This window comes from Macaca thibetana, chromosome 5 (genome assembly GCF_024542745.1).
Source record: "Macaca thibetana thibetana isolate TM-01 chromosome 5, ASM2454274v1, whole genome shotgun sequence".
In the NCBI taxonomy this organism is placed as follows: domain Eukaryota; kingdom Metazoa; phylum Chordata; class Mammalia; order Primates; family Cercopithecidae; genus Macaca; species Macaca thibetana.
In genome coordinates this window covers 92,450,876-92,739,233 of record NC_065582.1, presented here as the reverse complement: position 1 = coordinate 92,739,233, position 288,358 = coordinate 92,450,876, and positions in this window count along the sequence as shown.

Genomic DNA, 288,358 nt, shown 5'->3' with positions numbered 1-288,358 from the left:
GCTACAGGAGGAGATAAAATGGAATAATATAAATTGCTCAAACCAGGGAAGGGAGAAAAATCGGGATGGGGAGAGGAAGCAAGAAACAAATGCAACGAATAGAAAAGAGTTTAAAACAAATGATAGACTAATTAAACAATCCAACTGTAATAATAGCTGCTTTAAATGTAAATTTTTCAAATTTTGAAAGAAACTAAAGTAAAAGAGGGAATAACTCACCTATATAGAAATAAGATTATAGAGCACTTCTCATTAGAACTCATGGCAGCAAGAATAGTGGTGTGCAATGTTTCAAGTCTTTGAAAAAGAGAACATTAAAAATACTAACCTAGAATTTCATATCCAGTGGGATTATCCTTCAAACGTGAAAGAGAAATAAAGACTTTTCAGACAAAAACTGAAGGTATTTGTTGCCAGTAGATGTGCTCTGCAAGAAATGTTAAAAAAAAAAAAAAAAAAAGTTATTCAGCTGGGCATGGTGGCTCATGCCTCTTATGTTAGCAATTTGGGAGGCTGAGGTGGGAGGATTCCATGAAGCCAGGAGTTTAAGACCAGCCTGGGCAACATAGCGGGACCCTGTCTCTGTAAAAACAAACAAACAAAAGTGTTAATCAAGGGAAGGAAAGTTATATAGGTCAGAAACTCAAATTTACTTAAATAATGGAAGAATGATAAGTGTTTTCTTATTCTGCATTGATAAATGCTCAATAGTAACTATCATGTGATTATAAATTATGAATTATTGAAATGGATGAAAGCAATGTCATAAGGAACAGGAAGATGGAATTGAGAATATTCAATTATAAAGTATCTGCACTATCTGGAGTGCTATAGTATTATTTGAAGGTGAATTTGGTGAGTTAAAATATATTAAAAACTTGAGGGCACCCAATACAATTTTTTTAAATGAAGTATAATTGCTGTACTAAAAGTGGAGACAAAATTAAATAACATAAAATTCTCAAAATCAGAGAAGGAAGAAAAATGTTGGCAGGTGGGAAGAAGCAAGAAACAAATGCAATAAACAGAAAACAGTTAAAAATGGTAGATTAATAATTAATTATCCCAACTATATCAATAGCCACTTTAAATGTGAACATCTAAACACACCAAATAAAAAAGACTGAAAGAGAGTAAATGCACACACACACACACACACACACACACACACAAAACAACCACCAAGCCACAAGCAAAGGGATTGGAAAAGGTATACTGTGTGAAGACTAATAAAAAGAAAGCTGAAATAGCTTTAGTAACTTCACACAAAGCAGATTTCAGAGCAAGTAAAATTATCAGAGATAAAGAGGGTCATTATATAATGATAAAAGGATCAATCCAAGAAGGCATAATTTTTCATGTGTATCCATCTAACAACAGAGTCTCAAAATGTATAAGGCAAAGATTGATAGAAACAAAGGCAGAAATAGACATATAAACAATATTTAGTTTTCCAATCCATGAACATAGAATATCTCTCTATTGTCTTAGACTTTCTTTGATTTCTTTGTCTGGCAATATGAGTTTTATAGTTTTCTGTACATGTATCCTTTACGTATTTTGTTAGATTTATATCTTAGCATATAATTTTTTAGTGTTATAGTAAATGTCACTGTTTTGTTTTGTTTTTAAATTTCAAATTCTAATCGTTCATTTCTGGTATATAGGAAAGTAATAACTTTTGTGTATCGAGATTGTATCCAGAGACCTTCCTATATTTGCCTATTAGTTCAAATAGAGTTTTTTAATCAACATTCTGGGAATTTCTACACATACAATTATGCTTTTGGTGAACAAAGACAGTTTTGTTTACTTCTTCCCAATCTTTTTACCCTTTATATTTTTCTTGTCTTGTTGCACTAGCTAGGACTTCCAGTATGGCATTCCATAGGAATGGTGACAGATGACATCCTGGCCTTGCTCCTGATACTGGCAGAAGTGACCAGTTTCCCATCATTTAAATATGTTAGTTGTAGATTTTTTGTAGGTGTTCGTTATAAAGCTGAGAAAACACACCTACTCTTAGTCTACTCAGAATTTTCATTATGAATTGGTTTGAATTTTGTCTAATGCCTTTTATGCATAAATTTATATAATCATATGATTTTTCTTTTTTAGCCCATTGATTTGATAGATTACATTCATTGAGTTTCAAAGGTTGAAAAAGCCTCACAATAGCTGAAAAAATATCACTGGATTACAAAGTATAATTCTTTATACACTATTGGATTTAATTTGCTAATATTTTGTCAAAACATTTGCGTTTATGTTCACTAGAGATATTAGGTCTTGGTTTTCCTTTTTTTTACATGGACTTTATTTTGGTTTGGTTAATGCTAAACTCATAGAATAAGGTAGGAAGTACCTTTGCTTATATTTTCTGGAAGAGATTGTAGAGAATTCTATCGTTCCCTACCACCCCACTTTAATTGTATGGAAGAATTCACCAATGAAGCCATTGGAGTCTGATGCTTTCTGTTTTAGAAGCCTGTTAATCATTGGTTCAATTTTTAAGAAACGAAGACCCATTTACTTTATCTATTTCTGTGTATGTGACTTTTGGTAGTTTGTGTTTTTCAAGAAAATGAAAAATTTCACTTAAGATATGAAATAGTTAAAAATTTTTATAAAATGTGTTAATATAGAGCTATTTGTAGTATTTTTTATCATTTTAATGTCCATGGTATCAGTAGTCATGACCACTTTTTAATTTTTGATATTGATAATTTGTGGGGTTTTTAAAAATTTTTTCTTGATTAGCCTGGCTATAGGTTTATCAATTTTATTAATACTTTTAAAGACCCAACTTTTGGTTTTGGTGATCTTTCTCTTTAGTTTTCCTGGTTTCAATTTCATTTACTTCTGCTCTAAATTTTATTATATATTTTATTTTTTTAAATTTAGAATTGAAATTCATTTCTTTTTTTAGTTTTCTAAATTAGAAGCTTAGGTTATTGATTTTAGATCTTCCACTACTTTTAATGTGTGTAATGCTATAAATTTTCCTGTACATACATAAATTTTGGTAAGTTGTATTTTCATTTAGTTCAATACATTTAAAAGTTTGTTTAGCTTTCTTTTATCTATGTTTATTTTTTAAATTTTGAAGTGTATTATTTAGAAGTGTATTTAATTTCCACATATTTGTGAATTTCCAAAATCTTTCTGTTATTGACTTCTATGTCATTCTATTGTGAAATTTGTACTATTTTAATGTTTTATCTTATTGAGTCTTGTTTTATGGACTGCAATATCATCTGTTTTGGTAAATGTTCCAGGAAATCTTGAGAAGGATAGGTATTCTCCTCTTGTTACATGGAGTAATCTATAAATACTAATTAGATTAACTAGAATGACAGTGTTGTTCAGGTCAACTGTATCCTAACTGATTTTCTGCTAGCTTGATCTACAAATTCCTGAAAAATATTGAAATTTTTAACTATAGTAGTAGATTTGTCTATTTCTGCCTTCATTCATATCAATCTTTGCCTTATACATTTTGAGACTCTGTTGTTAAATGGATACACATGAAAAATTCTGCCTTCTTGAGGGATTGATCCTTTTAACAAATAGTTGTTGACAATAGTATTATGTAGACAGAGAAAGAGTGAATTCAGACACATATCTTATACATTTTACAAAAACTAACTCAAAATGGTTATTAGCCTTCAATATAATATTCAAAACTATAAACTTCCAGAAGAAAATCTACAATAAAATCAACGTGATTATTTTATTGTAAAAGGTGAGAACCTTTTAGATACAACACCAAAAGCACAACCTATGAAAACAAAATGTTGAACATTATTAAAATTTTAAAATTCTCTAAGAAATACTCTATGATAGACTGGATGAAAATACTTTGAAAACACATATCAGATAATAGATTTGTGTCCAAAATATACAAAGAATTATTAAGCAGAGCAAAAATAAAATATGCAATATAATTAAATAATGGGCAAAAAAAACTCACCAAAGAAGATACACAAATAGCAAATAACCATATAAAAGGATAGTTAGTATCATTTCTCATTAGGGAATTTCAAATTAAACAAAATTTCAAAGAAAAACTAAAGAAATACCACTGCACATCTATTACAATAGCTAAAATCTAAAAATCTGACAATGCAAATTGCTGGCAAGAATGCAGAGCAACTGGGAATTCTCAATCATTGCCTTTGAGAATGCACAAAGACATAACCCCTTTGAAGAATAGTTTGGCATTTTCTGGGAAAGCTTAATTCTTCTTGCTGTACAATCTAACACTCTTCGTCTTACATATTTACCTAACTGAAGTAAAAAATTATGTCCCCGAAAAAATACACACATGGGTGTTTACAGCATCTCTATTTTTTTTCCTGTTAGTTTTCTTTTTTATTTTTATTTTTTTTATTATTATACTTTAAGTTCTAGGGTACATGTGCACAACATGCAGGTTTGTTACATATGTATACTTCTGCCATGTTGGTGTGCTGCACCCATCAACTCATCATTTACATCAGGTATAACTCCCATGCAATCCCTCCCCCGTCCCCGCTCCCCATAATAGGCCCCGGTGTGTGATGTTCCCCTTCCCGCGTCCAAGTGATCTCATTGTTCAGTTCCCACCTATGAGTAAGAACATGCGGTGTTTGATTTTCTGTTCTTGCGATGAGAATGATGGTTTCCAGCTGCATCCATGTCCCTACAAAAGACACAAACTTATCCTTTTTTATGGCTGCATAGTATTCCATGGTGTATATGTGCCACATTTTCTTAAACCAGTCTGTCACTGATGGACATTTGGGTTGATTCCAAGTCTTTGCTATTGTGAATAGTGCCGCAATGAACATACGTGTGCATGTGTCTTTATAGCAGCATGATTTATAATCCTTTGGGTATATACCCAGTAATGGGATGGCTGGGTCATATGGTACTTCTAGTTCTAGATCCTTGAGGAATCGCCATACTGTTTTCCATAATGGTTGAACTAGTTTACAATCCCACCAACAGTGTAAAAGTGTTCCCATTTCTCCACATCCTCTCCAGTACCTGTTGTTTCCTGACTTTTTAATGATTGCCATTCTAACTGGTGTGAGATGGTATCTCATTGTAATTTTGATTTGCATTTCTGTGCTGGCCAGTGATGATGAGCATTTTTTCATGTGTCTGTTGGCTGTATGCATGTCTTCTTTTGAGAACTGTCTGTTCATATCCTTTGCCCACTTTTTGATGGGGTTGTTTTTTTCTTGTAAATTTGTTTGAGTTCTTTGTAGGTTCTGGATATTAGCCCTTTATGAGATGAGTAGATTGCAAAAATTTTCTCCCATTCTGTAGGTTGGCTCTTTACTCTAATGGTAGTTTCTTTTGCTGTGCAGAAGCTCTTTAGTTTAATGAGATCCCATTTATCAGTTTTGGCTTTTGTTGCCATTGCTTTTGGTGTTTTAGACATGAAGTCCTTGCCCATGCCTATGTCCTGAATGGTATTCCCTAGGTTTTCTTCTAGGGATTTTATGGTATTAGGTCTAACATTTAAGTCTCTAATCCATCTTGAATTAATTTTCATATAAGGAGTAAGGAAAAGATCCAGTTTTAGCTTTCTACTTATGACTAGCCAATTTCCCCAGCACCATTTATTAAATAGGGAATCCTTTCCCCATTTCTTGTTTTTCTCAGGTTTGTCAAAGATCAGTTGGCTATAGATGTGTGGTATTATTACTGAGGACTCTGTTCTGTTCCATTGGTCTATATCTCTGTTTTGGTACCAGCACCATGCTGTTTTGGTTACTGTAGCCTTGTAGTATAGTTTGAAGTCAGGTAGTGTGATGCCTCCAGCTTTGTTCTTTTGACTTAGGATTGTCTTGGCAATGCAGGCTCTTTTTTGGTTCCATATGAACTTTAAAGCAGTTTTTTCCAATTCTGTGAAGAAACTCATTGATAGCTTGATGTGGATGGCATTGAATCTATAAATTACCTTGGGCGGTATGGCCATTTTCACGATATTTATTCTTCCTATCCATGAGCATGGTATGTTCTTCCATTTGTTTGTGTCCTCTTTTATTTCGCTGAGCAGTGGTTTGTAGCTCTCCTTGAAGAGGTCCTTTACATCCCTTGTAAGTTGGATTCCTAGGTATTTTATCCTCTTTGAAGTAATTGTGAATGGAAGTTCATTCATGATGTGGCTCTCTGTTTGTCTGTTACTGGTGTATAAGAATGCTTGTGATTTTTGCACATTAAGTTTGTATCCTGATACTTTGCTGAAGTTGCTTATCAGCTTCAGGAGATTTTGGGCTGACATGATGGGGTTTTCTAAATATACAATCATGTCATCCGCAAACAGGGACAATTTGGCTTCTTCTTTTCCTAACTGAATATGCTTTATTTCTTTCTCTTGCCTGATTGCCCTAGCCAGAACTTCCAACACTATGTTGAATAGGAGTGGTGAGAGAGGGCATCCCTGTCTTGTGCCAGTTTTCAAAGGGAATGCTTCCAGTTTTTGCCCATTCAGTATGATATTGGCTGTGTGTTTGTCATAAATAGCTCTTATTATTTTGAGATACGTTCCATCAATTCCGAATTTATTGAGCGTTTTTAGCATGAAGGGCTGTTGAATTTTGTCAAAGGCCTTTTCTGCATCTATTGAGATAATCATGTGGTTTTTGTCTTTGGTTCTGTTTATATGCTGGATTACATTCATTGATTTGTGTATGTTGAACCAGCCTTGCATCTCAGGGATGAAGCCCACTTGATCATGGTGGATAAGCTTTCTAATGTGCTGCTTGATTCAGTTTGCCAGTATATTATAGAGGATTTTTACATCGATGTTCATCAGGGATATTGGTCTAAAATTCTCTTTTTTTGTTGTGTCTCTGCCAGGCTTTGGTATCAGGATGATGTTGGCCTCATAAAACGAGTTAGGGAGAATTCCCTCTTTTTCTATTGATTGGAATAGTTTCAGGTGGAATGGTACCAGCTCCTCCTTGTACCTCTGGTAGAATTTAGCTGTGAATCCATCTGATCCTGGACTTTTATTGCCTCAATTTCAGAGCCTGTTATTGGTCTATTCAGGGATTCAACTTCTTCCTGGTTTAGTCTTGGGAGAGTGTAAATGTCCAGGAAATTATCCATTGCTTGTAGATTTTCTAGTTTATTTGCGCAGAGGTATTTATAGTATTCTCTGATGGTAGTTTGTATATCTGTGGGGTCAGTGGTGATATCCCCTTTATCATTTTTTATTGTGTCTATTTGATTCTTCTCTCTTTTCTTCTTTATTAGTCTTGCTGGCGGTCTATCAATTTTGTTGATCTTTTCAAAAAACCAACTCCTGGATTCATTGATTTTTTTGGAGGGTTTTTTGTGTCTCTATCTCCTTCAGTTCTGCTCTGATCTTAGTTATTTCTTGCCTTCTGCTAGCTTTTGAATGTGTTTGCTTTTGCTTCTCTAGTTCTTTTAATTGTGATGTTAGAGTATCAATTTTAGATCTTTCCAGCTTTCTCTTGTGGGCATTTAGTGCTATAAATTTCCCTCTACATACTGCTTTAAATGTGTCCCAGAGATTCTGGTATGTTGTGTCTTTCTTCTCCTTGGTTCCAAAGAACTTCTTTATTTCTGCCTTCATTTCGTTATGGACCCAGTAGTCATTCAGGAGCAGGTTGTTCAGCTTCCATGTCGTTGAGCAGTTTTGATTGAGTTTCTGAATCCTGAGCTCTAGTTTGATTGCACTGTGGTCCGAGAGACAGTTTGTTATAATTTCTGTTCTTGTACATTTGCTGAGGAGTGCTTTACTTCCAACTATGTTGTCAATTTTGGAATAAGTGTGACGTGGTGCTGAGAAGAACGTATATTCTTTTGTTTTGGGGTGGAGAGTTCTATAGATGTCTATTAGGTCTGCTTGGTGCAGAGTTGAGTTCAATTCCTGGATATCCTTGTTAACTTTCTGTCTTGTTGATCTGTCTAATGTTGACAGTGTGGTGTTGAAGTCTCCCATTATTATTGTATGGGAGTCTATGTCTCTTTGTAAGTCTCTAAGGACTTGCTTTATGAATCTGGGTGCTCCTGTATTGGGTGCATATATATTTAGGATAGTTAGTTCTTCCTGTTGAATTGATCCGTTTACCATTATGTAATGACCTTCTTTCTCTCTTTTGATCTCTGATGGTTTAAAGTCTGTTTTATTGGAGACTAGGATTGCAACTCCTGCTTTTTTTTGTTCTCCATTTGCTTGGTAGATCTTCCTCCATCCCTTTATTTTAAGCCTATGTGTGTCTCTGCATGTGAGATGGGTCTCCTGAATACAGCAAACTGATGGGTCTTGACTCTTTATCCAATTTGTCAGTCTGTGTCTTTTTATTGGACCATTTAGTCCATTTACATTTAAGGTTAATATTATTATGTGTGAACTTGATCCTGTCATTATGATTAGTTACTATGTGATTAGTTACTAGTTACTATGTGAAAGAATCTAATCTGGAAAGGCCACATACCTTATAATAAAAATTATTTGACATTTTGGAAAAGTCAAAACCATAGTGATGGTGAAAAAAAGAAAAATCAGTTATTTCCAGGTCTGTGGGGTAGAGGATGAGGAAAATATTAAATAAGTGAAAAATATAAAATATTTTAGGCAGTGAAACTATTACATATAATACTGTAATGGTAGATACATGACACAATGCATTTGTCAAAACCCATAGAAATTTACAGCACAATGGATTATTCTCATTATATGCAAAGGCTTAATAAATTCCTGTAGGAGGTCATTGAATCTCCTGATGGAATACAAAATATGACAAAACGATTTAACTGTATTCCAAATGTACGATCCAACCTCAGTGAAGTGAGTGTAAGGAGGAAATTATTGACTTCTGTAATTTTGGAAAGCTACATGAGTACTGTACTCTAGTTGATAAAGTTGTTTCCTACAGGAATAACAGGTTTAAAAGTCTAATCATACTATTCTTTTATACCAGAATTGAATAATTAATTAAATGGATGGTGGATTATGGATGCCAGATTTGTTACTGTTGGCATGAGAAGTTACTAATATGCAAGGGCAGGAAGCTAAAACTATCCATTTATTAATGGATTAGAGATGGAGATATAAGTACAAACTCATGCTTTGCTTAATAGAGATACAGATCGTTACATATGAAAATATTCATAAAAATGTGTAAATATACTGGTTGGTATATTCACACATATTCCCTTGCTCTGCAGGTGGTTGGTCCTAAAGATAACAACAACCAATAGTACCCAGATGTAGGAACCAGGACTCATTGAAGTAATGGTTGATTCTAGGACAGGACAGAAAATACACAAAAGGAGTCTGCAGAATTTTGTAGTACCAGAATATAAGAAAGTGTTCACAAACAAGCAAACAAACAAAAAGAAAACTTCAAAAATCCCAGAATGTTAGAATGATGGGAACGAATATGACAAAACTTCAAAAATCCCAGAATGATAGAATGATGGGAACGAATATGCCAAAGAGAGACTGGAACCAACTGGAAGAACTATCAGTGACTGAAAGTGGAACAATGTAAGCAACAAAATAAATAATGTTGGATTATTTTACACAATGTATAAAACAAACATACCTGAGTTCATGCTGATACACAAAAATTCTTCAATAAATGAATAAATGGAAAGAGTAGATAAACCTCACATGCAGAAGAATATAAAATAATTCATGTGGATGCTCCACTTTTGATTAGGTAAAGCATAACTCCTCACTCCTTCAGTTGAGCTTTGGATAGTGACTTCCTTCCAAAGACTAAAGTATAGAAATGATGAAAAAAAACTTTAGAGTAGGCAAACCTGACAAATGCTATCTCAGACAGGTGATCAACATCAGTATCAACAGTGATAAATTATATTGATAGCATGTAGCTTTCATATGATGTCATGAGAATGGCATATAACCTCTGTGGCCTTTTCTCCAAAAAAACGAAGCAAAAGCATAACTCCAGTCTAACTGTGGAAAAAAGAAAAATCTCAAATGAGAGAAACATTCTACAAAAACCTAACCTATACTTATTAAAACTCTCAAGGTCACCAAAAGCAAGTAATGTCTAAAAAATTGTCAAAGCCAAGAGGCATTTAAGGAGACATGAATACAAAATGTAATGTGGTATCCTGGATGGAATCCTGGAATAGAATAATGACATTAAGTTCAAACTAAGGAAACCTAAATAAAACTAAAACTTTAATTAATTTAATGTAACAATAATTGGTCATTAACTATAACAAATGTACCAAACTAATAGAAGATGTTAATAATAAGAGAAAATTGAGTGTAGGGTATATGGGAATCATCTGGGCTATCTTCACAATAATTTCATAAATCTAAAACTGTTCTAAAATAAAGCCCTTACTAAGAAGTATCTTATATAAATATGTGAAATTAAGATATCATGTGATTCTCAATTTTATAATTTCAAGTATATAACTATAATCCAGTAATTTATTCTATTCCATACTCTTCCACCAAAGGTCTCTGATATGGTTTGGATCTGTGTCCCCACCAAAACCCACATTGAATTGTAATCCCCAGTGTTGGTGGTGGAACCTGGTGGGAGGTAATTGGATCATGGGGTTGCATTTTTCATGCATGGTTTAGCACCATCCCCCTTGGTACTGTCCTCATGACAGTGAGTGAGTTCTTACTTGATCTGGTTGTTTTAAAGTGTGTAGCACCTCCCTGCTCTCTGTCTTCCTCCTGTTCTCACCATGTGAAGTGTGTGCTCCCCCTTCACCTCTATCATGATTGTAAATTTCCTGAGGCATCCCAGGAAGCTGAGTAGATGCCAGCAGGCTTTCTGTATAGCTCCTGGAACCATGAGCCAATTAAACCTCTTTTCTGTATAAATTACCCAGTCTCAGGTATTTATTTATAGCAATGTGAGAACAGACTAATACAGAAAATTGGTACCAAGGAGGGAGGCATTGCTACAAAGATATCTGAAAATTTGGAAGCCACTTTTGAATTGGGTAACCGGCAGAAGCTGGAAGAGTTTGGAGGGCTCAGAAAAAGATAAGAAGATGAGGGAAAGTTTGAAACATTGTAAAAAATTGTTAAATAGTTATAACCAAAATGCTGGTAGTGATATGGACAGTGAAGGCCAGGCTGATGAGGTCTGAAATGGAAATAAAGAACTTATTGGGAATTGGAGCAAAGGTCACCTTGCTATGTCTTAGCAAGGAATTTGGCTGCATTGTGCCCCTGCCCTAGGGATCCGTGGAACTTTGAACTTGAGGATGATGGTTTAGGGTATCTCATGGAAGAAATTTTTTAACAGTGAAGTGTCCAAGATGTAGCCTGGGTGCTTCTAACCACTTATTCTCATATGTGTGAGCAAAGAAATGACCTAAAGTTGGAACTTATTTTTCAAGGAGGAGCAGAGTGTAAAAGTTTAGAAAATTTGCAGTCTGCTCATGTGGTAGAAAAGAAAAGCCTATTTTCAGGGAAGGAATTCAAGCAGGCTGCAGAAATTTGCATAAGCAAAAAGGAACAAAGTGCTAACAGCCAAGATAATGGAGAAAGGGCCTCAAAAGCATTTCAGAGACCTGCGCGACAGCCCTTCCCATCACAGGCCCAGTGACCTAGAAAAACTGAATGGCTTTGGGGGCCAGGCCCAGGGCCATGCTTCCCTGCACAGCCTGGGCACACTGTTCCCTGCATCCCAGCTGTTCCAGCACCAGCCATGGCTCAAGGGACCCCAGATAAAGCTCATGTCGCTGCTTCGGAGGGTGCAAGCTGTAAGCCTTGGTAGTTTTCATGTGGTACTAAGCCTGCACGTGCACAGAGTGTAAGGGTTGGGGTTTGGGAGCCTTCACCTAGATTTCAGAGGATGTACGAAAATGCCTGCATGTCCAGGCAGAAGCCTGCCGCAGGGGCAGAGCCCTCACAAATATCCTCTACTAGGGCAGTTAGGAGGGGAGATGTGGGGTTGGATTCTCCACACAGAGTACCCACTGGGGCACTGTCTAGTGCAGCTGTGAGAAGAGGGCCACTATCCTCCAGGCCCCATAAAAGTAGATCCACTGATAGCTTTCAACCTGTGCCTGGAAAAGCTGCAGGCACTCAACCCCTGCTCATGAAAGCAGTTGTGGCGGCTAAATTCTGCAAAGCCACAAGGGCAGAGCTTTCCAGGGCCTTGGGAGCTCACTTCTCACACCAGTGTGCCCTGGATGTGAGACATGGATGGAGTCAAAGGATATTATTTTGGAGTTATAAGATGTAATGACTGTGCTGCTGGGTTTCAGACTTGCATGAGGTCCATAGGTCTTTTGTTTTGGCAATTTTTTCCCTTTTGTAACTGGAGTATTTACTGAATGCCTATACCTCCATTGTATATTGGAAGTAAGTAACTTGTTTTTATTTTACAGGTTCATACATGGAAGGGATTTGCCTTGTTTCAGATAAGACTTTGGACATTGGACTTTGGAATTAATGCTGGAATGAGTTAAGACTTTGGGGAACTATTGGAAAGGTGTGATTGTATGGGTCAGCGGTAGAATGATATGCTTTGGATTTGTGTCCCTACCAAATCTCAAGTCAAATTGTAATCCTCAGTGCTGGAGGTGGGGCCTGGTGGGAGGTGACTGAATCATGGGAATGGATTTCTCGTGAATGCCTTAGCACCATCCCCCTTGGTACTGTACTCATGACAGTGAGTGAGTTCTTGTGAGATTTGGTTGTTTAAAAGTGTGTAGCACCTCACCCCCTCTTCCTCCTCCTTCTGCCACCATATAAAGTGGCCCCCTTCATTTTCCACCATGATGATAAGTTTCCTGAGGCCTCCCCAGAAGCTGAGCAGATGCAAGATCATGCTTCCTGTATAACCTGTGGAACTGTGAGCCAATAAAATCCCTTTTCTTTTTAAATTACTCCGTCTCAGGTATTTATAGTAGTGCAAGAATGGATTAATCCAGTCTCCTTTTAATGGAAATTTTATACCCCTCTCTATCAATGAAAAAAAAATTGTTAATTCCTGATCAGAAATTAGAAATAATTCATTGTGTTTCCTTCTTATTAGAAGTTAACATGGCAATCCTGTGACCTCCTTATATGATTCAGCATATTTATTGGCAGTGAAAAACTATAAGGAGCAATTACAACAACTTTGAGAGCCTGACCAAGTTTTGCAGTTTTAAGAGTAGTTGGTTCCAGTCAAGGACTTTCAAGTATTAGAAACTTTCAGTTCAGTCTTCGTTGTTACATTGTCATCTCCACCTTCACCTGTACTAACTTCTCGATTGTGTTTCTGTTTCCTACCTAAAGTTTTTGGAGCATCCTAGTTTCTGGGCTCAATTTGTTAGAAGTAGAAGGCATGACAATGCTTTATCTGTCCTTCCAAGATTTAAAATTAACACATTATTCTAGACCCAGTGAATAGAAAGCTTGACTGGATTTTTGTGGAACCTAATTTGCATCTCAGTCCTTCCTCCTGCAACCTGTTATATTGGACCAGTTCATGCAACTTAGTTTCTATCTTAGTTTATTTTCTTACAACTTGACCCTACTCAGAACCAGTCATCCTATTCTATGACAGTAGTCCTACTATCAAACTTCACATAGGAGTTCACACCATAGGAACCCTTCTTTTTCTATCAGTTATCTCTATGTTTTCCCAAGAATGGGAGCTGACCTAGGAGTAGAGGATCCATGAGCAGGTATAGATTCTGTTTCCCTTATCTCATACCATCTCAATTTAAAATAGAATGGCTGTAATTAAGATTTATAGCTTTTATTATTACTGTAGCCAACCATTTCTTTACTGCAGTTCAAACTAAGACAATTTTTTCAAGACATTTTTTCCATGTATCTCTTTGTTAGTCTTATGCAATGAAATTTCAGTGTTAATTTAAAAAGTGATATACCTTTGAATATGCCATGCTGAAGTTAGCAATTATTAAATGTAATTGAATTAATTCACTGGCTTAAAAAATTATAGATGGATATACAGATAGGTATGAATACATATATAAATGTTTTAATTCAATAGAATCAATAGTGTGAATTTATAATAGGTTAATACATAACATTTGATATATGCCAGCATGATTGAAGTTTTGAGATCAGTGAAGGAAAAATAAGACAAAGCAGTAGGGAAAAAGTGGTGGGTGCATAATAATTGTGAAAATGTTCATTGTATTTTAGGACAGATGTTAGACTGTGTTCTCTGGACTATTTTGATTAAATATGTTAATCTCTACTTTGTAGGAATAGTTAACCCTCATAAACCAGCTCCACTATTTCAGAATATCTTTTCCTAGACATTGCTGAAATTCTTTTGTGTGCTTAAATACCACCAAACTATTCAGGAAGAAAAGTTAACTTTCATTTGTTAATTTTTTCATGTTTTTAGATTTCTGAAAAATTCAATACTATTTGAATACTAAAACTGTAAAATTTTTTTATCAGCTTTATTCCAAAACTTGAAGCAACCCCAGATGATATATTTAATTCAAAGCTGAGAGCAGACCAAACTACTTGAGTAGGTAACTTTTAAAATAATTCATTAAAATTTTGACTTATGAGGTGATTGCTTTTAGGCCCCGAGCCAGTGAGGCCATATTAAAAACAGTATGGCTCATTGAATGCTTTCAGACTCAGATCACATCATTATATATTTGGCGTCTATGCAGTTCCTGGAAAGGCACTTCTATACTTAGATGTTTATGAGTTGATGATATGATGTTACTATTCTTTAGGAAATTGGTCGAGTCCTTATTACTGGAGCTGTGAACATGAATTTAATGTGTCTTCATTATTTAGCTAGTGATATAGGTATGACTTAACTATATAAATTCTAAAAAGTCCAATGATACTGACCATTAATATTATTGCCAAAAAGCAGTTATTGAAATATCTACATTAACATATGTTAGATGAAGAAAAATTATATAGAATTACTTTTATTGAATGATCTCAAATATATCAAAAACATACATGAAAAGACCAGGAATAAATTTTGTAATTGTGTGATTTGTTTGGATAGTTGAATTATGGATAGTATATTTTGCTTCTTTATAATTTTCTATACTTTACTTTTTTTTCTTTGTAAGGGAGATGTTATTTTGTATTAGTCAATGACTACTCTTACTTACAAAATTTTACAGCACTCAGCCAAAAATATGTTTATCTAAACATTCATTTCTACCTGCATGTTTTGATTGCGTTATTACATTTAATATGTATATATTATAAGGTATGCTTACAACCTTTGCCTCTACTCTTAATACTAACCATTAGTGGATGGGAAGAAGTCACAATACACTAAGAGCATATAATAATGAAAGATGTTTGGGGAAGAGTATTGCAAAATCAGTAAAGCTAGAGATATTATTTTTATAATCTGAGATGAAGTAAATACAAAAATACATTATTAATCTCCACTATATGACTCACATTCTGCCAAGCCTTATGCAACTCCCAGTCTCTCTCACTGTGGCCCATTAATTCATCTTTCTATACATATATACATTATGTTAGGTTAACCTTTGTAACAACCTTAGTTGATTAGACAGGTATTATCCCCATAACTGGCAGCAAAATGTATAGACATCAAATAAGTGTAAAGACTCACTCAAGGTGCCACAATTAGAAAGTAGTAGAATAAGAATAAATCCAATTTCTCAGACTCCTATTGAAGTATTTGACATCATACCTTATCATACTGTTTCCAGTCTTGAACTTTATTCACATTAATAGTTCAAGGGCTGAGGACCACATTTTTAAAAGCAGTGTTTCTGAATTCCTGAAAGTTCATGTAGTCTTCCCTGAGTGTAAGTACAATATGGTCTGAATGTTTGTATCCCCCTCAAAAGTGCATATATTGAAACCTAATATCTAATGTGATGGTATTAGAAGGTGGTGGGGGACTTTCAGAGGTGATTAGGTAATGAGGGTGGAGCTTTCATGAATAGGATTAGTATTTTAATAAAAGAAGCTCCAGAGAGCTAACTAGCTGTTTCCACCATGTGAAGACACACAAGAAATCACCACCTCTGACCCAGAAAGTGGGTCCTCACCAGACACTGAATCTTCGTTTGCCTTGATCTTGGACTTCCTAATACCCAGAACTGTGAAAAATATATGTCTGTTGTTTATAAGCTACATCGTTTATGGTATTTTGTTATAACAGCTTGAAAGGAGTAAGAATAATGTCTTTCTGTATTTACTTCATTTCTGAAATGAAGATACAGATAATAATAATTCTAAAGAAAATAATAATGTTCTTTTCTTGTATTCATGTAACATTTTACTTGAACCTTTCCTTTGATTCTTAATCTAGTAGACAATAAGCTCTATAAGAACAGATTATCTTTCTCTCTTTTCATTCATTCATCAAATATATATTAAACATTTGATATTCTGATATACTCTTTTAGGAGGTGGGGAAACATGCTTATTAAGACAGAAAAAAATCACTGTTCTTGTTTTATACCAAATAATATGTTAATTTTAATGATCAAAAATTTCTGAAATAAAGGGAGCAATTTAAAAAGAGCAAATTGGTTAAATAAGGTACTTTATTTGCAAGGTAAGGGGGTGGTGTTAGGATAGAAGACAGAATGATGAGAGGAGCCAATCACACAGAAAGCCAGGGGGAAACAGGATGTTAAGATTATGAGGCAGGAGAGAGCTTGTCAGTTTGAATGAAGAGAAAGGTAGCCTATATTCTGGAGTATATTGAGTGTAGGAAAAGTAGTCTAGGAAATATGTAAAATTATATCCTGAATGCAGATAAACTATTTGAAAAGTCACTGGACTGTCCCATGCAGGTAAATAGTGTAAACTGAATTATGTTTTATAATGAATCACTGTGTGAAGATTGGGTTTTAGAGTGTAAGGTTAGAAGCAGGGAAACCAATTAAGAAGTTATGAAAATAATCCTAGGAAAAAAGGTTACGATAGCTTGAATTAGAGTTATAAAGAAAAAAATGAGCACATTGAAAACATGTATCAAAGACTTGATGATGACCTCAATGTTTGGACTCAAGGAAAGGAATAAATTAATGATGAACTTTGGGTTTTATTTGAATAATTGAGTATGTAGTTTACCAATTACTGAGCTAAAGAAGACTAATGAAGAGATAGATTGAGTATAGAGGAAGGAATCAAAACTTTATTTCCAGATATGTTCTGTTTAGACCCTGAGCCAGTGAGGCCATATTATAAACAGCAGGCCTCATTGAATGCTTTCAGACTCAGATCACATCATTATATATTTGGTGTCTGTGCAGTTCCTGGAAATGCACTTCTATCCTCAGATGTTTATGGGTTGATGATATGTTGTGTTACTATTCTTTAGGAAATTGGTTGAGTTTTCATTTCTGGAGCTGTGAACCTGAATTTAATGTGTCTTAATCATTTAGCTAGTGATATAGGTATCACTTAACTATATAAATTTTTTAAAAATCCAAATAGCACAAAATCAGTGTGGAGGTGTCTAGTATGTAGTTGAATAAAAAAGCTTGGTGTTTAGGAGAGATTTAGAAGATAGATAGGAAAGAAATTATTGTCTTGAGGATATGGGTCATATTTAAAGCCATAACCTTGGATGGATCACCTATGGAGGGGCTGGAGAGAGAAAACAGAAAAGCCCTGAGTTAACCAATATTTAGAAGTCAGAAGGCTCTCAAACCTTGGCCAATATGCTATGAGAAAAATCTGGGAAAGGAAGGAGATGACAACTGAGTAAAATATTGTTGAGACGCTGAGTAAGTTGAAGCTGGAGAACTGGGAGACAAATAAGGTCCGACTTATTTGAATAGAATATGGAAAGCATTTTTGATTCAAAATGACACACTGAGTAAAGAGTATTAAACCTGTATGTCCTAAGGCTTAATTCATGTAATAGAAGAATAACTGAAAAATAACTAAAATCCCACAATAACCCAGAGAGATGGAAGGATGAAATGGAGGAGAACATTGAATGAATATTTAAAAGATTATTAGCTAAAAGAAGCATGTTTGCTAATGGTGCAGAATGAAGGAGTTACAACCTAGATTAAGTAAGGGGTCTGTAGCAGAGGAAGGAGAGGGCCTGCCTGGCAACATGAGTAGAGAGAAACTGGATATTAACAGTACAAATGTGATAGAGGGTAGGACAGAGAAGTGAGACAACAAGTAAATGTGTTAATTTACGTATTGAAGAGCAGATCTCTTTACCCCTTTCCCTTGCATATAATTTGTTAGATCCAATTTTATTTTTACTTTTGTTAGATAGGAACAGGGTAATGGGGTTATAAAGGGAGGGTTACTTGGTGCACAAGAACATTGCTTTTCAACATTCAAATGCATAAAAATCACCCAGGGATCTTGTTAAAATGCAAATTCTGATTCAGGATGTCTGTAATGAAGCTGGAGATTCTGCATTTCCAGTAGGATTCCAGGTGATGCTGATACAATCATTCAAACCAAACACTTTGGATACCAAGGCACTAGCAGGTATTGGTTAAAAGAGAAATTTAAAACACATGCTGTTAAGTCAGCAGTTCTAAAAAGAGTGAAAAGAAAATAAGCTTATTTCAGTTGAAGCATCACAGAACTTTGAACAGTGGTGAAGACTTTGGAATTGCATGATACAATGTGGAAATAGCTATGAGAACTTCAGAATAGGATGACCCAATTAAAGCAAGGATTGATGACATCATAGGCAGCCATCGGGGGATACGGGAAAATGGTATTCAGCGGGGAAGGAGCCTCTATGTAAATGAAACTGTCATTTCATTTAATGCAGATGTTTTTGATGTAACGTCTAAATGCTCTCAAATATTACTTGAGTTACCAACATTCTAATTACTCTCTTCTAACTGGGATGTGGAAATAAATGCCATTGTAATATACATATAATAGAAAATCTGCTAAAATGGCTCGGTAGATGAATAGATCACGTTTTTCAATGTTAGGAAAAAAATAAAGGCAATAACAATAAATATAAGATCGCAAATTAGCAAAAATTCGTGAGCCCCTGCATTATTTTCTACAGATAATTTTAACTCAAAATGAACTCTCATATTTATATGTTGATGCATTTGAGGGTACCTAAGATTTTAATGATATTTTCTTATTTAATATGATCATGGAGAAAAACCAAGTACTTCCATAAAAATAAGTAAATTCATTAGTGAATTATTTTCTCATAGATTTTTAAGATTTATAATTCCCAGATAATTCTTTTTAAAACTCACTCTCAAACTAAATATTTGCTTAGGGATGTAAGATAGCATTACTAAGAGAAAAAGCAACACGGTACGAACAGCGTTAGACCATTAGCGAAAGTGAATATTCAATTTGCTATCTGTAGCTTTCATTTCATAAAGGAAATGGGAGAGTATTATTCCCAGTTAAAGGAAATAGCTAAATACTATTTTTCACAAATAAATGGAAGTAAAAGAATCTTTCTCTTCCTATGAAATTTATAGCAATGGAAATATTAAAGCCTTTAGACCATTATGTTTTATATAACTAAGTTAACATGTATAAATTATTTTTTCTCTTTTTAACCTTTAATTATGAATTACATATTGTCAACCTGGGTGAATGTTTAAAAATATTTTCCAGCTTTCTCAGAGTAAGAATTTTCCTCAAAATTATTATGTAAGAAAAATAATGACTGTGCTACCACAAAGGGCTATTCTGAATTACTAGTTTAGATTCACCACTAGATTAAGAACGTATCCAATGGGAATAATCTGGCATCAATCAAAGATTTCTGAAATCACTGAGCCAAATCTAAGTTTCCCGTTTTGACAGTGACCCAAATTACCCACATTTAGGCATTCCCAGCGTCTGTGGTTGTTGAATTGTCTTTGATCTGCGCTTGAATCTCTCACATGATCACTCTTGTAGGCAAGGCCGCACATTTATAAGAAAACTGGCAACAGGGAACAGAGTAAAGTTCTGTAGGCCTGCACTTAAAAAAAAGTTAAGAAAAGCTCAGCTAAATTTGTCTATTTATTCTCCAAAGCTCTGAAACAGCTCAATTTTAAATACCAAACGAATACACTTACTTTGTATTACCCACGTGCTCGAAGGTTGAAAACAGTGCTTCATATCAAGAGTGTGATTTCCATGTCACTCGTCAAATACTTTTTGCCTTCAGCTATAAAAGTGCTTGTAGTCTTGGGAGTGCCATGCCCAAGTTTAATTGACTTCAAAGGACATCCATTCAATGAAAAGAAACCTGTGTTGGAAGGAGATTGTCCCAAGGCAAATCAATAAGGTCATTTTAGGGGCTCTAAATTGGAGAGGGAGTTTCTTCTAGTTCATTCTCTCATATGTATCTGAAAGCATACTTTTCTTGTGAAAAGTCTGTCCATTTTATTACTTGCTTTCTTTCATTATGTGTGAGTGTATACGTGTGTGTGATAGGGTGAGCTATGTTTTAATTTTAAAATAATAGTTAAAATTCAATTGGATTATTTGATGATATTGTTGGCTTAGCTTAAATGAGATCCACTGAAATTCACATTGAATTAAGTAGGAATTTCTTTAAAATGATTGATTTTATAAATTTTATGTTGTGTTAATACCAATATTTATTCTTAATAAGTTTAGAGTAAGTCACTAATAAAATGTTGATTTGCTTCTTCCCCCATATTAGTCTATTCTTTCCAAATAAAAACATCTCATTTTGATATGGTTTTTCAATTTGTATCATGACAAAATCTAATTTACTTGATTTCTAGTTTGAATGGATCTTTAAATATTCATATAGTTGTATACAAATTAATGGTCTAAGTACTTGGATGCAAAAAGACTTGTAAATTCTTAAATATAATATTATTTAGATGTTAAGTGATATTAAGAGCAAAAGTGTAGCAGTTGTTAGAGATTCATTAGGAGCTATAAAATGCTAGTACTGATAACTCTAAATATAACCTATATTCATATGTAGGAGATTTTGATTAACATACATTATTTCAAGAAGAGGTCATGTCATATGGTCATCATATACATATTTATAAGATATTTAAAGAATAAAATCCTACAAGTCATTCTCAGATGTCCTTGCCATTCCTCAAAACAAATTATTCTTCTAAAATAGTGAGGATCCTTTAAAGGAACATTACAGTAAACTGTTCCTTGTAAGGGGAAATGGTCCTTTCTACTTTAAATGTAGGTTGTTGCCTTTGATGTGTAAGTTTGAGTTACTCATGACAAGCTTGGCAGTGAGGATAATGGTATAGTATTACTAAGCTTTCCCCCTGCTTTCTTGGCGTATTTAATTTCTTTTAAAAAAATTGATGATTTGTAAGAACATTATATTAAACCAGTGAATATTGGTGTGGTCCCTGGTTACTTAAATTCTCGTAGGTTTTTGAATTATTTGCTGGCTTTGAGAAGAAACAGCCATCGTTGATGTGGTTAGATATCAGAAAATCTTTTAGTAGGCATATAAAGTTTTGGTTTGTTTACTAAAAATGACATTTCTGATTAATGGATTTAATGTTATATTTAAAGTTGTATCGTATCTAAAGAGGAAGAGCCACTTTTGTCTCTCTTCGTACAGTGCCCACCATTGAGGTGAGACTATTTTCTTCTTACAGAAGAACTTACAGTGTTTGTTTTATCCATTTGGTGCTCACACACAAATAGCCTTGTCTATGGCATGAAACCTCTAGGCTCAATGCAATGAGTCTCCCATCTCTCTAGACTCATGAAGTAGTACCTGCCCATGTCGAGCCAGTCTAGGTGGCAACTATCTTCCCAGTTTAGGAAAATGCTGGCCTGGATACATGGTTCAGAGAAGGCATTAGTTTTCTAGAGCAGCTATAACAAAGTAACATAAAATAGGTGACTTAAAACTACAGATTTTTTTTTTTTTTTACTTTTCTGAGAACTGAAAGTCCAGAATTAGCAGGGCCATGTTCCCCCTGAGTCTCTGGGTAAAATCCTTCCTTGCCTCTTCTTAACTTCTGGTGATGGCCAGCAATTCTTGATGTTCCTTGGCTTGCAGCTGCCTAAGTCCAGTCTCTGCCTCTGTCATCACATGGCCATCTTTGCTCCATGTTCCCTCTTTGTGTCTGTCCAAATTTTCCATTTTTATAAGGACACCCATCATATTGGATTAGGGTCCAGCCTAATTACCATATCTTAACTTAGTTAAATCTGCAAAGATTGTATTTCCAAATAAGTGTGCATTTTGAGTTACTGGGAATTAGAAATTCAACATGTCTTCTTTTAGGGAATACAATGCAATCCATAAAAGAGAATATAGTTTAAAACATATTTTCAGAAGTGAGGAATATACTCCTAGACACAAAGGGCAGACAGAAGAGGTTTTTGTCTACTTTAGTTGGCAACCAGACTTTTGTATCTTTAATTTGAATTAGTTACATTTTTTTCTGAAGCCACGTTATTTAGTATATAGTTTGGCAAAGAATGAGAATTCTAGTGGCTTTCATAAAATATAACATTGCTTATTGAATTTCAAACAAAAGATACAGTATATAATGAAATCAACAAAGCACCTGCTAGTCACTTTGTCTTTGGGGTCACTTGCATTTAAACAGGAGGGATCATCAAAAACAATCAGGCTCTGAAATTTCGTTTCACATCATATTCTCTCTATATACACCTCAAACATTCACTCTTTAGGGTGTGTTTCTTCCTCAGCCATTTCACCTCTAACTTCCTTTAACTGAGACTGCAAGAGCTTTGAATTGTGTTTATTCATTATGGGAAGCAACAAAAAGCACTTTTTACAATAGTATCTGTTTGTCAACAAATGAGTGTATTGTTTTTTCCCTTTCATTGGTCCATCTCTGCCTCACTGATATCTGAATATGTTTTGCTGTTACAGAATAGTACCTGCATATACAGTAATGTTTTCATGTGCCATAAAAGTCATTTTGCCAAAAAGTGTCATTGATTTACTTGTGGCAATATAGGATTCCTTGATTAAGAGTTTGACAAATCCCCATTGAAGCTGCATAATAAATCAATCTTTTACTGGAAAAGCCTGAGAGGGGGTAAGTGAAGATGCTATACATTAATACCTGGGGGAGAGTTACTAACCTCTGTTCTCTGGTGATCAATCACCTCGGCTATGTTGTGCTGACAATGTCTGGAGGTCATCTGGTTAATGAGACAGCACTAGAAAATTCCTTCCCAGGATTACATTGTATCAGTCAATCATTAACACCCATATTAGACACCAAGATTCATTTGCTACTTTTAAGAGAAAATTCTGTGCAATATATCCAGAGCAGATTAATGATTATAAATGGATTACATAAAAACAAGAAAAATATGCAGTTGCTCTTAGGGTGCCTCCATTAGGAAGAATTAAAACAAGTTGACACTGTTGGTGGGATTGTAAATTAATATAGACACTATGGAACAGAGAATGGGGATTCCTCAAAAAATTGAAATTAGAACTAATATGATTCAACAATATTGTGTATGCATCCAAAGAAAATGAAATCAGTATGTTGAAGAGATCTGTGCTTCCATGTCTATTGCAACACAATTTACAATAGCCAAGATATAAAATCAACCCTTCAAACTAACTGTTCAACACCAGATGAAAGTGTAGTATATATACCTAATGGAATACTATTCAGCAATAAAGAAAGAAAAAAATCCTGTCATTTTTGGATGGACGTGCAGAACATCATGTTAAGTGAAATAAACCAGACACAGAAAGACAAATACCGCATGATCTCACTCATGTGGAATATAACAAACAAACAACAACAATGACAAAAGAGTTGATATCATAAAAGCAGAGTTAGAACAGTGGTTACCAGGGACTGAGGAAGGGACAATGGAGAGATTTATGTCAACGGATACAAAGTTACAGTTAGATAGGTGGAATGAAATCTAGTGTTCTATTACACAGCAGGATCGTGGATAACAGTAAGTTATTGTATATTACAAAACAGCTGGAAGAGAGGTTTTGAATGTTCTTACCACAAATAAATGATAAAGCATGAGGTAATGGGTATGCTAAGTAATCTGATATGATCATCATGCAACACATATATGTATTGAAATATCAAATTATAACACATATAAATATGTACAATTACAATGTGCCAATTTAAATGAATAAGTAAATAATACGAATCTCCTAAACCATAAAAAAAACACAAGTTGGCATAAAGTTTATGTTTCCCCTCAGTGTCTGTCTTAAACAAATTTTTATTGTGTCATGAGGTAAGAACACAACAATTGAGAAATTATAATACTTTAAAAATGATCAACAGTAGAAATATTAACATTTGAGATTGTAGACATTGTTTCTCAAATGTTGAGATCCATAACATAGCTATTTGAAAATAGATCAGGATTATGTTGAAAATGTATCAGGAATATGTGTATATTGAAAACATAAAAAATGAAATTAAAAGGAGAAAAAAATATTTATTTTGCATAGTCCTTTCTTTTCTTTCAGGAGTTTTTAGCTATTAGCTGCAGAAATTAATTGAAATGAGTATTTTTCTCTTGTGAGGAAACGAAAGTGAAGAAGGAGTTGTGCCCATTCAGCTTGTGTTTTTAATCTCGAATGAAATAGCAAATTGCTTCACTTAATTTTTTTAAAACAAAATAACAGAAATTATTCATTTTTTTTGCTCAGCAACTATCAAGTACACATTCAAAAACTGTTTTTAAGATTTTTTATAAGAATGTAAGATGGTGGATTCAAAACTCATACAAAACTGATATTCATCATTGGTCTTTATAAAGAAGAAGAAGGCTGGAGAAAATAATTCTTACTAGTTTTACCTGATATCATTCGTTTATCTGAGATAGTGAAATGTACATATATATCCTATATAGATGTCTATTTTTCTATAACTGACTTAAGTTAATGAAATAATATTAGTTTTTATATAGGCTTTTATAGCTTTCAACTTGTAACTTTGGTCATACTTGCCTGGTAATTTTAATTTTTTTCTTCTGAAAGTACTTGGATGACACATCTAATTGAAGTATTTTTTGTTCCGTATTATATTTATTTATTTATAAATTTAACTTCTCCAAAATAATTTGAGGTTCCAGCAAACACTGATGTTATCATGCTCATTTAAATACAATTTATTTGTAAATAATCATAATTCATGTATGTTAATATTGCATATCAAAAATGGCTTATAAAATATATCTCAATTCATAGTACTGCAACCTTTACTATATTTAAAATATTTTTAAAGATGCTTCTATTTCAATGGTATCACTTCATATAATTAATAGGTATCATGAATGAATTTTAAGTTTCATAACTTTTCTGAGATGCTCTTCACAGAAGCCTTTTGAAAATATGTTTTCTACTTTTTGGATACAGATGAATTCTTTTATATTAACCTTGTTATTTTTGTATACCTATGTTAAAATTCTCTGTATATCATGTAACCTAAAACTAACCTAGTAACCTGATGGATTATATGATCCCTGTGGCAGGTTTTATTTATCCAAAGATAGCTGCACTAATTTCAACCATCCCACAGGCTCTTCTGCCATGTGACCTTGCCAATGCCCCAACAAGTGATTCAGATTGATTCCTTTTGCAGCCCTGCATCTTACCTGGCCTTCCAAACTCACTTGTTACCAATAGCATGGGGCAAATATGACACTGAAAACTTCCAAAGTTAGGTCAGAGAAAGTCTTGCAGCTTCTTTCTGCTTTCCTCTCTTGGAACTCTTGATTCCTGGACATTCCCTTTTTGGATGCTCTCTTGGTACCCAACCACCATGTTTTGAGTAACCTAAGTTATATGAAGGGGTGTAGGCATATTACATTCAACAGTCTCAGCTGAGCCAAATTCCATGTTATGTTGGCCCAGGCATCAGACATGTGAGTGAAGAGAAGCCTCCAGTGGTACTGATCCCTAGTTATCTGAGGTGCTCTGAGTTCTTTCCGTCTTTCCAGCTGAGATCTCGAACATTGTGGAACAGAGATGAGCCAACCCACTGAATTCTTTGGCGACTCCTGACACACAGATTCTATTTTTGTGCTGTATCACTAAATTTGGGTGGTTTATTACACATTATTAAAGAATTGGAATACTTCTCAATAAATATTTGATATTCTCAGATACCTACACCTGTAGAATATTTAATTTAATGGACTTTTTAGAGTCATGTGTGAAATTTCCTAATACATTTTTAAAAATTGACTAAATAAGGATGTAAATTATGTGTAGGACAATAACCTAAGATGGGAAATATACTGCCATATTATTACAACCATATTAAACAAAATAAGTCATAATTGGATGAACTAATTCTCTAGTCAGGAGCTTCAACCTTTTTCTTTAGGAAAAAGAATACTAAGTATATAATTGAACTCAAATTATTTAAATCCTGAAACCCTAATATCTAATTTTAAAAATTAATATGGTGTTATATTAAAAATAAGAGCTCTACATTTATTTAAGCATACTGTCTTTTGATTTTCTGTATTTGTTTTCTAGCTTATTTACTTGGTTACATAAACACTGTTGTACTTATTCCATTTTTGAGGTTTTTGCAAAGAAATGTAAGTTTCTTTCTCACCTGTATTGCAATTACGCATTCTTTAGTTAAGAAAATGCCAGAATGATTTTTATTCTTAAATATGATGATATAGATTGGAATAAATCTGGTCATGTAATTTTTTCCATTTCAAATGCATATCAATCTTGGAAGAAAGCAATAAAATAATAGTAAACACTTAAGTAGTACAGATTATTAGACAGACATCTTTCCCAATTTTTACTACATACCTATAATAAAGGGATACTATAATATGGTAATTTTCTACCTTTGGTTTTACAGAAGAGGAAACTGAGAGACAGTTTACCTCAGTTTGCTTAACTGTTAAGTACTGAAGTTAGGATCCAACTGAGCTTTTAAGCTCTACACTCTACTGCCTGATATGGTTTGGCTCTGTGCCCCCACCTAAATCGCATCTCAAATTGTAATCCCATAATCCCCAGGTGTCAAGGGAGGGACCTGGTGGGAAGTGATTGGATCAAGGAGGTGAATTCCCCCATGCTGCTCTCATGATAGTGAGTTCTCAAGAGACCCGATGGCTTTATAAGTGTTTGACAGTTCCTCTTTCACCTGCCACCATGTAAGATGTGCCTCTTTCCTCTTCGGCCATGATTGTAAGTTTCCTGAGGCCTCCCCAGCCATGCAAAACTGTGAGTCAATGAAACCTCTTTCCTTTATAAATTAGCCAGTCTCGGGTAGTATCTTTATAGCAGTGTGAAAACAGACTAGTGAGGAAATGGTTTTCTCTTACCTGTACAGAGGGTCCTACCAAGGTTTCTAGCAAAGAATGAGTCAGGCAGAATTTCATGGACAACTCAGTTAAAATACATTTAGAATGCTTATAGGTTCTCTTGCAATCATTTTAGCTTTTATTTTATTCTAGACCTTAAAATTAAACTATTGAATTGATTTGAGGTTAAAAACCCGAACCTAGTGGATATCTTGTTTATATAAAAATTACATATATAAAACAGAGAAATTTCTATTTTTGGTTTGTGACTTATGCAAATCTTACTTAATGTAGTGAAGAAAAGGCCGGAAATTCTATTTCAAAGAACAAAGAATCCCAGGAGACAGAAGATATCCAGTCAGCATCCAAATGAGGGGCAGCTGTGCTTTGAAAACGTGTTCATTTGTTCTTCCCACATAGCACCATGACCTGCCTAGTATGCAACAATTCAATGCCTGAGAGATTTCACACCTGAACTTCTTTCTAACTGGTCCCACTCCATATGCACTTCACCTTGTACACATAGCTTCAGTAATTACTGCTTTGTCAACATGTAAAATCTTCATGAAAAGGTTTAAAATAATTGCAATCTGTTACTAGGACTCTTTTTTACACCCTGTGCTTGCAGCATTTCTTTATAGCTAATCTTGTATATTTAATAGACAATATAAAATGACATATTCAGCAAAGTGACCATTTTTACTATTCATACTTTAAAAACTGAATTAATAACCGAGTCATGAAACTTCAGAAGAAATGAAGTGACTGAAGCCATTAAAACAAAGCTCCATCTTTAATACAAATTATGTGAGGCCAAGGTATGAATACCATTATTAATATCCTAACTCTGTCAATATGGTAGAAGATTTTTAAAAGTTTATTTGATAGTTGCAGATTTCTGTCTCTTGAAATATCTCAGCCCTTCACCAAGTTCTTCATTTTTTTCTTTCTCCCATTCCAACAACCTCCAATTTATGGAAAACCTCTCTTTGAAGGAACGAGAAATCAGTAAGACTTGATTAAATCATGAGTAACACTTTGGTTTCCAGAAGTCAGAATTGACTCTTGAATTTACTAACCACAGCAAACCTCGAGAAATGGATAGCATGTCCAGAAGTGCAGTGTTAGGTTCAAACTTACTTAAATATGTGTTTCCCCCTTTCTTTTCTTTTCTCTATATGCTAAGAATGCTTATGGGCATAAACCAGTTAACGTTAACTCTCTACAACTCTACTAGTCTGGTGTGCTATTCTTTGAGTGTCACCAGCACAAATTTCAACTAATTTTTAGTAACTTAAAGATCTTTCTTTTCTCTTGACCTTTCACATGTTCCTTTTAACATTGTTGTTTTCACCCCAGGCTGTGCCAAAACTTGATAAAGTGTTTGAAGATGATTATGACAACTCTGTATCAGGGAGAATACTGGAGAAACCTATACTTGTTATCAGAGATGCTGTGGGATAAAATGATAATAAATAAGGTCATCTAAGTCTTGAATACCAGAACTCTCAATCTGGAAAAGCACTTAGAGAATGAAATTTATGATAAGAGCAGAGTTGAAATGGGGCAGAAAGAAGGAGCAACTGGACAGAATACTGAGCATTGGAGTTCGAGGTATCACGCTACTTTTTGATATTTAAGATGAGAAAATTTAAAACTTAGACTCAGTTGGGAATTAAATACCACCTTTGATTATTTATACCAATGAATAGCCTACGTATTTGAATGAAAGGGCACTCAGTACTCATGTGCTAAAATACTGAAAGAAAAATTGGTTATATCTCAGTGGTAGAACTATAAAATACATCTGTAATAAATTTCTGAACAGTTACTTCTGAATTTTTTTTCAATTTATTCCAGAAAGAATAAAGGTAAGATAAATACACTGAGATCAATAACATTACTATATCTCACTTGCTATTAAATGACAATGAAATTTGGCTTGAAGTTCCCTGAATGTCAAAGCAAAGCAAGAAACACATTCAATGTAATAATCTTATATTTTTACATAAATACTATTTTCTGCTGATAAGATATGAGCACAATTTCTTTCATGGAGTAAAAACACTGTGAGGACATCTGTAACACCATGAATAATATTTCCATTGTAGACACAATGACAGAGTTCAAGGCAATTCAGTAAATACATGTAGAAACATTTTTGTGTATTACTGCTGCAGTAGATTTTCAATGTTTCTGTGCTCTCTGATAATCCTAACCCAATTACAAGTGTTTTAACAATGCTGTCATCATTACCGCATATTTTTATAGAAATTTACAATATTGTTGGAAATAAAAAATCAAGTACTAAGGACTTTTGTTTGAATGCTGACTTTGTATTGGGTGAGGAACAAAAAAGGGAAGCAATTCAGGCATGACCTCTGGTCAGGCCCTGCATCTGTTTATTTACCTGTTTTCTGGCTCACTTATGTTTCCTGGTCTGTGTTATCTCAACTACAATCACAAGTGTTTGTCTCCATTTCTAATTTTGGTCTCTGTCTCAAGTATATTTTGGATCTTTGTGGTCCCAGAAGCAAAACTTGTACTTGCACTTTGTTGCATTTGTGAAAAATCCTGGCACTTAACTTCTCTGAGAGTTAATGATCAGTAACTCATGGAGGCAGAGAGAAGGAAAAACAGAAAGTGAAAAAGGAATAAAGAGAAGTTTAAGGTAGACTGGGTACAGGAGGAGAGTGGGAGAACCGCCTCTCATCTTACTAGTTCACTTAGCTCTAGTTAACCTGGGAGCCTAGAAAAGGGGGTTAGATTGTTATGCTGAATTCATAGCAGTTTCTTCAAAAGGTGAATTAAGCCTGCTCAAATTTGAAAATCTATAAGGAATGCAGGTATTTTTTGGTTAAACGCATATACCTCTAAGAAGCAATTTGAATTCTTCATAAAATTTGGCTAAATTGTGTAAGTTGTTCAAGCTAAGTAATCATATTTAATAATAAATAATGTTAATAGAAGTTACTTTAAAGGAATAACAATAACAAAAATAAAACAGACAATACAACAGTAACAAAAACTAACGGTCAGAGGAGATATTAAAAATATCTGACGATTTCAAATTGCTTGACAGTAGTGAGCTAAGGAATCTAGTAGTAGCCAGCTGGAGTATTTGCATCTGTGGCCCATCCAGCAGAACCCTGGCTATATAGAGATCAAGGCTTTTTGTTTTGGGTTAAGTGAAGGTTGCCAGGTGGAGGTAAGGAGGGAGAGTGCTAAGTGAAAATGCTATATTACCTGCATACTTTTTATTAACAGTAGCAGTTCTCTTGTCCAGCCCACCACCACTGGACTGCCCCATGTGTAAGTCTACTTAATAAACCCTATGTGTTGTTTGCTGGCTCCAGGTCTCTTCTTTGGCCTCTCCAACATGGTACTGTACACTGTACATTGAGTCAACAGGGGTCTAGTATGACAATAGTGCTAGGGACAGCTCCTGGACTTCGTGGAAAAAGGAGTGGCATGACAACACTATAGTTAAAAAGGACTTCACTGGCTGTTGTGTGGGGATAGACTGGCTGTGATCAAGAACAACAGAAGATGGAGACAGCGTAAGAGATTATTGCAGAATTTCAGGTAAGATAAAAATGGTAGTTTGGATTAAAGTAATCAAGAAAGAGGTAGTAAAAAGTGATCATAGTCAGGACACATTCTCAAGATGGAAGCAAGGGCATTTCCTGATGATTTTGATGTGGGAAGTTAATGGAACAGAGGAATCAAAGATGAAAAAATCAGAGGAAATGCACTGTGCAATCAGTTTTAAAGTTAGTACATTAGGCAGAGGTTTTTCTGGCCTCATCATAACAATCACATCAGTGAATTTGCATTAATTTTTTGGCTCCATCAAGTGTTTTATGATTCATCCATGTAGATGAATATACTTAGAGTAAATTATATCTTGTTACTTAATCTATTGTTCAGCTATCAAGAAGTCTGAAAGGTCTGAGATTTTAGCCTTCCTGTAATCAGTTGGCATATCTCAGTTCATGAATGCTGCTAGAGTACACAAAACTCCTGGGTCAGAGACAAAGAACTTTATTACTCATGGCATAATAAGCAACCTGTGCGTTAATGTATTTTCTGGTACTCTGAGCTTCCATTTCCAGAGGGTGACAAGAAGAAGGTGATAGGCACCTGCATGCACAGTGCATTGTGCTACCAGAAGGAAACCCTGAAATTATGAAACACAAATCTTTTATAATGGGAAACCAGCATGCCTTCTTTAACCTGGACAGGGAGACATCATTTTACTCGACAGTAAACAGATCGGCCTTTTGCTCTCGGGGAAGTCAGTACATATCACTTTCATGGCTATAAGCAAATCTGCCCTTTGCTCCAGGGTGAGACACTGTATATTTCAAAGCTGCTGACTATTGCTGACTATACAAAGGTTCAAAAAAAGGATTATCAGTGTCTCCCTTGCAAAGTGTACAGAAAAGCAAAAGACCTATAATCATCTCCCAGGAATGTGTATAACACAATTTATTTTTTCTAAACTTACTAGATGTTTGAGTGATTTTCAGACTTTTGTACTATAAGTAATACTGCTGAAAACATTTTTTCTTTTTCTTTTTTCTTTTTCTTTTTTTGTAGAGACAGGATTTTACTATTTTGCCCTGGCTTGTCTCAAACTCCTGGGCTCAAGCACTCCACCTACTTTGGTCTCCAAAAGTGCTGGAATTACATGTGTGAGCCACTGCACCAGGCCTGAAAACATTCTTATACATGTCCTGTGGTTCATGTGTACAAGAATTTTCTAGTATCTATTCTTAAGAGGTGAATTACTAGATTGCATTTTCACCAGCAGTATATAATTATTTTCATTGCATTTCATCTTCAGTAATCCTTTACACTGTTAAACTTCTACTTTGGCCAATCTCATGAGTGTAAAATAATATCTGAACTTAGATTTAATTTTTATATCTTAATTTTAAAGGTATCTGTTGTTTTTCTTTTGTTTTTGAAAAATTACGTTTATTATATGTCCCATTTTTAAATTCAGTTATCTTTTTCTTAATGAATAAGTATGCTAATAAGTATGTTATGGATGCTACTCTGTCAATTTTATGTGTGTATGTATATTCCAGATTGGGGGTTTGTTGTGAAAATATCTTTGATATCTTTTGAAGAATGCAGTCCTACTTTTGATATGGTTTATTTTTAATGTAATCAAAAGTATTACTATTTCCTCTTACAGTGTTGTTTGCTATATAGTTAAGAAACCTGTTACTACTCAGGTCATAAATTTTTTTTATTAATGTTTTATTAATGTTTAACTGTTTTGCTTCTTTACTTCTTCCACTTGGGATAAATTAGGTTTTTGAAACTGAGAATTAGTGTCCTAACCCTAACCTAACCCTAACCCTGACCTAGGGGTTAAGACTCTTAAAGCATGCGTACCGTATTCCACCGTAATCTGTACACACAGATCTTGTACACACAGAAGCAGCACTGACTGCATCATCTCTGGACCATTTAATTGATTCTCCTGCTTTGCCCCCATATGTATGGAAATTTCCAAAGATTTAATACTTTATCCCCAGTTCTTTACTTATCAGTGGAAAATGGGCATATTGATCACCAAATTTTAGATCACCTGTAATTCTTAACTGCAGCTCCAGTGTGTCTTTTCTACTATCTCCATGTCCTGTACTGCTGATAGAACACTTCAATTCAGATGACTCCCTCTTGAGACATCAAAGATTCGCCATGCTTCTTTTTTCAAAAGGTCATTATCTTCCCCAAACAAGTGCCTTTTTCTGTCTCTCTCAATCTTATAAATAATGCCAGTATTCTCCAAGTTACCCAGGCTCCAAGCTGAGTGTCAACTTTTACTTTTTCATTTTGTGTCTCATTTCCTTTTGTATCATTCCTAACTATGTTTTAGTGTTCATAATTTTTTCTGTATTATTATGACAGCTTTCCAAGTGGTCTCCCTGCTATGGAAATCCCTTTCCAACATATCCTGCATAGGAGAAGTGAACACACTGCCTAAAGCATTATTATGACGGTCTGCTTCTCAACCACCCCATCAAATCTACAATTAAGCCTCATAATCACAAAATAAATTACAAACTTCCCTATTACAATATCTGGTGCCTATCATGATTTAGCTGGCCTAGCTGTCATTCTAACTTTACAACAAAACTATTCTTGGGCAGAAAAACCTGTTATTAATTCTCTCCATAATTGTGCTTCTCCTCACTCCACTTACACATGCACACACACACACACACACACACTCATGTTTTTTTTTTATTTTTATTTTTCCTTAACAATCCATTTTTACTCTACTGCTCTTGCAATAGGAAATCCTTGACCATTGACCCAATTACCATCCTTTCCTTTCCTTCTTTGGTATGTTTTTTCATTCTAGCTGGATTAGAACTAAATTAAGATCACTTCATGGAGTTAAACAGCAATTTTCTGTGTAGATTCTCTTTGTTTCAAATGTCATAGAATGGTCAGCCATACTTAAAATCAGAACACAGAAACATGGTCTATGAGCTCAATGAAAAAAAATTTTTTTGAACATGATGCACAGTTGGGGAATCAGGCACAGATAGACACTTTTGAAAAATGCAGCACCCATGACAGAAGCCAGAGTAAAATGAAGAACAACTGGACTTTCTGTGGTATGAGTGATATAAACATCTGACAAAATGTGCCAGAGCTACAGCAGGGACTAAAGTCCAGTTGCACTGTGAAGCTATGTTTGTAACCCTTTCTCACTCCAACCCCTTCTACCATTGGTAGGTCTGTTCTCTCCTGGGATATTTGTATACACTGGGAAAAAGAGGGTGGTTAGCAAAAATGTGTTCTATATACTCTATCTTTCACACAATCACACACAGTAATAGGGTTGTGGATTTCGCAAAAAAGCAAAACTCCACAAAACAGAACTTTGGGTTAAATTTGAATTTCAGTTAAATAATGAATAATTCTGCTTCTAGTATAAGTATGTTCCAAATATTGCATAGGATACAATTGTCCTGAAAATTATACTAAGTGTATATATTTTAATATAAATATATTTTTGTATACATTTTAGTGTAATAGAAGTATATACATATTTTAGTGTATGTATATCTACATAAAGGTACACTAAAATATGTACATACTTATATATACACTTAAATACTAAAACATGTACATATATACACTGAAACATATGTATATACTTATATATATATAATAGATATACACTATATGTACGCACACAGAGAGTATATACTCTGATTAACCTGTTAAATTTCTGATAAACAATGAATCCTTATTTAGTATATCTCAACTATTGCATGGAATACACTAAAAACAGTGAATTGTTTATCTGAAATTAAGATTTAACCTTAACCGGAGTCCTGTATTTTATTTGTCAGTATTACAGAAGCATTGGGTGATTCCCGGCTGGGTGAAGTGAGGAGGATGGGCCTCTGACTGATGTGCAGGGAGTAAGCTGTGAGCTATCAGCAGAAAGACAGCAAGAGCAGCAGGCAACAGAGGAGAGGAACCATGGAGCTTCAGAGGAGGCTTTGATTACATGTGAGCAACACTCCCTGGTTCCTACCCAGCCCCAAGCAGTGTAGGACAGCCAGATTGCAAAAACCAGCCAAGGGCTTCTGAAGCATTGCCTCCTTCTGCATCAATGAGAGAGAATCCTAGGAGTCATAATGAAACTATGGGGCTAATTTTGCCTTTAGAGTAAACCATTACCTTATCTTCAAAGATAAGCACCCCGAAGAGAGAAAACAGACTCTCTTTATTCAGAGCTTGTTTAGAGAATGAGAGTCAGCCACCATCACTTGCCTTTGAGAGTCAAGGCAGGTAGGGAGTTAGGAAAGTTCTATAGTGAAAATGAGGAAGGCTTCAGACATGACTTGATTAGAGGCATTGGCATGAGGAAGCTGGCAGTAGACTAACTAGAAGCAGGGGACCTTACAAATCTGGTTTAAAAAGATTAACTGACTGATTGGTCCTGAGTTGTAAGTAGGACAAAAAAATAGTTAAGCTGCAGTTCCTTTATCAAGTTCTGACTGTATCCAATTGTAGTTAAAGTTGTTGTTTGGCTTCTTGGGCTGGTTGCTGCAGAGTTTGTGGGCCACGGTTCTATTTCGTATATGATCTGATGATTGTTCTGTTGTATGTTTAGTCTCTCAGTATGAATGTCTTAAGAATAAAATTAGAAAATTTATTTAAAGCTCTTGGGCAGTATCAAGCACAGCATAGCATTCCATAAAGCATTGCTGTTGTTAATAATAATAATGAAAATAATATTATTGGGTCTATATTCTAAACGGACTGAGGACACTGAGAAACCTAGAAACAGCGAGACTGACCAGTTTTGTTTCCTAAAAAGTATGTCAAATACGACTTGCATTGGCATATAAGAAATTGTCAAAATTTTCATAGGTCAAACTGTTTAAATATCTATAATTTCTAATCACTCCTCTATCTAACATTAATTAGAATTTACTATGGCTCATTGTATATATTAAAAGTTACATAAAAGCCCATACAGTCACCTTAGAATGTTTATTAACAATAGCCTTCCTTTTATACTGCCTCAACCTGATATTTCATTCAGTGAAGATGCCAAGGTTTTAGGAGCAAGATATGCATAATTACAGAGGGAGTGATAATTACATGGAATGATTAGCATAGTGCAGTTGTTTTAAAAGGGAATAAATCAATAAACATAAGGAGAGGTTATTTACATCACCTTAGTGTTCCTAAAAATCAGAACATCTTTGAAGGAGTAAAACGTTTGAATCTCAGTCACTTGCCTGCTGTGGTATTTTGCAAAAGGTAGAGAGAAGTGCTGCATAAAAAAATTATGTATTTGTAAGTCTAAAGAGTTAGTTAATTCGCTTTCTGCTAAGCTCAAGTGTGGCTTGAAGAACTCTCAGCTCCAGGTCTAGGTTGCTTGCTTTCTGTGAGATCCTAATATGAAGTGAGCCAGGTTATTGCCTATTTAATAATTTGCATATAATCACCAGTATTATTTGGTGATGTTGCTTGTAGGTCTATTTTTATGTAAATGAGATGCGCAGCAAAACAACTCTACACTGAGCCTAATGGCGTTGTTCGGGTTGTATATCTAATTGCTCTCATTACCCACTTCACTTTCACACACTGAGGTAAATTGGGTGGGGTGGAGGCCTGCACATTTTATCTTACAAAGCTGATAAATTTTAGCGAATAAATGATACAGCACTATGATTAAAAAAATTGGGTTTATTGGCTCTGAAATGAAATAAGCGTTATAGGTTGACTGTAGGTTGCTTTTCCCAGACATCATCATTCACTGTGTTAGTGATGAGAACTGCCTGAGGGATCAATTCAACCCACCTTTTTAATATATTGCTAGTATATGTAAAAATACTATATTATTTGTTGTGTTGAACCCCTATTAGCCTCAATAGGGAAGGCAGCAGGTTCAAGAGGTACAAGAGGCCAAAGAAGAGACCTAGAACCAGCAAACAAGACGTGGGGTTTTATAACGGGTATACATACAGGCAAGAGAGACTAGTGTGGGTAGGCTGGACAGGAAAACCGCCTTAAGTACAGAAACAGTTCAGTGGCGGCAGGCTGAACAACATACCTGCCTTCCTACAGTTCAGTGGCGAGCTGGGCAGGAGAACCACAACCACTTGCAATCATCATGCAGTTTATATAGCATTTTCACTTAACATCTTCCCCCTAACCTCTTCCTCTACCTTGCAACCTTAATTTAATCCAAAATTCAGAACCTGAAACCTCTGTACAACCCATGTTCCATAGGACAGAACAGGGGCTCAGATGTTCCCTCATAGACAAGGAATGAATCTATGGGTTGGCCATTCAAGGATTCCGTATCTCAGAACACATGTTCAAGTGCATCTGTTGCACAAGATCATTGAAAGGGTATGCTTACATTATTGCTATCAGGTGCATTTACTGTACAATACTCAATACTCAAACTGTCTTGCCACTCATCTTTGTAAGAAAACTCTTGTTTTCTGATAGCTAGCTGTAAACACATGCATTAATAGTGACTAAACCTGAATTCAACTGGTACTTTATTTTAAAACTAAAAGAAAATTCCATAGGGTAAATAACTTTCTAGATATTTAAATATTTCAGCATAGAAATTTCTTTATCATAATTAAGCTTAATTATTCTAAACATGAGGGCATGTTTTGTATATGCTAATGTCACCCTTAACCTCTTCTATATTTCCATGTGTAAGAGAAAAGTAAACTTTCCCAGCTCCTCAAAATGTTTCTTTAAAGACTTTATGATCTTAAGAGAATTGTTTGGCCTGAGTACAAATACCACCAAGCTTTTATTAAAGTGCCTTTTACACTGTAGTATTTTAATGTAATCAGGACAGAAGTCAAGTTATAGAGACTAATAAATAACAATGTCTTAGAGTGGATCTCTGCTGTGGTTGCATATAATCTCAATTATTATATGTCCAGCAGATGGGTGCTTAGACAGTTGGATGAAACTTCTATTTGAACAGCTTTTGAAAAAAAAAATCCTCAAATATCAGAGAACATTTCTTCTTTTGTCATTTATTTCCCATGGAATAACTGAAATAACTTGGGATCTAATTGCAAAGATTCAAATTCATTTAAAGCACACTAATTAAGAGGTAGTCATAATGCCTTTTATCTGTTTCCATTTACTCTCCCTTAATTTTATAATTACAAAAATAACACTGAGTGCAGTGAATATAAAACTAACTGCAGAACTTCTTAGGATAATCTTCCAGGCTTTTAGCAGCCTTTAGCCATATGGGTTTTGCATATATGGTTCCAAAATGGCTCTTATCCATATACATTTATGGAGAAATCTTTAAAAGGGAAAATATATTTGGGTAATGTTAAGGACAAGTGTTAGCAAGTATGAAATAGAGTTTGCCACAGGCCAAATACCTTCCTTTGGTAAGCCACTAGGTATAGGCTTGCCTTTTGTGGAATCAACTTATAGTAGTTCAGCAGTAGTACTAACTACAAACAAACAAACAAACAAAAGAGCTTTTTATGTTTTGGCTTACTCCTCAAATTTAAACCCACTATAAAATCCTCTTAGGAGAAGTACTGTTTCTTATTAGAATCATATGGCTGACACAATGCGTGCCCCCTCCTGATACCTAAAAATATTCCTTTAGCAGAGCTGCGGGAATGATCCCCGGTGTCTGTGTGTGTTTCTGAGACCTTCAGAAAATGTCCTGGGTGTTTGATGTTGCCATGGTTCTCTTGCAAATGCCTGGGACTCTACTTTCCCCAGATGTAGCCAGGCCAGAAGCCAGTGACTAAGTGGCTCTTGGGAAAAAAAGGGAGGAGTTACAAGTTTCCTTCTCTGAAAGGTGACCACTCCAGAGCCTCCAGCGGTAGGGACAGGCTGAGGCTGGTTCTTCACCTGAAATTGCAGCTTTGCTTGGCTCTTTTCCTTCCTTTCTGCTCCCCACAGTTTCTTTTCCTTGGACCTTTGACTCAGGGTTCACTTATCAGATAAACAATCTAAGACAAATTGCATTTGTGCCTCTCCTACTGTGTTATGTAGAAGTTTGAACAATAGTTATGAAATGAATAAATACTAGTAAAGTGGCTAAACAAGAGTTCATTGGTCCAGGGGATTCAAGTAATTTGATCATTTTATGATTCCTTTCTCCCGTGATGGAATGACTTGTTACGGTGAATGACTGTAAATTCTCAGAAATCATACAATCTACTATTGGATACTCAGCAGTGAATTCTAAATTTAGGGTGTGTGTAGGGGAGCACAAGGAACATAGAGACATTTTACCATATTGAGCAAATCTTAGTTTCTAGGATTCTACAGTATATAGTTCTCTGTCACTGAATAAAATAAACATGGAAAAGTTTTTTGGAACAAATGATAGCATGAAAGCTAGCGTCAGTAGTTCAGTGACCCACCCAGGGAAGGAGAGTAACAGTAAGATGGTCTATAAGAACCTGAATAGTGGTAATGTAGATAATGTAAATTAAAGTATCAAAATTACATGTTTTCAATTTTAAAGCTTTAATTTCAATTTGAAGTGAAACATGTTCATATGGAAGCTAATTTATTTGCCATTTTGATGTGCTTCTATAATTTTATACTGCATAATTACATTTAGCTCCATTTGAGGAAATAGAAACTTATAATAAAACACAAACATAAAATTACAAACTTAAGAACTTTATAATCCTACACTATATGGTTATTATTTGTGCATGGAAGGTAGATTTTTAAATTTTTTTCTAGGAATGTATTTCATTTTAAAAGAAAACAACATTTTCAAATAATTACACATGAGATTTTTAATGATTAAATTGTCTGTCATAATTCTTGACCCTAGTCAGTAAGATACAATAATTAATGAATAAGTTAGTTGCTTTTAATGTTCTCAGTTTAGTGATATACAACTTACAGTGTCTCAGAATCTTTTAGAGTTATGTCTAGATGAGCAGGCATCTGATATATTGCTTCTTTGGTAAGAGTATAATAGCTAAAGAACAATTACCAGCTTTGTGAGGATGGCATTTTATCAATGGAACTTCCATTAAGTTAGCCTTCCATCTTGTTAATGCCATGCTCTTTTTTCAGAACCTTGACATCATTATAATGTGTCAGTATGTGGGGGGGAAATGTACTTTTAAAGTGCCATAGATATAAATGTGTATTCCTGTCTTTGGTAAATCAGCATTCAAAGCTTTCTTGCTGCAGTTATTTTAAGAACTACATGAGAATGCTATAGATATAAAAAGTATATCACTTTGACAGGAAAAAATACTAGTTACCCAACTGCTTGTTAACGTTCACTCTTTACATATGGTATCCCCCAAAAAGTAGTTTTTAAGTGCTTCTTATGGTATAGTCAGCATATTCTTCACTTGTCTTAATGGGAAAACTTTATCTGAATTAAATTGAATATTCATAAAGATGGCATTTTAAATAGCTATTTCCTGTATACAAGGAATCATTAGTTAGAAAATAAATATTTTTGAAAAAGGAAATCCTCTTTATTCTTATGTGATTTGATTGTTCATGTATTTTTGTGGGGAGTGGTTAGAATTGGAAACTATAAAGTATAGTAAAACTGCTTTCTTGAATAAGTATAAAATGTTAGTGGAAGTGGCTATACCTGTGTAATGTCAAAAGGAGACATTGAGAATTCAGGCAAATTGCCAATTTTTTGATTGATAGGGCTACAATTGACTGATCTGATAGATTACTTTTTCTTCTAAGGAATTTTCCAGTTGTTTGATGAAGCTGATCAAATCTATAAACTCTATAAGTAATATATTACTGAATTAGGAAAATATTAATGACCCCTCAATAAATCTTAGTACAAAACTCTTTACCAGTTAATTTCATATACTATAACTCTAGTTATAAGGTGACTGTCTCTTGATGTCTTCAAAATGGTTAAAAATAATTAAAAATATTATCTTACCTGTTTGGAAATAAAAATTACATAAAAATTTTCTCACTTAAATATAAAAGCTTACTGTCTTTTTAAATTCTGCATATCCCTTCCAGTGTTTTTCTAGTGGTTTCTTTAGTTGTCAGTAAACATATTAGATCTCCCTATACTCAGTTTCTCAGATTTTTTACAATTCTGTAGGTACAAGCCAAGAATATAAAAGACAACAAATTCAAGTATTCCAAGGCAATAGTAGGAGGATTTTTCATACGGAGGAGAGGTTTTTAGGCTTCAGAGTCTCAACCCTTATTTCTTTTCTTTTTCTTTCTCTTTTTCTTTTTTCTTTTTTTTTTTTTTTTTTTTTTTTTTTTTTATGAGATGGAGTCTCACTCTGTTCACCCAGGCTGGAGTGTAGTCATGCAATCTCAGCACACTACAACCCCCACCTCCCACATTCAAGCAATTGTCCTTCCTCAGCCTCCCAAGTAGCTGAGATTATAGGCACCCACCACCACACCTGGCTAATATATATATATTTTGTATTTTTAGTAGAGAAGGGGTTTTGTCATCTTAGCCAGGCCAGTCTCAAACTCCTGACCTCAGGTGATCCACTGCCTCAGCCTCCCAAAGTGCTAGGACTACAGACTTGAGCAACCACGCCTGGCCTCAACCCTTGTTTCTAAGAGTCCTTTTGAAGCAGCGTCATTGTTTGGGGTGACACCCAGAGTTCTTGGTCTCACTGTCAAGGAAATCAAGGATGCGCATACACCAAGGGTGAGGTTTGGAGCAGAAATTTAATAGGAAAAAGAAAGAGAACAACTCTTCGTTACAGACCTCCTTATCTGTGTTTGCAGCCTGATCTTCCAGGCTGCTTTATGTTAGAAAATAAATGATTTCTTAGGCTCTTTTTTTTTAGAAGGGAAGTTCTGCTGAGGACTCTTTGCCCTCACTTTCTACCTAAATAGTTTCTTTCTACCTCCTGTATCACTTTCTCTTTTGGAAATATCTTAGATATTAATCACTGCAGGGCAAATTGACTGGAGGCAAGGACAGCTATGGCGTTAAACTATAGTAGATGCCCAAAATGCAGAACTCAGCAGAGTAATGCTCCTCTGCCAATATTTCAACTAAAGGAAAACACAGAACCCTTCTCTTAATTTATTGTAGCACAACTGAGAGCAAGCTAGAAGGCATAACCATAGCTCCAGTAAGGGTACACATATTATGAAGAGAAAATGAGGATTTATACTTTAGATTTAATATTTCCCTGCTGAGGGCTCTCACTGAAATGTCCAACTCTCTACTGCTATTTGGTTTCTGGTTCACTCAAAGTGGAAGAAACATCTAACCTGTGTCACTCAGGACTACTCTCAAGCGTCTTGAGATTTAGAATTTTAGAGTACAGTGATTCAGTTAAGCAAACAGCAAGTAGTACTATTTCCCATCTATTAAAATCTGTCTTCCACATGACTTCCTGTGTGTTTGCTTATTGCCAAAAAAAGACCAACATTTGAATGCAGAGCACAATATCTAACACATGCACAAGAGATAGGCCATTTAGTCTTTGGGGATTTTTATTTTAAAACTCGTAATCCTTGAGTTACCTTCCTTTCTCTCTCATTTTCTTTTTGTGACTAACTCAAAAAAAATTTCTTGCTAATTTCATTGACTTGTACATTCAGATTGTTTGTAAGCAGGTGTTTACTACAGCTTAGCTGAAAGATAACCATCCAATCACAAAATCAAGTGGCCCTTTCTCAATCGGAAACTTTATCTGTTCTCTGTAACTATCCACACAACTGACTGTCTTTTTAAAAGTATATTATCCCTGTGACCAATAAAGGTATTGTATTCTGCTTCTTTACACACAAGCTGCTCCTGCCCATTTCTTTACTGACTCTTTCTGTTTTTCCACTGTCCCTAGGTTCAAAGTCACACTTCTTTTCTCATTTGGTCTCTCTTCTTTGGTAATCCCACACATATAATCACACCCACTTTGTGGGTACTTCCTGAATATGAACCATGATATCTTTTTACTTATCTAGTCTACAAACTATAATGGCCCATTGGGATATCTAGCTGAACATTCTAATAGATCCCATAAACAGAACACATTCTAGATGATATTAATTTTATCAATTACAATACATTTATTTTTCGAATTTCTCCTGTTTGTTTATGACAATCCTATTTTTTCCAATCACCTGGGCTCCATATGCCTAAAAACCATTTTACTTCTCTCTATTCTTTAATTCCTATATCCAATCATTTTCTAGATTAATTTGATCTCTGAGTTGTATCTTGATATTTTCCTTTTCTGTAACTTCTTTATTTTTCCTATTCAAGGTGTTCTTCTGTTCAGTTATGGCCCCAATATTTTTCTCTTATTTTCTTGGTTATCAAAATAATTTTTACTCATAATACAAATAAATTATAATTAAATTTAAAGTTCTCTTCCACCACAAATAGCCCATTTTCTCTATATCACAGTTTTACATGTATTATTCAAAAAAACATGCATGTGCACAAATAGATTTATAAATTATCTCCAAATTAGCTAAAGCAAGGTATTTGTTAACTAGCATTGTATGAAGATACTATTTCCTCATATTCTCCTAACTTTTATGTTATCATTCCTTAATATTTTCCAATCTTTTCTCTTGTTTTAATTTGCATTTTATTTTTTATAAATAAGATTGAACATCTATTCGCATGCTTATAAGTAATTTGTATTGCTTTTTCTGTGAACTGACTATACATTTTGCCTTCTATCATGTTCTTGTCTTACTACCTCAAGACTTTCTTGGATTCTGTGATGATTACAAATTGTTTCTAGGTTAATCTTTCTAATTCACATCTCTAATCAACATACTTTTCATTTAAATTATTTCAATTATTGTTGATTTCAACTGTACAAAATTTGAACCTCTTAGTCTACTATACCAGTCAAGGTTCCTAGGTACAAGTAATAGATTCTTAGGTATAAGTAATAGGAACCAGAAACCTTAATTATTTGGCAGAAATGGATTTCATTAGAAGGATATTGAGAAACTCACAATCTATGGCAGGGCTTGAGAAATATATCTAGAAGTCATGCCTTTTGGAGAAAAATATTCAGAATTATGCTGCTAAATTGATTTATCACATTTATCATGTCTTTTGGAGAAAATATTCAAAATTATGCTGCTAAACTGATTTATTACAGATACTAAGAAAGTTTCCCTGCTATCATCAATACTGAAAAAGTGGATGCTTTTAATGAAGCTATACTCAAGGATAACTTTAGAAAATAAGTTTAGCTGACCCCATTGCAACCACATCTATCTATTTCATCATTCCCTTCAGATTCAAAAGTTTGAATGTGCTTATCTGATTGCCCTATATCCTCTGCCTGAGCTCAATGTAAAAGACAAACATAGAAAGCAATTATCTAGCAATTTCTACTTCTAAAGTTGGATGTGTGCTTTGCTTCAAAAGTTGGTGGATTTTGCACACAGGAAAAGTTTCAGTAGCTAGATACCACAAAGAATGACAGATGTCACCTAAAGTTGTTATATACTTCCCTCTCTAATCCTCCTTTGCCTATTTTTTGAAGCCTACATGTTTTATTCTTAATATAACCTACAGTCAGCTCATGTAGACCTACCCTTCCTAAGATGTACCCTTAATTTTTTGCATCCCTCATCTTTTCTAATCCCATTCTCTGCATAGATTCCTTACCTTCTGGCATTCTACCCAGTCTTACAATTTCTACTTGAAACATCTTTTTTTTTTTTTTTTAATTTTGAAACTTTCTTAATAATTTCTTTCTTTACACTGCCATACAATTTTATTTTCTCAAACATTAACACTCATTGTATTGTCTTGTCCAAAAATTATTCTAGTATGTGGCATCTTGTCCCATTACTCTATAGGCACCAGTTTTATAGGGACAGTTCCTTTTCATTTTCAATGCATTAAAAATTCAGAAGATTTACACATCAGTACAAAGAACCCATCAAAAATAGACCTCTAATTCCCTGTCATTCATTCACCCATTCACCAAATATGTATTTTATCTATACCATATATGCCAATATTCTGATCAGAGCTACAGATATGATGAACAAGACTGACTCAATCCTTTATAGAGTTCAGAAACTACAAATGAAACAGCAATAACAGAACAACATATAAGGAAATAAACATTTCATTAAAATTATTTTAATGTTTATAATGTGCTATGAAGAAAACTAAATAATTTCCTATGTAAAGAACAGTTTGGATGAGTGCAAAAGGGAACTGGTTTGATTAGTTAGAAGGCTTAATTGTCATGAAAAGGAAAGATGATACCCGATTGGTTTCAAATGGTAGCAGAGGGGGAAAGAAGGAAAAAGGATTCAAAATATAGTTTGGATGAAGAATTGATGGGAACGGATAATGACTTGAATATTGAGTATGAGAGGAAATGTCAAAGACTAAATCCCATTTTTTTGCTGGAGCTAATTTTTCCACTCACTCTTTCTCTGGTATTAACTCTCTGAGTTTCCTTCACATCTGCCTTACTTACTTTCCCTGTGTTGTACAATCTTCTGTCCTCCTAGGATATTGTATATTGCAAAAGAGCAAGGTAGAGCACTGTATTTATAATACTACATATCTATATTTTTCAAATTCAATTGAATCTGTAACAGTAGAGTTATATTAGGAGATAGAAGTCACAATTTGAACAGGGAAAGTTTAATATAAAAATTATTAACTATGACTAGCGAGCAAATATAAAGGGTAAAGAGAATTCCAAATAATGTCCTAAAGCTGAAAGAGCACAACCAAGGAATGGGAAAATTCAGGAGGGAGCCCCCTTCCAAAGCTAGGTTTCAGACCTCAGTGGAGAAGGTGTAGTTGCATCCAACTGGATGGTGGAGAACTTCAATGCATTGTCCCAGGCCTGTGTTTTTTCAGTCATGGATCAAATGGTAAATACTTTTGATGGTATATGGACTAAGGTAGCAAAAACGGAACCATGGAGCAAACTGGCAAGTAGGAAGTACGTTTCAGGAGAACAAGTGGGCTGAGACTGGCACAGCTATGAGGGGTACAGTTGTACAGGAAACTGTGGCGAGGATTGTCAAGCAGGAAGTAACTTTCCAGAGTGCAGATGTGTAGGGGCTGGTAGAGTAATGTGTAGAAGTAGTCACACCCTGTTCTTGTACAGGATAGCACAAAGTCTGAGTTGTATACTGTCTGCATGAATGGGCCACCATGTCTTGGTCACCAATCTGCTGGGGTTAGGGACTCAGTCTCACTGAGGGACTGCACACTCTGGGTACCCAGCTGGGGCAGAGTATCACTTGATATTACTCTCCCTGGCCCCATGCTTCTATAGCGAATGCAATAGGAGCAAAAAAGAAGTAAAATAAAGGACCTCATGACCACAAAGAAATACCTTTTTCTCTTGCAATGTCCTTCTTGAACCCTTTACTATCAAAGTTTAAAGTTGTACTTGCAGGAGGCCAGGCATGGTGGCTCACACCTGTAATCCCAGCACTTTGGGAAGCTGAGGTGGGTGGATCACGAGGTCAAGAGATCAAGGCCAGCCTGGCCAATGTGGTGAAACCTCATTTCTACTAAAAATACAAAAATTAGCAGGGCATGGTGGCATGCGCCTAATGTCCCAGCTACTTGGGAGGCTGAGGCAGGAGAATCACTTGAACCTGGGAGGCGAAGGTTGTAGTGAGCCAAGATCACATCACTGCACTCCAGTCTGGTGACAGAGGGAGACTCCGTCTAAAAAAAATAAATAAAATAAAATAAAAAGAAAAGAAAAAAAGTTATACTTGAAGGAAAAGGAAATGCTTACAAGCACAATCCCCATTATTGCTGTGTAGATAACAAAGAGTAGACTAAAATCTGCGAAGGAATACATTAATAAGTGAAAGAGACACCCTTTTGGCTACTTTTATATGCACCCTGCTGTATATATTTGAACTTCTGTATGACAACTTTATCATACAACATAAAGAAACAACTTTATCTTGACACCTAACAAGAAGATATAGCTGTCCTTAGGAGTGAAATTGTTTTAGCCATTTCCTCAGATACTAAGATGCACAGGCCTTGTAACCATTATCCTATTTCATCACAAAATTTCTGAAAATTCTCTTATCTAAGACTAAATGTCAATGTTATTCTTCTACAACTTACATATAAAATAAAAAGGTAAAGAGAGAGAGAAAAAGGAACATGACTAGTGAATAGAATTAAACACATGCAACAAGCAAAGAAAAATATGCAAACATAGTCTTCATTGCTATAATTGATCACAAAGCTATAATAATTATGGCTTCATTTTTCTGCTCCCCATTACACATTTCCTTTCCTCTCCGCCAGAATCTCAGCTGACAGTGAAGCACTAAACACAATCTCAACCCTCAGAAAATCTTTTGCGTTCCAGATACAGTTTTTCTTGCCTATATTGTATAGCAGCAACACAGTTTCCTCTTGATAATTGAGAACAATTACTCCAGCTAGTCAAATATTCTTTATTTCATTTATTTACTTATTTATTTTGCCCATTGGTTGAATAGCATAAGGTGTTCAGAATGATTAGAACAGTCTCATCTTCCAATTGAATATGCCAGTTACTTTAACGTTTTCAGGAAAAGGTACAAGTAGCAACTGCGACTCAGGCCATAACACCCATCAGAATCCACGGTACTTGAGTTTCTCTATAGAAAAACATTTTGTGTTGAGCCTATGACAAGTGACCATGACAGATTCAAAGACTCCCAGGGTTCTAGAGCAAATCCATCCCATCTGAAGCAGATATTCTTTCAAAAGAGGTGCCTGGCATGTTGTTGTGCCTAAGTAGGGGTGAGGCATCTGATTATGACACATCAAGTGATTCTGGTAAAACTGCCCAGCCCATCATAAGTGCCTTCTATAAAACTCACCAAATTGCAAGGCCTACAGGCCCAGCAGGATTACATTTATGAAACCGAAGTGGTATTTCAGGTATCAGGCTGAAAGGACAGAGTAAACTGTACAAAGAGGTTGTTCAGACCACGGTACCACCCATCTCTAGTATGTTAACACCAAATACCAGCTGACAGCTATGGCCTCAAAGCAAAGAATAGAACATGACTTTGGGGAACATGGTTCATAATCTCAAAGAATGGATGGAATGAAGAGTGGGTTCTGACAGAGATAAGGCTGATAAGAGGAAGAAAGGCCAGTCTTGAAGGACCCTGTAAATCTTGTCAAAATTTTTTAAACTTAACACTAAGGGCCACTGTTAAAGGTTTCTAGTCAGGTTAATGAAATGAATAATACCAGGTTACAGAAAAATAACTCTGACTTCAGTATAATCAGTAGAGAGAATGTCGAGGCAAGGGATGGAAGAAATGTCTTTTAGGAAGTATAATGAGGCATGAGCTTCAGACAGTATTTATAACTTCTACCCTTGGCAAATGCATGTTCCTTGTACTAAAAATCTACCGAAATACAGTTGGCCCTCCATATCTGTGAGTTCCACAACTTTGGGCTCAACCAACCATAGATAAATATATTCCGAAAAACAAAAACAATAAAAAATAATGATATAACAATAAAAGTAATGCAGATTTTAAAACAATACAGAAAATAACTGTTTACATGGCATTAACATTTTACTAAGTATTATAAGTAATCTAGAGATGATATAAAGTACATGGGAGGATATATGCAGATTATATGCAAAGAAGAGACTTGAGCATACATTGATGCAATTTAATGTACACCTTGAAAAACTAGAAAAGCAAGAGCACATCAAACCCAAAATTAGTAGACAAAAACAAATAACAAAATGAGGGCAGAAATAAGTGAGAAAAAAAAATAAAGAACACAAAACAAAAGATCAATGAAACAAAAAGTTGGTTGTTTGAAAAGATAAACAAAATTGACAAAACTTTAGCCAGACTAATTAGGAAAAAAAAGAGAAATGATTCAAATAAAAAATTCAGAGATGAAAAAGGAGACATAACTGACAGTGCAGAAATTCAAAAATATCATTAGTGGATACTATGACCAAATATATGCCAATAAATTGGAAAATCTAGAAGAAATGGACAAATTTCCAGACGCATACAACTTACCAAGATAGAACCAGGAAGAAATCCAAAGCCTGAACAGACCAATTAGAAGTAATGAGATCAAAGCTATAAGAAAAAGTCTCCCAGTAAAGAAAATGTTGGGACATGATGACTTCACTGCTGAATGATACCAAACATTTAAAGAATAACTAGGGGGGGCACCCAAGATGGCCAAATAGGAACAGCTCCAGCCTCCAGCTCCCAGCATGAGTGACACAGAAGACCAGTGATTTCTGCATTTTCAACTGAGGTGCAGACCGACACCTCACACCTTACACAGCTGGGTACACCTCTGAGACAAAGCTTCCAGAGCAAGAATCAGACAGCGGCACTCGCTGTTCAGCAATATTCTATCTTCTGCAGCCTCCGCTGCTGATACCCAGGCAAACAGGTCTGGAGTGGACCTCAAGCAAACTCCAACAGAGCTGCAGCTGAGGATCCTGACTGTTAGAAGGAAAAATAACAAACAGAAAGGACACCCACACCAAAACCCCATCAGTACATCACCATCATCAAAGACCAAAGGCATATAAAATCACAAAGATGAGAAAAAAGCAGTGCAGAAAAGCTGTAAATTTAAAAAATCAGAGCGCATCTCCCCCTCCAAAGGAATGAAGCTCATTGTCAGCAACTGAACAAAGCTGGACAGAGAATGACTTTCATGAGTTGAGAGAAGAAGGCTTCAGTCAATCAAACTTCTCAGAGCTAAAGGAGGAACTACATAACCAGCGCAAAGAAACTAAAAACCTTGAAAAAAGAATGGATGAATGGATAACTAGAATCATCAATGCAGAGAAGACCATAAAAGAACTGATAGAGATGAAAACCATGACACAAGAACTACGTGACAAATGCACAAGCTTCAGTAACAGACTTGATCAACTGGAAGAAAGAGTACCAGTGATTGAAGATCAAATGAATGAAATGAAGTGAGAAGAGAAGTGTAGAGAAAAAAGAGTAAAAAGAAATGAATAAAGCCTTCAAGAAATATGAGATTATGTGAAAAGACCAAATCTATGTCTGATTGGTGTGCCTGAAAGTGACGAGGAAAATGGAACCAAGTTGGAAAACACTCTGCAGGATATCATCCAGGGGAACTTCGCCAACCTAGTCAGGCAGGCCAACATTCAAATTCAGGAAATACAGAGAATGCCACAAAGATACTCCTCGAGAAGAGCAACTCCAAGACACATAATTGTCAAATTCAACAAAGTTGAAATGAAGGAAAAAATGTTAAGGGCAGCCAGAGAGAAAGATTCCACAAAGGGAAGCCCATCAGACTAACAGCAAATCTCTTGGCAGAAACTCAACAAGCCAGAAGAGAGTGGGGGCCAATATTCAACCTTCTTAAATAAAAGAATTTTCAACCCAGAATTTCATATCCAGCCAAACTAAGTTTCATAAGTGAAGGAGAAATAAAATCCTTTACAGACAAGCAAATTCTTAAGAGATTTTGTCACCACCAGGCCTGCCCTACAAGAGATCCGGAAGGAGCACTGAACATGGAAAGGAACAACCAATACCAGCCATTGCAGAAACATGCCAAAATGTAAAGACCATCGATGCTAGGAAGAAACTGCATCAACTAATGAGCAAAATAACCAGCTAATATCATAATGACAGGATCAAGTTCACACATAACAATATTAACCTTAAATGTAAATGGACTAAATGGTCCAATTAAAAGACACAGACTGACAAACTGGATAAAGAGTCAAGACCCATCAGTTTGCTGTATTCAGGAGACCCATCTCACATGCAGAGACACACATAGGCTCAAAATAAAGGGATGAAGGAAGATCTACCAAGCAAACGGAAAACAAAAAAAAAGCAGGGGTTGAAATCCTAGTCTCTGATAAAACAGACTTTAAACCATCAAAGATCAAAAGAGACAAAGAAGGCCATTACATAATGGCAAGGCGATCAATTCGTCAGGAAGAGCTAACTATCCTAAATATATACGCACCCAATACAGATTCAGAAAGCAAGTCCTTAGAGAGTTACAAAGAGACTTAGACTCCCATACAATAATAATGGGAGACTTTAACACCCCACCATCACCATTAGAAAGATCAACGAGACAGAAAATTAACAAGGATATCCAGGAATTGAACTCAACTCTGCACCAAGTGGACCAAATAGACATCTACATAATTCTCAACCCCAAAGCAACAGAATATACATTCTTCTCAGCACCACATCACACTTATTCCAAAATTGAGCACATAGTTGGAAGTAAAGGACTCCTCAGCAAATGTAAAAGAACAGAAATTGTAACAAACTGTCTCTCAGACCACAGTGCAATCAAACTAGAATTCAGGATTAAGAAACTCAATCAAAACTGCTCAACTACATGGAAACTGAATAACCTGCTCCTGAATGACTGCTGGGTCCATAACAAAATGAAGGCAGAAATAAAGATGTTCTTTGAAACCAAGGAGAACAAAGATACAACATACCAGAATCTCTGGGACACATTTAAAGCAGTGTGTAGAGGGAAATTTATAGCACTAAATGCCCACAAGAGAAAGCTGGAAAGATCTAAAATTGACACCCTAACATCATAATTACAAGAACTAGAGAAGCAAGAGCAAACACATTCGAAAGCTAGCAGAAGGCAAGAAATAACTAAGATCAGAGCAGAACTGAAGGAGATAGAGACACAAGAAACCCTCCAAAAAATCAATGAATCCAGGAGCTGGCTTTTTGAAAAGATCAACAAAATTGATAGACTGCTAGCAAGACTAATAAAGAGAAAAGAGAGAAGAATCAAATAGACGCAATAAAAAATGATAAAGGGGATATCACCACCGACCCCACAGAAATGCAAACTACCATCAGACAATACTATAAACACCTCTATGCAAATAACCTAGAAAACCTAGAAGAAATGGATAATTTCCTGGACATTTACACTCTTCCAAGACTAAAGCAGGAAGAAGTTGAATCCCTGAATAGACCAATAGCAGGCTCTGAAATTGAGGCAAAAATTAATAGCCTACCGACAAAAACAGTCCAGGATCAGACAGATTCACAGCCGAATTCTACCAGAGGTTCAAGAAGGAGCTGGTACCATTTCTTCTGAAACTATTCCCATCAATAGAAAAAGAGGGAATCCTCCCTAACTCGTTTTATGAGGCCAACATCATCCTGATACAAAGCCTGGCAGAGATACAACAAAAAAAGAGAATTTTAGACCAATATCCCCAATGAACATCGATGCAAAAATCCTCAATAAAATACTGGCAAACCGAATCGAGCAGCACATCAAAAAGCTTATCCACCATGATCAAGTGAGCTTCATCCCTGGGATGCAAGGCTGGTTCAATAAACACAAATCAATAAACGTAATCCAGCATATAAACTGAACCAAAGACGAAAACCACATGATTTTCTCAATAGATGCAGAAAAGGCCTTTGACAAAATTCAACAAACCTTCATGCTAAAAACTCTCAATAAATTCAGTATTGATGGAACGTATCTCAAAATCATAATTTATGACAGACCCACAGCCAATATCATACTGAATGGGCAAACACTGGAAGTATTTCCCTTTGAAAACTGGCACAAGACAGGGATGCCTTCTCTCACCACTCCTATTCAACATAGTGTTGGAAGTTTTGGCCAGGGCTATCAGGCAAGAGAAAGAAATCAAGGGTATTCAGTTAGGAAAAGAAGAAGTCAAATTGTCCCTGTTTGCAGATGACATCATTGCATATTTAGAAAACCCCATCATGTCAGCCCAAAATCTCCTGAAGCTGATAAGCAACTTCAGCAAAGTCTCAGGATACAAAATCAATGTGCAAAAATCACAAGCATTCTTATACACCAGTAACAGACAAACAGAGAGCTGAATCAGGAATGAACTCCCATTCGCAATAGCTTCAAAGAGAATGAAGTACCTAGAAATCCAACTTACCAGGGATGTAAAGGACCTCTTCAAGGAGAACTACAAACCACTGCTCAGTGAAATCAAAGAGGACACAAACAAATGGAAGAACATACCATGCTCATGGATAGGAAGAATCAATATCGTGATAATGGCCATACTGCCCAAAGTAATTTATAGATTCAATGCCATCCCCATCAAGCTACCAATGACAGTCTTCACAGAATTGGAAAAAACTACTTTAAAGTTCATATGGAACCAAAAACGAGCCTGCATTGCCAAGACAATCCTAAGTCAAAAGAACAAAGCTGGAGGCATCACGCTACCTGACTTCAAACTATACTACAAGGCTACAGTAACCAAAACAGCATGGTACTGGTACCAAAACAGAGATATTGACCAATGTAACAGAACAGAGCCCTCAGAAATAATACCACACATCTACAGCCACCTGATCTTTGACAAACCTGAGAGAAACAAGAAATGGGGAAAGGATTCCCTATTTAATAAATGGTGCTGGGAAAATTGGCTAGCCATAGTTTCTCTCAGGTTTGTCAAAGATCAAATGGCTGTAGATGTGTGGTATTATTTCTGAGGACTCTGTTCTGTTCCATTGGTCTGTATCTCTGTTTTGGTACCAGTACCATGCTGTTTTGGTTACTGTAGCCTTGTAGTATAGTTTGAAGTCAGGTAGCGTGATGCCTCCAGCTTTGTTCTTTTGACTTAGGATTGTCTTGGAGATGCGGGCTCTTTTTTGGTTCCATATGAACTTTAAAGCAGTTTTTTCCAATTCTGTGAAGAAACTCATTGGTAGCTTGATGGGGATGGCATTGAATCTATAAATTACCTTGGGCAGTATGGCCATTTTCACGATATTGATTCTTCCTATCCATGAGCATGGTATGTTCTTCCATTTGTTTGTGTCCTCTTTGATTTCACTGAGCAGTGGTTTGTAGTTCTCCTTGAAGAGGTCCTTTACATCCCTTGTAAGTTGGATTCCTAAGTATTTTATTCTCTTTGAAGCTATTGTGAATGGAAGTTCATTCCTGATTTGGCTCTCTGTTTGTCTGTTACTGGTGTATAAGAATGCTTGTGATTTTTGCACATTAATTTTGTATCCTGAGACTTTGCTGAAGTTGCTTATCAGCTTAAGGAGATTTTGGGCTGAGACAATGGGGTTTTCTAAATATACAATCATGTCATCTGCAAACAGGGACAATTTGACTTCTTCTTTTCCTAACTGAATACCCTTGATTTCTTTCTCTTGCCTGATTGCCCTAGCCAGAACTTCCAACACTATGTTGAATAGGAGTGGTGAGAGAGGGCATCCCTGTCTTGTGCCAGTTTTCAAAGGGAATTTTTCCAGTTTTTGCCCATTCAGTATGATATTGGCTGTGGGTTTGTCATAAATAGCTCTTATGATTTTGAGGTACGTTCCATCAATACCGAATTTATTGAGTGTTTTTAGCATGAAGGGCTGTTGAATTTTGTCAAAAGCCTTTTCTGCATCAGTTGAGATAATCATGTGGTTCTTGTCTTTGGTTCTGTTTATATGCTGGATTATGTTTATTGATTTGCAAATGTTGAACCAGCCTTGCATCCCAGGGATGAAGCCCACTTGATCATGGTGGATAAGCTTTTTGATGTGTTGCTGAATCCAGTTTGCCAGTATTTTATTGAGGATTTTTGCATCGATGTTCATCAGGGATATTGGTCTAAAATTGTCTTTTTTTGTTGTGTCTCTGCCAGGCTTTGGTATCAGGATGATGTTGGCCTCATAAAATGAGTTAGGGATGATTCCCTCTTTTTCTATTGATTGGAATAGTTTCAGAAGGAATGGTACCAACTCCTCCTTGTACCTCTGGTAGAATTCAGCTGTGAATCCATCTGGTCCTGGACTTTTTTTGGTTGGTAGGCTATTAATTGTTGCCTCAATTTCAGAGCCTGCTATTGGTCTATTCAGGGATTCAACTTCTTCCTGGTTTAGTCTTGGAAGAGTGTAAGTGTCCAGGAAATTATCCATTTCTTCTAGATTTTCCAGTTTATTTGCGTAGAGGTGTTTATAGTATTCTCTGATGGTAGTTTGTATTTCTTTGGGGTCGGTGGTGATATCCCCTTTATCATTTTTAATTGCGTCGATTTGATTCTTCTCTCTTTTCTTCTTTATTAGTCTGGCTAGTGGTCTGTCAATTTTGTTGATCTTTTCAAAAAACCAACTCCTGGATTCATTGATTTTTTGGAGGGTTTTTTGTGTCTCTATCTCCTTCAGTTCTGCTCTGATCTTAGTTATTTCTTGCCTTCTGCTAGCTTTCGAATGTGTTTGCTCTTGCTTCTCTAGTTCTTTTAATTGCGATGTTAGAGTGTCAATTTTAGATCTTTCCTGCTTTCTTTTGTGGGCATTTAGTGCTATAAATTTCCCTCTACACACTGCTTTAAATGTGTCCCAGAGATTCTGGTATGTTGTATCTTTGTTCTCCTTGGTTTCAAAGAACATCTTTATTTCTGCCTTCATTTCGTTATGTACCCAGTAGTCATTCAGGAGCAGGTTGTTCAGTTTCCATGTAGTTGAGCGGTTTTGATTGAGTTTCTTAGTCCTGAGTTCTAGTTTGATTGCACTGTGGTCTGAGAGACAGTTTGTTATAATTTCTGTTCTTGTACATTTGCTGAGGAGTGCTTTACTTCCAATTACGTGGTCAATTTTGGAGTAAGTATGATGTGGTGCTGAGAAGAATGTATATTCTGTTGATTTGGGGTGGAGAGTTCTATAGATGTCTATTAGGTCTGCTTGCTGCAGAGATGAGTTCAATTCCTGGATATCCTTGTTAACTTTCTGTCTCGTTGATCTGTCTAATGTTGACAGTGGAGTGTTGAAGTCTCCCATTATTATTGTATGGGAGTCTAAGTCTCTTTGTAAGTCTCTAAGGACTTGCTTGATGAATCTGGGTGCTCCTGTATTGGGTGCATATATATTTAGGATAGTTAGCTCTTCCTGTTGAATTGATCCGTTTACCATTATGTAATGGCCTTCTTTGTCTCTTTTGATCTTTGATGGTTTAAAGTCTGTTTTATCAGAGACTAGTATTGCAACCCCTGCTTTTTTTTGTTCTCCATTTGCTTGGTAAATCTTCCTCCATCCCTTTATTTTTAGCCTATGTATGTCTCTGCGTGTGAGATGGGTCTCCTGAATACAGCAGACTGATGGGTCTTGACTCTTTATCCAGTTTGCCAGTCTGTGTCTTTTAATTGGAGCATTTAGTCCATTTACATTTAAGGTTAAGATTGTTATGTGTGAACTTGATCCTGCCATTATGATAGTAACTGGTTATTTTGCTCGTTAGTTGATGCAGTTTCTTCCTAGCCTCGATGGTCTTTACATTTTGGCATGTTTTTGCAATGGCTGGTACCGGTTGTTCCTTTCCATGTTTAGTGCTTCCTTCAGGGTCTCTTGTAAGGCAGGCCTAGTGGTGACAAATTCTCTAAGCATTTGCTTATCTGTAAAGGATTTTATTTCTCCTTCACTTATGAAACTTAGTTTGGCTGGATATGAAATTCTGGGTTTAAAATTCTTTTCTTTAAGAATGTTGAATATTGGCCCCCACTCTCTTCTGGCTTGTAGAGTTTCTGCCGAGAGATCTGCTGTTAGTCTGATGGGCTTCCCTTTGTGGGTAACCCGACCTTTCTCTCTGGCTACCCTTAAGATTTTTTCCTTCATTTCAACTTTGGTGAATCTGGCAATTATGTGTCTTGGAGTTGCTCTTCTCGGGGAGTATCTTTGTGGCGTTCTCTGTATTTCCTGGATTTGAATGTTGGCCTGCCCTACTAGGTTGGGGAAGTTCTCCTGGATGATACCCTGAAGAGTGTTTTCCAACTTGGTTCCATTTTCCCCCCCACTTTCAGGCACCCCAGTCAGAGGTAGATTTGGTCTTTTTACATAATTCCATACTTCTTGCAGGCTTTGTTCATTTCTTTTTCTTCTTTTTTCTTTTGGTTTCTCTTCTCGCTTCATTTCATTCATTTGATCCTCAATCGCTGATACTCTTTCTTCCAGTTGATCAAGTCGGTTACTGAAGCTTGTGCATTTGTCACGTATTTCTTGTGTCATGGTTTTCATCTCTTTCATTTCGTTTATGACCTTCTCTGCATTAATTACTCTAGCCATCAATTCTTCCACTTTTTTTTCAAGATTTTTAGTTTCTTTGCGCTGGGTACGTAATTCCTCCTTTAGCTCTGAGAAATTTGATGGACTGAAGCCTTCTTCTCTCATCTCGTCAAAGTCATTCTCCGTCCAGCTTTGATCCGTTGCTGGCGATGAGCTGCGCTCCTTTGCCGGGGGAGATGTGCTCTTATTTTTTGAATTTCCAGCTTTTCTGCCCTGCTTTTTCCCCATCTTTGTGGTTTTATCTGCCTCTGGTCTTTGATGATGGTGATGTACTGATGGGGTTTTGGTGTAGGTGTCCTTCCTGTTTGATAGTTTTCCTTCTAACCGTCAGGACCCTCAGCTGTAGGTCTGTTGGAGATTGCTTGAGGTCCACTCCAGACCCTGTTTGCCTGGGTATCAGCAGCAGAGGCTGCAGAAGATAGAATATTTCTGAACAGCGAGTGTACCTGTCTGATTCTTGCTTTGGAAGCTTCCTCTCAGGGGTGTACTCCTCCCTGTGAGGTGTGGGGTGTCAGACTGCCCCTAGTGGGGGATGTCTCCCAGTTAGGCTACTCAGGTGTCAGGGACCCACTTGAGCAGGGAGTCTGTCCCTTCTCAGATCTCAACCTCCGTGTTGGGAGATCCACTGCTCTCTTCAAAGCTGTCAGACAGAGTCGTTTGCGTCTGCAGAGGTGTCTGCTGCGTTTGTTTAGTTTACTGTGCCCTGTCCCCAGAGGTGGAGTCTACAGAGACAGGCAGGTTTCCTTGAGCTGCTGTGAGCTCCACCCAGTTCGAGCTTCCCAGCAGCTTTGTTTACCTACTTAAGCCTCAGCAATGGCGGGCGCCCCTCCCCCAGCCTCGCTGCTGCCTTGCCGGTAGATCACAGACTGCTGTGCTAGCAATGAGGGAGGCTCCGTGGGTGTGGGACCCTCCCGGCTAGGTGTGGGATATGATCTCCTGGTGTGCCTATTTGCTTAAAGCGCAGTATTGGGGTGGGAGTTACCCGATTTTCCAGGTGTTGTGTGTCTCAGTTCCCCTGGCTAGGAAAAGGGACTCCCTTCCCCCTTGCGCTTCCCAGGTGAGGCGATGCCTCGCCCTGCTTCAGCTCTCGCTGGTCGGGCTGCAGCAGCTGACCAGCACCGATCGTCCGGCACTCCCCAGTGAGATGAACCCAGTACCTCAGTTGAAAATGCAGAAATCACCGGTCTTCTGTGTCGCTCGCGCTGGGAGTTGGAGACTGGAGCTGCTCCTATTCGGCCATCTTGCTCCGCCCCCCTCAAAAAGTATTATTTTCAACCATACTATAGATCACATTTGGACACCCATATGCCAAAACAAAATTACAACTTAAATCCAAAGTAAAAATTAATGAAAAATGCATCATATACCTAAATGTAAATTACTTAAGTATAAAACTTTTAGTAGGAAGCATAAGAGAAGATATTCCTGAATTGGACTTAGGCGAAAAGTTCTTAGACATGATGCCAAAATTGTAACACACACACGCGTGCGCACACACACATGCACACACACTCTCTCTCTCTGAAAGATAAATTGAACTTCATAAAAATTAAAACGTTTGTTTTGTTAAGAATACTTTCACAAAACTGAGAAGATAAGCTATAGTCTGGAAGAAAATATTTGCACATCACAGATATTATAATGAATTGCATCCTGCATGTATAAAGAACTTTCAAGACTCACATTTGAGAAAATAAAATTCTACTTAGAAATAGGCAAAAGAATTGAATAGACACTTCACCAAATAATATAAAGAATATATCTAGACAATTGATAAGATGGATATCTTCCTCATCATTGGTCAGTAGAGAAGTACAAATTAAATTCGTGAGACCATTACATACGCATAAAAAAGGACAATTTAGATAGATGGATGGATAGATAGATAGATAGATAGATAGATAGATAGATAGATAGATAAATAGATATGCATGCTGTAAAGTGCTGGCAGGGATGTGGAAAAACTGGATTTCTCACATATTTTCTGGGGGGCAAAATGATACAACCACTCTGGAAAAGTATTGCCGCTTCTTGTGCAGTTATACATATACATATAACCCTATAATCCTATTCTTGATATTTCCCTAGAGAAATAAAAACTTTTTTCAATCAAGTATCTGTACTTGAGTGTTTGTAGGAATTCTATTTATAATCACTAAAAACTGGGAAACAAATCAGCTGTCTTTCAATAGATATAGACATTTAAACTGTGGTACATTTGTACAATGGAACATTACTCACTAATAAAAGTAAACAAATTTTGATATGAACACCATGAAAAATTGGATAAATCTCAATAGCCTTATGTTGAGTGAAAGGAACAAGTTTCAAAATGTTATATACTATGCGATTCTATTTATGTGGCATTCTAGAAGTGACAAAACTATAGTGATAGAGAAGAAATCAATGTTTGTGAGGGTTTCGATTTGGGAGGAGGATATAATTATGAAGAGGGACCATGAGGAAGTTTGGAGGGTATTGAAATGGTTGCATTTTATGATTTTGGAGATAGTTATATGACTCTATATGTGTACTAAAATTTATTAAACTTAGTACTACTAAACTATCAGTGTTACTATATAATAATAATTATTAAATTTTAGTCACAAAATATTTTCATGGGGCTGATTTCTGGGATCCTTAATTCCTTCTCTTACGGGACTCCTCAAGCACAGTTGCCATTATTGACAAATCCTTCTACCTTCATATTTTGTATTCCTTTGGGTTGAAACATCACACTCTTCTAGTTTTTCTCCCATCTCTTTTCTAAATATACTTTGTAGATTCGTGCTGCCATGTGTAATGTTAAATGCCAGAGTTTTTCAGAGTTTAGTACTATTTTTATTTTCCTTTGATTCAGTGATACCATATTCCCCATGTTTATGTATACCATCAAAAATATAAGTAATTTTCAATTTTGTGTGTTGAGCCCAGATTTATCCTGCGTGCTTGATAGTCCTATTCAACACTGTTGTTTCACAGGCACTTTCGTATGTAGCAAGTCCAAACTGAAGCCATAAGCTTCTCCAACCCCTTCTTGAAAAGGCCTTGTCCTTTCTATTCCGTGATGTGCTTCAGATGTGAATCATCTGTCTAACTCTATTGTGCAAGTAAGAACTGAGAATTCACTCTTGAAATATCTTTTTATATTACCTCCAATGTATAATCCACCAATTATCAATGTTGAATATTTCTCTGAGGTAGCTTCCAAGCTCATATTTGTATCTTCAGCAGCATGTCGTCTTTCACCTCGCCTTCTGCAGTGACTTCTTGAATGATCGTCCTACAAGCACACTTGCCTGCCTGTAGTCTCTTACCCAAACCCTAGTCAGAGCAATTACTTCAAAATGTCCCCCGCTTTAAAATCCTTTACTGGCTACCAATTTCTTAGGTATCTCATTCAATTCAGCCTCCTATAGACTGGGTGACTTATAAACAAACTGCCATAGACTAGGTGGCTTATAAACAACAGAAATTTATTTCTCATGTTTCTTGAGGCTGTAGATTTTTAGGCCAAAGTACCAGCAGATTCTGTTTGTGAGGGCCTGCTTGCTGGTTTATAGGCAGTCGTTTTCATGCTGTGTCCTCACGTGGTGGAAGGGGCAAAGAAGCTGTCTGGGGTCTCTTTTATGAGGGCACTAATCCCATTCATAAGGGTTCTGACCTCATGACTTAATCACCTTCCCCACCTCTTAATAACATCACCTTGAAGGTTAAAATTTCAACATATAAATTTCAGAGGGACACAAATATTCAGAACACAGCATAGGGTAAATATAAAGTCTTTTGAGGTCTTACTGTCATCAGTGCCCATCTTGTTAACTTCCTGTTCACTGTGCCCACCATGGCGCCTTCTTCCCATGTCACGTTTTTGCCTTCGTGTGCTTTTCTAGCCAAATCTGCAGTCTTTCTGCACCCCTAAGTCTTCAATTCTCTTCCCTAGGTGCCTTAGCACATGCTTTTCCCTTTTCTCCAGCTGTCTCATCTTCAGTTCCATTTACCTAGTTAATACCTACTCATTCTTAAATCTCAACCAAAATGCCTATTTTTCAGGGATGTTTTCTAAACATATCATTTTCTCGTGATGCATGTGCACACACACACACACTGTCAGGGATGCCTCTTATTTTCTTCATACTGCTTATAGTACTTTTAAATTACACACTTATTTGTGTGATTAGTTAATGTATTATAATTTCTCCTTCTGGATTATAAGTTTCAGAAGAGCAAGAGCTGTAACTAGTTTTGCATTTCCCTGTTAATGCCAAGGCCTGAAAAAATGTTTAGCACACAGTCATTTAGTCAGCATTCCCAGATATCCCATTGCTCATAGTAATGAGACAGCTATTGTGGGGAAGGATTGATCTGACTCAATTCCTGCATTAGGGGAAAGTCACAGCAGCACTTAATGCTGTTCCCCTTCTCCCAGGCTTTTACTCAATAGGTAATCTTTGCCAACTGTGTGTTGTGGCTGCCACACATAGGCTTCTGTGCCACAGACTGAACCATGCCTTGACTTAGATCCAGCTCCAACTCCTTGAAGTCTGGTGAACTATTTGGTTTTAGCTGGAATAAAATGCTACTTTATGTGTAGTTACTATTTGAACCCCCTCATGCACTTTTGCATGTTCTTTTCTTTTTCTTCTAAAGAGTGCTGTAAGTTTCTGGCATGTGTATGAAAGACACCTCCCCTTGTTTCAATCATTCATGCCTATTTATTCCTATTTTCCGATTTATTTGTGAACGGAGTTAAAACAACATCACCTCTTCTTGACATCTTGAACTAGGGGTTCAATGTTGTGCATGTGTGTGTTTATGGAGGGAGTGAGGTATGGATGAGAATGGGTTATTGGTTGTGCTATCCCTTAGTTTCCACTTGTTAAAAGTTAAATATAAATGAATTAGCGTATGAAAATATCACTCTTTAACTCAGCAGATCTTATTGTTTTCATACATACTCGAGTATTTCATAACTTGCAGAAGCTTACCACTGTATAAAGAGGGAAGGAATGTTCTTCCCTCTTCTCAGCCTGTCAGGAGAATCTCTGGTGCATTAAGTGCGTTTAAAAAGCCCCTCCCTCCTTCAATATCCTTTTTTTCTAATTCAGTGAGCAGTCTTATTATTCCAAGTAGTCCAATATATAATGATATCTGATTAAGCTTCAGAAAACACTGCTGTGATCATGTCACTTTCTTGATCAGAAACCATGCCTCTGACTCCTCATTGGCTGGGAGATACTTCCCAGATTCTTGATATGTTGGTATGTAACTTTTCTTCTCTCTCCAAAACTGAATGTTCACTATCCACAAAACTGCAATTGATTTGCTCCATCTGGAGATTTCGCCTTACCGTATGTCTTTCTTGCATAACCTTCCAGTATTTCTGCTAACCCCCTTATTGGCGTTCACTCTGTATGGCTTACAACCACAGCCTACCCGAATCTGTTCTATGATATCAGACTACTAAATCTTGAGTCTTTCTCTAACCATCCCAAAATGAAGCGATATTTCTGTCCTCTGAATGCCTAATGTGCTCACCACATTTTTAGTAATTAATCACTTACTTCAGGTTGCTTCCTATCCTAATGGTGCCTTCACTTCCATTTCAATCTATTTCTGATATTTAAGTTTTGTAATTATGTCTTGAGTTCCCAAATGGATAGATCTTAAGCACTTTAAGAGCAGGAAATACTTATATTTCTTGGTATCCTCAAATGCACCCACCGCAGTGCTTTTCCTATTTATTATGTGTGCTCATAAATATTTTCATTTGATTTGTTATTTCTGAAATTGTTCCAAGCTATGCAACTGTGTCCTGCACAATAATTGCTGCTTTTTCAAGATGAGCCATGTCATCGTTGGAACACAGTATGAAAAGCAGTAACTAAATTGAGGCATTAAACAATTACGGCAAAAAGATGAGACAAGTGAAAACTGCAAAAGAAAAGATCAGTGAATATAGAACAAAAAGGAAAAAAAAAGACAGAAAACCAAAACAGATAATTTATCTTATGTCACCATCCCTTGTCAATCAGCAGAAAATAATTTTTGAAGGAGCTGTCAAGGGATATAGAAGAGAGTCAAACTTTCTGACCTTAAGGGAAGAAATAAAACAAAAGAATATGGAGACATGGCTTTTGCTTTTAAAGGTTGACCCTAATTTTTAGTTATTAATGGGATGTGGGATCTCTTGGACCAACTTCTGAATTGAAGTTAGTGAAGATGTCATCAATCTATCTGTCTGTTACTGGCAAAGGCATTAGGACAAATTCAGTGCAAATGAAGAGTAAGATACCCTCTCAAAGGTTGAATTGAAAGATAATACTTGGAATTTTCTAGAATTAAGACTTAAAGAAAAAAAATCTTCTCTTGGGTTTTGCGTGAATTTGTCCTCACTGTATTTTGGCATGTAATTCTTTTCTCCCTCTTTCTTACCTCTTTGTCTCATAGCTCATGAGGAACATTATGCAATTTGATTCAAAAATTATATTGGTCTCCATTACTAAAAAAGGACCCAAGTATATTTTCAGAGCAGTCCTTCTAATAGCCTGCTGATGCAAAAAAAATGTAGGGACAATACTAAGAATAATCAGCCTGTAATGTACATATAGAATGATGTATATGACTAAAAACAGTGTTTTAATATGACAAATTTTAAAAATTCCAACCCATTCCTTGACATTTTCAGTCCTAATGTTCTTTTTCAGTTACAGTAATTTAATCCTTTTAAGCATGATTTTTCCCCCTTTCCTTTGATTCATTTTAGCTGAATGAATTGAGACTAGTTTCAAATCATAGTGTAGAATATTAAATGCAAATGTTAGCAGCTGATTAAAAATGGTAGGTTTGTTCAATAAAAATAGAACTTAGCTTAAAAATATAAAGTTGTGATTTCTTCAAATTCTTGAAATAGTAACATTTTAATGTTGAGCAGCACAGAGAACCTCCTCTCTGAAGGCATATAGAAGCTAAAAGACCTTATTTTTTCCTGTTATGATATTTTGCTTTCTCTTTCTGTGCTCCTCCCAATTTTCCCAAACTCTTTCAACTCCCCCTGCACCGTCAACACACACACCCATTGCCTAATCTTCATCTTTGTTTTCTCAGCTTGAAAAAGGTACTGGCAAGGAACAGCCAGCCCCTTCTTAAGGGTTTGTGAGTGTAGAAGGGGCACAACTAGGAACATATCCTTACCCATGTGCATAAATACCTTCAGCCTCAAGAGCCAGTGGTACATTCTAATTCTCTGACACAAATAACAAAGCGTCTAATGTACATTGATTCTTCATCTCCACATTCCTGCAGCAGTCCTCAAGACTATTGGCTTGATTCTCTATGAGCCCCAGACTTCCTGGGCTAAATGGATAGTGCATACACACAGCCTTAAAACAGCCACCAGAAATAAATGCAGAAAAGGTTGTAGAGAGATGCTAAAGGGCCCATGAACTCCATCAGCCATGAGAACCATTATTTTGCCGTAGGGTTTCCCAGGATATCATTATATACTAAGTACAACCCATAAAGTCTTATTGATCATCACTTTGCTTTCTTGTGAGCCTTAATTGTCTTTGATAAAAGTGTAGCCTGGCAATCAAATTCCCCAGAGAGATTGGGTGGTATTTTTGAATCTGAAGCTTCAAGGATACTTAATAAAAATATTTATCTTTCTACATTCTAGTTGTTGCCATCTATGTCTTATAAATTGAAAATGGCCGATCTTAGTAAGTCCCAAGGTTTTTATTTCCTTGACCCTTTTCCCTGTCTCTTTTACCTTGCATGAATTTTATTTTTCATACAGAAATCTGGCATGCAGAACTGCTTACAGCATTTTCTGCAAACTTCTGCTTCGCCTTACAATGTAAAATGACAAAACTGCAGATTAAAATATAAATAACGGGGGATTGCAATCTTTTCATTATTCCAGAGATGAAATATAATACTTTGAGCTTTTCTGAAGTTTGAGAACACTTAAGATCAATCCAGCTATGAGACAGGTAGTATCTATATAGGAAAAATAAATCGTGTATCTGTGTGGGTACTATTTACAGGTTATTAAACTATAGTAGCATCCAAACCATTGAATAAGAGCTAAAATAAAACAAAATTCTTTTGTAATTAAAAATAATTTTAACTTACTGTAATTGGTATAGAAGTTTATATTCTCAGAGCAAGAAGGTATATTTCAGAATCTGACATTGAAGGCTATGCCTCCATATCAAGACCTACAGGAAACAATCATCTTCGCCTAATTTTAGTCTGTCCTTGTCCTTCTCTTAAACTAGCCTTCCTCTAGATAGCACCTGTCAGAAAGCTTGACTTTGCACTTATTTGACACTCCAATGGGACCTATCTCTACCATCCTCTTCCTCTTGATTTTGTCTGGGGTGTTCTTTATCCTCAATTATTTCTTGCTAACTGTATAGTTGTTGATCATTTTTTAAAGTTTCTATGTAGAAGAAGCACAAGAGAGCATTTCAAATCAATGTATTTTTTTTTTGAATGCCCAATGTCATAATGATTTTGGGGATGCAAATATTAACTATACATGGTCTCTGCCTTTGAGACATTCACAACCTGGTGGAAAGGTTACAAAACAAGCAATTACCATACATTGTGCTATGTAAAATAATGGAGACATGCACAGGATTCTATGAGAGCACAGAAGAGAGGCTTCTAACTCAGCCTAAAGGACTAAGGAGTTAAAAAAAAAATAAGAAAAAGAAAAAGGTTTTCTTGAGTTCTGTTTTGAATAACAATTCAGAGTTAGGCACGTGGAAGACAAAATGTATTTCTTCTGGGCAGAGAAACTGCCATAAGCAGTAATTAGAGAGACAACAAACACGATGCAGTTGCCGTTGGTCAGGAAATACAAGTAGCTGGAACAATAGAACAATTCTCTTGTTTCTTTCTTTTTCTCTCTTTCTGTGTCTCTCTTTCTCTCTCTCTCTCTCTTTCTCCCTCTTTCTCTCTTTCTCTCTCTTTCTCTCTTTCTCTCTCTCTCTCTCTCTTTCTCTCTTTCTTTCTTTTTCTTTCGAGACCGGGTCTTACCTTGTCACCCAGGCTGGAGTGCAGTGGTGCAATGATACCCCACTGCAATCTCGAACTCCTGGGCTTAAGCAAGCTTTCCACCTTAGCCTCCAAAGTCCCTGGGATTACAGGTGTTTGAAATCATGCCCGGTGAATTAAAAAAAAAAAAAATGTAGACACAAGGTATTACTGTGTTGTCTAGGCTTGTCTTAAACTCCCGGGCCAGCACCATCAGCATCCTGAGAAACTGTTAGAAATATTACTAAATCACATCTCATTCCTACTTAGTAGGCTTAGAAATCTGTGTTTGAACAAGCTCTCCAAGTGATTCGGACATGCCCTACAGTTTGAAAACCACTCAAACTTTAGTTAGTTTAGAAATAGAAATCAAGCATTATCCAAGATGTGGTCTGAGATGTGAACTGGAAAGAGAGTGTTTTATATCATGATCAGAATACCGAGCTTCACCCTACTTATCACAAGGTACCACTGAATAATTTTACTGAGTATTCCATAACTAGATTTGACATTTCAAGAGAAAATTTTGGTGGCATTATAAAAAAAGGTGTTATTATCTTCAGATTATTTTCAGTTTGATAATCTTAAAAGGTAAACATTTCTCTGAATAGAGATTTTTGTTCATGAATGTCCAACGTGAGCCTCTCCCCAGAAGCTATTGCTTAGATGCAGTGAAATCTTGCTGTTCCAGCTTATCATTTCTGTGAGAAAAATTCAAAGACCAAATGAATATAAGCTAAAACTTTGCCCAAATGTTTATGTGTTAACAACACAATATAAAAAATATATCTGCCATTTAAAATAATATGTAAAATTTATCTGAACTAGTGAGATAGACTTTGAGGCATTTTTTTCATACCAATTAAAACAGGATATTTTCACCAGGTTATTTTAAATTATAAAATTTCTGCAATGACTTTCTATGTGATATAGTTTTATTGTTTTGGTGTTGTTTGGAGATTGTTTTAAATACTAAAATATGGTCAATATAGATTGTTGAAGTTTATCTACAGATAAAAATAGTAACTTTTACCACAAGGTAAGCAGTGGGAGAAAAAAATAACATATTCTTTTATATTAATATTAAAGAGGAAGTAAGTTGTTTTAGTATTTTCTTTATAGATAAAAAATGCATATTTAATGTGAGAGACTTTAAGTGAATTCTTAATCCTTTGCTAGCATTCAATGAAAAGTTCCCATTTAATAAATTTCCTTCACATAGTTTAAGTCTGTCTGTTTATCCTAAATGTATCTGTGACTAATATAAATGAGATTTTCATCTCTATTAATCCACATTTCAATACCAATAATTACTTGGTCAGCCCTTTCTTTGACTTACATTTTTTGCTGCTGTGGTAGAAATCAAGCACACTGGAAAATGAAAATGAGTAATAACTGACATCAAGCCAGCTCCGTGAGTTTCTACAAAATTGTATTTCCTAAAAGTCACTTTCAGATACTAGTCTGTTGTAAGCAACAAAACAGTTCTCATTTCCATGTCTACTCTGAAACTGACCTTAGGCTACTGTCTTAATTGAGGTACGTAGGAGTACCATTCTTAAATCAGCTTAAAATATTCAAAATGAATAATTTATGAAGTGACTTATTTATGGAATTCAATTTTCTATTTTGGTCTTTGGTTATTTAATATATATAACAAGCCAAACAACGTTTGTTAAAATTCTCTATAATTATTTATAATTTCATTAATATACTTAAATATAATGGGGTTTTTCAGAAACTTAGCTACTTCCAGTATTTTCCTAAAAAACTATCATTCACATTTATACTCACAGTTACTCAACTTTTTTCATTATAATTCACAATAAGAAGTTCTATTTCAATCTATGTATAGAATAGAACCAGTGGGAAAATTGTTTTATGTTTTAAAGAGCATAATGATAATAATAGTATACAAACATTAGTAGAGTGCTTTATACATATGATCTCATTTCGTCCTCATAATTGTGCAAAGAATTAAATATCATTCTGTTTTATAAATAAAATCACTATGGCTGTGATAATTTAGTCTGTTTGCTTATAGTCCTATTGGTAATATGAGATAAATTTCAGACTTAACTCAGAATTTCAATTTCCTAAACCCATGCTCACCTAATTCTGCAACAATTCAATATAGCATAATTCAACTATTGTAATTGTCTATTGGAAAGTAACATTTAACAAAACTTTCAACCAGATATTTCCAATGTATTAGCAGCATGTTTGTGAAGTTTTGCTATAGGGGTGTCAGCATTGTGTTGAAGTGATTAGATGTCATTATTTAGATAGCTGTACATTTCCAAGAGCAATTCTGGGCATGAACGATCTGATTTGGAGAGCCTTCTAGTCTTTCCCTTCCATCTAATACAATTGATGAAGCATGGAAATACATTGTGAAGACATATTCCGTAATAATCAGGGCTCATTAACTCCTATAGCTGGGTTAAAAGTAACATAAAAATGTATGATTGTCAACACATTATATAAGAAAGAATACTTTGAAATAATTCTCCATAATCTCTTATTTCATCTATATTTTGCTCTCCCTACTAACCAATATCATAATATTATATCCAGGTAATGGCAATTTATACACACACATACACATATACAAGCCCATGTACCTCTTTCCCTCTCTTTATGCACATACAGATATATACCTATATATACACACATATATATCTATATAGAGAGAGGTAGATAGATAGATAGATAGATAGATAGATAGATAGATAGATAGAGGGTTTACTTACTTAGTCCTACAGCACATTTGTTTATTTCTGTTGAAGAAAGCAGCAAAATTTTGGAGTGAAATGACCCTGGAATAATTCTTAAACCATGACCTACATGTTGGTGATTTAATTTTTCATAAGTTAACAGTACTCAGTTTACTCGTTTATAAGGCTGAGGCAATAATACCTTCCTACGGTGTTGTGAAAGTTGGCAAAATACTGTACATTTGAAACTAATGTGGCATCTCTTAAATGGTAGGCAATCAATAGGTAGTAGTCATAATGGAGCAGCTTATATTATTTTATTACAATTACTGAAAATACAATATTTTGACATTACTTTGTTGGATTAACTCCTCTTTGCCACAGAGCAGTCTAACATGACTTTGTGCTGTCCTTGTCACATACCTAGCCTCTCACTTGCCCCTCCTCGAGTCATGCCTGGTAGAAAGCTATGCTAATGTTCCAGTTCATTTGAAAAGTGGGCTGCAGCAGGAGGAACAGAATGATGGAAAGGAGACTAAGCACAGATTTATACCTGCAGTGCCAACACCTTAGGGCCATCCTAAGGAGCTTTTCTACTGAGTCTGGAATGTGCAGTTGGCATGGTAATATGAAAAGGCAGCGAGTGAGATTTGTCAGAGAGAAAAGGGCTGCAAATCAGCAGGTCAAGTTTCCCAGCATGTTTCAAAGAAATGCATAGAAAAGATGGCCATGCTTACTTGCCCCTGTCTAGATGGGGACTGAAATCATACGTGGTATAGCTGGTATAAGAGAAGAGTGAACAGGCCGGGCGCGGTGGCTCAAGCCTGTAATCCCAGCACTTTGGGAGGCCGAGATGGGCAGATCACGAGGTCAGGAGATCGAGACCATCCTGGGTAACACAGTGAAACCCCGTCTCTACTAAAAATACAAAAACTTAGCCGGGCGAGGTGGCAGGCGCCTGTAGTCCCAGCTACTCGGGAGGCTGAGGCAGGAGAATGGTGTGAACCCGGGAGGCGGAGCTTGCAGTGAGCTGAGATCTGGCCACTGCACTCCAGCCTGGGTGACAGAGCGAGACTCCGTCTCAAAAAAAAAAAAAAAAAAAAAAGAGAAGAGTGAACAAACTACAGTGATGCTTAATATACATTATAGCAGTTAATGCTGAAGCAATATGTTCAAAAAGAAGAACTCTTGCTGATTACTTACTCATAAATCATAAACAGGTTTAGGCCTAGCCTAGAGCATGGCAACTGGTGGTACAGGGGGACAGAAATAGTAATTAGCAACAAGGTTGGCAGTAGCAAAGTTAAAAAAATAAAGTAACATTAAAAGTGGTAGAGCTAAGAAGAGTTATTTGGGGCAGGGGGCGGGGAGTCTCTTAATGCTATGAAAATGAGCCTGTAGTATTTTGGGCGTGGTGGCTCACACCTGTAATCCCAGCACTTTGGGAGGCTGAGGCGGGCAGATTACCTGAGGTCGAGAGTTCGAGACCAGCCTGACCAACAAGGAGAAACCCAGTCTCTACTAAAAATACAAAATTAGCCAAGGGTAGTGGCACATGCCTGTAATCCCAGCTACTCGGGAGGCTGAGGCAGGAGAATCACTTGAACCCAGGAGGCAGAGCTTGTGCTAAGCTGATACCATGCCATTGCACTCCAGCCTGGGCAAAAAGAGCAAAACTCTGTCTCTGTGGTCTGTTTTGTCTTAAGCACAGCACTTGCATAAAACAGGTGACTCTTGCTGAGTAGTTTTATGACTAGCCGCTTCAAATTCATAGGGAGCAAGGTTAGCAAATAACAGAAGATTCCTGGATATTTCCCAAAGAATTATCTCTCTAGGTAGCCATAGGTATACAAGGCACCACTCAGGACAGACACTGGCTTACCTTCTCTGGTATTAGAAGTAGCAGCAGCAATAATTTTCACAGAATATAAAAAACATAGAAAGGGTCTATAGGATACACATAGTCGTAGTATTTCCCGTATTTCTGTCCTACATTTTAAACATTCTTTCTAATATTTCATTCTGTCACCCCTTCAGTAGCAAGGTAATCATATCTGCGGGCTAACTCAGAATAAGTTATAAAATCACTGTGATGGCATTTGCCATTGGGGTTACATTTCAGTGGGCTCTGCTATATTGTGAGTGAAATTGGTATTTGGACTTTTTTTTATAGTCTCAGGTTCATAAGCAAACTATTTACTCATACCCCTCTTGTACCTGGGGAACAAACAAAACGTTGTTTTTCTCTGCCCTCCAGCCTAACAATGTCCTTCAGCACATTTGATGAAATTGTGATTTTTATATGTAGGCTATTGTGACAATGTGACACTCTTTGCATCCCAGTGTCCAACTCCAGGAAGTGTTTTGAATGGCTATCATAATAATTGGTCAGTAGTTCTTCATTGTTAGCAACACTTTCTCATGCATCATCTTATTTAATTGATAAAATAAATGTGTAGTATAGGCAGGGCAGATCTCTACATCCTCATTTGCGAGATGAGAAAACATGGTTTTAGAGAATGTGAATAATTTGTTCAAAAGTACACAGCTTGTGAGTGATAGAATTGAAACTATAACTTAGATATTCTCTTTTCTAGTTTAGTAGTCTCTCTAATCGTTTATTGCCACTCACTACTATGCGAATTTTTACACAATGTACAAAATAAAATATTTCACTTAAAGTCCTAACCAGTTTACAGGTTTCAGTGAAGCCATGAAAATCCGATTCGCAAAAAATAAAGTGCTAATTGTCTCATTCAGTTAACACAAGCAAAAAGAGTTGGAGAAATAGTAATTATAAAATGTTCATTTATTAATAAATATGTATTGTTTAATAAGCTATATGGAGTCATTAAAATGAGGTTATACTACAGGAAGTCTCGTAAAACAAGAAAGAAAATTTGAATTAAACAGAAGAAGTAGTGGAGGAGAGAAAGAAGGGAGATGAAACAGTGGAAGGAAAGAAAGAAAATAATCGCTGAGTATTTACTGTGTGATAGGTAGTTTTGCATACAATATCGCGTATAGTGTGGAAAGTTAGTCACAAGGGCTAGTTTAGGCAGAGAGATTAGGGGACCTTCTAGGCAAGTAAGTTATAATTGCCCTGACATAGCGGTGGCTATGGATGAGACACGTGTGTAATTCATTAAAGAGATTGCTTTAATGGGATAGAGAACTTATGATAACAATAAGGAGGAAATATGATTGCATTAATTAATGTAAAGTTGTACTTGATAAGTTTCTCAAAATTTAGAAAAAAGAGTTCTCTACTGGATTAAACGTATTTTCTTCTCATCAGCTCAGTGTTTATTTTCCCCTTCCTCTACTATCATTACTTTAATGTTAGAGTGGAAAATAACCCCTTTCTTACTATTCACATTATTAGAGTGAAATTCACCATATTCCCCATTCTGCTCTAACCACTATGTATGTAACTTGGTCCCTGACCTCTTTAAAGGATGGTTTCATGCGCCAAGCTATGTGAGTGGGAATCTGGTCTGAGACTTTTCTTTAATCTGATAAAAGCAGTGAGTTCTCACAAGAGTTGTTAAACTGGTATAATGTTAGACATAGATTAATTCTAAACATATTTGTCATCTCATGGTGAAATTATTCCTTAGAAAGAAGTCAAAACAGAAGATAGCTGAAAACAGAAGTGAAAGGACACAGTTTTGTGATGTTGTGATTTGAGCACATGGATAAAGTTGTACCCTGAGTCACATGAGTTGGATCCTTAAGTTGTGTGAATTGATGAATGTTAAACCTTCACTTAAATAACAACAACAACAACAAAACCCAAAACACTAAGTTTCAGATTGTAGTCAAATGATCTAGGCTAATACAAATTCCGACTTAATGTTTTAAAGTACATGACAGAAAGTTTATGTGGGTTTTTATGGGTTGGAATAATTGATGAGAAAACATTGTGGTGTTTCTTTTCTTGGTAGTTTGCAAAATATGTCTGAGTAGACAACAAGTTAATATTATTGAAATGTTTTATAGTAGATCTGATGAAAGCATGGACATTTGGAATAAAATTAAAGAGGTAAGGTTGGATCTGAATAATGTTTAGTGATGAATTGTTATGAAGTTACAGAGAAAAAAAGAATTTGAAGACTTGGAAGAATCATGTTACACTGAAAGATAAGGGGAAATTGAGAAATAGGTTTGAATCATTTTGGTAAGCAATATCCCTAAATTCCTTTAAAATTTATAAATTATGCCTAGCCCAACTATAAATTTTTAGTTCCCAGAATTCAAAATACGTCATTAATTGCATCTGTCTCCTTTTGTTGTACAGCTTTTTGTTCCCTACAAAATAATATAGGTCAAACAAATCAGTCAATTGAAATTTTCTTATTTTCTTTTTTTATCCTTTAAAAATTGATGTAGTATTTGCCACAAGAAATACATGTAAGTTATATGTAACTTTTCAATCACAAACTTATAAAATCAAACTTATGAAACCATCATCCAACTTGAAAAATAGACCCTTCCCAATCTCATAGCAATACACTGTTTGCCCTCTCAGATCCTCTCCCGTAATACCCATCCTTCACTTTTCCACACAGATAACTACCACTTTGTGCTTCACCATACGTTCAGAACCTTAGGTTTGCTTGTTGAGTCATTTACTTCCAGTTGAGGTACTTACATCTTTAGTAGTAAGGAAACATAGTAAGTTATCTCACCTTTTGTTTATCTGGTAATTTCTTATTTAACCATAGTACTTGAAAGATCTTTGGGTGTTCAATTCTTAGCTGACAATTACCTTGTCCTAACAATTTGAATGTATTTTGTCCCTTGTATCTAGCTTACACTGTTTACATGGTAGAGCTCATAGTCAGGCTAAATTTCTTTCATCAATTTGCAGGCAATCTACTTTTCTGGATGCTTTAAAAATGCTGTTATCTCAGTTTCCGTTACCCAGCTTTTAATTCCACCTGTAGTTACATTTGACATTTTTTCAAATAAATGATTTAGCCAATTTTTCTCTAATTATCTAAGTTAAGTTAACAGGAAAACAAATCAATCAATGTATACATTTAGAAAAGAGAGCTATATTGCTTAAGAAGAGAGGATTATCACCTGCAGGTGGGAAGCACATCCTCCAGCTGAAAATTGAAAACAAGCTCTTAGAGGGAGGAAGGGATAAAACAGGAATTTATGGTGAATGAGTTGGGCAAGTATACATATTCAAGAGGATACAGGAGGAGCTATGAATATTTATAAACGGGAAGTCTCAGGCATGGGTCATAAGCAAACATGTTAACATGCATCCAATGTTCACTTTGAGGTGGAGACTTAACATTTAAATATATTACAGTTTGACCCTATACATTAAAAGGTAAAGCAGGGACTCGGATGCATAGCCTCTGTAAATCAGCCAGAATCGGTCCATGGTTGGTAGTCTCTTACCAAGAGAAAGTTACAGAAATCGGTCTCTTGTCAATCAAAGCTATGTAGTTATGGCTTGTGGAACAGGGAGCCTCAGTTAGTGTCTGGTGGTTGGCATTCTGCAGCTGCTCAACATTACTTATCTCAAGGGCAATGCTTGTTTAGCTGCTAGAGAAAAAGGAGAAAATAACAAAATCCTTGTGGCAGTTAGAACATAGTTTATTCTAAGTGTAGATATGTGTGACTTAACTCCTGCCTAGCATGACTTTAGATATTGTTTATAATTTGGTATCTTATAGTTATAAAAAGCCCATTCAGTCAGTCTTATGGTCTGTATTTTAACTTTAATGCTGGTCAGTTGTATCTAACCTGCAAAAGAGCAGGAGCGTAACAAGGGATCTGACGTCTTATCCAGTCATGGCAGGGAACTCAGTTTTGACCAAGGAGTGTGTTGCTTACTCAGTTGAGGGGCTTAGGATTTTATTTTTAGTTATCAGTTAACAAAGTTAATTTTTAATTCTTTTATGACAGATGTTCATTTTTCCCTCTCCTACTTCCCATTCTCCACAATAATAGTTTAATTTTAATTACATATATAATATATTATATAATATTGCACATATCATATTATATATTACATATACATGAGTATGTGTGCACACATAATCCTCAACATATGATGGAGTTATGACTGAATAAACTCATTATAAGTTGAAAGTATCATCCTGACTGGAGGTCAAGGAGTGTAGTCAATATATATTTTTTCCAACCATCCTAAAGTCAAAAATCATGAGTCAAGCCATCTGTATTAGTTTGTTTTCACACTGCTATAAAGAGTGACCTGACTACTATAAAGAACAACCTGAGACTGGGTAATAAGAGGTTTAATTGACTCGCAGTTCTGCATGGGTTGGGAGGCCTCCAGAAACTTACAATCATGGTGGAAGGTGAAGGGGAAACAAAGCATGTCATACGTGGAAGTAGGAGAGACAGAGAGCGAGGGAGGGACTGCCACATACTTTTAAACCATCAAATCTCATGAGAACTCACTAACAGAAGAACAGCATGGGGAAAACCACCCCCATGATCCAATCACCTCCCACCAGGTCCCTTCCCTGACACATGGAGATTACAATTCAACATGAGATTTGGGTGAGGCGCAGAGCCAAACCATATTACCATAATAAGTCAGGGACATCTGTATATGAATATACATAATTAATTTTAGCTTGTGCATCAAATTCTTATACCATATTATGTTTCTTAAGCATGTAATGTTTCAACTTTCTTCATTATTTAATACTGTAATTTTCCCATTTCTATACTTTTTGTTTTAATTCATGTTTCAGTTGGCTGAAATTGTTCTTGGAGGTATGTTTTCAAGAAAGATAAGTATATTTTCTCTGCTTTCACCTATTTCTGGTAACTTACCTGAGTATAGAATTTTTGTCAAGAACCTTCCTAAAAAACATCAATAATGCTCAATCACTTTTTGGAATTTAGTGAAGCAGAGTAGAAGTGTGAGGCCGTTGTTTATCGATAAACTTTTATTTCTGCCTTGATGAATATGAATTTTTATGCTTGAAATTAGACTGCATAATGGGAGATTGTCCAGAAATTAGGAAAATAAACTAATTGTATTTTTAAAATAAAATAAAATAATTTTATTTTAGATCGTGGAAAGAGTTTAGATCATGGCAGAGTTTAGATCATGGAAAACCTAATGTACCATGCCAAAGACATGGGATATTTTTCCTTTAGGTTTTGAGGCTTTATTATTTTTATTGTTGTTATGACCATCATTCACAGAATTATTATTACCAGAGTACCATTATATGTGGGAGGTTTCCCAGTTTGCCATGCTGTCTACATTAACTAGCTATCGCTACATAACAAATCACATTAGTTTTGCTAAAACTACATTCACATATTTATTTAGCTTATGAATCCCCAGATCAGAAATTTGGGTTAATCTCAGCATGGTGGTTGTTTTAATTTGTTCTAGAATTGGCTAATCTCATCTTTACTCACTCAAGTTTCTGCAGTATACTGGTAGGTCAACAATGACTGAGTAATTTCTAATGGCCTCAGATGGGACAGCTGGGATGGCTGGTGCTTCTCTCTCGGTGGCCTGTTGTCATCTAGCAGGACAGCTGGAGCTTATTTACCTGACAACAAGAGTTTACAGACTTTAAAGGTAGCAAGAGGGCAAGTTCCAATTTACAAGTATGCTTCAAGTCCATTTACATCATCTTTGCTACTGTTACCATTGCCCAAAGAAAATCACAGGGCAAAGCCTGGAGTCAGTGTGCACAAGTACTTACAAGGAATGTGGGTATAGGAAAGCATGAACAAATTAGGGACATACTGCATCATTCCACCACACTGCCCTGCACGAACTCCAAAACACCAGAACACCTGGCAGCAAAATTCCTTCAGGAAGGGTATGTGTGGGTGACCAGTATCCATCTAAGCCTGCTCTGGTGCTCTGCTTCAACTCTTACCTCAGGAAGTCTCCTCACAAAAGATCAATTCTTGATCTGGACTCTGTCACAATGATGAAAGTGGAAGTTCCCATTATTATTTATATATTTGTAGAAACATTTAATACATAAGCAAGTTTAAAACAAATGAAAATTTCTTAAATTCTTTATTCAAAATATTTATACCAGTTTTTTAATTTCAAATGTTTCATTTGATGAAGTTTGAAAATACTAGGATTACTGTCTTAGAACTTCATTACATATGTTGATTTTTCACATTTAGGACCAAAAAGAAGAAATCATAATGGGAAGTAATGTTAATAGTAATAACAATTTTAGCCCGCCTCCTATATGCTGGAACCATCTTCCTTCATAAGGAGATTGAATGAGGTATCAGAGTGCACAATTCAAGATGTCAGGCTTTTTGGTACAAATACATATTACTTCAACCGCATAATTTAATTTCATAATAATATGTAGTTAATAAAATATGCATTTAAAGTTTCTGTCATTTGAATAATTGGTTCTGGTGGTTCTATTGTTTTTCAAGATTAAGAAATAAAATATTATTCTTAAATATCTTTAGGTGGGAAAGATCTAATTTAATTTAAAGGCAAAACAATATTATTCTTTATATACACATGTGAAATTCCACCTAGCTTTAAAATGATCTTTGGGTAACCTTATAAAAGGTTTATTTGTACAATGACCAAGAAATTCTTGCCTTTTCCTTCAGTGATGTGTTTCTAAACCCTGACTTAAAAGTTAGTCTTTTATAACTACATGATTTCTGTTTAAATGACTTGTTTAAAACAAGTATGTGCAAAATTGAAATGAGTTTTTCCATTGCCTTATATCCTCTTGAAAAGAAAATTAGCCTAATGAGTAAGAATTAGTACAAGATGTTTCAGAACATTTGTAATACTATACAGTGTGGGGACCTGGGTCCCAGCTCCTCAGGCAGTTGCTCTTAGGGTAGGGAGCTGTTCTCTCTTTATTATCTTTTGCACAGATCACCTCAGAGGCTTTTAACATTCAGTCTTTCTCTTTCCTTTTCCCTTGTGCTCCTAATAATTTACTGTGGATATTTTCAGCATGACACACAACTGCTGCTGCTGATAATGAAAACTGTTCACCTAATTTCTCCCTGCCCTACACTCAGAACGAACTGTGTAGAGTCAAACTACGCAGTAGAAAACTTAGCAGGAGGCGGTAACTGGCAGAATGATGACATAGGTAAAACACTGGGCTGATGGGCACAAGCAAAATGTGATTAGCACAGTGTGTGTCGGTCAGGTCTCAGGGAAGGGAATGTTACTTCACCCTCTCCTAGCTTTGCTGCTTGGGACCAGGTGGCTATTGGGTAAGGCCCGACATCCAGAATGGGTCCAGGCCTCCCGAAAGCAAACCTTCTTAATTAGTTATAGTTGAATGACTCAAATGAGCCAGAAGGTTAGATCAGGCCTCCTGCTTTGAATTTTGTGTTTTATGTTGGAGGCACGATAGATTATAATCTTGGAATGCAATTTCTCAGGGTCCTTGTGAACACCAAGAGTCTGTTGGATTAGCTTTTGTCAACCAAATTGGAAGTTAATTAACTTAGCAATAAAAGTTTAAGAAATGTCTGCATTTAAAGATATAGGATAATTTTGTGGCATAATATATGTGAATATTTACTATGATCACAGCAACAAAACACAGTGGGCAGATTTCAAGGCAAATAAAATAAAATGTCTTGTTCTCAAGGTATTTTGGTTCATGTCTGATAGCTTTACAAGCAGCCTTTTCAATGGAGTAAGTAAAAAGTAAAGACCTGAGATAATGTGGCAAAGCATCTACAATACAAAAATAGTGAGATGAAAATTTAACAAAGCATTACAATGTCATAGAGCTAAACACATTACATGTCTTTGGGTTACATTGAATTATACAATTAAGTCACATTCCAGTTCACTATAGAGCAGTTTCTATTTATTAGAAAAGGGAAAACAAAATTCAAGAAGACAATTGCAAAAAAAGTAATTTATTTTACAGTTTTATTTCTAACAAAAACAAGACTTTAAAAACTTAACTCAGCAATCTTTCCTACTGATCTGCTAGTATTTCTTTCATACCTCCTATTTTCTCAAATAATATCACCAATAATAAGTTGTCTAAATCAGGGACCTCAATATTATAGTTAATGTCTTACTTATCCTTTCATTGCATGTCAATAAAAAAAACCATGTTACCATTCTAGTCAGGCCTGTACTTCCAAATTCCTGTAGCAACTACCTTCTCTCTCCAGCCTACCATCTGATTTTCAGCCCCCATATCATGTGTTACATGAATGATTGATATGGCCTCACTACATTCAACCTCTTGACATCCCAGTCCGTCTTCTGTCTACTCTGCTGCCACTATGGCTTTTCAAACAATTTCAGGTGAATGTCCATTACTTATGGGAAAAAAGTCTACATATTAAATCATGGTATATGAGAAACAATGGTAGCTTATGATAATGCTCTGAAGGAGATATTTTAATACGATTTATTCAAGATTAGAAAAGTTAATTACCTTGTCAAGGACACACAATAAATAAGAGAAGAGCTGGTATTTGTTTAGCTCCATCTTCCCGACATGCAAAGTGTGTCTCTTCAGAGCAAGCCTCTGGCCTACCATTTTGTCTCATCCCAGTCACTACCAGACATAATACCCTTTCCACTGGTATCATACTGGAATTTTACTGTCTCTCTATGTGGCCCATACATCTTATTAACCTGTCCCATACCTTCTCATATTTTAAAGGTGATATCAAGCACATCTTCATTTCCTCAGTTTCCTGTGAAACTCTCTGCCAAGAAAAACTATTTAATTATGCATTTTCATTCTCAAAATATTTGATTCTTGCTCTTAGCCCCCTACATTGCAGAACAAACAAGGGGGCATTGAGTTTTTCCCATTGCAACATTTCTCTGATAAACTCTGTGTTGTCAAATCTTTCCCTCTGGCCACAGCCAGGAATGGCTCTCCACTTTTAAGGAATATTTCATATATCTTCCTATTGAGCAGTTTTCAGATTATATTAGAGCTATTTGATTATGTATTCATCTCAACCATTAGACTAGATGTCCTTTGAGACCTGAGGCGATATGTTACTCATTTTCTAATATTCATTGTGTCTGATATAATTCATATTTCATAGTATGACTTCAGTAAATGTACATTGAATTAAATTGGTATTTCTAAGAATTTACAATGATTACTTTCAAAATGTCTTATGGAAGGAAACTGAGAAAGAAATTCCCTGTGAATTGCATGTAGAAATTTTGTTTTGTTTTTCTTTGAAGAGTCCTTAGCAAATACAAACATAAATATATTTAATATTGATGTACAGGGACACAAATATCCCTACATTATATGTATATGTATATATATACACAGGTAAAAATACACTGTGGATACACATATGCATATACATATTATTTATATATACAAATCTATTCTTATTTGAGATAACTTATCAAATAGATTACAGTTAACATGAATAGTTTATTTTCCTGTTTGGTAATCATCCATTGATTTTAAAAGCGAATCATCCATTCTCTTTTCAAAAGAAAAAAAAGCCTTGTAACTAAGTAGAAAATAAATCCTATAATCCAAGAAATATAGTTTTATTTGACCTGTTTACTATTGATTAGGACCTACATTCTACATCTGTATATTAATTTATAATTCATTGATAGGTAGCAAATAATTTCCATTTATTAAATATTAAGTATATTTTCTCCACTAGAAGAGATAAATCCAAATTATACTGCCTTGGAATGCTTTAACTTGTTTCGTATCTATTCGTTTAAATTTGTTTCAGCATTATTTGTGTCTCGTTGATTTTATATAAGTCTCTATTTCCCTCTGAATTAGTTCTATAATTGGGCTATTTAGCTTATTAATAAGTGTGGTAGGTAGAATAATGCTCCTCCCACAAATGTTCACATTCTATTCCTTGTAATTTGTGAATACATTATTACATGGAAAAAGGGACTTTGCAGATGTGTTTAAGGTTGTAGAATTTGAGATGGTGACATTATCCTGGATTAAACAGTTGGGTCCAGGCTTACCACATGAGTCCTTAAAAGCAGAGAACCATTCCTAGCTGTGGTCCGAGAGAAAGATTCGACAGCAAACTGTGCCAGAGAAATACTGCCATGGGAAGGACTCAATGCTCCCTTGTTGGTTCTGAGATATAGGGAGCTAAGAACAATAACCAAAGAGAGACCTCATAGTATAAAGGGTGGCCTCTGCTTGACAGGCAACAGCAATGGAAAATCCCCAGGACCTAGTCCTACCACTAAGGGAAACTGAGTTCTGCCAACAACCCACATGAATAGGAAATGGATCTTCCCCTAGAATCTCCAGAAAACAATGTAGCTTTGCTTACTTTGTGATTTTATCCATGTGAGACACACGTTGGACTTCTGTCCTATAGAACGGTCAGATAATTAGTTTGAGTTGTTTTAAGCCACTAAATTTGTGATATCTATTACAGCAGCAAGAGAAAACTAATACAAAGAGTTGAAAAATTTTTGTATTTGTGTGAGTGTTACACTTTTTAACTCTTTGAGAATGACACTGATAATTTTGAAGTCTCCTTGAGTGTTCATGCCTGCTTTGAAACTGACTTAAGTGAAACTCTAGAATTATAGATTGAGAAATACTATTTACTCTCCTTTGTTATTTGTCTTAGAAATTAATGAGCTTCTTAGAGAAAACTCTTCTGCTATGAGCAAACATGCTCTGTTTTGAGGATCTTCCAGAATGGGGCCTCTTCCTGAGACCTGGATGGTCAGAGTGTGTGTAGAGTTACTCCGAACCCATAAAATAATCCTTAAACACTCTTGTTTCATAAGGATTGGGGAGAAAAAAAAGACCCAGACATTATAATTATTGCACAAGAAAATTTCCCAAGCTGTGAGAAATTTGGTAAGTTATTGGAGATCCATTAACAAAAAGAATTCCATTTCTGAGACAGAAGGATGGCAATAGCTACAAGTGTTGGTATGATCCTAAAAGGCAATTTGGAATGATGTCCTTTGAGGACTTTTTCCTCCACTCCATAGAAAAGCATTTTATTATCTTACGTAAGAGACTGAATGAATATGAGTTACAGAAGTAGAATACTTCTTTAATTATTTAATTTCAATTGACTGAAGAGAGACTCATGAAAATTAGCCAGTGTTTATAAAAATGGCTTACTGATTAAAAGCATATAATTTCAACCTGCTTTTGATCCTTAAGAAAAAAAAAATACCCTTAGAAGGTTTGGAAAATTCCTCAAAAGTAGGCAGCTGTTTACACTATTTTGTTCACTACACTCTCCTTTTAGTACATGAGCTAAATATTTACTAAAAAATTCCTTTTCACCTAAAGAATCATCCAGAATCAAATAATTTTTTCTTGTATACCTTGTAGAGATACATCTTTTATCAAGTGTTTCCATTATGTTTAAGACTGTTTTTCTGAGAGACAGAAGATACACACACACACACACACACACACACACACACACACATGCTTATGTTAATCTACACCACTGCTTTGTGGCAGAAACAATGAAATCTATATTAATAAAGGACTTATTATGATTTACACATTTGGCCAGCTGTATAAAATTCATCTTAATGAAGAGATGTGTGTGAGCATAATTATATAAATGTTTTCTATCTGATGTTTATGTCATGGTTTAGCAATTAGTGAAATTTGTAAGTTGTTTGAGCATTACTTCATAGACTATGTAGGAAATTCTTTTAACCTAAGTCATTTAGAGAAAGGAATTTGGCGGGCATGTGGCTCACGCTTGTAATCCTAGCACTTTGGGAGGCCAAGGCAGACGGATCACGAGGTCAGGAGATGGAGACCATCCTGGCTAACACAGTGAAACACCGTCTGTACTAAAAATACAAACAATTAGCCGGGCGTGATGGCCGGCACCTGTAGTCCCAGCTACTTGGGAGGCTAAGGCAGGAGAATGGCATGAACCCAGGAGGTGGAGCTTTCAGTGAGCCCAGGTGGCACCACTGCACTCCAGCCTGGGCAACAGAGTGAGACTCCGTCTCAAACAAACAAACAAAAAAAAAAAAAAAAAAAAAAAAAGGAAAAGGAAAGAAAAAGGAATTCATCATTATTGAAAAGGAAAAAGAAAATAAAAGGGAAAGAGATGATCTTATTTTAATCAACACAGTATGAAAAATTTATAAAGAAATCTTAACCTCACAAGTTCTACTTCTTAAAGATGTAACACGATTTATTCTACTGAATTTAGAACTAAAGTCTAACTTACTGTTCTTGGTTAATACTGATAACAGCAGATTTTGGTTCTATATTGACAAGGAATATTAATCTTTGTATTCATTTTGCCAAAGTAAAACAAGTTCATATTCTGCAAGAAAAAAATATAAAATATCAATTGATCCTTCTACGTTTCAACCAATTGAAGTTTCCATTCAAAAAATACTTTAATTTTTAAAAATCCTAAAGAAATTTGGCTCTGCATTAATTCTTTAAAAAGAAATATTGACTTGTTTTAAATGTTGTGCCTGATTTCTGTAACTTGGCCACAGTGAAGTTTCTTATATCAGTCTAGTAACAGGAAAGCCCTGATTTAATCTGATTGTAGGTTTGCACCCTTATATCCTCCCTTCCCCATTCCTTGCCAGTCATATCCCTAACATAGAAGAATCGCTTGGTCTCAGAAGCTCTATTGATGATTTAGAAGCATTAATGAGAGATACAGAGAGTAAGAGCTAAAGTGAGAGCAAGAGAGGGGAGAGAGAGGGAGAGAAAGGAAGAAGAAGGGCAAGCGCAATCTGGAGGGAGTAAGAGTACATGCATAAGAAAGATTTTCTTTTCTTTCAGAGTATCCCTCTTGGTTTCAAAGGTGCAGGAATAACTTTTTGTGTTTACTGATTAAAGTAAAAATAGAGAATTTGAAATTTTTATAAATGTGACTGCAAAATTAGCATTAGTAGAAAAATCTGTAGAACACAGGACAAAAGACAGAAATTCATGAAAAATTATTAAGGAGACTTAAAGAGTAAAGTACTGGGAAGCACATTTTCTACGTAGAAAACTTTAAATTATAGGCCCTAGTCAGGGAGACTAACATTATATGATATTCAATTGATGCTATTAAATGATTAGAACATCATTTAGTTTTTTATGTCATAATCCTAAGAAAGGACAGATTCATGTTTTCCTCTGTTTAGTAATTGCTCTGGTCTGAGTTCATTTATAGCATCATTTACCAAACAAACCCATAAAAAATCATTATTAATTCTCAAGAAAACTCTTGAATAGATTGTGTATAATGCCATTAATTGAAGGTGTGTTTCTCAAGACATATGAAGATGCCTTCATGCTATTCAGTCAAGCACAAATCTAATGATATGTGTGAGGCAACAGAATTGATATGTCAGCATTTTTTATATAATTGGAAAGCTTCAGTTTGCCATTACCTCTATGCTAAATAACACATTTACATTATCCCCTAGATTGCAGACAAGCATACGCCTAATTATTTTATTTCTGGCATGCACTGTAGAAGAATTCTTACGCAAATAATAGAATTAGAGAAAATGTTCCTTTGTGTTTTATCACTCCTTCCGACCCTGTGTGAAACTCATTAACTTCCTAGGAGGTGGGAAAAGTGAACCAACGGATGCTGGAATAAAGTATAGGACAAGCACGGTTGCTCATATTTTTTTTCTTTTTTTAACATATTATTTTCCAAAAGAAAACTTTCTAACTTAATAAATAAATTTTCAATTGAAGAAAAGGTTGTAAGCTAAAAGTATGTTTATCTGCCTGAAACATGACTAGACTAAAGGTTGTCATCAGTTAGAGAAAGTCAGACTTTAGTTCTGCCAGTGTTTGTCTTTTAGAAGATAGCTAGGAAGACCTATAAAGATGAAGAATAAATAATATAACTATGCTCACGTATTTTGATCACTTGTATTCTATTTTCATTCTCACAATAACCCTATGCAGCAGGATTCTCTCCCCTCATTTTTGATGAGCAAGCTGCAGTTGAACCAGGGTAAGTAACCTGCCCAAATCATAGAATTAGCAGAGGGAGGAAACAAGACCAGACCTGATCACTCTGTGTTTTATACCTCATTTTCACACTATCCCTGGATTCAAATGTATTGGCTTTGAAACTGATACTCTCCTGGAAATGTTCGTGTTTATGGGGATTTTTTGTTGAGTATACCAGGAAATGACAGTGGAAGAGACCCTAATCCCAGGACGTTCTGAAAGGAGAAGAGATTAAAATGAGATTTGGGGATAACATCAGGATTTTATTTGTTTGTGATATTCTAATTATCCATAGAAAAATAATGCCATTGTTTTTAACAAAGCAACAGAATTGCCAGTTTTTTATGGTTTCATTTTATTAATAAAAAACCCCATTGAATAAAAGGAATAAAATTGGTCTCATATTTTGAATATAGTCATCCAATTATCACCTGTATTTTACTTAAAATTTTAGAATCATAGCAATCACTCAAGTAACTTGCCATCTAATGATTAAACACATTCAACTGAGTAAACAAAGATTAGCAGCACTACATATAAAGTGTTGAAGTTGATGCTGTGAGGTGCTGATATATAACACCCAAATACTACCAATCAAGTAAAGGGAATGAAATATAAGCCTTAACATCTATAATAGAAGGTGGAATATGGGAAACTCTCTTTCAGCATATGAAGTGCAGTGATGAGTCAGAAGAGCTCAGTGGAAGCTTCAGAGAAGAGAGAGCTTTTGCCCTGGGTCTTGGATGCCGGGTAGATCATTGTTGGCCAGAGAAAGTTATAGGAAAAAGAAACAAGGCATTCCCAAAAGCAGCAAAATCTGAGCAAAAGCATAGCAGTATTGAAATAATTGAACACATTTCATATGTAATTGTCCTGAAGAACATAAATGGGAGTGACAATGGGACCAGGTCTTGGAGGCCTCTGAATGTCCTATTATAGTATTTGAATTTAATCACTGCCTTTGAAAGAGATTCAGCAAATAGCTTATATATACACTTGAGTTTCTAGCTGAAATAGTCACCTAAATTGATGGGTAGAATTATTTAATTTCTATACTAGAAGGAAATGTGATATGTTGAAAATCACTTCCAAGAGATGATTACATAACAATGTGGACTCCTTTGTCAAATTTCTATAGCAGTTTAGTTGTACAGTGGCCTTTCGTCTCAAAAGAGACTCTAGCAATTTAAAAAAAGTACTTCTCTTCTTTGGGGAACTAAATTAATCTCTGTCTTCTTGTGTAAATGCTCATCTAAGAGAGAGTTATAGGAACCTTTAAAATCAATCCATTTTGTTCTCAAATATGGTTCATTTAAATAAGTGATATGAGGAATAAGAGACAAAGTGAGATACTTTGTTGATTATTCTATAACATAAAATGCCAGTTATTATATATGTCTTTGCTAGACTGTGCTAACATTTTTGAGAAATGAATGACCCCTATGCTAGGTATACTCTCTGTGATAATGTTTATGATAAGAGGAGAATCATGTTTATGATATATTTACTGAGGCCAGGCGTGGTGACTCGTGCCTGTAATCCCAGCACTTTGGGAGGCCGAAGCAGGTGGATCACTGGAGGTCAGGAGTTCGAGACCAGCCTGGCCAACATGGTGAAGTCTTGTTTCTACTAAAAATACAAAATTTATCTGGGCATGGTGATGAGCGCATGTAATCCCAGCTACTTGGGAGGCTGAGTTGAATCACTTGAACCTGGGAGATAGAGGTTGCAGTGAGCTGAGATCACACCATTGCCCTCCAGTCTGAACAACAAGAGCGAAAATCCATCTCAAAACAAAACAAACGTAGAAAGAATCTTACAGGATCTGTGCTAGCATATTAACATTCTGTCTTGAATTATTGGGATTTACAGTTGTTTAAATTTTCAGTGCTACTTTTCTAGTTTAAAGACATTAAATCAGTGATTCCAAAGGGTTCTTAGTATAGTCTCAATAAAGTGCTATTACAGCATTTTGAAGAAATTCATAGAGGTGTACTTTATTCTCCTATTCCTACCTATCCTGAAACTCTCCAAAAAAGACATACATGCAGATATTAGCTATTCAGGGCTTTGTCCCCTTTGCCTTTACCATTTAAGTGAGGAGAGGTGTTCTATCATATTAAATTTATAGCAATAGGCCTCCACATCCATTGTCATGCAAATAAGGCACAGGTACACACCTAACTTCCTACTATTCCAATATGGGTAAATGGAAAATAGGGCATGTTGAGGGAAAACTTATGAGTAAGAAAGTATCAGGACGTGTGTTATCTATGGGGTCTCATTAGACCAGATTGACTTAAACCAGCTATGGCTGTACTGGATGTTCCACAGAAAGAGCTTTTGGGGAAGAAACATCCTAATAAAGGAAATGACAGGCAGAAAATGTCACAACAAAGGTGAAAAAACTAGAACTTGTCAAAGTCTTTATCAAAGTCTTGTTAAAAAAAAAAAAAAAAAAAAAAAAAAAAAAAGGGCTGAATCTCCAGATCTCACCCTCCGTTATCAGCCAGCTCTTCAGTGAGTGGCTGTAGATCTGCTAAAGGGCTTCTTGTTAGTTATCAAAAGCGGAGAAATGGGGCCTCCAGGGTCATTCGATTTGCCTCTTGGCATTCTTATAACTTAATCTGGTCAAATTCCATGTCAACATAGATAAGCAGAGAAATAATTACTACAGTTAACTGATGTAACATCTAATACTTTAAAGTAGGAAAAATGTAGGTCAATGAGGATTTAGTGATAAGCCAGAAAATGGTGTGAGGGTAGGAGTAGCTAGTGTATAAATAGTACAGCATTATATATTACTTGTGGCTTCAATGAACGTACAGTTTCACTATGTTTTGAGAGGTAGAATACACACATGTGAAAACATTTTAATCCTCTTGATGTTCCAAACATCCAAAATGAGTTGTAGAATAATCATTGGTATATAATTTGTTTCTTTAGCAATTGTATATTGCAGTTGTGTGACAAAATAAATACTATCTATTCAAATCAAATTATATAAAATAACTTTTCATGTTCTTACAAAGATAATATTTAATTTGTTGAATTCATTTAAAATTTGTTTTGTAATTCTTTATCTTTTACTGTGTCCAATATTGAATCTAATACTAGGGTGATAAATTAACATCTGGTAGGGTGAAACATAAATTTTTCTTTCTCAACATCTAATCAGAGTTTTAACTGTTTTATTCAGCAATTAGCTACTGGCAATTACTATTTCTATTTTTATTTTTCAGAATGCAACATTTACTCATCTTATAAACAGCTGCTGTTTAGAAAAATAAAGACTGTTTATTAGTAAAATGCAGTATTAATATTTGGTGCACTATAATATCACGTAGACATTGTCCTTCTTAATTTTGGGTTCCAATCACTGACCTTATAAACATAGAACACAAAGGGCTATTTGGAGTAATCCTCACACAAACCATAATAATTCAGCAAGTGGCATTTTAATGTATTTTAAAATTGTCATGGAATAATCATTAACAACTTGAACCTATAACAATGTTGAATTTGCTTTAGTTTGTTTCTGTCTCTAATTGAGCCCAATATATTTTTCTGATTATTAAATATACTGAGAAAATGTGGATTAACAGTGCCAAACATAAGTAGACAAGATCATGGGAACTGACCTATTGCATCAGCATGACCTGGATATGAGACACAGAGTTAAATGAGATCATTTCGCATCTTTAAGATTTGACTGCCCTGCTGGATTTCAGACTTTCGTGTGGCCTTTAGCCCCTTTGTTTTGCCAATTTATCCCATTCTGATTAGCTGTATTTATATAATCACTGTACCCCATTGTATCTAGGAAGTAACTAACTTTCTTCTGATTTTACAGGCTCATAGATGAAAGGGACTTGCCTTGTCTTCGATGAAACTTTGGATTGTGGACTTTTGAGTTAATGCTGAAATTAGTTGAGACTTTGGGAGACTCTTGGGAAGGCATGATTGGTTTTGAAATGTGAGGACATGAGATTTGGGAGGGGCCAGAGGTGGAATAATATGATTTGGCCGTGTCTCCACCCAAATCTGATCTTGAATTCTCATGTGTTGTGGAAGGGACCCAGTGGCAGATAGCTGAGTCATGGGGAAGTCTTTCCCATTCTGTTCACCTGATAGTGAATAAGTCTCATGAGATCTGATCGTTTACTAAAGAGGAGTTTCCCTGCACGAGCTTTCTCTCTCTTTGCCCCCTACCATCCATGTAAGATGTGACTTGTTCCTCCCTGCCTGCTGCCATGATAGGGAGGCCTCCCAGCCATGTGGAACTCTAAGTGTATTAACCTCTTTCTTTTGTAAATTGACCAGTCTCGAGTATGTCTTTATCAGCAGCCTGAGAGCAGTCTAATACAATCTCTTAATGACAGTTTACCCTTTACCAAGCTAATTTAGCTTAGTTCTCTCACTTGTAAAATAGGAAATTATAACAGAACTCATAAACATTAAGTTGGGTGAAATATTCAAGAAGGCAGATGGACACATAGGAAAGCCTTGGTAAAGAGTAAGTGTTATAACTTTTATTTTACTATGTAGCACGCCTTTTGTCCAAGGTGTTTTGCTGCAAACCCCAAACCAAGTGCCTGAGTTTCCAACAAAAGAGAAAACCAGGCTGCTTCATGGGCTCTCAGAACAGGATATATCTTATGATCAAGGAGCTCAACATTGATATAGCCTATGATCAAACAAAACTGCTCCTTACAATTTGTGGCTACAGTTTCAATATTTAAGAAAACAAAAAATAGACAGATGGAAATTTTAGCAGCCGTTTTCAAAACCACATTTTAGTGACTTTATAATAATCATATAGCTACATTATATTATTTAACTTCATGATACTAGGTTATATTATTCATGTTATTTTTATATTTTCCCTTTACTGATATTTAACAAATATTACATATTGGCAGTCTTCTAAGTAATAAAACATTATTTCATTTAATAATCATAAAACCAAGCATGCTATTGTGTTATTACAAACTGCAGAATAGGAAACCGGGACCCTGAGGAGTGTAAATAAATTCTCCAGAGTCAGAAAGGTAATAATGTTGACCCTATTTTTATGTGCCTGTTGTACTTATCTTGGGAGAAAATGTGACATTGGAAAAGAGTTGAAATTGTATAATTATTGTTTTTTCTTTTAATTGACTGATATGACATTGTTTACATATTGGCTTTTGTCTAAAGAAAGAGGACATTATTGTAGTTTTGAAAATATGGGCTGCCTTTTATAGTTGCACCATAGTTTTGATAGCTCAATTTCACATACAGATACATTTAACGTCACTAGATATAGAGTAAGAACTTTGTCTATTATCTGCTGAATGTGTCATTTCCCACAGGTGCTAAGAACTCTCAAGCCATGGAGAGAGATGCATTTGGAGTTGTTTACATTCAGACAAAGCCCATCTGGTTGTTTGCAGCTAGTCACAAGGTAAGCAGGGGCATGCACGCACACACACCCACACACAGACACACACACACATGAATTATATATTTCAAAATAAATTGGAATTACATAAATTAAAAAATGAATATTTTAAAATACGATTGTAGTATGGCTGTGTATTCATCAGTAGCACCACTGACTAATACCCAGGAAAACGAATCTGCAGAAGAGTCCACAAATCTACACTTTAAACAAATAAACTTTATAAAATTGCATGTAGGGTCGTATGTTTCAGGGAGGGGGATACGGGATATAGGGCTGATATAAAGAAGAGGAAATATAAAAAAAATGCTGACCAACATTAATTAAAGTCTACAATATGCTTGCTGTTTCACATAGCCTGTCTAATTTAGTCTTCTAGCAACCCTATTACATAATCCATTTAACAGATAAAGAATGTGATGCTAATATATGTTAAATAAATAACGTAGAGCTACATGAAATGTGAGGATAGAAATTTAACTTGATAGAATGGAAAATCGATAATAATAAGATGACAGCGGGATTGCTAATTGATGGTTTGATTCCTTTCACTTTACTTTCTCTGATACTTTTAAGTTTAGCACTTCCTTGTTAAATTTCTTGATGTTCAAGTAAATTGAGTAAAGATTGTTGTAAATATTTCAGAAAAATCTACTATTTTATTTCCATGTCAACCATCTTTATTTTAGACCCTACAAAATAATATATAAATTTTAATAAATGATTATTTACAAATATGTTGATAACTTAGGGGTTTAACTACCAAAAATGTAAATCCATAAAGTGAAACCCATTATATTTACATAATTTATAAGTTTAGCAAAATGTGAAATATGAGTTTTGAAAACTAAGGTAAGTGGTGATAGGAAAATATTCATCATATTATTCAATTGAAGAAAAACTTCATGAAGAATAAAAAGTTCAGGAATTATTTATTCATTAAAAGAAGGACTTAATGCAGAAAAGGATTCTTCCAGTTGTGTGTACTTGTGTGAAGGAAGGCACCTGTTTCAGTAGAAGAGCAGTAAGTAGGTACTAAAATATTAGATGATAATCATTAAAAGATGGTTAGTGATGTTCCTGTTCTGAAATTTATTGAGTGAATGAGGAACAAATTGATATTTTGCCCATTTGACTGTCTGGAAAATACAGTTTTTAAACAGATTTTCAGTTTTATAATGTAATTTCTGGGAATTAGTCCCAGAACGCTATATTATCAGATACATGCTTCTTATTTTTTAATTTTTTTGTTAGATAAATATAAACCTATTTCTAAAATATAAGGTATATCAACTAAAAACAAAATCTTATATTGAAATGTGTTCTTGGGAGTGCTTCACTTTTATTTGTGTGCTATACATGATTTGTTGGCACTGGAGGCTAACAATACGTACATAATCCCAGAGCCCCTGTGGGATAAATTGGCATGTAGCATAGGCTGGTGATAATCACGTCTGACATGTGCTTCAAGGTATTTGGCGTCTGAATGTACTGTGTCAGCTAGACAAACATAGTCAGAATTTGGGATGGAGGAAACTAAGAACAGTAAAACATTTTAAACTTCAAGAAATTACCGGATATTTGCATCTTCGACAGAACAAAATTTCCCTTTAAATGAATCAGTAGGCATTGGAAGTTTGGTTTCACTTCCCCCTGCTCCTTTTTTGGACTTTATCCAATTTCATTTTTAAGGAAACTGCACCATAGCTGCTCTTTATTAGCTGTCCAGATCTGTATGCTGAAGAGTTAGTAGCAACTCCTGGTGACATGTTATAAGTTCTTTGGTTCTAGCCAACTTTGAGCTATTTTTTTTAATCTGAAAATAGTCTACTATAAATAAGTAAATGAATGAATGAATGAAATAATGGATGAATCTGAGATTTTTATAAGCCTTGCTTTATATTATATAAGAGCTAATTGTGTCAACCAGTGCCCTTTCTAATACAGCATTCTGGTAAACTTCATTACATTTCTTACAGATGGATTTCTTTTTTATTCCTGTTTTCCAGGATGAAATAATCTCTTTAATAATATTCTCTGCCATTAACTTGTAGGTGTGCTGCAAGTTTTCTTCTCTATAAACAACTAGTGCCAGTACACTTTTGACTGCATGCAGTATTAATTGCCTTTTCAATTTATTCTACTAATATTATGAATGTGTGCTTGAATTCTTACTTCTAGGACACATCACAAAATTTTTCTATGGGCAATAAAACTATTTCTTGTAAAACAATATTCTTTTATGGTATTGCACAAAGTGAATGAAAAATTCATGAGTTAATCATTGAAGATATGTATCTATAAGTTAAAAAATAGTTGAAGTACTCTTGAAGATCATTGCTCATTCTGCTAAGAAAAGGCCATTGTTACGAACATTGTGGGCTACATGATAGGAACCATTTCTATTAGCCTCAGCTAAAGCCTTTATCAGGTATCTGTTTTTCTAGATTCCTGAATGTAATACAAGAGTAGTATTTTTATTGCCTCAAGACCTAAGTATAGTCAGTTAATAATTTATCACTATTATCTTAAGTTAATAATGAGGATAATATCTCCTGCACAGTTTTACAGTATTACATTAGAAAGCAGAAGACTTTCTGTGGAAAGCATTTTCCTCATGTAGAAGCAGCACAAATGTTACTGGGTATACATCATTTATATATTTTAAAAGGTACTAGTACTATGTAGACATGAAATTCTATAAGATCACTTAGGAGGTTAGAGACTTTTGTATAATTTTTGAGAGTTTTTTTGAAATTTAAAATAATTTACTAGTTTCTTAAAAAGAAATTGTAATTTCTTTTAAAACATCCTGAAAATTAATATGCTAAAATGAAAAGATTATCTATACATTTCCATTCTGAGAATCCAACTTAACTTTATGTTTACACTTAGCAGAATTGTTTAATGTAACTGTATGCATACATTTTTAATTTTAATAAAATTAAAGTAATACTTCCTGTGCTATTTTAATTTATCTCAGTGATATAATGTTAATACATTAAAGCATTTTCATGATAGTATTTTCCATGTCAATATAAAGTTCCATCCTAATAACTTAATCTTTCAAACCTCAATGTTATTACCTGAAGTTTATTCATATATTTTCCACTATCACAAATAATATTACATTAAAAATCTTCATGGCAAAACATTTGTATACACCCTTATTATTTTTTAGGATTATTACTAAAAATTGATTTGCTAGGTATTAAAGCAATGTGTCAGGTACGCTTCTTTATGTACTAGGAGTTTAACATCTATTATCTCCAAGTGGAGTGTACTGTTATCTTTATATTAAATATGAGATATCTAAGGCAGATTGAGTTTAAGTAACTTGCCCAGCTGTTATATTAAGTGATCTCAGTCTATGTTGTACAATATACAACAGAGTATGTATAATCCTTGTTAACTTGATTAGTATTGCTAAATTACTTCCAAGTTACACAAGGACAGTGTATCTTAATTAGCAACGGATGAACATTACTTTTCTGTGAAGTTTGCATCGATCCTTTAAGAATTCACAAAACACAGTATACTGTTCTGACAATATGGTTCTACTAACTGACAAGGAGTAAGCTTGACCAGTTGATACTCTACCATATTTAAGTTTGCAAGATTTGATAGTCCATTCAGCAGACATTGATATATCTATTTCAATAGGAATTGAAATTGAATTTTGGATTAACAAATTCTTGGTGTTACTGTAAGATTCGTTTTAGGTTGTAAGGACTGTTGCATTGGGTAGGCTGATACGACCATAATAGGAACTTTTTCTCCTAACCTACTCGTAATTTCACATGTACTTAACCTAAGAATGTGTATGCCTGTATCACGTTGTCTACTTCCACCTGTCTAATTTCTTCAATTACTTAACTAATGTGAAAGGAATGCCCAGAAGAGGTGTATTATAATGAGTTTGCTTCATTAACCTTGAATTTCTGGCATAATTCATTTTTGGAAAGAAGATGGAAGGAAGCATATCAGTCTAACTTCATACGACTCATAATCAATACTAGAGATTCCTGTGTAGCATTAATACCAAGAAGCCAAAACAAGATTGATGTTAATTTATATACTTCAGTCATCTGCTTGAAGAAAAGGATAAAAGCATAGGATTATCCACAAACCTGTTATGACTTGAAATCATTTCAGAATCTATCATATAAAATAACCAGCAATTTAGTATTCTGGTATTTGACATCAATAACATTTTAAAATACCATATGTAAAAGACTTCCTCTAGTAATTTGAGAGGTTGAACAAAGAGAAACACCAAATACTTTATAGCCATAAATAAAAGCAAACTAAAAATTCTAGTTATAGGGGAAAATAATGACATAGGGTTAGGTTTTCAGAAAAAAAACAAGCTATCCATGAAACAAAATAATACATCCAAATAAATACATATGCATTCTAAACACAATATCTGGATTGTTTTAGAAGTAGGTCCCTACCTTTTCCTTAGAATATAATTTAGTTTTATTTTGAGGATGATTTTGTGTGTAGGATAACCCAGATTCATGTCCCATTTCAGGACTGTGATATTATAGAATGATAGTTCCAACTTTCAAAGCTATAAACTCATTGTTTTATGAAGAATTTTGTAAATTTCTAAAAAAAAAATGTAATTACCTTTCAGTTACTGTCATACTTATTACTTTTTTTTTAATTCACTTTTTCATCTCCTAAATGAAATTGAGAATAATAGAAGTGGATTATTTTGTATTCTCGTTTCCTGTAGAACAATTAAACAGCACTGCAATATATTTTATGGAAGTTCTTTAGAAAAGTAAAAATTAATAACAGGAATATAGCAATTATATTATTTCATATTTGCAGTGTACTGAATATTCAAATTACCAAAACAATTGAAACAGGTATAAAAATGTGGATTCAATTAATGCAAAATACCCTGTGATTTTTTTATCTATAAATTGTGAAAAACAAATTCTTGCTTTTGCTGGTTGGTTTACATGTTAAACCACAACTTCAAATCGCTCCTTACTTTGGTAAGCAGACTGTACGTCAATTCTGCAGGTCCCCACTTAAACTGAATGGATGCTCTGTTCAGTCTTTTGCTTCTATGTGGGAACAAGCCAGACCAGAATGTTGGCTCTGAATTTGATCTGCAGAGCAAGCACTGTTGCTGCCTTTCCCAGATTCTCCTGAGAATGGATCTACCCATTCCTCAGCTGCTAAGTGCTGGCTGCTTGCAGCCCACAGCTGTCCCTTCCCCTGAGTATTGCCCTTGGCTGATGGGAACTGTCCAGCACAGAAATATTGGGGAAACAGTGCTTCTCTTCCACTTTGCAGGCAGCCTTAATGACTTACTGCCAACCGTGAGAAAAAGACTGGTCCCTTACTTCCAGATGGGACAGTTGAGTGGTACCATTTCCACTCCTGGATTCTCTGGAATATGAGACTGGGGCCACACTTTACCTGCACCTCCACCTGTGCTTAACTTTCCCCTCACCTATTTTTTTGTTCCCTCAGTTTTTACAGGTGTCGTCCCAAACCACTTCAATACATCACTTGCACAAAAATGCATTTCTGAAACTCTGCTTGTAGTGAACCTGATCTAAGACAATCTGGTATCTTTACTGAAAAAAAAAAAAAACAAATCAGTGTCAGCATAGAAATTAACTTTTTGTAGTGTAAAAGTAAGGAAGTTCCCCACTATTATAATTTTGTGCATTCATTTAAAATGAGATTTTTTTAAATGAGTTCAGCATATTGGTTTATTACTTAGTGCTAGTCTGCATTTTAAATCAGTGTTGTGGCTAATAAAAAATGAAATTGCTTTCCTAGTATAATTTCATTAAAATGCATTTTTTTACCTTTAAAAACAAAGTTTATTTTTTCCCCACCTTAAAGGTAAAGGAATTTAAGAGTACTGAATGCACTTTCCAGTTTTCTGGAGAATGGAATGTGCATAGCTTAGTTAGAATTCACAATGAATATGAAGAAAATCCAAATTGTTTCATAGGCATGCGGGGTTGTCTCAGTGTTTTTCTTTGCTTAAATGATATTGACGGGTGTCCTTATTGAACAGGAAATAAGTATGTGCTTGGAGCCTCACAGACAACCATTCATCATTCTCTTATGCAAAAGACAGAACCCCTGTGCCAGCACACAAAATCCAACGGCAGCTACAGTAGCAGAAAATCAATAGACTGTATTAGAAAACTCAGAGGCTAATCAGAGCCCAATCTGCAGGCATGATGTACTCTGAAAGAAGCATTGCTGTAGGACATAACTCAACTCTCTGACACCAAAGACTGCAGCTTAATTCAAGCATTTAGGGGGAAAATGAGGGTTTTTAAAAATATACATTTTGTTCTTTATTGCCTCCCAGAGAAGCTTCAGTGTAGTACTGTAATGAATGATGATAACATACATTCTTAAAAACGGATGTTAGCTCAGTCGTTATGCCCAAATAGAATGAGTGCCCCTGCTGTGTGAAGCAATGAGATGTCATTAGTAAGCAGCATCTTTGCTAAATGTAGGATGCATATTGTTACTTGTTAAACACACTATTAATATCTATAAAGGTAAATGACAATTGGTCCTTCCCTTTCATTTGCTGTGAGGTGTTTTACCTGATATTGAACTCTCAGTGAAGATACATACTCAAATTGAAGTTAGTTGTGTGACAAATTTCAAATAAGTTGCACTTTATAATGAAAATGTGTTTAGGTTAAATTATTCAAAAATACCAGGCTCTGAACAATATCTGAATATGTTATACTAGTATAATGTTTTCCCTCTTGGGAACTCAAAGAACTTTAGAATATATTATACTATAGCTTTTCTCAATTTTCTCTAAACTAATTAGAACATATACTTTATTTAAGCATTTTTTTGCCATTCTGGAAATGTGCATTTATGCATGGATCATACCATCAATATAGGTTCATAACATCATATACACCTTTTCTTCTGTTTGTATTATTAACATTTTTAGGTCATCAACAAGTCTCCAATAGTAGGTTAGTTTTTTGATACATGTGTACTATATATAAACATGATTCCAAATTGCATATTACAAACTCATGCGTCAATATTAAAGGGACATTTGTGTTTTTAATAAACCTCTGATTTTATCTTAATAACTTGAATTTAGATATTGCATAAATATATGCACTTATTGTAGTATATGAAATGTCAAGGTCAATTTGATTGTAATAATCCTAGGAAAATGAAAGTAACATCATGAAAAATGATGCCCTGCTTGGAAACAAAAGCTAATTAAGATTTTTTTAATGCCCCAGAGAGAGAAATGTACAGACTAGTCACAGTTGGTTTAAGATTGGCAACTCTGTCGGATGTGACAGCACATTCAGCTCATCCCACGCAGACACAATCCGGCATCTGGGATGATAATTATTAGACTTCAGAACACTTCTTGGAAATTTTCCATGTATTAGAGTGCTTGCAAAGCAGCCCTTCTGGAACTATCATAGTTTTATATATTGCTAAGTGCCTTATCAATATTTATTTTTCACCTTTCTTATGAATTATAGCTGTTCCGATATTCTAAAAAGGAGTACTATAGATTTAACAAAGTAATATTTTTTAAGGAAAAGATTTTTTTATTTTTTTTTTTTTTTTTATTTTTTATTTTTTTGTCAATATTGGTTTATTAATTGTGATTAATGCACCATATTAGTGTAACATGTAAATAATAGAGGAAACTGGTGCAAAGTTTCCTCTGGAATGTAGACATTCTCTTACTGTATTTGCAATTTAGATTTACAGTAATATTTTTTAAAAAGTGTAAATATTTTTGTTGTCCTTTTAAAATCAAATCCTGTAATTTACAATGCAAAATTTAAAATTCTGAACGCATTGCTTCGGTGAGCTAATGCTTGAGAATAAACTCTCATAAATAAAATAAGCTAGCAGGGTTAGTTTTAGCATAAACTATAAACATATTTTACCTTTCTTTTAACTACTTAGCAAATTTGAGATGTCTTCTTTATAAAGGCTTTTAAAATAAAATTTTAGACATATTTACATATGTAGCATGGCAATACAATATTCATAACAAGAACTATATTTGGTAAGTAATTTTAAGCTAAATAAGAAAAGACACATTTGAAGCTTCAACGAATGTTTTCTGATGGATTCCACTAAACACTGAAATGGTTGATTTTATTTTCCTTGCTATCTGAGAGCTAATATGGTTTGTTTAGACAGGCAGTGGAATAGGTCCTGCCACTGTATGTTTGGGGTAAGTTCCTTCAGTGTGCTTATCTGCTAAATGGCACAGTTAGTACTGCATTCCTCGTAGAAATGCTATGAATAATAAATGGCACAATATATAAAATCATTTTGGACAGTATCTGGTACTACTTAAATTGTTAGTACTGTTGTTACTATCAGCATTATGTTATTAAGATTGTTATTACCATAATGAGAAAATTTGACATAATGGAAGTTTGTAGGACTCTGAAACAAACATATCTGGTTCTGAATATTGATTCAATCCCCTCAAAATTATTTGATCCTGGAGAAGTATATTGGTCTTTTAGAGCCCCATTTTTTTACTCTGCAAGATGGGGGGACTCCTACCCAACAAGTCAGGTTGTTGTTAAAATCATGGTGTTTAAAAATCCTGTGCTGGCTCGGCATGGTCCTCATGCCTCGCCCGTAATCCCAGCACTTTGAGAGGCCAAGGCGGGTGGATTAGCTGAGTTCAGGAGTTTGAGACCAGCCTGGCCAACATGGTGAAACCCTGCCTCTACTAAAAAGTACAAAAATAAGCTGGGCATGGTGGCTGTAATCCCAGCTACTTGGGAGGCTGAGGCAGGAGAGTCGCTTGAACCTGGGAGGTGGAGGTTGCAGTAAGCCAACTTTGCCATTGCAGTCCAGCCTGGGCAACAAAAGGCACACTCCATCTTAAAAAAAAAAAAAAAAAAAAAAAAAAAAAAAAAATCCTGACCCATAGCAAGTTCTTGATAAATGATGTCTTTTAGTTACAGGAAATGGCTCAGGGACTTTATTGGTTTCTTTCTTTTCTTTCCTTTTTCTTTTGTTTTGTTTTGTTTTGTTTGGAGACAGGGTCCCACTCTATCACCCATTCTCTACCCAGTAGAGTGGCACAATCACAGGTCACTGAAGCCTCAATCTGCCCTGGCTCCATTGATCCTCCTGTCTCAGGCTCCCAAGTAGCTGGGACTACAGGCATACACCACCATTCTCGACAAATATTTGTATTTTTTGTAGAGACAATGTTTCTCCAGGTTGCCCAAGCTGGTCTCAAACTTCTAGTCTCCAGCAATCCACCCACCTCAGCCTTCCACAGTGCTGGGATTACAGGAGTGAGACACTGAGCCTGGCCAGTTTTTTAATGTATCATTATACTATATACAAAATATATTTTCCAGACTTTGTACTTGCATCCTCTGTCCTTTGTGGTGAAAGAAATCATATAGTATATTTTTATTATTTATATATATTTTTCAAAATACAATTGCTTTTATTGTTCAATGAATTGTTTCCTTCACTCAAACAATGTTCACAAGAGGCAATATTATATTGATTTTTGCTTAGAGTATTTCACCAAGCATGCACATGTCGTTCCATAGTTAAAATACAAGTTTGGGCATTCATTTGCATGCTTAGATATGTCTAACTGGAATGATATGATTCAACTTAGTAATGTTATGTAAAAGGATATTAAATCTCAGAGAAATTGCAACTTGCTTAGGAAATAATAACTACCTTCAAAGAAACTACCAGCATGCTAATTTTTGTAAAAAATGTAAATATGCATGCACACATATATTCATATATCCTAGTGATTATGGCCTTATACATATTAACTTTAAAATAGTTACTATGTAAACAAAAGTACAGACCCATATAACAAATAAAATTTGAAGTAATTTTAAGATATAAATTTAAAGATTCTCAATTCCTAATTACAAATGACTTCCTTCTGATTGGCTCATAATCACCCTTGTATTATTAGTGTAGTTCTCACTTTGTTCCAGGCACTGTAATATAATCTTTTGATAAATAATTACATGTAATTTTCTCCTCAGACTTTCTTTAAACTTATTCCTTGGCCTGAATTCTACATTTCCAACTGCCAGTAAGATGCTTCCATCTAGTTGTCCATCGGGCAAACAGAAATCAAACTATCTATGGCTAGAACCTTCAGGGCCACAGAGTAACAGGGATTATACAAAGTTTAATTCAACTTGTAGAATTTGAAGAAATTTTATTGACTATAAACATCTTGCTGGACACATTTCAGACCAAATAAAGCACATTTTTAAAAGGCATCTGTGCTTTCATATGAAGATATGTTCTCAAATCTTCTTCCAATTCTATTCTCTCGCATTGCATAAAACTCATGCCTTAGACTCTTTAGCAAAGATGTAGTCTTAGCTTATGATAACCATAGTTTCCATGTTGTTTTATGTCCTAGAAATCTTCAAATATACTTAAATATGTTACTGAAAATCTTTTAGATACAAGTAATAATACTGCTGGCTTCTATAACTGGGAAGTCTGTCGTCCATGGCTTTAGGCACTGCTGAATTCATGAAATTAATAATGTCAAGGCTATGTTTCTCTTGTGCTTAAACTCTCTGTCCACATGCTTGGTGAAAAGGTTACTGGCAGAACCCAACTCACATCCTAATAGCCTATCAATGCCAGTGGGAAAATGACATTCTATTTTAGTGGAAAAACGCCCTTGGAAGGACTCTGATTGGTCTAATTTTGTCACAAATGTTTGTTGAGTAAGTGAATCTCTTTCTCTTTTCTGTATCAGTTACTGTAGCCATGGGTTTATACACCTTGACTTTCCAAGCCTGCAAAATGGGCACAAAACTGTGAATGGGGAGTACTAGTTTCAGTTATATTTGAAGACAAAGAGCAAGTTCCACAAAGATGAATGTTTCTGCTAATTAGAAGAAAAAAGAAAAGAAATGATGTTAAACATACCAAGAAATAGATATAAAAATTATAAGATTTCCTGATAATAACTTACATGCTGGTGTTTCCTCCCAGTATCAAGAATCCATAATAATAAAAAAATTAAACCCCCCCCCAAAAAAAAGAATCCATGTAGCAAAAATTCTAATTTACATGGATCTTATGACCAAACACGAGAAAATCTGATCCCTTAAGAGAGTCATGAAAATGTAAAATGTTGTAGTTGATATTCTAAAGCATTTAATTATAAAAAATAATCTACTATGTAAACAGCTATTTTTTCAGAGTATCACCCAAGTGTGCATATTTAAACAGTATGTTTTGTTCTTTAAAAAGATTGATATAGCTTTCATGATTATTTTTAGCATACAGACTCCCATCCATTTTTTTAGTTTTTTTATAATTCATCTGTTGATAAACATGGACTATTTGATATGAAAAATTTTATACAGTCTAGATTCTATATGCATAGTATGGTTTAAAATGTTCCTTTTTCCTCTCTCTGTATTTTAAGCAAATTGGCAGCTGGGTATAGAGGCCTGATGAGACTCATGTCCAAACCTCTGGAAAGGTTATAAATGGTGGTATGTTTTTTGTCAACTACAGATAATGTCTAGTTTTCTCTCATTTTTATTTATGCTCAATGCCTAGATCCATTAACTCACTGGGGTGACTACATGATGATATTATCTTCTGTCATTTCTTGTTCATTTGTTAGATGATATACTTTTTCAAATTGGATCTGAAAAATTCATATGGCAATATATGGACTGACACCATGGAGCTGAAAACACCAAATTTCTAGATTCTGTTATACATTTCCCTCATTTATTATTTGGATACCCAGTGATACAGTTATTAAGGAAATAGCAAGATTTATAATTTATTATTTTTTTCCATTTACCAGTATTTGAAATAATAAACTTGATTATGATGATCAGTTTATGTGTTATGTTAGGGTAAACAGTTTCTCAATAAACACTTATCTAAACCTTTCTGTGAAGGTATTTTGTAAATGTGACTATAGTTCATAATCAATGAGTAACTAAGGGACTTTACCCAAGTCAATCAGGTGAAAGGCCTTGGAACCAGATGTAGGCTTCCCTAAAGAAGAAAAAAGTCTGCCTGCGGAGATCAGCTTCCACTCATGACCAAGAGTTCTAGCCTGCCCTCCCCAACAACCAGCCTTAGAGATTTTAGAATGGCCTTGCAATTCCCCACAATTGTACAAGCCAAAATAATATATACTCAACACAGAAACAGAACCAGTTTCTGTTTATGTATAATTATTGATTATAAATAATAAATATAGGTGTATATATATAAAACTGGTCATGTTATATATATCAGAATATTCAACATAATATTATATCATATATATCAACATAATGTATTTTTGTTGAATATACATCATATATTCAACATATAATAATATATTGAATATATTATTATGTTATTAATATATATTATAATATATAAATATATTCAATATATTATATTGAATACATATAACTGGTTCTGTTAAAAAAGATATATATATATATACACACACACGTATATATATATATATATATATATATATATATATATATGCATGCTGTTTCCTACTTCTGGTACCAACATTTATATCAGTCAGGTATCTGTTGAATATTAAGGAATTAAGGATTAAGGAATATTAAGGATTATGTTTTCTGAATAGGATCTGGGTTTTGTTGAATTGCTACTCTAATCTGATTAGATCTAAAGGTACTAATGCCTCTATTTTCAATGGTAAAGAGGGCACTGTTCATCCATGACATGATGTGGCAATAGAAATATGCAAAATATTACCTTTGCATATCCCTAATCAAATACATATAGAAGGGAAGTCACTAGGTGACAATGTATTAATAGTTGATACTTTATAGTAGTCAAATTGAAGAGTATAATGATATGAGATGGCTGGTCCTCATAGCACTGGAAAAAGTAGGGGGAGATAAGGATGAGCTCATGATGTCAAATTCTCATCTCAAGCTGAGTTTGAATGACCTGAAAGCTTCTATCTTTTCCTTGAAAGAAACCTTTATGTTTCGTAATCGTAGGACTGAGATTTTAGAAAACCAAACTCAGACTGTCTCTTGAATGGTGGGATTACAAAGCAAATCGAATTCCTTACTTCCCAGGGTGTCTTCTGTTAAAGTGAGGGTATTCTCGGGGATGGTGGCTCATGCCTGTATTCCCAACACTTTGGGAGGTCAAGTTGGGCAGATCACGAGGTCAGAAGTTTGAGACCACCCTGACTAACATGGTGAAACCCCATCTCTACTAAAACTACAATAATGAACTGGGTGTGGTGGAGTGCACCTGTAATCCCAGCTACTCAGGAGGCTGAGGCAGGAGAATCACTTGAACCCGAGAGGCAGAGGTTGCAGTGAGCCAAGATCGTGCCACTGCACTCCAGCCTGGGTGACAGAAAGGCACTTCTTACGTGGCAGTGGCAAGAGAAAATGAAGAAGAAGCAAAAGCGGAAACCCCTGGTAAACCCATCAGACGTTAGGAGACTCATTCACTATCATGAGAATAGTATGGGAAAGACTTGCCCCCTGATTCAATTACCTCCCTCTGGGTCCCACCCACAACACATGGGAATCCTGGGAGATACAATTCAAGTTGAGATTTGGGTGGGGACACAGCCAAATCATATCACCTTCCTTGCAAGCCACTGTTGATTCTAGACAAGTGCTACTTCAGTCTCTCCTCTTTGTTCTAGATTCATAATTAGACTAAGTTTTAGCAGGCTCCAAAGAGTACGGTACAAAGTGTAACCCATGAATAGGTGTTCTACACACTAAAAGAACTGCATGATTATTCTCAATTATACAGGCAGAAATCTGAAGAACATGTATGGGTATAGATCATAAGGGTGTGGATAGTGGTGGAAAGAACATAAAGTTAGATTAGGCCTAATTGATTAATAAAGGCCCACTAAGCAGATATTCTGGACAGTGTTTTTACTCAAAGTGTTAGAAATGGCCATAACAGTTTTTCGGCTTATTGGCTAAAATATGAACCCAAAGGTAGCTCTACTAAAAGAAGCTGAAATGTCAGAAATGATTTGGTATATTATAGAGTAGGATATCCAGAGGGCTTAGAGAGATTGGAATGATAGTGTAGATTAATAGTGTCAAGAAAAGTTCATCTACACTAGGAGGATTAATAGAACACACCTTTCACTACAAATGTGAGAAATAAATTTTTGAGTGAAGGCCCAGAATCCTGTGTTATTCTTCTATGCCAATCATAAATTCAAGTGTAAAATGCTACCATCAAACTGGCAACCCTAAATGCAAAGGGGAAAATGGGATACTGGAGTGGAAGGGGCTAAGTGTTGATACTTGATTGCCCAAGACATGGTAGTTGTAGTTACCCTAGCAGAGAGCAGAGCCAAAGCAATCCAGAAACCTATATAGCCTTGGCTAATTGGTCATGGAGTCCTTACAAAAGTAATAAATAGTTTGACGGTCAACTAAATCCTTACTTAATTCATGTAAGCAGAAGAGACTTTAGTTGAGTGAACAGATGTCTAACCTGAATCACCAGAATAGAGAGTCTCTGCCTCTCAATCAATTCCCGGACTTAATGCCAGTTTATAGACTAAGAACCCCTTGAATGAAGGATTCTTCATTCAAGGATTCTTCATGGTTTCCTTGAGGAAAGATCCTACTACACAGCCAAAATTTTACTGTTAATCTTTACCTTAGCCTGCCCCCACAGTGAGTTATGGCCATTTAGCAGGGCTCCTGTACATTGAGAGAAAGGAAATAATCATACTTTTCAGGAATTACTTGACATTGACTTTGAACTGACACTAGTTCCAGAAGACACAAAATGTCACTATGGTCTATCAGTTGGAGTAAGGATTTAACAGAGGTCAGATGATCAACGGAGTTTTAGCTGAAGTTCATCTCACAGTGGACTCAGTGTGTCCCTGACCTCTTACTGTGGTAATTTCCCCATTTTCAGAATGCATAATTGGAAAAGACATGTTCAGCAACGTAGAATACCCACATTGTTGTTTTGACCTGTGGATTGAGGGTTATTATGGTGGGAACCCCAAGCAGAAGTTACTTGAACTAACTTTTCCTGTAAAAATAGTAAACTCAAAGCAATAGCACATTCATGGAGGAATTGCAAACATTAGTGCCACTGTAATAAACCTGACGGATGAATGGGTAGTGATTCCCACCATATTTCTATTCAACTTACCAATTTGGTACCTGCAGAAAACAGAGGGTTCTTAGAGAATGACGGTGTATTATCTTAAACTTAATTATGTGGCGATTCCAATTGAAGTTGCTATTCCAACTTGTGCTTTCATCAATTGAGCAAAGTAACACATCCCCTGGTATCTCTGTGCTGACAAATGTTTTTTTGCTTTATACCTGTAAGTGAAGACCACCAGAAGCAGCTTGCTTTCAGCTAGTAAAGTCAGCAATACAATTTCACTGTCCTACCTCAGGTGTATTTCAGCTTTCTATCCCTATGTCATTATTTAGTCCACAGGGACCTTGATCACCTTTCCTTCCCACCAAATATTACCTTGGTCCATTATATTGATGATATGCTAATTAGACCTAGCAAACAAAATGTAGCAAATATTCAAGACATATTGACAAAACACTTGTCTATTAAAGGATGGGAAATAAATCTACAAAAGTCATGGCCTTTCAACCTCTGTTAACTTTCTAGGGGCCCAGTGAGGTAGAATATGTTGATATATTCCTTTTGAGATGAAGGATAAGTTGTTGCACCTGGCCTGTCTGGCAACCAAAACAGATTCACAAAGCTCAGCGGTTTTCTTTGGATTTTATAGGTGACATATTCCTCCTTTTGGTATAATATTCTGGCCCCTTCAATGAGTGACCAAAAAAAGCTGCTAGTTTTGAGTGAAGTCCAGAACAAGAGAAGGCTCTACAAAAGACACAGGCTGCCATACAAGCTGATTGGTCATTTATGCCATACAATGATCAGATCCAGTGGTGTTTAGAGTGTCAGTGGCAGATAGGGATGTTGTTTGGAGTGTTTATGAATCACAGTGGAGACCCTTAGTATTTTGGAGCAGAGCCATTCTATACTCTACGGATAACTACTTCCCTTTTGAGAAACAGCTTTTGACTTGCTACTGAGCATTTGTAGAGACTAAACAGTTATCCATAGGCCACCAAGTGGAAAAGTGACTTGAGCAATCCATCATATATAGATATATGGCTTGGTGGGTTAGATTCTCTCCTTCTCTCTCTCTCTCCCTCTCTCTCTCTCTTTCTCTCTCTCATCTAATCTAGATAGATAGAAAGATATATAGATATCTCAGTTTAAGCAGGCCCTGAAGGCACAAGTTACGTGAAGAAGTTGGCAAATGCCCTTACTCTTGCTACGTTACTTTCTCTCTCTCTACCCACACCTATGGCTTGATGAGAAGCGCTCTTTGAACAGTTGACTCTTCATCAGTCGACCAATGTTGGGAAAACTCTGACCTGGTTTTCAGACAGCTCAGCACAACAAGCAGTCACCATCCAAAAACTACAGAATTATATCCGCTTTATGGGACATCCTAAAAGTATAATGGTGAATAAAAATTCTCCTGGGTGAAAGAAATTAGAGCCGTGTACTTTGTGTTTTATTTTCCCTTGAAGCAGAAATTCCAGAGTTCTGAGTGTCTATTGATTCATGGTCTGTAGACACAAGTTAGCCAATGGTTTTGCTGGGTGTTCAGGGACATGGAAAGGAACATGAATGGAAAATAGGTAATGCAGAAGTTGGAAAAGTGAATATATGGATAAATCTCTCTGAATGGGCAAAGAATGTGATATATTTGTATATTATGTAAATAGTCACCAGAGAGTGACCCCAGCAGAGGAAAATGTTAATAATGTAACTTAATAATAATGTTAATAATCAAGTGAGTAGAATGACTCTATTTCCCTAGCTAATCCTGTTATTACCTTATTGACTCATTAAAAATGGTCCTGATGGAAGATGTGGAGTTTATGCATAGGCTTAGCCACATGGACTTTCACCAAGGATGACCTTGATACAGCCACTGTTGAATGCCCAATCTGGGAGCAGTAGAGATGAAAGCTGAATCCTCAGTATGGCACTACTCCCTGGAGTAATCTGCCTGCTACCTGGTGGCAGGTTGATTGGTTGATTATATATTAACCATTTTCATCATGGCAGTCAGTGCTTTGTACTGACTTGTATAGGCACACTGGATATGGATTTGCTTTCCCAATGTTTTTGCCAAACTCCCATTCATGTATTTACAGAATATCTTATATACCATCATACCATTCCACACAGCATTACTTCTGATCCAAGAACTCCCTTTAGAACAAATAAAGTGTAGTAATGGACCCATGTTCAAAGAATTAACTGATCTTCCTGTATTCTCCAGACACCTGAAGCAGAAGGCCTGATAGAACATTGGAATGGCCTCTTGAAGATTTAGCATATCATGGTGTATTGAAGTCACCTTATATAAATAGTTCTTGTGATCTCACAGTATTTTTTTCTATTGAAGTAATCCAAAGGAATAAAGATCAACAATATGATAATCTGAAAATTTCCATTGCTAGTACTTTTTGTTGATAAGTAGTCTCACATGTACTTGAGTAATTCTCTTCTCCTTTTTCAGACATTTCTCTTATGAGTGACTGTAATAAATATTTTTGATACATAATGAAATCAGAAGATAATCCCCACTCCTTACTTTGTGACTTTTGTACCTGTCAGCATCCCAGTGTATGCAAAATTTGGTTAGAACAATTGAAAAAGATTGGAAAGTGTTTAATTTTTTAATAACTCCCAGTAAGGAGGACATAATTAAAAACATATCAGTGCCTTAAATCTATTTTTTTCATCTATATGCTTTACCACTAATGTTTAAATGATACCTGATTCTCTGACTGTCCTTTACGTCTTCCAATAAATCCAAATAAAATGTTTATTTAATATTAAGTATTTTAGTATTCTGCATATAACTACCCAAACATTTGTCACAATTCATGTTTCTCATACTAAATTGTAACCTTTTTAAAGGTAGATACTGATTCGTATGTGTCATAGGATTTATGGCACTACACTATTGGTTCTTGGTAAGTGTTGAATGAATGGATGAAAATATAATGAACAGTCTTTAAGGAGGCACCTGAATCAAACGACCTCTTAATGTTCCTTAAAAATAGTGATATAGTAAATAGTCACAGAAAATACTTAATATTCCAATTTCTATGTGTAAATGACAAAATCCCTGTAATCTGAAATCATTACCTTACTGAGTCTTAAACCACTATAAGGTATTGCCTAAAAATTGAGACATTATATAAGTTTTGGCAGTTTACAACTGAGGAGCCCTTAGAAAAATGAAAAATGAACATTAGATGTATCTTCCCTACAATTAGGGGTGGTATATGGTAAAGAATTTTCTAGGAGGTAAATAACATGAATCAGATATATATGTATAATAATCAATAATGTTTTAATAGACATAATAGAAACTATATACTGCTAACACAAGAATTCTGGCAACTCAAAAAGTTCATTTCTTCTTGCCTCCAAATGACTACACTCACTCCTCATCAGTTGTTCTTAACCAGACTAGAATGACTGAAATGACAGACATAGAATTCAGAATCTTGGTGACAACAACGGTCATTAAGATTCAGGAAAAAGGTAAAACTCAATCCAAGAAATCTAAAGAATCCATAAGATGAAACAAGAGTTGAATTGCAAAACAGTCATTTTAAGAAAGTACCAAGCTGTTCTGATACAGCTGAAAAACTCACTACAAGTATTTCATAAAACAACCAGAAGAATTAATGAGAGAATAGATTAAGATGAGGAAGGAATCTCAAAGGTTGAAGACAAGTTATTCAAATCAACTCAGTCAGACACAAATAAAGAAAAAAGAATAAAAAAGAATGAACAAAACCTCCAAGAAATATGGTACTATGTAAAGAGGCCAGACCTGTGACTTATTGGCATCCTTGAAAGAGAAGAGAGAGCAAGCCACTTGGAAAACATACTTGAGAATATGATCCGCCAAAATTTCCCCAACCTTGTCAGAGAGGTCAATATTCAAATTCAGAAAATGCAAAGAATCCTGGTGAGGTGCTGTAAAAGATGACAATCCCCAAGACACATAGTCATAAGATTCTTCAAGGTCAAAGTGAAAAAAATATTAATGGCAGCTAGACAGAAGGGGTAGGTCACCTAGTAAAGCAACATCATCGGGCTAACAGTAGACCCCTCAGCAGAAACCTTACAAGCCACATGAGATTGCAGGCCTATATCCAGCATTCATAAAGAAAAGAAATTCCAACTAAGAATTTCATAACCAACCAAACTAAGCTTAATAAGTGAAGGAGAAATAAAATTATTTTCCAAAAAGCAAATACTAAGGGAATTTATTACCATGAGATTGGCATTAAAAGAATCCCTTAATGTATTGCTAAACATGGAAGCAAAAGACTGAGACTGTTACTGTCACCACATAAACATACTTAAGTACATAGACCATTGACACTATAAAGCAACTACATAGTCAAGTGAACATAATAACCAACTAATGACAAAATGCCAAGATCAGATCTGCACATATCAATACTACCAATGAATGTATATGGCTAAATACCATATACACTTAAAAGTTGTAGAGTAGTAAGCTGAATAAAGAAGCAAGACCTATCCTTCTGCTGTCTTCAAGACATTCATCTCACATGCAATAACACATAGGCTCAAAGTAAAAGGATGGAGAAAAATCAATCGAGCAAATGAAAAACAAAAAAGATCGGGGTTGTTGATCTAATTTCAGTCAAAACAGACTTTAAACTGACAATAATCAAACAGGACAAAGAAGGACAATACATATTGATAAAGTGTTCAATACAGCAAGAAGACATAACTATCATAAATATATGTGCACCCAACATTGGAGCACCTAGATTCATAAAACAAGCTCTTAGAGATCTTTGAAGAGACTTAGATAACCATACAATCATAGAGGCTGACTACAACACCTTATTGACAGTATTAGATATATCATAGAGGAAGTAAACAAAGAAATGTATTCTGGACCTATATTTGACACTTGACCGAAAAAGAAAACTTCAGGCCAATATCCCTGATGAATATAGATGCAAAAATTCTCAACAAAATACTAGCAAATGGAATTCAGCAGCATATGAAAAATCTAATCCACAATAATCAAGTCAACTTTTGGGATAAGAGTTTGCATCAGCATGTACAAAACAATAAATGTGATTCATAATATTAAGAGAATTAAAGCAAAAAAAATATGATCATCTTGATAGATGCAGAAAAGTCTTTTGGTAAAACTCAACGTCTCTTCATGTTAAAAACATTCAATAAACTAGGCACTGAAGGGACATAAAACAATAAGAGCCATCTATAACAAATCCACTGTATGGGCATCACACTGTATGGGCAAAAGCTGGAAGCATTCCCCTTGAGACCCAAAACAAGACAAAGATACCCACTCTTAGCATTTTTATTCAACATTGTGCTGAAAGTCCTAACCTAACCAATCAGGCAAAAGAAATAAATAAAAGGCATTCAAATAGGAAGAGAGGAAGTCAAACTATCTCTCTTTGCAGACAATATGATTTTATTCCTAGAAAACCCCATAGTCCCTGCCCAAAGACACCTAGATCTGATAAACAACTGTATCAGTGTTTCAGCATACAAAATCAATGTATAAAATTCAGTAGCATTTCTGTACCCCAATAATGGCCAAGCTGGAAGCCAACTCAAGAAAATACTCCCATTTACAATAGCCACAAAAAGGAAAAAATATCCAGGAATTCAGCTAATTAGGGTGGTAAAAGTTCTCTACAAGAAAAAATACTGCTCAACAAAATCAGATACAACACAAACAAATGGAGAAACATTTCATACTCATAGATAGGAAGAATCAACATTATTTAAATGGCCATTCTGCTCAAGGCAAGTTAGAGATTCAATGTTGTTTCTATCAAACTATAAAAATAGCATGGTACTGGTAGGAGAACAGACACATAGACCAATGGAACACAATAGAGAACTCAGAAGTAAGACCGTACACCTGCAACCATATGATCTTCAACACACCTGACAAAAACAAGCAATGAGGAAATGATTCCCTATTTTATAAAATGGGGCTAGAAGAACTGGCTAGCCATAGCAGAAAATTGAAACTGGGCCCTTCTTTACACTATACACAAAAATTAAAGAGAGTTTAATGACTTAAACATAAAACCCAAAACTATGAAAACTAGAAGAAAATCTAGGCAATTCATTGAGAACATAGGCACAGGCAAAGATTTCATGATGAAAATGCCAAAAGCAATTGCAAAAAAAAAAAAAAGGGCAAATACTGGCAACTCAGATATAATTAAACTAAGGAGTTTCTTCACAGCAAAATAAACTATTATCAGAGTGAATAGAAAACCTATAGAATGGCAGAAAATTTTTCAAATCTATCCATCTGACAAAGGTCTAATATCCAGAGTCTACAAGGAACTTAAAAAAATTTACAAGTGAAAAGCAAACATTATTAAACAGTGGACAAAGGACATGAACAGACACTTCTCAAAAGAAGACATACATGTGACCAAAAAAAACATTTTTAAAAAGTTCCTTTGGGTGGCCGAGGTGGGCAGATCACAAGGTCAAGAGTTCAAGACCAGCCTGGCCAATATGGTAAAACCCCATCTCTACTAAAATACAAAAATTAGCCAGGTGTGGTGGCACACACCTTTAGTCCCAGTTACTCAGGAGGCTGAGGCAGAAGAATCACTTGAACCTGGGAGGTGGAGGTTGCAGTGAATCAAGATTGCACCACTGCACTCTAGTGTGGGTGACAAAGCGAGACTTCATCTCAAAAAATAATAATAATAAAATAAAAGTAAACAAAAAAGCTCAACAGCACTGAACATTAGAAAAATGCACATCAAAACCACAATGAGATACTGTCTCATGCCAGTCAGAATAGCTATTATTGAAAAGTCAAAAAACAACAGATGCTGGTGAAGTTGCAGAGAAAAAGGAATGCTTTTAAGCTGTTGGTGGGAGTATAAACTAGTTCAACCATTGTGAAAGACAGTGTGGTGATTCCTCAAAGACCTTGAGGCAGAAATACCTCTGCCTCTATTTTATCCTTTTTTGTGGCTATTGTGAATGGGAGTACTTTCTTGATTGACCCAGCAATGCCACTACTCGGTATATACCCAAAGAAAAATAAATTCTTCTATGATAATGATACATGCACACGTATGTTCATTGCATCACTTTTCACAATAGCAAATGCATAGAATCAACCTAAATGCCCATCAATGATAGACTGGATAAAGAAAATACAATATATATTCACCATGGAATACTATGTAGCCATAAAAAGGAATGAGATCATGTCCTTTGCAGGGACATGAATGGAGTTGGAAGCCATTACCCTCAGCAAACTAATTCAGGAACAGAAAACAAAACACCACATGTTCTCACTTATAAGTGGAAGCTGAATGATGAGAACACGTGGCTGCGGGGGAAACAACACATACTGGGGCCTCTTTGGGGTGGGGAGGGAGAACATCAGAAAGAATAGCTAATGGATGCTGGGCTTAATACTGAGGTGATGGAATGATCTATGCAGCAAACCACCATGGCATACATTTACCTGTGCAACAAACCTGCACATCCTGCACATGTACCCATGAACTTAAAATAAATGTTAAAGAAAAAAAAAGTGCCCTTGCTACTTTCTTGAGTTAATGGATAGATTTTTTTCCAGTACCCTTTCTATGGAAGGGGCAACCATAGTAGAGCTTCCATTTTATGCTGTGGTCTTTGTCACAGCTCACTGACTCATACAGGCCCATGAACACTTCACTTGTTATTCCTTGGGCATCACACTACCAACAACCTTTTGCCATTTAATTTTATATTCAGCTTTACTTCACTATATAGCTATGATATGAGCTCATGGATTTAGCACCCTAGTTATAATTCCCATTTGTGTTTACCAGGCTTATCAGTGGGAGGAGTTCCATGTTAGTATATTCAACAAAATTCTGGAATCAGAAGTTGCTACTCTGTCATTTAGCCTCTTTTTATTTTATTTTTATTTCAATAGGTTTTTGGGGAACAGGTGGTGTTTGGTTCCATGAATAAGTTCTTTTGTGGCAATTTCTGAGATTTGGTGCACCCATCATCCAAGCAGTGTACACTGTATCCACTGTGTAGTCTTTTATCACTCACTCCCTGCACATCCTTTCCCCTGAGTCTCCGAAGTTCATAATACCATTCTTATGTCTTTGTGTCCTCGTAGCTTAGCTCCCTCATTTTGCTTATGCTTTGTCTCAACATCATATGTATTTCTATATAGCACAGAATTTTTTATGGTTTGTAATTAAAGATTTTATTTCTCATATGCTTCAAAGATATGGAAAAGCATTATGCATGTTATATAGTGCTGAAAGCTTGGTGTCTAGGGCACAGCTTTGCACAAAGGAGATAATCATAATTACCAGACAATACATGACAAAGAATAAAACGTAACTCCAAATAAAGGAAAATTTCTACAGTTGAAGTTCTGCCTCTGTGAGGGACAAGTAGGTGATAACAGAGTAATCACTCCAGAGATAAATACTATTAACTCTGAACAACAACCTCTGGAAGATCAAAAATAAATTAGGCATATCATAGAAGGAATTTTCTTTTATTATTTTATTTATTTATATTGATCTATAATAGGTGCTAATTTAATACTTCCATATAATTTATAAATGTCATGTCTGCGTAACTGGGTTTTGGATCACCATAAATATTTGTCTTTTCTTTACGCTAGAAATATTTGAATGCTATTTTGCAGTATCCAATAGATTGTTGTAAACAATAGTCCCCTTACTGAGCTACAAATCACTAGGTCTTATTTATTCCATCAAACTGTATATTTGTACCCATTAATCAACCCCAACTCTCCACTATCCTTCCTGGCCTCTGGTAACAACCAGTCTATTCTCTGTTGTCATGATACTCACTTATTTGGCTCCTATATATGAGTAAGAACATTCAATATTTGTTTTTCTGTGCTTGGCTTATTTCACTTAACATAATGATCTCCAGTTCCATTCACATTACTGAAAATTACAGAATTTAATTCTTTTTATGGCTGAACACAATTTCATTTTGTATACATAATTTCTTTTTTTATTCATCCACTGATGGACACTTAGGTTGATTCCATATTTTGGCTATTGTGAATAGTGCTGCAATAAACATGAGGGTGCAAATATCTCTTTGATATACTGATTTCCTTTCTTTTGGATATATACCCAGTAGAGGAATTGCTAGATCATGTGGTATTTCTATTTTTAGTTTATTTGAGGAAACTCCATATAGTTTTCCATAGTGGCTGTACTAATTTATATTCCTACCAAGAGTGTACAAGGGTTCTCCTTTCTCCATCTCTTTGCCAACATCTGTTATTCTCTGTCTTTCTGATAAAAAGCCATTTTAACTGGGTTGAGATGATATGGTATTGTGATTTTGATTTGCATTTCTCTAATGATTAGTTATGTTAAGCATTTTTTCATATACCTTTTGGCCATTTGTATGTCTTCTTTTGAGAATTATCTATTCAGATCTTATTCGTTTTAAACAATTCATGCATAATATTTTTACACATTTCTGGGGCATTTGCCCATTTTTAACTTGGATTATTTGTTCTTTTGGTATTGGGTTGTTTAAGTTCTTTAGATATCCCAGTTATTAATCCCTTGTCAGATGGATATTTTGCTATTAGGCAAGAGAAAGAGATAAAGGGCTTTTAGATGGGAAAGGAAGAGGTTGAATTAGTCTTGTTTGCAGACTACATAATCTTATACTTAGCAAAATCTAAAAACTCTACCAAGTCACTGTTAGAACTGATAAACAAACTAATCAGGCTCTCAGGATACAAAATCAGCATGCAAAAATCAGTAGGATTTATATATGCCAACAGTGAACAATCTGAAAAGGAAATCAAGAAAGCAATCCCATTTACATAGCTACAAAGAATGTAAAACACCTAGGGACAAATTTAGTCAAAGAAATGAAAGATATATACAAGGGAAACTATAAAACACTGATAAAAGTAATTGAAGAGGACACAAAAAATAAAAAGTTATTCCATGCTCCTGGATTGGAAGAATTAATATTGTAAAAATGACAATATAACCCCAAACAAATTACTGATTCAATGCAATCCCTATCAAAACACCAACAACATTCTCTACAGAAATAAGAATAACAACCCTGATATTTATATGAAACCACAAAAGACCCCAAATAGCCAAAGCAATCCTGTGCAAAAAGAACAAAGCTGGAAGCATCATAGAAGCAGACTTCAAAATATACTACAAAGCTGTAATTAGCAAATCAGGATGGCACTGGCATAAAAAGAGGCACATAGACCAATGAAAGAGAATAGAAAATCCAGATATACCACACATTTACATCCCAAGTCATTCTTAACAAGGATGATAATAACACTGGGGAAAGGACACATTCTTCAATAAAGGTGCTAGGAAATTTCTAAATATGGAAAACCGTATTTAGAAGAAAGGAACTAGACCCCTATCTCTTCCGTAAACAAAAGTCAAATCAAAGTGCATTAAAGACTTAAATATAAAGCCTGAAACTGTGAAACTACCAGAAGAAAACATTGGGGAAATACTTAAGGACATTTGTTTGGGCAAACTTTTTTTGTGTAAGACCGCAAGCTAAAAAGCTTCTGCAAAGCAAAAGCAGCAACCATCAAAGAAAAGAGATAATCCATGGAGGAAATTTTAATATGGAAGAAAACAATGTTGGATGAGTTTCCAACATTTATGACTGTTAGCCTTTAATTGGGACATGGTCAGCATTGCTCAGGGAGGTTAAAACTACAATGAAAAATTCATGAACTTTTGGGCTTCAGTAGCCATTGCACAGTTTATAAGACAACCACAGAAACTGGATATTGGTTGTGGTGACTTAGAAAATACACTTCCAGTGGGAATGCCAATTAGTTGAGCTACTGTAGAAAGCAGTTTGGAGATTTCTCAAAGAATTTAAAGCAGAACTAACATTCATCCCAGCAATGTCATGATTGGGTATTTACCCAAAGTACTATAAATTGTTATACCATAAAGACTTATGCATGCATATGTCCATGGCAGCACTATTCACAATAGCAAAATCAGTGAATCAACCTAAATGACCATCAGTGGTAAACTGGATAAAGAAAATGTGGTACATACACATTATGGAACACTATGCCACTATAAAAAAAGTAAAAAACTCATGTCCTTTGCAAGGATTTGGGTGGAGCTGCAGTTCATTATCCTAAGTGAACCAATTCAGGAACAGAATACCAAAAACCATGTTTTCTCACTTATAAATGGAAGCTAAACACTGAGTACATATGTATACAAAGAAGGCAACAATAGACACCACAGTTTACTTCAGAATGGAGGGTGCGAGTAGGGTGAGAATAAAAAAACTACCAGGTACTATGCTTATCACCTGGGCAATGAGAAAATTTGTACATCAAATCCCTGTCACCTGCAAGTTATCTATATAGCAAACCTGCACATGTACCCTTGAACTTAAAAGTTTAAGAAAAAGAAATTATCTAATCTGAAGACTACAGAGAATAAGAAGATAAAGGGGGAACAAAAAAACAAGAAATTAATGAGGACACACAAAAATGGAGAGATATTCCATAGTCCTTAATTGAAACGATCATTTATCAGTTAGCTAAAGATTTTTTTAGACAAATTTTTATTTGGTAGTATACCTGTACGACCAAGTGTGAAATAAATGCACTGTGTGCTGGTTACCAAGTTGTCATTGGGATTCTGGTGAGACTGAAAGCGCTTATATGTGGTAAATTACATGAAGCAGATTTATTAGTTATAAATAGGCAGCAAGGGACAAGAGAGGCCTGGGATTCATTATGAGCCAGCCCACAAGACTTATGAAAGCTATGAAGGGTGGATAGAGTCTCCTCTAGGTGTGCCCTATCTGCACCACAGCTGAAGAAACCCAAAAAGCAGCTTACCCAGATTTTATACCCTAGTGACAATGTGACATGCTGGGCCAACATACTGAGGGACATCCTGTTTCTAGGTGGGGATTGGAACAAAGCCTAGGCTGGTCTAGCTAGTCCCTCCTTGTCTCATAATATTGCATTCCCATCACATTCTACAGTTATTCTTGAGGACTACAGATGAGGAAATGGGGGAGAACTGGGTCTGTCACATGGAGAACTGTCCTCCACCAAAATGTTAAATGAAGTTATACAATTGACTGGAATGGATAGAAGATGAAACAGAAAGTCTGAATATGCCTATGACCTTTAAAGACAATGCTTTTTCTTATTAAAATAACTCTGCAAAGAAAATCTCATGCTCAAAAGATTCCATCATGCATTAAATTTTAAAAAATCACCATTTTATAAAACACAACTCCACAAAATAGAGAAGGCAACAACCCTCCCCAGCTTGTTTTCATCTCTAACATCTTCTTTCTTTTTTTATTAACTTATGTAAAATATACATAGAAAGTATCCTGGAATTTTGCTTCCTCACAAGTAAATTTGAGTAGTTTGCACATTAGACAATATTGCAGTTTTCTTCTTTGTGGCTACCTGGGCCCCTTCAGATCCAGCTCTTCCTGTAGCATATCACAGTAAAGAAGATTCAAGATTGAGTATTGGTTTGTGATAGAGTTGATGCCATTTTAGACCTTTATGTAAGCTCTTGGTCTTTCTTCACTCCAACATGTAAAAGATTGCCTGCATTTGGCATTTTAAGTTGCTTGCACAAATTAGAAAAATTGCTACTTGATTTCCATTTGGCTAGAGATCCTCATGTGTATATTTCTTCAGCCAGAACCCTGATGTGGAAGAGAAAGGAGTTCTTGGCCTTGAACCCCTAACAGTAAGTGCTAAATAAATGGTATATGTTTTTGTTGTAGTTGGAACAGTATGCTCTAACAGGTTTTGAGCAGAGAGAGCAAAAAGAAGATTAAACATATAATTCTTATCTTTCTCCAAATTTCTGTGTAGCATATTAAACTAAATATTTAAAGAAGGTATCTTCAACATTATCATTAAACATAACTGAGAGGAATGATGACACCTGTTCACTTTTTAAGACTAAAATCTTCTGATATTAGCTTGATTTAGAATGTTTATTCATTCTGTGAGGCTTCTTCTCAAAGAGAAAGTGTGGAGGTTATTTTGAGAAACAAAATTAATGGCAAAAAATACCCTGGAAACTGCACATAGCAACAAGGATAAATGGTTTCTGAGTAATACTGAGAATTTACAGAGAGATAAAAGCAAAGATCATGCACAAAGCACATTTGAACAATGCTAATATCACAGGGAGATTATAAACATGAGAAACTAAAATGAAGTGGTTAAAAAACGTTAAATTCAATTTAGACTAAGATAGATGTAAGTACAGAAAAAAAAATGACGATTCTTCATTCCCAATATTGTTATACTTTCTAGTTCCCCAAAAGGAAGGAGGGATTTCTGATAAAATTGTTCAAAGATCTAAGCCATTCAGTAAGTTACATTTTACTAACAAGAAGCTGATTCACCATTTTTATTTCTCTCCATGTGGCCTGGGCTTATGACCTTGCTAAGCATTATTTTACTGTTTCCTTTCTTCTCTGCATGCAGTGGGGATAAATAAGTTGAGCCAGGGACCATTATATAAACCAGATTTCTTACTTCTTCTAAATATAATAAAATATTTAAGGAAGATCCCTGTTCCCTGAAATTGTTTTGATTTCTTTGGATACAAGCCTTTCAATACCCCCATTTTTTTTTTATTTTTGCTACTTTATGGCATTGCATTCATAAACATGCATTTGAGTTGGATTTAAATCATCCTGTTTGTAATCTCTATGTGACATAAGGGATTAACCAATAATGCATTTGTGTCACATCGAAATTACATTCAGTTTGTGAGAAAGTAATTTGAAATAAATTCAGTACCATAGTGGATCTACTAAAAGCACACAGAAATATTCAAAATGAAATTCCATGTATATTTTAGATATTTTCTTCTAGAGATGGATTTTTAAAAGCCTAAATTTATGACTCAAACTACTAAAATCAAGTCCTCATCTTAAACACAAAACTAAACTACATTTTCCAGTTTTCCTTGCAGTTAGATGTGATCATATGACCACAGGGTAATCAATGGATTGCAGATAAAATGTTGTTTGTCGCTTTCAAGCCCACTATAGGATACCAAAATATGCCACCCCAAAATATGCATCTTTGACTTATGGATGATTTTGAGCTCATTTTTTCTTTTTCTTTTTTTTTTTTTTTGAGAAACTACAGACAAGGAGAAGCTCTGAAATTAGAGTAGAATTTATCCTTCTGTAAGAAAAATTTACAACTATAAAGGAAATTTCCATTTGTAAGGGAACCTTCCCACTCTGTTCCAGGGAGAGATGAATGACTCTAAATTATTAGAAAAGCTTATCAATGTAGAAGGCACAGACTTAAATCTGCACAACAAATCTTACCCTTGTTTATTGTGCTTTTCCTGTTCACTTCCCATAATTGCACTATCACCCCAAGGCCTTTCTTTCTTTGTTTCAGTTGAAGTCTGAACTCTAAGACACCTCTTTAAAATTTACTAACTTCTCCGGGTATCTCTCGAGTATACATTAGGTATACATGTCAATAAACTTCTGCTTATTTTCTTTCTTGTTAATCTGTTGTTTGTTACTGGAGAACTCAGAACTCAAAAAGTGTAAAGACAGAAAAATTTTCCCTCCCATGCAACATAAACCTCCCCCATATATGATCCACTGATATCATTTTCATTTTCAGCTGGTTAGAATGGAGATCACCCACACAGCAAACTTGGAAGCCTTGTGTTGAGGATGGCAGAATAACACTATGGAATAAGCTAGACTTACTGTACTACGACTTGAAGAAGAATTACCTAGTAATTGGAACTATCATTTTGGACTTCATATGTCACACCAATAGCTATACTTTTTGTAACTACCATGTTAGTTTTGAAGGTTTATCATCATATTTTAATGAAGGTAATATAAAATAAAATTAAAATAAATCTAAATATGTCTTAATAAATTACCTGCCATGTTATAATCATCATGTGTCTTAAGGGAAAGAGATAAACTAAATGCTTCTTCAGTTGTTGTCCTTTTGGGAGACCATTCTTAATGGCATTTGTCCACAAATGCCTGTCTCTCCGTCATCCCTGTGGGACTTGGAAAAGAACAGGGGACCACTGAGAACATAAAGCTCATGCTGCCTGCTGTGCTATACATAATACAGTCCATTACCTGTAGTGTCTTCTGACATGTACAAAACTGTAAGAGGCTAACATGCTAGCTTGCATATAGGATAAAATCTCAAATCATTCACAGTTCTTGACAGTCCTCTCCAGATATTTAAAAAATCAAGTTAGGTATCATGTTTCTGTGTTAAAGTAGATGAAATGATGCTTTTTGTTTTCTTGCCCATTTTTATCTACTGTCCTCCTTGCTCTCCCCACCAACACAAACAGATATGCTGGATTTTCTTCACAGAAGAGTAGTAGAAATTTATGAAGAGAAATCACATATGCTTAATAAGAGTTGAAATTAAAATAATAATGACAATGATGGTGATGATTATAACTCAGAAGACTTTGTGCATAATAGTCATTTTTATAAGAACTTCCTGTATATGAACTCATTTAACATGCCACCACTACAAGTAGGGAGTACTGTTATCACCATATAAAGTTACCTATAACTAGTAATTTCAGATTTTTGAGGACTTGAGAAAAATGGTTGTACTGTAGACGTGACTAGATGCATCAAACAGCACCAAATGCCAAACGTAGGCCAGAAGCTTAAATGATGTCACATACCACAACTGCCAAACAACCTCAGAAAAAGACGCCACCCTTGATGGGGAAGGGGATAAGTGAAGAAACTTGCATTGATTCTGCTTTTAAATTTTGTGGTCATCTAAAGTGGCTGAGAAATCAGAATCATAACAAAAAGAGGAATTTCCAAAACCGAGGATTTGTTTTGTTTTGTTTTGTTTTGTTTTTGCAGTGAGGGCTAGCAATAGACATTAAGTGCAATTACCATGGCTGATAGTGATTATGACTAGAATTAGAATAAGGACAGCAAATGCCGTGAGCTCCTTAAATACCAGATCTACAAGGAACAGAACGATCCGGCTGCATACTAAAGAGTAAAGAAGAAAGCCTACTTTTAAGTAGCTCAGTAAAGGTAAGATTAGGAAGGCAATTGTTTTAATCAATTTGTGTCTCTCCTCATTTTACTTGAAAAGAATGTAGTTATGGGATACCATCAGATTCTCTTTTACCAAATTTGCACTTCCATAGCTTAGCAAATTACATTAGACATGGATCTTTTTATCATCTTTATCCAATCACCCTGTCACTTACATCCTAGAATCTCCACAATCCCACAGGTTCACATATTGCTACTGAGGTTATTTTTCTTCTCTGAATCACCCAGTGTAGACTTGAGCATGAAATGATGGTATAACCAAAGGCATTTGGGACCCCCTCTTAAACACTGAACCCCACATCAATGACTTCCCAAATCAGATATGGAGAAAACCTAGGAAATTGATTAAAACAGTTACCTCTTTAGTCTTACCTGCATTGAGCTGCTTAGAAAATAGGATTTCTTCTTCTTTATCTATTAATATATACTCACTTGTCCCCCTGTCTCCTGTAGACTTGATATTCAAGAAACTTTTAGTAGCCTTTATCTTTATTCTAATTCTAGTCAAAATCACTTCAAGCCAAATTGTTGAGGATACAACAATGATAATTTACTATTATTAAAAATATAATGATTATTGTTTGTGATTTTCAGCCAAATGATTTCAAATTGACTAACAGAAATTTCTTACTGATTAAAATTCAAATTACTGAGCCCATATGATTCAGGTGCCCAAAATGTAGTTCCATCCACCAGTTTATATACATTGGAAATTTCTGATCTCCATTTAATCTAAATTAATCATGATATACAAAGATCCACCTGACCGTTAGAGTGAAGATAATAGCACATTTAAAAATGTCTTCATGCTTTCTAATTGAGGAAGAATGGCATACTAACAGTTATTTTAAAAAATGAACAACACTTTAAGAACTGTGTTGAAGCCTTGGGAGCAGAACCCATTTGAAGATCATCAAAGCACTACTTAGAGCACTACCTTTTGAGGGTAAATAAGACCCAACATGAACATTACATTCTGAGCACTGGAGAATTTTACACAGCTGATTAAATTATCTCATTTTGCTCTAGAGAAAGAATGAGAATCTAAAATATTAAGTGTCTGTGACTGTAAGTGAGTGTGTTTGTGGGTATTGTATATCTGTATTTCAACTTAAAAACAAATAGTTTATCAAGGTAATTTTCTTGGAATACTTACTGTTCTATTTGAGCAAAACAAATAGTTTATCAAGACAATTTTTTTGGCATACTTACTGTTCTATTTAAAAGGATTCAGTAGGTAAGACTTCATTTATGCCTTTCAACTAGAAGGGGATGTAGGTTTGTGCAGATTATAAAAACACCCTGAAAATTTGTCTTTTAAACAGTATTGTTTAGATCCAAGAAATAGACCCACATAAACATAAACATAGTCAACAGATGATTGAGAAAGGGGCAAAAGCAATGGAGAAGGAGGTATTCTTGTTGGCAAATGGTGATGGAACAATTGGACATCTATATGAAAAAAACAATGAATCTAGACACAGACCTTTTATTCTTCATAAAAATGAACTCAAGATAGATCACAGACTTAACTATAAGATGCAAAACTATAAAACTCCTAGAAAATAACATAGAAGGAAATCTAGATGACTTTGGAAATGGCAATGACTTTTTAAATACAACATCAAAGACACTGTTAATGAAAGAAATAATTGATAAACTGGAATTCGTTAAAATTAAAAACTTATGCTCTGCTAAAGACATTTTAATTAAAGAGACTGAGAAGCCAAACCACAGGCTGTCTTCTGCAAGACATATCTAATAAAGGTTTCTCTGATGAGGGATATTTATTCAAAATATACAAGGAATGCTTAAAGTCTACAATAAGAAAAGAAACAACCCAATGAAAAAGTTGACTAAAGACCTGAATAGACACCTCACTAAAGAAGTTGTACAGGTGGTAACTAAGCATACAAAAAGGTGTCCCAACTTGTTTATTAAGGAAATGCAAATTATAATGTCAATGAGATACCACTACACACCTATTAGGATGGTATGATTCCAAAGCACTGAGGACTCCCAACGCTGGAGAGAATGTGGGTCAACAGCAACTCTCCTTCATTGCTGGTGGAAATGCAAAATGGTACAGCCATTTAGAAAGACAGGTTGTTAGTTTGTTACAACACTAAACATATTCTTACTATACAAGCCAACGATCACACTCCTAGATGTTTCTCTAAATGAGATGAAACTTATGTCCACACAATAAACCTGCACATGGTGTTAGTGAACCAAACTTGGATCAGCTTGCCTAGTCCAATAAAGCTAAACATCCACACCAAGGTTGTGCAGTGAAAGAAAGGAGGGCATTTATTTGCAGAGTGCCAAGGAAGGAATCATGCAGCTTCTGCATGAGACCTGACCTCTCTGTTGACTAACATGTAAGGGTTTTTAAAGAATGGGGTAAATTTCAGGAAAGCAGAAGTTACAGGCAAAATCATAAATTAATATGCAGTGGTTATACATTGGTCTGGCTTAAAGAGGTGGAATCTCTTAAAGCAGGGATTTACAGGTCATAGGTGGATTCAAAGATTGTCTAATGTGCAATTGGTTAAGGAAGCAACGCTTTGTCTGAAAACTTGAGGTCAACAGAAAGTTAAAGTCTTGCCTGTGGGCGTGACTCTTTCCATGTTCCTCCGAAAGAAATTTAGAATAGATAATTGTGGTCAGAGTTCAGTCTTCAATGCTGCCCTGTCTGCATTCTTTGGTTTCTGTAAAACAACTTCGGGTCATATGATAAGATGTTATCTTTAGTTTCCATAGAAAACCAAACATCTTGTGGCTCTTACTTCCTTGGCTATTGTTTTAAGCTATTATTACCTTCTTGCTTATTAGGTGGCTCATGTACTTCTCAAGGCTAGCTAAGTGCCTGGAATTTCCCTTGAGGGACCACAAGATTTGTCTTAATTTCCATTCTTGAGCAGTGGCCCAGCAGACCCCATAGAGGTGTTTCTTCTCTATCTCAAGGGATATTTATAACTGCTTTATTGACAATTGCCAAAACTTGGAAAAATCCAAGATGTCTTTCAGTGGCTGGTAAATAAATGGTAGTATATCCAAACAATTAAATATTTTGGGGGAACAAAAGGAAATGAGATATCCAATCATTAAAAGACATGGAGGAACCTTAAATGCATATTACTAAGTGAAAGAAGCCAATCTGAGAAAGTTGCATACTGTGTGATTGCAACTATATGACATTAGACATGAAGGAAAATATTTTGAATTCTGAATTACATATGCAGGAAGTAGTTGTGTTTCATACATAAAAGCATCGGAAGACATATTTATAGATATATTTAGATACATTTATTTTGCAAGAATATCTTGTATTCTTGTGGAAGAATACAAGAAATATAGTTCTTCATTAACATTCTAGATATTCAAAAGATGACTCCAAATAAATAGCTTACTTGTGGAGAGGACAGTATTTAGCGGGCTTTTTGATAGAAGTTCAGACATTCCAGACCCAGATAATCTAAGCTAATCTACATGTTCATTTCAGCTCTCCTCTCAGTAAGATTTCAAAAGTGGAAATTGGGCTTCCAATACTACATGAAGGAAAGTGTGCTAATGGTTTCTGAGAAAATTTCATTATACCTAAGAGAGAATTAAGAAAGAGAAACTCTCTTTTTCACTTAGCTATTTTCCACTTCGTCTCCCTGTCTTTGGATGTTGCTGTGGTATCTGGAATCTCTCCAGCTATTTGCTGTCAGTCTGAGGTTAAAGTTTACATTGGTACCCAATGATATTGAGAGCTTGTTTGAAGGTTCTAGCAGGGGAGTGCAGCTACTCGTATACACTTGACTGAAGACCAGTCCTCGTCTATCAAGGATGGTCGTCCTCTTTAACCGAGCATGTAACTTTGGGAGGGATGTACATGGAGCGGTGAGAGAGGGAGGGGACACCGGCATAGCCAGCCAGATCAGCTGAATCAACCCTGGCAATCAATGGGATGACAGATGTTATAGCCAGATCACCCTCACATCCGCTCCTCAGTGATATTGAGACTCATGTTCATTACATTGATTTTGGGTCCTATACCATCTGCGGGCTTCTAATTATGAAAGATGCATTTTCTAAAAATTTAAGGCAGCTTGAATTGGGGATTATAAATTTTTTTTTCTAAAACATATTACCTGATATCTTATGATCTGAAGGGATTAAGAGATAAGGTACATACGTCCACTAAAATATAGGCCTAACTAAATAACTGATGATTTTATTGAGAAAGGAATAATACAACTTATTTCTCTAAAAAGACATATTATGTTATGTAAAAATAACTAGTATTAGCTATCTTTACTGGCTGTAATAAGAAAAAAAAAAAAAAAAAAACAGAACACACCAGTCACATGAAAAGTGAGGAAAGAGAGGTTGAAGAAAGTGTTCATTAATTCATCAGTTTTCTCACCTTCCACAGAAGGAAAATACCATATGCTTTTATCTAAAGTTATTAAAGCAGAGAAAAAAAAGTTTAAGTTATGATATAAAGTAAAAAAAAAAAAAAAAGATTATTTCTAGGAGAATAATAACAGATTATAACTCTTCTGAGTTTACAGACTATATAACAAAAGACAGAACAAAAATAGAAAATGAAGACATATTAACAAAATGTCAGATAAGATGTGAGAAAGAAGACCAAACAGATGTTCTACAAGAGGCAGAAGGCTCTGATCTGTCTGCACTTTGTCTGGTCTTGGACAAATCACTTAATCTCTCTGATTCTCAGTGTTTCATCAATAAAATGGAAATAATAGTAATAGTAGCTGTCTTATAAGGTTGGAGTGACCATTAAACGAATTAAAACATATAATGATTAGAATGATGGCTGTGGCCGGGCCAAGTGGCTCATGCCTAGAATCCTAGTACTTTAGGAGGAAAAGACGGGAGGATCATTTGAGGTCAGGAGTCCGAAACCAGCCTGGCCAACATGGTTTAACCAGTTTCAGATAAAAAAAAAAAAATCACACACACACATAGCTGGGCGTGGTGGCAGGTGCCTGTAATCCCAGCTACTTGGTAGGATGAGGCAGGAAAATTGCTTGAACTCAGGAGATGGAGGTTGCAGTGAGCCAAGATCACTCCACTGTACTTCAGCCTTGGCGATAGACTGAGACTCCTCCTCAAAAAAAAAAAAAAAAAAAAAAGAATGATGGCTGTCACACAGTAAGCTTTCAAAAACAAGTTTGTTATTTATTGTAAAAAGCCATTCTTGTGGTGGTTCATCACAAAAGAGAACATTGATTATGATTAATTCTTGGGTGACAAGTCGCAATATTATAAAGCTGCCTATTTTCACTAAACTGATCTCTTAATTCAAAATAAATGCAATCAATATCTTAACAGACTATTTTTATATGTGATAAAACTTAGATGTATTTCTTATTATGTATACATGTCTATATCTACCTATTTTTATTATTATATTAATCCTACCCAGTTAGAAGGGAAAAAGCATTAAATATCAATAGAGAAAATACGGATTTTTTTTTTCTCAGCAAATGCTATTGAGTAACTAGCTAAACATTTGGAAAATAAATATCTTACCTGGATTATAACAACACCTCCTAACTGATTATCCTACTTCCATTTTACTGGCTTTTGGATTATTCTTAACAAAGAGGCAGATAATCACTTCTCTGCTCAAAACTCTATTGTTGCCCTACCTCACCCGGAGTATATTGCCTGCAGAACTCTGTAATTTGTTCCCTTTTTCTTCTGTGCATTACCCTTTCCATCTTGCTGAGCAGCTCCTGCTCCCTGGTCCCCTGGTTGTACTTCAAACACAGCAGGTTTGATTTCAGGCCCTTGTGCTCCTTGTTCTCACTACATGAAATACCATCTTCTTTCAAAACTGAATTCAGCTTATTCCTTCACCTTCAGGGGTTTTACAATCTCACTGAGTGTGCTGATGGAAAAACTCTTGCAAGTAATTACTGCTCTCTCAGCAACGCATAATGATATAAATAAATAAACAAATAAAAAATTTAAAAACCTGATTTAGTTTAGTCTTTGGGAGAGCTTTAAGGGAGAATTTAGACTATTTTAGGGTAATTGATGTGGCAGCCTAATTAATTTTGGATACTATTTTCTTATATTTTCCCAAATGTGTCTTTTCAAGCATTATTAGCCACATATTTGATGTTAGCATGTAAAACTGACATGTCTGATTTTCCAAGGATCTTGATATATAGAAATAAACTAATCCACTAAAACAAAAACTTGACAAAATTATGGCCATGATTACATCGTGAAATGGATGATATCGTTTTTTCCCTGAAAAGATGCTATATAGTTTGAACACCCACCTATCTATACACACACATATATATAAAGCTTCCATATGTAGTTAACACACGTATGTAATTTTAAGACATATACATATTAATTTCAAGACAAACAACTTGAACATGTGAGAACGTAATAAGTGCAAGCACTATTTTAATAACAAGTATTTATAAGTTTATACAGCAATATAACTATCTGATAGTTTCATTATGATTTATATTTTTTCATATATTTCAAGAATAGAATTTTCATTAATTTTGGTTGTGAGTGTTTGACATTTTCCCATTTAGCAATGATTATTTTGGCCGGGCGCGGTGGCTCAAGCCTGTAATCCCAGCACTTTGGGAGGCCGAGACGGGTGGATCACGAGGTCAGGAGATCGAGACTATCCTGGCTAACATGGTGAAACCCCGTCTCTACTAAAAAATACAAAAAAAAAAAAAAACTAGCCGGGCGAGGTGGCGGGCGCCTGTAGTCCCAGCTACTCGGGAGGCTGAGGCAGGAGAATGGCGTGAACCCGGGAGGCGGAGCTTGCAGTGAGCTGAGATCCGGCCACTGCACTCCAGCCTGGGCGACAGAGCGAGACTCCGTCTCAAAAAAAAAAAAAAAAAAAAAAATTATTTTTTAGTGTCTCAGATCCAATGCTTGTCATATAGACAAAATACAAAGAAAAATACACAGAGTTACATAGCTATATGCATAGGAAATGCTAAAATTGTGAAATACATATGTTGCTTGTCTCAGCTATTTTCTGGTAAGTACAATCTCATAAAAGACTATGAGTTCTTAGTAAGTTCTCGGTAAGATTCAGTTTCTGAGGGCTAGGAATTCAGAAGTGGTTCACTACTGCATTTAAAATTTCTTAAAATTATTTCAGTGTCCTTACAGGATATTTTAATGGAAACAGTAGTTTGCAATAAAATTCTAGCAATTGTTAAAATGGCAGGTTTTTTTAATAGATTATATTAGAAACAGAAGACATCCTTTGAACAGACTCCCTGTTCTTTTAGCACCATCTTCACTATAAGTTTCTGTGAAATCACACAGCTTCCTGCCATCCAAACAGGGGCCTGATTGGACAATTGATGCTTTCAGACACCTGCTGCTCACACATCATAGTGTGGATAAAACCTAGTTGATTGTAAACCCAGGAGTTGCAGTCAGAATGCTTTCACAAAGGTTTTGTTTTTGCTGAATCGGTTGAGATGTTTGCAATTGTTTGGTGTTTCAACTTCACAGCAGCTTGATAACTGTTCATATCAACGTCACAAACTCACAAGGCAGACAGGAATTTCCTGTTATACATGTCATAAACAGTAAAGTTCTGTGTGGATGTGAGCACAGTTAAATCATATCATTTAACATAGAATCCAAAAAAGTTGGATTGCATAATTTATTATTATTATTATTATTATATTTTTGAGCACCTACTAACTGCCATGAGGGTGTATGGCAGTTAACAAAACTGAGAACACCCTGCCCTCTAGTGGGAAGACAGATAATAAACAAGTAAAAGGATGAATGCAAATTATGTTAAGCGCTTAGACCTTTTGATGGGGTTTCCAATATGGAATCTTCCAAGATCGCATTCTAGAAAAATAAGTCTCTCTCTTTTATTCTTCTTTAAAGGGACTTGAATATCACATGGTACATTGATTGATATGACCATTTCCTAAATGAAACTATGTAGGAATGGAAAACATGCAGTTAAGCTACATTTTTTACATTATTTTTAGTTGACATGTAATAATTGCACACATTTATTGGGTACAGAATATTTTGATGCATGTATAAAATGTGTAATGATCAAATCAGGGTAATTAGGATATACGTGGCTTCAAACATTTATCATTTCTTAGTGGTGGGAACATTCAAATTCCTAAAGAGATGTAAATGTTCTTTAAATTTTTAATCAAGAATACATCATTGATCATTTAGTATCCCATACATCTATCCATACAAAAAGGACATAGTTAATAAATAGATTGAGGGTCACATATGTATGCCTAGAGATATTATTCCTCTTCAGATACCAAGACATTTCTGAAGCTGTGCCTTTCATGGAAGGCCAGACTAAATATATACTTTAATGAAGAAATAAACAAATGAATTCATTTTAGAAAACATGTAATAGATATGTTAATTCTCATCTTTGAAAGAGTAAATCAACCAGTTCAAGTTAGACCTATTGTCTAAATTTTAAATGGCAAAGAGAGTTTTTATCCTATTAGTAAATACTTGAATAAGCCACATGTTTTCCTGAAACAGTTGGATGTGTATAGTATTTACCATCTCAATGGCAAATGTGAAATGAATAGTATTAGAACACTTTGAGATCAAAGTATTTATGATTTACTTTTAGATTAAATAAAGCTAGAATTATTTTTACTTGAGGGACACACTTATATAGAGTGCATTAAGTTATTTCTGACCAATTTTCCTCAAGTGTAAATACTAATGAATGCATATACTTCTTTTTAACATATTGAAAATTATCCTCAGAAAAGCATTGTTTAGCTTTGAATTTGCAAAAAAGTTACATGCATTTGATTCAAATTATATAAAAATCCATATCTGATATATAAATATCATTTGTAACCACAAATGACATTCTCCTAGTATTTTGTATATACTTAAATTCCCAATAAATAATTTATAAGGCTTAATTTTTTATTTTGAAAAATCATCAAGAGTGCTAGAAATCATGAAATGTTATGAATTAAGCTTGCTATTCACGACAGAAAAATTTAAAGAGCTATGCCATTCATATAAAAATGAGCGATTTTACTTTCAAGGAAAATAATAAGTTTCACAGGTATTTTTTATGGTGTTTCAGATGCATTTGATCAGTTGGAGTCTATTTCCATGTTTTGGAAAGAAGATGCATCATTACTTGATCAACAAGCAGTAAGTGTAAGCCTACCAGATGTAATTATTTAGTTATTTCTGGCTTCTTGGAGTACTCAATTGCTTAATCAACCTAATAGGTGAAATACAGGTGAAACTGTAGGAGAACAATTCTCATCCTTTTTCTCCTCATCCAGGGAGCATGGATTCCCTCATTTTTGATCCACTGCTTATGCTTTTCATGGCTTGGAGCTGGGAGTATGGGCTTGTTGGCAGAGACTCCAACACATGAAAATTCACTGGAGCTATGGAGTAGAGATAGTAACTTTGGAATGAAGAAAGAAAGGAGGTTCCCTCAGACACTTCTTCAGAGATAACCACCTGAGATGCTTTGCAGTTCCCAGGCTAACACGCAAATAACAACATTTACTTTCACTTTCTGATGCCAGGGATTTTTCAGCTGCTACCATGTGCAACTGTAACTGTGATTTCTTTTCTCTGGCCTACTGGGGAAGAGAATGAAGTCTTTAACTTTGAACAAAATCTCCTCCCAAAGCACACAGCTCTTTTTGAAGTTTTCACATGCAATATACTCTCACTTGCAGGGTCTAATCTTACACATATGCGATTTGAAAATCAACTATATTCTTTAGAAATGTTCACAATCATTAAATCTAGCTTTTCTTATAGGAGGAGACAGCTCTGTAGACAAGAGCAAAGCAGAGCATGGAAAAAAAGAAGAGGTGCTGAATGGAAAGGAAGTGGGTTGTGGGCTTAATTTCTTTCCCAGAGCTTCCTCTGAGGAGTTAGATTTAAAGATGTCAGAAACTCACTAATTGTAAACTATTTGTCAAATCCCCTTAACGTCTGGTAGAGTTAATAATTTCTTTACATTTAGAGATTTAGATTGATTGAAGTGTTTTTGCTATAACAGAGCAATAATCGGTATTTGTAATAAAGCTCCACAAATTTGAGATCTCTCCTTAGGACAGATTCCCAGTTGTAGAATAACTACTTATAAAGGGCTTGATTTGTTTTATTTATGCCACTTCATGTATATGTATTACTCAGGTATTTTCTGAAGACAATTCTTATAATTATATAAGGAAGCTATGAACATATTCAATCTACAGTATTCTGATCAGAGTATTTTGATGTGAAAACGTTTCCATTAATTTGATAAAGAAAATTAGCAAACACTTCTCTACTTCTAACAAAAAAGTAACACCCTATAATGATTCTAAAGAAATGGGTAAACTTTTATTTCATATTTTTAAAGCAAAATTAAAATAATAATAATAAATGTTGACCTTCCTAATTAAAACATGGTCTAAGATTAATTAAATTATCCTGCACGATAGCCATTCATGTTTAGTTTCCTTAGCTTTCTATTCCTAGTGTTTTTTTTTTTTTTTTGCATTAAATAGTGGTAGCCTTTAAGAGAAAAGCTTGCAATTTATGTTGTAGTAGCAACTAAATAGCTCTTTAATAGATTCCTTCAAACTCAACTGTATGGACTATGTCAACATAACATTGCAATTTTTGTGATATTAGATAATACTCAATGGCAATATGCATTTGGAGAACTGAAACTCATACATTTCCTCATGAGTTCACACTGTGGCAGTGTGAATTTCTACATGTCTTTGGAAAGTAATCAGAAAATGTTTATTAAAATTTGAGCAAACTCACATGGGAGATTATGTCATAATGATCACAAGGCACCAATACTTAAGAACTTACCTATGTGGGTGATTACTGCAATATTGTTTGTAGGTGAGGAGCTGGAAGCAACCTTTTAAATAACTGGGTTAGCTAATGGACAAATGGTACTATATCAATATTACTGATGACGTGAAACTCCTCGAAGTAACAAAACAGATACAGAGTTATTGACTTTGAAGAATGCCCATTATTTACTACTAAACAACAAAGGTAAGGATATTAGTTTTCAGATTAAGCAGTATATGATGACTGGTGCAGTGGCTTCCTGAGACGTTCAGTACCTATACCTTGTTCTATTTTTTGTTCCACTAGTCCTAGAGGCATATGGCTTGTCACATCCCACTTTCAAACCGATAGAAAGGACAAGGCTCACCAAGCTTAAGAAGGGACAGCTGAGCCTGTTTCTCTTTAAAAACTTTCCCAAATGCCCACCCAGTGAGTGACATCTCCATTCTTCTCATTGCCAAGAGTTGTGTCTCATTGTATCCCTATCTGAAAGGAAAACTATGATGGTAAATATTTTAACAGGGCACTTTGGCAAACCTTCTCCCTAAAAGAAAAAAAAAAAAAAACTAAAAGTAAGGGGCTCTATTTGTAAGGTAGAAGAGAAAAATGAATATTGGCTGAGTGACTAACAATGTCTGCCACTCCTGTGGATGTGCACATATGTTTCATAGTATCATATGACTGGAGATAAATGGGCAAAGAAATACAGCAATCTGCTTAGACTGATTACACCACAGGGGTGGGAATGAAGGTTAGAAGAGATTATTAACATCTTACATCATTTTTGTAGTGTTTCAGTTATCATAAGAACACATGCACTTTTTATTTTAAACAAAATAAATAGAAACAAATGAAAGAGTAAGAAGTTAGATGCAAACATGTCACGAAAGAGAAAAAAACACAATGAAAAATTCAAGTTAATTTGTATTAAATATTACAGTAGAATGAACCTAATAAGTTAGTATTTTATTTAAAATGTTATACTGGTCATAATCAACAGATTAAAAAACATATTCAGTAAACAGTGGTAGTCCTTGGGGAATGGGAGCAAAAGAAAAAGATGAAAAATTTTATATACTTCCATGTACCTTATTAACCACATTGTGAGGGTTAATACTGAGAGTCAACTTGATTGGATTGAAGGATGCAAAGTTTTGATCCTGGGTGTGTCTGTGAGGATGTTGCCAAAGGATTTTAACATTTGAGTCAGTGGGCTGGGGAAGGCAGACCCACCCTTAATCTGGTGGACACCATCTAGTCAGCTTCCAGTGGATATAAAGCAGGCAGAAAAATGGGAAAAGGTGAGAATGGCCTAGCTTCCCAGCCTACAGCTTTCTCCTGTGCTCGATGCTTCCTGCCCTCGAACGTCAGACTCCAAGTTCTTCAGTTTTGGGACTTGGACCGGCTCTCCTTGCTCCTCAGCATTTACACAGCCTATTGTGGGACCTTGTAATTTTGGAATTTGATACTTAATAAACATCCCTTTATATATATATATGTGTGTGTGTGTATGTATATGTATGTATATATGTGTGTGTATATATGTATGTGTATATATATGCATATATATGTATATCCTATTAGTTCTGTCCCTCTAGAGAAATCTGACTAATACAGGTTTTGGTACCAGGAGTGGTTCTAGAGGAACAGAATATTAAGGATGAAGTTCTTTTGTTAATTTTGGGGTTTCTGTAGTTGGGTGCTTAATATGATTAGATCCCAGAATGCTACGGACTCTACTTCTAGTAGTATGGAGAACACTGATGGTCCTTGGAGTAAACTGTTTAAAGAGTTATGCAAAATAAATGCATTTGACACCCCTGATTCACTGCTCCTGAGGGGCAAGGAGTTTAGTGACTCTATATACAATACTTTTGACCATATGTGGAGAACCAAGGCACATAATGAAGCTGGCTAGTTGTTCCTAAGTTCAGTGGACAAAGTGATGAAAGAAATGATGAACTCAGGGATTCTGTCTCCCAGCTTCAGAAGCAGATACTGAGCCTCAAAACTGCTAAGATTGTCCTGAGTGAGAGTCTTATTTCCTGTAGAAAAAGAGCTGAAATTGTGGAAAAACAAACATAAGCTCTTATGATGCAAGTGGCTGACGTGCAACAAAAGGTACATGCACAGCCTCGCCAGACAGATGTCTACTGTTAAAGTGAGAGCATTGATTAGAAAAGAATGGGACTCCGCAACTTGGAATGGGAATATGTGGTAGGACCCTGATGAAGCTAGGGACACTGAATTTGTAAACTCTGATGAACCTTTTTGCCAGAAGGAACAGCTTCCCTATCCCCAAGGCAACATCTCCTCCGTGACCCATGCTACCATCAATCTTTCCACCTTTGTCTGAGGAGATAAACCCTGAGCTGCCTCAGGCAACAGTGATGGCCTCCCCTGAGGCAATTGCCAAGCAAAGTAATGTTGATTCTCCTCAGGAGCCACCCCCAACACCCCTGTTTACTTTTAGACCTATAATTAGACTAAAGTCCCGGTGGGCCCGTAGAGGTGAGGTAGAGAGAGTGACCCATGAGGAGGTGTGCTACACTAAAAAATAACTGTTTGAGTTTCATAATTTATATAAACAGAAATCTGGAGAACATGCATGGGAATGGTTATTAAGAGTGCGGGATAATCGTGGGAGGATCATAAAGTTGAATCAGGCTGAATTTGTTGATTTGGGCCTGCTAAGTAGGCATTCTGCTTTTAATGTTACAGCTTGGGGAATTAAAAATCTTCTAATAGTTTGTATGTTTGGTTAGCTGAAATATGGATTAAAAGATGATCCACTGTGAGCAAGCGGGAAATGCTGGATCTCCCTTGGTTTAATGTAGAGCAAGGGATCCAAAGGCTTAGGGAGATTGGGATGGTGGAGTAGATTAGCTACTTTAGACCTACTCATTCCAGCTGGGAGGGTCCAGAAGATATACCCTTGACCAATGCCTTGTGAAATAGATTTGTGAGGGTAGCACCTGCATCACTGCAGAGTCCTGTAATTGCTCTTCTCTGTGTGTCAGATCTAATATTGGGACTCACAGTCACTCAACTACAAATTTAAACACAATAGGAATAATTGGATTCTGAGGTGGCAGGGGCCAAGTGGCAGCACTCAGCCATCAAAGGCAAGGTGGGCATAGCTACCATCATGGACAGCAGAGGCAAAGCAACAATCAGAATAGTCTGACTCTTATAGAGTTCTGGCACTGGCTAATTAATCATGGTGTTCCTAGGAGTGAAATTGATAGGAAGCCTACTGCATTTTTACTTAATTTATATAAGCAGAAATCTTCTAAGTCAAATGGACAAAAGACTCATACACCTTACAAAAACAGTGAATCACAGCCCCTCAATCAAATTCCAGACTTGAGCCCGTTTACAGACCTAGAACCACTTGAGTGAAGGGGAAGCCAAACCCCACTACGTTACTGACAATTTATGCAGTTAATCTTTCTCCCATTCTTCTCCAAGGAGACCTCCGGCCTTTTATCAGGGTGGCTGTGCATTGGGGAAAGGAAAATGATCAGACATTTCATATATTGATGACATTATGCTGATTGCATACAGTGAGAAAGGTGTAGCAACCACACTGGACTTATTAGTGAGGCTTTTGCGTGCCAGAGGATGGGAAATAAACCTGACTAAAATTCAGGGACCGTCTACCTCAGTCAAATTTCTAGGGGTCTAGTGGTGTGAAGCCTGTTGAGATATTCCTTGTAAGGTGAAGTATAAGTTGCTGCATTTGGCCCCTCCTACAACCAAGAAAGAGGCACAACCCCTAGTGGGCCTGATTAGATTTTGGAGGCATCACATTCCTCATTTGGGTTTGTTACTGTGGCCCATTTATCAAGTGTCCCCAAAAGCTGCCAGTTTTGGGTGGGGTCCAGAACAGGAGAAGGCTCTGCAAGAGGCCCAGGCTGCTGTGCAAGCTGCTCTGCCACTTGGGCCATATGACCCAGCAGATCCAATGCTGCTTGAGGTGACAGTGGCCGATAGGGATGCTGTTTGGAGCCTCTGGGAGGTCCCCATAGGTGAAACACAGCAGAGGCCTTTAGAATTTTGGAGCAAGGCCCTGCCATCTTCTGCAGATAACTACTCTCCTTTTGAGACAGCTCTTGGCTTGTTTCTGGGCTTTAATGGAAACAGCATTTGACTATCCATCATCAAGTCACCATGCAGCCTCAACTGCCTATCATGAACTGGGTGCTTTCTGACCCATCTAGCCATAGAGTAGGTTGTGCACAGCGGCATTCCATCATCAAATGGAAGTGGTATATACGTGATTGGGCTTGAGCAGGTCCGGAAGGCTCAAATAAGTTACATGAGGAAGTGGCTCAAATGCCCATGGTCTCTACTCCTGCCACCCTGCCTTCTCTCCCCCAGCCTGCACCAGTGGCCTCATGGGGAGTTCCCTATGATCAGTTGACAGAGGAAGAGAAGACTATGGCCTGGTTCACAGATGGTTCTGCAGTCACCACCCAAAAGTGGGCAGCTGCAGCACTACAGCCCTTTTCTAGGACATCTATGAAGGACAGTAGTGAAGGGAAATCTTCCCAGTGGGCAGAACTTTGAGCACTGCACCTGGTTATGCACTTTGCATGGAAGGAGAAATGGCAAGATGTGCAATTATATACTGATTCATGGGCTGTAGCCAGTAGTTTGGCTGGATGGTCAGGGACTTGGAAGAAGCATGATTGGAAAATTGGTGACAAAGAAATTTGGGAAAGAGTTATGTGGATGGACCTCTCTGAGTGGTCAAAAACTGTGAAGATATTTGTATTTCATGTGAGTGCTCACCAGTGGGTGACCTCAGCAGAGGGGGAATTTAATAAACAAGTGGATAGGATGACCCGTTTTATGGACACCACTCAGTCTCTTTCCCCAGCCACCTCTATCATCGTCCAGTGGACCCACGAACAAAGTGGTCACCGTGGTAGGGGTGGAGGTTACGCATGGGCTCAGCAACATGGACTTCCACTCACCAAGGCTGACCTGACTCTGGCCACTGCTGACTGCCCAATTTGCCAGCAGCAGAGACCAACACTGAACCCTCAGTATGGCACCATTCCTTGAGGTGATCAGCCAGATACCTTGTGGCAGTTTTATTACATTGGATCTCTTCCATCATGGAAAGGGCAGAGGCTTATCCTCACTGGAATAGACTCTTACTCCAGATATGAGTTTGCCTCTCCTGCATGCAATGCTTCTGCCAAGACTACCATCCATGGACTTACGGAATGCCCTATCCACCATCTTACTATTCCACACAGCATTGCTCCTGACGAAAGCACTCACTTTACGGCTAAAGGAGTGCAGCAGTGAGCTCATGCTCATGGAATTCACTGCTCTTACCATGTTCCCCATCATCCTGAAACAACTGTATTGATAGAAAGATGGAATGGCCTTTTGAAGTCACAACTACAATGCCAACTAGGTGACAATACTTTGCAGGGCTGGGGTAAACTTCTACAGAAGGCTGTGTATGCTCTGAATCGGTGTCCAATATGTGGTCCTGTTTCTTCCATAGCCAGGATTCATGGGTCTAGGAATCAAGGGGTGGAAGTGGAAGTGGCACCACTCACCATCACCCTTAGTGATCCAAGAAAAAAATTTTTACTTCCTGTTCCCATTACAGTATGTTCTGCTGGCCTAGAGTTCTTAATTCCAGAGGGAGGAATGCTGCCACCAGGAGACACAACAATGATTCCATTCAACTGAAAGTTACGATTGCCACCTGGACACTTTGGGCTCCTCTTACCTTTAAGTCAACAGGTTAAGAAGGGAGTTACAGTGTTGGCTGGGGTGATTGACCTGGACTATCAAGATGAAATCAGTCTACTACTCCATAATGTAGGTGAAGAAGAGTACGCATGGAATACAGGAGGTTCATTAGGGCATCTCTTAGTATTACCATGCCCTGTGATTAAGGTCAATGGGAAACTACAACAGCCCAATCCAGGCAGGACTGCAAATTGCCCAGACCCCTCAGGAACGAAGGTTTGGGTCGCCCCACCAGGAAAAAAACACAACCTGCTGAGATGCTTTCTGAAGGGAAAGGGAATACAGAGTGGGTAGTAGAAGAAGGTAATCATCAATACCAGTTATGACCATGTGACCAACTGCAGAAACGAGGACTCTAACTGTCATGAGTGTTTCCTCCTTGTTTTGTTAAAAACATGTCTGTGTATGTATACACTTGTACTAAGAAAATATCTTGATTCTATTTCCTTTTCCTTTATCATGTGACATAAGATTTATTGACTTCATATCAACATTTAAGTATTGTTAACTTTATGTAATCGTATTTGGGCTGGGGATTGGTGTGTTTCTGGTGGTATGAAGGATAGTTGTATTATGTTAGGTGTAATTATGATCTTATTATTGTGTTTATTTGAAGATTATTTATGATCTCTGGAGGTGTGTATGAGTTCAAGTTGACAAGGGGTGGACTTGTGATGGTTAATATTGAATGTCAACTTGGTTGGATTAAAGGATGCAAAGTATTGATCCTGGATGTGTCTGTGAGGGTGTTGCCAAAGGAGATTAACGTTTGAGTCGGTGGGCTGGGAAAGGCAGACCCATCCTTAATCTGGTGGGCACCATCTAATCAGCTTCCAGTGAATATAAAGCAGGCAGAAAAATTTGAAAAGACGAGACTGGTCTAGCTTCCCAGCCTACATCTTTTTCATGTGCTGGATGTTTCCTACTCTCAAATATTGGACTCCAAGTTCTTCAGTTTTGGGACTTGGACCTGCTATCCTTGCTCCTCAATCTGCAGATGGACGATTGTAGGGCCTTGTGATCATGTAAGTTAATAGTTAATATATTCTCATTTACATATATATATTTATATATATACACACACACACATATATGTAATACTAATAGGATATATATATCCTATTTATTCTGTCCTTCTAGAGAACCCTGACTAATACACACATACATGTAATAATTTACTGTATAAATAGTAAGTACTTCAATGGATAACATTCAGGAAAATGAATAAGAAGGAGGAAACAGTATGAATGAGAATTTCAAATAAGCCAGGCATATTTGAAGATGGTGAGTGCCCCAGGCTGACAGGATTGGAGGAAACTTTTAGTAGATATCCCTGGAATAGAACTTTGAAGACTCAGTATGGAGCCACACAGAGTGGCACTGGGGTAAAGAGTTTAACATGATCTTGCAGTCAACAGAGATTTATGTTTAAATTTAACGGAGCCTGGAATAGTGAAAGTCCAATTTTTGAAAAAAAAAAAAAAAAAAAAAAAAAATGGAGACAAGACTCAAGAAGAGGAGGAAGATACTGAGGTGTTAATTTAGTTAAATTGTGATAGAAATTGTGTCTGCATGTTCTGGTATATGAATATGATATGTGTAAAGAAAAAAAAAATCAAGAGACTGTGGTTGTTATCTGACTGAAAAAAATCACTGGTGTAATTTGCTTTATCTAGTAGAGAAAATAGCATTTATTAATAGTGAGTTTTATTTATTTTAAACTAAAGTCATCTTTTTTCCAGTTTCGTAAACTATATCTAGGTGTGATGAAACAAATGTGTGAAGAAATCTGTATTCCAAGTAATGAACATGTTTCATATTGAATAACACATTTCCTCATAAACACATTATATAAAGAACATCATTTCGTATCATACAACTTATTAATGTGCTCCTCCAAACTAAGGGTTTAACTTAAAAGTACCTCTAAACTTTCCAAATCATGAATAATTTGTGTGAATATATTGTAAGAATATGTATAGGAGTGCATATGTTGGTGTTGAATATTTATTTAACACAGTGTTTAAATGTTAAGTAAAATACTAGTATCTGAGGCTTTTCTAAAGACCGTAAGCTATGGTATTAAGCAGGAAAGACTAAGTTATCTTGTGATAAAAACCAACCATGAATATCAATGAATCAAAACAAATAAATATACAGATATATATTTCTCATTTTGACTATACATTTATCTCAGGTTTTCCACAAAATGGGACACAGGTTGATGAAGCTTCCTCTGTCTGAAATATGCTTGGTCACTGTGGCAGAGAGAAGGGAATATGCTATTCAAGGTCTCTTAATGTAGTCATATTTACATTTCTTTCTAGTCGTATTTACATTTATTTGTAGTCATATTTCATTTGCCAAGAGAAGTAGTGTGGACACTGTTAATTTCTATGTACCAGGAAGAAAACTGGAATTACAGGTTGAGTATGCTAATATCTACCATCGTAATATATTAGTTTTCCCTTGCAATGAGAAGTAAAGAGATTGATAGGCAAAAGGAAAAAAGAAAACCCAATTGAAACAAAGCTATTATCACTGTACTAACATTAACACATTTGGTATGTGTGCTCAATAACAAAGATTTGAATTAATATTATATATAATGTCACCTTGCCTTTATATAAATTTAATTGTTAGAATTATGAAAAAGAGTGGAACTTGTATCTCTTCCCAAAACTTTTTTTTTTTTTAAATACAGATTTCAGTCTTAAGTTACTGATCAATCAGACAAGCCATTTCTATGTTCTGTATGTTCTGTATAATGGATAAGCATACACAATATTTTAATATTTCTTAGAGATTGCAAAGAGAAATATATTTTCTAAAAGGCTAAATTTGAAAATGAATGTAAACAAACATTTTTATGTAGTACCCTCTGAAAGCATTTTTTTGAAATTTTTGTCACCATGCTTTCATGAATCTCTAAAATTAGAATGATTAGCAAAAAGGGATTCTTTACATAATGTGGTACAGCATATCAATAATATGCATTTGCTTAAGTGTTCTTATTTATGCCATAAAGAAAATGAGAAAAAGTAGAAACAGACACGATCCTTTTCTTTCAGATAATGTGTACATATTTCTAAAAGTCACATACATTTGTCAGTGTCAAGTCTCAAGTAGTATTAATGTAATGATAGAAATAAAAATCCCCCATAATCTCAAATATTATTAATGTAATAATAGATTTTTTTAAACCCATTACTGAATAGTTTCTGGCTACCAGGCATGACATTATAGTTATTTCACATATGTATGTACTTAAAAGTGTATGGAACATCTCAAGGGTTAAGTGTCTATAGTCTAGTGTTTAAAAACAGCTTATTGAGATATAATTCACAAACCATGAATTTCATTCCTTAAAGTATACGATTCAGCATTTTTAGTATAGTCACAGGATTGTGCAGCCATGTTCCCCACCAAATTTTAGAAAGTTATCATCATCCACACTTAACATTCATTTCCCACATCTGCCTTGCCCCAGGTCCTGGCAACCATTAATCTACTTTTTGGACATTTCATATAAATGGAGTTATACAATATTTATTCTTCTGTGTTTGGCTTCTTTTACTTAGCATGATGTTTACAAGGTTTATATCCATGTAGTAGAATGTATCAGCACTTAATTCTTGATACATTTATGGCTAAATAATATTTCATTGTATAAATATAAAATAATTTGTTATCCATTTATCAGTGATGGAGATCTGGGCCATTTCCACTTTTTGACTATTATTTATGATGCTGATATGAGTATTTGTGCACAAGTTTTTTCATGAACATAAATCTTCAATTTTCTTGGTATATACCTAGGAGTAGAATTGCTTAGTGATATGGTAACTCTGTTTAGATATTGAGCACCTTTTGAGGTGTTTTTCATAGGGGCAGCATGAATTCATATTCTCATCAGTAGTGCATAAGAGTTTCAATTTATCCACAACCTCATCAACATTTGTTATTTTCTGTCTTTTCTAGTATATCCGTCCTACTAGGTATGAAGCAATAGCTCATTGTTGTTTTGATCTGCATTTCACAAATGAACACCTTTTCATGTGCTTATTGGCCATTTATGTACCTTCTTTGGAGGAACATCTATTTTTTTTGGCCATTAAAAAAATTAAATAGTCTCTTTATTGTTGAGTTGTAAATGTTCATTATATATTCTGGATACAAGTTCCTCATCAGTTGTATAATTTGCAAAAATTTCCTCCCTATTTGTAGGTCATCTTTTCGCTTCACTGATGACATCCTTTGAAACACACATTTTTTTCATTATAATGAAGTTCAGTTTATGTCTTTATTTGTTGCTTGTGAACTTACTATTGTATCTAAGAAATAATGACCTTATCTAAGGTCATTATGATTCACCCCTATTTTTTCTTCTAAGCGTTTTATAGTGTTAGTTCTTACGTTTAAATCTATGAATGCTTTGAATTAATTTTTGCGTATGGTATGAAGCAGGGGTCTGATTTAATTCTTTTGCAATGGATATCCAGTGGTTCTATAATGATTTATTGAAAAGACTATCATCCCCATTAAATTTTTTTACACCCTTCTTGAATCACACTCCAGTTTTACAGACGAGTAAACAGAGGCTAAGAGAAGTAAAAATATTAGGAATGTAATATCCTGTTAGTGATAGAGATACGTTTTCAAGCTTGAATTGGCTGGTCACAAATCTTCACATCATACCAGTGTTCTTGGCTCTGGATCCTGGATGGGTAAAGAAAGAAAGCCATGCACTTTGAATTATTACAGCATTTTTGAATCTATAGTCCATCATTTAAGGTTTGCAGACTAAGTGTATAAGAGCTCATCTATCATGATATTAAAAATTCCTGATATTTTTTGACACTCAAAAGGAAACTCTGTGTGTGTGTTTGTGTGTGTGTGTGTGTGTGTGTGTGTGAGATTGTGGTATACTATATCATACTGTTTTATTTTTTTAAAGCAAGATTTAGACATTTCAGAAAATTACATCCTAAATAATGAAACATTTGCCATATACTATATACTTTCCTGATGACTTTACCCTTATTCAGAGTACTCCTACAGAAGAGAACATGTTGGGAGACCTCACATAGACACATGTTTCAGTGAAGGGTTGTAAATACTCTCAATAATTGGAGCTCACAAAATAAAATAAATTAAATAAATAAACATTTACTGGTATTTATAGAACATAACTGACCTTTTCATCATATGTATTAAAAACGACTTTCTTGAGAGATGATTAATTGCCCCAAACTACTCAGTTGTTATTTAACATGTATATGTTATTAAATATGTTTAAATAACATATTTTATATATAATATGTATTAATTAAATATATGTTATTTAACATATATAAAACATACATATATTTTTAAAACATAACACATGTATTTAAAAACATATATATGTTAAATAACAACTGAGTAGTTTGGGGCAATTAACATGTGTATAAATAACAACTTAATATTTTGGAGCAACATATATATATGTTAAATAACAACTGAATATTTTGGGGCAATTTATATATATACACATTTGGGTAATTCATGTGGGGTAGATTTTTCAGGGATCCTTAAACTCAAACTCTGAGGACAGGAAAATTACAAAATATCATGCTTTCTAGTAGAAAATCAAATTCTTGAGATAAAACTCCAATTACATGTGTTAAAAATAAAGATGACAATATATTTTGTTATTGAAGTTCCTACAAGTATTTTGATTGAAGCTAACACAAATAATGGTTTATCACATTTAGTGTACAAAGTGTAAGGCATAGAAGAAAATTGCTTAAATTATATAGCTGATATTAAAATATTTTTCTGTTAAAAATACTTCTACTCAGCTTATTAGGAGGATGAGAAGTAAGGCTTTTATAAAGTGGGTTTATTTTTATATGTTTCAGTTGTTTTTTTCCATTCTATAGTTAAGGTTAAATGTTCAAATTCATTTTCTCCCTTCTCCATGTCTTAAGTCAGGGCTCTATCCCTTTGTATTCCACAATTCCAGATATAACTTTATAATAATATTGTTCACTCAACATTATTGTGAATATTAATGACATTAATGTACATGAAAATGATTTGAAAACAGTTTATAGCCATCCAAATGGAATTTTATATGACTTATGATTACCTGAAAACATCTGGTCTATAACTGTTGAAACTTTTTTTCCATCTTGCTTGTCTCATTCTCCACTGTATTCAATGGCTTTGAGCACTGACTTGAACTGAGTAGCTATCCAAATGAAGGAATCAAATGAAGGAACTCTATAAGCTATATTTTTATTATTGGTTTTGGAGTTATTACTAGGTAAAAACCTGCAAATGAATCAGTTGTGCACATGCTTTTAAGTCAGTTGCATTGTCTTATATTTAAATAAGCCAGGCTATTGACACTTCACCTATTACAAAATGAAGCAGTAATGAAAACATAAAAAAAAAAAAAACCATATCTTTATGAATGAAATCGCTATTAATGAACCCAGGTACCAAGCACTAAATGATGTAGTAACCTAGTCATTATAGAAATATTCATAATTTTAATGTTTGCTTGTATTTGTTAAATAATTTTGCTGAAAGCTTTGTTACCATAATTGTTTTTGTCATTGATTTCACTACCTATAAATCAACTTAAAACCACTCATTTTTACCCACTTAGAGATCTGTACTAGCTTCTGAACCAGCAGGTGACCCATTAATTTAAGAGACTCATTATAAGTAATCAATATGACTGGAGTGCCTTTATTATAAGCTCTAGAGTCTTAATATTCAATGTCGCTGGTAGAGTTAAGAATATGAATTGCATTTAAATCATATTTACTGGGGAATTATACATTTTATCATAAGGTAAAAGCTGATTTTACTTTAGTCATTTAAACAATATTAAAGGTATCATTCTTAACTTGTTGATTTCACAACTTATTTAGCAATTTATAATATGCAAATGACTTTGGGATATATAATACAATAAATATGAATTTTATAACTGAAATATATTTTTGATATAAAACCCAATAAGCCACAAACAAAAATAATGAACAGAGAATAATAAAAATAATTTATCTTTATCTCTTCTAAATATTAAAATGTGTCAAAGCCACAAGGATCCTGGGGTTTTCAACAATAGTATCAATTAAATAGATCAAATGAAATAAAATACATACATATACGTTAACATAAAAAGGAGAGTCCTAAGAAAAATTAAAACAATTGCTAATGTAATACTTTAAGTAAACTGACTGGGAAAGCAAAAGTCATTAGCTTTATTAAATCTATGCTTTAGAAATATTTAACTGATGTTAGAGTTTATAGAATATTATAATAAAATTTCAAAGTAAGACTGCATATCTATTTAAGCTTCCATTTAAAAAATAATCAGTAATTAGGATTAAGCTATAATTTACTAAAGTTACCTAAATCACAATCATCTGTAAAACAATCACCACAAAATAATTAACAAGCTGAGTGGCTCTAGTATTAAAGTACTCCAATAGTATTGAGTAAAAATTTAATATCTGTCCTGGTCTTTCTGCAGTTTCAAATATTGTCACCTTAGTTTTTTATCATTTGCTAATTTCTGGCTGAGTTTCATTATATATCAAGTTTAGCAGGTGCTTTTTTTTATATGTAAGAAAATTTATGCACATTTTTTTACATAAAATTTGACATAAAATCCTAAGTCCCTGAGTTTGCAATTGTATCAGATATTAACAGGGTTCATCAACTGGGGGAAAATAGTAAGAAAAAATATAAAACTTTTACTTTTTTGCTACCTGAAATGATCCCTTTGTGCAGAAGTAATTAGTGCTTCTGTATTTTCTATGTAGCTGCAAAACATATAGTTGTTTTTAAAATTTATGTTAGATTCCAAAAACTGTGGCATTCTATGAAGACATAGGAGCTGCAAATAGACTTTTTCATGTTGGTATATTCCATTCAATGCAAATTTCTTTAGGACAAAGAGGAACTAAACGCTAAAAACACAATATGAAATTCCAGTATTTTCTTAGATTATTTACACATCTGCTATGTATTGTCATAGCCTTTTCTGCTGCATCAGGTGATTGTATTTAGGTTATGCTATCATCATAAAATGTATTGTAAATTTTCATATGTTTTATTATTCTGAACTAATTTAAATGACAATGGAATTATCACTTTGTTAAGAGTTAGAGTCAGCTTAACTCTAAAGCCACATGGAATCCTTGCAAATTTAAATGGTAGGTCATTAAATTTGTTTTCTGATCCTTGTATGGTTTTTGATGTGTTTCACTTCTCAAAGTAGGTTTTGATTCAATAGTTCTTTACAGTATCATCAATTTCTTTGTGTTTCTGAAAATTTTTGCAATAATATTTTCATAATCATTTTAAACATTGACTCTATCTTTTGCCTCATTCCCAATTATACTATTACTCTGTCTTTTGACCTTAATCAGGGCTGCTTAGAGGTTCTTTTATTGTGCTTTCTTGAAAACCAGCTTTTAATATATAATTTCAATTTCTTCAAATTTCATCATTGATTTCCATTAATTCAAGGGAGGAAAATGTTGAACAAATTGTGAGATAAATATTATTTGGAATATTGTGCTGATTTTTAAAATATGGAATTAAATGTATAATTGTTGACTGAAAGGAATATCTATGATGCATTTTTAAATCACAAAGCAAGTGTTTGGTATAAAGAATGTTGATAAAAATGACTGTTTATAATGATTACCTTTTTAATACCTTTGCATACCTTGATTGCCTTTTAATGAATGAAGATTATTAACTTGGTACATCTTTGCATTTTTTTCTTATCTTTTTTTAATCTTTGGAAAAAACCCTTGGGCTCAAGCAATCCACCTACCTTGACCTCCCAAAGTGTTGGGATTACAGGCATGAGCCACTGTGCCTGGCTTTCTTATCGTTTGTTTGTTTGTTTTTTTGTTTTAAATAGATTTGGGGGTATAAATGCTGCTTTGTTACATACATATTTTGGGTAGTATGGGAGTCTGGGCTTTTTGTGTAACCATTACCTGAATAGTGTACATTGTGCCTATTAGGTAGTTTCTCATCCCTCAACTTCCTCCCACTTTCCCACCTTTGATTCTCCAATGTCTACTTTTCCGCTCCCTCTGTCCATATGTACACATTATTTAGCTTCCACTTATAAGTGAGAAGATGCATTACTTGGCTCTCTCTTTCTGAGTTATTCCAATTAAGATAATGACTACCATCATTGTTACTGCAAAAAGATACGATCTCATGCTCTTTTTTTTATGACTGAGTTGTATTTCATTGTAAATACCATGTTTTCTTTATTCAGTCTTCCACTGATGGACACTTAGGTTGATTTTATGACTTTGCTGTTGTGAATAGTGTTGCGATGAAACATATGAGTGTAGATATATTTTGATATAACTTTATTTCTTTTGGATAGATACCCAGTGGTGGGATTGCTTGATCGAATGTTAGTTCCATTTTAGTTCTTAGAAAGATTGCCATACTGTTTACCATAAAGGTTACACTAATTTCCATTCCCACGAACAGTGAACTACTGTTCCCTTTTCTCCACATCCATGCCAACATTTGTTATATTTAGACTTTTTAATAATAACTGTTATGACTGGTGTAAGATGCATTTAATGGTGTATGTTGATTTTTTTTTTTTTTTTTTTTTGAGACGGAGTCTCACGCTGTTGCCCAGGCTGGAGTGCAGTGGCGCGATCTCGGCTCACTGCAAGCTCCGCCTCCCGGGTTCCCGCCATTCTCCTGCCTCAGCCTCCTGAGTAGCTGGGACTACAGGCGCCCGCCACCGCGCCCGGCTAATTTTTTGTATTTTTAGTAGAGACGGGGTTTCACTGTGGTCTCGATCTCCTGACCTTGTGATCCACCCGCCTCGGCCTCCCAAAGTGCTGGGATTACAGGCTTGAGCCACCGCGCCCGGCCAATAATAACTGTTATGACTGGTGTAAGATGCATTTAATGGTGTATGTTGATTTTTTATCCTGAAACTTAATGAATTCATTTATTAAATCTAGGAGTCTTTTGGAGGACTCTTTAGGAAATTCTAGGTACAATATTATATCATCAGCAAACAGACATAATTTAATTTTCTCCTTTCTAATTTGTTGCTATGTCTTTCTGTTTTTTGCCTGATTCTTCTGGCCAGGACTTACAGTACTCTGTTGAGTAGGAGTGGTGAGAGTGGGCATGTTTGTCTTGTTCCACTTCTTAGAAAAAAAAGCTTTAACTTTTCTCTACTTGGTGTGATGTTGGCTATGAGTTTGTCTCATATGGCTTTTATTATATTCATGTATATTTCTTCTATGACTAGTTAATTGTTGGGGGGTTTTATCTTGAAGAGATGCTGAATTTTATCAAATGCTTTTTCTACATTTATTGCGATGATCATATGATTTTTGTTTTTAATTCTGCTTATATAATGAACCATGTTTATTGACTCATGTATGTTGAAACACCCTTGCATCCCCAGAATAAAATCTACTTGATTGTGGTGTGTTAACTTTTCAGTGTACTGTTAGATTAGTTTTGCCAGTATTTTCTTGAGGATATTTGAATCTATGTTCATCAGGGACATTGGTCTGTACTTTTCTTTTTTTGTTGTGTCCTTGCTTGGACTTGGTATTGGGATGATGCTGGCTTCCTAGAATGAGTTAAGTAGGATTTGTTTATCCTCTATTTGTTAGAACAGTTTCAGTAGGATTGGTACTAGTTCTTGTGTGAAATTCAAGATTTTAATACCTTGTTGAATTGATCCTTTTATCATTATACAGTAAACTTCTTTGTCTTTTTTTACTTTCATTGATTAGAAATCTATTTTTATCAGATATAAATATAACTTCTTGTTGAACTGATTCTTTTATCATTATATAGTGACCTTTGTCTTTTTTACTGCTACTGAAGTCTGTTTTACCTGAAACAAGTATGTATTCTTTTTAAATTGATCCCTTTATCATTATATAGTGACCTTCTTTATCTTTTTTACGGTTATTGATTTAAAATTTGTTTTATCTGACATAAATATAGCTAGCCCTGCTCACTTTTGGTTTTCATTGGCATGGAATATTTTTTTCAACCCCTTTATCTGCAGTCTATAAGTGTCTTTACCATTTAGGTAGATTTCTCATAAGCATCATCTGGTTGGATCCTGTTGTGTTTTTTTGTGTGTGTGTGTGTTTTTGGTTTTTTAAATCCATTCTGCCAGTCTACATGTTTTAAGTGGGGCATTGAATCAATTTGCATTCAAGGTTAATATTGATATATGTGAGGTTTCGTTTCTGTCTTAATATTAATTGTTATCTAGTTGCTCTGTAGTCTTATTTGTTTGTCTTATAATGCCTGTTAGTTTTACATGTATGTGTGTATTTGTGTTAGTAAGTATCGACTTTTCATTTCCATGTTTAGAATTCCCTTGAACAGTTCTTGTAGGATCAGTCAAGTGCTGACAAATTCCCTCAGCACGTGCTTACCTGAGAAAAGTTTTCTTTCCCCTTCATTTATGAAGTTTATTCTGACAGGATACAAAATTTGGGTTTGACAGCTTTTGTTTTTTTTCTTTTTCCTTAAGCACTTTGAAAACAATTTCCCAATCTCTTCAGGCTTGTAAAATTGCTGCTGAGAAGCCCACATTAATCTGATGGGAATATTTTATAGATAATGAGATGCTTTCACCTTGCTGATTTTAAGATTTTTTTTCCTTTTTGTTGACCTCAGACAGTATGATGACTGTCTTGATGATATCCTTCTTGCAATGCATTTTTTAGAAGTCTTTGAGCCTCTTGTATCTGTAGGTCTAGCTCTTTTGCTAGACTAGGGGAATTTTCCTTATCTATTTTCTCAAATAGTTTTTCCAGACTTTTTCATTTTTTTTCTCTCTCAGGAATACCTATAACTCATAGGTTCAGATATTTCACATAGTCTCCTGCTATGAGCAGGCTTTTCTGATGTTCAAAATTATTTTTTTTGCTTTTACTTCACAGGATTAATTCAAAAGACCTGTCTTCATATTCTGAGATTCTTTCTTCTCCTTGGTTTAATCAATTCTTGAAGCTTTCAACTGTATTTTGTAATTACTTCCACAATTTTTTCATTTCCAGAAATCCTGTTTGGTTTTTCTTTAAAATAACTCTCTCTTTGGTACATTTCTCATCTGAATCTTGAATTTATATTCTGATTTCTTTGCATTGGCTTTCAGATTTATCTTGGATCTCACTGAGCTTTCTAACAATGCATATTTTGAATTATTTATCTAGCATTTCAGGATTTTCATTTTGGTTAGGATCCATTGCTAGAGAGGTCGTGTGATCCTTTGAGGGTGTCATAACACCCTGTTTATTCATACTGCTGAAATTGTTATGCTGGTTCCCTCTCACCTGGTGGAACTGTCATTCTTATTTTTTAAACTACTTTTGTCTAGATGAGACTTTTTTATTCCTTAAGGGTGTAACAGTAACATGTGTTAAGTCAGGTTATTTAGCTTTGTTTCTGTGTGCTTTCAGGAAGCCAAAACTTTGTATGAATTTCTTGGTTATAGATAGCCTAAGTTTGTGGTTTTCTCAAATGCTAACTGTAGTAGTGGTGTCCTCGGCGTGTGAATAGGCTCTCAGCCTCCTACAGAAATGGGGAGGTGGTGGTCTCAAGAAACTTATCTTGTTCCCAAGCACTGTGCACTTCTGTCAGTCGATTTTGTACTGGGTTGTGCATTTCAACCTCCAGGCCAGTAGGTGGTCCTCGTAGGTAAGAGTTGACTAAAGTGGTAGTAGTATGGTAATATGGTTGATCTTTGTTTACATGCAGTTCTATGGTGCCTCAGGCCACGGACTTGTCTGCAGAGCACTGGTTCCACTTTCAACTGCACATGGGGGCAAAGCTAGGCAGAACTGGATTAGGCTAGCCTGCCCTCTTGTACTCCTATGGCAGGTGCAAGCACCAGCCCTTAGAGGGGAGTGGCATAGAGTGTGTCACTCTGGGAGACTTCCTTAGTTATAAATAGCCTTAATGGTGGCTTTCTCAAAGGTCCACCATAATTGTAATGTACTAGGTGGGTGAATGGGTTCAAGGCCTCTGGAGTAGCTGGGGTGTTGTAGGCAATTGTAGTTACTGAGGTTGTACAAAGCTTTTCTCCTTTAAGAGTGCTGGCAATTGTGTCAGCAGATGTTGTAATGCACTGTGTAGGTTGACCTCCCAGTCAGTAGATGAAGCTTGCAGGAGGAAGCCAGCTGCAGTGGTGGCCTTGAGATTTATGCTTGACCTTTGTTAACTAGAAGTATTTGGATTTCCCAAGTCATAGGCAAGGCCGTAGAACTCTCAGAAGTCCCTGTCCTTTGGTCTGCCACCATGGCGGGTTGAGAGGGCAAAGCTGGGTGAATACTTGTGCAACATTCTTAAACTATACAAAAATGAAGACAAATTTTTGAAAAGAGAGAATATGTCATTAAGTAAAGTTTTTTTGTTCTATTCAAGGCTTTTGTTTTCTTGCAACAGTAATCCATTCAAACTATCTTAGATAAAACTAGAAGGATTGAAAAAATACAAAGATCTCAAGGATTTCGTATATGTTGAAACAGTAAATAGACAATTCTCAAATGAATGAAAATAGGTTCTAGCATATCAAGAAGTTGAGCCATTTTGTCCACATGTCAGAGCCACATGTTTTCTTCTACTACCACTTCTTTTTGCATTCTCTCTGTTAACATTCTTTTACATCTTATTGTGTCCCTATATCTGCCTTTCATAATATGATTTGGGGAGCTGTTCTTCATCATCAAATAGCATGTTTTCTTACTTTTTCAGGTTCAAACTTCCTGAGAGGGAGTAAATTGATTCGTGCCATTTTTATGAGCAACGCTACAAATTTAGAAGCCAACTCTCCTCATGAATTGTATAAATGTGAGAGTCCCCTGGTTTTCCAGCCAAGGTGGATGACTCACTACCATCCCTTTACACTTTTAGGTCTTTATTTTTGCTGACACCCTTTCCTTAAAACCCCTAAATTCTTCCCATTGTCGGAGGCCAGTACCTCTGTTACAATTTTAATAATATTTAACCTTTTATTATTATGAATTACAATAATAGTTTAAGCCAATTATAAAATATTCCTGATCTAAACCTTGTAGTTTCTTTTATCTAAGGGTTAACTCCTTATGAACTCTGTAAAATTAAGAACTGGATTTTTTTTGTATTTTTCATATACTATGTAAATGTTTATAGAGGTAACAAAAACAAAAAAGGTAAAAGTGGACTGCATATTGGTAATATTCCACATATAGTATCACCACAAGTGATATGTAAGACTGTACACAATTATAAAATGCATCCAAAGATGTTAAATAGGTTGATTAAATATGTTAGCAAAACAAAAGTTCAAACTTGGGGCTCTTATTTTCTGAAATTTCCTGCTCAGTTGAGTAAATTCAATTATAGATAAATAAGTTTACATAAAGAAGGGAGATTAATGGACTAATGTCAATTTATACAGGTTTCTCTAGTATAGTAATGAAGCCTCTTCACTCATTTTTCTGATGTTCCATTTCTTTTTATTGAAGACATGAATTACAACCGAGAAATCATGCTCATAAAATTTTTACCATGGCACAAAATTGCTGTTGCTTGCCTCTTTGCCTCTATGCATGCTATTTATTCTATCTAGAATGTCATTGTTTTCCTTGTGTGTCTGATAAATACTCCAAAGTCAATCCTTCTGAAAGATCATCCACATGTGCCTTTCCTTTACTAACACACACACACACAAACCTAAATTTCTCATTTGACTTCTTACTTTGTCTATGATTAACCTGTTCTCCAAGGCTGCTAATCCACTAGTGACTTCCTAGGTTTATGCATTCTCACTTGCCTCCTTCATTCGCCACAATCCAACCTAGCTGGAATTTTTTAAGTTCCACAAAGTGCTGAGCTCATTCCCACTCAGTGTTCTACTTCAGCCTATTTATTTATGTGGAGTACTCCTCAGCACCCCAACTTCCCTTCCCTAACTAATTATTCCTATTTTTAGCAGATAGCATTTTTTTTTTTTTTTTTTTTGAGACGGAGTCTCGCTCTGTAGCCCAGGCTGGAGTGCAGTGGCCGGATCTCAGCTCACTGCAAGCTCCGCCTCCCGGGTTCACGCCATTCTCCGGCCTCAGCCTCCCGAGTAGCTGGGACTACAGGCGCTGCCACCTCGCCCGGCTATTTTTTGTATTTCTTAGTAGAGACGGGGTTTCACCGTGTTAGCCAGGATGGTCTCGATCTCCTGACCTCGTGATCCGCCCATCTCGGCCTCCCAAAGTGCTGGGATTACAGGCTTGAGCCACCGCGCCCGGCCGCAGATAGCATTTTCTAACCACCCAAACTAAGTTAGATCACATCCTGTTATTCACTTTCATGGCCCTCTGCATTTTTCTTCATAGTATATTTACAGATTTGCAAGATTTAAAATGTTTGTTTGTTTAATGTTTATCTCTTTCATACATGATAAATTCCAAGAAGGTGGAGACTACATCTATTTTGTTCACCAAACTATGAGCAATATATATGTATTATACGTTTTCATTGTGCCACTGTAGCAGTTTTTTAATAGAGATGTAGCTGTCGCTGCTACACGTCTATAATGGGAACTGATTTCAACTGATGACTGTACTTCTAGAAACTTGTCTAGCACTTATACAGACATATGATATCTCAGAAATTGATTACTATCTGGGTTATATAATTAGTTTAATTAATTAATTCATAATTTTGAATTAATAAGGAATTGCATTACATAGAATAATGGGTTCTCCAAAATATCTCCGTCTTAAATTCTGGAACCCTGGATATGTTATGTTACATGAGAAAAAGATTATGTTTAAGGACATTAAGGTTAGGGAGATTTTGTAAGATAAATCCTACTGGATTCATTTTAATCAGTTGAGCTGATAACAACAGAGCCTTTCCCAGCTATGGTCAGAGAGATGAGACAACAGAGAAGTCTGGGAGAGGCAATGTTGCTGGCTTTGAAGATGGAAGAAGGTATGAACAAAGGAATGTGGATGGCTTCTAGAAGTCATTTTCTTTCTGGAAAATGCAAAGAAAGGTTCTCCTCTAGAATCTCCAAAAAAGAACACAGCCCTAAAGACACCTTGATTTTACCTCAGTTAGATCCATGTCTGACATCTAAACTACAAGAACTGTGAAATATTTTTTGCTGTTATTTTTAAGTCACTAAGTGTGTGAGAATTTGTTATAGCCACAATAGAAAACTAAGACAGGAATATATAATACATGTAATACTTATTTTAAGTCATTAAGTGTATAAGAATTTGTTATAGCCACAATAGAAAATTAGTACAGGAATATATAATACATATATAAGATGACAGAATTCAAATACAGAATTTTTTTTTTTTTTTTTTTATTTTTTGAGACGGAGTCTCGCTCAGTCGCCCAGGCTGGAGTGCAGTGGCCGGATCTCAGCTTACTGCAAGCTCCGCCTCGCAGGTTCACGCCATTCTCCTGCCTCAGCCTCTCTAGAAGCTGGGACTACAGGCGCCCGCTGCCACGCCCGGCTAATTTTTTTTTGTATTTTTAGTAGAGACGGGGTTTCACCGTGTTCGCCAGGATGGTCTTGATCTCCTGACCTCGTGATCCGCCCACCTCGGCCTCCCAAAGTGCTGGGATTACAGGCATGAGCCACCGCGCCCGGCAGAAAATTTTTAATTGCTTGGAAAAATTAGTTGAAACGAACAAAAACAGTTCAATATAAAGGTTTATATTCACGACAAAAATCTAACTGAATGAGGAATATCTGACTTAACAGTAGTTCATGTATAGAAGACCTTTAGTTTCTAACTTGACTGTGATCATAACAGGAGTAAGATGTGTGAAACTGTTGCGAACTACTGGGACTTTAGCCTGCACTAGTCAAAGTTCTAAAGGAGGTAGCCAAGACTTACCAAGACATGGGGCATTTATTATCTGGGGGATCAGAATTATCACTCTGAGACAGAAGTTGTTTACGAGTCAGTAAGTGAGGTTCCATGTTCCCTTCCTTCAAAGAGGTAAGCCAAAAAGACAGATATTCAGATAGACATACCAGGTAATGGAGATTCTGTCAGTCAATGCTCCTGAATGACTATGATGAGCAAAATACCTTGTTCATTAATTGAAAACTAAGTAAAAAATAAGTCTTTGTTGTTAAATAAATATTTTAATATGGTTACTTAGTCGGTTTTGACTTATTTTGTGATTCTTCCCAAATACTGCTGAAATTACTTTTCAATGATAAATTATAAATTGTATCAAACTAGCAGTATGCTTTTTTGCTTAAGCCTACAGTATATAGTAACATAATATAGCCTATAATCTTCTACTAACCATATTGGTATAGCAGTAAATTTTACTGCTCACATATGATTTCTTAATCCTCTTGTGTTAGTCATCAACACTATAAACCAAGTATTTCTGCCTCTCTTCCCAAATAGTTGTTAAGTTTCAATGCCCAGTGGTATTGAAGTGAGATGTCGCCATATGACTTGCTTTTGCCAGTGTGTGTCACTTCTTGGTGGAGCTTTATGGATAGTATAAATTCACTATCTTCTTTCTCTCTGCCACAGTGACAGTTTTAGTTAGTGGATATTCTGTCAGTTTGTTTCCAAGACTGAGAACAGCAATGCAGCAGGGCCCCAGTTTTTCCTGATAGACATGGAACATTAAATAAACCTTTGTTGAGATTTTTAGATTTCTTTTATCACCATACTCTAGATTGTCCTGACAGATACAAGCTCTCTTGCTAAAGCAGTTACATAAATGATTTTCAAAGAAAATATTTGCTTTTCCAATGATACTTTCTTAGTAACATGCTGCCTCTGAATGTATTATGTTGTTTTAATAACTTCTCATATATTAAAAAACAAGTATTTTTGGATTTATGGAATATGGTGTATAATATTTAAAAAGCATAGATATAAACTTAATATTTGCCTGTAAAACAAGGAGAAAATGGTCCATATGAATTCTTAGAAGTTATTTTATGATAATATAAAATCCCTATTCTCTAATATTTATTTCTATACTTTTTATATTGTAATGCAATACTGATGCTATATTGACTTGTTACATAGAAAGATACAGTGTAGGACTTTCTATTATTTTTTTCTCTTCCCTGTCCTTTCGCCCTTCCTGTTTTTTAATTAAGGTAGTTTTTCTTGAAATCAGTTTTGTTTGTGGCACCCTCTGATCCATTTAAGGGATTCAAGATAAATATTGCTTAAAAACATTTTAATAGCTTTTCTAAATCATATATGTTAATTACTTTTATAACAGTGCTTTATTGTTATTATTGCTGCCATTTTGTAAAGAAGTAAAGCTCATAGAAATAATCAGCTCAGCAGATAATAGTCCAATGATGACAAATTTCAAAGTAGTTCATCTTGCCCATACCTGAACAAGTAAGAAAACTGAGCTTTCTTTTTGTAAAAAATGTATCAGATCATTTTAAAAACATTGGATAGCCATTGTATTACAAACACTTTTTTGTTCTTGGCAGAAAACTTGACTATATGTGAAGGCTCACTCAGGTAGAATTCAAATTGCATATTCCAGTGCATTGAAACAATTTCTGTTTCACTATATCTAAAAAATCACTATATCCCTGTTTTCTACAAGTGAACCTTTTGTTATATGTATAATGTTACTGCTATAAAGTTATACAATATGTAATATAATTTCATTCACAACAACACATTAAGATCCTCTATGCTAATCATTTGTCAGCTAAGATATCACATTTCCCAGTGGTCACTGTTTCAAAGCCTAGGATAGAAAATCATGTAGATGTTTTAACGTATAAGGAGAAAAAAAAATAGACCTATAGCTGAGCACGATAGTTTTCATATTTTTATTGTTTTTGTGTAGAAAATTACACAAAGAATGAATGACCATTCATTTATATCCATCCCCAGTTTTCTATTTAAATTCCATTTCTAACCATGCCTGTAATTGACATTGTAACTGTGTCTGAAATTGATATTTCCTTTAATGGTGGTAATGGTATCAAATTCTTTCTTGCATGAGTATTGATTCTGTGTAAGTGCTGAAAGCACTGTATATAAAAATAAAATTGTGAATCAAAAAGACATGTAGAATTTCCTTAAAGAGAATTATTAAGTATCGGATAATTTCAAATGTTAAAGAAAGTTCCTAGAAGCATCAAAATAGCAAAAGAAGAATAATATACTTTAGCATGGATGTGCAGTATTAATTGTTCCTGTTCTGGTCGAATATGAACGTAAAATATTTTTTCCAGAATACAGATCACAAGGTCAGGAGTTTGAGACCAGTTTGGCCAACATAGAGAAACCCCTTCTCTACTAAAAATACAAAAAATTAGCCGGATATGGTGGCGGGCGCCTGTAATCCCCGCTACTCAGGAGGCTGAGGCAGGAGAGTCGCTTGAATCCGGGAGGCAGAGATTGCAGTGAGCCGAGATTGCGCCATTGCACTCCAGCCTGGGCGACTTGGATTATTTTTTTTGGTCCCCAGAGTAATTTTTACTAAATAGAGCAATTTTATTTATTTGAAAAAATAAACTAAAAAATGGGGATAAATTTTGCCAAATCAATCATCTTCTAAATTTTAAGTATAACATTCAAAGAACTATTTGACTATTTGATGAATTTTGCTATTACTTGTTGAGTTTGAGCATGAATAAGAATCTCTATACAGTCATGTATTGCTTAACAATGGGGATACATTTCTGAGAAATGTATCGTTCGGTGTTTTTGTGTGTACTTACACAAACCTAGATGCTATAAACTACTGTACACCTAGCCTATTGCTCCTAGGTTACAAATTTGTACAGCATTTTACTGTATTGAATATTGGAGGCAATTATAACACAGTGGTATTTGTGTATCTAAACATAGAAAAGTCACAGTAAAAATATAGTATGAAAGATGTCTAAATGGTACACTTATATAGAGCACTTACCATGAATGGAGCTTATAGGACTTGAAGTTGTTCTGGGTGAGTCAGTGGGTGAATGTAAAGACCTAGGAGATTACTGAAAACTACTGTACACTTTATAGACACTTGTACACTTAGGCTATCCTGGATTTATTTTAAAAAAAAAAGATTTTTTTCTTCCATAATAAATTAACTTTTATTTAGTGTAACTTTTATACTTCATAAACTTTTAATTTTTTTAACTTTCTGACTGTTCTGTAATAATACTTAGCTTAAAACACAAATACATTCTATAGTAATACAAAAAATTCTTTCTTTATATTTATATTCTATAAACATTTTCCTATTTTTAATTTTTTTCATTTGATTATACTTGTTAAATTTTCTTGTTATAATCTAAGACTCAAACACACACATTAGTCTAGGGTTACACTGGGTCAAGATCATCAATATCACTGTCTTCCACCTTCACATCTTGTCTCACTGTTGGTTTTAGAGGCAATTATCCACATGGCGGTATCATCTACTATGATAACAATGCATTCTTCTGGAATACCTCCTGCAAGACCTGCCTGAGGCTGTTTTGCCATTAACTTTTTAAAAAAATAAGTAGAAGGAATACATTCTAAAATAACAATAAAATGTATAGTATAGTAAATACATAAACTAATAACATAGTCCTTTATTACCATTATCAATTATTAGGTATTGTATGTAATTGAATGTGCTATAATTTTATATGACTGGCAGTTCAGTAGGTTTGTTTATACCAGCATCATCACAAACACGTGAGTAATGAATTGCACTATGACGTTATGACAGCTACAAAATCACTAGGCAATAGGAATTTTCAGCTCCACTATAATATTATGGGACCCCGTCATATATGTGTTCTGTCTTTTTGACTGAAATGTCATTATGCAGCACGTGACTGTATTTGACATTATAATTCAAGTAGGTCCTTCTAATCTCGATTTTTATGTGAAAGGTATGTGTGCTAGGCATCAACACCATTCCAAGGAAAGACAGGATATTAGTAAAATAGATGGAACACCTAACCTTAAAAGTCCTTATTGATGTATTTATTTCCTGCCATGCTCTGCTACTAGGTCTCCTAAAGAGCTTGACAACAGAATCTTAGACTATCTCTACATTAATTTAATGAAAAGCACTAAAGGTTTTAGAGACAAATGATACAGAAATAATACTTATTTATTTAAGTACTAAGTAATTTAATTTGTTATTCAATGATACAAATTCAAATAAAATACATATTATTCATGTATGTGTGTGAATATATGCATAAAGGTTATGAATATTATAAGAATATTTTAGAAACTCAAAAATGAGGTCCAAAAAGATGAAAAGCAATACTTATTATTAATAAGTAGCAATTATGCTGCTGAAACACTGAAATGAACATCCTGTATTTATTGCTTTTCTATCCTCTTACTAAATTTTGCCAATTAGATGTAGAAGGTCATAGGAAGATTCAAAGCACATTTATAGGGGTAATTGTACCAAGAGTAATCCAATTATGTTTAAATGCTTCCGTGATGTTATCATTCTTTATAAAAACCTCTGTTATACCAGCTTCATTTAAGAGACAGAGCAGATGCTGTTTTCCATTTACTTACTTCCCCTCATCCTACTAAGTCTGGAATGTGGTCCAGTCAGGATGTTATTCAGTACTAACTGTCTTGGTACCAATCTTCTTAAAGAAAACTCATTGGTTATATATAGCTGTCCAGGATTAATGTATAAAGGATTAGAAAATGATGAGCTATTTCGAGAGTTTCCTAAATCATCAACATGAGTAATCTATGCCTGTATTATACAACTTCAGCTCTCCAAATATTCTTTTATGAGGAATAATATTCAGCAAGTGGTACAATTTGTTAAGTTTATTGCAGAAAATGATGTTAGTCTAGACTTTTTTATTCTTTTTTGCTTAATGTCATGTGCTCTAAATTATCAAAAGGAGTCATAAGAAAGTGAATATCTAGCAAAATTGTCTTATTCTGTACTATTGAAATAATTCAATACTAAGATTACATTATTTTTTTCTTCTACAATGATAAAAGTACAACTTAGATATTGCACTTTGCTTGTATTACTTCTCATAGTCAGTCATATGAAAATTTCTGCCATTTTTCTTCTGCTGACACATGACAAAATACAAACATCCACTAAGAATAGGATGGTTGAAAAATAGCAAAATAGGTTATACTAACTTTTGTCTAAAATTAAAGACTTCAAGTGATTTATATCATTATAACATTGCACATATAAATTTAATTTTCAAGCAGTATATTAAATTCTGTTTAATTATAATGTAAACAATGTAGATTAATGTAATTTATAGATACATAATTTTATTACCTATGAAACTTCTGGTGATATGAAGTTGAAAATCACATCAAAACCCAGTTTCTCAAAAATCATAATTTTTGACATTCTTTCTCTTTAACTTTGGATTAATAACCACAGCTGTTACGTGAACTGAAGGAATATGTGCTACTACTATGGAAAAGCAGAAGATATATATTCTGCAACATGCTGATGACATGACTTTATTGTTGTTGTCGTCTAGTAGCTATACATTGTTGTTTGATGGGATAACTCAGGATCAACTATAAAAACTCAAATCAGTTTTTCGTACATGTTCTCCAATGTCTAATTGGCTTATTTCCAACAACCACATCAAGCATGCTAACATGTTTAGTTACCTCAGGGTATATTTTACAACTAATTTAGCTTTTACTTGTTCACTAGGAAGTCAAATTGCATAAAATGCTATATTTTATAGGCCCTGGAGAATGATTGATAATATTTGCTATGAAAATGGTAGAGGCTACAATTATTGAGTCTATTCAGGGTGGTATAAGTCTTCCAGGCCTTAATAATATATTTCATTTTATGTTAGAGCAGACCTGAATTATTTGCCAAAGAAATATCAGGCCCTGAACACTTTCTCCTACTATCCTCGTTCAAAGATGATGTGGCAACTTCTTAAGCCAAGATTTCTTGTTTTGAAAACTAATTTTCTTATCAAATATCAGCGATCTGTAGCTGATTTTTAAAGCATGTGGGCCTACCTTTAATCAACAAAATGACTATCAAGTCTCATAACGTGATACTTTTTGTTCCTCAATTTTAAGATAAATAAAAATGAACAAACAAAAACTATGATTGCCATTAATGGTATTACTCTTAGCGGATGAGCTGAATCATATATCACCCTTGATGTTGAGAGCATTATTGTTGTTGCAAGCCAGACTGGGAACTGCTTTTGAACTTCAATGTTTCACATCTTGAATAGTTGCTTTTACTGGAATTTTCTATAGCATCATGTACTCATGGATTGAGAAAGGCTGTAGAAGCTATTATGTTAAATTTGCCTGGATAATCGTTATGTGGATTTGTAAAGCATACTGCCCTCTACATCAGTGGTCCCCAGCTTTTTTGGTATCAGGGACTGGTTGCCAGGAAGACAATTTTTCCACAGATCTGGGGGAAGGGATGGGATGGTTTTGGGATGAAACTGTTCCACCTCAGATTATCAGGCATTAGTTAGATTCTCATAAGGAATGCGCAACCTAGATGATCCCTTGCAAGTGCGGCTCACAATAGGGTTCAGGCTCCTGAGAGAATCTAACACCCGCGCTGATCTCACAGGAGGTGGAGCTCAGGCAGTAATGCCAGTGGCTCACCTCCTGCTCACTCCCTGTTGTGTGGCCTGGTTCCTAATAGGCCACAAACTGGTACCAGTCCGCGGCCCAGTGGTTGGGGACCCTGGCCTTATAGCACAGTGTTCCTTTCAGGAGACATCAAGGAAAATCCTCTAGAATTTTAGTTTTGGAAAATCAGAAAAAAATATGTCATTTTATGATTACTTTGAATATTAAAATTGATTATATTTCTCTCTTTAGTTTCTGACAATCTTAGAGCTTGATTTTTACCTAGAACTAACAACATTTTCAGAGTTTTTTTTGTTATATTTTCTGAGTGTTAACTTTAACCATATTTCTCTTCAAATTAGTAATTGCATTTATTATTTATCATGGGATTCATTCTTACCAATAGCATTCTCTTATTTAAAGTAGCCAGTAAGATGCCAATAATTGAACTTTAACCTAGAATTAGCAATTGTTAAAAATTTATATTTTTTCCTGCTTGCTAACATTCTAATAATTTGTTTTTCAAAATGATCACTTTTAAACTTTTATTTTAGTGTACATTTTTGTCAACTGCTTTTTTTAAAAATTAGGAAGTGAATACAAACTAAGATTCCTCATTTTTCACTGAACAAAAATATGATGACACTTTTTTCCAGGCACTGTGCTGAGTGTTGGGTTACAAAAGTGAGTAAGACACATTCATTGTCTCTGAGGAGTTCACAGTACAAATGAGTAGACAGACAAGTAAATGAATATTATCAATAACATATGGTACACTAGACTACAGCAGTCAAGCACTGGGTACTAATGAATGGTGGAGGGACATTTAATGCACTCTACCCCCAACAGATTGGGTGGAGAAGGAATTTTCTGGAGATGGCAGTGTAGCTGAGTCTTGTAACCAGCATTTAAATAATTTGGGTAGATTCTGCTACTTTTTCAGGACACTTATGTAACTTCCCAATGGGTTCCCCTCTGCATAGACAGAGCCAATTTATCAAGACAGGGGAATAGCAATAGAGAAAGAATTTAATTGACACAGAGCCGACTGTGTGGGAGACCAGAGTTTTATTAGTACTCAAATCAGTCTCCCTGAGAATACAGGGATCAGAGTTTTTAAGGATAATTTGGTGGGTAGGGGGCCAATGAGTTGGGAGCACTGATTGGCTGGCTCTGAGATGAAATCATAGGGAGCTGAAGTTGTCCTCTTGCGACGAGTCAGTTCCTGGGTGGGGACCACAAGACAGATGAGCCAGTTTATTGATCTGGGTGGTGCTGATTCCTTGAATACAGGTCTGCACAATATCTCAAGCACTTATACAACAGGGATGTTTTTCCCAGGAGCAATTTGGAGAGTTTCAGACTCTTACAATCAGAGGCTGCTTGGCTCCTAAACCGTAATTTCTAAACTTGTGGCTAATTTGTTAGTCCTGTAAAGGCAGTCTAGTCTCCAGAAAGGAAGGGGGTTTGTTCTGGGAAAGGGCTGTTATCATCTCTGTTTCAACGTTAAACTATAAACTAAGTTCCTCCCAAAGTTAGTTCAGCTTATGGCCAGGAATGGACAATATAGAATTGGTAAGGTCAGATATCTTTCACTCTAGTTATTTCCTCAGTTACGATTTTTGCAAAGGTAGTTTCACTTACTTATGTTAAAATTAATCATAATTTAACTCTTATGAATTCTAATTGTACTTCACCCTAACCCAGGTATGGTTATATAGAAAAGACAATTCAAGTCAGAATCAGTCTGCATTTATTAGTTCAACCATATTTTCCCCATAATTTTCTGTAAGAATGAAAAATAGAAGATCACAGAAATTATTTATAATTTTGCTTCTAATTAATTATCCAGTGTAGGCCAGGCAGAGTAGCTCACTCCTGTAATCTCAGCACTTTGGGACGCCTAGGTGGGTGGATCCCAGGGTCAGGAGTTCGAGATCAACCCATGGCGAGACCCCATTTTTTGTAAAGATACAAAAAATTAGCCGGCCGTGGTGGCACGTGCCTATAATCCCAGCTACTGGGGAGGCTGAGGCAAGAGAATCACTTGAACCTGGAAGGCAGAGGTTGCAGTGAGCTGCGATCATGCCATTGCACTCCAGCCTGGCAACAGGGCAGGACCTCACCTTAAAAAAGAAAAAAGGAAAAAAAAAAGTTATCCAGTGTTCCAGTGTAGACATAAATTACATTAGTCGACATATTGTGATTATGATAAATCAATCTATCAATTGCCAGCTAACACACATTTAATACTTTCAGTTTATTCTTAAGCCAATATCTTTTGAGCAAAAGTTTCTTTGAGCAGCATTAGCTCACATTTGTTTAGAATTGCTTTTTTGGATTAAAAAACAAACAAACAACTTGATTTTTATAGATGCAGACAGAATCCTCAAAAATGTCAGGCTGAAGAATTTTGATTTGACTTAATAACCTGAGGGAAACATGTAGGAATACCTTCTTTTATATGCATACAAAGGTCATTTCTTTCATTACTCAAATATTATAGTGTTTTGCATTGTGTAGTTGTAGCCTAGAGGAAAAATAATGAATAATTTATCAACACATGTACAACATTATCTCTAAAATTTCTTTCTTATAATCATTCGTTTTATTAATATGAAAATATCTATAAAGTAAATACTATTATAAAAGTATAACCACATTGAATTTTAATTCTGTATTTCCATCTGTATAATTATATTATAGTAAGAACAGACATAAAGCCTGAATACAGTATTATATTTGTATAATGCTTAATTTTTCAGTTTAATATATATAATCCTATTCTTCAGATCACAAAAATAGAGTAGCTTGGAACAAAATATTAAGAATGTGATTTGTCAAATTAACCAGCATTTAACTACTTTGGTGTAGCTTGCATGCAAGCTATGCGATTTTGACATACTATGTTTCAAATACATGTAAATTCTAATGATTGCATTTGTATAATTTCCCCAGTTTAAACTAAACGATAGGTTGCATACCAATTCTTCTTGGCAGAACATTTTATTTAAGTTACTTTTTTATATAATTTGCCTTTTTTTGTTCTATAGTTTCTTATTGCTTCTACTTACAGTAATTGCCATTCTTCATTTTCTCTCATGTAAAATTTCCTGAACTTCCTATTACTTAAAATATAGTTTTATAAGCAACAATTATCAAAGAGAAAAGCTCAGGTTTTAGCTCTGGTCATAATACTTCCACCTGTTGATTTTCTGACACAATTGTGTTTGTCATAATAAATTCGATATTACCACTGAGTAAATGGTCATAAGAAGAATGAAATACCTGGTAAGTAGGATACGTTACAGGAAGCACATAATTTAAATCAACAGACATTTATTCAGCCCTTGCTGATGTCAAGATGTTTTGAGTACTGGATCCAAATGTAAGAGTTTCCATCTCCCAATTCAGGTGAGATTTCCTTGTAACAGTGCTTCTCAAAGTTTGGTCTGGGACCCGTAGCATCAGCATTACTTGAGAAGTAGTTATATATGCAAAATAATGGAGTTAGGTTGGTAATCTGCATTTCAACGGTCCCTTCAGGTGACTCTAATGCAGGCTACAGCTTAAGAACCACTGTTTAATGAAATGCCCTTTTAGACCATTTTCCTTTCAGATAATGTGCTTATAATAAGTAAAATTATACATGTCTGCTGACACACTGGGCTTCTTCATTACCTTTCTCCAATTAGACTGCCATCTCCATTGAAGCAGGGACCTCCTCTTCTTGCTCATTGCTTATTTCCAGGTTTCTGCACAGTGAATGTCACCTGCTACTCAACATTATTTTTGGTGAATGTCACCATGCTTTGGAACTTGACTCTAAAAGGTCAGAGCTTACACATATACACAAATAACTTGTGCAAAGAAGATTATACTAAATACTAAAATGAAATGTGAGGGAGAAATAGGTTTGATCTTCTAGCTTGTGCTTAGACATTTCTTAACAGTATTTGCCGCATAATCTATTGAAAATCAATACTAATGATGCAACATTTATCACAAAGGCATTTTCTTAAATGTTTTCCATAATTAGGTCAATGTTTATAGAGTACAGTTTCACTGTATATTACATATAGATATGTATTTTTACTTCTAAAATTAACATATATAAAAATGTTTATATGTATATAATAGAATTTCAAAGTGCTTTCATATCCATTTCACATCCATTTCATCCCATTTACAATATTTATAAAATATGAGTAGATATTTAGTCAAAAAATAAGAAAGTTACCAACACAATAAGTCTGTTGTAGGAAAATAATATACTTTTAAAGTCTGTACCTTGCCTGAATTATACTCATAATGCTAACGCATGTGCTTTACTTTTTAACGTAGTTAAAAAGTTCATGTTGCTAACTTTGCAGAGACATTCTCCCTTGGTTTCTGATCTGCTCTTTTTTTTCTTTTATTTGGTGTCTGATGAGAGCATGCATAGAAGGCCTTTGGCAATTTCATGTATATATAAAATTAAGATGAATTGTTTTAATTCTGTATTTACAGATTATCCAAATCATACTCCAAATGTGTTCATAATGTGTTTCCGTTACTATTCATCTTTGCCTTTAAAGCACTTACAGAAAAAAAAAATAGTCAACACAAACTAAAGTGTAATTATTTATGACAGGCAGCATCAGGTCTGCACTTAACATTCGCAAGTTCAGGATGATAGCAGAAATGGTGACTCATATTCCATATGTCTAAACATTTAAATATCACATAAAACTCAAAATAACCAAGAGCTAAACACTATCTAATCTCTCTTTTTTTTTTTTTTTTTTTTTTTGAGACTGAGTCTCGTTCTGTCACCAGGCTGGAGTGCAGTGGCACAATCTCGGCTCACTGCAACTTCTGCCTCCCGGGTTCAAGCAACCTCAACCCTCCCGGGTTCTCCTGCTTCAGCCTCCTGAGTAGCTGGGACTACAGGTGCATGCCACCATACCCAGCTAATTTTTTGTATTTTTAGTAAAGATGGGGTTTCACCATGTTGACCAGGATGGTCTCGATCTCCTGACCTCGCCATCCGCCCGCCTCAGCCCAAAGTTCTAGGATTAGAGGAGTGAGCCACCGCTCCTGGACAACACTATCAAATCTTTTACTTTGAAGAAGACACTTCACATAATTACCTAGAAATAAAGAATTTAGTGCTTTACTGGGACTGCACAGTGTCCCAATGCTCATTCATTCCTGGATCAATCTCACACTGTGGGGCTGAACACTGTAGCCTGGACTTCTAAATCTGTCTAGTTCCCACAAACAACCTCCCCCTGGCCAACAGTTTGGACTAGCGGTACCCACAACAATGGGGTAATCTATCCTAAAGCGGACACTTGTAGGCCGTGAAAACAGACTTGGAGTGATTCAGGTAGGGAATTCTGGGGCACTAGAACCAGTACTATGGTCTGGAAGGTGATGCATGGGTTTTGGCTATATATATCCCGATGGACCCAGCAACAGCTCACCTCATACACAGGGATACAGCTGGAAAGAGACTAGAGTGTGGCCTTCTCAAGTACATGACAAGGCAGGCAGGATTTCCATTTGCCTCAATCCAAGCAGAGAACTGTGTGGTATGTATGTCAGTTCAAGCATTTAAAGGTAATCCACTCAACTTATTTTCATTCAATTCAGTGAACTTCCTCACGCTTTCACTCTTTTATGGAACAAATAGCTTTCGTATTCTTCCCCAGAGCATTTTCCAAGGTGGATTGAGACCTGCCCCCTAATCACTTCTCATATCATTTTTGTTCATTTTTTGTTATTATAATGACATTATTATGAGAAAGAATTTGTGTTGCCAGGGTAACAAGAGTGGAGAATGGGCATTGCTGCCTTTACAGAAAACTTAACTTTTCTTGAATAAACCTGCACTGTAATATAATAGCCACTCAATTTTTTGTGAATAGTTTACAGTTTCTGCCTCTTTCACTCTCTGATTCCCCCATTCCCAAAGTGTATCTGCTCTCCTGATTTTCTCTTAAACTTACTCTTTTCTTACCTGCTACTAAACATGAGCACTTTCCCCTTTATTTATAGATTTCCATATCTATTTAATACTGTGCATTCAATGTTATGCCAAATGTTAGCATTGGCAGCTCATTGAGTCTTATTGAGTCAGAGAACCTTGTTCTTCTGGTAACTTTTCAAGTTTTCTTTGCATTAGAGTATCTACAGCAACCTGTAGGCTTAGATTATTTGTCATTATTACTGCCCTAGAGGACAGGATTGGACTGTCCAAATGAGCAATAGGTATAAAACCAACATTAATTCCTCTGAAAGTTATTTTCCACTTGCACATAACATTTTTTTCTATGCCTTCTTCTCTAATTAATTTCTATTCAAAATAATTTCTTTGAAAGAAAGAGAAAATTTAGCCACCATAAACCAGTCACTAAAAGTGGGAGTGGAATCCCATCAGACTTACCAGTCTGTATAGCAAATAAGCAGGTCAAAGATGAGGTTGTTTTGCATATCTTTAGTGTTATTTTCATATCAATAATTTGTTTCTATTGTTACTCATTTTATCTTTTAGTTGATGCTCTGGATCATAATGTTTATTGTGAATTAAAAAACCCCCACACTTAGGCACTTTCTTAGCCCATTTTCCCTTGGGATGTAGTCTTCACTAGGAAATAAATTCTCATCCTTTATCAGGCTGTGTTCTCTAAAAGTCCTCAGTAATATTGCATAAGCACAATTTTCATGGACCTGCAGTAGCTAAATTGCAAACAGGTGTCTTTTTCTAATCAGCCTTATACCCTGCCGCTTTCCAAAAAGGATTGTGGTTATTTCCTTCTCATTTTAGGGGGAAACAATTTCAAACCTTTCGACTAGTAATTTTTCTTTGATGCTGCAACTTTGCTTGTTTTGTCACTGAACAAAAGTGAAACAGGTGCTCAATATAGAATCAGAATTGCTTAAAGAGACATTTACAAATAGGTGATAATGTTAGTGCAAAGCAGAAAACACAAAAGTAAAACAAAATAGGGGAAAAAGGAAGAAGCTGAACATGTGAACAGTGAAGTAAGCAAACACATACCTGGGAAATAAAGAAAGCAAAAATAGTGGTGCAATGAATGTAGTGAATAACACAAGTAGTGGATGCAATCGGAATCACATTTATGTCTTATCATCCTGCACATTTAACTTTGTTAGTGGGGCACATTTTTCACCTGTAGCTGGGATAAAAATTTTGGCAGCCCATAGCTTTTTCTGCTCCCTCTTAGCTAATTCAAGCTGCTATCACCTTAAGTCACAAATCAGTCTTATTTCAGTGCAATGGATGCCCACACCTGTAAATTAAAAAGCAAAGTATCCAATTTCAGGCAAAATGACAGATACTCCTTTTTCTCCAGTCAGGCTCTGTTGTAGGTAGAAAACCTGGATTCCTGTGGCTACAGACTGTGCCAATCAAATTGTTTTCTGGGCTTGGCTGAAGGAGAAAGCTGATTCCTTCCCGAGGGCAGGGCACGCTTATGGTTTCTTTGGGGATTCCCCTTAATCCCTCCCCGTATCGTTGAGGGTGTCAATTTTTACTGATGCACCCTCTTCCTTTTATAGCTTGTATCGGTCTGAGTTTGATCAGAGAAGCAAAACTGCTAAGGGAGACACAGAATAAGGATTGATCATAGGCATCTCACAATGAGAGGAGCTAGTAGAGCAGTCAGTTGCTCTGCATCTGATGAGGAACCTGTAGATACTATAGGTCAGCTAGACCGGCAGTCTAAACGGAAACCTGGATACAGATGGAAGCAGAGACAGCCTGGACTAGCATGGACAAAGTGGGACCTTCAGGACAAACTATGCCTGATATAGTTTGTACATGTGTCCCCATAGAAATCTCAGGTTGAAATGTAATCCCCAGTGTTGGAGATGGGGCCTATGGGAGGTGATTGCATCATGGGGTAGCTTCTTATGAATGGCTTAATACCACCCTCTTGGTGTTGTCCTCACTATAGTGAGTAGTTCTAGTGAAATTTGGTTGTTTAAAAGTGTATGGCACCGCCTGCCTCTCTCTCTGGCTCCTGCTTTCACCGTGTAATGTGCCTGCTCCCTTTTTGCCTTCTGCCATGATTAGAAGCTTCCTGAGGCCTCCCCAGAAGCAGATGCCACTGTGCTTCCTGTACAGCCTGTAGAACTGTGAGTCAATAAAACTCCTTTTCTTACAAATTACCCAATCTCAGGTATTTCCCTATAGCAGTGTGAGAATGGCCTAATAAAATGACCCATGTCAGAGACTCATTGCCTCCAACGTTGCTGTTCACACCTGCAGTTGAAAAAATGGCACTCTGCTCATGAGCTGCACACATACACTTGGCCAAGAACTTGGAGTAACTAAAGAACATCTGAAGGGACATGGAGGAGTTACGGGTTCAGATTTGGCATCATGCTAACTAAGTGAGCCAGAAAACCCACAACTATGGCTGTAAAATGCCTGATCTCTTTACTGACCTTCAGAGCTCAATGGTTAAGCTTTACTTCTCCCTTCCCGATGCCTTTCAGATTTCTCCTATGGCCAGCATAGCCTGATACTATACAGAGAAGGGAATTCTAGGAAATGTACATCCAGTTTTACTAAGGTGATACAGTGGAGGGCCACCACATAGCTCAAAATTTATTTCTTCTGATGCAAATAGAAATCCCAGGAAAACTTTGCCTTGTCTCTGAAGAGGCTTATTGAGATTCCAAATGGCAAACTTACTGGACAAAATCTTAGAGTCTCATGCTCTCTCTCTCTCTCTCCCTTTTTCACTCCCTCTTTCTTCTTTCCTCATCATTTTTCACTATATTTTCTTCCTCTCCGTTCCACTCTTAAGCCCTTTGAGCACAACTCAAGTCATGGGAAACATTCACATGTCCAACAAACTCTGGAAGGGCTTGCCAAGCAACGTGGTCCCCTCTCCTTTACTTCTGCCATTAGCCCTGGGTCATTGCATCCACCCTGCTTCAGAGAATAGATCCCAAACTCTGAAAGATCTCACTGAAGTCTTCATTTTTAGACTGAGGGAAAGGGCAGGCAACTCTATTCCTGAGATTACGGATGGAGACTCATAGCATAGCCCAGCTTTCTCTAGAGAAACCATATTTTCCCAAATTCTTATCCCTAAACACCCTCAATGGGGATGAGAGCTTTCAGAATCATGTAACCAATTTGTAACATTTCCCATGTAAATTTATATCCTTTTCTAGCACTGAGTTTTGAACTAGCTGGTCTTCTACACCTCAGTGCTTCAGTGATGGCATCTAATTGAACTTCCTTTTTATAGAAAAAACTGTGTGTATGAATTATATTTCTGTGTGTGTGTGTGTGTGTGTGTGTGTATACCTAAAGGAACAACCGACAGCTCACAGCTCAGGTTTATATTTTCTTCCACTAGAACTGAAATTCTATTTATATAACTTCAGAGGCAATATGGTATAATGGCTTATAGGCAACTTTCACTTTCCAGTAAGTGTATTGAGTCTACCAACCATTATTTATGTTTCAATCCTATAAGAAGTATGTTAATGATAGTATTTTGACATTAATATTAGCTATCAATCCTCTCAGGACTCAAAAACCATTTCATGTATCCAGATTTCTGTGTTTTTCAATTTTTAAAGCAAGTTTTATAGCAGCTTTAAAGTCTGCATCCTCTTTCATCAGTAGCATCGTCATGCAGTTGTTCAATAAAACCAACAGCAAACACAATGTTGGCTTTAGAATCATAAAAAGAGCCTGCTGTCTCATCAATATTGATGATTTGATAATTAAAATGAAACCTAGTTCTAAGCACATTCATTTTTGCACCTGTGGAGAGAGCTGTGCTTTTTAACTCTTCAAACAATGTCTATTTGTATAATTGGTAACTATAAACAAGCCTGAAAAAATTAGCCATCAGAAGAGACATCAGACATACAGGGTGAAATACATGAAGCATGTAGTGAGGAGGCATCAAAACAGAGATCATTCAGAAACAACAGAAACAAAATAAAATATATGGGACTGTACTTTGTGATTTATTTTAATGTGTTATTACAGAATAAAAAAATCAAAGTACAAGAGGATGCTTGTAAAACACAGAAAAGAAAAAATAAACATGATACAATCACCCATTTTTCTAAATTCCAGGGAGAAGTCTCAGCAAAAGTTAAATAACATTTGGCAATTTCCTTTTTCTTTTTAATAGCGCGGAAAAGGTCATGGGAATAAGTAGACAAGTAAAGCTAAGTACTTTTTTCCTTTGGGAATGTTTTAGATAATTATTTCTCATATTTTGATTCATTAACACTTTTTGCTTTAATGTATAGTTTTGGAATCTACGTGGGAAATTTTAAAATAATTCAGTTATTTTTTATAGCATGCTAAAATTGAATGTATTTATTATCATACTATTAATGATTGACATGTAAAATTTATTTTAATATGATGGGCAATACTACTTATTAAATATGAACAAATGGTAAACAAGGTATTTAATTACAGGATGCCTGGGTTTAAATTGCAGTTGGTCATATATTTCTATCTTAGGCTTTCAGTGTCAGGCCAGTGACTTAGATGAGTATTTTGATATAGAAGAGTGAGTTCAAGTTAATAAATCTAAGACAAAGTCCAATAAAAAACCTGAATAATAATGAAAATATAAAAAGATGACCCATCTCATTATAGTAGCTTATAATCAGGGAAATGCAAATTAAAGTGAGATAATACTTCATGTACATCAAATTGAAAAAAGTAAAAGACTGACAATACCAAATGAGAGTGTGCAAACCAGGTAATAGATATGTTGCTGGTGAATGTCTAAACTGACAAAACTATGCAATATACCGTACTACATAGCAATTCCACTGCTAGGTTTATCCTAAAGAGCTCTCAGGCATGTGCTCAAAGAACGAAATAGATGAGTATTGATTGCAGTACTGTTTGTAATTACGAATACTTGGAAACACTTTATACATCCATTAATAAGACAAAGGATAAATACACAGAGTGATATTAAGTCAATGTACTGTACTGGAGTTAAAATTAATGAGTTACAGCTACATGTAAAAATAGTTTCACATATACAAAACAAAAAACCATCAAAATTATGTTATATATTATTTATGAATGTGCAAGTATTAACACATCCGTGAAAATAATGTTAGCAAATTTATGAAAACTGTTATCTCTAAGGGAGGAGGTAAGGAATGTAGCTAGGGATTCAGAGGTAGTTTTACTTATTTATTTATTTTTTGCTTGGTTAAAAATACATGACACACATAATACATATATATAAATATAGTTTGACAGTTGTCATACAGATATTCATTATCTTCAATTCTCCTTAGTCCTGTATGTTTACAATATTTTATACCAAAATCAGTGTAAAACATAGTCAATCTATATACTCGCATTGTAACATTAAAGAAAAGCAAATGTACCTTAATAATTAGATTACTGGAATTTGTGCATTTCGTTTAAAGTATCTTCCTTTAATGTGTTTATGTGTGTGTGTATGAAAGTGTATGTGTTTTATTTTTAAGTGACAAAAAAAGCTAGAGGGCTTCAACATGCTCTGTGCTAGTGTTTCTCTGTAAATAATACATTGTTTTGGTGGATATCTTTTATCACAAATAAATACAATTCTACATTGAGTTGAATATTATCATCACCTTATTTTCTCTTTTAAAAGTTTTTCAAGTATATCCACATTTCTCTGGACTGTACAAAAATTTTAATCTGATTAGTGTAACTTATGAGACCTACTCGCAGAAGTGTCATTTTTTTTTAGTATTTTTGTTCTTTTAAAATTTTTTCCTTTTACTTTTAGTTGACATGTAATAAATGTACTATTTATGGAATATGAAGTCATATTTCAATACAGGTACACAATGTATAATGATCCAATCAGGGTAATTAGCATATCCATTACCTCAAACATCTATCATTTCTTTGTTTTGTGGACATTCAAAATCCTCTCTTCTAGCCTTTTGAGATTATACAATAAGTTATAGTTACCCATATTCACTCCACAGCGCTGCAGAATACCAGAATTCATTCCTCCTATGTAGCTTTAATTTTGTGTCCATTAACCAACCTCTCCCAATCCTCTCCTCCCTCCGACACTTCCCAACCTTTAATACCCGCAATTCTAGTTTCTACTTCCATGAACTCATTTTTTTTTGGCTTCCACATATGAATAAGAACATGCAGTACTTATCTTACTGTGACAGACTTATTTAACTTAACGTAAAGTCCTCCAGACTCATTCATTTTGCTGTGAATAACATTTTGCTGTGAATTCATTTTGTTCTTTTTATGGTTGAATAGTATTCCATTGTGTATATATGCCATATCTTGTCTATCCATTCATCTCTTGATACACATTTAGGTTGATTCCATATCTTAGCTGTTACGAAGAGTGCTACAATAAACATGGGAGTGCAGATATCCCTTTGATGTATTGATTTATTTTCCTTTGAATAAATACCCAGTGGTGGGATTGTAGAATTGCCTGGTAGTTCTATTTTTGATTTTTTGAGAAACCTCTACATTATTTTCCGTAATGGCTGTACTAACTTACATTTCCACCAACAGTGTATAAACGTTCTTTTATCTCTACATTCTTGAGAGGATTTGTTATTTTTTGTTTATTTTTTATAATAGTTGTTTTAACCAGAGTGAAATTGTGGATTTGATTTGCATTTCCTTGATGATTAGTGATATTGAACATTTTGAAATATATTTGTTGGCCATTTGCATGTTTTGTTTCGAGAAATGTTTATAAAGATGCTTTACCTCCAATTTAATTGGATTGTTCTTATTATTTTTTGCTGTTGAGTTTGAGTTTCTTATATATTCTGGATATTAGTCCCTTGTCAAATAATAGTTTACAAATATTTCCTCCCATTATAAAATTTTTGTCTTCACTCTGTTGAACGTTTATTTTCCTGTGTCCAAGCTCTTCAATTCAGCACAGTCTCATTTGTCTATTTTTGTTTTTTGTTGGCTGTGCTTTTGTAGCCTTAATCATAAAATTTTTGCCTAGACCTATGTCTTGAAGCATTTTTCTTATATTTTCTTCAGTAGTTTTAGAGTTTTTGGTCTTATGTTTAAATCTTTAATTAATATTGAACTGATTTTTATATATGCTGACATATAGGGGTCTAGTTTCATTTCTCTGTATATACGTTTTCCAGTTTTCCCAAAATAATTTATTGAAGAGACTATCTTTTCCCTAAAGTATGTTCTAGGCAACTTTGTCAAAAATCAGTTGGCTGTAAATGTGTGAATTTATTTCTAAGTTCTCTATTTTGTTCATTGGTCTATGTGTTTGTTTTTAAACCAATACCATGCTGTTTGGGTTACTACAGCTGTGTGGTATATTTTGAAGTCAGGTCATGTCATGCCTCCAGCTTTGTTCTTTTTGCTTAGCATTGCTTTGGCTATTTGGTTCTTTGTGGTTTGATACAAATTTTAGGATTAGTTTTTCTATTTCTGTGAAGAATATCAATGGTGATTTGATAAAGATTGCATTGATTCTGTAGATTGCTTCGGGTAGTATGATTATCTTAAGAATGTTAATTCTTTAAACACATGGGCATGAAATGTCTTTCTATTTGTTTATGTCGTTACCAGTTTCCCTTATAAATGTTTTGGTTTTTTTTTTTTTTTTTTTTTTTTTTTTTGTAGACGTCGTTCGCCTCCTGGCTTAAATTTATTATTTTTTGTAGCTATTGTAAATGGAATTGCTTTCTTTATTTCTTTTTCAGCTAGTTCATTATTGGTATATAGAAACGTGACTGATTTTTTATATTGATTTTGGGTCTTACACCTTCACTGAATTTGTTTTTAATTCTAAGATTTTTTTTTTTTTTGGCAGAGCCTTGAGGTTTTCCTATATATAAGATCATGTTGGCTGCAAAAAGGGACAACTTGACTTCCTCTTTTCCAATTTGAATGGCTTTTATTTTCTCTCTTGCCTGATTGCTCTGGCTAGGATCTCCAGTTGAATAGAAATGGCGAATATAGGCTTCCCCATCTTGTTCCAATTCTTAGAGTCAAGATTTCAGCTTTTTTCTTTTCAGTATAATGTTAGCTGTGGGTTTGTCATGTATGACCTTTATTGTGTTGAGATATGTTCTTTCTATTCATAAGTTGTTTAGAATTTTTAATCATGAAGGAATGTTGAATGTTATCAAATTATTTTTCTGGGTCTATTCAGATGATCACATGGTTTTCATCCTTCACTCTGTAGGTATGATGTGTCACATTTATTGTATCACTGCCCATGCTGCTGCAGGAGAACTCTCTGAACCTCTTCTCTTTCTGTGAGCTTCTGATTCATGAGTTGTTCTTTGTTCAAGTAAATGCTACTATATTTATCTAAAGTTTTTCTTTTTTTTTTCCGTTATTTCTTGTAAAAATAACAACAACAACAACAACAAACTGGATACATCTGCAGAACGGGCAGGTTTGATACATAGGTATATGTGTGCCATGGTGATTTGCTGCACCTATTGACCTGTCCTCTAAGTTCCCTCCCTTTATCCTCCAACCCCTCAACAGGCCCTAGTGTGTGTTTTTCCTCTCTCTGTGTCCATGTGTTCTCAACAAAAATTTTTTTAACATGTTTTATGAATCATATATAGCCATAAGCTGCAGGTAAACTGCTATGCCACAGCTGGCTAAAAAATATCAGTTTGATAAAACCCTGGTTAACTTACAAAGAATTTCCCTGTTTTTTAAGGAAGTTAAAGAGGACTATTATTTATGTACCAAGAGTTGTGCTACATACTGATAAATTTTGTAAACATTTATATTGTTTAATCTGTACAGCAACCTTATGGAGTACCTGTAGTGTTATTAAATATGTCAGATGCTAAAGGAGATGTCTAGAATAGTAAAATGCCTTGCCTTAGTCATGGACACATGGATAATAAGATTTTATGAAATTCCAAAACGTGTTCTTTCTACTACTTCACCACACTGCTTCTGGATCCATCTATCATTAACTTAGCAAATACATATTTTTTTGTGTTAATGTATTACCTTTTATTATAGTAAACTTCATACACTTAAAGAGGAAGGAGTTAACGTGAATGAAATCAATAGTCAAAACTAGTACATGAGTTGACGATGGAAATAACAACAGAAAATAAACTCAATTCTTGAGTGTTCAGACTTGTGATAGCTGCAGACACACATTTTTTTTTTTTTTTTTTTTTTCATTTAGACATGCAGGACCAGAACAGAAACACATGCCTGTAAGAAGTGAGACATCAGCAGCCTACAAACATTGCTATTGTGAGAAAAGAGTGTCACAGCTCTTAGTAACCTATAGGTATATAGTTTATATTTTTAGTTATTAAGACAAAATTTAAAGGAGACTCCGAGCCTTTAAGAAAAATCTACCTTCTTTGTTGTTTGGGGATATATTACATTTAAGAATATTTACATGAAAATTGTTAAAATGGTTTAAAATTATATGGTGATGTTAGAAATATAAGCCTCCTGCAGAATTTCAAGCATGCTTTCTATGATGTGCTCATACTCTTAAGAAACTGTAAAGCCCTTCTTTCCCCCATCCACACAGGAGACACAGCACATTTTTAGAGGGCTTCAAATCAAAGAACTGACAGCTCTTGTATCTGTTGGGTCCTCCACTTAGCACACATGTCAAGACAGAGTTAGAATTGTAAGAAATTTATTGGAGGAAAACTGGTGAGAGATAAAGGTGAACAGTTATACCAGGAGTAGGTGGTGAAATTCTCAGACAGTCCTATAGGTCTGACACCTGTGAAAGAAAAGGGTAATGATGGAAGGTTAGGTAGAAAATGTCTCAGACTGCACTGCACTACAGCTCTGAAAAGTCCCACCCAGCCTAATCCGAAGCTCAAGCACAAAGATTGCTAGAAGAGGAGTCTTGAATGAGCCGAAAATGGCCAGGTTTGTATCTGTACCATGCCCAGCCATTGGCAAGGTCTGTCCGCAAAGAATGGGAGGCACATTGCTTTAGGCAAATGCCATGTTACATCCTGAAGGCACTGGTACTGGTGAGTGTCAGCTAACTGAACTCTTCACAGCTGAAAATCTGACAATCTAGTTGTTTTGTGAGGGTAGATCTAAATGTGCCTCTGTAGCTGCGACAGACTGCTATACATTTAGCAACCACGGTCCTATTCTCTCTATTTTGAAACACTCTCCCTCTACTTGATCTTAAGAGGGTCTTCCTGTTCTTTCTGACTATACTTTTTCTCCAGTGTTTCATCATGGCTTATTTAAATCTGAAACTACCACCCCTGTCTTGTAGCCCCATGACAGGAATCAACACGACAGGACGACAAATCAAGAATCTATCTCTGGATTCCTGTTAGTATGGAATCTACTGGAACCTGATGAGTTCAACTCTGATTTTGGCTTATAACTCAGGATTAATGATAACAGTGTTTTTTTTTTTTCCTTGTATTTAACACATTTAATTTAAAACAATAAATACACATTGGATACCAATGCCAATCTGAGGCTGATTACTTGGAAACTTAATATGTGAATGTCCTCAATTTTTAAAGGATTTCTTGTTAAATGTACATATAGGTATGTAAGTGTGTGTACTCTTTCATTTCTTTTTCCTTCCTCCTTTCCTTTCCTTTCCCTTCCTTTCCCTCCCTCTCTCCCTCCCTCCCTCCCTCCCTTCTTTCCTTCCTTCCTTCCTTCCTTCCTTCCTTCCTTCCTTCCTTCCTTCCTTCCTTCCTTCCTTCCTTCCTTCCTTCCTTCCTTCCTTCCTTCCTTCTTTCCTTCGAAGACTGCATACTATTCCAACAGGGATGTTTACATGTTTACAAAAAGACATATACTAAGGTGAAATGCAAATCAAAACCACAATGAGATATCACTTTATGCCCACTAAGATGGATCAACTGGAATGGCTAAAATAAAAAATATAATAACAAGTGTTGGTGAAAGTGTGGAGAAATTTAAACTCATTCATTATTTGTGAAAATGCAAAATGGTGCAGCCGTTTTGGAAAACATCTTGGCAGTTCCTCAAAATAGTAAATATTTTGACTCTCTTAAGATCAGGTAGTGGGAGAGGGCATTAAAACCAGGCGAATGACCCAGAAAATCTTCTCCGAGGTATATACCCAAAAGAATAAAAATGTAAGCTTAAACATAAACTTATCCATATGTTTTTAGCAGTACTATCCATATTATTCAAAAAGTAGAAATAATCCAAATGTCTGTCACCTGAAGAATGAATAAACAAAATGTGCTATATCCTTGCAATGGAATATTATTCAGTCATAAAAAGGAATTAAGTGCTTATACATGCTACAACATAAATGAACCTTGAAATAATTATGCTAAATGAAAGAAAGATATCAACTCAAGAAGCCACATATTATATAGTTCAATTTATATTAATTGGCCAGATTAATCATATCCATAGGTACAGAATATAGAATACTAGTCATCAGGGAATGTAGGAAGGAGAGAGGACAGCAAATGACTGCTAATTGTCACAGAGTTTCTTTTGGGGTAATGACATTGTCTGGAATTAGATAGCAGTAATGGCTGTATAACTTTGTTTTGCATAAACATAAAACACACCAAATTATGCACTTTGGAAGGATACATTTCATGCAAATGATATCTCAATAAAACTTACACATACACACTCCTAAATTAAAAGCTTTATTACTGTGAGACAGAAAATGTTAATGAAAACCCAGTTGCTATCCAAATATTTAGTTTTAATGCTGGCTATAGTAGTCCTCATGATTACTTTAAATTGTCATCTGCTTACATTCTTATATAGTTCATTTCCACATAAGTTGTCCATAGGACCAAGAAAATACAACAGAAATGATGATTGTGGTTTCCAAGATTATATTCTAAAGATACCATGGCTTCCTTCATGGTTACTCTCTTTCTCTATGGAAGCAAGGTTTGTGGTTTCCAAGATTACATTCTAAAGATACCATGGCTTCCATCATGGTCACTCTCTTTCAATCTCTCTATGGAAGCAAGCCATGTGGTGCACAACTCTATGAACAGTCCACGTGGTGTGGACCTGATGTCTCCGCCCAACAGACATGTGAGTGGACTGAGAAGTGGATTCTCCAGCCCTCCTCAAGCCTTCAGAAAAATGCAACCTGGGCTAACAGATTGACTGACGTAAGAAAGACTTGGGGCCAGAACGACAGAGCTAAGCTGCTGCTAGATTCCTGACTCTTAGAAATTATGTGAGATACTTAATATTTTTTGTTTCAAGCTTCCTAATTTTAGTGTTATTATGCAGCAACAGATAATTTAGTGAAGTTGTAGGCATCAAGGTGTTGAGTGATAAGAATGTAAAATAGCTGAATGCTGAATCACATTATGTATGTTTAAATGAGTGTTTTGGAATGTATAAATATGTATGTAAATATTTCATTATAATATATGTGATATGTTATATAGTTATATAGCTTAGGTCCATATCCTGTCAGAAAGAGAGTTGAAAGAGATGAAAGGAAGTTGTAGGAGGAAACTGCACAAAGGAAACAAAACTGAGGTAAAGGAAACAAAATATTGTGTTAGTGTGATGTGTTCTTTGATTTAACAACAGAAAGAAAAGGATAATGAATAGTTTCTTAACAAAAGAATACAATAGTGATGATGACACTAATGACTACTCTTCATGAAAACCCCAGAGAATAATATACATTTTCTGCCAATTGATTAAATGTATTAAATAAATTCAATAAAATATAAGCTACCATAAATATCTAAACTGCTTAAAATATATTCTTAAAAGCAGAATCAACATTAGATAAAATTTTAATGTACTTTTTATGGTTCCTACTTTGAGAGTTTTAGAATAGTGCTGAATAGAGGCTGTGTGGTGGAGCTGAAATAACTTACAATGCTAAGATCATTGATCTGATAGGCTTCAATACTCCTCCGTGCCTTCATAAATGTTGGAAAATTTTCTTAAAATTCATATCTAGACTGGGATATAATTATGAACAAAGAAACATTCAAAACGCCACTGTACAGAATTCAAAAATACTGTTTTAAGTCAGTGTGAAGATGATGCTTTGCTCAGAAAAAAAAATATTTTTATCATCTTGTTATGTGCTTTGGAATGCACATATAATATAAAGCCTCTGAATTATCACTACGTAACTAATGAAGTAATGGGGCTATATAGCAAATATGCATTAACTAATATATCTCACTGAAGTAGTTTCCTAATATATAACATTATGAGGAGAGGAGGGAAGAACAGGTAGTACATCCTTATTCCAAAGGTGCTCCCAGTAGAGCCAACTTATTTTTTAGTTCTCTTTCAGTATATACTTGCAAAGTTTGTTCTTTCAATACCTTGCAGTGCCACACATAATTGTTTGTGAGTTGACTTTGTTATTAATAAGAAAAATAGTAGCTAAGAATTATATAATTATTCTGTATTATAATTTTTATTTTCATATTAACATTGCTATTTAGATTCTGTTATTGTCCCCATTTTAGAAAATAGAAAGATTTAAGTATTTGCCTACACTAACACTGCTTTATTTAATGCTTCTATTCATTCATCTTTTTTTTCTCTTGCTGTAATGTCATCCAATACCACTCCACTGACTTTCCAATATATTCTGGTACTGCTTCAGTATTGACCTTTTAAGGACTAACAGGCAGGTCTTTCAGGTCTAGTATGTCTTTGTGTCTAAATTTATCTGATATTTGTAGCCACTTAAGGATTACCAATCATCTTAGCAGAAAAAAAAGAGAAAAAGTTCCTTATGTTTTGCTTTCTTTTGATTATGGGGGAAGGAAAATATAAGACAAAAAATAGGCAAAGAGAAGAAAAATAATCCCAACCTTCATTAGAATTTACAATAAAAATAATTAAAAATTTCCCAAAGATTTCTACGATATTTAACTAAAATCTGTCTTTTCTTTTAAATTCTCTTAACCCAAAATTGGATAGGAAAAAAGTGAATATCTATGTTCACTGATAAAAAGAAATCATGCAATAATGTATTGTTAGAGTCATTAGCAGCCTCATTTTACACATGAAGACAAAGAAAGCTGAAAAGTCTGTGAGTTGCCCAAGGTCACATTGTTGAGACAAAGACATAAACGTCTTCTATCACCCATTTTTGTTTCCATTCACTATAATTTTTATGAATGTTTCTCTTCAAGGCTTCTTGTGCACTAGTGCTTTGCCTAATATATTAAGTTTTACATTCTTATCCTCACCATTTTCTTTCTTGCATAAAATGATGAATACTTAGCTATGAAGCATATACTTGAAAGAATATTTCAGGCTATATTAGATTTTCCTAGAGGTTCTAGATACTTCAGTAGAAGATACTAAGATGAGCTAGGGTAATTCTACTATAGTACAGTCATATACTAATTGTTCATAAACTGATAAATGGAATTATTTAAATTAGTTCACACTTAAACTGATTTTGTCAGAAAAAAACAAGCACATATACATAGTATATACATAGTATGCATAGTCCTGTATAGGCATATTCATACACATGCATGCACATACACTAAACCTGTTGAATATCTGGGATCCATGAATTTCCTCAAAGTCTATCCATGAGTCACTAGTCTCATTCTAGATCATTGTTGAATTCCTTCTTTTTTATTGCTTATATGACCATTTTCCTGCTTAATAATGTATGTATGTCTCTGAAAGTTGATTACAAAATAGTGCTACTGTTGTTCAAGTTTATTTATTGGTCTGATTGATGGTTGGTAGGGACCACTGAAAAGAAAAGAAGAAAATTATTAATTTGCATGAGGTTTAGGAATAAATTAAGTACTTAATTTACCCATCCTTATTTCCCATTTTTATAGACGATTGACATTCAGCTAGATTCACCATAATAGAAAAATAGTTTTGAATTTGAGATGATTACTACTGTTTATAATTCTACTCTCAATGACTAATTTGAATCTTAATTTTATGTCTTCACACTATTAACATTCATGTAAGATATGAATGAAAGTCTTCAGAAAAACACTGACAAATCTCACTTTTTTGAAGATTAAAAAAATGTTGAACAAAGGAAAATGCTCTTGGGATGAGAATATTTGTACCATTTTACCCTAAAGCAAATATTTAACTTTTGAAACAGAAATCTCCAAACAAGAGTCTATCCTGGAATTGTTGGCAAATCCTTAACTAGAGTTTTTACTGGTTGCTACTATAATACTGTACATATTTCTTTGTGAAAGAATTGAAGTTGCTAATAATAAAGCTTAGCTTTATAATATTGAAATTGTCTCTCTGTTTTTTAAGATCCTGGGAGAAAAACAATTAGAGAAAGATAATCTAGCTAAATAGATTGGGAAACAGGCTGCCTGAATCCAGGCTTCATTAATCTCCCTCTTTCTCCTCTCTTATTTCCCACAAATGGCTTGATTATGTTTACCTGACATCCCTACACTTCCCTGCTGACTGTGTTTGCCTCAAAGCCAAGATAGACAATGTTTTCTACAAACATTTATACTTCCTTGCAAAAAGGCCAGCCTTTGTGAATATATAATCGAAGCTTCAGTATGCCTGTTCCTCTTTCCCAGAATGGAAAAGCACTTTCTGAACCTAGTCTTGAACAATAGCTGTGAGCATAAGCAGGGTTGCTCTGGGGTGCAAATGCTTTATATTAGCTAAGCAAACACAGAGTCAGAGGTTAGGAATTCATGCCATGAATAAGAAGCATGCCCCCCAAAAGGTTGATCAAACGTTGAACTCCTTTAAACTTTCCGAAGTCAGGGCTTTAGAAATACGGCTGCCATGTTTTGATGCCCTTTACCCCCAAATCCAGCAGGATAATGGCCTCTAACTGTTGCACTGAAATAAAGTGCTTTTTCTAAGACGAAGCTCTTTGCAAGCACAGTCTGAGATGAGAGCTGTGGAGAAATAACAAGCAGCAGAGCTGATTTTCTGGAGCTCTCTTTATGGACTGAGCCATAAATTTATAACGATGTGAAGGCTTCAGAGATTTCCTAGTTGCCCTCATAAGAAATAGACATCATTCTATTTTCTGACAGTTCAGGTAGTAGAATTAGGCACATTTTCCCCACAGTCACCAGGCTGTGAATCTGAGTAACTAATCTACTGATAATTATATGTGATGCCTCAAATTAGAAACCAATATTGCATCTGTGAATTAATGGCATTTCATTATGTATTACTGTCTGCATTAATAAACAGTGACTAGACTAAGATTTTCTGTTCTGAGGTAACTCAGGAGAATTCTGTTCAAGTCCAGTTTCAGTCAAGGACAGTATAAAATGATGAATGGAGAAACCACAATAAACTGAGTACATCTCAGAGGCAAAAACATCTAGAGCTTCCCGTTGTGTATGAGTCAGATTCCTCTCATGCTGGATACAGCAGAGCATTGCCGAATGAAAAGTAAATGGGGATTAAAAATCCAGAGTGACTCTCAATTTACACAACAGATTAAACAATTATATTTATGAATTTTTAGTTAGGCTGGTCACAAACTGACCCACTCTTTGAGTAGAAGAAACTTGGTCTGGACTCGTAAAGCCTAAATCATTTAAACCCAAGCTTTGTTTACCAAGCGGTAAGACTGAATCAAGAGCAGAAACTGAATTTAATAGGCACCCTGTGATTCTCCTCTCTCACTGGCAACTTCCCGCTTGCCACAGCTGAATAGGCAGCATTTATGCAGTGAATAAAAAGCTGTTTTCCCTACCTCTCCTCCTCTCTTCTCAAATTCAGTATTTCCAAACTCAGTCAGCAATTATCAATGAAAAGAAATGCTGTCGCCCTATCTCTGCATTAGTGGAGCATGAAGAACAATTGAGGTCAGCTCAAAATGATTAACTCATAGAGACCCTCCTTCTTTTTGGCCCTTACCAAGGACTGGCCTTGGCCTGTCACTTTGAAGTGAAATTTCCATTTTAGGGGATGGAGGAGCTATGCATCAGCTAGTTATCCCTCGGCCATCCTAACTTATTCTGCCCCACCTCTTACTATGTATAGTAATAGTCTTAAATATTGTGTTTTCTTTTGGAACATACACTATCATTCCATGTACTGCTGTTTTGTCTGAACTTCATAATTGATCTCATCACTTGAAATAGGTATATGTGTCACTCTTAGTTTACTCATACTAACATTTTTATTACTCGATAATATGAATCCATAGCTTTATGTTCTAAAAACCAACATAACTTTTGAGACAGTCTGAGTGTCCTTAATTAAAATTTTGACAACACTGTTGTAAGCTCTATTATTTAATTTAAACAGATTTAGAATGAAAAGGTAATCCTCTCTTTTTTTATTCTCTATCATATAAAAACTATAATTATTTCGCTTCAAAGAGTTTCTAAAACCTATTTTTCATTCCAGTAAGAATTACCTTTCAAGTTCAATTTCTCTATTTCAGACAAAAGGAGAAAGGAAGAGAAGAATTAAATTTGTCCAGCATCTATTCTGTGTTATGCATTTTATATGCATCATTCATTTTAGACTCAGGGCAAACCTAAGAATATGGAAGTATTATTTTTTTACACAGGTGAAGATACTGAGACTTACAGATGTCAAGAAATGTGTCTAAATGGACGAGGGAATGTGGAAGGTAGGAAGAACAGATAGGCCATCTTGCCCCTGCCAAGAAACAAAGGTACTATATTTAAGAGTAACAGGGTAACTGTCATCTGCTTCTTTTATTCATTTACACATATATTGTTTCTAATTTTTTTCAATATTTACACAGGAAATTTGCAAGTGCTTCAGATATAAAAGAACACAACAAAAGAAAATAGAAGGAAACACTGCCCAAATTAACTCATTTTCCGGAATATATGCTATCTATGTATTTTGTTGAAAAATATATATGACATAAATGGTAGCAACTAGCAACATTTAACAACATGAAGAGACATGATTAAAAATTATTGAAATTGCAAACTCTACCATCATAGTTAGGCACATCCTCTGACAATCTTAATTTCTGGAAAAAAAGTTTGTCAATTTGAATTAAACTGTACATTGCATGAAATATGGATGGTTCCCTTTAAGTACTTATTAGGGCAATATGCAATAACCATGTGAAACAGTAAGCAACTCATATAAATACTAGGAAAACACTGTTTTATGAAATAATATAAAGATAAAAACAGTGAAACATGATAAATTAGTTTCAGGATAACAAAATTATATGTTTTTTTCACTACCCTCCCCTCCAAAAAAAAAAAAAAGAAAAATAGGTTGAGGAAAACATTACTTGCTGCTATGTTCAGAGCTCTTGGGTTTGGTTTAGAAGGTAATACAAGTTCTATCATACTCATTTAATTTGCATAAGAATCCTAAATATTATACATTCTTATTTATGAAAGATGTAATAGTGGAGAAAGATCCATAAAGCATAAAAAGTGATAATATGCTGAGATTGAAGTGATTGGAAATTGAAGTGATACATAAAATGGGCTTTGGTGCTATCACTTGAAGATACATTTGTTTTGTATTAAGATAGGTATGAATAGATTTGTCAGGTATTAACGGCAACCTCTGTATCATTAGACACTAATGCATTTTTTTGTAGCTATGCCCAGGTTGTCCTTAGAGCCTCTGGGGTGTGCTCATTGATGCTATGCAATGACTTTGTTCACGCAGTGGAATGTTGCTGACATTAGAGAGTTCATGAGTCCCGCAGGGTCATACAAGTGCTGGGGTTTACTTGCAAGGCTTTCCACTAAGTCATACCACTCAAGCAATAGCTTGTTTGGTTTGACAAGTGCAATAACTATCAAACAGTCTGCTTGCAATTTATGTTTTATTAGCCCTTGCTAAGAACTATGGTCTTCTGTGTATTTTGACTGACGTGTCTCTACTATACAATATGGCCCTGGTGGAGGGTACCAGAGGAGGAGCAACAACCTTGCCATTCATCATCAAATAATATAAAAGGTGAGTTCTTTGCCTTGAGGTAGAAAATAAAGATAAATATGCACTTCGTATTTAATAGTCTCCTAAGGAAGTTTAGTTACTGATTTAAGGAAAAAAAATGACACATATATAATTTATAGAGAATGAAGTTTTATGTAAGAGATTTTCTTGAAACTGGAAAGGAGTATAAAAGATAGAACAAGAGAAATTAAGTAAAATATTAAATCTCAGTTCATTAAATTAAAATATGATATTAGTAGAAAAGCCAACAATAATGTTGACAAATATTTATTGAGCACTTACCATGTGCCACCCAGTTCTGAACACCTTCTATGTTTCATCTCATTTATCTTTGAGACAACACATGAAATAGGTAATATTATTATCATTATTCAGGAATGAGTAGCTGAGGCTCAGAGAGGGTAGATAACTTGCCTGAGATAACAGTAAATTTTGGAACCAAGGGATGATGATATAATTATAACTAAATGGCTTTAAAAAGCTATTGCCAATATTCAAATCTTTATTGAAAGCTAATTGTAATAATAGGAGTTAGCAAGTAGCAATTGCATAGTATTTTACATGGGTCACCTGGATTAATTCTGGTAACAGCTCTATGAAATAAAAATTTTTATTTTTATCACTTTATAGATAGGGAAATTAAGGCTTGAAGGGGTTAAATAATAACTTCAAAATCACTCAGGTAGTGATACAGCTGGAATGTAAGCTATCTGCTTTTACTCGCTAACTATTTATCTTAACCACTATTATATTCCATTTTATATCTTTCAATTTAATACATTATATTATACACAATGCACAGATATACCTATGCATACATACAAATATGCATACACACAATTACATGCTTTTTTGTCACAAAATAATAGAATAATTAGAGTAACGACGTGTAGAAAACAGAAATGCAAGTGTCATAGAGGAAAAAAAAATCTTTTGCCCACACTCTAATAGATTACTTGTCTTCTGCCTACTCCAGAGAAAGATTCCAAATTTAATGTTGCAATAAAAAGAACTGGCACAAGTTTCAGCCCACTGACCCATGCTGCATCAAGTTTTTTTAGTGTGAAAAATAGAACATCAAAAATAGACTTCTATACGAAACACATTGTTCTATAATTTGCCCCTGGATAAACACACAAATGGCTTCTACATGGTATAAACATATATCATTTAAATAATTCAGAATAGCTAAGGGGATTGAAATAAATAAAAAGTAAGGTTGCTAGCCTTTCGAAATAGTTGCTAGAGCCTGACTGTTTTTTAAAGCCAATATTGTTCATATTTATTTCTCCTTTCATCCTACGTAGTGTTCAAGAACGTACAAAAGTACATAATTTTTAGGCTTTTATTTATTTATACAAAGTAATTCTGGCATATATACCTCCATTGGCTCAAACAAATATGACAATGCAGCAAACAAAAGTATGCTTCATTTATTACATTGCAGAGTGGTGCTGTTTAGTGTGCAACCATTTCTTGAAATATATTTTAGATGATAAGTCACCTGGTTCTATTCAGAGATTGAAATAAAAGATGGAAATGTGGATGTAAGTTAGAAAATACTAATAACACTGTATGGTTTGTACTGGCCTCAGCCACTCTATTGGCTCAGGGCTTGGGAGTCACATATGGAATATTACAATCTACCATAAAAGTTAGGTGTTTCTCAAATGGCAGGCCTCTCCCTGTGGAAGCCACAAAATAAACTGGCACATCTCTCAGGAAAGTAATTTTAATATTCTTTAAAATATATTTACATGCAAGCAAATATAGATAAGTCATGGTAAAGAGGAAAAAATGTTGAGGTTCTTTTACAGAAAAGAGAACGCTTAAGAGAAAGTTCACATATATGGAGAGCCTCTTGAGATTCCATTCCTCAATCCCCCTTTTGCCATTATAGATTCACTACATTTGCTGCTAGAACTTTTTAGAAGGAAATGTTTGAAAACCCAGAAGATACTATTGGTGGAATCTGAGGTAGGGAGAAGTTATTTCATCACTGGTAATGACTTGGATGACAATCTTTATTTCCTTCCCTGCAAATAAGTACTGCACAGTGGAATTAGGGCTCTGCCTTCATGTTTTCATGACAAAATTCGTCTCCAGCCAAGTGTAGTTTTCTGCAATAACCCTTGTCCACTCACTGACTAGTACATAAACTCTTATAAATGAGCTTAAAAAGATGTGTTATGTATTTTAAGATTATAAATATACACGCCTTGAATTAGAGTGATTATTTGAATGTTGTTCCCATGTGTCGAAAACAGATGTGATCTGTTAGAAGCCTAGGGTATATAAATATACATATAGAGTTTTATATATAATATTATATATAATGATAAATTTACTTCAATTCTTTATGGAAAGTGTTACAATAATTTTTAAAAAAATTTATTTTAGAGAAAGGTTCTTTATCACCCAGGCTAGAGTATGGTGGCACAATTATAACTCACTTCATCCTCAAAAGTGATCCTCCTACCTCAATCTCCTGAGTAGCTAAGATTACGGGCATGTATCAACATGCCCTGCTAACTTTAATTTTTGTTTTTTTTTTAAGAGATGGGGTCTTGCTATGTTGTCCAAGCTGATCTTGAACTCCTGGCCTCAGGTGATCTTTCCACTTCAGCCTCCCAAAGTGCTGGGATTACAGGTGTGAGACACTGTACCTGGCCCTGTAATAATTGTTATAAGAGTATAGTTCTCCTTTTTCCTCTTCCTCACCATATAATGTCTTTTAAGAAGACTGCAGAAGATGAACACCGAATTTGTTATTTTTAGTCAACCATCCTATTTTCCCTGCCTACAGATTCTGAGCTGGATCCCTAATCAAGACTTCATAAAGCATGTGTTATTTTTATGAGCAGAGTGGGCCACTGCAATTGAAAAAATGAAACAAGAAATTAGAGGTCAAAAACTTGGAAAGAGAAATAAAATTATCACAATTTACAGATGGTAAAACTGGGTACCTAGAAACACAAGAAAAACAACAACGAAGTCTTTTTGTACTCTGAGAGAATGTGCTTAGGTAGCTGTTTATCAGATCATTTATTTTTTTAAGTGGCTTTCCCATACTCCATGAAGGAAAACACCATGCAATATCAAATAACCCATCAGTAGAATGAAAAAGATAGAAAATTAAGAAACAAACATATAAGAAATTAAAAAAAATCTCTATAAAAAAATGATTAAACACCATTGTGGAACATTTTCAAACAGCGGAACAAATGGTAATACACATTCTATCGTTAGCTAGGAAAACAATATTAATTCCATGAAGTCTAATTTGAAAATATAGCTACAGAACAATGCCAATATTGTTTTTACGCCTTACTGGAAACAGTCAGGCTAATTCTAAACTTATCCAAAAATAAAATGAATAACATAATTGAACTTCTGAACATGCATAGCCTCATGAATCAGTAGAAAAACAGAGTCCAAAGATAGATCTGCTATATCCCAAATTGGCACCTAGATAAAAGTTAATTACAAAGTTATTTAGTAATCTAAGAACAATTTAAAGACATGTACTTGACAAAGTGGAATTATAATATTTTTTAAACAATAATTTTCTTTTGAAATAATTTTGACTTTTTTTTGTCCAAAATAAAGTAGATTTTAGCATCTAATATGCACATACAATAGTAAATCAAAGACAAATAAAATCTTAGCTACATAGAACTATTTCATTTTCTTCTTTTCTTACAGCCTCACAATTTATTTTAATCTCAATTTACTCCCATTGAAGTATCACACACAAACAGAGAAGTACACAGATTATAATTTGTACAGCTCAGTGATAGTGCATTCACATAGTCACAATTCAGATGACGATATAGAATATTACCATCATCCCAGAAGTCTCCATTTCATCCCCTCCCAGTTATTACCACATCTCAAAGAGAGTGGTTACTTTGATTTCTCTCATCATAATTTTTTTACCTGTGATTGAGTTTTGTAGAAATCATATAAAATGTTACAAATTATTTTGTGTCTTGCTTCTTTCACTCACCATTGTGTCTGTGAGATTTCCATGCTTCATAGAGCCCAATAGAATTTACCATTCTATTGGTGGACATTTGTGTTGTTTGAAGATTTTGGAAAAACTGCCACAAACAATCTTGGTCTATGTTTAATAACTCATTAAGTATTTATAAGCTAAACTTTAGTAAATATTGTAAAACTGTTTTCTAAAGCAGTTGTACCAATCCATATTCTAACCAATAGTGAATGAACAATCTATTTGCTCCATATCCTCACCAACACTTAAAATCATCTTTTATTATTATTATTAATTATTGCCACTGCTGTGATGAAGCTACAGCATTCATTTTAGGCTTTAGTTTTTATTTACCTCATAGCTATTGATGTTGAAATCCTTTACATTGATTTTATTGGTCATTTGATTCCTTTTTGTAAGGACCAGTTCAAATCTTATAGATGTTATAAAATTTGCGTTTTTCTTTTTACTTATTTAGGAATTCTGTGTTTATTCTCTATATAAAGTCCCTTGTTGAATATAAATGTGTCTTTTCTCACTCTGTGACTTGCATTTTCTCCCTTTTAATGGTTTCTTTTAATAAACCAAATTTCTAATTTTAATGGAGTTCAATTACTAATCTTTTTGCTACAAAATGTACTAACGTTTTTGTAAAATTTATAACAAAATGTACTAACATTTTGTAAAAATTCTTTTTCTACCCCCAAAGTGATAGATATTATATTATTTCTAGAAGCATTATTTATTTTACAGTCAAATATAGATCCCAATCTATCTGGAACTGATTTTGTGTACAATGTGAATAGATGGGTTTGTTTTCCTATGCAGATATACAATTACTCAGCATTTTCCCCTCCTGTATTGCAGAGCCATCTTTGTCTTACTCAAGTAAGTTTATGTGCTATTTATTACATCCTATTAGTCTATTTGCTTATCCTTGAGCTAATACAACTGTTCCAATATGTGAGATTTTACTAGAAGCCTTGATGACAATTGGGAATTATATCTTCCAACAATGTTCTTTTCCTAAAAATTGTCCTTATTCTTAGTTATCTCATTTCTTTTTTTTTTTTTTTTTAATTTATTTATTATTATTATACTTTAAGTTGTAGGGTACATGTGCATAACGTGCAGGTTTGTTACATATGTATACTTGTGCCATGTTGCTGTGCTGCACCCATCAACTCATCATTTACATCAGGTATAACTCCCAATGCAATCCCTCCCCCCTCCCCACTCCCCATGATAGGCCCCTGTGTGTGATGTTCCCCTTCCTGAGTCCAAGTAATCTTATTGTTCAGTTCCCACCTATGAGTGAGAACATGCGGTGTTTGGTTTTCTGTTCTTGTGATAGTTTGCTAAGAATGATGGTTTCCAGCTGCATCCATGTCCCTACAAAGGACGCAAACTCATCCTTTTTTATGGCTGCATAGTATTCCATGGTGTATATGTGCCACATTTTCTTAATCCAATCTGTCACTGATGGACATTTGGGTTGATTCCAAGTCTTTGCTATTGTGAATAGTGCTGCAATAAACATACGTGTGCATGTGTCTTTATAGCAGCATAATTTATAATCCTTTGGGTATATACCCAGTAATGGGATGGCTGGGTCATATGGTACATCTAGTTCTAGATCCTTGAGGAATCGCCATACTGTTTTCCATAAAATACCACACATCTACAGCCATCTGATCTTTGACAAACCTGAGAGAAACAAGAAATGGGGAAAGGATTCCCTATTTAATAAATGGTGCTGGGAAAATTGGCTAGCCATAAGTAGAAAGCTGAAACTGGATCCTTTCCTTACTCCTTATACGAAAATTAATTCAAGATGGATTAGAGACTTAAATGTTAGACCTAATACCATAAAAATCCTAGAGGAAAACCTAGGTAGTACCATTCAGGACATAGGCATGGGCAAAGACTTCATGTCTAAAACACCAAAAGCAACAGCAGCAAAAGCCAAAATTGACAAATGGGATCTCATTAAATTAAAGAGCTTCTGCACAGCAAAAGAAACTACCATCAGAGTAAACAGGCAACCTACAGAATGGGAGAAAATTTTTGCAATCTACTCATCTCATAAAGGGCTAATATCCAGAACCTACAAAGAACTCAAACAAATTTACAAGAAAAAAACAAACAACCCCATCAAAAAGTGGGCAAAGGATATGAACAGACATTTCTCAAAAGAAGACATTCATACAGCCAACAGACACATGAAAAAATGCTCATCATCACTGGCCATCAGAGAAATGCAAATCAAAACCACAATGAGATACCATCTCACACCAGTTAGAATGGCGATCATTAAAAAGTCAGGAAACAACAGGTGCTGCAGAGGATGTGGAGAAATAGGAACACTTTTACACTGTTGGTGGGATTGTAAACTAGTTCAACCATTATGGAAAACAGTTATCTCATTTCTATATTAGTTGAAATAAGCTCATCCATTACACAGTGCTGATATTTTTATTGAGATTGCATTGAATCTATAGTATTATTTCAGAAGAAGTGACAAGTGTGTACCAAAAAGTCTTCTCATTGATTAATCTTTCTTAATTTATCTAATTAATATTATTTGTTGTAGAAGTCTTAAGCAAGTTTGAGTTTCATTTTTTGATCAATAATATCTTTTTAAAATTTTATTTCTTAGCTATTGTTTGTAAGAAAAAAACTTACTTTTTTATGTCAACATTTAATACATTGACCTTTCTAAAGTCATATATTGACTCTAATTGTCTTTCTAATATTCTGTTGAATTTCCTACATACTAAAATTTTCTGTGTATAATTACAGTGTTATATCTTCCTTTGCAATACCTATGCCATTTATTCATTTTTCTTTCAACAGTAAACTCTCTCCAATAAAGTATTAAATAGAAAGGATGTTAGAAATCTTTTTTATCTCATTCCTGGATTCACAGGGAAATTTTTACAATATATTACCATTAAATAGGATGTTAACTATAAGATTTTGGTAGATACTTATATCATATTAAGTAAACTCTCTTCTATTTTTAGTCTGCTTGTTATTTTTTAAAATTATAAATAGTTGATGAATTTTACCAATTTTTTTTGCATTTATTAGTATAATCATATGATAATTTTCCTTCCATATTATGTTAATGTAGATAATTACATTGATGCATTTTTAAATGCTTATGTAGTTTGGCTCTGTGTCCCCACCTATGTCTCATCTGGAATTGTAATCCCCATAATCTCTAAATGTCGGGGCAGAAATTTGGTGGGAAGTGAGTGGATCATGAGGGCAGTTTCCCCCATGTTGTTGATAGTGAGTGAATTCTCACAAGATCTGATGGTTTTATAAATGGCCGTTTTTCCTGTAGTCACGCACTTCCTGCCATCCTGTGAAGAAGGTACTTCTTTCTCCTTCCCGTTCCACCATGATTGTAAATTTCTTGAGGCCTCCCCAGGCATGCAGAACTGTGAGTCAATTAAACCTCCTTTGTTTATAAATTACCAAATCTCAAGTATTTTCTTGCAGCAATGTGAAAATGAACTAATACAAATGCTGAACCTATTTTGAATTTGTGGATTAAGTCAAATTTGTAATGATATCTTTTTTAATATATGCCTGAAATCAATTCTTATTAAAAAAAAAATTGTCTCTCTGTTTTTGAGATTATCCTATTCCCTCTTTATTTCTGGAACGCCAATATACCTGAATATTAGACTTTCTTCCATATACCTTATAGCTCTTATTAGTTTTTCTTCATCTTCAGTTATTTTTTCTTTGTGAACTTCAATTTGGTGTTTTCTACTAAACTATCTTTGCTTCACTAATTCTTTCTTCTGCTCTGTCTAGTGTGCTATTAATGTTCACTGAATTTTAATTTTATTAATTTATTTTTTCAGTTTTAGAGTATTTGATTATCTTTGGTGGATTTCAAATCTCTATCTTTCTGTATTTTTGACTATGTGAATTAACATTTTTTAAATCTGTTTTCTTAATGATCTGTTTCCATTTTCTATTTTTTTCCCTTGATTTTCAATTGTTGCATTGTGCTATTTGATTACTATGATCTCAATGTTTGTGCTCTTCCAAAATTTCTGTTAAAACTTAGTCATCAATTTGATGTTGTTAGTAGGTGGAGTCATTAGGGGATGATTATGTCATGAGGAACCCTCATGGTGAGATGAGTACCCTTATAAAAGAGGCCCAAGGCAGCTGCTTTACACCTTCCACCATATAAAGACTCAATGAGAAGACACTATCTATGAGAAACAGGACCTCATCAGACACTGAATCTTCTAGGGCCTTAATCTTGTATGTCCCAGCCTCCAGAAATGTAATGTGAGAAATACATTTCTGTTGCTTATAATCCACCCAATCTATGGTATTTTTAATAGCAGCCCAAATAGAACTAGACATTGATAAAACTGACTTGAAATATTATTAAGAACCTTATAATATCAGTAGAGGCTCTTGTATTATTAAGTTTTTTCCTAAATAAAATTTCTTCTGGCCAGCTGTTAATAGCACCTTTAATTAATGTGGGATTGAGATGAGATTTACTGGTATACTTCATTTTCAAGCCCAGCCCAGAGTATAAACATATAAAGATTTTCTTCTCCAACATGATTTTACAAAGATTTAGTTTTCATTTGTGCATAAAAATCTTGTCACTATAGTACTTGGCAGAGACTTATTCAACTGGTTCAAGTGAAGAAACAATGCCTGCTAATTAGGTTAGTTTGGGTGACCATTTATCATTTTCAAATAATTCAACAAAATTTGGTTTAATATTTCCTCAAATATATCACTGAAATTCACCTTTCAGCTCCAAAGTTTTTCCCGAGAGCTCTCCCTCTATTATGAATCCAAATTTGTTTATGTTTTAAAAGATTTATGTGCTCTTTGTCCAAGTTTTTATATATTTTAAAAGTTTTCTCAAGTAAACTGATCATTATTTAATAAAGTTAATCATTTTGTGCCATTATCCAGACACTTAACTTTTCATTTCCTCTTTAAGTATTTTTGACACCAGTATTTCTCTATGAATAAATAAGTGTTATATGACAGTTTCAAGATTTTATTTTATACAATAGGAAAACCCGTCATAGAGCCAACCACTCATGGGATAACCAGTAAAGAAACCAACACAATTCCTACTGAACAGAATTTTCTAGATATGAAAACAAAACATTAAATATATCTTGGGATTTTCTTGTTTTAGATAGTAATTTGCAGCAGAGAAACATTGTTCATGAATTTCACCAACATTTACACCTTCTACAAATGCTAGAGTTTGACATTTAATGTTAAAATCAGTTAACTCATCAATCTACAAGAATAAAATGTTGTTCTTCCATTTGTCACCCTGAAATGTCTTCAAGCTTCAGGTGATGTACCTTCAGTATTTCAGCTTATCATACTGTTAGACAGTGGGGTCTTCAATTTATCCAGTTACATCTTGAACTACCATTTATCCCTACAATTTTACAAGCTGGCATCATTATGTTCTCGCCAACTGTTTAACTTTTCCTTTTTTTGGTCAATAATTGTTGCTACTAAATAACTTGGTTATTGAGACTTTTTATTGAATGTGACTGTATTTTACAAAAACTTTATTGAATTTATTGATGATTCCAGTGCCATTTATAGCACCTCTACTTATTGGGCAAATGTAGTTTATTTAAGTGTATTTTCAAATTTGTTGGAAGTATTCCTTCATTTAGAAATGGTTTGCAACAGGATATAACAGCTTGGATTATTAGTTCATGTAAAACTAATTAATAATTAATTTTTATGGTAAAGACAAGTTTCATTGTTGTTGTTGCTGTAGTTTTTGTATTTTTCTTGGTTGCCGTGGTGCCAATTACTTTGAAATGACTGAATAGCTTAATCATGTATTACCAATCTTAGTAAAATATCCATAGAAACATTTCTAAAATCATCCTCTTCCATCTCACTCTTCAAGTTAAGGAAACACCATTATGGACATGCAGCAATGTTTGTAAACAGAAATATGAATAACATAAAAATGGACGATAAATAATGTAAAAAGAAAATAACAAAAAATGTTAAAAGTTAACTCCTCCAACCTACACTATTCATATTCTGCAGCACTTATAATAATAGCAAAGGATTAGGAGGATTCCCAATTCATGCAGCATAAAAATTTTGTTTTTAGATGAAACATTTTCAATGATACATGTGGGACTTGCTCCTGTAATTTAACAGGTGGTGCTTAAGAGAAGGCTCAAAGAGGTAAAAATACAGAGAGGGTGACATTATCAGCCTACTGTCCTCCTCTTTCTCAATAGAGCACTGATATGATTTGACCGTGTTCCCACCCGAATCTAATATTGAATTGTAGTTCTTATAATCCCTACATGTTGTGGGACAGACCTCGTGGGAGGTAATTGAATCGTGGGGGTGGTTACCTTGTTCTCATAATAGTGAGTAATCATGAGATCTGATGATTTTATAAAGGGCTTTTCACCTTTTGCTTGGCACTTCTCCTTGCTGCCGCCACATGAAGAAGGATGTGTTTGCTTCCCCTTCCCCCATGATTGTAAGTTTCCTGAGGCCACCCCAGCCATGCTGAACTGTGAGTCAATTAAAGCTCTTCTCTTCATAAATTACACAGTCTCCGGGATTTCTTCATAGCAGCATGATAATGGACTAATAGAAGCACTCATCGATTTTTAATGCCCCCTACCCCCTTACCTGTCCCCAGTTTGATGTCAAAACCTGAGAACATACACAAAAGGCTCAACCAAATCATGGTGTGCTACTGTGCACTCTTATACAGGACTGACAGATGCTAATAGAATTGCTAGAGGTGTTGTCTATCAGTCTGAAACTCTATCATTGTGCACCACACAGTTCAAAATTATTTCCTTTTAGTCCTAAGATCTCTCAGAATACCTAATGGCATCTCAAGATACCTAAGGATTCTGTGAAGTACTGGTTGAAAAACCCTGAATCTGGCTAGGCATGTGAGCTCACACCTATAATCCCAGCACTTTGGAAGGCCAAGGTGGGCAGATCACCTGAGGTCGGGAGTTCGAGACCAACCTGACCAACATGGAGAAACCCTGTCTCTACTAAAAATACAAAAAATTAGCTGGGCATGGTGGTGGGCACCTGTAGTTCAAGCTACTTGGGAGGCTGAGTCAGGAGAATCGCTTGAACCCAGGGGGTGGACATTGCAGTGAGCCAAGGTCATGCCATTGAACTCCAGCCTGGGCAACAAGAGCAAAACTTTGTCTCAAAAAAAAAAAAAAAAAAAAAAAAAAAAAAAAAAAGAAAAGAAGAAAGAAAAAAGAAAAATCCTGAATCCATATCTAAACCATAGTAACCTTAACTGTTGTAACAATGATGTCATAGTCTTATATTACTGATGTGCTGGTTTTCAAAAATGTAGGCAAATTGCCAGGGAAGAAATAAGCAGTCTTTTTTTACTATTGGTTTTGTGAAACCTAAGAAAGGCAATTTTTAAATAAAGAGTGTGTGTGTGTGTGTGTGTGTGTGTGTGTGTGTGTAAAGACACATATTATAGAAATAAAGATGAATAATTTTTCATACATTTTTACATACATGATGTTGACTTCTAAACAGAACACTAAACCCTAGCTAATACTCGATTTCTATTGCAATATGCCAGAGGAAAATTACAAAATCTCTTTAGTAAACAGCTCATAGGAGCAGTAATTTTCTTCAAGGCAAAAAGTATGTTTTCCTGAAGGGGATCTACAAGATCCTCAGAGGGCACAAGCAGATTAAACAGGCCAGATAACTCCATTATTTTCTCCATCACTTCAAACCCATTTGAGAATCATTGTTTTGGCCCTACAATTTTTCATAGTTTCTACATGCCCTACATAGAAAATATGCATTGTTGTATGCATTATGTTGCCTTAATATTGTTAACAACTCAATTTTATAATCTATTTATAAATGATTATACTTATTAAGATTGACTTGTTAATTGTGGTAACAAAAATAACTTGAAAAATGTAAAAGAGAAATAATTACACTTTTAGCTTTTTAAAGATCATGCAGTTATTTTTGCTATTATGAAAGGTTTTCATTTTGAAAGAGTTATTATAAAATATTAGTTCAAATCCTATTATACTGTCTGCATTTTTATTGATGTTCTCAACTTAGCAGGGAGTACGTAGCTACTTACACAAGATGTTCTACACTTACATAGCAACTTTTACCTCTATTACCACCTCATAGCAGCAAAAGGAGTATAAATGACACTGATAAAGACAGAGGAAAAGGCAAACATATGAATCGTCCAGTTAGTTCTCTGTATGCCAACTTTCTCTGGAGAGGTACAATTAGATTTAGTTGTTTAGTTGTTAAATGTATTAGTTTCTTTGTGTTACTTAACAGAAACTGGGTTGCTTAAAACAACATAAATTTATTCTCTCAAAGTTCTGTAGGCTAAGAAGTCTGAAATCAAAATGTGGGCACCTCTGTACTCCCTGTAAAACCCCTGGGGGGAGAATCCTTTTCTAGCCTTTTCCAGCTTCTGGTGGCTCCAGGTGTTCCTTGGATTATGACCACATCGTTCCAATCTCTGTATCTATAGTCATATGACCTCCTCCTCTTCTCTCTATTTGTTTCGTTTTGTGTTCCTCAGTCTGATCTCCCTCTATCTTATAAAGCTACGCATGATTGCAATTAGGATCTGACTCCATAAACCAGGATGAGCTTCTCCTCTCAAGACCTGTAATTTAATCCTCACATGAAAACATCATTTACAAAATAAAGTAATAATCTCATTTTGGAGGACACCATCTAGGCCACTGCAATCTGCTCTCTGTTACCCAAAATTCACATCTGTTCCACATGCACAGTACATTCACCCCAACCCAACTTCCCTGAAATACTCAGCCCATTTAAAGCATTAATGCTAAATTCAGAATCTCATCTAAATATTATTAGTTCAAAGGTACCAAATTTCATGATATAATTCATCTAAATCAGGTATGGATAGGACTTTGGATATGATCCATCCTCATGCAAAATTTTTCTACTACATTTGTGGACCTATGAAACCAGAAAAAAATTATCTACTTCCAAAGGTTTATGTATCTACTTCCAAATTGTCTACTTCCAAAGTGGTACAACAGGATAACTACAACAGTCACAGCTATTTCCATTTTTAAAATAGAACACAGAGTAATAAAGTGATTATTGATCCCAAGCAAGTTCTAAATCCAACAGGGAAAATTTCATTAGGTTTCAAGGCTTAAGAATCATCCCCTATCACTTGAGGCTCTGTTTCTAGGTCTCTAGCTCTGCCCTCTGTGCTCTTGGGTGTCCCAGCTTTTATCTCTTTAGCTACAGCTTTAACCTCTAGGCTCAAAGCTCTGCTGTTGGAGTAATTCGTCCTCTTTCTTGAAGGATAGCACATGTTTGCTGGTGAGAAGCTCCAACAGTTTTTTTTTTCCTCTGCCTATAGAGTCCCCCAAGTCTCATAGTCTTCCTTCATTTTGCTCTATTTCTCTTTCATTCAAAACTGACCATGTTTCTGATGATGTAACACTCTCAGAAACTTTATGGAACTTCTGTGTATATCATAGGAATTCACACCATTAGTTAAGAAGGTCCTGCAGTTGCTCCTAGAAAATCTCACATTTAGTTCTCACTTCCACTGAAATGATTAAATAAATCCTTTATTCATAAGCCTAATTTCTTCAGCAAAAAAATTGCACAGCTATACCCTTGGCCTTGTCTCCCACAGCAATCTTTCCTAATAATTAATCTCCTAAATTTCTTATTTTCATTGATAATATAAATAGGCTAACAATTTGCCAAGTCATTAAGTGGTAGTTCATGTTGAACAGTCCTGAGAAGTTTTCTCCCACACCAACGAATTATCTTATTCTCCAATACCATCCGAATGTCCTACAATTTAATTTCATTCTCACACTAAATACCCAGATTTAGCATCAGACTGTACACATTTAAGTGCACAGTCCCATGAGACTGCCTTCATTTCAGACACCAGTCACAAGTATCAGCCCTCTATCCCCAGGTTATATAAACTTCTGTCCCACTTGGCTACAAAGTTGGAAGTTCCCAAAACCCACCTGTCGGGTTAGATAATTTACTAGGATTGCTCACACAATTTAGGAGAATGCTATACTTACCATTATAGTTTATTATAAAGGATATGAATGAACAGCTGGATGAAGAGATACATAGGATTAGATTTGGAAGGGTCCCAACCTCACAATTCTCTTTTCCATGAAGTTGGGGTGCACCACCCTCTCAGCATGTGGATGTGTTGTTCGTCAACTTAGAAGCTCCCAAATCCTTTTGATTAGAGGGTTTTGTTGTTGTTGTTGTTGTTGTTTTTGGTTTGGTTGTCTTTTGTTTTTTATGGTTTCATTATACAGGTATAATTGTGGATATTAGTAATTAACTCATTCTCCATCCCCTCCACCCTTTCCAAAGGTTGGGGGGAGGGGCTAAAAGTTCCACGCTTCTAATTAATGTTTGGTCTTTCTGGCAATCAACTCCTATCCTGAAGCTCTCTAGGGACTTGCCAATATTTGCCTTTTTAGAACAAAATATGTTCTTGTCACCTTTATCACTCAGCAAATTACAAGCCTCTTAGGAGCTTTGTACTAGGGATGAAAAACAAGTATCTTTTTTTATTATACCATAAATTCTTCCAAAACAGGATATTGGGTATAGAGAATCACCTATCTCCACTGTAAAAGTAAATCTTTCTGAGATTTACACATTCTCCAGATGCAAATGTTTCAATGTGACAATGCAGAAAGAAGATAGAACTAAGTTAATTCTATTGAAATCTCCTGGAAAAGAGCCTAAGTGTACTATCTGTATGTTAACACATCATAAGGCAGTGCATATTAAAATTATTTACTTCGTAGTTTATAGTGCAGATTTCATATTATAATCATTTTATGTAATTGATGGAAATCTCAAAATCTCGTCACAACATAATTTTTCTATTAAAATTCTACATTTTGCTACTATGTTATAGTTTAATAAATCAATACAAAGCAATGAATTGATTTTTATTAGAATCAATATAAAAAATGTAACTTTATCTGCTCAGACTATATTAATATGTAATTAGTCACATTTTCTTGCTCTTAGGACATCCCAATCCACCAAGTCAGTGTGACTCTCAAACTTTAGCATGCATCATACTCACCTGGAAGGCTTGTGAAAACATTATGCTTAGCCCTAGAGTTTCTGATTTAATAAATCTGGGTAAGTCCTACTAGTAATAATTTGCATTTCTGACAAGTTCCAAAGTAATTCTTCTGGTAAAGATGCTAGTCCAGAATCTGCACTGAGGATAAGTAACCAGTAAGTACTATTAAAAATTTGGTCTATGGATCACCACAAGCAGAGTCACTTGGAACTTGTTAGAAATGAGAATGTTTGGGTCCCATTCTGGTCTTACCAAATAAGAATCTCTGGGCTTTAACAAGTTCTTCATTTGGTTCTTACCTGCTCTCAAGTTTGAGGAGCACTGACTTACTTTAGACTTATGTAACTAAGATTTATATTTCCACTGAGGCATCATCCCTATGCCATTCCCCCACCTTGTTATAACATACTGTGATTAGACACCAGAATAATACTTTCACCAGTTCAAATGTATATCAGATAATTAGAGTTGTTGTTATTTTTTAAATAGGTCTATCCAAGTAGATAGATCTGTTTCCTACAATCTTTACAACCTTGAGATGGTAGGGAAAAAAGCTCACAGGTTTAATACATGCTAAATTCCATAGCTACACTCTTCAATAGGGTAGCTACTGCCCACATGTATTTACCCTTAAATTGAAATAAAATTAAAGGAAAACCTCTTTTTCCTAGTCACAGGAGCCACATTTCAAAAGCTCTACACCAACATGTGGCTAGTGGCCACCATATGTGCATAATCACCAAAAGCTGCATGCGCAGCACTGTTTCCAAAGCACACCAGGGGTACATATTTTCTTTCTTTTTCAATAGTTCAGGTCATTGCATTCAAAACACATTGACTCTGCTCCCATGGCAACTGCAAGGTATTTCTTGCAATTTTCCTTAGAAAATCTACTAATTATTTCCAAAGAAGTATTTAAATAACATTACAATTATGTCTTCTTTCTGAACGTATATATAGTACATTCACAGTTTTGTGCTTGAAGGTTATTAAAATGCAACTTGTAACTTATCCACTGCTTTGTCCAAAGGGCTCAGTCCTTAGAGAGATAATTTTAAACTAATTCCAACTTTCTTGCTTTTATCTACCCCATCCTCCTCTCAGTAGTGTTGTAATCAATAGAAACATGTCTAACTTACTTGAACTTGCCAGGTTTCTTTTCACTCTGCACTGTAATAATAAACTTTGCTTCTCTGTGCTAGAGTCACTAGAGATGCAGGAGCAAATCAAATGTTTCTTGTGTTAAAAATAACATTTTTTTTTAAACTGAGTTTCGCTCTTGTTTCCCAGGCTGGAGTGCAATGGTGCGATCTCAGCGCACAGCAACCTCCGCCTCCTGGGTTCAAGTGATTCTCCTACCTCAGCCTCCTGAGTAGCTGGAATTACAGGCATGCATCACTATGACTGGCTAATTTTGTATTTGAGTAAAGACAGGGTTTCTCCATGTTTGTCAGGCTATTCTCGAACTCCCGACCTCCGGTGATCCACCTACCTCGACCTCCCAAAGTACTGTGATTACAGGCGTGACACTGTACCCTACCAAAATAACTTTTTACTTTGATAGAAAGAACTAGAATCCTAGGACTATAATATATGCAGGACATTGTGTAAAGAGAATGCCCTTCTGTTTAAGTGCAGCCCAATAAGTACAACGATTTATAGAAATCCAAGAAGTATCTAGACTCTCCATAGTGTCAAAGTTCCACCCTGGAGGCAAATTTGTTATGCAGGGAAGATCAAGATTCCTAAAATGTTGGAATACCACCACCATGATCCATTATTCTCAGCATTAGAAACCACAAACTTTCTAAAAACCCAAATTATCAATTTGGCAAGATTGTGGCAAATTCATTTGGTAGTAGAATTTACATTGAACCAGTAGTTTAAGGGGTGTATTATTAGATTGTGTGTGTGTGTATACACACACACACACACACACGTACACAAAGTGTGACTAATAAGACAATACGATATATAAGACATATATGACATATGGTAATTTATATCATATTGACTATATTTAAGATAATAAGACAATATTTTTTTTTCCGCTGAGGCATCATCCCCTCCCCACACCCCCCACCTTGTTATTACATACTGTGATTGGACATCAGAATAATATTTTCACCAGTTCAAATGTATATCAGATAATTAGAGTTGTTGCTCTTTTTTAAATGGGTCTATGCAGATAGATAGATCTATTTCTTACAATCTTCATAGATACATCATATTGTCTTATTAGTGATATAATTTTCCAAAGACATGCCAATATGTTTGCTTATGAGATGTTGCCTCAGACCCTGCTGGGAATAATATGGGCCAACTTTTTCAATGCAATATTGCTTATTTGGGTCTCAAATAAGCATATAATTTTTAGGGGGCAAAGATGGAAACATTCATTCATCCAAAAGGGTTAGTATATTATGATTGAGAAAAAACTATTAAGCAAAGTCATATTTAATGTATTTGAGAAAGTGTCATGCAAGAAGCCCTAAAACTTGGTTTGGTCTTGGCTTTCCAAGTTTAGTGACCATACTAAAAACTCAAAAGCCTAAATTCCTCAAGAAATGTAAATATTTTGTAACTTTGGTTAGTTTTTGCAATCATCTCTTTCAATGATTCTATCACCAGGTTGTATATGCTTCATCAGAACAAATACTAAGATCTGTTATTATGCCATAACTTGAAATATTATCCAAATTATATGCTGTGTTTTTTAAAAAGTAAAAAACAGTAAACATTTTGAATTTCTGGCCTAAAAAGTTTGATTTATAATCCCTGGGGTTCTTCTTTTTGCCCATTTACAAGGGTAAGAAACAAATCTTATTGTCTAATACAGTACATGATAGTATCGTTCAGATAATTTTTTCAGGAAAGCACAAACAGGAATGAGGAAAACCTATTTTAAGATTAATGGTCCATCTTACTGTAGGTCCAAAGATTATGCTGCCATAGAATATTTTTACTTCCTATCTCATTTATAAACATTCAAACCTGAATTTACAAAATAGTCTAGAGGCCTCTAACAGCTGTACTGGGTCAAGAGTCATAGCTGTAGAAGGTGGGAAACACACGACTTTCCAAGTGGTTGACATTTCAGATAATGGAGGTCATTCTTTCAAGTTATTCTCCCTTAGGATGAGAGATATTACACAAGTGAATGGGGGAGAGAATTGATACTATGAAATTGTTTCCGCTGAAAGGACACACAATTTTTATTTTTGCATGAATAAATAGCTCATTAAAGTGAATACCAAAAATAAGTAATTTTTTTACTGATTTGATTAATATAAAATTTTACAAATATAATGAATAATATAAATTTATATTTTAGGGACAATATTAAAATGTATCCATTAAAATATAAGGATAACAATGGAAATATAATTAATAACTTCTAGTAAACATGAAAAATACTTACTAAAATGAAGATGAATGAAATAGAAAATTGATATAAATATGTAGATAATATGTAGATATATAAAGTTATTGTCCTGAGAATTCACTTTTCCCTAAAATAAATACATTCAGTGTGTTTTAAATTCATCTAGTTTTATAATATTTTGAACATATAGAGACACTTAAATGTTAAAAAGAAACCACCAATAGTGACATTAATTCCACAAAATGTTATTTTGTAAATTAAAAATTTCCTCTGAGATACTCAAAACATGTTACTGACATCACATGAATTAATTTTCTCTATACACCTTAGTTTCATATTTTAGAGGATAAAATGGTGTTTTCAAGAAAATTCAGAAGTCTTTAAAGATAAAAGAAATTTCTTGCTGACATTAAGTAGTAAACATCACACATTTAATTCGAATACATCTCCTAAACAGTATAATATTTATTATAGGTTAAAAGATTACCTATTTATAATCTTTTATGTTTATAAAAACAAGTTATGACCTATACTAAATGGAATTCAAAGAGAAAGCATTCGTTAATGTTAGCTGTTCTTATTTTGTTAAGAGTGAAAACAAGTTCCTATCCTCTCACACTATATGACTCTAAATTCCGCTTGACTTTTACAAAGGATTCATGCTTTTGTTCTCCTAATTCAATGACTTTATTTTACATATGTAATATATATATTCCAAAATTATGCTTTCTAATTAATATCTAGAATAAATATTTTGAACACAAAATGTCACACTGTCTTTATGTCAGTTAGTGCTCTATTTGCTACCATTATTGTAAATTTCCACTTCTGGCTGGGTGTGATGGCTCATGCCTATAATCCCAGCACTTTGGGAGGCCAAGCCAGGTGGCTCATTTGAGCCCAGGAATTCGAGACCAGCCTGGACAACATAGTGAAACCCCATCTCTATTTTAAAAAAAAAAATAAAATTTTTTAAAGAAAAAAACCAATTTCACTTCTGACTACCTTAAGTGGATATAAAGTACAGAAACACAATTTTGGCTGAGTAAATGAAAAAATTAAAGATGCCTGCAAATTTCCCTGGTGTTCTCGTGAGGTAATAAAGTGCTCATCATCATAAGGTTTAACCTAGAGTTAGATGGCAAACTACTGAATGAGAAATATAAATTTGGAGCTGCAATAGATTTCAAGGAAGTAATTTTTTTTTCAACTGGGTTTATATGTGTATATATATATACACACACACATATATATATATACACACACACACACACTCTTTAAGTTCTAGGATACATGTGCCCAACATGCAGGTTTGTTACATATGTATACATGTGCCATGTTGGTGTGCTGCACCCATCAACTTGTCATTTACATTAGATATATCTCCTAATGCTATCCCTCCCCCCTACCCCCACCCCATGACACGCCCTGGTGTGTCATGTTCCCCTTCCTGTGTCCACGTGTTCTCATTGTTCAGTTCCCACCTATGAGTGAGAACATACGGTGTTTGGTTTTCTGTCCTTGTGATAGTTTGCTGAGAATGATGGTTTCCAGCTGCATCCATGTCCCTACAAAGGACATGAACTCATCCTTTTTTATGGCTGCATAGTATTCCATGGCGTATATCTGCCACATTTTCTTAATCCGGTCTATCATTGATGGACATTTGGGTTGGTTCCAAGTCTTTGCTATTGTGAATAGTGCCACAATAAACATATGTGTGCATTGGTCTTTATAGCAGCATGATTTATAATCCTTTTGGTATATACCCAGTAATGGGATGGCTGGGTCAAATGGTACTTCTGGCTCTAGATCCTTGAGGAATCGCCACACTGTCTTCCACAATGGTTGAACTAGTTTACAGTTCCACCAACAGTGTAAAAGTGTTCCTATTTCTCCACATCCTCTCCAGCACCTGTTGTTTCCTGATTTTTTAATGACTGCCATTCTAACTGGTGTGAGATGATATCTCATTGTGGTTTTGATTTGCATTTCTCTGATGGTGAGTGATGATGAGCATTTTTTCATGTGTCTGTTGGCTGTATGAATGTCTTTTTTTGAGAAGTGTCTGTTCATATCCTTTGCCCACTTTTTGATGGGGTTGTTTGTTTTTTTCTTGTAAGTTTGTTTGAGTTCTTTGTAGGTTCTGGATATTAGCCCTTTGTCAGATGAGTAGATTGCAAAAACTTTCTCCCATTCTGTAGGTTGTCTGTTCACTCTGATGGTAGTTTCTTTTGCTGTGCAGAAGCTCTTTAGTTTAATTAGATCCCATTTGTCAATTTTGACTTTTGTTGCCATTGCTTTTGGTGTTTTAGACATGAAGTCCTTGCCCATGCTTATGTGCTGATTGGTATTATCTAGGTTTTCTTCTAGGTTTTTATGGTATTAGGTCTAACATTTAAGTCTCTAATCCACCTTGAATTAATTTTCGTATAAGGAGTAAGGAAAGGATCCAGTTTCAGTTTTCTACTTATGGCTAGCCAATTTTCCCTGCACCATTTATTAAATAGGGAATCCTTTCCCCATTTCTTGTTTTTCTCAGGTTTGTCAAAGATCAGATGGCTGTAGACATGTGGTATTATTTCTGAGGGCTCTGTTCTGTTCCATTGGTCTATATATCTGTTTTGGTACCAGTACCATGCTGTTTTGGTTACTGTAGCCTTGTAGTATAGTTTGAAGTCAGGTAGCGTGATGCCTCCAGCTTTGTTCTTTTGACTTAGGATTGTCTTGTCAATGCGGGCTCTTTGTTGGTTCCATATGAACTTTAAAGCAGTCTTTTCCAATTCTGTGAAGAAAGTCATTGTTAGCTTGATGGGGATGGCATTCAATCTGTAAATTACCTTGGGCAGTATGGCCATTTTCACAATATTGATTCTTCCTATCCATGAGCATGGAATGTTCTTCCATTTGTTTGTGTCTTCTTTTCATTGAGCAGTGGTTTGTAGTTCTCCTTGAAGATGTCCTTCACATCCCTTGTAAGTTGGATTCCTAGGTATTTGTTCTCTTTGAAGCAATTGTGAATGGGAGTTCACTCATGATTTGGCTCTCTGTTTGTCTGTTATTGGTGTATAAGAATGCTTGTGATTTTTGCACACTGATTTTGTATCTGAGATTTGCTGAAGTTGCTTATCAGCTTAAGGAGATTTTGGGCCGAGACAATGGGGTTTTCTAAATATACAATCATGCCATCTGCAAACAGGGACAATTTGACTTCCTCTTTTCCTGATTGAATGCCCTTTATTTCTTTCTCCTGCCTGGTTGCCCTGGCCAGAACTTCCAACACTATGTTGAATAGGAGTGGTGCGAGAGAGCATCCCTATCTTGTGCCAGTTTTCAAAGGGAATGCTTCCAGTTTTTGCCCATTCAGTATGATGTTGGCTGTGGGTTTGTCATAAATATCTCTTATTATTTTGAGATATGTCCCATCAATACCAAGTTTATTTAGAGTTTTTAGCATTAAGGACTGTTGAATTTTGTCAAAGGTCTTTTCTGCATCTATTGAGATAATCATGTGTTTTTTGTCTTTGGTTCTGTTTATATGCTGGATTATGTTTATTGATTTGTGTATGTTGAACCAGCTTTGCATCCCAGGGATGAAGCCCACTTGATCATGGTGGATAAGCTTTTTGACGTGCTGCTTGATTCAGTTTGCCAGTATTTTATTGAGAATTTTTGCATCGATGTTCATGAGGTATATTGGTTTAAAATTCTCTTTTTTTGTTGTGTCTCTGCCAGGCTTTAATATCAGGATGATGTTGGTCTCATAAAATGAGTTACGGAGGATTTCCTTTTTTTCTATTGATTGGAATAGTTTCAGAAGGAATGGTAGCAGCTCCTCCCTGTACCTCTGATAGAATTCGGCTGTGAATCCGTCTGGTCCTGGACTATTTTTGGTTGGTAGGCTATTAATTATTGTCTCAATTTCAAAGCCTGTTATTGGTCTATTCATGGATTCAACTTCTTTCTGGTTTAGTCTTGGGAGGCTGTGTGTGTCCAGGAATTTTTCCATTTCTTCTAGATTTTCTAGTTTATTTGCATAGAGCTTTTTACAGTATTCTCTGATGGTAGTTTGTATTTCTGTGGGATTCGTGGTGATATCCCCTTTATCATTTTTTATTGCATCTATATGATTCTTCTGCTTTTCTTCTTTATTACTCTTGGTAGCAGTCTATCAATTCTGTTGATCTTTTCAAAAAATCAGTTTCTGGATTCGTTGATTTTTTGAACGTGTTTTTGTGTCTCTATCTCCTTCGGTTCTTGCTTTCTGTTAGCTTTTGAATGTGTTTGCTCTTGCTTCTCTAGTTCTTTTAATTGTGATGTTAGGGTGTCAATTTTAGATCTTTCCAGCTTTCTCTTGTGGGCATTTAGTCCTATACATTTCCCTCTACACATGGCTTTAAATATGTCCCAGAGATTCTGGTATGTTGTGTCTTTGTTCTCATTGGTTTCAAAGGACATCTTTATTTCTGCCTTCATTTTGTTATGTACCCAGTAGTCATTCAGGAGCAGGTTGTTCCGTTTCCATGTAGTTGAGTGTTTTTGAGTGAGTTTCTTAATCCTGAGTTCTAGTTTGACTTCACTGTGGTCTGAGAGAGTTTGTTATAATTTCTGTTTTTTCACATTTGCTGGGAACTGCTTTACTTCCAGCTATGTGGTCAATTTTGGAATAAGTGTGATGTGGTGCTGAGAAGAATGTATATTCTGTTGATTTTGGGTTGTAGAGTTCTGTAGATGTGTATTAGGTCTATTTGGTGCAGAACTGAGTTCAATTCCTGCATATCCTTGTTAACTTTCTGTCTTGTTGATCTGTCTAATGTTGACAGTGGGGTGTTAAAGTCTCCCATTATTATGTGGGAGTCTAAGTCTCTTTTTAAGTCTCTAAGGACTTGCTTTATGAAACTGGGTGCTCCTGTATTGGGTGCATATATGTTTAGGATAGTTAGCCTTTCTTGTTGAATTGATCCCTTTGCCATTATGTAATGGACTTCTTTGTCTCTTTTGATCTTTGTTGGTTCAAAATCTGTTTTATTAGAGACTAGGATTGCAACCCTTGCCTTTTTTTGTTTTCCATTTGCTTGGTAGATATTCCTCCCTCCCTTTATTTTGAGCCTATGTGTGTCTCTGCACTTGAGATGGGTCTCCTGAATACAGTATACTGATGGGACTTGACTCTTTATCCAATTTTCCAGTCTGTGTCTTTTAATTGGAGCATTTAGCCCATTTACATTTAAGGTTAATATTGTTATACGTGAATTTGATCCTGTCATTATGATGTCAGCTGGTTACTTTGCTCGTTAGTTGATGCAGTTTCTTCCTAGCATTGATGGTCTTTACATTTTGGCATGTTTTTGCAGTGGCTGGTACTGGTTGTTCCTTTCCATGTTTAGTGCTTCCTTCAGGAGCTCTTGTAGGGCAGGTCTGGTGGTGACAAAATCTCTCAGCATTTGTTTGTCTGTAAAGGATTTTATTTCTCCTTCACTTAGGAAGCTTAGTTTGGCTGGATATGAAATTCTGGGTTGAAAATTCTTTCCTTTAAGAATGTTGAATATTGGCCCTCACCCTCTTCTGGCTTGCAGAGTTTCTGTGGAGAGATCCGCTGTTAGTCTGATGGGCTTCCCTTTGTGAGTAACCTGACCTTTCTCTCTGGTTGCCCTTAACATTTTTTCCTTCATTTCAACTTTGGTGAATCTGAAAATTATGTGTCTTGGAGTTGCTCTTCTCAAAGAGTATCTTTGTGGCGTTCTCTGTATTTCCTGAGTTTGAATGTTGGCCCGCCTTGTGAGGTTGGGGAAGTTCTTCTGAATAATATCCTGCAGAGTGTTTTCCAACTTGGTTCCATTCTCCCCATCACTTTCAGGTACACCAATCAGATGTAGATTTGGTCTCTTCACATAGTCCCATATTTCTTGGAGTCTTTGTTTCATTTTACTCTTTTTTCTCTAAACTTCTCTTCTTTCTTCAAGGAAGTAATTTTTAAACATCAGTTAGCCTGAGATTATACTAGTTAAAAATAAAGTTTCCCGTATGCTACCTCCTATAATTCTAATTCATAATGTTTAAGAAGAAACTCGCTATATGTAAGAGGCTTGAGAGAACCTGTTTGCTGCTTCTGCCATTTGAAGATGAAGCAAGAAGCCACCATATTTGAAGCAGACAGTGTCTCCTCACCAGACACTGAATGTGCTGGCCCCTTTATCTTGGACTTCCCAACTTCCAGAACAGTGAACAATAAATTTCTGTTATTTATCAGAAAAAAAAAACAACGGAAAAGGAACTCGATATTTTTACAAAGTAATTTTGATTATGCTGATGCAGGTGGTCAAAGAACCACATCTTGTTATCTGCTACCTCAAAGATTATTTAGTTCAAATTTCAGTTTGTAAAAGAGTAAGTAGAGTACCATGGTTAAGTGAATTTGATGTAAGCTACAGTTAATTAGTTTCTCATCTGGACCTTGAAGTAATGAATCCTAATTGCTATTTGCTGCTATTTTTAAGTCAATCTACAAATACATTGTGTGGAGCATCTTTCTAAAATTTTATTAATGTGCAACTTGTTTTAAATGGAAAAAATCCTCTAAGAAACTTTAAGATGATACATTTTTATTATTAAATAATGTTGTAGACATAAAAAGTAATTTTAATAGGTTGATATTTCCTGTCTGCCTCAGAAATTAAGTGAATTTACAAATAGAATTATGTATTTTCTTAACAAAAACTTATAGTCACTACCATAAATTACTCACTATTCTAATAAATTTAATAATAATATTTTTAAATATTAATAAATGAAATTATTAAACCAACTATATTCATATCAGCAATATTAACTTAATTTTGCAGATGGTATCACTTCGCTGAAATGAATACTCACAGCATGGGTATCTTGTGGGAACTTTTTTGATGCACAGTATTTTGCATGTGCTGGTTTTACTACCAGTAATAATAATGTCTAGCCATTATTCAGTGCTTATGATGTTCCAGACTCTGTTTAACCACATTTTAACTCATTTAGTATTCATAATAATTCTATGCAGAATATATATATTCCCTCATATTGTCATTGAGGAAGCTGACATAGGAAAAGGTGAAGTCACTTACCTAAACTCAAGTACAGAAGCCAAGCTTAATATTGTATTTTCTTAACCAATACTGCTCTAATGCCTCAGACACACTATGGTGTGTTGGGTTATAATTCAAACAACCCACTGCTATTATCTAGTTTAACTACTGTAAAACTGTTATTTATACGGAATGCCTTGACCACATTTTATCTTCACTTAGTGCACATTTGCATGTTAATTGTACCTCAATCCTTGTCTTGATAGTACTGGAAACAAAGCACTGCCTATCATTATTGTGAAGGAAAATAAAAGCCTCTGTTTATTAAATAATTTCATAAATCATAATCTTTTTATGAAAATTGGTTGCAATTGTACACATAATTTTGGTCTTCATAACTGACAACATAATTTGAGTTCAACAGTGGGTTCAGGAGAATTTCTGTCATTTTGAAACTTGTCTCCATTAACCTAAGTCCAAACAGAAATAGTCTCCCCAACTTTAAAAATTAAATATTGGTACTTAGATAATCACTTATGATTAACACACTAATACAAATACAGGCATCAAAATCATAAAAAAGGCTCAGACACCTTGAATTTGTTTATCATGAACAATAAGGCAGTTTTTTTAAGTTGAAAATTTATCTCCAAGAAAATTAATCAAATATCACAAACACATACTCTCTCCTTCTCTCTTTCTCCATATATATATGAGAAAGAGAGATATATATAGGATATATGAGGGGAAGGTGGATATATATATATATATATATATCCACACACATATATATGAAAAGGCTGAAAAAAAGATTGCATGGTCCTTTCATATTTAGAAAGTATACGAATGTACAGCTGATATATGACTGCACACTTCAAGTCTTTTTGGGATCAAATGGGCTTATACATTTTTACAACCGGAAAAGAAAAAACTCATACTGTCTTGTTGCTTTTTTTTAAGAGAGTGTAAAGCATAAAGTCTGATGCAATATACAGCTCCCAAGATGTTTGATTACACTGGGTTTATGCTTCAGTACAACAGTTCTCTGAAAAATTTGTGTCAGCAGTTTGCCCTTTAAAGCCCTGTTAAATTTCTTAGCAGGGTCTTTTCCCTTTCTGAAGATGGTCCTTGTATTAGTCCATTTTCACACTGCTATAAAGACATACCTGAGACTGGGTAATTTATGAAGAAAAGAGATTTAATTGAATCATAGTTCTGCATGGCTGGGGAGGCTTCAGGAAACATACAATCATGGTGGAAGGGAAAGAGGAAGCAAGGTATGTCTTCCCATGGTGGCAGTAGAGAAACAGGATGGGGGTGGAAGGGGGACCACCACTTACCAAACAACTAGATCTCATAAGAACTCTATCGGGAGAACAGCAAGGGGAAAGTCCACCCCCCAGACTCAATCACCTCCCAAAATGCCACTACCACAACCAGTGGTGATTATAATTCGTAGTGTGATTTGTGTGGGGACACAGAGCCAAGTCATATCAGTCCTCTTCCAGTTATCTCCTGTGCTCTAGGGCTTTTCTGAACTCTCACATTATTGTTCTGCCTAGGGCAGAACCCCTAAATTCTAGGGTTGTGCTTTAGATTATATTGTTTATGACTAATAATATCTCAATGACTCTAAATAAATTATGAAGAAAAGTCCAGTCTTTCACAAGAGGCTACTACTGTTAAAGTTTTTGCTCAAATAATTAAATACCTTACTTCAGAATTTTAAACACATATGGTGATAAGGTAGGATTGTTTTGGGCATACATTCTAAAATATATATGCAGTCCTCAAATCTTTCCTCTAATATCGGGTAGGTAAATATCCACTCTATCTGCATGTGGGACTAACTGTGCATTCACCTGATCTGCAGTAGCTTTTAAGTAAAGGGTATATTTCATCAGACTATGTGCATAAGTTATGAATTAGAAAAAGAAAAAGTATTATATCTACTCATAATATTAGTTGAATAGAACACCTCATCTATAAATATATAGAAAGCAGGGTGGACTAGTATTTTCTAGTAAGGCCATTAGTGTACCACGTTTTATTCTAGGAATAAGAGTGAATGCTATCAGTATTCTGGAGCCAGCCTTCAAACAGAATCACAAAGCTTTGTTAGCTGAATACTGCTGAGAAGGTAAGTATGAAATACACTATGCAAGTATAAAGATGACTTGTCATTCTTCCAAATAATTTTTAAAAGGCATGTCTGTATGATGTTTAGAGACTAATGAAAAGTAAATATACAAGCTACTACATACATAGCTTCTTAATATTTTTCAACATCCTGTGTATTTAACTGACTTTTATATTCAAAATAGAGATTTCTTGTCATAGGGATATAATTTAATTAGGAGTAAAATGTAGGCACATAAAAAATAACACAAGTAGAACTTAAAAACTGAAACTAAACAACCAATTTAAACAATTAGTTATTAGGTTTTACATCATTGAAGTTTTTTGTGTATTTCCCATTTAAATTTTACAGTATTTATACTTGATATGATTTGTCAATAATTTGTGTTTGTTAACTTGCTTTTAAGACAAATAAGTTTGAATACGTCTATTAAAATTAACCTCGCTGTACTTGATGTCAGTATTTATTTCTAATTTTAAAAAAGTTTTTATTCCATACTCTTTTAAAGTTTTTATGCCGTCTTCAAATTTGACAAGAAAGGCATTTGTGTCTACATTAAACATTCAGTTAATGTCTCAAATATACTTGAAAATCAGTATTTTCAAACCAAATTCATGAGCTTCCTTCAAACCTGGTCCCCTACTGCAGTGAGTGAGTCAACTACCATCTTGCTAGCCAAATCAGAAATGTAAGAGTCATCATGTATGTTTTTTTTCCACTTGCCCCAGCTTAACAAATCTCTCACCAGTTCCTCCTAAACATGTCTTAAAGAAGTTGACTTTCCTTCATTCCAACTGCCAGCATTTACATTCCAAATTACTCTAGTCTGGGCAAATATTCTAACAGGAACCCTTCCTTTGCGACAGTCTACAATCAATTATCTAAACTACAGCTGGGGTGATTTTGTGAAATGTAAATCCAATCACATAATTCCCTACTTAAAATACTTACTCAAGTTACAAATTAAACCCAAGGGTTCCTGTCACAACCGTTTTCTCCTTCGTTGTGTTAACATTTTTGTGTGTGGTGGGGAGGGGGATGTGAGGGGTTGGTGCTCACTGTCATTAGACCACTCTGGGTTTCTGTATTTCCTATGCCTGCGAAACTCAACGTACTCCCTTATTCTTCCTGGAATCATCTTTTCATCTCCAACCTTCCACAGCTTTTAACTCCCCCAACCAACTTAATTTCTATTATTCGTCTTTCATATTCTAGCTTCATCAGCCCTTGAATTCTGATATCCCTCCTTGACTTCCCAAATGAAGTTAATGTTCAATTCCTCCTGACACTGTGTGTCTCTCTTCTTCATTGAAACTTCTACAGTAACAATTTCTTATTTATTTAGTGTGGCTTATTGATTAATTTCTGATTTTTTTTTTCCATCAGATGGTAAAGTTCATGAACTACTGATTATTCCATGATTATATTCACTGGACTTATAGCAGTAGATTTAATAACATTTGTTATTTCTAGAGTGCTGGATAGACAGCATTAAATTCTAAGTACTGGGGTACAACATTAAAAAGTATCATCAATAGAAATTCTACCCAATATTTCCTAAACTTCTGAAATTACCTATGATTAGACCCTTGGACTCCTAATAAACAGCTCTCTGAGAAATTCATTCAGGGCTTTTCAAACACTACTTTCTCTAAATGTTATTTGTGCACATACTTAAAAGATCCCACTAGATAGTAAGCTCCTAGAGAAGAGAGATTGTTAAAGATCTTTATCTCTGCTTCCCTCTTAGCAAAGTATTTAACATACAATATTTTGAACATAATGCATACATAAATACACACACATGCACGAACACTAGCTTACTAAATACATACAAACCATTGATTGTTTTACACATATCAAAGCTCTTCTATCAATTTCATATTTATCTGGATAACTTTTAGTAATGCAGTTGAATCCAGCATATACCCCCTCTTCTATCTCATTCCCTTCACCCCCATCTGTTGCCCATATCAGTACAGGCCTAATCCATTTGTGCATTCATGGAGATAAGTCGTTGTGCTTCAGTGACATGAGTAATTAGTGCACATTTTTAATTCAGTCTCCAAATGGGTTCATTTGTCTAAGTTTCTCAAAAAGGAAATAATTTTAATTGGTGTTTTCTAAGCATTTCAAATATAAAGTTAAATATATTTAACAATGTTGCTCCTGACAATAAATTCATTGTATGTGAAATAGAGTAAGAAGTGGCAGCAATGATGAATCAAATAATAAGATTAAGAAAGACTGGTAAAAACATGGACATTTATATACTGTACTAATAGTTTAGAAGTTAGTATTAAATTGGCTTTCAGAATTCTGTTATTGAAGGTTTTTGTAAGTCATTCATTTTTATATGTTTCAATTTGAAACATTAAATGACTCTTACATTAAAGCAAAAATCAAATCATTTTTATATCCTGTGCCTCTAGATAAAGTCTTATAACAAAAAAAAGAAATGGTGCTACAAGACCTTTATTTTTATGTCCAATCTTGTCCATCCATCTTCCTGCTGGACATTTACAAATCAGCATAGGTCTCTTCAGATGACCTTTAGTGGCACTCTTTTAGCTGGTCTCCTCCTGTTATTTTTGCTGCTTCTTTCAGAGAACTGAAGTCAACATAATTCCTTTTCTATGTGTGAAAGAATGTGCTAAAATCAAGCAAAAATATCCCAACTGTTTGCTCCAAGAAATACCTGCTCCTAGAAGATAAGATTATGAACTAGCTAATGGCTCACATATCATGGTTAACAGCTTGCTCATTGATAATTTCATGACACTCCCTCACTGCAATCACCAACCCAAAGGTGTTAGGTCATAAACTCTGTCCAAGCAATTCCCTGTTTGTTAAGATCCACCTTAAAAACCATACAGCCTAGGCTCTAAAGCCGTATAAATATAGTACGTCTAAAGTAAGGCTTGCAAAGTGGAATTTTACCTTTCTGCACAAGTCTAATAAACTTAGTTTTGTTTTATCCACAAGGTTTTCTGGTGGTCTTTTGGGAGATCGACAGTCAGCATTTGTTGGTATTGTTTTTTCTATATTTGCTCTTTAAATATGCCCCTAGTTTCAAATGCTGGCCTTGGCTCTTAGTTATTAAATAAATAAGTTTGAACAAGTTACACTACATCTCTAAGCCTATGTCTTGATGGGCAAAATGGGAATCTCATAGGGTTCTTCTGAGGATAAGTGAGGCAGTGTGTAAAGAACATCAGCTAACACACTTCCAAGTATATTAACTCATTTAATTTTTTATATCCTTTCATGAGTCATTATTTACATATTAAACATGAGGAAATTGAGGCACACACAGAAAGGTCAGATGACTTGCCCAAGGTTAGAGATCTTATAATTAGAAACACCAGCATTCAAACCTATACCGTTCAAACAGCAACATTCAAACACAGAAAGGCAGCCCCACAGTCCATGGCCTGACATACTAAGTCATGTTGTCTTTGCCTTATTAGTTTAGTTCGATTCCCCTAGATGGTGAATAGAGGTTTCCCCATGTGCTCCCATTCCTGTTCAAGTTATTCTAGATGCTACTACCATCATTTTTGTTGTATATCAAATGTCAAATACTTTTTGTGAATATTGTTAGTCTCCGACTAAAGATCATTTGGTCCCATTTTATTTCCCTAGTCTTGGCCTTACTTAGTCTTTGGGAGGGGAAAATAGCCCAAAGACATGTCTGGAAATTTATCTTAAGCCACTTAGGTCTGCCCTGAATTTGCTTCTTTTCTTCCACAAAGATATAGGCTCAGGGAGGGAAAATGATTCTCCATTTCAAGTGAAAAGGAAAAGCAGGTAATAGGAACATGGTAATAGTAAAAACAGTAGCAATAGAAGTAGGAGAGCAATATTAGTAACATTAGGTCGTCCTGTCTGTCACTTATTTTATTAACAGACGTGCATTGATCAAATGCTGTATGTAAGGCATTGTGCTGTATCTTAGGGCTCAACTTTTCCTTTTTCTACATTGTTTTTACATTTTTATGGTTCAAGTCTCACCTTTTTGGTAGAGGCTCAAATCATTATATCAAATCCTCATTCTCTGTAAAGCAAAGCCAAATGCCTATTGACTGAAGGAAGTCTTTTCAAGAATGAGCTAGAGCCTCAAAAAGCACAGAAAAGACATCGATATATTGTCTTCTCCAAAATCAGCCTTGCTTTGTTATCTATCTGAGTGAATTGCATCATCTCTCTTTTAGCAGTTCATCATAAGTCTAACCATTATGTGTCTGCGACTAGTCCAGGACCCCAAATGGCAATTTCTGCGGCATGATTTCCCCTCTTCCACAGCTGTACAGTTACTCTCACTTGTCCTGTACATTACCACTATACCACACAGATTTTCTTCCATGTGTCTGTTGTCTAATATCCACTCTAATATACAAATCCTGAAGACAGGTATCGACTTTTACTTTTTTAAAGAAGCTATATATCCTCAAAGGTGAACAAAATATCTACCCTTATAATCAAGAAATACCAATTCATTGGATGAAGAGTGTTTAGACACATTGTTAAATCAACTGTAGGAAAAACTTCCTGTATTATTTGAGAGCTGAATAAAAAGAATCGAATTCCTTAATTGTCATAAGCTTAAGCTGTTACTGAGGCAAGCTTCATCACTTAATTTTTTAATTGTTTTATCTGAAAAAGTAATTTTATCTTATAAGAATTTTACAATAATTTAGTGATTGATTATGACAAGGTACACTGTACCTTAAATACAGGTAGATTATCGAATGGGTAGCCTGGTCTGTGTGTCTTTACATGCATTACCTCATTGCACTATTACTAGAATGCCATGATGTAAGTGCTATTACATTATTAAATTGTTTTGTTCCAGAGCTGAATTTAAAAAACGTTTTGAAAAAAGTAAAGGTATGGACACTTGAACTCAAATGTTTCTAATTCTAAATCCCAAACTCTGAAACTTGCCTTCTTCTTAACAACAGTTCTTTTATCTGACATGCATAGCTCATATAAGTCTTTTATCGCTAGCTACTCAAAATGGAATGGAAGTCCACCAAACATATGTTTTCTTTCAGAAGCATAGTAATTTTGCTCTGCTTTAAATCTAGATGGATATATGACGAGATGAATATATCAACTTTAGATCACCTTTTTTGTTGAAGAAAAATGACATCACATGGAATTCTGCTGAGTTAAGCAGCGCATTGCTTCCCTTGGAAGACTTGCCACATGGCTCTTGAAAGCCACACTTTTCACTTAACTGTGGGCCACTTCTTATGTGCCTGTTTTAGTATAAATTATGCTTTTTGAAGAAAGTACAAAGTTCTGTCATATTTATCTATGCCACTGTGGAATCTATAACTTTATTTTTCTGGTGGAAAGTAACGAGTCTATTTTTACTAAGGAAAGGAGACATTTAGGCATTCTCTCTGTTCTTTTTTTCTTTACCCATCTTGGACACTTTAAAATGTGTCTAAATTTGGAAGATCACCACTCAGAACGTACTAATTTTTTTTACCATTTTCTAAGTGCACTAAATTCAAGAAAAAGATGCTAGGTGGACTCATGACAAGCTCAAAGAAAAGAGCGTATCAAAAGAATTTGATAGCACAGTGTTATGCTTTAAGAAAAAAAAAACTGTAGGAAAGAACTTGTCTGTCTCAATACATGTGAAGTATTGAGATAATTTGGAATGGCAGAAGCGGGACTAGTATAGCATATAAAATACAAGAGCTGAACAGAAGATCTTTAGTTTAGGCACCTCCACGTTACCGTGTAAAATTTTTTGAATAAACCTCATCCTATTCTCTGGCCAGTCTGCTAAATGAGGCATACAAGGTTATTACTAAGCTCACGTTTTCCATGTGAAGAGAGAAATATCAACTTAAGTTATTTTACAGTCAATCCTATTAGCATTATTAGCTGCACCCAATAGGTTAATGAATGGGGCACTGCCTCTGTGAGTGACTAAATACCATTTTGTGTTCTTTTCTGAAATTTAAGAAATCAAGAAAAGGCAGAGCAGTGTTTGATGTGCATTTAAATATGAGCACAAGGCTGTAACTAAAGAATAACTAATTAAGAAGACCTGGAAGTTTTTATAACAGTTTTAAAAAATACATGCATGTATAAGCAGCAGAGTGTAGAGTACCAACTTTACATATTCAAATAGAAAAACATTGCTTTGACTCAGAGCCTCCTGAAGAAGACATATGCCTATTCAATCACCATTTAGGATGCTTCAGAAGTTAATAAATCTAATTAATTTACTAGTGATTAGTGAAAAAATCCATGATTTTAAAATTCAAAATCCTAGCTTCAAATCTTAGCCATTTGTGTGGCTTTGGGAAAATTAGTGAATTTTTTGTAAACTTTAAATCCTATTCTTCCCAGTGATAAAGCCTGCTAGTTGGTGGTGGATTAGTTTTTTGATGTGCTATTGGATTCAGCTCATATTTTCTTGAGATCTTTACATCTCTGTTCACCAAGAATGTTGGCCTGAAGTTTTCCCTTTTTCGTTGTGTTTCTGCCATGTTTTGGTATCAGGATGATGCCAGCCTCATAGAATGAGAGAGGGAGGAGTCCCTCCTTTTCAATTTTTTGAATAGTTTCAGTATTATTGATACCAGCTTTTCTTTATGCATCTGTTAGAATTTGGCTGTGAATTCATCTGGTCCTGGGTTTTTTCTGTTAGTAGGCTTTTTATTACTGATTCAATTTCTGAACTCTAATTATTAGTCTCTTCAGGGATTCAATCTCTTCCTAGTTCAATCTTGAGAGTTTGTGTGTTTCCAGGAATTTATTGATTTCTTCTGGGTTTTCTAGCTTGTGTGCAATAGAGGTGTTCACAATAGTCCCTGAGGATTTTTTTTTTTTTTGTATTTCTGTGGAGTCAATGGGAATGTACCCTAATATGCTTTTGCTCTGTGTCCTCACCCAAATCTCATTTCAGATTGTAATCTCCATAATCCCCACATGTCAAGCGTGGACCAGGTGGAAGTAATTGGATCATGGGGAAGTTTTCCCCATGCTGTTCTCACAATAGTGAGTTCTAACAAGTTCTGATGATTTTATAAGCATCTGATAATTCCCCTGCCTGCACTCACTTCATCCTGCCCTCTTGTAAAGACGGTGCCTGCTTCTCCTTTGCCTTCTGCCATGATTGTAAGTTTCCTGAGGCCTCCCCAGCCATGCAGAACTGTGAGTCAATTGAACCTCTTTGCTTTATAAATTACCCAGTCTTGAGCAGGTTTTGTATAGCAGCATGAAAATGGACTAATGCATTCCTTTTATCAAATCTGATTGCATTTATTTGGATCTTTTCTCTCACTTTTTTAAACTTGTATTGTAGGTTTGGGGGTACATGTGAAGGTTCATTTCATAGGTAAATTCATACCATGAAGATTTGTTGTACAGATTATTTCATCACCCAGGTAATAAACCCGGTACCCAATAGTTATCTTTTCTGCTCCTCTTCCTCCTTCCACCCTCCAACCTCCACCCTCAAGTAGACTCCAGTGTCTGTTGTTCCCTTCTTTGTATTCATAAGTTCTCATTATCTAGCTTCCATTTATAAGTGAGAACATGAGGTATTTGGTTTTCTGTTCCTGCATTACTTTGCTTAGGATAATAGCCTCCAGCTCCATCCATGTTCCTCTAAAAGACATGATCTTGTACCTTTTTTTGTTTTGTTTTGGAGACAGACTCTCACTCTGTCTCCCCGTCTGGGGTGTAATGGTGCAATCTTGGCTCACTGCAACCTCTGCCTCCCGGGTTCCAACGATTCTCCTGCCTCAACCTCCCCAGTAGCTGGCATTACAGGCGCACACCACCACACCCAATTTTTTGTATTTTAGTAGAGACGGGTTTTCACCATGTTACCCAGGTTGATCTTGAGCTCCTGAGCTCAGGCAATCCACCCACCTAGGCATCCTAAAGTGCTGGGATTGCAGGCATAAGCCACTGCGCCTGGCCAATCTTGTATTTTGTTATGGCTGCGTAGTATTCCATGCTGTATATGTACCACATTTTCTTCATCCAATCTGTCATTGATGAACATTTTGGTTGATTTCATGTCTTTACTATTGTGAATAGTGCTGCAACAAACATTGGCATGCATGTGTCTCTATAGTAAAATGGTTTATGTTCCTTCAGGCGTATACCCAGTAATGGGATTGCTGGGGCAAATTGCAGATTGTTTTTAAGCTCTTTGAGGAATTACCATACTGCTTTCCACATGGTAGAACTAATTTCCCACCAACAGCATATAAATGTTCCTTTTTCTCTACAACCTTGCCAGCATCTGTTATTTTTTGACTTTTTAATAATAGCTATTCTGACTGGTAAAAGATGTTACCTCATTGCAGTTTTGATTTGCATTTACAAATGATCAGTGATATTGTGCTTTTTTTCATATGCTTGTTGGCCACAGGTATGTCTTCTTTTGAAAAGTGTCTGTTCATGTCCTTTGCCCACTTTTTAATGGGGTTGTTTGTTTTTCTCCTATAGATTTAAGTTCTTTATAAATGCTGGATAATAGACCTTTGTCAGATGCATGGGTTGCAAATATTTTCTCCCATTCTGTATGTTTTCAGTTTACCCTGATGATAGTTTCTTTGCTGTGCAGGAGTGCTTAAGTATAATTAAATCCCACTTGTCAACTTTTGCCTCTGTTGTGATTGTTTTTGGTGTCTTTGTCATAAAATCTTTGCTCGTTCCTGTGTCTAGGACAGTTATTGCCTATCTTGTCTTCCAGGGTTTTTATAGTTTTGGGTTTCAAATTTAAGTCTTTAATCCATCTTGAGTTGATTTTTGTATATGGTGTAAAGAAGGGGTACAGCTTCAGCCTTCTGCATATGGCTGGCCAGTTATCCCAGCAACATTTATTAAGTAGGGATACTTTTCCCAATTGATTGTTTTTGTCAGCTTTGTTGAAGATCAGGTGGTTGTAGGTGTGTGGTCTTATTTTGGGGCTTCCTATTGGCTTCCATTTGTCCATGTGCCTGTTTTTGTACCAGTACCATGCTGCTTTGGTTACTGTAGCCATGTAGTATAGTTTGAAGTTGGGTAACAGTATGCCTCCAGCTTTGCTCTTTTTGCTTAGGATTGCTTGACTATCCAGTCTCTTCTTTCATTCCATATGAATTTTAAAATTGTTTTCTTTCCTAGTTCTGTAAAGAATGTCATTGGTAGTTTGATGGAAATAGCATTGAATCTGTAAATTGCTTTGGGTAGTGATACGGTTTGACTCTGTCTCCATCCAAATCTCATCTTGAATTGTAGCTCCCATAACTTCCACATGATGTGGGAGGGACCCAGTTGGAGATAATTGAATCATGGGGGCAGTTTCCTCAATACTGTTCTCATGGTAATGAATAAGTCTTACCTTATGGTTTTATACGGGGACACACCTTTCACTTGATTCTCATTCTCTCTCTTGCCATAAGAGTGTCTTTTAACTTCTGCCATAATTGTGAGACCTCCCCGGCCACGATGGAACTATAAGTCCATTAAACCTCTTCTTCTTTGTAAATTACCCAGTCTAGACTATGTCTTGATTATCAGCAGTGTGAAAACTAACTAATACAGTAAATTGTTACCAGAACTGCGGTGCTGCTGAAAAGATACTCGAAAATGTGAAAGTGACTTTGGAACTGGGTAACTTTCAGAGTTTGGAACAGTTTGGAGGGCTCAGAAGAAGAAAGGAAAATATAGGAAAATTTGGAACTCCTTAGAGACTTGTTAAATGGCTTTGACCAAAATGCTGATAATGATATGAACAATGAAATCCAAGCTGAGATGGTCTAGGATGGAGATGAGGAACTTGTTGGAAACTGTAGCAGAAGGGACTCTTGTTATGTTTTAGCAAAGAGACTGCTGGCATTTTAAATCTGCCCTAGAGATTTGTGGAAATTTGAATTTGAGGGAGATGATTTAGGGTATCGGGTGTAATAAATTTCTAAGCAACAAAGCATTCAAGCAGTGACTTGGGTGCTGTTAAAGCATTCAGTTTTAAAAGGGAAACACAGCATAAAAGTTTGGAAAATTTGCAACCTGACAAAGTGACAGAAATGAAAATCCCATTTTCTGAGGAGAAATTCAAGTTGGCTGTAGAAATTTGCATAAGTAATGAAGAGCTAAATATTAATCACCAAGTCAATGGAGAAAATGTCTTCAGGGCATGTCAGAGAACTTTGTGGCATTCCTCTCATCACAGACCCATAAGTCTAGGAGGAAAAAATGGTTTTGTGGTCTGGGCCCAGGGTCTCTCAGCTTTGTGCAGTCTAGGGACTTGCTGCTCTGTGTCCCAGCTTCTCCAGCTGTGACTAAAAGGGGCCAAGGCACAGCTTGGGCAGTGGCTTGAAAGGGTGCAAGTCCCAAGCCTTGGCAGCTTCCCTCTGGTGTTGAGCCTGTGGGTACACAAAACTCAAGAAGGGAGGTTTGGAAACCTTTTCCTGGATTTCAGAAGATGTATAGAAACACCTGGATGTTCAGGCAGAAGTTTGCTGCAGGGACAGGGTGCCCATGGAAAACCTCTTCCAGGGCAGTGCAGAAGGGAAATGTGGGATGGGCACATCTACATAGAGTCCTCAGTTAAGCTCTGCCTAGTGGAGCTGTGAGAAGAGTGCCACCATCCTCTACACCCCAAAATGGTAGATCCACTGACAGCTTCCACCATGCTCTTGGAAAAGCCACAGACACTCAATGCCAGTCTGTGAAAGCAGCTGGGAGGATGACTGTTCCCTGCAAAGCACAGGGTTGGAGCTGCCCAAGACCATGGGAACCGACCCCTTCCATCAGCATGACCTGACATGAACTTAAAGCAGACCATTTTGGAGCTTTAAGATTTGACTGCCCTTCTGGATTTCAGACTTGCATGGGGCCTTTAATCCCTTTGTTTTGGCCAATTTCTCCTATTTGAAATGGTTGAAATGGCTATATCCACCAAATACCTATACCCCCATTGTATCTAGGAAGTAATTAACTTGCTTTTAATTTTAAAGGCTCATGGGTGGAAAGGACTTGCCTTGTCTCAGATGACATTTTGGACTGTGGACTTTTGAGTTAATGCTGAAATGAGTTAAAACTTTGGGGGACTGCTGGGAAAGCATAATTGGCTTAGAAATGTGAGGACATGAGATTTGGGATGGGTCAGGAGTGGAATGATATGGTTTGACTATGTCCCCACCCAAATCTCATCTTTAATTGTAGCTCCCAGAATTCCTACATGTTGTGGGAGGGATCCAGTGGGAGATAATTGAATCAGGTGGGCAGTTTCCCTTATACTGTTCTCATGGTAGTTAATAAGTCTCACAAGATCTGATGTTTGGATAAGGAGAAACCCCTGTCACTTGATTCTCATTCTCTCTCTTGCTGCTGCCATGTAAGAAGTGCCTTTTGTCTTCCACCATGATTGTTAGGCCTCACCAGTCACATGGAACTGTAAGTTCATTAAACCTCTTTTTCTTTGTAAATTACCCAGTCTCCAGTATGTCTTTATCGGCAGTTTCAAAACTGACTAATACAGGTAGTATGGCCATTTTAATGAAATTGAGTCTTCCTAGCCATGAGCATGGAATGTTTTTTTTCATTTGTTTGAGTCTTCTCTGATTTTGTCAAGCAGTGTTTTGTAATTCTCATTGTATGGATTTTTCACTTCCCTGGTTATCCATATTCCTTGGTATTTTATTTTTTTACTGGCAATTGTGAATGCTATTGCCATTCTGATTTGACTCTTGGCTTGGCTGGTTTTGCTGTATAGAAATGCTAGTGATTTATGCATAGTGGTTTTGTATTCTAAAACTTTGCTGAAGTTGTTTATCAACTGAAGGAGGTTTTGGGCCAAGACTCTGGGGTTTTCTGGATATAGAATCATGTCTTCTACAAACAGATACAGTTTGACTTCAGCACTTTCTATTTGAATGTCCTTTATTTCTTTCTCTTGATTGATTGCTCTGGCTAAGATTTCCAATACTACATTGAATAGGAGTAGTGAGAGACGGCATCCTTGTCTTACACCAGCTTTCAAGGGGAATGCTTCCAGTTTTTTCCCATTTAGTATAATGTTTGCTGTGGCTTTGTCATAGATAGCTCTTGTTACTTTAAGGCATGCTCTTTCAATACCTAGTTTATTGAGAGTTTTTAACATAAAGTGGTGTTGAATTTTATCAAAAGCCTTTTTGGTATCTACAGAGAAAATCATGTGGTTTTGGTCTTTAGTTCTGTTTATGTGATGAATCACATTTATTGATTTGTGTGTGTTGAGTTAACCTTGCATCCTGCAGATGAAACCTGCTTGAATTTGGTAGATTACATTTTTGATGTGCTGTGGGATTCAGTTTGCAAGTGTTTTGTTGAGGATTTTTGCATTGATGTTCAAGGATATTGGCCTTAAGTTTTCTTTGTTGTTGTGTCCCCAACAGGTTTTGGTATCAGAAAGATGCTGGCTTCATAGAATGAATTGTGGAGGAGTCCCTTCTCCTCAAATTTTTGGAAGAGTTTCTGTATGAATTTTATCAGCTTTACTTTGTATGTCTGGTAAAATTCAGTTGTGAATTCATCATGTCCTGGGCTTAATTGTTGGTAGGCAATTTATTACTGAATCAATTTCAGAGCTCATTCTATTCAGGAAACTAAGTGTCCAGGCATTTATTCATCTCTTCTAGGTTTTCTAGTTTGCATGCATAGGGGAACTCACAGTAGTTTCTGGTGATTATTTTTATTTCTGTGGGGTCAGTGGTAACATTCCTTATATCATTTTTAATTTTGGTTATTTAGATCTTCTCTCTTTTCTTCTTTACTAGTTTAGTTAATGACCTATATATCTTATTAATATTTTCAACAAACTCTTGAACAAACTCAATCAACAAAAGAGTCATTGATCTTTTGAATTGTTTTTGTGTCTTGATTTCTTTCAGTTCAGCTTTGATTTTGGTTATTTCTTGTCTTCTGGTAACTTTGGGGTTGGTTTTCTTGCTTCTCTAATTCTTTCAGATGTGATGTTAGGTTAAAAGAGACCTTTGTAACTTTTTGATGTTGGCATTTAGATCTATGAATTTCTCTCTTAATACTACCTTTGCTCTGTCCCAGAAATTCTAGTATGTTGTATCTTTGTTATCATTAGTTCAAAAGAACTTCTTAATTTCTCCCTTAATTTTATTATTTACTCAAAAGTCGTTCAGGAGCATTGTGTTTATTTCCATGTAATTGTATAGTTTTGAGTGATTTTCTTAGTCTTGACTTCTATTTTTATTGCACTGTGGTCTGAGAGTGTGTTTGATATGATTTAGGTTTTTTGAATTTGCTAAAGATTATTTTATGTCCTATTATATGGTCAATTTTAGAATGTCTGCCATGAGGCAATGAGAATAATGTATATTTTGTTGTTTTGAGGTGGAGAGCTCGGTAAAGATCTCTCAGATCCATTTGATTTAATGTTGAGTGCATATCCTGAATATCTATGTTAATTTTCTGCTCTGATGATCTGTCCAATAATGTCAGTGAAGTGTTGAAGTCTTCCACTATTATTGTGTGGGAGTCTACGCTTCTCTGAAGGTCTCTAAGAACTTGCTTTGTGAATCTGGATGCTCCTGTGTTATGTGCATATATATTTAAGATAGTTAGGTCTTCGTATTGCCCTTCTTTGTGTCTTTTGATCTTTGTTCGTTTGAAGTCTGTTTTGTTTGGAATTAAGACTGCAACCTCTGCTTTTTTTGTTTTCAATTTGCTTGGTAGATTTTCTTTCACTCCTTTATTTTGAGCCTATGGGTTTCATTGTGTTTGAGATGGGTCTCTTGAAGACAGCATATCATTGGGTCTTGCTTTTTTATTCATCTTACCACTGTGTGCCTTTTAAGTGGGGCATTTAGCCTATTTACATTCAAGCTTAGTATTGATATGTGTGAGTTTGATCCTGTCATTGTGTTGTTAACAGGTTATTATGTTGGCTTTTTCTGTGGGGTTGTCTTATAGTGACACTAGTCTGTGTGTATATGTGTGTTTTTGTATTAGCTGACAGCAGTCTTTCCTTTCTATATTTAGTGCTCTGTTCATGATCTCTTCTAAGGCACATCTAGTGGTAATGAAATCCCTCAACATTTGCTCATGTGAACAGTATCTTATTTCTCCTTTGCTTAGGAAGCCTAGTTTGGCTGGATATAAAATTCTTGTTTGAAAACTTTTTTTCTTTAAGAGTGTTGAATATATGCCCTTAATTTCTTCTGGCTTGTAGGGCTTCTGCTGAGAGGTTTACTGTTAGCCTGACGATGTTCCTTTTGTAGGTGACCTGCCCTTTCTCTCTAGCAGCCTTTAACATTTTCTTCTTTCATTTGAACCTTGGAAAATCTGACAATCATGTGTCTTGGGGATGATATTCTTGTGTAGAATCTTGCAGGAATTCTCTGTTTTTCCTGAATTTGACTGTTAACTTATCTAGCAAGGTTATGGAAGTTTTAGAGACAATATTCTGAAATATGTTTTCCAAGTTGTTTACCTTCTCTTCCTCCCTTTCAAGGATGCCAATGATTCATAGACTTGACCTCTTTATGTAATCCCATACTTCTTGGAGGTTTTATTCATTTCTTTTTATTATTTTTTATTTATTTTTCTGTGATTGTTTTATTTCAGAAAACCAGTCTTCAAGGTATGAGATTCTTTCCTCAGCTAGGTTTATTCTGTTGTTAGTACTTGTGATTGCACTGCGAAATTCTTGTATTGTGTTTTTCAGCTCTGTCAGATGCATAGAGTTCTTTTATATACTGAATATTTTATCCTTCAGTTACCGTATAGCTTTATTGTGATTCTTATATTTCTTGGATTGAGTTTTGCCATCCTCCTGAACCTCAATGATCTTTGTTTCTATCCATATTCTGAATTATATTTCAGTCATTCCAGCCAGTTTAGCCTACTTAAGAACTCTCGTTGGAGAGTTCTGGCCATTTGGAGGACATACAACATTCTGGCCATGTGAGTTAGTGGAGTTGTTGTGTTGGTTCTTTCTCATCTTTGTGTATGGGTATTCCTTTAACAGCAATGTATATTGAGTGTAGTCAATAGACATCTTTTCTGGATGCTTTCACTGGACTGAGGCTTTGTGCAGGGTCTTTATTTGGAGCTAACATTCTGTCTCCAGTTTCAGAGAGAGGTATGTTGGTGCGATATTTTTGGTGTTGAAGCTTTTGGTGTGATCTAGTAGGTGGCACTTAGGCTTATTGGTCACTTGGCAGACTCTTGCGCAGTTGTGTGTCTCCTGTATGTTTCCTCATAGTTGCAGCTATGCTCTCTCTCAATGCTTTGAAAGTGTGGGTTCCTCTCCCCATTGAGTGCTATCTTAAAACTCCTGGGCTTCCCACTGCAGCTCTGGGGTGATCTCAGTGTTTATACTCCTTCCCAAACTTGGAGGCAGCAGACGAAGAGAGAGACCTTCATTGTGGTTATGGTGCAGGGTCTTTTGCTTATCTCCTGGGGACTCCATCCCAGAGACATGTGGGTCAGCATTTGCTCAGTCAAATCGTCCCAGGATGGAGGGTTTGTGCTGCAGGCCCAAGGCAGGAATTTCCTGTCTGGTGATGAGCAATTGGGGGTGTGTGGGACCCAAGGGAGACAAACTGGCATCCTCTCCTTGGGTCAACTACAGCTTGTTGGAGGTATGGATACATCACTTAGGGTTTTTGCTCCTTTGTTTGTGGACTAACAAAGGAGCAACTGTTAGTACAGTTCCGCTGTAGAAGAAGGGTCAGAGAAGCTTTCAGTTACCTCTGGAGGCTCTGTCCAGGGAGTTGTTGAGTTGCTACTGGCTTGATAGCTCTGGTGGTGGCTGGAGGCTCTGGTTGGAAAAACCCATCCAGTGAAGAGGAACAGAATTGGGGACCTGCTTAAAAAAAGCAGTCTGACCACATTTTTCACAGGGCAGCTGTGCTGTGCTGGGGGACTACTTCCACCCCTAGTTGTCTTGGACTCTCCAATGTCTAAAAGGTGGAACGATTAAGTTGCCCAAATGGCAAATGTGTCAGTGTGTCCCTCCGTCTATATCTTCATCCCAGGGAGTTTTCAAATCTCTGTTGGCTGGAGAACACTGATGGTGGTGGCTGGAGGCTGTGTTTGGGAGATCCTGCCCAGTGAGGAGGAATGGGATTGGGGACTTTTTTCGAAAGACAGTCTGGCCACATTTTCATAGAGCAGCTGTGCTATGCTGGGGGGTTCCCTCTTCCCCTGGTTTGCTTGGACTCTCTAAAGCCTGATGGCTGAAATGGCTAAGTTGCGCACACAGCAAAGATGATGACCAGACCCTCCCCCGGGAGTTCCATCCCAGGGAGGTGCAATGTTGCTACCAGTGGCTGACTGGAATTCCAAGCCAGGGGGTCTTACCCTGTGAGGTGCCATGGAAGTTGGGCCTGCAGACTGTCTTCTCAGACCCCTGGATTCAGCCTCATTCCTAGGAGCATGTACTGAGGTCTAACCTCTCACTTTGTCAAAGTTGCAGCTACTTTTCCTGGGAAATATGGAGAGCCCCAGTCTCTGCATGTCCCTGAGCAGCTGCTCTGCTGAGGCTCCACTTAGCTTCATGTAGTATGTGTGGAGTCTGAAGGTCCTTGTGAAGTGGGTTCACCAGGGGATCTCCTGACCCAAGGGTTGCAAAGATCCATGGGTGAAGCATAGTTTTGCATATTCACTCACCGCTTCCTTGGCTCTGTGTCACTCACAGGTGGCCCATTGTCCTGCCTTGCTTTTCCCCATTATCTCTGGGTCAAGTGGTTTCTTTGATTAATCCAAATGCGAGTAGAGGGATTTTTCAGTTGAAGATGCTATATTTACTCACTCTTTCCATTCCTTTCTGTGAAAGCCGCACACTAGCTGCTTCTAGTCGACCATCTTAGCCACCTCATTTATTTATTTATTTATTTGTTTATTTATTTATTTATCTAGCAGGCAGTATATCTGTCCTATTATTTCTTTCAAAAAATGAACGCTATTCACTGATCTTTTGTATGGTTTTTCACATCTCAGTGTCTTTCAGTTCAACTCTAATTCGGGTTATTTCTTGTCTTCTGCTAGCCTGGAGTTGGCTTGCTCTTGTTTCTCCAGTTCCTTTAATTGTGATATTAGATTGTTAATTTGAGATCTTTCTAACTTTTTTATTTGTGTGCTTAGTGCTATAAATTTCTCTCTTAACAATGCTTTGACTATGTCTCGGAGATTCTGATATGTTGTATCATTATTTTCATTAGTTTCAAAAAATTTCCTGATTTTTGCCTTAATTTCATCATTTACCTAGAAGTCATTCAGGAGCAGATTGTTTAATTTCCATGTAATGGTGTAGTTTTAAGAGACTTCCTTAGGATTGATTTCTATTTTTATTGCACTGTGATCTGAGACTGTGGTTAGTAAGATTTTGGTTTTTTTGAATTTGCTGAGGATTGTTTTATGCCGAATTGTGTGGTTGATTTTTAGAATATGTGCCATGTACAGATGAGAAGAACGTATATTCTGTTGTTTTTGCATGGAGAGTTCTGTAATTGCTTATTAGGTCCATTTGCTCAAGTGCCAAGTTCAGGTCCTGAAAATCTTCAGAAGATTTTAGCCTTGATTTGTCTAATACTGTCAGTGGGGTGTTAGAGTCTCCCACTCTTATGTGTGGGAGTTTAATTTTCTTCATAGTTTTCTAAGAACTTGCTTTATAAATCTGGGTGCTCCTATGTTCAGTGTATGTATATTTAGGATAGTTAGGTCCTCTCATTGACTTGAGCCCTTTACCATGATATAATTCCCTTTTTTATCTCTTTTGATCTTTGTTTTTTTTTTTTTTTTTCTTTCTTCCTCTTCTTCTTCTTTTTTTTTTTTCTGATATGGAGACTTGCTCTGTTGTCCAAGCTGTAGTGCAGTGGGGAAATCTTGGCTAACTGCAGCCTCTGCCTCCTAGGTTCAAGCATTTCTCCTGCCTCACCCTCCTGAGTAGTTGGGACTACAGGTGCACCCCACCATGCCTAGCTAATTTTTGTATTTTTAGTAGAGATGGAGTTTCACCCTGTTGTCCCAGCTGGTCTCAAACTCCTGACCTCAGGTGATTTGCCTGCCTCAGCCTCCCAAAGTACGGGGATTATAGGCATGAGCCACCACACCTAGCTTAAAGTCTGTGTTTTCTGAAATCAGAATAGCACCCTTGCTTTTTCCTGTTCCCATTTGATTGGTAGTTTTTCATCTCTTTACTTTGATGCCAGGGGTGTCATTGCATGTGAGATGGGTCTCCTGAAGACAGCATACCATTTCATTCATCAACTTGCCACTCTGTACCTTATAATTGGATTAGTTAGTCCATTTACATTCAAGGTTAGCAATGATAGGTGTGGATTTCATTCTGTAATAATGCTGTTATGCAGACTTCTTTGTGTGTGTGTGCTTAATAGTATCACTGACCTATGTAATTAAGGATGATTTTGTAGTGGCCAGAAATGGTCTTTCTTTTTCATGTTTAGCATTCCCTTCAGGACCTTTTGTAGGGCAGGCCTAGTGGTAACAAATGTCCTCAGCATTTGCTTGTCTGAAAAGGATCTTCTTTCTCCTTCACTTATGGAGCTTAGTTTGGCTGGATATGAAATTCTCAGTTGAAAATTTTTTTCTTTAAGAATGCTGAGAATAGGCCCCCAGTATCTTCTGGCTCATAGGGTTTCTGCTAACAGGTCTGCTGTTAGTCTGATGGTGTTCCTTAAGTGTGTTACCTGCCCCTTCTCTCTAGCTGCATGTAACATTTTTTTCTTTTCATTTTCACCTTAGAGAATCTGATGACTATGTGACTTGGGGATGGTTTTCTTCTGCAGTATTTCACAAGGGTTCTCTGCATTTCCAGAATTTGAAAGTTGGCCTTTCTAGAGAGGTTGGGGGAATGTTTATGGATGATATCCTAAAATGTTTTCCAAGTTACTTGATTTCTTTCCCTCTCTTTCAGGAAGTTCAATGAGTTATAGATTTGGTCTCTTTACATAATCTCATATTTCTCAGAGGTTTTGCTTATTATTCTCTATTGTTTTTTCTTTATTTTTGTGTGACTGAGTTACTTCAGAGAGTCAGTCTTAAGCTCTGAGATTCTTTTCTCAGCTTGGTCAAATCTGTTGTTACTACTTGAAATTGCATTATGAAATTCTTCTACTGTGTTTTTTAGCTCTGTAAGATCAGTTTATTTATTATAATGGCCATTTCACCATCTCCCGCATTGTTTTATTTTAATCCTTAGAATTCTTGGAATGGGTTTTGACTATCTTCTATATGTCGATGATCTTCATTACTATCTATATTCTGAATTCTCTTTCTGATATTTTAGCCATTTCAGCCTGGTTAAGAACCATTGTTGAGGAACTAGTGTGGTAATCTGGCATTAAGAAGCCACCCTGGGTTTTTGAATTGTCATAATTCTTGTGCTGATTCTTTCTCATTTGTGTGGGCTGATGTTCCTTTAATCTCTGAAGTTACTATTATTTGGATGGATTTTTTCTTTTTTTCTTCTTTGATGTCTTTGAGGGTATAATTATGGTATAAGGTGGGTTTGATTAACTGGCTTTGATTCTATTTCACTCCTAGGTCTAGGAGGAGCCCCCTCTGATTACTGTCTCTGTGCCCATTTTTTTTGTTGTTGTTGCTGTTTCTGGGTGTTTTGGCCCATGGGGCACCCTCAGGCAGGTGCCTCAGTTGTCAGACAAGCTGAATCCTTCTCAAGTTGGCTATTCCATGTGCTTCAGGAGGAAACACAGATTTGTGCCTTCCCACAGAGTTCAGGGAGAAGCAGCAGTGCTGGATGGGAAGCTCTAGGGAGTGTGATTCATCTGGCTACAAGAGGTTGGGGTGGGTGGAGATGCCCTTCCTGCCATCCAGGTGTTTGCAGGGCAACAGAAGGCTGTGTCCCTCAGCAAATTCAGGCAGAAGTAGGACTGCTGGGCTAGAAGCTCTAACAGGCATGGTTTGCCTAGCTACCAGAATGGGAGTGGTTGCAGATGCCTGCCTTGCCCTCTGGGTGTTTCTCAGGGTAACAGGAAGCTGTATCCTTCAGCTGAGTTTACACAGAAGCAGGACTGCTCGGCTGGAAGGTCTAGCAGGTGTTTCCTGCCAAAAATCAATAACAGGAGTAGATGGGGTCACACACTCTGCTATCCAGGTATTTCCTGAGACAACAGGATGCTATGTCTGCAGGCTAACTTTTCACAAAAGTGGGGACCACTGGACCAAAAGCTCTAACATCTATTTCCCACCTGACTACCAGTGACACAGGCAGGTGAGATTGTAAACTCTGCCATCCCAGTGTTTCCCAGAACAACAGGAGACTGTGCCCTCCAGCTGAGTTTACATAGAAGCAGCCAGCTTGGCTAGAAGCTCTAGCAAGTGTTGCCCACCCGGCTACCAGTGGTGAGGGTAGGTGGAGTGGCCAGCCAAGTTCAGTCCAAGTGGGACCACTGGGCCAGAAGCTGGCACTGACTTCAGTCCTGGCAAAAGGGGATGGAACAATCTTACTACTCCCAGGCAGCACAACTACAGCCTCTATTTGGACTATGGCACTGGCCTGATCTGGGGCCCCAGGCTTGTAGAACTCCCCTTGGACTCAAGAGGCAAAACATCTGGGTGACTCTCTGTCTCAGTCTAGAAATGCAGTGGTGAGGTGTGGGAGTTGGGGGCAGAGAGATTCTCCTGTTTCCAGTCTTGCACAGGTTTCTGTTGAGAGCATGAATCCTCCTAGGGGCTCTCACTCACTCACCCTTTCCCATGTTGGAGAGGTTCTCCCAGCTACACGCTGAGTCCAGACACACTGATGCCCAGCTTAGAATCTCTCTGCTCTCTGTGGTCCCCTGCTGCTGTGATGGATCCCAGTATTGCTTCTCAGACAATTGGCCTGGAGAGTCAGTGTTCCTCTGCAGGCCCTTTTGTTTCCTCTCTGGAAGAACAGCACACAGGGTCTGCTTCTGGTTTACCATCTTGACCCCTCCCATAAATTATATCTTTTTCAAACTACATCTTTGTAGTCTTTCAAACTACATCTATGTAATTAAATCCTCTCAGACTTAATGAACCTTATCTGTGAAATGGAGATAATGGCTAGGATTTAATAAAATCAAACATTTAGAACTATAACATAAAACAGAGAAGAATGTCAGTAGAAAATAAATAAGAAACAACACAAGCTTTGGAACCTGACACACTCAGACCAACTCCTGCCACTGCTACCTGCAACATAAACGTAATATTGTTGTGTAACTTCTCTGCGCTTTAGTTTCCACATTTTGAAAATGTGGATGATGATGATGATAACAGTACATATCTCACTGGATAGTTGAGATAATGCCTATAAATCATTAGCATGATGGCTGGTACACAGTTAGCACTGGAAGAATTATATTGCTATGATCCAGGGCCAGTTCTGGGGTACACGTGTGCATAAGAAACACTCCTACAGGGGAAATATAGTCACTAATCCTTTTGAATGGTTATTTATAGCCACTATTAAATATTAATTGTCAAGTATTTGCTGCACCAAATATCACCAATACAATTCCTTGGAAATACAAATCTGTGTTTATTGCCTACTCTGGAAAGGGAGAATGTCATTGCAAAATGCGCTTATTCGCATCTCAGAAGCAAGAGGAAAAAGTTGGGATATTTTTTAAGATATTTAAATGTAGTTCAAGACAGATCATTCAACGAAAGATGTCTTTGTTAAGATTGGGTAAGAATCATGATGTAATGATTTAGGGATTGACAGACATAGGAATATAGGAATTTTTGAGGTGAGTGTTCAGAGTCTTGATGAAAAATTGGCATTTGATAATTTCTATTAAACACAGCATGTTTCAAGAAGTTCTTGAAATGTACAATACACTTATTTTTAACTTCTGCTGGGCAACGGTAAAGTTATGTTGATAAAACCAGTGGAATAGTAACATCCTGATTATGTGAACAGTGAGTTGTGTGGATGATTTCAACTCTCAAATTTAGAATCTGGCAGTAAAGAGGTCCTAATTTACTGAGCTATACTTCCCACAATTGCTTTTATCAAGATAACATTATTTTTTCAAATCTTGATTACATCCTCAGTTTCCTCTGTATTATTATTGAAAAACTTGCCATGTAAAACAATGGGTACACATGTGCCTTTAACCTCCACAATGTACAAAATACAAGTTTGTCAAAATAATATATTTTTAAATGAATATTGAATAAAAATGGTCATTTCACTCTGTATGACATTTAAAAATCGATTAAATCATATCAATTTTTTATCTACATTCTCATAATTACTCTTCACCTTGTTGGGGTCCCTATTTACAAATAATCTTCAAGTAGAGTCCTGTTCTGCCTCTTCTTGATTTTCTAAACTTCAGAACTAACTCCCCTTTAGATACCCACAGAAGCAACAGCCTGCTTATCCATCTATTAGGTTCAGCTACGAATGCTATAATCAAAGGGGTGTTTATAAAATGATAAAAACATAAAGCTGGTATTTTCTTTTCCATTTTGAAATATAGAGGCCATGTCCATTTTTGAGTCTACAAAACCAAACATATTTTCTTGTGGATTTTTAATAAATTTATTGCAACCTATTTGACATGTATTAAATTCTGGACAAGGGCAGACATTTTGCTGGAATTAAAATGATATGGGAATCTGGACAAGTTCACGTAGATTCACTTTTCTCAGCTTCTCCCAGCAAAATATAGCTAAAAACCTTAGGGATAACACAAAAGGGGGCTCGAGAGCTTGAAAAGTTGGTAAGAGGAAGGTGAGTTGATTTAGTATCCCGGGACTAGAGAAACAGTAGAGCAGCCAAGTGTCCTGCACCTGTTACCCAACAGACGAAGGTGATCCAATCCCAGTGTTTCCAAAACCAGAACCTACCAATAGAAGGAAGACTACATAGGCTTGCTCCTCCTCGAATCTAAAATAAAAGTGGAAATTATTTTAATAAATAAAATTTAAAAAATAAACAAAATAACAATTACTCCAAATAAAAAATTTAAAAATGTACTTAGGTATATACTTAATAAAAACACATACATCATCCATATGCTGCTTACAAAACACCAGTAAGTCAAAGAAGATCTAAACTATGTGAAAGACGTACTGTGTTCATGCATTGGAACACTCTTCATGGCAAAAGTATTAATTCACTCAAAGTTGAGCTATGGATTTTATGTAATTTATTTTAAGATTCCAGCAAGGTTTTTAGTAAACATAAACAAGCTTAGTCTAAAAAATAAAATGGAAAGACAACCAGGCATGGTGGCTCACGCCTGTGATCCTAGCACTTTGGGAGGCCTAGGCGGGAAGATTACCTGAAGTCAGGAGTTCAAGACCAGCCTGGTCAACATGATGAAACCCCATCTCTACTAAAAAAAATACAAAAAGTTATCTGGGAGCAGTGGCGTGCAGCAATCTCAGCTACTCAGGAGGATGAGGCAGGAGAAACGCTTGAACCTGGGAGGCAGAGGTGGCAATGAGCCGAGGTCACAACACTGCCCTCCAACCTGGGCAGCAGAGAGAGACTTCATCTAAAAAAAAAAAAAAAAAAAAAAAAAAAAAAAAAAGAGATGGAAAGACACAGAACTTATAAAAGCTAAAACGATTTTGACAAACAAGCATAAAGGGAGAAAAAGCACTCTATCTGATACTGTGTTTCAATATATAGCTGCAGTAGTTAAGACAGCATGTTATTGGAGGAGGTATAAAGAGATTGACAAAATAGAATGTAGAACTTAGAAGTTAGACCCACACAAATATTCTCAAATAATTTTTGGCAACAGTCTAAAAAACAATTCAACAGAGAAATCTGATTCAATTTAATTCAACATCATTTCAACACATGGTATTGGAACAACTGGACACCCATGTGCAAAATATAAAATAAAATAACCCCGGACATAAATCTTAAGCCTTTTTATAATAATTAATTCAAAAATGTAACAAAGACAAATGTAAAATGGAAAAGTATAAAACTATTAGAAATAAACATTAAAGAAAATATTGAGATCTAAAACTGGCAAACAGTTCTTGATCTTAAGCCATGATTGATAAAAGAAAAAACTTGAGACTCCATCCAAATCAAAAGTAGGTTTATTTGTGATAGACCCTGTTAAGCAGATGAAGTAACAAGCAAGAGATTGGAAAACAGTATTTGCAAACCACATATCTAACAAAGAATAGGTAAGTATCTTATATAAAGAACTCTGAAAACTAAAAAAAAGAAATAGATATTTCACTGAAGAGGCTGCATAGTTGGCAAATAAGGAGATAAACAGAGGTATGACATCCTTAGCCATTAGGGAAATGCAAATTGAAACCATAATTAAATATCATTACATGCCTAACAGAATGACTAAAAAAATAAATAGTGACAATTCCAAATGTGTGAGGATAAAGGGAAACTAAATTATTCATACACTGCTGATGGGAATGTTAAATGTTACAACCACTATAGAAAACAAGTTTGCAGTTTCTTATATAACTCAAGTGCAAATAGCATATGACCCAGATATTTTAATCTTGGTGATTTATCGCAGAGAAATGAAAACTTATGTTGACACAAAAACCTGCATATGACTGTATATAGTGGCTTTATTCATAATAGCCAAAAACTATAAACAGTATAGATGTTCTTCACTGACTAATGGTTAAACAAACTGTCATTATATATATCATCTTAGTACTAGTCAGCATTAAAAAGGAACAAATTATTGATATACATGACAACTTAGATGATTATCCAGACAATAATACTGAGTGGAAAAATCTGATTTTAAAAGGTTACACACTTTATGATTCTATTTATACAATATTTTGAAATTATAATATTTTAGAAATGGGTAATAGGTTAGTGGCTGCATGGGGGTTAGGGACAAGGGTGGGTTGGAGAGGTTTATGTGGTTTTAAATAGTAACAGAATGTATCCTTGTGGTTATGGAATTGTTTCGTATCTTGACTGTGGTAGTGGGTACAAAAACTTACGCATGGGATAAAATTGTTTAGAAATAAACACTCATACACACACACACACACACAAATGCATACAAAACTAGAAATGTGAATAAGTTCAGTAGATGTTATCAATGTCAATATCCTTGTCGTGAAGCTGTACTAGAGTTTTTTGTAAGTTGTTATTGTGTGAAACTGGGTAAAGTTTACACTGGATATCTCTATAATGCTACTTATAATTGCAAGAGAATGTTGAATGATCTCAACAAGAATATAAATTTAGACTGGGCTCAGTGGCTCATGCCTTTAATCCCAGCACTTTGGGAGGCTGAGTCAGGTGGATTACTTGAGGTCAGGAGTTTGAGACCATCCTGGCCAACATGGTGAAACCCCGTCTCTGCTAAAAATACAAAAATTAGTGAGGCATGGTGATGGGCACCTGTAATCCCAGCTACTCGGGAGACTGAGGCAGGAGAATCACTTGAACCCAGGAGGTGAAGGTTGAAGTGAGCCAAAATTGCACCACTGCACTCCAGTCTGGGCAACAGAGGGAGACTCCATCTCAAAAAATAAATAAATAAATAAATTGAAGACTGATATGGATCTTGAGCTTATTCTCAATAATTCAACTTACTATTTCTAGAGGTAGATGAAACTCCTTACCTTCAAATAACTGTATTTTATCAAGAAGCCAACATTTCTTCTATGTATTTTCTCTCTATTTCTCTTCCTTTCCATATCTCCTCGTCCTCCCTCTGTTCCTATTTGTCCTAGCCTTTGCTGGCATGTGCATTCCTTTATTGCTATATGCCAAATGCCCCAATCACAGAATATGGTGGTGTATGCAGAGATTTGTTGTCATCCTGGAAAGCTTTATGAAGGAGAATTGAAAAAAAAAAGTCTAAGATTTTGAAAGCCAAAACCATAGGGAATAGATACTATAGGAACAGGCACAAGCATCAACATTTGCAATAACTTTGAAAGTGTGTCTTCATTGAATGACAAATATTTCTAATAAATAGAGTATAGGGTGGTTACTTGTTCACTGTGGGGTTAAAGTAGACATGACAATGTGGAAAGGTAAAAGAAGATAGAAAAGAACTTTGACGGTATGTATTACCAAGGACATGCACTTAATTATATACTCCAAGGCAATTCATCATTAAATGTGCAACTGAGATGTATTTGAGAGATATTTAGGAGATGGAATCTGAATAAGGTGTCAAAATGTTGAAATGAGAGGTAAATCAATGAGAGAAGTCTCAGAAGATTCTCAAGGTTTTAGTCTATTAGAAATCTCATATTGCCATTATCTGAGAAGAGAACAGGCAGAAGATTCATATTATGGGAGAAGAATTTTAAAGAGATATTTAATCCCTTTCAATGATATAATCTGTATGTTCAATGACTTTTCTGAATTTTAAAATTATCATTTAATTACCATTCAGAAATTTGTAACTGAAATTTCTAGGAAATTATGAACAGAGCATTGGTATGCAATTTCACTCCTTCGAAATCAAAATTGTATTTTTGCTTTACAATTCTATTATCATGAAAATAATGTCATGTATATCAAATAATTATAGTAGTGTAGAAAAATATATTTGAAACTAAAATTTAGTCTCAAATTAATGTACAAATATGCTATGTAAAATTTTAATATAGAGAAAGTAATTTTCAGAAAATTTTCTAAATTATAGGAACAATTAGCCGTTAACTTTATCTTATACGGGTATTTCTCTCTGCTTATCTATGTTGCAACCTTCAGCAAAGTGACTACAAATAATTCCCACTGTTGTCAGATTCAAAATAGTTATTCCTTTTGGTATATTGTATATAGTAAGTTCACTCGCCTCTGGCTTTTAACTTTATTTCTTTTGTCCCTGGGGTAATAGTTTCTCTTATTTCTGCTACTTCAGCTAAAAGAATCATCTTTCTCCTAGTAGGCCTTTGTGACTTTGCCAAACAACATAAACTTTTAGGAGGTTTGGGTGTAAAGAACAGATCAAGATATAAACTGTGGTTAATCAAGTAATTAGATAAGAAATAATACTTATAATACTATAAGGTAAGGAGACATGCTAAGTGGACTGTTACTAAATAATATACCTACCATTTTGGATTATACTTGGTTACTTTATGGCAATGTTTTTATTTTACTCTCAATCTATAGAGTGATTTCTGTTTCTTAGGAGGTATTTAATAAACACGTTTATGGAAATTAAAAGGGAATTCTTCATTTTTAATGTTTTTGTTCTGTGTTTCCGTATATCACTCTTTTTCTCTGACTTTATTTTTCAGTATTGTTCTCACAAGTTTACCAGAATAAATTCCTCCTTTTCCATCTTCATGATTTTCTGATTTATTGTACAAGGGACTTATAAACCTCAAAACATGGGCTACTTGACACTTCAGCCCAAACGATATTGTTAAACACATACCCCCAAAAGAATTAGACAAAGAGAAAGGTGAAGAAAATCAGAGAAAAGAAAGACCACGAAAATTTCTAAAAATAAAAAGAAGAAATGAAAAAAGGAAACAATGGGATAGAAAACAGTGAGGAGAGTCCATGAAGAAGCACATTCAGAGACTGAATCAAGAAAAATAGTAACCACCACCAATTGACTCAGAAGTCAATTTTGTGGTATCTGCATAGCAAATTACTCCTGAGATACACTAAAGAAGTAACGATAATAAGTCAGAACAACACTGAAGGAATGTCATTTATTTTTTAAAAAATCTTTTAAATTCTTAGCATTACAGAAAAAGTCCTAAACTTTGAGTCACAAGCTTACTATTAATGACAGATAGTTTCTATCTAGAGACATAAAAAATAAATCAAAAGAATTAGAAAAATGTTCCCTTGATCTAAAATAAGTAGACTGTGGCATTATCATAATCATAATAACATTGTCTCCATGTATTTGGAGTAAGTGTGAACAGATGGCTCTGCTTTGCCTAACACTGAAATCCACACAACAGTCTTCCAAAATGTCCTTACCATCATCACCACTTTGACCTTACTTCTGTATTCTCTCAACCATACAGCCAAGGGAAGACTCTGCTCCAGTTTCGAAGAGCCCAGACTGGTATTGGCAATGACCAGTGCCCACACCCTTGAACCTCCATGCCCTGACAGCAATCCTCTACCCAACAGGTTTATTGTGATCGATTCTTAAAACAACTGTACATACCATGTCTCACAACTCCATTATTATTGGTCACCACTCAAGATGTGAGCCCTTGTACTCTCATCCTGATACTAATGTCCAATTTTCTCTTCCCTTTGAATTCTTTTTAGTATACCTTCTAGAAATCTCCATTTTCCAACTTAAAAAGCCAAAACGAAAATCTCTCTCCTGTGATTAATACTTCCTCAGAACCCCGAGAGATGGAAACTACTTATTTCCCCTTACTAGAGTTCTCAAGATTAATGTCCTTCCATGTGCCAACTGCTACATACAAAGCATTCCACATGTACCCTCATGATTAAGTTTCCCACTTTGAAGATTATGCCTCCTTCTGTCTCTCTTTCTAATCTTAGTTTACTGACCTGGTTCCTATCCCTTTTACTGTGAAAATGTGTCATCTTGTTTATGGCACGTAGTTCTTTCTATCCCAAACCTGCCTACCATTGAAGATGTTTTCATTGGGCATGGAGGTTAGCCAAACAACTAACTGCGTTTCTGGACCTCACAGGAACCCCTTGCCCACTTTTCTGTTTTTCCCCACCAAAATTCTCCTGTTTCTCTTTCCTTTACTGTCCAGTTAGATTCTGCAGTCCATTACTTATTCTCTTGATAGTATATGTGATTTCATTTTCTTTTGCCCACCCTTCCTGGAAAATTCTACTTGTTGACCTTTTCTGCCTGTATCAAGGCTGCTGAGTACTCCTGGAAAAATTCTGACCAACACCATAAATTTCTCCAACTTCAACCAAGCAACCAATGCAGAGAAACACTCTTCCCAAATGTTTATTTCTGCATATCATTTATTTCAAATCTTTTTCATGAGCTTTTCCTCCTCCTACAATGAGAATATAAAAGTATGTGATTTCCTAATATGACCTATAAATTTAACTGGATAAGCATATATGTCTCCACATATTTATCATTTCTACTGCTCTTCTTTTCTTCCTGTAGATCTTGGTTTCCATATGTTGACATTTCCCTTCAGCCTACAGATCATCATTATCATTTCTTGAAGTGCAAGGTCCTTCAAAACTAATATAATTTTTACTTATCTAAAATTGTTGTTTTTTGGCCTTCAGGTCTTGAAATACTTTTTTAGTTACCAAATTCTTAGTCAATGGGGTTTGCTTATTTATTTTTAAATGTATGTAGGCACTTTAAAAATGTACTTTCTTTTTTTTTTTTTTTTTTTTTTTTTTGAGATGGAGTCTTGCTCTGTCGCCCAGGTTGGAGTGCAGTGGCCGGATCTCAGCTCACTGCAAGCTCCGCCTCCCGGGTTCAGGCCATTCTCCTGCCTCAGCCTCCCGAGTAGCTGGGACTACAGGCGCCTGCCACCTCGCCCGGCTAATTTTTTTGTATTTTTTAGTAGAGACGGGGTTTCACCTTGTTAGCCAGGATGGTCTCGATCTCCTGACCTCGTGATCCGCCCGTCTCGGCCTCCCAAAGTGCTGGGATTACAGGCTTGAGCCACCGCGCCCGGCCTAAAATGTACTTTCTTTGTAATGGCATTCAGGCCATGCTACATCCAAATATGGAACCATCGTATTTAAGAAAACCCTAGAAGCAGGAAGGTCACTCTCACTTTCCTCCTGCCTGTCTACCATGAAGCAGGTCATAAAGCTCTCACTGCAGTGGTACCCACCCTCTATGCAGAGGAAAGGAATGCCTTTATTTCAGAAGACATAGGGATGTAGAGAAGAATATGAACAAATAGGCTTCTCTAAGTTTTCCCCAGCTTATTACTATTAGTTTACATTCTCTTTCTCCAACCATACTTCTCCACAACTATCCACTTCTCTATAAAACGTAGCATAAAATACACAGATTTTTTGTTTCTTTAGGTCTTAATTTCCTTATACAGTGTCTCTCAAGTCAAGTAAACTCATATTAAATAAATGTGTAATCTTTGTTCTTGTTAATCTTTCTTTTTGTTGTTATAGGGATCTCAGCCATGAACCTAGTGATGAGGGAGAAACAACATTTTTTCTCCTCTACATTTGTCATCATTCCTTTATTGCTTCTGATGGGAAGTCAGCCATTGTGTCTATGACTTCTTTCACATTTAATATGCATTTTATTGTTTTCTATCTGCTTCCAAGATTTTTATTCTCTTGGTTTTTCTGCAATATTGCCATTCTTTTCTTCTATATTTGGTACTATATTTGATATGTTGCAAAGAATTTAGGTTTATTTGTCTTCCTCTGGAGTATTAATATCTCTTCAAACAGATGGTTGATTTAACTAGACTCAAATTCCAAACTTCCTTCTCCTATCATTCTTTCAGGCCTCCCACATTTGATTTTGCTAGTGTTCTTGGCATCTTGACCACAAATGTGCTGTTCTGGTGCCAGCCAAGGATTTAGGTAAAGTTAGAATAGAAATTTTGTGGGATATCTCTTGGATGTCTCTTTCTCTCTATGTCCACCCTTCCCCCTGCCCTACCAAACACCACATTCCAGACACTGTAGTGGTGTACTTCATCCTCTTATCCATAGAGCTGTGTGTCTCTTTTTGAGTTGTTGCAATCTGCAGCCAGTGGACTCACAGTGACTTCAGTGGCAAGCCATATAAATATTAATTTCACCCCACACAGTTCTGTTCTTTCGAGAGTCAACTATTCTCTAGTTTTGTCCTGATTTTGGTTTATCTAGTGCTTTCAAACAGTTGCTTTGAAAAATACTTTTTCAGATTTAAAAATTGCTATCTGCAATAAGTTTACTTTGACAGAAGCTATTCTGCCATTTCCAGAAGCAAAATTTTGACATTTAGCTTTAGTTCTCTCTATTCTCTGTATCCACCACATTTTTCTCACATTCATAATTTATTGTTTTATTGTTTACATTACAGACAACATCTTCTCCATACGTTTGCTTTGTGTCTCTGCATTATTCTGCTTTGTAGGTATCCAAGATATGTCTTAGACTTGTAGTTTCTTTCATCTCCTCCTTTATCTTACTGAATTCCATAGAAACCCATTAAAATGGTAAGATTTCTGTTATAAACAGATATAACCTAACCTATCCTTTGTTATCTGTAGGCAAGGAGGAATCTCATTATGCTTTTATAGAAAATATAAAGTTTTTCTAAAGTCAGCAGCAGAAGTGGTGTTAACTTAGTAAATATTAGAAATGCTGACAATATATATTTGAAACATGTCAAAATATTTCACCGGGTAAATATCTGGGATATATAAATGGTTTCCCCAAATTTCTTCAGAGAAGTAGAGCATTAGAGCCTTTTTGGCTTATCCAAGTCCAGTAATGCTTACAACTAATTTATCATAACCAGTTACAGATTTTTGTGTTGTTGTTTTTTTTTCTCTGCTCTCACTGATTCACTTGACTAGTAAAAACTAAAACAAATAAACCAAAATCCCTGCTCTTTTTTAGTTGACACAGAGGCCGATTTTCTGTCCAAAATGAGGGTGAATTATTATATACTTTTCCTGTCAGCCATATGGATGATCCAGAATCTATTTCCATAATGTTTGAATTTGTTTTCATAGTGCACCTATTGCTGGTTTTGATTTCCTACCTTTCATTATCTTTCAAGGCAAGATTGTTCAGACTTGTTATTATTTATTTTTTAAAATGATGTTTGTCCCTGTTCTTTGGATGCTATTAGTTTCCCATTCAAACTCAGAGTTGGAGTACAGGTTGAAGTTTCTCACACTTGCTCAGTTCGCCTACAAATTATCATCTAATTTAGCTCCCCAGGTTTAAGATTATTTGTCTACATCTTAGTCAATTTAAACATAAGCTTCTCTAGTCAAGTAACCAAGGTCTTCAACATGAAACATTAATTATCAGAACTATACCTATCCCAACCCTGGTCTTAATGTTAAATGAACAACTTTTAAAATCCACCACCAAAACCACCATTTCCATTTCCTAATTTTTTATCCATATTCTGTAGACATTTTGAATCACAAATAGATGTACAGATGTTCTGGGAAAGGAAGAAGTGCAGCTAACACAGGTACCTGAATCAGTGCCCTTAGAAACCAATGCCTTTGGAGTATAACTTTCTTATTTTACATACCTCACAACTCTGAAATCAGAGGAATATGATAGATAAAAATGAAATATATTGTGGTCCTCTTTTGATTAGCATATTTGCTCTGTTTTAAGCATCAATATTTATACCTAACAAAACTATTTTTTAACAATTCATCTTTTGTCTGATAGTGTTAAAACAATCCCCTATGTCCTAGCACTATAAAGAAGCTTAGTATTATGTGTTGTGTGTGTGTGTGTGTGTGTGTGTGTGTGTGTTTTTTTAGGAATTGTAATGATATATTGGGAAGAACTATAACTTGAATGATAAGCTTAAAATACTAAATGCATTTGTGTTAAAATATCATCTCCTAGAAATAAAACTCCTACCCAGAATAGAGAGCAAAATAAGGCATTTAAAATGTCATATTATACACAGACATCACAGACATATGCAGTTCTGATATTCAACTATAAAACAGAAACCAGATTATCCAAATGTATGTTGTTTTCTCAATAAGAAACGTCTTACTCAAGTATCAGCCCACTGCTTCAAAAAGTCAATCAAAACTAAGCTATAAGGAAAGTAGAATTTTAAATGCCAAATGAAGATTTTAAAATGTATCATGAGATATGCTGGAAGAATGTTGGGATGAAAAAAGAAAAATAAAATTTAGTTAGAAGTAGAAGATTTAAGCCATTCTTTTGAATTCCACAGTTCACATTAAGTATATTCCATAATATTTGAAGTCTGAAAGAGAATATCCTAACAGATCATGATGTTGATTTAAAGCCATACTTTATTCCTAACAGAAATACGTATGTGACAGGAATGCTAGCTACCAGGAAAATTTATGATGATGTATTTGTCCATTTTCACACTGCTGATAAAGACATTCCTGAGACTATGGAAATTACAAAAGAAACAGGTTTATTGGACTTACAGTTCCACATGGCTGGGGAGGCCTCACAACCATGGTGGAAGGGGAAAGGCACATGTCACATGGTGGTGGCAAAAGAAAGAATGAGAGCCAAGTGAAACGGGTTTCTGCTTGTCAAACCACCAGGTTTCTTGAAATCTATTCACTAGCATGAGAACGGTATGGGGGAAACTGCCCATGATTCAGTGATCTCCCCCTGGTTCCCTCTCACAACACATGGAAATTATGGGAAGACAATTCAAGATGAAATTTGGGTGGGGACACAGAGCCAAACCATATCATTCTGCCCCTGACCCCTCCCAAATCTCATGTCCTCACATTTTAAAGCCAATCATGCCTTCCCAACAGTCCCCCAAAGTTTTAGCTCATTTCAGCATTAACTCAAAAGTCTGCAGTTCAAATTCTCATCTGAGACAATGCAAGTAAGTCCCTTCTGCCTATGAGCCTGTAAAACCAAAAGCAAGTTAATTACTTCCTAGATACGATGGGGTACAGGCATTTGGTGGATATAGCCATTTCAAATAGCAGAAATTGCCCAAAACAAAGGGACTAAAGGCCCCATGTAAGTCTGAAATCCAGCAGGGCAGTCAAATCTTAAAGCTCTAAAATGGTCTCCTTTAAGTTCATGTCAGGTTTTGCTGATGCAAGAGGTCAGTTCCCATGGTCTTGGGCAGCTCCACCCCTGTGCTTTGCAGGGAACAGTCATTCTCCCAGCTGCTTTCACAGACTGGCATTGAGTGTCTGTGGTTTTTCCAAGAGCATGGTGGAAGCTGTCAGTGGATCTACCATTTTGGGGTGTGGAGGATGGTGGCACTCTTCTCACAGTTCCACTAGGCAGAGTTTCACTGGGGACTCTGTGGTGGGGGTGCCCACCCCACATTTCCCTTGTGCACTGCCCTAGGAGAGGTTTTACATGAGGGCCCAGCTCCTGCAGCAAACTTTTGCCTGGGCCTCCAAGTGTTTCCATACATCTTCTGAAATCTAGGTGGAGGTTCTCAAACCTCAGTTCTTGACTTCTTTGCACCCACAGGCTCAACACCACGTGGAAGCTGCCAAGGATTGGGGCTTCCACCCTCTGAAGCAACATCCCAAGCTATACCTTGGCCCCTTTTAGCCACAGCTGGACTGACTGGGACACAGGACACCAAGTCCCTAGACTCTACACAGCAGAGGGACCCTGGGCCCAGCTCATAAAACCACTTTTTCCTCCTAAACCTCTGGGCCTGTGACAAGAGGGACTGCTACAAGGTCTCTGACATGACTTGGAGACATTTTCTCCATTGCCTTAGTGATTAACATTTAGCTCCCCCTGACTTACGCAAATTTCTGCAGCCAGTTTGAATTTCCCCTCAGAAAATGGAATTTTATTTTGTTTCAAATTGCCAGTCTGCAAATTTTCTGAACTTTTACACTCTGTTTCCCTTTTAAAACTGAATGCCTTTAACAGCACCCAAGTCACCTCTTGAATGTTTTGCTGCTTAGAAATATATTCTGCCAAATACCCTAAATCATTACCCTCAAGTTCAAAGCTCCACAAATCTTTACGGCAGGGGTAAAATGCTTCCAGTCTCTTCGCTAAACGATAACCAGAGTCACCTTTGCTCCAGTTCTCAACAAGTTCCTCACTTCCATATGAGACAACTTCAGCCTGGATTTCATTGTTCATATCATTATTAGCATTTTGGTGAAAGCCATTCAATAAATCTCTAGGGAGTTCCAAATTTTCCCACATTTTCCTGTCTTCTTCTGAGCCCTTCAAACTGCTCCAACCTCTGCCTGTTACCCAGTTCTAAAGTCACTTGCACATTTTCAGGTATCTTTTCAGCAACGCCCCACTCTACTGGAACCAATTTAATGTATTAGCCCATTTTCATGCTGCTGATAAAGACATACGTGAGACTGGGAAATTTACAAAAGGAAGAGATTTATTGACTTACAGTTCCACGTCTCTGGAGCGGCCTCATAATCACCGTGGAAGGTGAAAGCCACATCTCACATGGTGGTGGCAAGAGAGAGACTGAGAGCCAAGTGAAACGGGCTTCCCTTTATCAAACCATCAGATCTTATGAGACTTATTCACTACCACGAGAACAGTATGGGAGAAACAGCCCCCATGATTCAATTATCTCCCATTGAGTTTTTCCCACAACCCTCGAGAATTATGGGAATACAATTCAAGTTGAAATTTGGGTGGGGACAGAGCCAAACTGTATCAGATGGTTTGAGTAATTTAATGTGCCCTTTTCTTTGAGGCTTGTGGTACTTAACCCTGGGTCCGTACACAATACTAAAATTTAGTTTGAGTGAAAGGTATGCTTTCCTAAGTAAAAGAATTTTAGGAAAGAGGATTAGACCTGGAAAACCTACAGGAAACACATTCACAGGCAAATCACTTTCTATAAGTGGAAGTTGAGGAATCAGAAATTGATTATTTTTAAATTACATCCTGGGGTATCCATGAGAAAGTCTTCTGGGAAAGGTAAATTGCTGTCTAATGTGAAGACCACAGGTTTAGGAAATAAAGGGCAGACCATTTTCTAATACTCATTTCTAGAAAGTGGAAGGGAACTTTAGAGAAAAAGATAAACTTTTTTTTTTTTTTTCCTTGAAACAGGATAGAGTTTATGTTTCTTCAGATGGTTTGATGTCTACATATTAATACCATTGCTCATTCTTCATTTGCATCTGAAGACTGAACTGAAACAAGTTAAAAATACAAGAATGGGGCCAGGCGTGGTGGTTCACGCCTGTAATCCAGCACCTTGAGAGGCCGAGGTGGGCGGATCACTTGAGGTCAGGAGTTCAAGAACAGCCTGGCTAACATGGTGAATCCCCTTTTCTACTAAAAATACAAAACATTAGCAAGGCATGATGGTGCATGCCTGTAATCTCAGCTACTCGGGAGGCTGAGGCAGGAGAATTGCTTGAACCCAGGAGGCGGAGGTTGCAGTGAGCCGAGATTGTGCCACTGCACTCCAGCTTGGGCAACAAGAGTGAAACTCTGTCTCAAAAAATAAAATAAAATAATAAAATAAAATAAAATAAAATAAATACAAGAATGGAATGCCCAGATGATAACCCTTCATCTAATTTTTTATGTTCCCTTGATGCTTGAACTTAGTAGTACATGTTGTTGTTTTTTCTATCCTTGTTCTCTTTATGTGACATTCTTTCAATTTCAAGTTTTTCTTTCCTCCCAGTTCTTGACATCTTGTCTCTAGCCTACTACTTACAATTCTGTGTTGCCATGTTCAACAACAAAATAAGTGTTCTTCTGATCTCTAAACCTTTTAGGGCCTCTACTTGAGAGCAATCACTCATTTCCAGTTCACTGATAAGGAACATGTTGGCAGATTTAAACAAATCAAAAGTGGAAATCCAAAAGTGCTCCTTCTAGAATCCCAATTCTGGCTTCCCTTCTTAGTGTGTTTTTGGTGATTAGAACTTTACTGAGGTTAATGAATACTTTTGGTTTTTGTTTTTGTTTTTTGTTTTACTACCTTCAAATCTAAATGTCTTGTTTTACTATAATTTTGAAAATATAATTCTGGAGTTGACCTAAGATAAAAAATAATTTTCAAGTAAGAATTATGGCTCACATATTAATAAAATGAACACAGATCGAATATGTTAAGTCATTATTTAAATGAGAGTACTGGAAATAAGTTACAACTGGTTCGAAGAAGAATCCGAAGAAGAGAGATTTATAGATTTGGAATGTTGAATAAATCTGCAAACAGATGCAAAACTTACTTCTAATGCAGTTAAGGAGGGAACACAAGTGAATTTCCACAGAATTTGTTTGCATATCTATACACGGGAATTATTTTGCATTGATATCAGTTATTTACAACCTAGTGTTACAAAATAACTTTTAAGTAAATGAAAGGCACAGAGTCCCTAACAGGATCAAATAAATTGGAAGGGTGTGTTCTAAAGAATTCATAGTTTTCCGTTAGAAACACTTTCATTCCAAATGTCCTAAATTTTTTCTTAGGCAATATTGGGCATATTATTGCCTTTATACCTTGAATAGTTTTAAAATATATTCTCAAAATGAGCTTAGAAATATTCCTTTCATTTTTTCAAAACAAATCATGACGACACTAAAGGAGTTTTTCTCTTTTATGCATTAAGTATATTTTGTTATTTAATATTAGGGAATAGCATTTATGTATATACATATATTTATAAAATAAGGTAAAATGTATAAGATTAACACATGTTCATATCACATTAATGTATGAAAAATGGTTATATTATTTTATGCAAACAATCAGGGACCCAGTAATTGTGTTACCACAGGGTGTGATTCTTGGAGATAAGGAAAGCTCTAAGAGTCTTGAATGTGTTACTTCTGATATGGTATTTCTGAGGTTTTTTTCTCATGTGTAGTGAAACATTTATTTTAGAGATCAATCTTAGACTTCTGTACTCTCCACATTGCTATATTAATGCTCTTACTTTGTATCAAGTAAAATGAAAAGCTGTTATAAAACATAAGTCACATCATATCTGATGTAAGGAAGAGACTTTTGAGAAGGTTTTCTTGTTAGCTTTGCAAAATGTTATTCTTCAGACATTTTTTTTTTTTTTTTTTTTTTTTTTGAGACGGAGTCTCGCTCTGTCACCCAGGCTGGAGTGCAGTGGCCGGATCTCAGCTCACTGCAAGCTCCGCCTCCCGGGTTTACGCCATTCTCCTGCCTCAGCCTCCCGAGTAGCTGGGACTACAGGCGCCCGCCACCTCGCCCGGCTAGTTTTTTTGTATTTTTAGTAGAGACGGGGTTTCACCATGTTAGCCAGGATGGTCTCGATCTCCTGACCTTGTGATCCGCCCGTCTCGGCCTCCCAAAGTGCTGGGATTACAGGCTTGAGCCACCGCGCCCGGCCCTTCAGACATCTTACTATGTAGGGGCAGAAAGGGTGTGATATCTTTCCTCACCCATCATGAGTCACAGCTGACACTCCTGCAACAAAAGATAAAAGAAAAACATAGCAAATTTACTTAATCATAATGTTATGTGACACAAAACCTTCAGAAATGAAGACCCAAAGACCCAAGAGAAAACTGTCACTTTTATGCTTAGTTTTGATGAAGAGTGGACAGCTGTGTAGAAATGTAATTGAACAAAAAGGGAACAATCTGATAGTAACAGACTGAGTGGGAAAACCCAGCACCACCTGGTATGGGGCAGGACCTCTGAAATGAGGATCTTATTGCCAACTATAAAACATGGATAGGTCAGAGAATTTCTTTATGGCCAGCTTCTTGACAGAAAGGTGAGAGATGGTTAAAGTAGGAATTCTAGTTTTTATGACTGACTTTGGGGAAAGGGGGTTCTGGCTTCTATGACTCACTTTTGGGAAGAGAAATTCTGGTTTCTATGACTAACTTCAGGGGAGATTGAGAACTGAGAGACAGGAGGGCAGGATTAGGTCAGAGACCTTGGTTCTGAGACTGCTTCTGAGGCCTTCCAAGGTCCTTTAGCTCAATGTACTCCATGCCAAAGCTCCTTAATCTGGGATATCATTTTCTGAGCCCCAACAACTGCTATAATGTCAGGTTTTATTCTTTTTGGTTCATGAATTAGTGTGGGTAAAATTTCAAGATAGTGACTCCTTTATTATAAGTTTTTTTTTTCTTTTCCCTTACAATGCATCACTCTTGTATAACATTATTTTATTAAAATATAGGATGACATCTAAAACAGTAGCCATTTACTTATAAAAAGTATTTCCTCTGAATGGGATACACACTGTCAACTAAGATTATAACTGACTCATACTTTTAGCAGATAAGAGGGAATTCAGTTTTTAGCAATAAAGTTCTAAGATGAGTTCCCCGAAAGCTGAGCATGCGTGCCCTGTTGTTTAAAAGCACAGAGACAAAAAGCCATTTTATTGACTTGAATGACAATGCGTTTACATAGAGGCTAAAAATGACTTCACTCTTTTGCAAGCTGAAGAAATTGCACACTATCAATTAAAGTGCTGCGGGCATGGGGCGGATTGAACCTCGGGAAATCTGAGTGCCTGAAAAGATAAAACACAAATACAAATGCTTAGCTGGGGTAAGTGAAGCGGAAAGTCTTGCTTGGTCGTTCAGGTGGAAAAAAAAATCTTTTAAAAGGAAGTAAGTGGGGAAAAAGAAGAGATTAGTAATAACCACCAAAACCAAAAAAAAAAATCCTCAATAACAACAGTCATTTTCACCACAGGTCTTAGTAAACTACATCATTTAAAATTCTCCAATTATGCCCACATGTTGTTGTTTGGGAACGATAAGTAAAAACAGCAGTGCCCTAGGTTTTATTGCTTCAATTGACCTGGCTCATCATGTGGTGATCTACCATCCTGCTAAATGTGTGTTAAGTCTTGTTACAAACTGACCCTTCAGAGCACATTTAAGATGGTTTCTAACCCTGAAGTGTAAATGCACATGTTTACTTGTCCAAATTTATCTATTCAGCTTCAATAAAAATATGGCATTTATAATGATTTTAAGTATGTTTTACTGTATTAACTCAAATACACGCAAATATTAATTTAAAAGCAATTTTTTGTTTGACAAAACAAATATTTGCCTGAAAATAAGTAGGATTACACAAGTTTTATTTTCCTACTTTTCAAATTTAAGTTATTTATCTTCTGAAAATGAGGATTAAATTGACTAGTTAAAACGGGAGAAAAAGATTAAACCAAGATACAGTCAAATGCTGCAAATGGATAGCCAGTAGTAAAATAATAATGCTTGTACATTCAAGGGATCCCTGAACTTTGATATAATTTTTTTAGTGAAGGTAATGTCAATAACAATAAAATGATCAACACAAAAATATTAGGACAACTGGGATTTTTCAGTGGTCAAACCTTCCTGATTGTTTTGCATATACAGTTTACATGATAAAAGACACCTGGAGCACTCTCTTGTTTCATTATCTCATTATGGCCCATCAAGAATTATTGGCATCTAAAGCGGTGAAATTCCACAATTTTCAAAAGGCTTCTGGCCTAATGGGATCACTGAATTAAGCATAAGTAAAGTCAGTGTATTGCAGACAGCAGGATCCATTTTAGAAATATGAGAAAGAACTCCACAGATGGATAGTATTCATTAATTCACTTACTCAATTTGCCATTTTATAAATTCTCGTTAATAAAGATTGATCACATTACAAGGCCTTATGATTCACCAGAAAAAGTGGTATGTTTCCATTTGCTGTATTCTTAACTTATAAAAATTGTCATTGCTAATAAGTAATTTATTGATTTACACAGGTAGGTATAAAATAACTCATACTATAACACTATATCTTCTTAGTTCCCTAATATATAGAGAGAGATGATATATGTGTATATATATGATAGCTACTATATATGAGAATTTCTAAATAAGATGCAGATTTTCAGACTATTAAATGAGTATATCTTAAGACATTGATAAAATATTGATAAATTTCTAATTATTTTCCAATATCTATTATGTATGTATAGTTATATCTATAAGTAAAATATAAACTAAAATGTGCCATTTTTAAATGCAACAGTATGTCATATTTATATAAGCTATTAAGAGCTTATGATGAGCAACAAGATTGCAAAGTAGACAGAAATGCTATAGTGTTCAGTTTATAGAAAAAAAATGGAGTTTCAAGGGTAAAGAAACACATTCAAATTAGTTCAAATATATTTTTCAGTTTTGTTCTTTCCATTAGAGTTTTTTTTAACATAGTTTCTATTTTTCTATTTTTAAATTTTTGTGGGTACATAGTGTCATGCGTGTCCATGTGAACAGACCACCAAACAGGCTTTGTGTGAGCCATAAAGCTTTTTAATCACCTGGGTGCAGGCAGGCTGAGTCCAAAAAGAGAGTCAGCGGAGGGAGATAAGGGTGGGGCCGTTTTATAGGATTTGGGTAGGTAAAGGAAAATTACAGTCAAAGGGGGGTTGTTCTCTGGCAGACAGGAGTGGGAGTCACAAGGTGCTCAGTGGGGGAGCTTTTTGAGCCAGGATGAGCCAGGAAAAGGAATTTCACAAGGTAATGTCATCACTTAAGGCAAGGACCCACCATTTTCACTTCTTTTGTGGTGGAATGTCATCAGTTAAGGCAGGAGCAGGGCATTTTCACTTCTTTTTTTTTTTTTTTTGTCTTTTTTTTTTATTATTATTATACTTTAAGTTCTAGGGTACATGTGCATAACGTGCAGGTTTGTTACATATGTATACTTGTGCCATGTTGGTGTGCTGCACCCATCAACTCGTCAGCACCCATCAACTAGTCATTTACATCAGGTTCTTTTGTGATTCTTCAATTACTTCAGGCCATCTGGGCGTATACAGGCAAGTCACAGGGGATGCTATGGCTTGACTTGGGCTCAGAGGCCTGACACATAGTAAGTGTATATATTTATGAATTTCATGAGATGTTTTGATGCAGGCATACAATATATAATAATCACATCAGGGTAATGGGGTAATCCATCACCTCAAGTATTTATCTTTTGAGTTATAAACTATCCAATTGTACTTGTTTTGTCATTTTAAAATGTACACTTACATTATTTTTTACCATACTCACCCTTTTGTGCTAGCAAACACTAGCCTCTGATAACCGTACTTCCCAGCTTCTGATAACCATCTTTCTACCTCTATTTCCACATATTCAGTTGTTTTAATTTTTAGCTTCCACAAATAAGTGAGAACATGTGAAATTTGTCTTTCTGTGACTGGCTTATTTCACTTAACACGTGACCTCAAGTTTCATTCATGTTGTTGCAAGTGATAGGATTGCGTTGAACCTGAGAGAGGTGATTGAGGATATCTGATAAAATAAACTTCTAAGAAGCAAAGCATTGAAGATGTAGCCTCGTTACTTCGAAAAGTATACACTCATATGCATGAACAAAGATTATCTGAAATTGGAACTTGTATTTAAAAGAGAAGCGGAGTGTGAAAGTTTGGAAAATTCAGAGTCTGACAATGTGGTAGAAATTTTTAAAAAGTCATTTTCCTGAGAAGAATTCAAGCCCACTGCAGAAACTTGCATAAGTGAAGAAGAACAGAATGTTAATATCAAAGACAATGGGGAAAATATTTCCAAGTATTTCAGAGACATTCATGGCAGCTCCACCCATCACAGGCCTGGAGGGCTAGGAGGGAAAATTTGTTTCATTGGCCAGGCCCAGGACCCCTGCTGCTCTGTGCAGCCTCAGGACGTGGTACCCTGCTTCCCCACCACTCCTGCTCCAGCTATGGCTAAAAAGGACAAAGGTATTGTCCAGACTGTGGCTTCACCATGTGCAAGCCACAATCTTTGGCATCTTCCACATGGTGATGAGCCTGCAGGTGTGCCGAAGGCAAGAGTTGAGGTTTGGGAGCCTCCACTCAGATTTCAGAGGATGTATGGAAATGCCTGGATGTCCAGGCAGAAGTCGACTGCAGGGATAGGGTCCTCATGGAGAACCTCTGCTAGGGCAGTACAGAAAGAAAATATGGGATGGGAGCCCCCACAGAGAGTCCCCACTGGGGCACTGCCTAGTAGAGCTGTGAAAAGAGGGTCATCATCCTCCAGACCCCAGAATGGTAGATCCACTGACAGCTGGCACCATTCCCCTAGAAAAGCCATAGGCACTCAATGCCAGCCCCTGAAAGCAGTCATAGGGGCTGTACCCTGCAGAGTCACAGGGGTGGAGCTGCCCAAGCTCTTGGGAGCCCACCCTTTGCATCAGCATTCCCTGAATGTGAGACATAGGGTCAAAGGAGATTATTTTGAGGCTTTAAGATTTAATGACTCTCCTGCCGGGTTTTGGACTTGCATGGGGCCTGTAGCCCCTTTGTTTTGGCCAATTTCTCCCTTTTAGAATGGGAGCATTTACCCAATGTCTGTACCCACATTGTATCTTGGAAGTAATTAGTTTATTTTTGATTTTATGGGCTCATAGGCAGAAGAAACTTGCCTTGCCTCAGATGAGATTTTGGACAAGGAATTTTGAGTTAATGTTAAAAGAGTTAAGACTTTGGGGGACCTTTGGGAAGGCATGATTATGTTTTGAAATGTGAGAAGGACATGAGATTTGGGAAGAGCCAGGGGCAGAAGGATGTGGTTTGGCTCTGTGTCCCCACCTAAATCTGATGTTGAATTGTAATTGCCAATGTTGGGTGAGGGACCTGGTGGGAGGTGATTGGATCATTGGGGCAGATTTCCTCCTTGCTGTTCTCCTTGCTGTTCTCATGATAATGAGTGAGTTCTCGTGATATCTGATGGTTTAAAAGTGTCTGGCACTTTCTCCTTTGCCCTCTCTCTCTTGTGCTCCAGCATGGTAAGATGTGCTTGCTTCTCCTTCCCTTTCTGCCATGATGGTAAGTTTTCTGAGGCCTCCAAGCCATGCTTCCTGTACAGCCTGTGGAACTGTGAATCAATTAAACCTCTTTTCTTTATAAATTACTCAGTCTCAGGTTCTTCTCTGTAACAGTACGAGAATGAACTAATACATAGTTGCTCCTAGTAGCCACTAATGATCCTTTAAATATCTGTGTTACCATTTTTAACACTTCCTTTTACATCTCTGATGTTCTTTATTTGGGTCTTCTCTCTTTTTTCCTCACTTAGTCTGGCTAAAGTTTTGTCAATTTTGTTTAATTTTTCATAAAACTAATTTTTTGTTTCATTGATCCTTTTTATTTTCTTCATTTCAATTTTATTTCAACTCTCATTTTTACTTATTTTCTTTTATTAATTTGCAATTTGATTTGCTCCTTTTTGTAATTTACTTTTTATTTTTTAATTTTTGTATGTACATTGTCAGTGTATGTATTTATGTGGAACATGAGATGTTTTAATACAAACATATGATGTGAAATAAGAACATCACAGAGAATATGGTATTCATTTCCTCAAACATTTATCACTTGAGTTACAAACAATCCAGTTACACTGTTTACGTTATTTTAAAAATGTACAATTAAGATATTATTGACTATAGTCACAACGTTGTGTTATCAAATAGTAGGTCTTACTCATTTTTTTCTATTTTTTGTACCCATTAACAAACCCTATGTCACCCCTCCCCGCAAGCCTCCCACTATACTTGCCAGCCTCTGGTAACCATTCTTCTACTCTCCATGTTCATAAGATCAATTGTTTTGATTTTTAGATCTCACGAATAAGTGAGAACTGTTTTTATAGTTCTTTAAGATGATTCTTAGGTTATTTATTTGAAGTTTTTCTTGTTTTTTTTTTTTGTTGTTGTTGTAGGCACTTATTGCTATAAAATTCCTTCTTAGTAATGCTTTCCTGTGTCCCATAGGTTTTGATATGTTGTGCTTCTTTATCATTTGTTTCAAGAAATTTTTCAATTTTGTTCTTAATTTCTTTATTGACCCTCTGATAATTCAGGAGCATAGTGTTTAATTTCAATGTATTTGTATAGTATCCAAAATTCCTCTTATTGATTTCTAGTTTTATTCCATTGTGGTCAGAGAAGATGCTTGATATTATTTCAACTTTGTTGAATGTTTTAAGACTTGTTTCATGGTCTATGCTTGAAAATAATCCATGTGCTGAGGAAAATAATGTGTATTCTGCAGCTGTTAGATGAAAGTTCTGTAAATATGTATTAACTCCATTTTTTCCGTAGTGCAAATTAAATCTCATGTTTCTTTGTAGATTTTCTATCAGAAAGACCTGTCCAGTGCCAAAAGCAGAGGGTGAAGTACTCCAACCTCTTCAGTACTATTGTACTGGGGCTTATTTCTCTCTCTACCTCTAACAATGTTTTCTTTATATATCTGGGTGCTCCAGTATAAGTGGTATATATTTTTTAAATTCTTGTGCTCTCTTGCTGAATTGACTTCTTTATCATTATATAGTAAACTTCTTTGTCTCTTACAGTTTTTGTCTTGAAATCTATTATGTCTGATAAGTATAGCTGTTCCTGCTTTTCTTTGGTTTCCATTGGCATTGACAATTAAAACAAATTCTATCCTTTTATTTTCAGTCTACATGTATCTTTATAGGTGAAGTGTGTTTCTTACAGGCTATAGATCATTTAATCTTATTTTTGATCCATTCAACCACTCTATGTCTTTTCATTGGAGAGTTTAGTCCATTTACCTTCAATGTTATTATTAACAAGTGGGGACTTACTCTTGTCATTTTGTTATTTGTTTTCTTGTTGTTTTGTGGTCTCTTCTTCCTACTTTTCTTACTTCCTGTCTTCCTTTTATTGAAGGTGATTTCCTCCAGTGGTGTTTAATAATATATAATGGAGCTCTAATATATCTGGTAGCAGATTTTTTGGTGGAAACCTTACAGGTCAGGAGAGACTGGTATGACATATTTAAGTGGCATGGCATAATTATTTTCTTGCTTTTCATTTTTTGTGCATCCATTGTGTGTTTTTTGGTTTGAGGTTACCATAAGTCTTGCAAATACTATCTCATAATCCATTATTTTAACCTGATAATAACTTCACACTGTTTGCATAAACAAACAAGCCAAAAGAAAACTAATAAAAGCTCTACACCTGCATTTTGTACCCCTACTTTTAAACTTTTTGTTTCTATTTATATCTTACTGTACTGACTGCGTCTTGAAAAGTTGTTGTAGTTACTATTTTTGATTGGTTCATCTTTTACTCTTTCTACTTAGAGCAGTTTACACAACACAGTTACAGTGTCATAATATCCAATGTTTTTCTGTGTACTTGCTATTTCCAGTGAGTTTTGTACCTTCATGTGATTTTTGACTGCTCATTAATATTTCTTTCTTTCTCATTGAAGTATTCCTTTCAGCATTTTCTGTAAGACAGGTGTGCTGTTGATAAACAGCATTTTCAGTGGATGTACTATTTTTGGGTAATTTTCTTTTTCTTTTTTGAGACAGAGTCTCTGTCTTCAGTACTTAAATATGTCATGCTCCTGTCTTCTGTCCTGTAAGGTTTCCACTGAAAAATCTGCTGCCAGATGTATTGGAGCTCCATTGTATAATATTTGTTTCTTTTCTCTTGCTACTTTTTAGGATTATTTATTTATCCTTGATTTTGAGGAGTCTAATTATTTAATACCTTGAAGTAGTCTTTTTGGGGTTAAATCTACTTGTTGTTCTATAATCTTGTACTTGAATGTTGATATCTTGCTGTAGATTTGGGAAGTTCTCTGATATTATCCATTTGAATAAACTTTTTATTTCTCTCTGTCTCTCTCTACCTCCTCTTTGAGGCCAACAATTCTTACATTTGCCTCTTTTAGGCTAGTTGCTAGATCTTATGGGTGTGCTTCATTCTTTTTTGTTTCTTTTTCTTTGGTCTCCTCTTACTGTGTATGTTCAAATACCCTGTCTTCAAGCTCACTAATTCTTTTGTCTGATTCATCAATTCTGCTATTAAGAGACTCTGATGTATTTTTCAGTATGTTTATTGTGTTTTTCACCTCCTGAATTTCTGCTTGATTATTTATAATTATTTCAATCTCTTTGTCAAATTTATATAATGGAATTCTGATTTCCTTTTCTGTGTTCTCTTGAGTTTCTTTGAATTTCCTCAACAGGGCTATTTTGAATTCTTCATCTACAAGATCACATATATTGGCTCCTCCAGCATTGATCCTTGGTGCTTTATTTAGTTCATTTGGTAGGTTATGTTTTCCTGGATAGTTTGGATGTCTGTGCATGTTTGTCAGTGTCTGGGCATTGACAAATTAGGTATTTATTATAATTTTTGGATTTTGGGTGTGTTTGTTGCCGTCTTTCTTGGGAAGTCTTTCCAGGTATTTGAAATTACTTGAATGTTGTGATTTAAGCCATACCTGCATTAGGGGGCACTCCAGGCCCAGTAATGCTGAGGTTCTTGCAGACTCATAGAGGTACCACCTTGGCGGTCATGGATAAGATCTGGAGGAATTCCCTGGATTACCAAGTAGAGACTCTTGTTCCCCTCCCTTACTTTCCTCCCAACGAATAGATTATTTCTCCATGCTGAGCTGCCTGGAGGTGGTTGTGCAGTGACACAAACACCCCTATGGCCACCATCACTGGGACAGCGTTGGGTCAGACCTGAAGCCAGCACAGCACTGGATCTCTCTCAAGGCCTGCTGTAACCACTACCTGTGTACTGCCTATGTTCACTTAAGGCCTTAGGGCTCTACAATCAGCAGGTAGTGAAGCCAGCCAGGTTTGTCTCTTTGTCTTCAAGGTGACAAATTCCTCACAGACCCAGATTTTTCCATAGATGTCATCTGGGAGCCAGCGACTAAAGTCAAAATCTTTAGAAATCTAGCTGGTGTTCTCTTCTACTATGGCTGAGGTGACACTCCAACCATGAGAAGCAGTCCTTCCTATTCCTCCTTCCCTCTTTTCACAGACAGAGGAACCTCACACCCCATTGCCACCATCACCACAGGACCACGGATACTACTGCCAGGCTACTTCCAATATTCCTTTAAGGCTCAAGGCCTCTTCAGTCAGTTTGCAGTGAAAGCTGCCAGGCCTGGGATTCACCCTTCAAAACAGTAAGCTCCCATCTGGCTCAGGTTGGAGCCAGAAATGTGATCCAAGACCCCATGCTTGGAACCAGGAACCTCATGTGCCTTCTTCGTGCTCTAACTCCTGAGGCTAGGCTGGTACCTAAAGTGAAAGACAAAGTCTCCTTTACTTTCCTCTCTGCTTTTCCCAAGTAGAAGGAGTCTCTCATTTTAGCCAACACAGCTGGGAATGTGCTAGGTTTCACCTGAAGCTGGCACATCTCAGAGCGTCACCCAAGGCCTATGGCATACTACCTGGGTATCACTGCTGGTTATTCAGGGGTCAAGAAGGAGTCTTTATTCAGCAGGTGATGGGTCCTGCCTGGACGGCATCCTTCCTTTCAAGGCAGTGGGCTCCCTTCTGGCCCAGGGTGTGTCTAGAAATGTCACCTGGAGCTAGGGCCTGAAAGGGAGGCCTCATAACTCTGACCAGTTCCCTACTGTACAGTGGCTGAGCCAGTATCCAAGATGCAAGATAAAATCCTCTTTAGTCTCCCCTCTCCTCTCCTCAAGCAGAAGGAAGAAGTCCATTTTGGAGCCATGAGCTGCACAGTCTCTGGTTAAGGGGGGCAATGGCACAAGCACTTCCTTAGCTGTGCTGGCTATTGTCTCAGTAGGTCATGTGCCCCCAATGTCTACTAGCTCTGGGAGCAGCTCAGCACTATGACTTGCCTAGGAGTTACAGTCTTTGTGTCTGTGACTGCCTTTCGAGTTTAGTTAGAGCCCCAGCACTTGAGCTCACAGGAGCAAGACTTGCCAGAACTCAAGTTCTGACCACTGCAATTGGCGATTTCCCCTTGGCTTATCTAAATGCTCCCTCCATGGGTGAACATCAGCTGAGTTTAGCCTGGTTTTGCTTTCTGTTGTGACAAGGCAGCACTGAGTTCAATGCAAAGTCTCACAGTGCAGAGATTCTCCCATGCAATGTGGCTACTGCTAGACGATGGGGGAAGAGTGGTATCAGTGATTTACAACTTTCTTTCCTATCCTCTTCAGTACCTCTTTCATCAATATTAAGTTAAAACCAGTTATTCTGAGTGCTCATCTGACTTTTGGTTCTTGTGAAGGTGATTGTTTTGGTATAGATAATTGTTAAATTTGGTGTTCCTGTGGGGAAAACTATTGATAGGAGTCCTTTTGTTTTTTTGGCCATCTTGCTCCACCCCCTAGTTTCTAACTTTCTAATGCTACTTCCTATCTTTTCAGTCATTCATTCAAGCACATTTTTCTTTGTCTCATTAGCATGGTTATAATGATTGCACAAAAGTCCTTGTTTGCCAATTCCAACATCTGGATCATATCAAGATAGATCTACACTATTTTTTTTTTCTTTTGAAAATAGGACACATTTTTCTAGCTCATTGTTTATAGAATAACAGTGCTATATTGTATTATATTCTGGTCATTGTAAGTAATCTTATACTTTGCAGACTCTAGTTTCTGTTATCTGTCTCTGAATAACAGAGGTTAATCAGAGGAAAATAGCAGAAGTTGCTATTATTTTATTGAGCATTTAACTTGATTGGATTAAAGCTGTAAACTATGCCTTGTGCAGTGGCTCAAAACTCCATTCAATTCATTATTTCCATTAACTGTTCTTTTTGCAGTCTGTCCCCAACATGTGTAGTTCAGGAATCCCACATAGATATAGGCAAACTCTACACAGAATTGGATTCCCCCTCACAAATTTCAGGGGATGTGGATTCCTGAAAGTGTTTTCTGATTCTTTAGAGAAAGAAAAGGTGTGGGGTTTTACACCAATGATTGCAGATAAAGAGAGTTCAGTGTCAAAAAAGTACTCATGCGCTGGGCATCATGGTTCATACCTGTTATCCTATCACTTTGGGAGGCTGAGGTGAGACTGTTATGCCCCGTCTGTTTTTTCCCCGAAGAAGACCACCAGAGTCCAGAGTCGAAGCTAAGCAGCAAGGATCTTTATTACAGGTTCGAACCCGGAACCCTCACTCGCTCTCGGAATGAGAGGGTCAAGAGAGAGAGTTCCCCCGACAGAGCATTAAACAGTATTATATAGTCTAAGCAGAGTGGTCATAGAATCATTATACAGATCAGATGTATGATTGGCTGGTGTTTGAACAAGGCGATTTGGCTAACTATGATTGGTTCCCGCCATTTCTGGTATCTCAGTTCAACCTTTGAGACGGAAGAGCAGTTTCTGCACAAAGGCAGTTAATTATATTGCGTCAGGACAACCGGTCTATGACAGCATGAGTTTATCTTACTTAAACATGTCTTGTGACCTAGCCCCTAGGAAGAAAAACAGGTACTTACAGAACTTTCGAAACCTCTGGTATGTGCAGAGATAAGACAGCAGAAGCAGAACAAAGGGTGTAGCAATAGAGAGCAAGGGGGGTGGGTATCTCTTTGTGTTTTTGTGTCCTTTCAAGATGATCGCTTGAGACCAGGAGTTCAAAATGAGTCTGGGCAATATAGTGACACCCTATCTCCACAAGAAATAATAATTAGCTGGGTATGGTGGTGTGTGCCTGTGCCCCCAGCTACTTCAGAGGCTGAGGTGAAAAGATTGCTTGAGCCCAGAAGGATGAGGCTGGATGAGGCTGCAGTGAGCCATGATCAACCCAGTATAACAAAGCTGACAAATTTATTTCATTACGACAAAAGGATACAATATAGAAAATGCATTAAAGTAAGGATATGCATTACAGCTAAAGTGCATTACAGCTAAAGTCTACTTCAACAGCAAAGAGTCCAAATTCTGGAGACATCAGATGGGAATTACAATTATCCTCTGTAGAGACAGAAAGGGGTGATCCTTTTCCTCCCTAACATAAGGGTAATTGCTGACAACACTATGACAAAGAACAGATTACAAGAGAAAAGCATAATAATCTCCTTTACCTGCATGAGCATGGAAGCCATACAAAAAAATATAATAACTTGTATAAAGGTCAGGTGGTTGAAGCTTAAATATCTTTTTTCTTAGAGAGAGAAAAGTGATGTAGGAGCTGTAAATGAGTACCTGTCACCCATAAGACAAAACAATAATTTGCAAATTATTTTCTTTGGAATTTGAATGAGCCCCAGAGGCAGACATTATCTTATGAAAAAGTCTATTCAGGTGTGGTTACATTGCTCAATCTTCTTTTCTATTCAGGGAGGTGATGAAAGGCAATTGGTGAGTCAAGTCTTAAGGTAGATAAAGAACTTCAGAGTAAAGTTTTTTTCTAGTACCTGCTGCCCTTCAAGGACCTTCAATTTAAGATAATCAGCATGCCAAGGTCCCATATTAGGGGGAAAATTCTCCAGGATTTCTTACCTCCCTCTGTAACAATACAAATTCCCTGTAAGATCAAGAACCACCAATATAGGGTGTTTATTACCTAAAACAAAACAGCTTAGAAGCAGGGCCCAAAATGAAATCTCAGCTGGGGTTTTTATACCCTGCTGCTCACTTACGAATATTATGGTACAATGGCAAGGCACAAATTATCAGGGACAATCACGATGAAAGATGAAATCTAATTGGATACATTAATAATTTAATTTTATCAAGAACTGTGAAATATAAAATAAAATAACCAAAATACCAAATTACTATGTTTCACAGTGTCTGTATATATTATGAAAATGAAGGGTCTTTTGCAAGTCCATCTTAAATATTAATTTGTTAATAATTTTTTAATATTCGATATAAAACATTGTGATGCACAAGGAAATTGAAAACTACTATTCTAAAATATAGGTTACCATATGTTGACTAAGAAAAAGTGATTTTATAGAAGGTCAATGTGGTGTTATTGAGAGATCTAGTATTGCAAGTACAGCATAGCAGAGACCCTTGTAATCATTCATTGTAACCTTCCATTGGTGAAAACAAACAATGTTAGTTAACGTTTTTTATCAAGTGAGTATAGTTCCATGACAAATTAGTTGCCATCATAATTGTCTTTTTAAAATTATGTATTTATAACTCTATCTCAATAAACATACCATATGCATTATCAATGACAGATAAACAGTGCTCAATGACTAAAAGTCACAGGACCCAATATACGGTGCTTCCAAATCTATAGTTAATTGAAGGAATATAATACAATATAGCGATGAATTAAAATAAGAACATGAATCATAGTCAAAGGCGGTCTTCCAGCAAGGGGATCAGAGGAGCCAAGTTCAGGTTTCTAATGTCCTCTGTCTGTGAGGGCTTTGTCAATACACACTTTCACATATAAGGACTGACCAAAGTGTACAGAACACTTCAGAACCAGGGAGCCCAATATGGAGTTTCAGCCAGAGTCCTTTATATTATTTTGTCATATACATAATCCTACCACAAATTAGCTTTAATGGCAGAGTCTCTGGGAGAATCACATGGAGAGTACATGCAAATATCACTATTTTCAATAAATAATGCTAAAAGCTATTACAGACTATATCTAAATGAGTAACTAACCCATATGGGTCTGTTCTCTGAAGTTACAATGTCCCCCCAAAATCTTGCTGTTTTTGTTCACTTTTCAGAGTTTTTTCAAGTAGCTCTATTTTATGCAGATTATATGCTTGTTATCAGAAGGAAAGCCAGCTTATTTAGAATTTTATCATACTGCAAGTAGAATTCCAATTTGTTCAAACTTCCCAGCAAAACTGTAAATGGTGCCTTGTTTCTGTAATTTAGTGAAAATTTTTAAAAATATTATTTTCTAATTTAATTGGTTATTAAATATTGTGGAGTAAGATTTTATTTTTCTACATTGATAAGTAGAAATTTTTAAAATTAGTCTCCAACTGTTCCCAGACTGAACCTAGGGTCAGGTTGCTTATTCTTACAGCCCAATAATAAAATGCAGATGAACTGGGAAATAAGAGAATTTATTTCTGTAACCAGGTACAGGGAGAAGGCTGGGAAAACATCACCAGACCAACTCAAAACTACAAAGTTTTCCAGAGTTTTTATACCTTCTGTGTTATATGTCAATGTGTAAGTGTGCATTCATCTAAAGATATAAGTGATTAACTTCTTCTGGTCTATAAGGTCTGAATCCTGAACACTTTCCTGTGGAAACTCAGTAAATTTACTTAATCTAGATGAGCTCAGGTGCTAGGGGTGATTACCCTTACCTTGCCTCCTGCTAAATCATGGAGGTTTGGGGACTTCCTTTAGACCCCAATAAAACTTGTTTATGGAGGTCTGGGGAGTTCCTTCAGACTCACAGTAAGACTTGTTTAATCCTAAGCAGGTCCTGTTAAGAATTCCTTCATTATCTTGTAATGCTTTAAGGCCAAGGAAAAGCTTAGGCAAAATTTTTGTTGGGCTTTTGTTACATTTAGCCTTTGTATGAGGGCTGTGGCTCTATTAGCTTTTAATATTGAATTTAACCACGCAGTCAGTGCTGAAATAGTTGTCATGGAGGCCAGCCTGTTCAGCTGTTAGTGAGACTTGGCCTGCCGTACAACCATATCATATTTCAAACTGCTTAACTTTTGTACTCATCTAAAATGAACTATGAAGAAATACTGGCTGGTGTTATAAGACACTAATTTGCACAATTAAACATCTTATGTATCAAAAATCAGTTGATTACATAGTAATGTTACAGAGTAAAAAGGGCTTGTTGCTGAAGTGCTTGAAGCCAATACTACGACACTGGGTTTTTGAGAAATGAAAGGGTCTTCATTGCAGGTCAACCATCAAAGAGACAGGAGTCCAACTCAAATCTGTCTCCCTGTGCTGGTATTAAGGCAGTAATTTTATTAGAAAAGATTTAGGGAGTGACTGGAGGGATTAGTAGGTGATCGATGGAAGAAAAGGGGACGTCTCAAAAGTCTTCAGGCATGCATAGTTATCTCTTCATGGATCACAGGTGCAGTTTAGGGATCAGTGAGTATAAAACAGGCAGTGGAAATTCACACTGTGATGTCAGCAAGCTTGTTCTGTGCAAACTCCAGTTGGCCGCATCAGTTCCAATGGATTTTAGCCAGTTTTGTTATCTTACAAGTGAAGGGAATTTCAGCGTTTTAGCAAGTTTTTTCTTTTCTTATTTGCTGTCCTGTAAACTCAAACATTTCTGTTAGCATTACTTTCTTTAACTCTTTGGGAACAGTTTCAATAACAACCACTCTTCTGATGAAGCCACAGGAGGGAGTGTTCCAAGCAATTCCTGTATATTGTTAATATGGTTTGGCGGTGTCCCCGTCTAAATCTCATCTTGAATTGTAGCTCTCATAACCCCCACATGTTGTGGGAGAGACCCATGATCATTGAATCATGGGGTTGGGTTTTCCCATGCTGTTCTCATGATAGAGTAATTATCACAAGACTTGATGGTTTTATTTTATTTTATATTTTTGAGATGGAGTCTCATTCTGTCACCAGGTTGGAGTGAAATGGCGAGATCTCAGCTCACTGCAACCTCCACCTCCCAGGTTCAAGCTATTCTCCTGCCTCAGCCTCCAGAGCAGCTGGGACTACAGGCACGCACCACCATGCCCAGCTAATTTTTGTATTTTTAGTAGAGATGGGGCTTTACCATGTTGGCCAGGATGGTCTCGATCTCTTGACCTCATGATCCGCCCACCTGGGCCTCCCAAAGTGCTGGGATTACAGGCATGAGCAGACCTGACAGTTTTATAAAGGGCAGTTCCCCCGCACATGTCTTCTTGCTTGCTGCCATGTAAGACATACCTTTGCTCTTCCTTCACTTTCCACCATGATGGTGAGGTCTCCCCAGCCATGTTGAACTGTGAGTCCATGAAATCTTTTTTTCTTTCTAAATTACCCAGTCTTTTGTATTTCTTCATAGCAGTATAAAAATGGACTAACACAAATGTTCTATTTAATCCTAAATATTCTATAAAAAGGTATCTTTATTATTCATGTTTTATAGACAAGAAAACCAAAGTAATATAGGTTAAGTAACTTTTCTGATAACTATCCTCTGCTATACAGCAGATCAGCAAATAGATCCCAAAGATTGGGAATTGATTACTGTTGGGACTCAGATCATGATACTAAAAAGTATGGCACTTTGACATGCAGAGTACTTTGAACTGAAGGGTATTGAAAGTCCTCAGAAGCAAGAAATTCTCTTGAAATTCTTCACCTCTACTTTTGTCTTTCCCCATTTTGCACCCTAAAGCTGGTCACAGAAATGGGCATACCTCTTTTCCAAGGTGGACCCTAGAAACTAGAACTCTATTTCCTCATAGCCTAAAACCTAAATTATATAAAGTCTGAAAGCATAAAACCTAGCAAGGCTAGTGTCTGACTTACATCCTCCAAAAGACCATAGAGCCTCATTCTGGAAGGGTCCTGCCCCATACCCAAGATAAGAGGTGATGGTAGTGGAATGCTACAGAGGCCAAGAAGAATCTTAACAAACAGGCCTTAATAACTTTCCACCAATTTACTGCCATTAGATCATTCCCTTTATGTTCAATCCCATGTCTACATGGCTGTCCATTTTTCATTGAGACTCAGTGTAAAAGTACAGTTTTCCCTGGGCTTGGGGATTTTCATTTATGAAAGCTCCCATGTCTCATAAAACTTTGTGGAATAAATGTATTATATTTTTCTTTTGTTAATCTGTCTTTTGTTATAAGAGTGTCAGCCATGGATGACTTTGAGATGGGTAAGGAAGTAGTATCAGACCTTTTCATCCCTACACTACAGGAGAAAACAATTATTATCTTCGGCAGTTAGCATTTCTCTTTACTAACAAATCATGATAGGAAGAAATGTCCATTTCCTACTGAGGACATTTCAAAGTATTAATGTTCATAGTAATGTTACAGGAAGGTAAATACTGAGCTGGCAATAACACTTAACACATAACCATGGGTAATGGGAGACAGGCAGAAGTACAGTATATAATTCCTACAATATACAGTTGACTGGATGCTACATATTAAAGGACAAAGACAAATGGGATGAGAAAAACAAAGAAGGTGAGTCTGCAAGGTAGCTGTTTCCATTTTAATATGTCATAAACAAATTATTATTCTTAGATTAAGTACGAAGGTTGTTTGTCACTCCTACCCATGAATTTTTCATTGGGAAGAAATTAAATCTGAGTAATTTTAACAAAACTTCTTTCTTACAACTTGATTACTACCAAAACTTGAGAAACAAGAAAGTGTTCCGGACCTCACAATCTATGCAGAAATTAGAAGTTGAACAAAACATAGAAAATTACACATGAAATTATAATAAATACTAGAGATTATTCACTAAAATGTGATTTTGATGGTTAATGATGCAAGAAATAGTTATGCAATTATTAAAATTCAATCTTCCAATATAGAGTATACCAATATGATATATTAAAAGGCATAGCAATAAGATATTATAAAGAGTAAAGTCACTCAGAAGGACAAGAATGATCTCCCTTCCTATAGTGGCCTAGTGAGATAACTTCAATATGCTGTCATTACACAAAAGGTTATTATTTAACCCACAATATTAATATGTATGTAAAGTAGGGATGTACTATAGAGTAAGCATTGTTATATTTAATCATTGAGACTCACATTTGAAGTCCTTGTGTCCTGCATAATTGTTTTGTAAACCCCCAGCAATCTTTTAAAGATGATTAAAAGAGATCTCCAAGTTACAACTGGCAATTAAATAGTTACTTCAGGATGTCCATAGTCTGCCTTCCTAAGGAATGAGATATTTTCATTTCAATCTTTCAAGGAAAGCCTAGAAAACTAAGAATTTTTCTCTAAGAAATGGAATTCCCATTATTTTTAAAATAGACCAAAGATGTAAAAGGATCAATTTTCCTTTTATATAACAAGTATTATCATTCTTAGACCTATCACTATAGAGAAAAATAGTGGAAAAATCAAAATTTAGATAAAAAAGTCTTTTACTAATATTTTCATACTAAAAGTAGGGCTTTTCTAATCTCGGATTCTTAATAAAAAGGAAAGTTAACTGAAATTTATTAGGTAAAAAAATTAGAAACTTTTAGGCAGTTGGGCAATTGTGTGATGTCTTGAAACAAGTTATACAAATGACACTGCACATAAGAATCACAAAAGTGAACATCCTGAAAATTATTGACTCTAACCACTTTATATCCCTTTTCTCCTCTTCAATATTATACAACAAATTTATAAAACCTTTAGAAGTGAAAAGTCTTTGGCAATTCAGACAAGCCAAGAAAATAGAATTTTAGTAATATATCTTTGTTTTCATGCTGCTAATGAAGATATACTCAAGACTGGGTAATTTATAAAGGAAAGAGGTTTAATCGACTCACAGTTCTACATGGTTGGAAGGCCTCACAATCATGGCAGAAGGCAAGAAGGAGCAAAGTCATGTCTCACATGTCAGTAGGCAAAGAGAATGAGAGCCAAGTAAAAGGGAAACCCCTTATAAAACCATCAGATCTTGTGAAACTTATTCACTACCATGAGAACAGTATGGGGAAAACTGCTCCGTGCTTCAATTATCTCCCACCAGGTCTCTCTCACAACATGTGGGAATTATGGGAGCTACAACCAAGTGAGATTAGGGTAGGGACATGGCCAAACCATATCAGTAATTATATGGACATTTATTTAAAAACATTGAAAGGAAATGTATTTTAAAAGCTGTACAAACTATTTTGTATTCTCAGTAGTGTTAAAAAATTATTGTGAATAAATGAGAATTATTCACTGTAACTGAAGCAGCAATTAGATTTTTCATCTAATATTTTCTACGGTATCTTACTTTGTTTTCACTTCATGGTAATTTTTAAAAAACTGAACATGATTCTTTTTACTCAGAGAAGGTTGTAATAGTAACACTCTCTTCTGGAATTTATTTAGTTCCCTACATGTAGATTAGTTTTCAAACCATTATTTTTGTTAAAAGTATAAGCCACCTGGTTTTTTATATCATTAAAAAAAAAATACACCTTATCAATGAAATTGGAACCCCCAAAGATATTTTGCCTAAGTATATTAATTTTTCTTCAAGGAATTCTTCTAAGATTGACAAGTGCTGTGGATGATGTTTTTGGTTAGACAACAATGCATTCTTGACGCCTTATTTTCCTTAAGAGTCAATGATGCAGATTGTCAAAAGCTGTGAAACGACTCAATAGTCAAGAAAGATCTTCTATGATAATGAGTAATTTACACCTCTGCAAGTAGAATAAGCAGGAAGCTACTTGGTAAATTTTACATTTAGTACAGCAAAATTTTATGACTCCAACTTGATAAGTATCTATAATAAATACTTTCAGATCTGGTTTATCTGTTTTTAATATCAAAATGTAGCTTGTTGAAACAATTCAGACCAATTAATTTACCATATATTCTACTTTCTCACCTGAGTCCACTTAATATTTAACTTGTTCTTGGTTCATAAGAGATATCATTGCACGCACTAGTTTGTTTTTCTTTAGTTAAGATAATAGTGATATCAAGGGATCTCAAAAAACATTCCATACCCTAAATGGCCATCATCGGGCATTTTAAAAAATTTATTATGCGGTAGTGAATACAAATATATTTACTGATTGTTTATATGCAAGACAGTAAAATAAGTTCAGAGGGAATTAGAAAATGAGAAAGACATAGTGCCCTTAATAAACTTATGTAGTGTTTTAAAGTATATAAGATTCCAACACAAGCAGAAAACAATACACACAAAAAATTTCAAAAAAGTATAAATAAATAATATCTACAATGGAGAAGGTGAAAAGAGTTAAGTTGAGGTGCAGAATGAAAAGAAAACATACAAACATAGTTTGAAGGCATCAAAACAATACAATTGGATGGGTTGCCAGGTACAAAAATGTAGAAAGGACATTATCAAGATAGTTAGGTGGAGGCACCTGACACTTGCCTCCTCCACAAAGCAGGACCAAAATGCAGTATATAAGCAAATGTTAAATACAGCATCTAAGGTAGAACACTGGAATTCTGTATGGAAGTAACAGGGAACTTCTGAGTCATAGAGGGGAAGGAAGTGAATAAGGTACTGGTCCAGCCAGGATTAGCTGTGAGCCAGGAAGAACTCCCTAACACAGAGAAAATGTAAGAGATCCTCAGTAGTCTATTTCCAACATGGGCACCTGCAATCTCACCAACAGGAGAGACCTTGGGCAATTACAGGCTCTGATTCTAGTATACAGACCTGCCTGGAGTTCAAGTGCCTAAAGAGATACAGAAAGGAAATTCACACTGGACCCTACTAACATGCAGCATGGCATCATTTTGAGATTCCAGCCCCCAACAGATTACATACTGTTCTGGGGCTCAACAGCCATATGATCTCCACACCCCTAGAGCCATGCTGATATTCTCCATGTCCACCCCTAGGGCTGCAGCATCATGACATGAGCTGGACTCAGTGGTGTGACTGGGTCCCCAGAAATCTAGCTCATGCAATGTCCTACACCAGGGGAAAACGAGGTACATCACACCAGAAAGACTTCCCCAAGGAGAAACAGAGCTGAAGCACATTTTCCCCAGGACTTCAAAGTCATCTGCCCAGGACTACTTCCACTGACAGCAGCCCTGCCACCACCAGACCTCCATAAACTGCCTGTGAGTGTGAGGACTGAAATGGTTGATGTCCCAATCTCCAACAAAGCCTTGCTGCAACCTCCACTGACAACTGCAGCCTAAGCGGCAGAACACACAAATATCACTGACTTTGATTATAAATGAAGAAATCATGTGAAGACTACACTATGGTGCCCATCAAGAATCAAAGCTGAAGGATCTTGCTTAGCCAACACTATAAATACACCTATACAACATTATAAATACACCTATACGACACTATAAATACACCTAAATTTTCTTTTTAAATTCTATAAAATTCAATCCATAAAGTTGAAAAATTGACTGTTACACTAGATTTGCAGATATCAACATAAGGACACAAAAAACATGAAAAAGCAAAGAAACCTGACACCTCTAAAGGAATGTAATAATTTTTCAGTAACAAATCTCAGAGTAAAAGAAATCTGTGAAAGATCTGAAAAAGAATGCGTAAAAAATAATGTTAAGAAAACTCAGCAATATACAAGAGAACACAGATAAGTAATACAAATAAATTAAGAAGCAAAAAAAAACAAAACAATTTATGATCCTGATGAGAAACTCAAGATAAGAGATAGATGCTGCAAAAAAAGAACCAAACAAATTCTGGAAGTAAAGAATTCAATGAATGAAATAAAAAAAAATAATCAAAAGCTTCAGTAATAGAGTAGATCAAGTACATGAAAATAATTTCTTAACTTAAAAACTTAAAGACAGGACTTTTGAAATAACTCAGGAAAAAATAAATAAAGACTATATAAAAAAGAATGAAAAAAGTGTACATGATATATGGGGCACCATAGAGTGAACAAATATTTTCATATTTGGAATCCCAGAAGGAAACTAAATGGACAAAGGTATAAAAAAACTAATGAAAAAGTAGCTGAAAACTTCCCAAGCATTTTGAGAGATATAAACATCCAGATACAGGAAGCTAGAACATCCTAAAATATATTTAATTAAAAAAAAAAAAAAAAAGGCTGTCTCCAAGGCACATACATTATAGTCAAATGGTTAAAAGTCAATGACAAAGAGAAAATTCTCAAAAACATCAATAGAAAAGCATCAAGTCATGTGTAAAGGAATTCCCATCAGACTAACAGCAGACTTCTCAGCAGATACCTTATGAACCAGAAGAAAATGAAATGATACATTCGAAGTGCCAAAACAAACAAACAAAAAGTACAAAACAAAAAATAGAATACAATACCCAGCAAAGCTACCCTTCAGAAATGAAGGAGAAATAAAGTCTTACCCAGACAAGTAAACTGCAAGAATTTATCACCACTAGACCCGTTCTGAAGAATATTTTCTACAAAAGTATGTAACTTAATAATAGATCAGATACACAAATGAGAAACAAGAAGGAATCAAATGCAATCACTACCAAAAAGCCCCATCAAATTATAAAAGTAAATAATAAAATAATAAATATACAAAATAATCAGAAAACAGTTAACAAAATGACAGGAGTGTCTTCTCATCTAACATTAATCATCTTTAATGAAAATAATTAATATTCCCAAATAAATATATATGATATGGCTGAATGGACAAAAGAAAAAAAAGATCCAACTATATGTGCCTAATAGAAACTGCCTATAAAGACGCATAAGGAGTGAAAGTGAAAGAATGAAAACAATATTCGAAGTAAACAAACCAAAAGATGTCAAAGTATCTATACTCAGTTAAGATAGGTTTCAAGGCAGTAAACATAAAAAGAGGCAAAGAAAGTCATTGCATAATGATAAATAAATGGATGTAGCAAAAGCATATGACAATTCTAAATATATATCCACCTAACTGCATGAAGAAAAAGTATCAGAGCTAAAGAGAGATAGATCCCAATACAATAATAATTGTGAAACCCAATACCCAACTTTTAGCTGTGAACAGATCATCTCTAGACAGAAAATTAATAAAGAAACATTAGACTTAATCTTCATTATAGACTAAAAGGACCTAACAGATATTTACAGAACATTTCATCAAACAGCTGCAGAGAACACATTCTTTTCATCAGCACATGAAACATTGTCTAAGATAAACCGTATGTTAGGCCACCAAAAAAGTCTCAACAAATTTTTAAAATTCAAAATCATAGCAATTATCTTCTCAGACGAGAATGGAAACAAAACTAGTTATCAATAACAAGAGGAACTTGGAAATGATACCAGTACACGAAAATTAAACAACATACTTCAGAATAACCATTGGGTATATAAAGAAATTAATGAATTTCTTTTTTTTTTTTTTTTTTTGAGAAGGAGTCTCACTCTGTCTCCCAGGCTGGAGTGCAGTGGCATGATCTCAGCTCACTGCAAGCTCTGCCTCCCAGGTTCACGCCATTCTCATGCCTCAGCCTCCCGAGTTGCTGGGACTACAGGCACCCACTACCACACCCAGCTAATTTTTTGTATTTTTAGTAGAGACAGTGTTTCACCGTGTTAGACAGGATGGTCTCGATCTCCTGACCTTGTGATCCACCCGCCTTGGCCTCCCAAAGTGCTAGGATTACAGGCGTGAACCACCACATCCAGCCAAGAAAAAATTTTTAAAACATTCTTGAAACAAACATGAATGAAATCACAACAAACTGAAACCTATGGGACACACCAAAAGCAGTGCTAAGAGGAAAGTTTATATCTATAAACACCTACATTAAAAAAAGTAGATAGACCTGGATGTGGTGGCTTATGCCTCTAATTCCAGTACTTTGGGAGGCCAAGGTGGGAGGATTTCTTGAAGCCAGGAGTTTGAGACCACCCAAGAAAATATAGTGAGACTTAATCTTTACAAAAAAACAAAACAAAAAGAATAGCAAAACAAACAAACAAAAAACCTAGGCATGGTGGTGTGTACCTGTATTTCTAGCTATTCTGGAGGATGAGGTGGGAGAATTGCTTGAACCCAGGGGTTTGAGATTACAATGACAATGAGTTATGATTGTTCCACTGCACTCCACCCTGAGCAACAGTGCAAGACCTTGTCACAAAAAAGAGAGAAAAATTTAAAATAACAACCTCATTATGCATATTGAGGTAGTAGAAAAGCAAGAACATACCAAACCTGAAATTAGTAGAAGGAAAGAAATAATAAAGATTAGGGCAGGACTAAACAAAGTAGAGAATTAAATACTAATAACAAAAGATCAAGAAAACAGAAACCTGGGTTTTAAAATGATTTAAAACATTCATAAAATTCTAGATAGACTATCCAAAAAACAAAGAGAGAGAGAGAAGACCAAGATAAATAAAATCAAGAATGAAAAAGAGACAGAAGATACTACAGAAACACAAAGGAAGATTAGAAACTATTATGAACAATTATATGCTAAGAAATTTAAAAATCTACAAAAATATGTATACAGTTCTGGAGACATCCAACCTACCAAGATTGGATTAGGAAGAAATAGAAAATTGAATCTCATGACACATTAAAAAGATAATACACCAAAATCAAGTGGGATTTATCCCAGAGATAAATAGATATTTTAACATACGTAAATCAATATATGTGATACAGCACATTTTGGCTGAGTGCCACAGTTACTACTTGAGACCGTTATTACAGCAGTTAATGCTGTTACTGCTTGGGACCATCATTACAAGCCTGAACGAAGGGATGAATGTAGAAATGAAAACTTTAGACAAAAGAAACTGTTTTAAAGGAAGGGCAATCGGGGAAGAAGAAGAGAGCTCCCTGCTTCTAGTGAGAAAAGGCAGCCCTTCGAGCTTCCACAGCCCTTCTTATTTATTAGGTAGAAAGAGCAGGGAGGAGGAGGTAATGGTGAGAAGCTTGATTGACCACAAGTTTGCATTATGACTAACAAGCTTCAATTATCCCTAATCATAAGACTTGTGCCTAGGTCATGACTGCCCTCAGCAGTCCTTCTGGGTGGCAGATGCAGTCTGTCAGTTTGCTAACATTCTGCATTTATGAGAAACAGTTAGCTGCTTATTCATATAGCCTCCAGTGGTATACTGAGTTGATCACGACCCTCAATTTTTGGCCTCCAACAGCACATCAGCAGAATGAAGGACAAAAACTGTATGATCATCTCAATAAATACAGAAAAATTATTTGATAAAATGTAATTTTATCAATTCATAATAAAACCTCTCAACAATTTAGGCATAGAAGGGACATAGCTCAATGTAATAAAGGACAAATATGACAGACCCACAATTAATATAATACTGAATGGGGACAAGTTGAAAGCCTTTTTTTCTAAGAACTGGATTAAGACAAGGATGCCTATTTTCACTACTCCTATTTAACACATTGCTGGAAGTTCTAGCCGGAGCAATTAGGCAAGAGAAAAAATATAAAAGGCATGCAAATTGGGAAAGAGAAAGTAAAATAGTCCCTCCTTGAAGATGGCATGATTTTTTTTTTTTTTTTTATGATACTTTAAGTTCTGGGATACATGTGCAAAATGTGCAGGTTTGTTACATAGGTATACATGTGCCATGGTGGTTTGCTGCACCTATCAACCCATCATTTAGGTTTTAAGCCCCACGTGCATTAGGTATTTTTCCTAATGCTCTCCCTCCCCTACCCCTCACTCCCCTGACAGACCCCAGTGTGTGATGGTGCCCTCCCTGTGTCCATGTGTTCTCATTGTTCACCTCCCACTTATAAGTGAGAACATGCACTGTTTGGTTTTCTGTTCCTGTGTTAGTTTGCTGAGAATGATGGTTTCCAGCTTCATCCATGTCCCTGCAAAGGATATGAACTCATTCTTTTTTATGGCTGCATAGTATTCTATGGTGTATTGTTGCCACATTTTCTTTATGCAGTCTATCATTGATGGGCATTTGGGTTGGTTCCAAGTCTTTGCTATTGTAAATAGAGCTCCTATAAACATATATGTGCATGGGTCTTTATAGTAGAATGATTTATAATCCTTTGACCATATACCCAGTAATGGGATAGTATTTCTGGTTCTAGATCCTTGAGGAATTGCCACACGGTTTTCCACAATGGTTGAACTAATTTACACTCCCACCAAACATGTAAAAGCATTCCTATTTCTTCACATCCACTCCAGCATGACTTCTTAAGGATCTCCATTATAACTGGAGTGAGATGGTATCTCATTGTGGTTTTGATTTGCATTTCTCTAACGACCAATGATGATGAGCTTTTTTTCATGTTTGTTGGCTGTGTAAATGTTTTCTTTTGAGAAGTGTCTGCCCATATCCTTTGCCCACTTTTTGATGGGGTCATTTGTTTCTTTTCTTGTAAATTTGTTGAAATTCCTTGTAGATTCTGGATATTAGACTTTTGTCAGATGGATACATTGCAAACGTTTTCTCCCATTCTGCAGTTGCCTGTTCTCTCTGATGATAGTTTCTTTTGCTGTGCAGAAGCTCTTTAGTTTAATTAGATCCCCTTTGTCAATTTTGGCTTCTGTTGCAATTGGTTTTGGTGTTTTAGTCATGAAGTCTTTGCCCTCGCCTATATCCTGAATGCTATTGCCTAGGTTTTCTTCTAGGGTTTCTATGGCTTTAGGTTTATGTTTAAGTCTTCAGTCCATCCTGAGTTAATTTTTTTATAAGGTGTAAGGAAGGGGTCCAGTTTTTTTTGTTTTGTTTTTCTATATATGGGTAGTCAGTTTTCTCAGCACCATTTGTTAAATAGGGAATCCTTTCTCCATTAAATTTCAGGCCAATATCCCTGATGAACATTGATGTGACAATCAATAAAATACTGGCAAACCGAATCCAGCAGCACATCAAAAATTTATCCACCACATAAAAGTCTGCTTCATCCCTGGGATGCAAGGCTAGTTCAATATATGCAAATCAATAAACATAATCCATCACATAAACAGAACCAATGACAAAAACCACATGGTTATCTCAATAGATACAGAAAAGGCCTTTGATAACAATCAACACCCCTTCATGCTAAAAACACTCAATAAACTAGGTATTGATGGAACGTATCTCAAAATAATAAGAGTTGTTTGTTAACAAACCCATAGCCAATATCATACTGTATGGGCAAAAGCTGAAAGCATTCCTTTTGAAAATTGGCACAAGACAAGAATGCTCTCTCTCACCACTCCTATTGAACATAGTATTGGAAGTTCTGGCCAGGCCAATCAGGCAAGAGAGAGAAATAAAAGGTATTCAAATAGGAAGAGAGGAAGTCAAAATGTCTCTGTTTGCAGATGACATGATTGTGTATTTAGAAAACTCCATCGTCTCAGCCCAAAAACTCCTTCAGCTGATAAGCAACTTCAGCAAAGTCTCAGGATACAAAATCAATGTGCAAAATTCACAAGCATTCCTATACACCAATAATAGACAAACAGAGAGCCAAATTATTAGTGAACCCCCATTCACTATTGCTACAAAGAAAATGAAATACCTGGGAATACAACTTACAAGGGATGTGAAGGACCTCTTCAAGGAGAACTACAAACCACTGCTCAAGGAAATAAGAAAGGACACAAACATGAGGAAAAACATTCTATGCTCTTGGATAGGAAGAATCAATAGTGAAAATGGCCATATTATCCAAAGTAATTTATAGATTCAATGCTATTCCCATCAAGCTACCATTGACTTTCTTCACAGAACTAGACATGTAAATGTAAACTACTTTACATTTCATGTGGAACCAAAAAAGATCTCATATAGCCAATACAATCCTAAGCAAAAAGAACAAAGCTGGAGGCATCATGCTACCTGACTTCAAACTATATTACAAGGGTACAGTAACCAAAACAGCATGGTACTTGTACCCAAACAGATATATAGACCAATGGAACAGAACAGAGACCTCAGAAATAACTCCATACATCTACAACCATCTGATCTTTGACAAATTTTTATAAACAGTATAAAAAAAGATTTTATAAACAGTAAAACTCAAATACTTTGCCAAAAAAACTCTTCACTCCCAACTTTAAAATACATTACAAAGCTAATGAAACCAAAACAGCCTGATATTAGTATAAAAATAGACACATAGACCAATGGAACATAACAGAATAATCCAGTAACAAATTCATATATTTATAGTGAACTGATTTTTGACAAAAGTGCCAAGAATTTTCACCAGGGAAATAACACTCTCTTCAATACATGGTGGTGGTAAAACTGGATATATATATATATGAAGAAGAATGAAACTAGACTTCTACCTCTTACTATATAAAAAGATCAACTCAAACTGGATAGGAGATTTAAACACAAAATCCAAAACTAGTAAAAGACAGGGGAAAAGCTTCAGGACATTTGGCCAGGTAAAGATTGTACAGCTAAGATTCCACAAGCACAGGCAAAAAAACTGAAAAACGACAAATGGGTCCATATTAAACTGAAAAACTTCTACCCAAAAAAGGAAACAATCAACAGAGTGAAGTGATGGCCTGTAGAATAGGAGGAAATATTTGCAAACTATTTATCCAAGAAGGAACAAATATGCAGAATATGCAAATAATGCAAACAACTCAACAGGAAAAATAGATAATCCTATTAAAAAGTGGGCAAACAAATCGAATCAACATTTTTCAAAAGAAAATACATAGGCTGGGGATAATGGCTCATGCCTGTAATCTCAGCACTTTGGGAGGCTGAGGCAGGGGGATCTCTCCAGCCCAGGAGTTCAAAACTAGGCTGGGCAACACAGTGAAACCTTGTCTCTACAAAAAATAAAAAAAAAATTTAGCCTGGTGTGGTGGTATGCACCTGTGATCCCAGCTACTCAGGAGTTTGAGGTAGGAAGATCACTTGAACTTTGGAGATCAAGGCTGCAGTGAGCTGTGATCATCCCACTGCACTCCAGCCTGGGCAACAGAGCAGGACTATGTCTCAAAAAAAGGTATAAAATGGCCAATAAATATGTGAAAAAATAGTGCAACATCATTAATCATCGGGAAAATGCAGATCAAAATCACATGAGATACCATCTCACCCCAGTTAGAATGGCTATTATCAAAAAGACAAAGAGTAACAGATGTTGGCTATCATGTGAAAAAAAGAAAACTTACACAGAGTTGTTGGGAATGTAAATTAGTACAGCATTCATGGAATACAGCATGGAGTTTTCTCAAAAAACTAAAAAATGTAAAAGCTAAGAAAACGTGGTATATAAAAACAATGAAATACTATTCCGCCATAAAAAAGAATGGAATTCTGTCATTTGTGGCAACAAGGATGAGCTTGGAGTCATTATGTTAAGGACAGTAAGTGAGGCACAGAAAGATAAATACTGCTTCTTGTCACTCACATGTGGAAGCTAAAAAGTAATTTGAGTTCATGGAAGTAGGGAGTAGATTTGTGGGTATTAAAGGTGGGGAATAGGAAAAGAGAGGAATATGAAACAAAGTTGCTTTGTGGATATAAAATTGTTGCTAGATAGGAGGAATGAATTTTGGTGTTCTGCAGCAATGTAGAGTGAATATGGTTAGCTATAATTTACTGTATATTTTCAAAACGCTGGAGGAGAGGATTTGGAACATTCATGACACAAAGAAATGATAAATATTTGAGGTGATGTATATGCTAGTTACTCAGACTTGATCATTATACATTGTATAAATGTATACAAAATTTCTCACTGTATCCCATATTTATATAAAATTATTATGTGTCATCTAAAATAAAAGGGTAAAAAGAATGTAGAGAGAGGTAGATAAGAAGAAAAATAAAAATCCATAGAATCTGCTTAAATTAAGGCATCAGGACATGAGGCATACATGTAAATAGAAGAAGCTGTAATGAATTGATAAACAGAAGGCCTGGATATGATAACCTTAACAGGGTAATAATATTTTTTTTTCTTTTGGTGTTCTTGCTGTTTATACATACATGTATAGTTTTTTTTTTTTTTTTAATTTTTGAAGAGTACATTTAAATAGGTTTGTAATTATGAGAGGAAGAGTTCGAAGATCTCAGTGTAAAGAAATAAGTACATGAAATGTCTGAAATGACAAGAAAGTATAGAATAAAAGAAGGATTGATTTTGGAAATTTACAAGAAAGTGGCAGCATTCTTCTACCCAGAAAAAATAAAAAATAAAACTTCTTCCCAACACTCCCCTAGATTCTTTTTTCGTGTTGCTTCTTTTTGCCACCTCTTATAACCACTTTTAAAATAATTCAGTCCTCTGATTGAGACAGCCAGGTGGGAGACGGTCCCTGGAAAAACTCTAATGGGCCTGTGCACTGGGAAGAGTTTACACTGGGGTGGAGCTTCAGTTCATACCCTTTGCACTGGGGAGAAGCCTGGCCCCTCCTCTTCCTGTGTGGAACCCGGACCTCAGGCGGCGGGAGGGAAGTGCTCTAGCAGGGACTCTGGCCTTGCGGAGGATCCCATTTTCCCCCACCCTTTTTTTCCTCTTTTCACGCAATAAAACCCTGCTTTACTCACCCTTCAGACTCTCTGCAAGCTAGAATTTTCCATGGCCCTGAGACGGACAAGGACCCCGTCTTTAGCTGAACTGAGGAAGAGCCCTGTAACAAAGTCGTGGTCCATATAACACCACTTTTCCTGCTACTCAGCACAGATATCCATATCCCTTATTTCTTACAGAACTATATGGCAAAACCACAATTACTTTTGCACCAATCTAAGTAGGTTTTCCTGCCTATCTTTGTGAGCTATTGCTGCATAATGAAACACCCCCAAAACACAGTGGCAGGCAGCAGTATTCAATTATTCTCATGCACGCATGTCTATAGGTCAGCTATAGCTATTCTAAAGACTCATTAGAAAGGTTGCTTATGTATGGATCAGCTTGGGCTGCTCTCTCCCATATGTCACATTCGAGAATCTAGGCTAGAGATGCAGAAGCTACCTGAGTCATGATTTTCTCATCATAGAGATCAGAATCTACAGGGGGAGCCTGCAGAAATGTGATGACTCTTAAGGCATGCATTTCGATTTTGCATTCTATTATTTCCATTGCCAGTTCAATTGATCAAAGCAGGCCTTAGGGCCAAATCCGTAATCAATGAGCTTAGAAGTATACTTTACCCATAGTAGGAGGTAGAGAGTGAATATTTGCTGAACAATCATCTAGCAATCGAAGTCTACTCTTTTCTTCACAGATATTTCATATATCCTCCTGCATGCAAAATGCAGGTAGTCCTATTTCAAGTCCACTAATAGATTTACCTGTTACAGCAGCATCACACTTTAAGACAAAAATATCATGGGCATGTTACCCAGGTGCAGATCCTCTTGATATGGAGGTTTATGAACTATAAAAAGACAAATAATCTCTCCACATTCCCAATGTACAATAGAGAAACAAAGAAAGATATCTATAGTAAACATTTTCATTTTGTAACAAGCATAGGAGGTAGAAGTTGATAGTCCACAAGAATTCTGATTTCCTGCTGGGAAAATGTTCCGGAGGCCTTTACCCTAAGGGTAGAGGATGTCCCTCAATTCCAATACAGACTTGCTCCCTGGAATTGACTGCCTGTTTCATCAATCTCTATCACTCTTGCTACTAGGAGGACCTCCGGGAGGTCTTTCTTTATCTATAATCCTCCTTACTGCTTTTGGAGCAATATTTCCTGGTGACTAAGCAGCTTTCTCAGACTGTTTTCTATGTGTAGAAAGTTGGTAGCTCTGATGTGTTTTAAGTACACTGTCTTGTTTGTTTCAGGACGACAGTGATTTTGCTAATACAACTTTCTTTAAAACTATAGATTTCCTATGTGTTTGATGCCAGTGAATGTCAACTGCTAAAAGCCAGAACTGCAGGTTTCCTTTTTTTTTTCTTTATGTTAATACTTTTAGGCTTATTGCTCTTTCTCTTGAGACATAATTATGATTCTTTTTACATTTCAGACATCTCTAGGACCACATCCTTGTGTTTTCCAGTAGCTCTTTGATTCAGCTCAAATGATGTACTAGAGGCTACTTTAATTCATTCAGTTATCTTAACAAATGGTGTTACATTCTTATCTAGTGCTCTGGACTTTTGACTTTTTCGTGACATTATGTTGTAATGGTTATGATTTTATTTTAACCCTGCAATTTATATTTTTTTCTATTTCCCTCTGATCTTTGATTTCAAACCCCAGATCTTTTCTAGACTCATTTTCCTCCCTGTAGAACCTTACCAAATGCAGCTAATAGCATTTATCTCATGCTTTCAGAACTCTTTTTATTTTACTTTTTTTTTTTTTTTTTAAAGACAAGGTCTCACTCTGTTGTCCAGGCCAAAATATGGTGTTGTGATAATAATTCACTGCAGCCTTGACCTCCTAGGCTCAGGTGATCTTTCTGTCTCAACCTCCTGAGTAGCTGGGACTGCAGGTGTCCACCACTATGCCCAGCTAATTTTTTGTATATTTGTAGAAACAGGGTTTCACTGTGTTGCACAGGTTGGTCTTGAACCCGTGGGCTCAAGCCATCAGCCAGCTTTGGCCTCTCAAAGTGCTGGGATTACAGACACAAGCCACCACACATGGCCTTCAAAATTGTTTTCAAAGCTTCCTTACTGAAAGTACAAGTTCATCTTGTATTAGTTTTGTCTTCCACGTTAGCCACAGGCAAATGTTTTATCAAACACTTTGCCATCACATACCACAGCTCACTATTTACCCAGCCTTCATTAGGAGTTTAAGAGTTTTCCCTTAATCCAGTAGTCCATCTCAATGCTGATGTGACTCACTCTAGGTGTTTGTTAATGCAGCACTCCCATTCTAGCTGCGAATTAATATATCAGCTATTGCTACAAAATGCAGCACTTTCAAATTCAGTATTATACCACAGTTAAGTATTTATTTGCAATGAGAATTGTCATTTATTCTCAGTAACTATTTTCATGGGGGCTCAATTTTGCTGGGGTGATTTTGCTTCATCTATCTTTTTTCGGTGGAGGGTGGGGGGCAGGCTAAAGGCACAAAAGCTCCGTCTTTATGGCAGAGACCAAAAGCTGCCAGAAAGTTGAGAACACCCAAAGATACCTCTTCAGGCTTACATTTGGAGTTTGCCTTTTGCCTCTATTGGCCAAAGCATCTCATATGGCAAAGGCAAAAATCAATGAGATATGAAAATATACTCTACTTACAGTGGTGCAGGAAATATACTGACTCTTTGCTGAACCATATGTAAATATTCACACTGCCTGACTTATTTTCGTCTTCTCAGATTCTCATCCATTTTCTTCTTTCAGCTATTATAGTGAGATAGGTGTCTTCTATCTTTATCCTGATTCTACCTCATTCTGTCCTTCCATGGATACCATGTGTGTCCTGCCACCTTTGTTATAGTTTTAATACCTTCTCTACCAGAAATTTCAGATTTAACCCTTATTCTCAACTCACTTGTATTTTAGTTTAAAAAGTTCTCTCTTGACACTCTATCACTGGTATTCTCTATAATTGGTTTTGACTCTTAAAACCTAAACCTACCCCACTACCCATACTCTCAACTATTCACCTCCATCCCCCACTGAATACAAGCACACAAACGAGGATACCTGTACATATGTACAATACTCTAGTTCCTTTAATTTAGGGGTCATATATTTCTTATAAGTCCAGAGCCATGCATATTACATATCATAGAATAGTCAAAAAATGTTAAATTAATAAATTAGAATTGAATATGACAAAGTATTTTGAGTTGAATAAATGAAATGTAAAGTGAAGCAAACTTAGGCCAAAATTTTCTTTGAGTTTTCCTAGTTCTTTGTATATATTTTTCCTATCCACTCTCACAGTTAAATTGCTTTTGTTTCTTGTTAATGTCTTCGCCATTTAGTAATCTCACTCATGTTTGACTTACTTTAATCAGCCGTGGGCTAAAGTCCTTGATTACCAAGTCTATTAAGCGCACTTGAGTGATACGACTCGGACTAAGAGCTCTTATGAGCAAAGGTTATACATGTGGAATGGGCAGAAATTCTTGAATTCTGTCACCTGATTGTCTGTAGTTTCTGTTAAGGTGAGGTCAGGACTGCCCTTCTCACCACTATAAACAGCACGTATCAAAGAGTAAACCCTGAATGAGTGAGTGAATGCATGACTCTTCCTGGCTGATATCCTGCTTCCAGACAATACAGATTACCAAACAAGTGTCCTCTGCATCTATGTGGGATTACTATGTGAACTTTTCATTCAGGCATGAACTACGTGCCTGGTAATGAAATATTAGGTACTCTTTCAAATTACATCCACTGTAAAATTACAAAAAAAGGAAATTATTCATGAAGTTAAACAAAACTGAAAATGGTTTATAATTCTTTTTTCTAAAAAAGATTTTTGAGCAGATGTTTCTTAACTAGATTTAATTGAACTAAAATATAATTCTCTGCAGTATGTGTTATATTGGCAATGCCAACTGTCATTAAAATAATAAATTGAGAATAAATTTTATTAGCATTTTGAAGGAAAAATGAGAAACCTATAAGAAAAAATATTATAATATTTGCTTATAGAGACATTATAATATTTATCTTATATCTTGCACAGAGGGAGGTTGAAAGGAATACTTCTGTTCACTTACCAGAAAAATTAATCATAATCTCCTCTGCAATGAACACTTTTTGGGTCCATTATTGGTTTACAATAAAATATAGGAAAACAATGAATGTCAGGGATACTCCCCTGCTGAGGCAAACGGTATTTTTCCCCATTCAATTTCCATGCACAAAATTGCTGATGTTCTTCAGTAGGTGTTCACTTATTAGAAAAAGTCAGAATTGGAAACTGGAAGTTGATTGAAAAATCTTAAGAAAAATAGGAGCAAGATATCTTTCTAAATCATATCATTTGATAAAAGTCATTACACATAAAAAAGCATTAAGGAGCCTCTGATATAATACAAGTCATACTCCTAAAAGTCTTTCCCAAAATTTGTTTCAAAGCTTTCACCTCCATATACATATACTGATTCTATAATGTGGGTACTATTTCAGGATTTAAACATAGACAGTTCAGTGCAAGGTAGAGTTGATGACATTTCCAACATGTAATTAATGGATAATTAATTTGTGTCAGAGGGTAGAATTTAGTCTTTCTTAACAAAGAGACTTTTATGAAATAATCAGTTAAGAGATGGATGGAAAATCAAGCAGGTAAAAATATCCATGACTGTCAATGGAAAGTTTCCCCAAGATGTAAGAGTAGAGACACTCCAAAATATTCATTAAAATTTTAAAAAGTCATACATGTATATTTTTACCCAGTTAGAAAGAGGTATACATATTACCATGGAGAAAAAAACATTAATCTCAATATATATTCTTAATTACTCTAAAATCTAAACTATAAATACTGGGAATTAAATAAGCTTTCAAAGAGGATAATTTGAAAATCCTAATAGATAGACGCAGTTGGCTACCTGATAATAAAAATATAACTGAAAACACAAAATACCTAGAAGAGCACCACTATCTTTTGTAGAGGGCCTAACACACACTAGGTATGATCAGTGATTTCCTATTAAGGATTTGATTTAGCACTCACAATAACAAGTGAAGTAGTTTCTGTAATTCCCAACTTACAGATGAGAAAGCTGAGGCTCAGAATTTTACAGCTTAGAGAATTCTAACTCTCACATATACGTAAGTAGCAGATAGGATTGAAATCAAAGAACTCAGTACTCCAAGAGTTTTCAGCAACATAATGTCTTCCTGATAACATATTTTATCTTGCAGAAATCTTATAGCAGTAACAACATTAAGAAATGTTGACCATCAAATGACTTTAATTTTCTCTGTATACTAGTGGGTTGAACAACTAATCAGAAATGTATTATAGACATCAGGATCTAAGGACTTGGAGTGAGAACTAGAATGCAAGTTAGACATAAATCATAAATATATAAACAGAGATTTGGACAAAATATGTATATACATATATACCATGTATATAGTAGTTGAAATCATGAGTTTCAAATATAAAGTCCTCAAAGGTCAGATAGATGGCCTATCCTGAGATAATGAGGAATAGTACAGTATAAATATTGTTTAGAATAAGGAAAATCAACAGAGTTTTGCACTCAGAAATTAAAAAAGAAATAAAACAAGTGAAGAAGGAAATGCCAAATTTAGACAATTTCAACCA